Source organism: Schistocerca piceifrons, chromosome 2, assembly GCF_021461385.2.
Source record: "Schistocerca piceifrons isolate TAMUIC-IGC-003096 chromosome 2, iqSchPice1.1, whole genome shotgun sequence".
Lineage (NCBI taxonomy): Eukaryota > Metazoa > Arthropoda > Insecta > Orthoptera > Acrididae > Schistocerca > Schistocerca piceifrons.
The window spans coordinates 888,709,582-888,997,939 of NC_060139.1; the positions used below are offsets into that span (position 1 = coordinate 888,709,582).

Sequence of the window (288,358 nt, forward strand, 5' to 3'; positions counted from 1 at the left end):
AAGAGCCACCAGCCTCCTTTTGAGGTGGGAGTGACAACGCGAAGAGAGGAGAGGGGAGAAGGAGATGGGCAGATGCGCAGTGAAACATCTACTATCTTATTTAGAGTTACTTCATCCTCATGCTGAAACAGAAGACATAATTATTTTCTTCTTAACCTCCTCCTGTCGAATATATGGCTGGGGAAGATGGGACACTTCTACCATATTGGCAGCTGCCAGTGCTGTTTTGTTTTTATCCTTGATTGTAGTTTCCATCGTTGTGGAAACTCACTATACGGTGAGATGATGGCAATGAAACTATTTTTCACTAAAATATGCGGCGAACCATTGACGCAAAAATGTCCGCCATCTTGACAAATTTTCGGTCAGTCAAAATTTCTGGCAAACACGTCGAACATGCTATTTGTTTGACCCACACGTCAAACAGCACATCACTTTACACTGTCATATATTTGGCAAACGTAGCAAAATTTGACAAATTGTTTGATCGTTTACGGGGGCCTTCAGCTAAGAAAGAATACTGCATGCTATAGCAAAACAGTATTGTAGTAGGCATTGTGAATGCAAGTTTGTAAGGCGGCGATTGCGTACTTAGGTTCCCAACGTCCCCCGCAGAAGTGCGCAGTTATATTGTGAGTTTGCTATGTTTATTTGGGGCTTCAAAAACTGGTTTTCTTAAACTCACTTTCCAAGGAAACTGATTTCTGATCTGTCTTACAAACCCGCAGAAAATCGATTCTGAAAATACTTTTTCGATCCTATGGAAACGCTCAACCTTTTTTGAAACATACTTTGGCTGTCAGGTGCCTACTTGCTTCTGAAATGTCGGCTGGTCTGGACCGAGTGAATTCTTGGGTAGTGAAAGAGAAGAGGAATGTAGAAATGACGAAGAAATTACTTAAACTGAAGAGAAACCGCTACCGTGCCGACTAAATCGTAAACTGCAACAGCTATTTTCCAGGTCATTGTGTGAAACATTTAACAGTCGGAAAATCAATATTTGAACTGTTCAGTTCTCACATGTAAACACCACAGCCAAAAAAAATTTTCGAAATTAGCTTTTCGTCTTCCTGAAGTTGTGTCGCTTGTGAATGTCATGTGTTATCTAGCTACTAACCAAAATCCTGGCTCAAATTAGATGTTCTTCTCATTCTCCAGATCCATAGTGAGGAGATCGTCAAGAATGTAGAATTTGTCACAGAACCATGAAGGTATAATAAAGGGAAATGACGGTAGAGATTTGCTTTGAAGCCGACACCGTCATGTTAGATGCCACAAAACATTAGCAGACGAGTGATTCGTATTCTTCATTTCTGTCGTGTGCTATCAACAGTTCTTTTAAACAGAAAAAATTACAGTGCTTTCTTGAATAGGACAGCGTCAGGAATGCATTTTCAGTCGTTTCTCTGATCTTTAACTGCATATTTGATCCCGTATTAACGACATATTTCGCTTCGTTAATGAAATTTTCTTTTTGCTATACTTTTCGAATAAGCAAGCCGTGACAATTCTGAAAACACGTCTTGCTATGTTTGATCGGTTTCCTACTTTTCGTTCTCACAGCGTTCACCCATAGAGATTTCCGAGTTGGACTGACAGAAAATCTACAGTCAAATAGCAGAAATGAAACTACTATAGTGAAAATAAACAGTGCATCCCAAAATTGTGCACATAACAGAGAATAGGGGCAACTGACATGGCGGATATCGGCTTCAAGTTTGTGGCGTTATGACAACTCCCCTTGTGATACCTCCATGCACAGAACAAGAATCATGAAATCGGGTCCAACGTGATATCACGTTGACCCCGACTGAAACCAATAACTCGATAAGCTGGCTATTGCCGGCACCCATTTTCGGGCCACTTCTGAAATACTGTTCAGTTTTGTCTTAGCTGTAGTGTTTTCAGTAAAGACATCTTTATAACAGTGGCAAAATCATGTGCAGCGCTGTTTTTGGTTGCATCGAACGCTATTATGAAATGAAGTGATATTTCATTCGACAACTAAAATTGTGGTGAAAGCACAATAAAATTTACGAACACATTTTTTCGGGATTCAGCCAGTGATTTTATTATTATTATTATTATTATTATTATTATTACAGGTTGAAGCTAAGAAGTCATATCGTTACCAAGCAGATGCGAATTGTCTGCTGCTTGAGAGTATTTATTTGTGTAAAAAGATACAAATTTAATGGTAATGGTGACTGTATATGTATCTTCTAAAAATACGTTGCTCCTCAGATCTAAAACTCGATGAATGATTAAGATTTTGAGGCGTCAGCATGTTTTACGCTTCTTATCTTCATACTGTTTCGGTTGTCGTTTCTTAAGAAAACACAATAAAACATTCCTCACGTATTGTTGAGGAATCGTCAGAAAACTAAACGCCTCCTTCGTGTCAAACTGATATTTTGTCTTCTGCTCGTGTCGAAGTGGTGAACTACATGACTTCCGATGCAAAAACTACAGAAATTCACGAAGAACTGCACTTCTGCCGGCAGCGCTGCCAGCACAGAAAAATTTATTCCGTTAAACTGGAGTTAAAATTTCGCTAAATACTTGTTATTGTTATTTACCCTCCTAAAAATGAAATTTTAATGCACTGATAACTTACAAATAAGTTTTTTGCCCTCGTCATTGCATATTATTATTACTATTACCACTACTTCTAAAAGGAAGTTTAACAAATTTTGATTCCACTCACCACATTGATGTATTTCAAGCCACAGTATTTAATTTTCCTTTTCGTACTGCAGTAGCTTGTCTTGCATGTCCACTGCTGAAATACTGGACCGAATGAAGAAATCTCTGTGGCCTACGCTTCATGGTGCCGATTTCTCGGTGAACATTTTCCGGCAGCTCGTAATCGTGACACGATTAAGACCATCTCTTACTATAATAATGGCTTTCACCATAATAGTAGTTAGTCTGTTCTGGAGAGATGTTTTTATCAAATTCAGTTGCTTAAAGGCCCTTTCCACGTCTGCATTGGACGACGATAAAATCAAAAGTATAATCGCCAGATTTGGAAGTTTTTGGAAAGGATTTAAGCCGCTGGCACCTCTTTATGTCCTAATGTCATTCCAGTAGGCCACAGTATTGTTTATTTCCTTCCATTGGACAGTAGTAAGCTTCGACCACTGAAAATCAGTTTCGGTTACTGTACTGTCCGAAAACTCATATCCTTAGCCAGCGATGCTACTGGTTCTTTTGGCACTCGCAAGCAATTAAGGATACATTTCGGGGCAAGCGTTGCAACCAGAAGCAAGGGCAACAAGAAAATGTACATATTTTCTTGCTTATTGCATTCTCAATCTGAGTGAAATTCTGAGGGAAATATTCATACCTAGCAGTAAGACTTCGACCTCACGATAATAATATTCTCGGCGACTCATATTTGCGAACATCTGCTGTTACAGATCACTTTTATACCCTTGTACAACAGTTCTGCTTACAAGCCCAGAGATTATGCGGCCTTGGGCTCCAAAAAAGTATACCACGCACGTAGCTAACGATTTACTGACACTGATGCCCGCAGATTTATATATAAGTATACTGAACTATCCATCCCATAGGTCTTTCTTCCAGACTGCCCTTGAAATGTGAGGAAAAGAATGTTTTTAATCATAGCACTACACTGACTTCTATGTAAACGCATCTGAGAGGTGTGGTCAGCACATTTAAAACACCTTTTTTAAAGGCTGCACAAGTGAAGCACAGATCTTATTGCGCAGTAGTTAGCCTCAAATAACTTAGTGGCATCTACAACAGAAACTTTATTGAAATGCCTGACTACATGTGAAACTGCTTTCAGCCACCCCTGTGAATGACAGGATGCTTCAGCTCTTACATGGTTTTAGCTTTTTGAATAATTCAATCAATCCGACAGACGTGAATTTAAATTGCGCCAGCAAAATCGACATCGCACACTGGAAGAATCGACGAGGATCTCAACACGTCAGTCTTTCAATTGTTTGTTGCTAAGCTACACTTTTCTAAACTTCTGGATGTCTTTTTTGTCCTTTAGTTTCGACATTTTGACGACACAACTAAGAATACTGTAAAGAAAGTCACTGATTACAATGCTATCAACCGCACCATTAAGATTAATAATTTAACACTAAGCACTATACCGACGCTACAGCTAAGCTTTGGTCCAGGGCGACTTGTAAATGCACAGCTAAAAGCCAAGTACTAAGACTGTTGCGTTGAGGCAGGGGAAACACTGTATCGAAATCTGATTATTAAACTTCGCGTACATGCAATAAGCGCATGAATGATGGGAAGTAGTGGGCTGCTGAATTGCATTATCATAACTTAGTTCTAAGAGCTTATAGGAGAATGAAACCAAAGCACTGAAAGGTGCCTATTCTGATTCATTTGTTATTTCTTGCCTTGTGGGCTCTCATTTAGACTTGTGGAAAGCATAAACTTTGCGTTGTGTCTTACGGCAGGTCTTATCATGGGGGAAGCCTCGTCAGAGCGGTCCACCGCATGAGCGTCTAGGAAAGTGATTCCAGTGGTGGCATCCCGTTGCTTTCCACTGATGATGATGATGAAATGGTAATGAGGACTACACAACACCTAGTCCGGGAGAAAATCTCAGACCCAGCCCGGAATCGAACCCGGGCCCCCTGGCGTGACAGACCACCACGCTGACCACTCAGCTATCGGGGCGGACAGAGGAAAACATAAGCATGCTATTTTTCAATAGAATTATAATTTGGGCCGAATCGTATTACGATAATCATGCATGTAAACATGTTCCTCGAAGGGCAAGTTGATATGTGTAGATGACGACATGTTTTATAGGTTTGTGTAACGTGCACGTTTCATTGGAATGGTTGTGTGGGAAGAAGGGAAGTTAAATTGCTGTCTCATCATAATTTAATGGTAAGAGTTAGCCAGTCTAGGGTTTCTCACACTAAATATATATTCTAATTGTTTAATGAAAACACTGAATTAGACAGAAAAATATTGTTGCAGGCAATCCACAAATCCCTTAAAAATCGTTTGACCACTAAACGTCAAATTTCACCCCTTCGTAGTGGGTAAAATCCGTCAAATTTAGAAGAAATTCCGCTAACGTGGCAACCCTCCAGGGAAGAAAAAACAAGCTGACAATACAATGTTTCAGACTGTTTGATACTCTATTCACCTGGCCGAATGCAAAACCGATAACCGCTGCACAGACATTGAGAATTTCAGTGAAAGTAGGTTAACTGTACTACTACAGGTGTAATACTAACACAACAAGTGGTTTCATCGTTAAAATCAATACCTGATTTCAGCTATAAATGAGAAAAACTTTGAATATCCTCTCCACACCACACACTGTATAATGACAGAAACACGGCTTTTTTTCTCTCTGTTACGTGAATTAACCCATTCGTGTAGGATTTTTTGAGAACAGATTTACAAGAACATAGCCGTCGACAGGTTAATATCAGGTTTTTTATTACCAATAATATTCATCCCCTCCCTTCTTTCATTTCTCTCTCTAGAGCAATTCGTCATTTATATCCTATACCCTGTAGTGAGAGGATCAGATCTTTCTTCTAAAATAATAACAGCCATACAACAAAATACAGATTTATTATTAAGTGTAATCGTTTACAAAACTTTTTTTCAAAGTTACGTTAAAATTAAATTGTTTTTTACTTTGATAGAAAACATATATACAAACAGAGATACATCAGATAGATGTTGCCATGTATATTAGTATGCTTTTCACTGAATATTTACATATTCTTTTTACACAATATACAGCTTTCTTTCTATATACGATATGTACAGTACACGGAGAAAAAGAGACATACTGTTACAACAACCAGTAAATGGTCTGCTTGCTTAGCTGAGTGGTAACATGTTTGCCTATCACGCAGCAGGCCCGGGTTCAATTCCCTCCTGGGTTGGAGATTTTCTCTACTCGTTGACTGGATGTTGTGTTGTCCTCATCATCCTTTCACTATCATCACTGACACGCAAGTCGCCCAATGTGGCCCAACTTCCCCAGATGGGGCCAGCTAGCCAAAAATGCCACACTATCATTTCATTTTTACCAGAAAATGAACAAAAAAAAAGCACAGTCACATAGAAGTATACATAGTACCCAATATATATAAACACATGCTTACATACACCTATGACAACGGTCCTTACTGCTATTCCACCCAAACATACATTATAAATAGTTCCACACTCTAACTGTCATCCAAGTGAATAGTGTGAGAACAGGAGGGTGCTGGTCTCATCCTTACAGATGAACCATGTGTTGTCACAACGTGGCAGACTGACTTTCAGCTGCAGTGCAGTATGTACCTCATGACCTTGCAATAAAAATACTACTTGGCGCACCAAGTGCGGAGCCGGCCGCGGTGGTCTAGCGTTTCTAGGCGCTCAGTCCGGAACTGCGCGACTGCTACAGTCGCAGGTTCGAATCCTGCCTCGGGCATGGATGTGTGTGATGTCCTTAGGTTAGTTAGGTTTAAGTAGTTCTAAGTTCTAGGGGACTGATGACCATAGATGTTAAGTCCCATAGTGTTCAGAGCCATTTGAACCATTTGAACCAAGTGCGGAGGCTGAGACTGAGCACCGCCAAAGCCCTTCCTTATAAATTCAGGTTGTTAGAGCCTTTGAAGCTCCATGATACACGCACTTCTCCTGTCTTTGGGTGGTACTTGTATCTTTATGGCCTCTCCACATTTTCGATCTGAGCCCCAGAAACTTTCCATTCACCTCACCTTTCATCATGTCGATTATTTTGAGGTGTAATACTATAAGGATTATCTTCTGCATAACCAGACATGTCAGATGCTTCAGGATGGTACCTAATTCGTATGGATTGCAGCCTTTCACCCCAAAACATAAAACTGTGTATAGCCATATAAAGTAATTTCGGGTTGGCAAAGTTTGGTTTTGCAAACTTGTAGTGAAAGAGATACATATGAAGATGGGGGAAGTCCAGTGTACTCATACTTACATAAACAGGATTTGTGAACTGCACTGAAACGTTAGTCATCTCCAGGGTAACTAATCCTTGATGGAAGATAGTGACCTACTTAAAATTAGACCTGGTGATGTAATCTCCAGAGGCATGGCACCCAGACCAATAGTAAACTAAATGAATTTCTGGACATATTCTCAAATCTTTCCATACTTTTCCTAAAATTGAACCGTTCACTAATTTTTAAGAATTCTTTGGGAATCATACGTCGCGAGAGACCTCTTTTCTGTACTTACATCTGTGTACTCCCTCAACCACGTGACAGTTCGCAGATGGTGCAGGTGACTCTAACAAGCTCCATCCCCAAACTGAGGCACATCTGGAGGCTTCTGTAGTGCATGATGTATCTCTGTTTGTTGCCCAGGCTCGTCATCTGTTTGGGGATAGAACCATTCTTCAGGACTAGTCGCTCTAGACACAACAGGAATTCGCTGTGCACGTCATGCAAAAGGACAGAATATGCTATGTCTGCCTTCACAACATGTCCATCACCAGAATCTAGCCGCATCTTGGAACTTATCCAGTCTGGCGATTCCCTTTTTGGACGAACATCAGAACACTCCAATCGGCATAGATTGCTGTATGGTTTACCTGCATAGGTGCCTTACATCTTAGTACAGGGTATAACTCAAATCGTCATATGGTTTGTGCTCCTCCTTGCTCATTCGTGGATTATTCGTTTTAGCATGCCTGTGCAAACACTAGCAAAGTTCACCGTGAATCCCTCGTTCGAAAAACAGCAGCATGTCACAAAAAGTCAACAGTTCGATGCTGTCACGTGTCCTTAATACTGCATCCCACAAAAGCCCTGGTGTGGTACAATAAGATGCGTGGACCAGAGTGTATGTGCCACACATACATTCCTGAGTTCCTCAAAAATATCTGCGAGCAGGCGTATTTGGGTGTCCATATATAGACTGACATATTCCTCTAAAGTAGGGATGCCGATCTGCCAAACATTCACCACGCATCCTTACACCGGATCTGGCAGTACCTGTAAGTTTATTAGTAAATGTGTGTGACGTCCTTAGGTTAGTTAGGGTTAAGTAGTTCAAAGTTCTAGGGGACTGATGACCTCAGATGTTAAGTCCCATAGTGCTCAGAGCCAATTGAACCTTTTTTTTGGTGATAAATTTGATCAACACTTAGTGCACGTTTTTCGGGCTCAGTGAGAAACCATCTCGCAGGATTATCGTCAGTGATGTGATATGTTTAAGAACTGTATTACACTGTCAGATTTCTTTGCCAAAGATATTTGATTAAATATTTATACTTCTTTGACAAAAATCTTTGACATGGTGGAAAAAGGGGTATTACACTGTCTCGAATTCTTCGTCAAAGTTCCTTCCAAATGGCCGACGAAGTCAGATGTTTTTGAGTGGGGTCCACCTTTAGCAAAACACAATTTTGTTTTTTGTCCCAGACATATTTCACTGCAGTTGCAGCATCACCAGTGGTTTTTTTATTCTTATGGCTGTTAAACAGAAGGAATGTTCTTTACTGTTTAAATACATGTAAATATTAGTTTCTAAATCGTACCGTAATTATAGGTTTTTGAAAAGCGCATAAAATTGTGTATTCATACCTTCTTACCACATGGTGTGGTTTTCGTGCTGTATTACGATTTTACAGAGTCTGTTTTTCTTTTCAGTTTGTCACCTGCAATTATATACAAGTTAATGTAGGCAAAACATTTACGCAAAAATTACGATTTCTAAACTGTTATGGCTATGCCTGAAATTAATAATTTATGTGAGAGGTTCTGTGTGTGTGTGTGTGTGTGCGTGTGTGTGTGTCTACTTACATTATGTTTCACTTACAGTTTTTCTTTTCGTCATCTTCTTCATTGTCAAGTTCTGTGTATTGGGTTGTCACTGTCACTGTTTACTAGTTGTAACCACAAGATGGCGGACAGTGGAACAGTAGAAGACGTCAAAACAAAATGTCATTGGCGTTTGTCATGAATTTCTCAGAGGTGTGTGTGTGTGTGTGTGTGTGTGTGTGTATGTTTGACTGAGTGAAAAGAAAAGGGAGAGAGAGAGAGAGAGAGAGAGAGAGAGTAGGTTTGAGGATTTATTATATATATATATATATATATATATATATATATATATATATATATATACTCCTGGAAATGGAAAAAAGAACACATTGACACCGGTGTGTCAGACCCACCATACTTGCTCCGGACACTGCGAGAGGGCTGTACAAGCAATGATCACACGCACGGCACAGCGGACACACCAGGAACCGCGGTGTTAAGCTGGGCTACGGTCCCGCACACCGTTAGGCCGTCTTCCGCTCACGCCCCAACATCGTGCAGCCCGCCTCCAGTGGTGTCGCGACAGGCGTGAATGGAGGGACGAATGGAGACGTGTCGTCTTCAGCGATGAGAGTCGCTTCTGCCTTGGTGCCAATGATGGTCGTATGCGTGTTTGGCGCCGTGCAGGTGAGCGCCACAATCAGGACTGCATACGACCGAGGCACACAGGGCCAACACCCGGCATCATGGTGTGGGGAGCGATCTCCTACACTGGCCGTCGAATGGCGCTAGCTGCGCAGCATTTGTGCACCGCCCCCGTCAGTGTCAGCCAGTTTGCCGTGGCATACGGAGCTCCATCGCAGTCTTTAACACTGGTAGCATGCCGCGACAGCGTGGACGTGAACCGTATGTGCAGTTGACGGACTTTGAGCGAGGGCGTATAGTGGGCATGCGGAAGGCCGGGTGGACGTACCGACGAATTGCTCAACACGTGGGGCGTGAGGTCTCCACAGTACATCGATGTTGTCGTCAGTGGTCGGCGGAAGGTGCACGTACCCGTCGACCTGGGACCGGACCGCAGCGACGCACGGATGCACGCCAAGACCGTAGGATCCTACGCAGTGCCGTAGGGGACTGCACCGCCACTTCCCAGCAAATTAGGGACACTGTTGCTCCTGGGGTATCGGCGAGGACCATTCGCAACCGTCTCCATGAAGCTGGGCTACGGTCCCGCACACCGTTAGGCCGTCTTCCGCTCACGCCCCAACATCGTGCAGCCCGCCTCCAGTGGTGTCGCGACAGGCGTGAATGGAGGGACGAATGGAGACGTGTCGTCTTCAGCGATGAGAGTCGCTTCTGCCTTGGTGCCAATGATGGTCTTATGCGTGTTTGGCGCCGTGCAGGTGAGCGCCACAATCAGGACTGCATACGACCGAGGCACACAGGGCCAACACCCGGCATCATGGTGTGGGGAGCGATCTCCTACACTGGCCGTACACCACTGGTGATCGTCGAGGGGACACTGAATAGTGCACAGTACATCCAAACCGTCATCGAACCCATCGTTCTACCATTCCTAGACCGGCAAGGGAACTTGCTGTTCCAACAGGACAATGCACGTCCGCATGTATCCCGTGCCACCCAACGTGCTCTAGAAGGTGTAAGTCAACTACCCTGGCCAGCAAGATCTCCGGATCTGTCCCCCATTGAGCATGTTTGGGACTGGATGAAGCGTCGTCTCACGCGGTCTGCACGTCCAGCACGAACGCTGGTCCAACTGAGGCGCCAGGTGGAAATGGCATGGCAAGCCGTTCCACAGGACTACATCCAGCATCTCTACGATCGTCTCCATGGGAGAATAGCAGCCTGCATTGCTGCGAAAGGTGGATATACACTGTACTAGTGCCGACATTGTGCATGCTCTGTTGCCTGTGTCTATGTGCCTGTGGTTCTGTCAGTGTGATCATGTGATGTATCTGACCCCAGGAATGTGTCAATAAAGTTTCCCCTTCCTGGGACAATGAATTCACGGTGTTCTTATTTCAATTTCCAGGAGTATATATATATATATATATATATATATATATATATATATATATATATAATTTCTCGGGGCGGTTAATAGACCCGCAACCGAGCGCCTCCCCAGGTGGCGGATAGGGGAATGCCTCCTAGATATAGGTGGTACCGAGGAAATGAAATACGCGGGGCGGACCAAAACTACTAGTAGAGTCTGTTCCCACAGTGGGCGGCTACAAAAGGCGTCTGCTCCACATGTCAGTGGCGCCCTCAACCAACCTCCTGATCTGGAAAGTCAGGTTGTAGTCGGCAGCAAGCCATACATCCAACTACTAAACATCATGATGGTACAACGAGAAAAATCTCATTACCCTGGGCCCCAGTCAATAGACTGTGATCGTCGTGAGCATCGGATTCCGGGGGCTCACGGACATCATGAGAAGAATCGGAGCTTCTCAAACTCCCTCAAGACCAAACGCAAACACTACATCGGCACACTCAACGTGAACACGCTGATGAAGACAGGAAAGATGAAACAACTGACAGACACTCTCGAAAAATTTCAAATCAAAATATATGCACTGGAAGAAACACGATTCACAGACGAAGACCATTTCAACACGGAGAATTTCAGAATATACAAAGGAAAACCATCGAGACAACTAAAAAACCTAAGGCTTTTTGGCACAGGATTTGCAGTACACAGGTCCATCACGGACAGCATAATCGACTTTTCGTTACCAAACGAAAGAATCAGCACCATCACAGTGAAATCAGCCAATAAATCCTACACAATAATCAACGCACATGCACCGACTAATGACTACAACAGGAAAAACCCGGACGAAATTGACGACTTCTGGACGACAATGGAAGAAACTATCAAAAAAATTCCTGCACATAGAGTCAAAATAATACTGGGAGACTTAAACGCTAAACTCGGAAAAGAAAAGATATACAGACATATCACAGGAAAACATACTCCACACAAGGACACCAACAAAAACGGAAAACATCTGATAGACTTTTGCAAAAGCCACGACCTCGCCATTATGTCAACAAAATTGAAGAAACCAACACGAAAACTTACCACATGGAAATTCCCCAGCGGAAAGCAAGAACTACAAATCGACCACGTAATAGTACAGAAAGACTCACAAAAAGAAATTTTGAACATAGACACCCGTAAAGGCTACTTCGACTCAGACCACCACCTACTACAGATCAGGATTCGTCTTTTGCCCAAGAAAAAGCTCCAGAAGAATAAAATTGTTAGACCAGATCCAGAACACGTTACTTTAAACCAGACACAAATATTACACAAAATTAAAATGGAGAAAACCGCAGACTGGACACAACTTTCACGAAGAATCCGAGAGGCCATGAAACTAGCACAAGCACCACGCACACGGAAACACCGTTGGTGGAACCACACATGTGACCAAGCTATTGACCAACGAATCAGTGCATGGAAAAAATTTAGTAGCCATAAATCCCAAGAGAATTGAATGAACTTCTTGAAAACACAGAAGCAATCAAGCAAAATCATTCGCAGTGAAAAACGACAGTATGACAAACGGCGACTGACAGAGATCGAATCGGACTTCATGAAGAACAATACAAGAAACTTCTACAGAACGTTCAGAGAAAATATGACTGGATATCAACCACCCAACTTGTGCTTCAGAAGACCGGATGGAACCCTAGAAACCAATACCAAAAACAGTTGTGACATTCTGGCAAAGTACTTTGAAAAACTGCTCAACACGGACCCCCCTATGGAAGAAATGATGACAGAAACGAGCACATACAATCCAGATAGTGAACCTCCAACTCTAGAAGAAGTTAAAGAAATAATCAAGTCACTCAAGAATCGTAGAGGACCAGGAGAAGATGGCATCGTCGCGGAAATCTGGAAGTTACAAGACCCAGAACTCACCAAAGACATCCACAGGATCTTGGAAGACATCTGGAAGACCATGAAAATTCCTGACGACTGGAAAACTGCCCTGATACACCCAGTACACAAAAAAGGTGACAAGACTGACCCGAACAACTACAGAGGAATATCCCTACTACCGGTCACATACAAGATCCTCTCTAAAGCTTTACTGAACAGACTAGAATGCCAGACCGACCAGCCAAGCAGGCTTCCGTAAAGGGCGGTCTTGTGCGGAACAAATTTGGAACCTGAAAATGATTTTACAACACAAACAGAACCTGATGGTTACCTTTGTTGACTTCAAAAAGGCGTACGACTCTATCGACCGGAAAACTCTCTTCAAAATTCTAGCAGTATACAAAGTAGACAACAAAACACGGGCTATCATAGTGCAAACTTTAACCAACACGACCTCCAAAGTAAAGTTCTGTGGGGAACTATCAGAGCCCTTTGAAATTCGCACAGGTGTCCGACAAGGCGATGGCCTCTCCTTTTCAATCTGGTGTTAGACAAGGTCATAAAAGAATGGGAAACATCACAACAGGGGATAACCTTAGGAAACCTACAGATTAAATGCCTGGCTTTTGCAGACGATTTGGCGATTGTCACGAAAGGTATAAAAGAAACAAAAGACGCTATTGAAAAACTGCATGAAATCGCTTCCAAAACTGGACTACAGATCGCTTACGAAAAGACACAGTCTATGAGCACAAAGAAACTCTCATCTCTGAACACAAAGTATGGCACGATTTACAAAACGGCAAACTTCAAATACCTCGGTGAAACACTACAAATGAGTGGACGTAACAGAGACTCAAACGAAGAAAGAAAGACTAAACTGGACAAGGCATACAAAGTAGTGTGGAATCATTACAACAAGAAGTCTATCTCACAAAAAGCCAAATTACGCCATTACGACACGGTGGTGCTTCCCGCGGCACTATATGCAACAGAGACCACACTAATCCTAGGGCATACATGTATCAGACAATTAGAAAAAGTAGAACGGAAAATCCTTAAGAAAATATTTGGCGCAACTAACAACAGTGGAATATGGATCAAGAAACCTACAGAGGAACTGTACAAACATACGGAGACAATCACAGAAAAGATTAGAAGACGCAGACAACAATTCTATGGACACCTATACAGAATGCCATCACACAGGCTGACCAAACAGATCTTTGACTGGGTAACCACTAGAAACAACAAATGGGTGGCAGAGGTAGAAAACGACCTGAACCAACTCAACATAACAGCAGACACAATAAACGACAGAATAAAATTCAGAAACATCATTAAGAAAAGTAGACTACATGAGATACAATGTGACAAACGAACAGGCATAAAATGGACCGAAGAACGCAAGCAAGATCACAGCCAGAAGATGAAAGAAATATGGGCAACCAAAAAGGCAATCAAGATGAAGCCGAAGACACAAAGCCGACAAGAAGCATGGACAGAGGACCGGAAACAGAAAAACAGCGAGCGAATGAGTAAAGTTTGGGCAGCAAGGAAGGCAGCAAAAGGAACTGGCCATGTAGTTTAGTCCAAATGCGCTCTTTAAGGGCAAAACACCAATAATAATAATAATAATAATAATAATAATAATATAATTTATTTTTAGTTTTATGTTTGTGTATGTATGTATGTGTGTGTGTGGGGGGGGGGGGGGGGGAGGGGGGGAGTTATATAGGTTGGTGTTATCTAACAATTCTTTGAGGACAGAGAACAGAGTTCCATTGCAGAGAGCTGTGTATTCATTTCTTCCTTCAACTATGCCTATTTGTATTTGATAATTTTCTTTTTGAGGGGGGCTGTTGCTGCATTTGAGAATTTTCAAATCAGTGTTGATGTCTGTTGGGCTACGTTTATTGTCCACAACGTGTCCAGAAAATGTGGAATGACAGCTGTTACTTTTTTATGGTCTTCTGTGTTCTGTGTATCAGGTATTAAAGTTTCTGCTTGTCTGTCCTATATAAGCAAATTTGGAGTCCTGACACTTTGGTTGGTAAATACCAGATGTGTTGTGTTTGTCTGTGTTGTATTGGTTGTCCTTAGTTTTCTCTGTGTTGCGTTGTCTGTCCTGTAGGCTACTTTTAGCCCTTGTTTTTTGAGTATGTTCCCTACTCTGTGGACTGCTTTATTGTTGTAGATGAGAGTGAACCACTTGATTGTTGTTGTGGGTGTATCTTATTCAGTCGGTGAGAAGGCATATGCTTGTTGGGTGTCTTTTTTTAATTTTGGATTTATTTTGTGGTTCAGTTTATCTATTGTGTTTGTGTCATATCCATTCTCTAGAGCTATTTGTCTGATTGTCTGTAAGTCATTGTTATAGTTGCTTTCAGTTGTAAGACATTTCCAGGGGTGGATGTGGACTCTGACCACAGTCTATTGGTTATGAACTGTAGATTAAAACTGAAGAAACTGCAAAAAGGTGGCAATTTAAGGAGATGGGACCTGGATAATCTGACTAAAACAGAGGTTGTACAGAGTTTCAGGGAGAGCATAAGGGAACAATTGACAAGAATGGGGGAGAGAAATACAGTAGAAGAAGAATGGGTAGCTTTGAGGGGTGAAGTAGTGAAGGCAGCAGAGGATCAAATAGGTAAAAAGACGAGGGCTAGTAGAAATCCTTGGGTAACAGAAGAAATATTGAATTTAATCGATGAAAGGAGAAAATATAAAAATGCAGTAAATGAAGCAGGCAAAAAGGAATACAAACGTCTCAAAAATGAGATCGACAGGAAGTGCAAAATGGCTAATCAGGGATAGCTAGACGACAAATGTAAGGATGAGAGGCTTATCTTACTATGGGTAAGATAGATATTGCCTACAGGAAAATTAGAGAGACCTTTGGAGAAAATAGAACCACTTGTATCAATATCAAGAGCTCAGATGGAAACCCAGTTCTAAGCAAAGAAGGGAAAGTAGAAAAATGGAAGGAGTATATAGAGGGTCTATACAAGGGCGATGTACTTGAGGGCAATATTATGGAAATGGAAGAGGATGTAGGTGAAGATGAAATGGGAGATATGTTGCTGCGTGAAGAGTTTGACAGAGCACTGAAAGACCTAAGTCGAAACAAGGCCCCGGGAGTAGACAACATTCCATTAGAACTACTGACAGCCTTGGGAGAGCCAGTCCCGACAAAACTCTACCATCTGGTAAGCAATATGTATGAGACAGGCGAAATACCGTCAGACGTCAAGATGAATATAATAATCCCAATCCCAAAGAAAGCAGGTGTTGACAGATGTGAAAATTACCGAACTATCAGTTTAATAAGTCACGGCTGCAAAATACTAACGCGAATTCTTTACAGGCGAATGGAAAATCTGGTAGAAGCCACGTCGGGGAAGATCAATTTGGATTCTGTAGAAATGTTGGAACAAGTGAGGCAATACAGACGCTAAGGCTTATCTTAGAAGCTAGATTAAGAAAAGGCAAACCTACGTTTCTAGCATTTGTAGACTTAGAGAAAGCTTTTGACAATGTTGATTGGAATACTCTCTTTCAAATTCTGAAGGTGGCAGGGGTAAAATACAGGGAGCGAAAGACTATTTACAACCAGAAGGCAGTTATAAGAGTCGAGGGACATGAAAGGGAAGCAGTCGTTGGGAAGGGAGTGAGACAGGGTTGCAGCCTCTCCACGATGTTATTGAATCTGTATATTGAGCAAGCAGTAAAGGAAACAAAAGAAAAATTCGGAGTAGGTATTAAAATCCATGGAGAAGAAATAAAAACTTTAAGGTTCGCCGATGACATTGTAATTCTGTCCGAGACAGCAAGGGACTTGGAACAGCAGTTGAACGGAATGTACAGTGTCTTGAAAGGAGGATATAAGATGAACGTCAACAAAAGCAAAACGAGGATAATGGAATGTAGTCGAGTTAACTCGGGTGATGCTGAGGGAATGAGACACTTAAAGCAGTACATCTACATCTACATCCATACTCCGCAAGCCACCTGACGGTGTGTGGCAGAGGGTACCTTGAGTACCTCTATCGGTTCTCCCTTCTATTCCAGTCTCGTATTGTTCGTGGAAAGAAGGATTGTCGGTATGCCTCTGTGTGGGCTCTAATCTCTCTGATTTTATCCTCATGGTCTCTTCGCGAGATGTACGTAGGAGGGAGCAATATACTGCTTGACTCCTCGGTGAAGGAATGTTCTCGAAACTTCAACAAAAGCCCGTACAGAGCTACTGAGAGTCTCTCCTGCAGAGTCTTCCACTGGAGTTTATCTGTCATCTCCGTAACGCTTTCGCGATTACTAAATGATCCTGTAACGAAGCGCGCTGCTCTCCGTTGGATCTTCTCTATCTCTTCTATCAACCCTATCCGGTACGGATCCCACACTGTTCCTTTGTTTTCGGATTGCATTTAGTAAAGGAGTTTTGCTATTTGGGGAGCAAAATAACTGATGATGGTCAAAGTAGAGAGGATATAAAATGTAGACTGGCAATGACAAGGAAAGCGTTTCTGGAGAAGAGAAATTTGTTAACATCGAGTATAGCTTTAACTGTCAGTGAGTCGTTTCTGAAAGTATTTGTTTGGAGTGTAGCCATGTACGGAAGTGAAACATGGACGATAAACAGTTTGGACAAGAAGAGAATAGAAGCTTTCGAAATGTGGTGCTACAGAAGAATGCTGAAGATTAGATGGGTAGATCACATAACTAATGAGGAGGTATTGAATAGAATTGGGGAGAAGAGGAGTTTGTGGCACAACTTGACTAGAAGAAGGGATCGGTTTGTAGGACATGTTCTGAGGCATCAAGGGATCACCAATTTAGTACTGGAGGGCAGCGTAGAGGGTAAAAATCGCAGAGGGAGACCACGAGATGAATGCACTAAACAGATTCAGAAGGATGTAGGCTGCAGTACGTACTGGGAGATGAAGCAGCTTGCACAGGGTAGAGTAGCACCGGCCAGATTGGCCGAGCGGTTCTAGGCGCTACAGTCTGGAACCGCGCGACCGCTACGGTCGCAGGTTCGAATCCTGCCTCGGGCATGGATGTGTGTGATGTCCTAAGGTTAGTTAGGTTTAAATAGTTCTAAGTTCTAGGGGACTGATGACCTTAGCAGTTAAATCCCATAGTGCTCAGAGCCAGCTGATCCAGCCAGCTGATAGAGTAGCATTGAGAGCTGCGTCAAACCAGTCTCAGAACTGAAGACCACAACAACAACAACAGTTGCTTTCAGAGAGTATGTGGGCATTTCTCCGGCTTGGTGATATGTGGGTGCACTTCCGAAATTGACAACGGGCATATCGGAATGCCCTCCTTGTGGAGCTTTAGTAGGCTGTTCAGTGTGGGTGCTTGAGGTTTCTTTTGTTTCAGACATTTCGGTTTTTTTTGTGAATATGTGTGAGATATTTTTTAGAAGTGTTTGTGTGTTTTTGGTATCTTTGTGTTGGGTCACTGGCTAGCTTTGTTATGTTGTTGTTTTCCAGAAATTTTAACGTTTTATCTTGTATTTATCCTGTTTTATTATTATCATGGTGCTGCCCTGTCTGATCTCGTAATGACTGTCTCGTTGTTTTTAAGTTCGTTTGTTATTTTTCTGCATGTTTTTACTTCTTCAGTTTTTTTCCTGTCAGTATGTTGTTCTTGTGTTCCTTTATTATGTATCTTATTTTTTCTGCAACTTACTCTCTTGTCAGACCTGCATTGTAGTTTGGGTTACTGTTTCTTTCTTGTTGTTTTAAGATGTATTCACTTCCAGTGATAAGATTCTCAACTGTCTTGTGTGTAATGTTTGTGTTGAGATTGTATTTTGCACCTTTTTCTAGAAGATTTATTTCTTGGTTAGTTAGTTGTATGTCAGTAAGGTTGACCAGACTTTTGTGGAATGTGTGGTTTGTTTGCTTTCTATTTTTATGTGTAATGATTTCATTTTGTTTTAAGAGGGCGTTTAGTTTTTGTTGTTGTTTATTCCATTTTGTTTTTATTTGCGTTTCTGTGTTGTGTTTTACTGTATTCATGATATCATTAAATATTTAAGAGATTTTGACGTGATTTCCTAGTTCCAGGTGAATTTTAAATAGCTCAACATTGAGTTCCTGCTTTTTTGTGTATAGGTATCTGATTTCTTGCTTCAGCCACTCAATTTAAGCTTTGTGTTTGGCACATTGGGCTGCAGGTTACATACTGTTACATTTACATATACACTCCTGGAAATGGAAAAAAGAACACATTGACACCGGTGTGTCAGACCCACCATACTTGCTCCGGACACTGCGAGAGGGCTGTACAAGCAATGATCACACGCACGGCACAGCGGACACACCAGGAACCGCGGTGTTGGCCGTCGAATGGCGCTAGCTGCGCAGCATTTGTGCACCGCCCCCGTCAGTGTCAGCCAGTTTGCCGTGGCATACGGAGCTCCATCGTAGTCTTTAACACTGGTAGCATGCCGCGACAGCGTGGACGTGAACCGTATGTGCAGTTGACGGACTTTGAGCGAGGGCGTATAGTGGGCATGCGGGAGGCCGGGTGGACGTACCGCCGAATTGCTCAACACGTGGGGCGTGAGGTCTCCACAGTACATCGATGTTGTCGCCAGTGGTCGGCGGAAGGTGCACGTGCCCGTCGACCTGGGACCGGACCGCAGCGACGCACGGATGCACGCCAAGACCGTAGGATCCTACGCAGTGCCGTAGGGGACCGCACCGCCACTTCCCAGCAAATTAGGGACACTGTTGCTCCTGGGGTATCGGCGAGGACCATTCGCAACCGTCTCCATGAAGCTGGGCTACGGTCCCGCACACCGTTAGGCCGCCTTCCGCTCACGCCCCAACATCGTGCAACCCGCCTCCAGTGGTGTCGCGACAGGCGTGAATGGAGGGACGAATGGAGACGTGTCGTCTTCAGCGATGAGAGTCGCTTCTGCCTTGGTGCCAATGATGGTCGTATGCGTGTTTGGCGCCGTGCAGGTGAGCGCCACAATCAGGACTGCATACGACCGAGGCACACAGGGCCAACACCCGGCATCATGGTGTGGGGAGCGATCTCCTACACTGGCCGTACACCACTGGTGATCGTCGAGGGGACACTGAATAGTGCACGGTACATCCAAACCGTCATCGAACCCATCGTTCTACCATTCCTAGACCGGCAAGGGAACTTGCTGTTCCAACAGGACAATGCACGTCCGCATGTATCCCGTGCCACCCAACGTGCTCTAGAAGGTGTAAGTCAACTACCCTGGCCAGCAAGATCTCCGGATCTGTCCGCCATTGAGCATGTTTGGGACTGGATGAAGCGTCGTCTCACGCGGTCTGCACGTCCAGCACGAACGCTGGTCCAACTGAGGCGCCAGGTGGAAATGGCATGGCAAGCCGTTCCACAGGACTACATCCAGCATCTCTACGATCGTCTCCATGGGAGAATAGCAGCCTGCATTGCTGCGAAAGGTGGATATACACTGTACTAGTGCCGACATTGTGCATGCTCTGTTGCCTGTGTCTATGTGCCTGTGGTTCTGTCAGTGTGATCATTTGATGTATCTGACCCCAGGAATGTGTCAATAAAGTTTCCACTTCCTGGGACAATGAATTCACGGTGTTCTTATTTCAATTTCCAGGAGTGTATATAGTTAGGTATTACATTATGTGAAAGACAGATTCTGTTGACTTTATATTTAAAATAGTTTGATGTAACTTTGCTGTGGTGTTCCAGAATTTGTTGTAGAGCTTGCTTGGAAATGCCTGGCAGGGCGTCGAGATAATCACCTTGATGTTGAAGCTCTTTTGTTTGTGTTTGCTTTAACAATAACATTTGTTTTTCTACATCTACATATATTCTTCGCTAGCCACTAAGCGGTGTGTGGTGGAGGGCACAATTCCGGCCAAAGTCACATATCCCTCCCTCGGTTCCACTCGCGGATCGCGCGAGGGAAAAACGACTGTCTGAACACCTCAGTACGAGCTCTAATTTCTCTTATCTTTGAATGGTGATCCTTGCGCTATCTGCAAGTTGGTGGTAATAATATATGCTCTAAATCCTCGGTGAAGATCGGATTTCGGGATTTAGTGAGCAGCCCCTTCCATTTAGCGCGTCGTCTATCTGCAAGTGTGTCCCACTTCAAACTCTCTAAGAGATTTGTAACGCTCTCGCGATGGCTAAACGTTCCAGTCACGATTCTCGCCGCTCTTCTTTGGATCTTCTCAATCTCTTGAACGAGACCCAACTGGTAAGGGTCCCATACAGACGAACAATACTCTAAGACTGGACGAACTAACGTATTGTAAGCAATTTCCTTTGCTGAAGGACTGCATCGCTTCAGTTCGCCTTGCCCGTTACTTGTGTAATCTGATCATTCCACTTGAGATCATTTCGAATAGTCACACCCAGATACTTGACGGATGTTATCGCTTCCAAAGAATGGGCATTTATTTTGTACTCGTACGTTAATGGGGTTTTCGCTTTGTTATACGCAGTAGGTTACACTTACTCATTGAGAGATAACTGCCAGTCATCACACCACGCATTTATTTTCTGCAAATCCTTATTGATTTGTTCACAACTTTCGTATGATACTGCTTTCCTGTAGACTACGGCATCATCGGCAGACAGTCTAATGCCGCTGTCAGTACCATCTACCAGATCGTTTATGTAAATCGTAAAAAGCCGCGGATCTATTACGCTGTCCTGGGGCACAACTGAAGTTACGCCTGTTTCTGTTGAAGTCACCCCATTCAGGACGACATACTGCTCTCGGTCTGTTAGAATACTTTCTATCCAACCGCATATGTCATCGGCTAGACCGTAAGCGCGCACTTTTTGTAGCAAGCGACAGTTTGGAACTGAGTCGAACGCCTTTTGAAAGTCGAGAAATACGGCATCAACCTGGGAGCCGGTATCTAGAGCCTGTTGTATATCATGCACAAAGAGGGCCAGCTGTGTCTCGCATGACCGCTGTTTCCTAAAACCGTGCTGGTTCCTGCAGATGAGCTTCTCAGAGTCTGACCACAAAACATGTTCCATGATTCTACATCAAATCAGTGTCAGTGAAACTGGCCAGTAATTATGCGCAACCAATTTCCTCCCCATTTTGTATATTGCTATGACCTGGGCCTTCTTCCAGTCCTGTGGAACTTTCTACTGATCCAAGGATCTCTAATAACTGATGGGTAAGAATGGTGCTATTTGTAGCATAGTCAACATATAACCTTATGGGGATACCGTCTGGGCCAGATACCTTCCCGGCGTCTAAGGATCTTAACTGTTTTACAGTCCCAGATACACTAAACACTATGTCAGCGAACCTTGCGTTTGTTCGATAAATGAAAGGTGGAATGGTGCTGCAGTCCTCTACCGTAAACGAGTTTTTGAAAGCTAGTTTTAGAATTTCGGTCTTCTGTTTACTGTCATCCGTTACATTACCCGTACTGTTAGCAATAGAATGTATTGAATTATTTGTAGCGTTCATAGATTTTACGTACGACCAAAATTTTTTGGGGTTCTTTTTAGAATCTGCAGATAAAATATTGCTTTCAAATTCGTTAAAAGAATCTCTCATTGACCTTCTGACAACTGCTTTCATTTCGCATAATTTATGTTTGTCAGGGGGCAGTGGCTACGTTTAAAACGATTGTGCAAAATTCTCTGCTTTCTCAGCAACTTCCTAATATATTTGTTGTACCGAGGTGGATCCTTTCCCTCCCCTATATTTTTGCTAGGCACATACTTTTCTAGCACGTGGTGGACAATACCTTTAAATTCCGACCAAAGATACATAAAATCTTTGTGTCTCGCAGTGAAAGCTTCGAGCTGACTATGAAGATATTCATTAATGACACTTTTATTTGCTTTCCTAAACAAGAAAACCCTACGCTGTTTCCTTGGTTTTTTTTTGCAACTTCCACTGACATAGAAGCCACAACGACATTATGGTAGCTAATATCTTCTTCTGGATTAACTTTCTCAAAAAGATCAGGTCTGTTTGTCGCTAAGATATCTAATATGTTCCCACCTCAAGTTTGTTTTCCAACCAATTGCTCACAGTTGTATGTTGAAAGCGCTACTAGAATAAGTTCACACGAGTCTTTGCTTCTGCCCCCTGTGTTTTTGAGTGGTATGCGCCTGATGATGCTGCAACTGCAGTGAAACATGTCTGGGACAAAAAACAAAATTGTGTTTTGCTAAGGTTGGACCCCACTGACAGGAGAGTTAGTTTCAGAAGAAATAAGATACATAATATAGGAAAACAGCAACAACATATTGACAGGAACAAAAACTGAAGAAGAAAAAATGGAGAAAAATAAAAAACAAACTTAAAAACAACGAGGTACTCATCACGAGATCAGACAAGGGCAGCACCATGACAATAATAAAACAGGATGAATACAAAGATAAAACGTTAAAATTTCCGGGAGACAGCAACATAACAAAGCTAACTAGTAGCCCAACACAAAGATACCAGAAAAACACACAAACACTTCTAAAAAAATATCTCACACATATTCACAAAACAAAAAGCGAAATGGCTGAAACAAAAGAACTCCCAAGCACCCACACTGAACAGCCTACTAAAGCTCCACAAGAAGGACATTCTATGCCCTGTTGTCAATTAAAAAAGTGCACCCACATATCACTTAGCCAGAGAAATGCACACATACTCACAGAAACATTACATACATACAAATAACAGAAGCACACACAACACCGAAGAGCTGATACAAAAAAACAAAGACATCAATGTACCCACAACAGCCACACTCACATATTTTGACATCACATCCATGTACACCAATATCCCCACTACAGAAACCATCAACATCATCAAATAACAATTAGAAGGACAGGCAGAAATTCCCAAACCCCAAGTAAAATAAATAGCTAGCTTTCTAAAACTAATCACAGAGCAAAACTATTTCTCATTTGACAATCAGTTCTACTCACAAGAAGACGGACTTCCAATGGGGTCACCAGTCGGTGGACTTCTAGCCGACATTTTTCTTAATCACATTGAAAAAAATATTTGAAACAATAATAGGGCCCAAACAATACCGGATAATATAATGGTATCATAATGTAGATGACGTCATATGCCCTCTAGATGAAACATCCAGTTGCATCCAACAACCCCATAGTGATATGAACAAAGTCCACCCAGAATAACATTCACCTTAGAAAACAACAAAATGTTAAATTTCCTTGACCTCAAAATACACATGTACAACAACCAACACCAATTCTCCATAATCAGAAAAGTAACCACCAGCAGCACATCCATTCACAAATATTCCAATCATCCGACTACACACAAACAGCCGGTTTCCAATATATGCTACACAGACTGAACAAAACTCCACTCTCTGAAAGCAACTATAACAATGAATTACAGACAATCAAACAAATAGCTCTAGAGAATGGATATGACACAAACAAAATAGATAAACAAAACCACAAAACTGCAACAAAATTAAAAAAGACGCCCAACACACAAAAGCCTTCTCGCCAACTTACGAACACACAGAACACACAAACGTGTGCACATGAACAAGAAACACCCACAACAACAAACAAGTGGTTCACTCTCACCTAAACCACAAAGCAGTGCACAGAATAGGAAACATACTCAAAAAAAGGGCTAAAAATAGCCTACAGAACAGACAACTCAACACAGAGGAAACTAAGGACAACCAACACAACACAGACAAACACAATACATCTGGTATTTACCAACTAAAGTGTCAGGACCGCAAATTAGTTTATATTGGACAGACAGGCAGAAACTTTAATACCAGATACACAGAACACAGAAGAGCATTAAAAAGTAACAGCTGTCATTCCACATTTGCTGAACACCTTATGGACAATAAACATAGGCCAACAGACATCAACACTGATTTGAAAATTCTCAAATGCAGCAACAGCCCTCCTCAAAAACTAATAATTGAAGAAAATTATCAGATACAAAAAGCCATAGTTTTAGGTAAGCAAGTAATAAGTGAATACACAGCTCTCTGCAATGGAACTCTGTTCTCTGTCCTCAAAGAATTATTAGATAACACTAACCTATAGAACTCTCCCCCCTCCCCCCCCCACACACAGACACCTACATACATACACATAAAACTATATATATATATATATATATATATATATATATATATATATATATATATATATATATATATAATATTGGTAAATGCTCAAACCTATTCTCTCTCTCTCGCTCTTTCTCTCTCTCTCTCTCTCTCTCTCTCTCTCTCTCTGTCTCACCCTTTTCTTTTCACACACACACACACACACACACACACACACACACACACACATACACACACACACCTTTGAGAAATTCAAAACAACTGCCAATGATATCTTCAACTGTTCCACTGTCTGCCATCTTGTTTACACACCGTCTACTGTTCCACTGCCCGCCATCTTGTTATTACAGCTGGTAAACCGCGACAGTGACACCTCAATTCACAGAACTTGACAATGAAGAAGATGACGAAAGAAGAAACCGTGAGGAAAACATAATGTAAATAGATACTCACATAAACACACAACCTTTCACATAAATTATTAATCTCATGCATAGCCATAACAGTTTAAAAATCGTAATTTTTGCATAAATGTTTTGCCTTCATTAAGTTGTGTATTGTTGCAGGTGACAAACTGTAAAGAAAAACAGAGACTGTAAAAACGTAATACAGCAGGAAAACCACACCATGTGGTAAGAAGGTATGAATACAAAATTTTATGTGCTCTTCAGAAACCTGTAATTACGATTTAGAAACTAATATTTATATGTATTTAAACAGTAAAAAGCATTCCTTACGTTTAATAGCCATAATAATAAAAAAACTCTGATGATGCTACAACTGCAGTGAAACATGTCTGGGACAAAAAACAAAATTGTATTTTGCTAAAGGCGGGCCCCATTCAAAAACATATGTTATTGTTAAAGCAAACACAGACAAAAGAGCTTCAACATCAAGATGATTACAAAGCTGACGAAGACTTTTATTTTGTACTATAGTTGCGTGTACCCCAATGCATTGTGCTTATATTTGGAAGAGAAGCACAAAAAAGGGAAACATACTTGGGTGATGCCGTGGGTTTCACGAAGAGATAATACTCGCATTCAACAAAATTCGTTAAGAGAGCTACGATTCAAAGACATAAAGTCGCATTGTTGGTGAAGTAAATCCCAATATGAGTCAAAGCAGTACACGTCATTCTGTTCTGCTTTTTCCTTCCTTTCTTTTTAACTTACGTGACCCAATGAATTTCATATCCTCCTGCAAGCTCTGTAATTACTATCCCACATTCTTTAAACTTCCACGTCGCCTACGGTAACGTATTTCACATAAGCATACCATGAAATATCAGGATTTTGAGTTTTTCGAGGAATTTTAACAGATCAGCATTTGCACATGGTCTCTCTGTTAGTAAAGCTAGGGGATTGTTTATATATGTCCACGTTCTGTCCTGTATGGTTGTAAATATATTCCTTCCTCATAGTGATGGCGTCCATCATCTTATTATGCCTTATAGTGTCCTGCAGTTTTCCTCTACATTTTTTGCGTTCTTTACAGTTTAGGCTATGGCTGCCGCTCATCCTGCTAAAGAACCAAAAGCCAGTAGCCACATAGGTGCTGCTATTAGAAATGGGATAGTCTCACAAGATGCCTTAGCCATGCCTTAGACATTTATCCCTGCTCCCAATTAAAATTTAATATCCAACTGTGAATGCTGCAGTACATTGTCCCATGCCTATGACACTCCTTCGACCTATTTGCTTGGTCCTTTCAGTTAAAATTCGATCAGCGGAATGATGTCCTGCCAGACCTTGATTTGCAGCATACGCTGATTCGTGTTCTTTAAGGTCTCGTCTAGTAGATCACCAAGAGCTAGCCGCCTTCTCAGCTCCTTCCCAGGTCAAGAGTAAATTATTAGGTTGATGCTTAAGTTCGTAGCGTTTTTCCTTAAGTTTAATAAATATAACAGATACACATAACAGAGACGTCAGTAACAAATAATGTTTTCTGTTTCAATAGTTACAACAGACTGCCAACGCTGAGGCATCATTTCGATTCCACGACTGTAGAAATCATGTGGTGTTGAAGTGAAGAACTCGTTGAGCCATGTTCGGAGTGCATTTTCATCCGGAAAGTAAGTTCCTTGAAGCTCGTTCGACAGAGTGCAGAAAACGTGAAAATCCGAGGGCACGAGATCAAGCGGATAAAGTGAGTTAGGGACGACTTCCCAACCCAACTCCTGTATAGCGTTTTTCGTCAGTCTAGCGGAACTCGGGCGAGCGTCATCATGGAGCTGGATCACTTCACGCAGTCTTCCTGGTCGTTGTTCTAGGACTGAGTCAGCAAGACGTGTCAGTTATTGACAATAAAAGTCAGGCAGCGGTGGCTACACCTCGGGGAAGTAATTTGTAATACAGCATAGTGTCGCTGTTCCACCAGATGCATAACATTATCTTCTGTGTTTTGCAGTCAGGTCTTTGTACAGGGACTTACTGTTTTGTTTGGGCTCAACTATTCCTTTTTTTTCCTTATGTTAGTAAAAGACGCCACCTCTCACCATCAGTAACGATAAAGGATAGGAATGGTCGGTGTTGTTCATGAGCCCGTCTGTTTCTGTGGTTTTCGCTTGTAGCATTGAGTATCCATACACCCGATTTTTGAAACTTCGCTATTGCTTATAAATGTTGCAGGGTGGTGGAATGATCATAGTTCATGACATTTGCTAGTTTTTTTGGGCACGGATGTGGATCATTGTGGGTTAATGTGTTTGGACAATCTTCATCAAACCCCAAAGGTCTATCTGAACACAGAGGGTCATTAACGTCAAAATGATACACCTTAAAACGAGAAATCCGTTCTGTTGCCATACACTGTTCAATAACATTATCCCCATACATGGCGCAAATGTTTGTGGCTGCCTTCATTGCTGGCAGTTCTGTATTGAAATCAAACAGAAGATATGTCGGAAGTGTTCCGATTTCTCCACTTGGAACTCAATTTTCTAGCATCCACAGCTCCACTCACTGTCTCCAAATGACGAAATGACAATATGTAAACTCAAGTAGCAACAATGAACTACGAATAAAAATGACAATCGATAAATAAACCCATAACAACCAGAATACTATTTTATGTAACACAAAATAGGCTACAAACTTACGCACCAATCTATCAACGGATTAGGTATGCAACTGGTAACTTACCAAGAATACCAGCACGACCTCTGACATGCTTCGTAGCACTCATGTTACGCTATTGCACTGCCTGAGGTTTGCACACCCCATTATGGATCAAATCGCAAGTGAGATACGGGAGAGCATTACATATATGTTCTGTTGCTACATCGTCAGCAGTACTAAGTGTGAGACTATATTTATCAGGTTTGTTGTTGAACTGAGTGAATCTGCATCTTGTTTTGCTTGGTAATAGTTTCAAATCTATCATTATGTTTTCTGCAGGACTAATACTGTTTTCCATGAATGTTCCCCAAATTGAATGAATTTGTTGGCTGGCAGGCTTTCAGCTCGGCTTGGTTTTTCATCGAAAATATAAGAAGCTACTGACATCAGCACCTTGGCATAACACCCTTAATGAAAGGGGGCTTTTTTACTAATGACTCCCTGAGCGTACATGACGACTAGGTATCATTTTCTCAGTTCCTTAGTGACACGGTAATTTCACTTTTTTTTGTACTGTTCGAAAATTCGATTCTGTGTATTTCGTCGTGATACTCACCATTGCTTCATCAAAAATAAGACAGAAAGCTCGGATGACTGAGTCGTGTATTCATTGGCAAGCGTAAGTAGTGATACCACATATTTCTTTTAGTACGTCTATGTCCGACCTTCTTCGTGAAGATGAAAAACTGGCAAGCTTCCACAAGTTACCACACGGCTCCACCCATAATGACCACCTTTGTTGAGGCATTCGGCTGGGCCTCCTGTAATGGATAAGGTGAGGATTGACGTATATCAGTATCTGAATCCTCCTCCTCTAAACCCTCCTTCTCCACAATGTCTTCATCTTTATTTTCACTTGCGTCTTATACAAAGTTCTCATCCTCATCAGTAAATTCAGTTTCGAATTCAACGTCGAAATTCTCTGACAGGTGTAACATTTCTTCATCAGAAAGTTCACACTGAAAAGACATGTTTGAAAACATCCTTCTAAATGACATGATACAAACTGTGGCAGATGGGAATGTGCACGTGTCAAGAAGCAACAGTTAGCAGCAACAACTCTAATGATTGCTAAGTATTGCCACTTCATTGTTCATTTGCATATATTCAGAATAGAAATTACATCTGTAACAAATTAACCCCTTCCGCCGTTCTAGATGAATCGAATGAAATGTTCGAGAAAATAAAAATGTTTTCTTTATCCCAATACATTATCGCAGAGAGGACAAATAAACTAGGAAAGTCATGTTTTCATGAACTAAGGAAAAAACTGGGTACACTGTAGAACTACGCACTAGGCCAACGAACGCTAGTGAACAACTAATCGCTTCATTAGCCGAGATTTGCTTAGTGTGTACGGGCAGCAAATCGTTGACAACGAAGCTGATGTCCAAAATTGCGATTCTATTCGGACTGCCTACAATATCATCAAAGCGTTGGCGGTGGGCTGGCCTTGGTATCCCTCTTCTGGTATGGATGCAGGGTCGAATGTTCGCTGGTTCAGTAGCGATTTGCCGTCACTGTTAAACGGTTGTGTATTTATTTTGTTTAAAAATAATGGAATATGGAATGGAATATGAAGACAGCATTAAAGCTGATATAGTTTTATCGTGAACAGGGACGTTTATGGGACTCTACGAACTGCAACTATAAAAGTAAATTGAAAAGATTAGAGTCCTGGGGGGAAATAACTAACTGTTAGAAAGTAATGTGCATGATGTAGAAAACATAAAGGAGTCTTTATTGACTTTTTTTACAGCAGACGACAAAGAGGAACAAACAAAACTGGGAGCGATCCTGATGAAGTCTACAAATCGTCAGGTTTTCCTTCAGCAGCATGGGCTTTCTGCGGGATAAATTCGCAGTAAAAAAAAACTGAACACAGGGGTAATGTTTTCTTTTATTTTTGTATACCGTACATTATTTCAGGCGTTAGTAATATTAATGTAATGAAAAAACGTTTTGTTAAACGTAAAACGCTCTCTTGAGCTCGAGAGGAAATATAAAATTTAAAGTTACATTTTTTTAACTGTTGAAGAAAAGCAGAATCGTCATATGTTACGAAACATGTCCAGATTCACTATGCATTTAATTTTGAATGAACATTCCAAATATACAATTATGTTGTATTCTTTTTCATTTCGATTTTTGAAGCATATTTAGGAGAGACTACGAGATTATTTCGTGTTGTTTTGGATTCTGTTAACTTACATGGTAATAATAATGGCACCATCTGTGATCAAGGAATGTTAAACATGTATCCGTACCAGAAAAATGGAAAAAAGCTGAATACCTCCTGAGCTATATAAATATTTTCTCAGATCTGCAATCAGTCGGTATTGTCCTGAGTGCCTGAATAAAATTCCTGTTCTAGGAAAGCAAAGCAACAATTTTTTTCCTCGTAATATGTAACTCGTAGCATGTTTTTCGGAAATAGTGTTCTACTTGAAAAAAAAAAAAAAACACTTCAACTTTACTGGAACCTATAACTCTATTGATACTTATTGGTGTCGATTTTTTAAAGCTTATTTTAGGATTTTTCTTTTTAAAACAAAGGACCCAGTCTTCTCCCGCTATTTTGGTAATTTTATTAACGTTGTGGTTAAGGTTTAGTTTTTCAGTAAGGTCATAGGCAGTTCGCCGCATCTCAACCAGGGAAATGCCATATAATAATTGTGTCATTGTAGTCACATGCCTGACTAATTCTTGCCCTTGTACAGAGCAAAAACAGATCGTCTTTCCCAAGGAAGGTTTATGGTCTCAATTTGATTTTAATCTATCCAAAAGTGTAATTTTTAGTATATTCAGCTTCAATGATACGCTGCTTAGTGCTCGCCCTGACTTCGCTGAACTTGATGCCTTTTTTAGGGTTGCTTTAGTGGATTTAGCCCTCTCTGATTTTCTTTTTCTAGTCTTCGCCGTCCGAAATTAGATATAAGACGGTACTTAAGTGTAAACAACTTTTTTCTGTACTTTAGAGCATAGGTAAGTATCTACACACTGTCCCCCATACTCGTATGTCGATATTTCCTCGCTCAGATATCATGGCAGAGCCAGAGACCAGTCTTTAATGGCTTTGATAATACTCGAAAAGTTACAAAACCTATACTAAAAGACGCGCTAGAAAACATACTGTCTATTTACATTATACAGGGTGAGCAGGAGGCATGCTTTGAGAGATGATATTGTTACTGATTCTGAACAAGAAACGTCATATGAACATTTGTACCGGTACTTTTCTTAACAGTTTCTGAGGAAACTAATGAAAATTATGGGGACCAGGACAAATATAATGGACAGTAAATGAAACATTGCGATCTAATGTTTCGTTTAATTGTGTACATTTCCTCACAAAAGATGTTCAAAAACTCCGCCATCAACTACAATGCATTTTACAGCTCTTTTAAAGCTGTTGTGTTGCTGATCTGAGCTCATTCATACAGTTCTTTACTTGAGTACACACATGTGAAATATGAGCAAGACGTTCTTCCTTTGTCTCCACTTTGTACCTCTAGACATCACCCTTAAGACAGTCCCACAAACAGTAATCTAATCGAGTAAGATCGAGTGACCTCAGTGCCCAAGAAATGACTCCAGTACAACCGGTTCAACGCCCAGGATATCTTTCATTGACGCACTGTGACATTGACCCTATCATGCGCAAGTGAAATGCACACTGAAGTGGTAAGTAAAGACAACACTACATAGCCTAATGCCATTTTGGTGTGTTTGCATCTGAGTACTGGTGAAGAAAAGACATGTGACTGGCACATGATTTTTGAACAACTGTAGGCCTATGATGGATATAGTTAAGAAAACGGCATATTTTCATTTGAAGTTTTTAATTCAGAATCGCCAATATTATCACCCCTCAAAGTATATACCTTTCCTCCTGGCTAACCGTGAGTTACTGTTGTTAAAAAAGTTTTGAAATGTTTATCTCAATAATCGAAACATAAACCAAACATGACATCAAAATTCAGTAAAAATTAATTTTTAGCACCACAAGAATTTGCAAGAGTTTGTCGGCTCTGCACTCCACATCTGGCATCATCTTCTATGCAGCTACACTATCTCCCAGTGACTACAACACTACTTAACTGAGAAAGTGATGCTGTCAGTATTGCATGGTATGTTGATATCTCCCCAGTCTCTCCTATCCTGTCATTCTACTCTACCTTACAAATAAAAATAATCAGTTATTTCATCCCGGAATAATTCACTTTTTCTAGCTTTTTTTTCCTTACGGAAAGAAAAAAGTGTAGATCACTGTTTTGGCTTGTTGGTCTCAAAGAAGTTCCTGGGATTATTACCCGCCTACCTCCCCCCCCCCCCCCCCCCCCCCCCCAATCGTCCAATCGTCATGAAACGTACCAGGTGGCATGTAAAGACTGGATGATGCTTTGCTGTTTCTTAGGAAGTTGTGCAAGTATACACTTGGCAGAAGTTCAGTTGTTGTTTTGTATGCAGTCAGTAACATGGGTTTGCGAAGGTATCTCAACATACTGGTCCCTGGATTTTAAAACAGAGATTGTGTTCCAGTGTCGTGTGTAATATACATTAACAGCAAAATTATCCATATTGATTTTGGCGAATTTAGTTGCATTTTTATTATAACGTGAAGCATGCTGTTCCAAGACAATGCTCCATTGAAGATTTGACACAAACATGACATCCCCATAATTAAAAGTCAGCTAATGATGCATCACTGATATAAACCATCAAGAGATACTATGATAACCGGCATAAAAGACGATAATGCTTGTCAGTAGCGCAGCATGGAGGATGAGGATGTGAATTACCGAGTCAAAGGATTCGCTTATTGCTATTTACTAATTTTCTTTTCTTCAACTTAGCGTTCTTAACACATTCTAGTACTTTTTATGAAAGTAATACAGGGAATACGGAAGTGTCTGATTCCACCCATCTGCTTTGACCCATGACGTCATCAATATGGCGGAAATGGATATTCTAAGCGTCTCCAATATGGCGGCTATGATATCACTACATACACACGGCAACAAACATGAAAATACGTGTAAATAAGACAATAACATCTCCCTCCAAAAATACAATCAAATTAACGGGACAACCGGTGGGAAATTTGGAGTTTTAGGAAGGGGACCAGCTAAATATAACAGTAAAAAAAAAACGCACTGCGATCCCAAAACACACGAGATGAACCAAAAAAAGAAAAAAAATTGGACACTTCCCTTGGCCTATATAGGTCAACGCCAGCTGACTATACTATGGAAATTGGAATCAGACATTTCAATTGACCACAGCTGACGGTACCAAAACACCTGTACCTACACATAAAAATACGAATGTTGGGACTGGTCATGTCCCTTGACCTATATAGGTCAACTATAACTACAGACACGAAGAAACCAACACCTACAACTACGAAAAACAAAAACAAAACCACAACACCTCAAAAATTAAAAACTCAAACATCCCTACGTAAATTAAAACACATTCAATACACAATAAAGACAAAACAAATTACAACTCGAGAAGAATAGACCCAAAAAAACAATTACTTACCACCAACAAATTTCGGCCGGCCATCACACATACACACACACACACACACACACACACACACACCACACACACACACACAGGACGCCATCATACACAAGAAGACGGCATCTACAAACACAACCAACTCAAACTCTGTGCCATAATGATGTCAGACACCACCACACCCTTACGTCATGGGTCAAAACCGAGCGAGGTGGCGCAGTGGTTAGACACTGGACTCGCGTTCGGGAGGACAATGGTTCAATCCCACGTCCGGCCATCCTGATTTAGGTTTTCCGTGATTTCCCTACATCACTCCAGGCAAATGCCGGGATGGTTCCTTTCAAAGGGCAAGGCCGACTTCCTTCCCCATCCTTCCCTAATCTGATGAGACCGATGACCTCGCTGTCTGGTCTCCTTCCCCCAACAAACCAACCAACCATCATGGGTCAAAGCAGACGGGTGGGATCAGGCGCTTCCATTGAAGTGTTTATGAACATATAAAGAAATTTAATTTTAGTGCATTTGTAGCTGTAGAAATATTATTTTACTTGAACCTAAGAGATAGTACATTATATAGTGAAAAACTATGCCACAATCACCTTGCCCAACAAATGCCAAATTTCAATTTATAAAAATGTTACTAACAAATTTATGCAACTACCGCTTCCTGTCACACAGTTATTAGTTGTATACAAGTTTTTATCTGATTTGTCCTGACTGGTAGGCTGCATGCAATAAATGATGAGTTCCCCAGTATCATGTAAGTAGAAATAACATTTTATTACTTCATTAATACAGCAGAGAAAGAACAAGTTCAGCATAAGGTAGCTTCTGAGTGATACAACTGAAAGGGATCCTTCTGATCTGGTAACGTAGCACACCCAAGATTCTGTCGTGATCTGGGTCATGATGATGTTGTGATGTTGGTCATGATACTAGTCCATTGTGATGTGGTGTACGATAGTAACTGTGATGAATGCAGAGGTACCAAGTACAGGGAAGGGTAGTGTCAGACAGGCAATGGCCCCAAAAGCAAAGACTGGCAGTTAGTGTGGTGTGACCTCCAAATGTTGGTCATGAGGCCAGCATTAAGTCCAGAGTTCGAGCTGGTGTACTGTGGACTACTTGCTGTTGAGCGGCGTCTTAGGCAGTGGGTGGAAGAATGTCACGCAATGCTCAGCAAGCACATAGTGGCAGATCCAGTGTAGTCCCTGTGATGGCAGTGCTGCTGTTGTTGATGTATGCACTGCTGGAGAGCAAGGCTGGTGATGTCTGCTTGAGGTTGGCATGTCAACAACCATATTACAGTTTGTTGTAGTAAAGTTTCCATAACATACTGTATACTAACGATACTTGATTGTCTTGGTGGAGGAGTCCCTGTGGCACTGGGGCAGACTCCCCATTGGTTACAGGAGTTGTGCTGGAAGCTGAAGTAGCTGACACGGCCAGGTACATCAGATCGTTTCCCCCTTAAGGAAAAAGATGAAGAGCCCATCTTGACCTCGGCTATGGATCCTGCATCCCTCCTTCCCCTGTGGGGTTTGGGGGGGGGGGGGGGGGGGTTGTGGCTGGACAGTATATCTGACAGGAAAGAGCGGTGCGAATGGGCATCCACAGAGAAGCAATGCCTTGTCCCGATGACAGGATTCCAAGCGTGTGGACAGCTAGAGGGGACTGCGATCCTTTCTCTGGAGTCTGGGTGCCGAGGTTGTGAAGCAGTTGCTGTAAAGGGTGTCCACAAACGGGGTATACCTGTGAAGGATGTCAGTGAGACTTCTGAAAATGGAAAAAAAACTGCAGGACCATTGTGGTGATGATGAGGGCACAGAGTGCTGTGTCACCCTTGTGAGGGAGACCACCCATGACTGTATCTTCTAAGTGAAGGCACGAAGCATTGTGCAGTTTCGAGCATGACTGACAGAAGTGGTTGAGAGATGATGGAGCCAGCGAGGGAAGGAGAATGTGCCCGGAGTGCAGAGATTGGGGCATGGGGTGGTGGTGTGCTGGGAAGGCTAATGCCTGAAATGACAGAGATAGGGTCTGTGTAGGTGTATGTACTGGGCGGCATTGAGAGCATGAGGCATGAGAGGTGTCTTGTGGTGGTGGACGCACTTTGAGGCATTGAGGTAGTGCATGTAGAGCACAAGAGAAGTGAGAGCTGTTTGGAGACCTGATGTTGTGGGAAAGTTATCGCCAGATGGAATACATGCAGGGGCACAAAAGAAGGTGACCTGGTTTGGAGGTCTGGATTGGTGGGAGGATTGTTACCAGATATGGTGTGCACTGGAGGAGAGAATAAGGAGGCAGCAGGGAAGCTTAAAGCAGTGGGAGTGTCATCACCATGATGTGCATAGGAGCACGGAAGGAGAGTCAGTAAGGAGGACTGATGTGGTGGAAGGATCATTGCAAGATTTGACATTCACAGGAGCATGGAAGAAGCAGGGACGATAGAAAGGCCCTGAAGTGGTACAAAAGGTTGTCACCATGGTGTGCTTTGGGGCACACAAGGAAGAGGGCCAGTAGGTTGTCCCAGAGTGGCATGATGGTCATCACATTACTTGCATAGGCACATGGAAAGAGAGGTCAGAATACCAGAGGAAGTGAGGAAAGAGGCATGCGGTTGCAATTCACCCAGAGAAGAGGAGGCATGAAGTGCGGGAGGCCGGCCATGGGAGCACATTTGTTGCAAAGGAACATAATGTGCGGGACAGTACTGGGCCAGGTAGAGGAGAGGGTAATGACTCAGTGGAAAGCAGCCATTCATTGTATGCTGATGCTGCCAAGGAAGGGAGGAACACTCGTAGCACAGGATAAAACAATGGAGACAGCACAATGTCATACTGAACACAGATATGGTGAGGACATGAAGTGCTGAACCACCCTCATGAGGAAGATGCGCAAGGCTGGATCTTCTTGATGAAGGTGCGATGTGGTGGAGCAGTGTTGGGCTCACCCAGGACAACGCAGCATCCAGGTAGGACACAATAGCTTGTGGGTCCAGTTGCTGTGATGGGAAATACTGACTGTATGCTCATTGGCATGTGATGTGCTGAGCCACATTCGTAAGGGAGGCCAGCTGTGGCTGCATCTTCAAGGTGAAGGCCAAAGTGGCGGGAGCAGCAGCAGGTGCAGCAGGGGGAATTCAGTGACTGGGTGGCAAATGAGTCCTGGTGCTGTGTGAAGAAGACTTGCCATAGCTTCATCTTGTTGGCAAAGGTGCATGGGTACGGATAGGGGACGGATGGGGGGAAGAGTGAGTGGTGTGCTGTGAGACTGGTGTTAACCCTGGAGTATGAGTGGAAGCATCAGCTGGTGTACTGCTGCAATGGCAGCATGCCACTGTTGCTGGTGCACATGCTGTTGAAGAGCAAGGCTGGTGCCCATTTTGGTGCCCAATAGAGATTGCCATGTCAGAAGGCATATTATGGTTTGTCTGCATTAATGTTTCCATAATGCACAGTATGCGACTGATGCTAGACATCTTTAGTGAGGAGTATGTGCAGCACTGGAGTAGACTACGTGCTGTGCCAGAAGCAGAAAAGGCCAGTGTGTCATCAGTTTATAGCAATATACGAAGTGTAATATTCTTTAGTCAACTCTTCAGGTTAAATGAACTACCCTTAAAAATCATCTGAACTTTATCATTCATAAGTATCTGAGTTTAAAATGTACATTTAAATTTCAGTGCTGTACATAACAAAACTGAAAATTGTTGCTGAATTATTTTAGTTTTTAACTGATTTCAGGTGTGCCGCAGGGGAGTTGGGAGTATCATAGGACCGTTGCTATTCACAGTATACATCAATGACCTTGTGAATGACATCGGAAGTTCACTGAGGCTTTTGCGGATGACGCTGTGGTATATCGAGAGGTTGTAACAATGGAAAATTGTATTGAAATGCAGGAGGATCTGCAGCGAATTGACGCATGGTGCAGGGAATGTCAATTGAATCTCAATGTAGACAAGTGTAATGTGCTGCGAATACATAGAAAGAAAGATCCCTTATCATTTAGCTACAATATAGCAGGTCAGCAACTGGAAGCAGTTAATTCCATAAATTATCTGGGAGTACGCATTAGGAGTGATTTAAAATGGAATGATCATATAAAGTTGATCGTTGGCAAAGCAGACGCCAGACTGAGATTCATTGGAAGAATCCTAAGGAAATGCAATCCAAAAACAAAGGAAGTAGGTTACAGTACACTTGTTCACCCACTGCTTGAATACTGCTTAGTAGTGTGGGATCCGTACCAGATAGGGTTGATAGAAGAGATAGAGAAGATCCAACGGAGAGCAGCGCGCTTCGTTACAGGCTCATTTAGTAATTGCAAAAGCGTTATGGAGATGATAGATAAACTTCAGTAGAAGACTCTGCAGGAGAGGCACTCAGTAGCTCAGTATGGGCTTTTATTGAAGTTTTGAGAACGTACCTTCACTGAGGAGTCAAGCAGTATATTGCTCCCTCCTACGTATATCTCGTGAAGAGACCATGAGGATAAAATCAGAGAGATTAGAGCCCACACAGAGGCATACCCACAATCCTTCTTTCCATGAACAATACGAGACTGGAATAGAAGGAGAACCAATAGAGGTACTCAAGGTACACTCCGCCACACACCATCAGGTGGCTTGTGGAGTATAGATGTAGATGTAGATCTTATAATAAAATGCAATTTGGTAATCTCTTAATTCTTATGTTCCATTGAATGAAGATCTTTAACTGAAAACTTGAAACAAAATTTTTCGGCAGGGCTGACAATCAGTGTGTGAGTGTGTGTGTGGTGTGTGTGTGGGGGGGGAGATGCCAGCATTTTTTGGAGATGCATTGAATGTCACTATCACTACATACCTTGGGAAAAAGAGCAGGCAACGAACAAAGCTTGTACTAGAACTGATTTGGCAATAAAAAATGAAGGATTAACACAATTGCAGGCTGCAGTATGCAGTAGTAAGCAATGTCAAGGTCAGATCAAGAAACAAGATTACAGACAAGCCTTCTGAATCAGTGAAAAGGTCCAGGAGGATCTGCAAGTGTGATAACTTCAGTCTGACTACAACAGCTTTCATACTTTGAAGACTACAGAGAGTGCAGACAGACAGTCCAACAACCTCAGAAGCAGTCAGTCTGCACAGGGCATAAGGTGCAAATTAGAGCTATAAAGGAAAGTGTTGGGTAGTAGTCATGGGAGGAGAATGTCAGAAATGATACAAATCTCTATAGGAGAATATTTGCAGGTAACTAGTAATTTATACCCAAGAACAAGGCTGTGCTATGTCACTTGTGAATTAAGCTGTTGTGGACATATCTTGGAAAAGGTCACACTTTAATAGTAGGAGGTACAGGTAACAATTTGAACTGCAACCACAATCAGGCACATTGACGAGAATGTTCCTCATCATAATGTAAATGTCACACCGGTCTTTGAGTGGTATGATAACCCTTGATCAAGAGTTTTAGGGTACATGTTTATTCAGGACTTCAAAAATTGCTCTGGAGAGATTCACATGTGAGTGCAGCACACGACTTCAGACTGCTTCTGATAATAAGCTACTTACATGGCTGATCACCAAAAGTATTGCAGTCTGACCAAAGCAGTATCCATCTTCTCCCAGAGATTTACTATGTGTTCCATAGGCCCTTTTTAAGACAAAATTGTGAGGAAGACAGAGGTGCAGAATAAGTATAGTTAAACAGCAACAGCTACTCGCAAAACAAAATGGTGCAGCTTGGACAGAGTCACGGACATTAAAAAACACTCAAAACATTCCTTTAGTATCTTCACAATATTATGGAAAGAATATTCGCTACTCATCATACAGTGGAGATGCTAACTTGTGAGTTGCAGGTAAGCACAACAAAAAGACTGTCAGAAAATAAAAATCGGAACACACACACATGACCATGTCTCTGGCTGCTGGGGCACAGCAGCCAGAAGCTGCAGTTGTGTGTGTGAGTTGCATTTGCGAGTGTGTGTGTGTGTGTGTGTGTGTGTGTGTGTGTGTGTGTGTGTAGTTCTATCTCTGATGAAGGCATTATTGGCCGAAGCTCATTTTCTGAGAGTCTTTTTGTTGTGCATATTTGTGACTCCGCATCTCTACTATATGGTGAGTAGCAACTATCCTTTTCATAATATTGTTGCATTCCATCCTGAATTTCCCACTGTCACATTTAGTATCTTCCATTGAAATATTAGAAGCCTCATTAATAAAAATTATGACCTTCTCATATCCATACAGGAAAATAAAAAGACAGATGGATATTTACTAGATGTGTTATGCTGTTATGCTTATTGGAAATCAATGGTATCCAGCACTTACATTTTAATGAATATGAGCTAGTATTGTTCTACTATAGAACAAGCACGAGGAAAGGAGAGTGGCTACATATGCAACATATGAATTATGTCCTAGGCCCTTTAGGTTAATTAATACTGTGTTTAACAGCTCTTTGAATCTTGGATCACAGTATTGGAACAGGAAACAAACACTCTAGCAGTACTGACAGCTTACAGGCAACCAGCAGGAAATATCTTAAGCTTTATTACAGCTATACAGACTTAACTGGAGAACCTATTGTTTTTGGAGACATACCATTCAGTTTCTGTCAGTCAGTACTGATTGAAGGCTCATGCCCTTAAGAAGATTGAAGGGTTTAGTGCAACAACCATTACTGATTTGTTTTTAGATCCAACTATTTTTTCTGATTCAGATGTAAAAGTGATAGTGGTTTGTCTTAACACGATAGCCAAATGTGAACAATAAAATGCACTGACTAGTTACGTTTTTATTGCAGTGAAAAGTTATTGTTTCACAGAATCATGAACAATCAAAGTGTTTGAGGAGAAACTGCATAAAGTGTACTAGGAAGTGATTTAAGAGGCAGACCATGAAGATGGATAATTGACTACTTTCTTAAACATATTCCTGCAGGACTTTGTCTTGTTTTCCCATAAAGCAAACATGGGTAAAATATATCAGCAGTAAGGACAAGAAATAGATAACACCCAGAATTAAAGTATGTTGCCTTTGAAAGAGAGAACTTTAACTAATTCAGAAGACAAATTGTTGTCAATGGTTGAAACTCCATTACCATCAGTATTTTAAATCCCTTCAGTTTGTTATTATAGCAATAAAACAAGACCAGTATGCAAAAAACCAAAAAGTGTGTGCTTCAAGAATAATACAAGAAAAGTTTGGGAACATTATTAAACAAGAAGAATATAGTAATAGTGATGCAAATAAAACTGAGTTCCCAAAAGATGGTTTGGCAGAAATGATAATACACTGAAATCAACTGCCACCAAATTCAGTGATTACTGCCACTCAGTGGCAGCAAACATTGCACTCACTATTAAACAATAATAAAATACATGAGCATTAGGTTTACTCTGGCAGACATGGTATATACAACTAACAGATATTAATTTCAAAAACATGAGATTACAAAATTCATCAGGTCATTAAAAATCATTTCTGCTGACTAAGATGCTGTTTCTAGTAGACCATTATAATCATGTCCTGACTTGACAGCACTACTATTAAGCTATCTTTCCAATTCATTAACCAGTGATGATTCAGAGCATATTTCCTTACAGGCAAATATGCTTAGTAATACCCATATATAAGCCTGAAGATCAGCAAACCACTTCCAATAATGGAGTGATGACTCACTTTTGTGAGCATAATTTATTAACTACTCATTTTAGTTTGTATAAGGTAAATAATACACAATACTAGAAAAAAAATTGGGCATGTCATGTTTTTCATTGAAAACTAGTTATCACCTATCTTCTGATATTTAAACAGCTGTTCTTGTTTGGATGCTGATGTTTTCAAAAAGGCTGGTGCATTCCATAGTCATCTGACAGAAAGAAAGAATAAAAGATTTCTTTGGCATTGTTGCTTGGGAGACTCCAAGAGATAGGTTCAGCTGTTAAACTGAAAAGGGTTTTCTTCCCCCACATACATTGGTCCTGTTACTGGTGATGTATGATAGTCATGTCTTAAGTGTATCTGTTGAGTGTGGGAGAGTGTAATGGATGTGTGAATAGTGGGTGTCATGTTTGTGTTACACAATGATGAGAGAATGAAGACAGTGAAACTAGGTGCTGGCAGATGGCCTACTTCTCTCAAATACCACCAAGGTTAATGTCCACAGCCATCAGGTTGATCAACATCAATAGTGTAACATAACCTCACCCCACGAATCACGGCAGAAAAGTCTGAAATTTCATCTAGCACATTAACAGGAAGTCTAGTGGTTAGGAACTTGCTTGCTTGACCAAGAACTCTATGCTACTACCTCTCCTCCCCTTGCCAGCCAAATACTAGTGGTGAATATTTTGTCCATCTCCAGGACTGGAACCAGGTATGTCTGTATCAAGTGCCATAACACAGGCATGTCTTAGCAACATCTGCTGTGGTGGTGAGTAGTCATTTCACATATTTCAAATTACCAAATGATCGTGTCCAAGGCATCCTGATTGTAGAAAGCATGTGTCTTTCCAAAGGTCCTCTCTTCTCTTTTCACTACAGTGAATACATTTTATTAGAGAAGTTTTATTTGCTTTATTTAACAACACAGTACATAAACTTCACATCAAATATATTTTTCTTTATAATATCACAGTAAAAAATTGCTTTAATTATGTAATTCATAAACACACACTGCTTAATTAATTAGAGTCTGGAACATGGAATTAACAGTCAACATTAACATGTTCATTATTATTGTAATGATAATGAAGTAAGGCACTTTATCAACTGTTTTACTCTGAGATGCACCATTAAATGTTGTATGGATTTGTACACAGTATCAGTAAATGCCACAAAAGTCAGTACCTGTGAGCTTGATACAAACTATGTAGTGGTATCCAATCAACTCCTTCATTTTCAGAATCAGGATTTTTGTTTACCTTCCAGTATTCACTACAGCTTTCATACTGAAAAATTAAAAATATTATTTTCTTTAGGCAGCATAATATAGAAGAGTAAGTATTAAATCACAGATATGATTGAAATGCAAAATCCTTACAGGAAAAAAAACAGAGAACTGCAATTTGTTGATTAGAACTTGACTATAGGGCAGGCGACCTCTCTGATAGTCTACTGAATGTAATTGAATGAGTGCATAGAACCATGAAATGGCACAGAAAATTAATTTTTCACTTTCTGAACCTGTGAAATGGTACAGAAATCTCATTTCCACTTTCTTAACCTGTGCACATTAATTTCACATACTGGGAAAACCGTAAGGGCTTAATTTGTCTTCAGAAAAAGAAATTGTTGAAAGTGATGCAACAAAATAGAGAAAAGGTGATGGTGGAAGACTCTCTGATAATAAGGATCTTCTATTTAATGAGAGGCATTTTCCAAATGTTTTTATGAGGAAAGACTAATAGAAGCATACTATTTCAAAGGCAGTGAGAGAAAAATTTTGCTTAAACAATAATGTAGAATTTCAGCTGAAAAAACAAAATTCATGACAAATATAAAAAATGCGCCAAAATTCATAGAAACACAAATAGGTGAAATAGAGCGAGTAAATAATTGAAATGTCTAGGAGAAACAATACAACGGAACAGACTAGAGAAATATGCAATAGATGTAAGAATTAACAAAATGGAAAGAGCATATGGTTTGACCAAAAATATTTACAACAAGAAATGTATATCTAGAAAAACGAAACTAAAACAGTACAGCTCAGTGGTGCAACCAGAATGTTTATATGAACCTGAATGCCTAACAATGATCTATAAAATGGATAAACTAGAGGTAATGAAAAGAAAGATTATTAGAAAAATAATGAGTGCAATAAAAACTGCAGATGGTTGGAAAATAAGAAGTAATGAGTAGATCTACAAAAATATAGAGAAAATGGCCAAACAAAATTAACCTTTTTTGGACCCTCTACCGAATGGATCTATTTAGACCAACGAAACAAATACTCCTATGGTTCTGGAAGAAGAAATTGACAATAGCATGGATTACAGAAGTAAGGAAAGATCTAGAAAGAAACAACATCAAAGAATCAGAAATAGCAAAAAGAAACCTTTTAAAAATAAAATGCAGGGTGTTTATAAATGAATACTGGGGTTTTAATGCTTTATGATATTTATTAAACTAAACTTACAGTTATAAATGATATGTCAAATGAAAGAGCAACTCAGACAATTTTACCAAGAACCTTATAAATGTTCAATGTGAGCACCATTTGCCACATGGCACACATCAAGTCTATAGCCGAGTTCTTCCCTAACATTGATAAATGTGTCTTCAGTGATTGTAGCAACAGCTGCTTCAATCCAGTTTCTTAACACAGGGAGGTCTGCTGATAGTGGAGGCACATACACACAATCCTGATACAGGGAGGTCTGCTGGTAGTACACACAATCCCTGATGAAGCTCCAAAGGAAAAAATTGCATGGTGTTAGGTCGGGTGAACATGGAGGCCATGCCCCTTGCGGCCTATCCAGTGCTTAGGTACAGTGAAGTTCAATCTGTCTCATGGATTGCAGCAGAAACATTGCACGCTGCGCATGCGCACTGTTGCCAAACACAACTGTTTGAGTTGCTCTTTCATTTTACATAACATTTATAACTGTAACTTCAATGTCATAAATATTATAAAGCATTAAAACCACGATACACCTTGTACTAAATCTGGAAGGCTTTCAAAGCAGAAGAAATAAAAAATCAGGAACAACATGGACAAAAGTATGGAAGAGACTTCATGGGGAGAAAGTGAGGGAATACTGGAAAAATAGGAGACAACAACAAAGGAAGAAGAGCAACTGAAGTTATTAATGTGATCATACTTAGTCAATACAATTGTAAAAATAAAGTACAATCACATATTTTTAGCACCCATAAAGTCACATATTTTAGCACCCACTTATAAATGTCATAAATCTTAGGACAGACGTTTACTAATATTGGTAATTGACAGTTTTTTAATCATGAATGAGGTACCTGTACAATCTTGAAATGAAAGGTCATTTCATGTGTAAAGAACTACAACTCTAAATGTGATGTCAAATAAAAATATCCTACATCCTGTGAACTTCATTCTGGCAACAATTTTAGTTGCTGAAGTCACATTTCCAATCACTTTTGCATAAATTGTTCTAAAAACACAATTTTTACAAAACCTTTATTGCAATGCTATAAAATAGCTCACAAGTATCATTGTATAAAGCACCAAATATAGTACTTTAGTTCCACAAACACATAAATCAACACAGTATTAGCTCAGTTTGTTTCTATCAGCCAATCACAACTTAAGATAGTTGATGTCATGCAAACATACTGTCAACATACATGATGAAAAAAATTAAATCATGCTGCATGAGTATAGTATGATGGCTTCTTATGGACTCACATTCATTGGCTTTGCCAACTCTCAATCAAATTATTAACTTTTGATCTAATCTAGACCATGTGGTATGCAACAGGTTGGGCTGTCACCATAACAGAAGTAATATTGAAGTAAACATTCTGAATGTTATGTTTTACTGCCAATAACATGTTTATATATGTCACATGAACTATGCTTTCTTACTTACACACGCATACTACAAAAGTATGCAGTTTATTTGATGCACTGCAAGGAAGAGCTCTTCAAAATGTATATAGTTTTTGGTACAATTTGATGTGCAAATATATCAACATGCCAGATAAAACTATTATTTCTATTCAAGTTCAAAAGAGTTTGAAAACTGCTTCCTTATTGTGGGAAAAGGAATTTTTGGTGATGAAAAATTTAGCTATTGAGTAGGACATGTCCTAACATTTAGTTATTCTGAAGGTATACAAATCCCTTCATAATTTAATGGAAACACAACTTTCCATGGAAGCAAGAAATGTTGGCATTATCAAATGTTTAGTGTTGGTGCTGAAGGCACTTCTGTGTTCAGATAGAGAGTCCAGGTGGCTGTTTCCACACTTCATGGAAGTGTTGCCAGATTGTCATGGAGGAGAACTCCGTAGTTATGCTTTCTTTTGAAAAACTTTCACATGTATGGTTGCAGAACTACTTATTCTTTCATTGATTGGATTTAAAAGGTTTAATGTAAATGTTCCTCTTTTTCAGTAATGTAATGAAATGAGGCAGTAAAAATAAAGTTATTTGATAGCTATATTTTCGTTTTCAATGGAAGAAAAAAGGTCAATAACATAGAATACTTCAAAAAATCCATCAGAAATTAATACCAAAATTGAAAAATATAATAGAAAGAATGACAGTAAAAACTGGTAGAAAATAATACTAAAATTAGCAGAAAATATAACACCAAAAGATGGCCAAGAAAACTGTTTACAAAACATGGAACACATGATAATGTTATTGTATCCTGTTTCAAGATGTACCACACAAATTACTAATTACTAATCACCATCAGCTGCACAGGAAAAAATACATAACTGGTACTTCTCAGAACCTCATCAAAAAAGAAAGGCTATATATGAAATAAAAGCTAAATGCAAATACACTACTGAGTTCAGAAATACCTGTCCAAATGTGCAAACAAAAATAATATATACTGAAGAAGAAATGCTACAATAAGTAGCTAGAAAGGAACAGTGAACAACTGAAATGAATAGGTACTGACATGTTTCTTTTGTTTATAATAAACTGGCAACAGATTTTTAATTCTTAGTGAGAAAAGCAATTTTAGCATCTCTTGAGTTTTACCATTACAATATCCAACTTACGAAAAGCTTGAGTCAAACAATTACTGACACTTCTAATTTTTACAGCTCTGTACTTTGGTCTAGGCAATTACGAAGTGATAACAGTCATCAAGTGCAAGTGAAATGCTTCAGAAACATTAAGTCAGGACAAAGAAGACTATGTGGGTAACTCAGCACCTGGTAATGTTCTGAATGCAAGTCATTCATAGCAGGCTGATGGATAAGAAAATAACAATTTAACAATGAAGATAGCATGTAGCAAAGTTATCTGCAGCACTCAAGAATTAGTAAAGCTAGTTAAGGAGTCGTCTGTATTCAGCATCATTTCTGGACCAAGTTGTGATGGTAGCTCATTCAGGAGTTAATGGACACCAGTGTTGTTCAGTTGATTACAAATAAGCTTTGACAACTACAAAATTCATTAATCCCACAATATAATTCATGATACATCAGTTGAAACATCTGGTTGGCTTGTCCCTGCATAGCAAACAGAAAAATCATGTCTGTACAATACCACAGATAAAGAATTGCATCAGTACCACTTGGAAGGTCATATAATAGGCTTATTCGAGGGGGGACCCAAAAGTAATTGGAATCGTAATGTTGCACATCGTGTACTTGTAGTAGGAGGTTACGCCGCCAAAGGGTTGTAGTAGGAGCTCTGCTGAGTGATTCTGCCACGCCGCGTCACCCAAAAGTGAGAAGTGTGGTTTCTTTGGCAGTTCTTTGACTGCGTACAGTGCAGATGTGACACGAGGAAATGGCTAGTTCTTATGAACAACGTACGGCAATGAAGTTTTGCTTCTTACTCGGCAAGAATGCAGCAGAAACTGTTGCGATGATTCAGACAGACTACAAAGACCATGCTCTTAGTAAAACGCAAGTGTATGAATGGTTTTCTCGGTTCAAAAAGGGAGAAATGGTGGTTGAAGATCAGCCCTGTTCTGGTCGACCTTCAACTGCTCAAAGCAAAGACAACATCGACAAAATTCGAGATCCCATCAGCAAAGATCGACGCAGGACATTTGACCAACTCGAGAACTTGTCCGGGTTGTCCTGGAGCTCAATTCAGCGCATCTTGAACATCGATTTGGGGATGCGAAGAGTGGCAGCAAAATTCGGGCCGAAGCTTCTTACCGGAGATCAAAGGGATCGTCACGTTCAAGCCTGTCTCAAAATGAAGGACGTGTTCAAAGATGATCCACATTTTTTCAACAAAATCATTACAGGTGATGAATCATGGTGCAATGGATACGATCCAGAACGTAAACAACAGTCATCACAATGGAAGTCACCTGGCTCACCTTGACCTAAAGAAGCTCGACAAGGGAAATCGAATGTGAAAACGATGTTGATCTGTTTTTTTTTTTTTTTTTTTTTTTTTTTTTTTTTTTTTTTTTTTTTTTGACATTAAAGGGATTGCACACTCTGAATTTGTCCCTGAAAACCAGACAGTAAACCAACAATTCTATTTGGAGGTTACGAAATGGCTTCGCAGAAGTTTGTCACGAAAACGTCGGGCTTTGTGAGATTTTGGCGTGTGGTTCCTGCATCATGACAATGCTCCCGCACACACAGCTCTCAGAATTCGCCAGTTTTTGGCCTCAACGAAGACGACTACCTTGACCCATGCGCCCTATTCGCCAGATTTAGCACCCTCGGTCTTCTTCCTATTCCCGAGGATGAAGAGACTTGAGAGGGAAGCATTTAGCGGATGTGGATGACGCAAAATGCAATGTCATGAAAGTGCTAGCAGGGATCAAAGAGGAGGAATTTAAAAGTGCTTTGAACACTGGAATGAACGTTTGGACAAGTGTATTAATGCTAATGGAGAGTACTTCAAAGGAGATTAAGGTTGTATTTGAAAACAATAAAGTATATGCTTTCTAGAAAGAAATTCCGGTTATTTTTGGGTCCCCCCTCGTACATTGAGGGGTCAAAAGTCATAGGATAGCGATTTGCATATATACAGATGGTGACAGTACCATGTACACAAGGTAAAGAAGGGCAGTGCATTGTTGAAGCTCTCATTTGTACTCAGGTGTTTCATGTGAAAAGATTTCCAATATGATTATGGCTGCATGACAGGAATTAATAGACTCTGAACACAGAATGTTAGTGGGAGCTTGATGCATGTGGCATGAGATTTTGGAAGTCATCAGGAAATTTAATATTTAGCAATCCATAGTGTCAAGGGCATGTCAAAAATACCATATTTCATGTGTTACCTCTCACCATGGGCAACACAGTTGCCGACAGTCTCCACTTAATGACCAAGAGCAGCTGGCATTTGTAGGCAGTTGTCACTGCTAGAAGCCAAACAACGCTGCATGATACAGCCACAGAAATCAATGTGGGGATTATGATGAACGTATCCACATGAGAGACATGCGCAAGCAGAATTTAACATGAGTGATGCATTCTAAATCCATGCTAATATGCATACAGAAGTTTTTGTGCCTCAATTAAATTTGCTGTATTCAAACACTTAAAATGCTCAAAAATTCTGCAGCAAACCAATGTGAATGATATTGGCCTGTAATTTTGCATGTCTGTTCTTTTACCTGTCATGTATACAGAAGGCACCTGTGCTTTTTACCAGTCACTTAACACTTTGTGCTGGCGAGAGACTTGCGATAAATCCAAGCAAAGTAAGGGGTCAGTTTTGAAGAATGTGACAGTAAAACTGAATTGGGATTCTGTACAGACCTCCCAACTTATTTGTTTTCAGCTCATTCAGTTGCTTCTTCATTTAGTTGCTTTTCAGTGCCAGGGATGTCTATTTTTATGCCCTCCATATGGGAAGCTTTGCAGTGGTCAAAGAATGGCATCTCAGTATGATCCCCTCACATAAAAGACTTTTTTAAACACAAAATTTAAGACTTCAGCTTTCCTTTTGTTGTCTTTTATTGCCACACTAGACTGGTTGATGAGTGACAGGATAGAAGCATTTGACACATTTACTGAGTTAATGTAGGACCAGAATTTTCTACAGTTCTTAGAAAGATTTTTCATTAAGGTATGATGAAGGAAGGTTTTTAATTTTTTGTGTGTTAATCTTTTTACATACTGATGAATTTCTACTCATTTTTGCTTCTTGACATTTCCACGTTATTTAAAGAAATGAGAGTGCAACAATCTCTGCTCTCTCAGCATTTACCTGTATGAAAAATTCATATCATGTGGGGACAGTACTACAAATTCTTTCTTCCTTCTGTAGTTGCTTCTTAATCATTTACTTCCTTTCAGTTCCCTTTGTTAATGCCAGTCTATGCTTCATCTGTATTTATAATTTCATCTCTCCTTGCTGTTTGCTTGTTGACTCTTGTCCTATCATTTCTAATCTGCTCAGTTTTCAAATCTTCTATGTTACCAACATATCATTCCTATAGCGTCACACACACCATCCAAATGCCCTTAACCTATGATCCTGGGGAATGTTACTATTTTGCTTGAATTCCCATACTCACCAGTAAGAACCATCTTTTGTTGGATTGTGGAAAATCTGATTCCAAAAGTTGACTTTTTTTGTAATTTCTTGCTCATGTCTGTATATGCTTTCTTTTGGAGCTTCATTAATGAGAGTTTTAAAAATAGACATTATTTGTACAAAAAGGCAAGTTTTGGCTTTATTCATTGTACTGTAACTCAGATTATACGTATGACATATTTTATGAATATCGAAGTGTACTTATTATTTAACTCTTTCATCAGTGGTGCTAAGGGACCTTCTGTGTTTTTTTTTTAAAAAAGGGATGAATAAATGTATTAACATGGGATAAGGGACTATGGGTTTGGTGATCAGATTTCTTTCACTTAAAGCACCCCAAGCTAAAAATCATCATACATAACTTATAAATCACTGCAAAATATCCATTATAGCAGTAATTTATAAACCTTCACATTACACACTGATATAACCGAACCTATATAGCAAATTTTAATCATAGTCTTAGGGGAATTACATAATAGTGATGGTGCTACTAGAGGAATGTCAGTATCATAAACAGTGGTACTGAATATTTTAGTCATAGAAGCCATATCCATTAAACTGTTTCCTCCATTCAAAGACAAAACAAAAGCACTTCAGAGATTTCTGATTTTGACGCAATTTGCTACCCCTCTACCCCTGATTATGGTAAAGAACAGAAATCTGTAACTATGCTCTTCCAGTAGTTGCTGTGGAAAATATAATACAGTTTTTATAATAATAAATAATCATGTAATGAAAAGTTGCTCCAGTTGCTTTTATATATATATATATATATATATATAATAGAAGGAAACATTCCACGTGGGAAAAAATTATATTATATTATGATGTCTGCTTGTGTCTGTATGTGTGGATGGATATGTGCGTGTGTGTGAGTGTATACCTGTCCTTTTTTCCCCCAAAGGTAAGTCTTTCCGCTCCCGGGATTGGAATGACTCCTTACCCTCTCCCTTAAAACCCACTTCCTTTCGTCTTCCCCTCTCCTTCCCTCTTTCCTGATGAGGCAACAGTGTGTTGCGAAAGCTTGAATTTTGTGTGTATGTTTGTGTTTGTTTGTGTGTCTATCGACCTGCCAGCGCTTTCGTTCGGTAAGTCACCTCATCTTTGTTTATATATATATATAATAGAAGGAAACATTCCACGTGGGAAAAATTATATATAAAAACAAAGATGAGGTGACTTACCGAACGAAAGCGCTGGCAGGTCGATAGACACACAAACAAACACAAACATACACAGAAAATTCAAGCTTTCGCAACAAACTGTTGCCTCATCAGGAAAGAGGGAAGGAGAGGGGAAGACGAAAGGAAGTGGGTTTTAAGGGAGAGGGTAAGGAGTCACTCCAATCCCGGGAGCGGAAAGACTTACCTTAGGGGGAAAAAAGGACAGGTATACACTCGCACACACGCACATATCCATCCACACATACAGACACCTTTTTTTAAAGGAAGGGTTGCAGCCAGAGATGGGAACTTTAAGTGTGAGGCCTTTGGGGGTGATGCCAAATGTCAGACAAGCCTGAGAAAATAGAATATGGGAGCGTAATCTGGCTAGGGCGAAGGCATGTTTGCGGAGGGAATGTAAATAAAACTTAATGGGGTCGTTGTGCGGGTGTTGTGAGGGTGACATGGTATTAGAAGGTGGAAAGTGTAACATGAGGTGAAATGAAAATGAAAATAAAAATATATGGGGAGAGATAAAGGTGAACCGGAAAGTAACTGGAGATCTGGAATGAAAAGAGGCGAAAAGGTTTTGGTTACAGCTGGGCTATGTTGGACTTGGATTGGTAGACAACGATGTGCATAAAGTTTAGGTGGTTGTGTTGCCGCCAAAACACGTTAAAGGACGGAGAAATTCGGGAAAATTTCGAAAAAACTGCGTGTAGTATATTAAAAGGAGTGGTATTGTGGTGGCAGATTATGAAAATGAGGCTAACAATTGTCTGACGAAGAAATAATGACGTTAAAATCTGTGGGAAGCGGCTAAAAATTATAAGTGATGTGGGAAAAACGGAAATGGAAATAAAGCGAAAGTTATTAGAACTGGCCGAAATGGTTGTTTAAAAGGTGAAAGGAGTTGTTTGTGAACTAGAAACGGTGGATATTATAGCGGCGGTAGTGCTGAAAGCGGCAAAAAAAATTTTTTGGTTATGGTTTGGAAGTGGGTTACGTATTATTTAGTATATATATAGGCAGGATAAAATAGTATAGCAGATTACGGTAAAAAGGAGGAGGTGAATACAAAGTGAAACTACTGGCAAAAACAGAAAGAGGAAAATAAGACGACAGAAAAGATTTCGAAATGCAACAGTGACAATAACAAACGTAATTGTTGGATTCAAATTAATGATATCATTATAATAGAAGGAAACATTCCACGCGGGAAAAATTATATATAAAAACAAAGATGAGGTGACTTACCGAACGAAAGCGCTGGCAGGTCGATAGACACACAAACATACACACAAAATTCAAGCTTTCGCAACAAACTGTTGCCTCATCAGGAAAGAGGGAAGGAGAGGGGAAGACGAAAGGAAGTGGGTTTTAAGGGAGAGGGTAAGGAGTCACTCCAATCCCGGGAGCGGAAAGACTTACCTTAGGGGGAAAAAAGGACAGGTATACACTCGCACACACGCACATATCCATGTGTCTGTATGTGTGGATGGATATGTGCGTGTGTTCGAGTGTATACCTGTCCTTTTTTCCCCCTAAGGTAAGTCTTTCCGCTCCCGGGATTGGAGTGACTCCTTACCCTCTCCCTTAAAACCCACTTCCTTTCGTCTTCCCCTCTCCTTCCCTCTTTCCTGATGAGGCAACAGTTTGTTGCGAAAGCTTGAATTTTGTGTGTATGTTTGTGTGTCTATCGACCTGCCAGCGCTTTCGTTCGGTAAGTCACCTCATCTTTGTTTTTATATATAATTTTTCCCACGTGGAATGTTTCCTTCTATTATAATGATATCATTAATTTGAATCCAACAATTACGTTTGTTATTGTCACTGTTGCATTTCGAAATCTTTTCTGTCGTCTTATTTTCCTCTTTCTGTTTTTGCCAGTAGTTTCACTTTGTATTCACCTTCTCCTTTTTACCGTAATCTGCTATACTATTTTATCCTGCCTATATATATACTAAATAATACGTAACCCACTTCCAAACCATAACCAAAAAATTTTTTTTGCCACTTTCAGCACTACCGCCGCTATAATATCCACCGTTTCTAGTTCACAAACAGCTCCTTTCACCTTTTAAACAACCATTTCGGCCAGTTCTAATAACTTTCGCTTTATTTCCATTTCCGTTTTTCCCACATCACTTATAATTTTTAGCCGCTTCCCACAGATTTTAACGTCATTATTTCTTCGTCAGACAATTGTTAGCCTCATTTTCATAATCTGCCACCACAATACCACTCCTTTTAATATACTACACGCAGTTTTTTCGAAATTTTCCCGAATTTCTCCGTCCTTTAACGTGTTTTGGCGGCAACACAACCACCTAACCTTTATGCACATCGTTGTCTACCAACCCAAGTCCAACATAGCCCAGCTGTAACCAAAACCTTTTCGCCTTTTTTCATTCCAGATCTCCAGTTACTTTCTGGTTCACCTTTATCTCTCCCCATATATTTTTATTTTCATTTTCATTTCACCTCATGTTACACTTTCCACCTTCTAATACCATGTCACCCTCACAACACCCGCACAACGACCCCATTAAGTTTTATTTACATTCCCTCCGCAAACATGCCTTCGCCCTAGCCAGATTACGCTCCCATATTCTATTTTCTCAGGCTTGTCTGACATTTGGCATCACCCCCAAAGGCCTCACACTTAAAGTTCCCATCTCTGGCTGCAACCCTTCCTTTAAAAAAAGGTGTCTGTATGTGTGGATGGATATGTGCGTGTGTGTGTATGTTTGTGTGTCTATCGACCTGCCAGCGCTTTCGTTCGGTAAGTCACCTCATCTTTGTTTTTATATATAATTTTTCCCACGTGGAATGTATATATATATATATATATATATATATATATATATATATGTATGTATATAACCCCATTAAATTCATACAACCAGTTTCAGACTTTGCATTAGGCCCTTATCAAGTGAATGTGAAACTGCCACATATTAGTACATAATATGAAGTGTATATCGATTTTTTTTAAATAGGAGATGAGAGGCAGTGGTTATATATGTACAGAACAAGTGCACAAATAATATACAACTCAAATTATGGTGTAGAGAAGCAACATCCAATGATAAAAACAACAGAATTCAAATGGATTTAAGAGAGTTTCAAGCCCAATGACGCCTTGAGAAAAATGGGCATGTTGTAATTATGAGAACAGTACAATCCAGTACTTCAAACATGCCCGATAACTCTTTTTAAGCTAAACCACATAACAGTTTTAAAGGCTCAGATTGTGCAGTTTTTGTAATTACAACACACCCATTTTTCTCATGACGACATTGGGTGCAAAACTTTTTAAAATTGACTTAACTAACTTCTACTCCTTTTATAATTTGACATTGGTTCTCTAAGCATAAAGTAAGTTATATATTACTTTCCATATAGCGGAGATGCTGAGCCGCGATAGGCACAATAAAAAGATTCACACAATCATAGCTTTTGGCCATTAAGGCCTTTGTCAACAGTAGACACACGTACATTCCATCCTGGATTTTCAATTGTTTGATTATATATTACTTTTGCACTTATACCATACATAAATAAGCATCATCTCTTATCTCCTATTATAAAAAAATATATACCATTTACATGCACATCATATTATGTACTAGTATGTGGCCGTTTCAGATTCAGAGGCCAAAACCAGTAGTGTGAACTTCATGAAGTTCTATGAAAGCAACTGGACTAGCTTTTCATTAATTGAACATCAGTTGCAGAATCAGCAGCAGCATCATTCAGATACGGAGAAATTAATAATAAGTGATTTAGTCATAACAATATGTATTCAATTAAGGCTTTTGTTCACAATGAAGTTCTTGCACTAGGAATATTGAGTGTTCCTAGATAAGACAATTTGTCTGTTTAGGAATATTAATTGTAATGCACTGGTGAGTCATTTTGAGTGAACATCAACTTGTAGAACCACATGCCCACTTTATAACTATTTTCGTTACAACTATATGGCACACAGTACTTTTTGTACACAACAGAGATGTCATAGTCCTGAAGCAACCCACATTTTTATTCCACTTTACTTACCTCTATTTCTATTAATGGAAGAACACCATTATTACTGATCTCACTTTCAGTGCAACAAACAAACAACAAATGTATTTTGTCATGCCTCTACATGGTAAAACTATAATTCTATCAATTTTGAACACATTTAGTTCCATGCTAAGTCATGTCCAGTAGTTATACTATGCAAAAATTTTGTAAAAATTTAAATTCACAGAATCCTTACATCATTAATTATAGCTTTTAGTTTTTCTTCATCAGTTAACCTAAATGTAGCATATGGGTTGACTCTTGCTGTTGTATCTGATGCAGATGAAGTTTGATGGAGCTTCTGGTCCTGTGAGACATCTGCAGTGCCGTACCCCACCTTATCTTCAGATTGGACATGTGGATCTGCTATATTCTCACCTAAAACAAGAAATCCTAAGTCCAGCCACAAATTATGTTTGATTCTCTATGTGATCATATTATCTTTAATGAGCGTTGTCATGATATTAAGCCAAATGCTTTTACAATGCCAAAAAATATCACATGTACCTGATTGCCTTGATCCATGTCACATCAGCTAGTGATAGTGCGCATATATGATTGACATTTGAGATATGATATAAAAATATTTACCCTTCAGTCATATTTGATTATATAAGAGCCTTTGTACTACATGTGACTTCCTCATTTTGGTATTTGAGAGAACAACACTGTTCGTCAGCCCTACTACATTTCATCACAAATTACTCTCCATCTCCTCACAGAACTTCTCTTTAATAATTACCCAAGTTTATATTTCACCATTAGAGGAAGCTGTTAGGTCTAATGGTTTAATAAAATTATAATCACTCTGAATTCTACTTTAAGACTAAATAAACTAATAATTTCTCTGAATTATCCTTTAAGACTAAAATTTTAAATGGACAGTTTCATTCATTATGAAATAATATTGTGGCTCAAAAATTTTGGATGTAAAATTGCTAGTGGTTTGGATTTAAAAGGGTACCTTCACTTTTGAGGAAGCTGCTGTTGGCATAGAACAAATCCTGTATCGTTAGTATCAAATGCGCTTTTAGTTATTAAAAAAAAAGTATTGTCTGACAAGATATTACCATTTCGAAGACATATTAAGTATTGATACACTTTCAGAAGCAGTAAAATTTTTTAAAGACTTTGAATAACTAACACTAAGCAATGAAAAAATAATGAACAGTAAGAATAGATGGGAAAATGAAGAAGGTGGATGAAAGTGATCTTGTCTGGAACTCAGGTCAAAAGTCCATGCAGTCAGATGAAAAAATATTACACCTGATGATAAAATAATCTGTATTTGAAATTAAATATATTACCTTCACTCTTGCTGTCAGTGTGGCTTCTTTTCTTTCTTTTCACATACAGAAACATCCCAATTCCAAAAGTTACTCCAATAAGTGTTATAACAGCAACAGGTATTATTACACCAGGATCTTTGTAGAAGTACTTTCTTCGATAATTTCCCCACATAATGAGTTCAGGCTGCACAACAGCTGAAACAGAATGTGTAACATTTTAGGATTCATGCTGTGAACTTGTTATTAATGTTGTATTTTCTGTTTGCTGTGCAATATGAATAATATTTCTTTTATTATTTATTACTCTTACTTCATTAGCTGTCAAATTCAACACCATTTCAGCTGAAGCCTAAAATCTTGTCCCTCATATTAAGTTTTTACTTCATATACAATTTATAATGACAGGTTTCCTATATTGACTCTGATGTCCAAAATGATACCTTCCACCATCAAATTAGATTCAACAAGTGGAAATGAGCAATTTTTCAGGGAGTGGCCATCCAGCTCTGACACCTCTACAAAAATGTCCACCAAAGACTGCCAATGCTCCACTTCACACATTCCATATCCAAAATAAATCTCTCTTACATTCCCTGCAACTGTGATAAGTGGGAACATTTATCCAAATATAGTGTTAATCTTATCAAGTCTTTGTCATACAAACCATATTCTACCCACTTAGTGCACAACCGGACTTCCCACAGGATGTTTTCCTACGACCAAACAATCCTGTCACCTTACAGACCAGATACTAATTAATGCTTTTTGTACCACTTAATATCAGAGCTTGAAAATAAAACCAAATTCATTGCCAGGGCTTCAACTAGCTGTTGTTGTGTCCTGAGATAAGGGATATCTTACCTGTAATTGTACTATCCATGTCCACAAAATGTAAGTCATATCCTAGTCCATTTAACTAACCAACTGTGTACCTACATGAATGGTCAATGTTGAATTCTGTATTTCTATACAAATGCAAACTTGCCTGCTACAAACCATAAAATCAAACATTAACAGCTGCTTCTGTGTCCATGCTATTTGGATCCACCTCATCAGCACATCTTCCATTACTGCAACCCCCTAGCCTAAAACTCCACTAGTTCACATCCACAACCATTTCCTTATCCCTTATTTCTTACCCTTACTTTTCTTGGCATTTTCCACTCTGTTTTTGTTTCCTCCAAATCCCTATTCTTTCCCATCATCATTGCCTGTGACACAGAATGTCCCACAGCTGTATAGCATGGTGGTCACAGAAGAATGCACAGCTTATAGTTATAGAGGTTCAGCAGCATTCGCCAGTCTCCAGCTCAGGAACCCAAGGTTCACCAAAATACTTATCAAATGCTGTGAATGTGATAAGCTTTACTCCACCCCCTCTCCTGGTTAATAACAGGAGGGAATTTAGGACAAATGTGCAATTCACAACCACAATTCTAAAAGTAACAACAGTTTCTGTACAGACTATGTATCCATATGTAGGGTTCTGAATGGAGTTTTATATTCTGCTGCAAAATTTTATAACAAATTGCTGAGGGACATCAGGCATGAAATTGAAAATCCCCTAATATTTTTTAAATAGAGAGAAAGAGAGAGAGAGAGAGAGAGAGAAATCTGAAAGAATACCTCATGAGCCACTCCTGCAAAGTACCTGAATATTTAGACTCAGGAATGTAAGTTTCACATAACTCTAATGTACGTATTGAACAAATCGACTTTGCCAGAATGTAGACAGCTGATAGTTGTCTGTGTACGGTACAGAAATGCTTTGAAGTACTAGAAAAAAATCAGCAACTGAGTAGTAGTAAAAGACCAGTGGCTATTTTTTTCCAAGTAGCTTTATTTCTACTCTTTGTAAAAAGGTTGTCTACATACACTACTGAAATGATTTATTCATCACAAGAAATATATATACAAGATGTTAATATGAACAGTGCAAGCTACCTTAAGTTGTTATTTCCCAGTCCAAGCTGTATTAGAGTTCTATATATTACACTGAGAGTCTACCAGAACACCACCTTAGCCAATATGATAAAAACTCATGCCATGTATTCCACTGCACACATCATAACACACAAACAGAAGAGATTGAGACCAGCCCTACACTGGCTTGTTTGAGGTGTGGCTATAACATAATGGGACTGATGCTGTCACAAAGTAAGTAAGTGTGTACCAAAGATGAAAAACCAACAGCTGTGAGACATGAACCTCCTTAGTCTAATGCAGCTTCTCTGGTGTGGCTAGGCAAATCAGGGTGGTCTTGGCCTTCATTTGTGTAAAAGCTGTTATTCTGTGTAATAACACAGCAAAAAACTGTCATGAAGTTTCACACAAAGCTTTAAAAAACTGCTACTGAAACCTATCTTTTTCTGAAAGGAGTGTATGGTTAAGTTTGTGTATCATGTACGTGGATTTTTGAGTGTTTCAAGCATTTACAAGAAGGCCACCAAGACGCTGTAGTTGAGTCACATCTGGGGCATCCTCCATCATCAAAAGCAGATGAAAATATCAAAAAAGTACGTAATCTGATTTAATCTGACCATTGGTTGAGTATTTGATTGATTTCTGAAACTGTAGGAGTTGACAAATAATTTATAAGGCAAATTTTTTGTAACTAATTTAACAAGAGAAACAAATGTGTGAAAATGGTGCCAAAAATTCTCACAATCAAACAAAATGAAGCTCATGAAAATATTTGTATTGACAATTTGAATAATGTTGAAAATGATTCTAATTTCTTGGAAACAGTGACAACATGTGACAGATCTTGGTTTTTGACTTATTATCTAGAAATTAAGTGCCAATCCATGTGTTGGAAGGGCCCAACTTCAAAGAGAATGAAAAAAGTTCAAATGAACAACTCAAGATTCAAAGCAATGATGATTGATTTTTTGGATATTCATGGAATTGTGTATCATTACTAGGTTCCTGAAGCTCAAACTATTAGTAAAAAACAAGTCATAGGTTCTACATCAAGACAACACATGAGCTCATACCACATTGTCTGTTAAGAGGTTTCTAGCGAAGTACAGTGTCCCACTGTTTTACCACCCATCTTATTCACCTTACCTAGCACCATGTGACTTTTTTTCTACTTCCCAAGGTCAAACCTGCATTAAAAGGAATAAGATTTCAGTCTTATGAAGCAGTGTAAGAAAAAAGTGGCATGCATTATCAAGAAGAAGCTCATAGGGGAAGACTTTCAGCACTGTTCACATGGAGCATTTTGGGAATAGAGGAGTGGAGTACACTGAGGTTGGCAATAACTAAATATGTATGTTTTCGAAACAGAATGTTTTACAGCTGTAGTACCATTGTTTTATAGTCAGACTTCATACGCCAGAGTTTGGTGTGATCCTGTTGGAGAACTTGCCGAAGGACTTTTTATCTGAGTAGTGGCGCTATAGCAGTCAATAGTAATGTTGTGCCAGCTACTCAGTTTCCCCCATCTGTCTCTCTCAATTGTCACAATACCTTCCTCTCTTGAACCTTCAACACTCATCTGCCCAGACAACTGGTCATAACAGCTTATAAACAGTCAGCACTGCCATGTCAGTGGAAGTAGGTGGGATAGAGAGAGAGAGAGAGAGAGAGAGAGAGAGAGAGAGAGAGAAGAGACAGAGAAGAGAGAGAGGATTGGGGGGGGGGGCCTCAAAAGGTAATGTAGTTTCCTGATCCAAACAGCTATGAAATGATGATGCTGAATTTGTATATGACATGATAAAAGCAAGTGAAATGTTCAAGTCATTGTGAATAATGCAATACTCCACTATCAAAAACAATTTATATAAGTTACAAGTATCTTGATTTCTAAAGTCTTCCTCAATTGTACAAAAATAAATTTATAAACATAAATTACAGTTCAACACTGATAATTTCAAGTTTTTATTCTTGAATTTGAAGTATTGCATGCAGACAGGCACAGAAGAACACATTAGCAGGAGAAAATTTGTTAAGTACCACCAAACAAGGTTTATTGTTAGGATTTGCAAAATTTTGTTAGGAACTGAGTGTTGCTTATGTCCAACAAGAAGAGATGGAAGGAAACAACATGACCACATCCTTGTTGAAGGATCAAAGCTGGTATTTTCCTAGGCCAGTTTATGGGAACTACAAAACTATGTCTTGATATCCAGTTTAGAGTTTAGGGATTAAAGGAGTGACTCAAGTCTTGTGCAGTCACACCAAATATTGGTGATATATTGATATTTAAGATTTGCAGATTCTGTAGAAAAAGAAACCACAGAACAAAATAAATAGCCTTTTGTTAAAACTGGTAAGCTCAGAGTTTGAATAAGGATCACATGTATTACAGGCATAGTAAGATAAGGGGTAATAGATGATAACCATGGCATGAGATTCAAAATGTCATCAATCTTATGAGAAATGATTAGCATAGCAAGGGAATAAGCTTATTATGGAGGTGATCTGACAAGCAGTGAAGGAAGAGAAGTTCTTGTAATATTGGGTAGACACTGAACAGCCAGAACATTATGACACCAACCTACTACTGAGATAAACCTGTCCAGATGATAGCAGCGTCATCTGGTGAGGAATAATTGCTAGTCAGACACATGAATGTTGCACATATTATCAGTGAGTGTGCTGTTCATATGTGGAATGGGGAAGGTACATGATCTATCTGAGTTTGGCAGAGACCCAGGGGCTCGACACAAGCATTTCAGAAACGGTACAGCTTGACAGATGTTCGAGGAAAGCTGCAGTGAGTGTCTTCAAAACGTCGTGAAACCATGGTAAAATCAAGGTGTTGGATGTCATTGGCTAGCCAGACTGGTAAAACAGGAGAGGCAGCAAACTGTGATGAATACTAACATCAGACTTAAATGCTGGGCAGAGTACAAGTGTGTCTCAACACACAGTGTACCAAACACTCCTATCAATGGGCCTCCACAGCTGAAAACGTGTCAATGTGCCAATGTTAACACGATGACATCAGCAACTACAACTGAAATGGCACGTGACCATCAGCACTGGACATTGGTGCAGTGGCAGAGTGCTGAACTGTCTGATAAACCCCAATAACTTCTTCTTGATGCTGATGGAAGAGCGTGAATTTGTCGTCTTCCGAGGGAACAGCGCATTGATACCTGGTCTATGAGATGGAGACAAGCTGGTGACGGCTCCATTATACTCTGGGGAAGATTATCATGGGCATCCACGGGTCCAGTGAAACTCATGCAAGGCACCACAATGGTCAAGGAGTACTGTACAGTCGTTGCAGACCATGTACACCCCTTCATGAGGATCATGTTTCCCGACAGCAGAGGCTTTTTCAACAACATAATGCACCATGTCACAAGGTCAGGGGTGTGATGGAGTGGATCGAGGAACACAGTGGCAAGTTCCAATTGATGTGCTGGCGCCCAGATTGTCAGATCCAAACTCTCCCACCCCAGAATTTACGGGAGTTGGGTGACTTGTGTGTGCAGATGTGTTGTCATGCAGATGTGTTGTCAACTTCCTACAGCACCTACTAAGGGCTCAGTGCTTAAATGCCATGATGCATCACTGCTGTTATCAGTACCACTGACGTATTAGATAGCAGGTAAATTTTGTTCTATAGTTAACTGATGGTTCAGGTTATGATGTCAAATTGTGAACGGAAGAGTAAGAACTCAGGAATAGTGAATTAGCTATTTGTTCTACTTGATTTGATGAAGCATGACAACAGCTAACAGAACATCACGCTAAATCAGGATGACAGAGGTACTCTCAGAGTGGATAGGATAAAAATCACAGAATCCACAACCAGTCATGATTTTACGAGGGTGGACCCAAAAATAACCGGAATTTCTTTCTAGAAAGCATATACTTTATTGTTTTCAAATACAACCTTAATCTCCTTCGAAGTACTCTCCATTAGCATTGATACACTTGTCCAAATGTTCATTCCAGTGTTTGAAGCATCTTTTAAATTTGTCCTCTTTGATACCTGCTAGCACTTTCATGACATTGCATTTTACGTCTTCCACATTCGCAAAGCACTTCCCTCTCAAGTCTCTTTTCATCCTCGGGAATAGGAAAAAGTCCAAAGGTGCTAAATCCGGTGAATAGAGCACGTGGGTCAAGGTAGTCATCTTCATTGAGGCCAAAAACTGGCGAACGCTGAGAGCCGTGTGCGCGGGAGCGTTGTGGTGCAGGAACCACACGCCAGAATCCCACAAAGCCAGACGTTTTCATGACAAACTTCTGCGAAGCCATTTCATAACCTCCAAATAGAATTATTGGTTTAAGTGTACAATCCCTTTGACGTAAAAAAAAAAAACTAGATCAACATCGTTTTCACATTCGATTTCACTTGTTGAGCTTTTTTTGGTCGAGGTGAGCCAGGTGATTTCCATTGTGATGACTGTTGTTTACTTTCTGGATCGTACCCATGGCACCATGACTCATCACCTGTAATGATTTTGTTGAAAAAATGTGGATCATCTTTGAACACGTCCTTCATTTTGAGACAGACTTGAACACGGCAATCCCTTTTATCTCCGGTTAGAAGCTTCGGCACGAATTTTGCTGCCACTCTTCACATCCCCAAATCAATGGTCTAGATGCCCTGAATTGAGCTCCAGGACAACCCGGACATGGTATTGAGTTGGTCGATTGTCCTCCGTTGATCTTCACTGATGAGATCACAGATTTTGTCGATGTTGTCTTGGCTTCGAGCAGTTGGAGGTCGACTGGAATGGGGCTGATCTTCAGCCACCATTTCTCCCTTTTTAAACTGAGAAAACCATTCGTACACTCGTGTTTTACTAAGGGCATGGTCTTTGTAGGCTGTCTGAATCATCGCAACAGTTTCTGCTGCATTCTTGCCGAGCAAGAAACAAAACTTCACTGCTGCACATTGTTTGCAAGAACTAGCCATTTCCTTGTGTCACGTCTGCACTGTATGCACACTCAAAGAACTGCCAAAGAAGCCACACTTCTCACTGTTGGATGACGTTACATGGCAGAATGACTCAGCAGAGCTCCTACTACAACCCTTTGGCGGCGCAACCTATTACTACAAGAACACGATGTGCAACATTACGATTCTGGTTAGCCGGCTGGAGTAGCCGAGCGGTTCTAGGTGCTACAGTCTGGAACCGCGTGACCGCTTCGGTCACAGGTTCGAGTCCTGCCTCAGGCATGGATGTGTGTGTGATGTCCTTAGGTTGGTTGGGTTTAAGTAGTTCTAAGTTCTAGGGGACTGATGAGTCCCATAGTGCTCAGAGCCATTTGATTCTGGTTACTTTTGGGTCCCCCCTCGTATATTATAGATAAGTCGTGTCTTATAGATAATTTATAGATAAGTCGTGTCTCACCACTTATAGTGGTGAGAAGGAAATTGGCACAAAAACTCTTCTTATGAAAAATAAATATGAAGAAGACTGTGCAAAATCAAACCTTATAAATGGAGGCAAATCTATTAAAATAATGAGTGAGAAAAATAGATCTAAAAACAAAGAAGATGTGACTTACCAAATGAAAGCGCTGGCAGGTTGATAGACACACAAACAAACACAAACATACACACAAAATTCAAGCTTTTGCAACCAACGGTTGCTTCATCAGGAAAGAGGGAAGGAGAGGGAAAGACGAAAGGATGTGGGTTTTAAGGGAGAGGGTAAGGAGTCATTCCAATCCCGGGAGCGGAAAGACTTACCTTAAGAGGAAAAAAGGACAGGTATACACTCGCATACACACACATATCCATCCGCACATACACAGACACAAGCAGACATTTGTAAAGGCAAAGAGTCTGGGCAGAGATGCCAGTCGAGGCGGAAGTACAAAGGCAAAGATATTGTTGAATGACAGGTGAGGTATGAGTGGCGGCAACTTGAAATCAGCGGAGATTGAGGCCTGGCGGGTAACGAGAAGAGAGGATATACTGAAGGGCAAGTTCCCATCTCCGGAGTTCTGACAGGTTGGTGTTAGTGGGAAGTATCCAGATAACCCGGACGGTGTAACACTGTGCCAAGATGTGCTGGCCGTGCACCAAGGCATGTTTAGCCACAGGGTGATCCTCATTACCAACAAACACTGTCTGCTTGTGTCCATTCATGTGAATGGACAGTTTGTTGCTGGTCATTCCCACATGGAAAGCTTCACAGTGTAGGCAGGTCAGTTGGTAAATCACGTGGGTGCTTTCACACATGCCTCTGCCTTTGATCGTGTACACCTTCCGGGTTACAGGACTGGAGTAGGTGGTGGTGGGAGGCTGCATGGGACAGGTTTTACACCAGGGGCGGTTACAAGGGTAGGAGCCAGAGGGTAGGGGAGGTGGTTTGGGGATTTCATAGGGATGAACTAAGAGGTTATGATGGTTAGGTGGACGGCGGAAAGACACTCTTGGTGGAGTGGGGAGGATTTCACGAAGGATGGATCTCATTTCAGTGAATGAGTGAATTATATGAAGGTACAAGTGCATCAGATATTGTCATAATGGTGGAAATACAGCTTTCCAAATAGAATAGCTTCACATGAGCATTGTCATAAGGCCTTGGCCTGGTCAAACCACAAGACATAAATGCAGATATTATTTGGTCATGGACAGTTAGAGGATGGGGAGGTTGGGAGTTGGAGATAGAGCTAACCACATGGGCAATGTGTTTTTCATGGGCCATGCTGCTAAGAGAATCATATACACTTAAATTCAGATAAGAAAGCTACTGCCATGATCAGATGCCTTGGCTAACAATCTGAGAATGAGAATATCAACTTATTTCTGGGCACAGATGCCGTAATCATACATGAGTGATTAGCATTCTGTAGCCACATTTGGGAGGATGACCTTCCAAATCCCCATCTGGCCATCCAGAGTTGTGTTTTTCCCGATTTCCCTAAATCACTCCATGCAAATGCCAGATTAGTTGCTTTATCTGAGGTAGTGTTCCATCCCTAATGACCGCATTGTTGATGGGACAAACTCCGATGTTTCTTTTTATACATGAGTGTCTTTAATAACTCATGTCCATAATAATTATCCGGGCTGTTATGCCGTGGTCGGTTGATGAATTCTGTGTCGATTCCCAAAGTTTCGTCTCCGACTGCGGGAGACATCTTCAAGGGGGCCGTAGCTCAATGGAAGGTCCAACACACCCACTGGCTCACTACTGACTTTGGCAGTCAGTAGCGAGCCAGTGGGTGTGTTGGACCTTCCATTGAGCTATGGACCCCCTTGAAGATGTCTCCCGCAGTCGGAGATGAAACGTTGGAAATCAACACAGAATTCATCAACCGACCATGGCATAACAGCCCGGATAATTATAATGGACATGATATTTCCGGCCGTGAAAGTCTACATTTTAGTCTCTTTAATAAGTACACATGACAAAGCACAAAGATTAATATGAACATAGGAACATTGCAACTGGATACTTAAAGCATGGTAAAACTGAAGAGAAGTTGGTAATATGAACATGAAGATGGGAAAGAAAGGAATTTTGTACATAAGGTACTAAAGAGAGAGAGAGAGAGAGAGAGAGAGAGAGAGAGAGAGAGAGAGAGAGAGATAAAGACCAACATCTAAAGACCAACATCACACCCACCCACCCACACAAAGACAAGCACACAAACACTCTCTCTCTCTCTCTCTCTCTCTCTCTATCTCTCTCTCTCTCTCTCTCTCACACACACACACACATTTTCAAGCTTCCTTTAATCTAATCGTCACTTCTCAACAATGTGAGGAGTCATGAGGAACGATACATGGCTTGGAATCCATGTTAACCTTTTGGAACCCATGTTAAGCTGTAGGTCTCCTTTCCTTGGTTGGTTAAATGGGGTAGATCAGGGTCACCCAAGTCACCATAGTCGCATCTAATTAAAAGCCTTACTCTCAAACATTGTGCCACACTCAAATACTAAAAAATGATCAGAACTGTTGCTAACACAAATATTAAAAGAATAAAGGTTGAAACAGGACATATAGTTGTGTAAAGTTTGAACAACAATACAGACAAAGAGAAATGTATATTCTGCCCAGCAGGACTGCAGATTAAAAACCAGAGCAAATAATATACTATTCACAAGACCGATAAAATAAAGCAAAGAAATGAGGAAGAAAGTGAAAGAAAAAAAATAATTTATTGAAAAGGACTTGATTTAATGACACAAATATAATTACCTCCTGTGCTGGATAAAGTTGTGAAGTCATATGTGACTACAGTGGAACCTGCACTGTTGTGAGCAGTCATCCGAAGCTCATAATTTGTCACTGGATTAAGATCAAGAATGGAAAACTTCTCTTCTGTGTACTTAAGATTGTTTGACACAAGTATCCATTTTGTTCCAGTTTTCAGTTTATATTCTACAACTAATGTGGTTATTGGGCAGCCACCAGTATTCCACGTGCCAACATTCAGTTGTATGAAGGTAGAGTTGGTGGCCAGGAGATCTTCTTTTGTTGGAGCAATAGGAGCTTAAAAAAACATAAAGAGTGTGATTATTATTTTAAAGCATGTCTTTAATACACTAGGATAATTTTTTAATTAATGGAGAAACATGTGTTGAAATTACTGTGATTTTAAAACTGTGTTCAAAAGCAGATCATAAACTCATATCTCTGCCATTCATCTTAGTGTTCTACCAACAACTATCATGTCTCACACTAAGTTTAAGCCTGCCACAATCCATCTTCCTGTCTTCCCATACTCATGCAGGTTCCTCTACTTAAGATGCCAAATTAGGGACCTAGGATGAAACAAAGTGCATAGATAGTAAAGGCATAATTGGCACACTGATATAATGTGTCATGTATATTCTTCTCTACGTATATGTTGTTACTGAATGAGGAAATCAACTTGGAAACAATCCAATTAAACTTTGCTCCACCTAAGTTTACTTTCATTGCACGAAGTCCAATATAATTTATTTTATTTTATTCAAAAAATCCAGATTGAGATATCAATAATACTGTGGAAAGGTTAGATTGCTACTCACTGCAAAGGTGACACTTCGAGTTGCAGTCAGGGATAACAAAAAGACAGTTACACACTGGCATTTGGCCAAAGACTTCTTCATAAAAGAAAACACATACACACATTCACACAACAGGCACACCTCACAGACATACACCTTACAGACATATGAGGGCTGTTGCATCTGGAATGAAATTCTTGCATTGAACAAAAACAGTAATCTGAGTGGGGCATGGAAGGGGGAGAGGAAGCAGGTTACAGACAGGGGGAGAGAAGAGCACTGTCTGGAAGTAATTACTGGGTAACAGCCTCATAAGTTTTCATGTACTACAACAAGGTTCACTGCTAAAACTTGTACAGTTTATAGTATACACGGGGGATCATATACAGCTATTCTTCATACTGATGACATCAGTGTCACTGCAATTAGAGATAACTTATACAACATGATGGGACAGAGAAAAGACGAGATATATCTACACTGTGGTGGTTGAATACAGTGAGCTGGGGCTGCAGTTTGACTAGGGTGAGTGGTTGTGTCAGGTGGAGTGGGTGAATGGAGGAAGGAGGTGAAAAGTGGGAAGGAGGGTTGAGGCAGGACAGCTCATGGTTAGGAGGGAGGGAGGCAATAGGAGGTAAGTATCGGAAAAGTCCTGAACTGACACAACACTTGAAGTGTCTTTTGTATCCAAGCAAAACTGAGGAGTTTGTTACATCCTGTGAAAGACAATATCGGCCTAAAGATGTTTACAGGTGTCCAATAGGACAGTATGGCCTCAGTAGAGGACACTGATGAGAAGACAAGGATTATAGCCTCAGTTTTGTCTTTCTGGGACTTTGTGGTAATGGAGGCAAAACATATTTGCATGGCAGATAACCCAACAAATAAGGATTCAGCATTCCAAATAAGTATAACCTGGAAGTCTTGTGCTGCCAAAATTAGGCATAGAGAAAAATGAGAACTTTTGATGACAGTGACATGGCAAAATAGACGAGGATTATGCTAGCTATTAATTTTGGGTTGGCTTCCAGCCTCAGTGCCACTCAGAAGCAGCAACATGTGAAACACCATAGATTGACTTCTGGTAGTGTGCTCAGAACACACTACTGTAATCTGTCTGCAGACAACTCGATCGCGTGTGTGCGACCGTCAAATGAGGCTTCCACAATAGTCTGACAAAAAGTGGAAATTGACAGTTGGTACTTACCAACAGTAACCAGCAGACACCACCTGACAGTGTTCAGTAGTTGCCTTGAAGAAAATTATGGGATTTTCAATACATGATCCTAAGGAGACCTGAGGGCTGTATATTGTACATAAACACTAGGAAATCCTGAAAAGAAGCATGACTAATAATATTATATCCAAAGGCTTTTTGGTCATTGACTGCTTGTTAACAGCCCTGATAACATTTCACCTGGTGGGGTTCGGATGACAATTGGGTGACATAAAAATATATAATCAGAGAATGCCAAGTAATCAGCTAGAAGTTACTATTTTAAAATCAAACTTATCACTATACTAGCTTCACAAATATAGACTGTACCACTAAAAGATTTCAGAAATATCTCACACAGTGGGAGTGGGCCTAGGACTGAGGCACTTTTGTCAGTCAAGGAATTCATGGAGTGCAAAAATGAAGAAATTGCATTCCGACTATTCATGATAACACATTTGTATCTTTTATTATTATCTTTAGTACTGTGATTTATTGTAGTCTAGATTGTGTTTTACATTTCATACTATGTATTATTTGCTTATACTTACACAGTTTCCAGTTTTTATTCCTAAATAGGCTCTAGACTGATCTTATGAAACAGCTATAATTTTGGAAAAATTTGTGATTATAAAATATGCTGGTGTTACCTTTCCCTTGTGTGTAAGCAGTTATATTTTTTGTAGGACTACTGTTGCCCATGTGGTTGAAAGCTTGAAGATAAAGCTGATATTTAGAACCACACTGAAGGTTTCCAAGAGTAAAGTTTTTATCTTCAGCCTGTACAATGACCTTTTCCCATTCACCAAACTCTCGTTTAAAGTATAAGGTATAGCCTGTAAATAAAATGGTGTTAATATTTCAGATGATATTAATATTTTTTGCAAATGAAAAATGAAAATAATTTTAAACCAGAAATTTATAGATTCTAAATATGCTACAGTCACTGAACATATACAATGGATTTCAGATGGATAGAAGAGAAATTGTAATGAAAATGTGTCTTTCAGATATTAAAATTATAGTTTTGACTATTTTGATTTACTTTTAATCAGTAACAAAATCCATATTTGGAATTATATTATGAAATATGGAAGTCCACTGGAGGGCTGTTCAATAACTGAACACTTTTCACATTTTTATGATACATACATTACTTGTTTTACTTTTCACATTCACTCTCCTCCCCTCCTGCTCTCTCTTTTTCCTCTGTTTGTTGATTGCACAAATCATTTCTCTTCCTCTTAATCCATTTTTACTTCTCATTTCATCTTCATCATCTCTAGATTGACGTTGGCACAATGCTTACCAATGTGCCGTGTTTGATCTCCTATTCTCTCTGAACCCCCCACCACTCTTGCCCACATCTTGTCCTCACAACAGGTGAGCCCCTCTCATCTTGGGGTCTGAGTGACACACACTTCATTTTTAACCTTTCTTAGCCTATAGGATCTAGGATAGTGTAGTGTAATTTTACATACACTTATCAGCAGTAGTAAAATCTCAGCTCCTGAAGGTAAGTATCAACAAACAATTCTGTTATGATATTATTGTTTTGAGTGAATTTTTCTTTTGGTACAATAATTTAGTTGATAAAATAAAACTACAATATACAGCATTCCTCTCAGTTTAATGACCATAAACAAACTGTCAGCTACTTATGCTCTTTTTATGTCTCTCATATGTAGATCTAACTGGCTATACTTTACAAAAGGCTGTCATCCCATTGCATTTGTTTTTGGTGTATACAGATGTTAGTAACGTATTACCATGTCAAGTTGTGGGTGCCAGTTGATGAATAGTATGTTGTAGCCAATGAACAGCTGTCAACTAGTTACAGTTTCATATCATTGATGTACAAATTTATCGTCATTCTGCTTTTGTTGCTTGTTGACATTTTGCAGCCCAAGGTCTAAGTTAGATTGGAAGTTGAAAATTTGGTTGTGAGCTGGCAAAGGCAACTGTTATGGTGCCCTAGACAGCATTGGCATCATGCACAACTTATACATCATATGGGCTGCAGCAAGCTGAACTCCTACAGTTCAGATGATGCAGGACTTTGCAACCCCAGAACTTAGTGGCCAAGACAGCAGAGCGCATCAACAGTGGTCTGGCCAGGCCATAGGCAGTGTACACAGCAACAATACAAGTCACTGACAAACTGCACCTCTTCATGCATTCACTGTGTTCTGTAGCGAAAATTATAGGGAGAGGTCTATGTTAGCCTGGCAGTTGACAGTTTCATTTTCCATTATTTAAATGCATCCAGAGTTATACAGTATATGCACCAATAACAGGAACATCAAGGTGCAGAAATAGCAGAAAATGAAAACTCTTTGTGAAATTATTTATTATGCGTTTGTGTGTATTTTCCTCCGCAAAACAATGGTTTTCCTTCAAAAATTCAGTCTTATCTCATTCCATCACTGGGTTTGTTAAGCTTATATCAGATGCCTAATATTTACGCAATCAAAACAAAAACTTTGCTGCATCATTGCCTCTAAAAATCAGCTGTTCTGCTGCCTTGCCTCTGCATTACAGGTGTTATGAACATATACTTTATGGTTAGAGTGAAAATGGTCCCTCATAAAGTTTTACTGACCTAACCTAGTTCTGGCAACGTAATGACAGATTCATCATCAGACAATATCACTCTTCTCTGATTATCGTTAATAGTTGATGCACATCAAAAAATCTCAGTACCACTTGGCTTATTCTGACATTTGTGATATCAATCTAGGGCTTGGAGAATGTTGCCTAGTTGAGAAAGATAGCTGACAAATGTTTTGCTCTGTGTGACGCATTAAAACTTGGAGCCAGACTGGGGGCAGAACTCAAATTCTTGCCTTTTGAAGGCAATGTGCTATGAATATGCTATCTGTGCCACTTTAATATGAAATTACTCCAAGCTTCAGAGAAGGAAACTGGAGGAGCCAGTGACAAGTTGAAGCTTCGATTTAGCTTATGAGGCATGCAAAAGACAGGAATCCTGGTTCAAACCCCTGTCTGGCACACAGTTTTGACTTCTTGCTTACAATCATGAGAATGAGTGGTTTCAGCACTTTATGTTAGATTCTGATACAAGAAACAAATCATTTGACATGCTGACTGTGTTCTAGTGTGATATGAATTGAAGTAGCTGCTTATTTGGAGATGCAACAAGAAGTCATCCATGTTTATTTTGACAGTCCTCAGCAATATCTGATGAAGAGTCTGATCAATATTTGGTGAGACTGCTCCCCTTCACTATTTGCTAATGTTAATCACTCAGTATCTGCTTCTGTTCACTATTATTAATCATCGGTGATATTGTGCCAAGAGTTGTCAGTACCATAATCCTTTTGGACATTGTTCCTCTTGATAAACGTGGTGCACTCGTTTTATGATGCTGTTATTCCAACTTGTGCTTCATCTAACAGTGTTATAATAATTTACTGCTGTGTGAGAGGCAGTCAAATGGAAACTGAATACTCACCACAGTGGGACCATGGAATGGTTCTATTAAAAAGGTATCACCATATGCATTAAGACATTTATCCAACTTGGAGACGAAATGACCAACTTCTCTTCTGTAGAATGGGGTCCGCTGCTGAGGGATCCACAATCTGACCTACTCTTGCTCTTTCTTCAGGTCACTAAAGATATGTAAATCACAAGGTGAAAGATCACAGCTGTAAGGAGGATTTTGCAATGATTCCAACCAAACTGCTGAAGCGTAGCTGTTGTCTGATTGACACTGTGAGGGTAGGCATTATCATGTAACAGGATGATTCAGTCTCACAACATTCCTGGGCATTTTGATCTTATGTCATGTTGCAGTTTCTGCAAAGTGTCTTCACAGTGCTGCACGTTGATTGTGGTGCCATTTGGGGAACTTAATGAGCAGAGGACCCCTGCAGTCAAAGGAGGAGATCATCATGACCTTACTGAAACTTGTGTGAACGTCTTTGGATTTCTTTTGCGAGGGAGATGTGGGATATTTCCAATGCTATCCCTGTCATTTGCCTTTTGCTGTGGGAATGCTGTCAGATGGAATCATCCTGTTGCACAATAATGCCTGCCCCACACTGCCAATCACACAAAAGCTACACTTAAGCAATTTGGATGGGAAACATTGCAATCCTCTATAAAGACCAGATCTTTCCCCATGTGATTTTTGCACCCTTGGTGACCTGAAAAAAAAAGGTATGTGTGGTTGCCAGCTTCAGTCAGACAAGTAAGTTCAAGAATGGGAGTTGTGGATCCATCAGTAACTGATCACCTCATCTCCCAGTGGGATAAATGTCTTAACGCATGTGGTGATTACTTTTCAATGGAACAATTCCATCATCCCATTGTGGTGTGTATTCGATTTTCATTTGACTGCCTCTCATAATACAGATCCTGTCTGAAAGCACATAGGTAAGGAACTATGGTATTATAATTTCATGACACAGAAACAACTTTTAGTTCATGTCATAACAATGGGTACCATGTGAAATGTGTCCATATATCTCATTATATTGCTGTATTCCAATGCTTTGTTTGTGCTTTGTGACTTTTTTCCTCCTTCAGGCCTCAGTCATTCATCATTCAATTTTTCATTTTTCTGTTTCATTCCACCTATGGCTTTCTTGATTTGTTTTCCCTTAGCGATTTCAGCAGTATTTTAATGAATTTAAATGAATTTGAAAATTCTTTTGTTATTGTTAGTTACTAATACATCTGGCAGTTTTGCTAATGAGGAACAGTTTGCAAAATAACAAATTTTTCATTTGGTCGAATAATGCAGGGTGTTTCAAAATGAAGATACCGGTTTTAAGGCATTGTAGCATTTATTACATTCAACTTACAATTGTAAATAATACACTAAATCAAAGAGCAATTTAAACAGATTTGTTTGCATACCTGTGCACAATGGGAAGAGAATGGAATGACAAAGAGTGACTCAAAAACGTGTTGAACAAGTGCGAGTCTTTCACGCTTAGCCCCAAGAAATAGCCCCGTTGAAAGTTTATGGGCCTTTCTTTTTCGGTGAATCAACTGTAACTGATGTTTCTTATCTTGATGTGCTACAGCTGTGGCCCATGCCTCAATGGGAAGAAGTTGAACAACATATCTTTATTTGGGAGCAAGATGGTGAATTGCCTCACTGGCATAACTCAGTACGAGACTGGTTAAACGATGTTGTATTATCCGACCGGTGGATTGGACGCAAGGGGCCAGTTGACACAGCATTTTATGCATGACCGCCATGTTCACACATGATCTGACATGATTATGTGTATGTGCCTCCAATGCCAGCTGATCTATCCGACTTTAGAAACAGTGTTATTGTAGAAGTTACTCCTGACACACTGATCAGGGTTTCGGAACAACTCACCTATTGACTTGATGTGTGACAAGTGTTCACACTGAATAATTGTAAGAAAAACTGTTCGTGTTTCTCTTTCATTTGGTGTATTATTTATAATTGTAAGATGAATGTTATATGTGCTACAAAGCCTTAAAACCCGTATATTCATTTTGAAACACCCTGTAGTCATAATGGCTTGAAAGAAAAGCTATTCTTTCACATTCTATGAAACATTGCTCACAGTGTTTAGTGATTCATAGTATGTGATGACAGTAACTTGCACTAGTAAGCCAGTATGACTCACTACATCAGGCACAAAATTATAATGCTACTGAATTTCTTTGTGAATAAATATTCACACTGCAAAAATAGGACTGCAGCAACAAGATTCTTCTCATCAGAATCGATTTTCGTGACACAAGGAACCCAGTATCAGAATCAAACTTTCACAGAGCTCTGGCAGACTTTAATTGTTGAGCCACAAGGGATAAATAACATTCATTCGAAATTTTTGAAGTTGTCGAGGAAATAGTTGCCAAGCAATTAGGGAGTTAGGGAGACTCAGACATTCCATCAGACTTTTGGAAAAATATCATCCCATAGCCTCACAGATAATAAGGACAGACAAATTTGAGAAGTACTGTATAGTGAGCTGAACAGTTCATGCATCCAAGCTGCTGATAAGAATAATAATACAGAAGAATGGAAGAGAAACTCAATCTGTTAGTTGATAAAATATTTGGCTTAAGGAAAGGTAAAGGCACCATGGTGACAGTTCTTGTGTAGAACTTGACAGTGGAAGCAAGACTTACGATAATCAAGACACTTTCACAGAATATGTCAACCTAGAGAAAGGATAAAACAATATAAACTGATGCAAGATGTTTTCAATTCTCATAAATAGTTATACACTACAGGGAATATAAGATCCTGTAATATACAATATATATATATATATATATATATATATCTAAAAACAAAGATGATGTGACTTACCAAATGAAAGTGCTGGCAGGTCGACAGACACACAAACAAACACAAACATACACACAAAATTCAAGCTTTCGCAACAAACTGTTGCCTCATCAGGAAAGAGGGAAGGAGAGGGAAAGACGAAAGGATGTGGGTTTTAAGGGAGAGGGTAAGGAGTCATTCCAATCCCGGGAGCGGAAAGACTTACCTTAGGGTGAAACAAGGACGGGTATACACTCGCACACACACACATATCCATCCACACATATACAGACACAAGCAGACATATTTAAAGACAATATATTTCCTACGTGGAATGTTTCCCCTCTATTATATATATATATATATATATATATATATATATATATATGTGCGTGTGTGCGAGTGTATACCTGTCCTTTTTTCCCCCTAAGGTAAGTCTTTCCGCTCCCGGGATTGGAATGACTCCTTACCCTCTCCTTTAAAACCCACTTCCTTTCGTCTTCCCCTCTCCTTCCCTCTTTCCTGATGAGGCAACAGTTTGTTGCGAAAGCTTGAATTTTGTGTGTATGTTTGTGTTTGTTTGTGTGTCTGTCGACCTGCCAGCACTTTCATTTGGTAAGTCACATCATCTTTGTTTTTAGATATATATATATATATATATATATATATATATATATATAAGAACCAAGACAGAATGCTTGGATTATAAAGGGCATACGGCAATGGTGGAATCTTTCTTCCCTAGTTTTTGAAACGTAACAGTCTAATTGAAACCAATTTACACACATAAATTTTAACCATAAACAGTAATTTCTGACATAGACGTGTATGGAAATATGTACTTGTGGAAAAGCTACAAAGAAAATAATTATGGAATCTTAATAACACTAATGTGTAGAAGCTCTGTAAATGAAGGGAACATTTTCCGTGAAGGGAGTCTCTAGTAATTAATAAAAAATGTAAATGTATTATTGTAATTATTGTAATAACAGACAAGTACTAATATCGTAATGTACTAGATGTTCTGGAGTAAGCATACTATCATATATGTATTTTCAATTTTTCTATGTCTATTTTACTTGTTAATTAACCAAAAAATGATTCTAAACAGTACCGAAGATTGTTTGGGATTGTTAAGTATAAATAGTTACAGCCATGTTGGCAAAAGGGGGTCAGTACTTTGAATGTATCTGGACAGAAAGCATGTAGCTTGTTGACCATGATTTATTTCATTATTGTAAATATGTTACAACTTATTTCACATTTGTCAAGATGCCTTTATTTACTTTGAGATTGTAATAAATATTCTGCTGAAACACAATAAGAGATTGATTTTTAATTTTAGCTTTTCCGAAGTTGGAATTTTTACAGTGACTGAGAATTTAGGACTTCTGCTGTGACAGATTGCCAGCTACAATAAGTAAAATAATGCATAAGAACGTTATATGTTCAACCTGTACATCAAAGAAGCAATGATGGAAACAAAAGAATCAATGATGGAAATAAAAGAAAGGTCCAAAGTGGGATTAAAATTCTGGATGAAAGGGTATCAGTAATAAGTTTGCTGATGACATTGCCATCCTCAGTGAAAGTGAACATTGGGAGACACATTTTACACATTCTCAAAGTGTTACCCACTTACTTACACATACTATCTTCTTGTGCCAGCAACTTTACAAATAATTTGAGAGCCTGTGTGTGGAAACTTGCTTCAAGAGATACCACACTCTGAAAAATTGTCAGTAAGCTTCTCCTATGTTTATAATGTTGAACATGATTTTCATGTTTCCCAAATTACATAGGCTAAATGTCAGTTGTAAATTCAGTTTTTAGTTTTCTTGTTATATTCTTTTCATTAAATCTTAACAACTATTCTAATTACTGAATAGGACTGGTCTGTGGTTTTATACAGAAAAATGGGAAAACTGCCCACAGTTGTAGGGTTAATAATTTAATAGTTGTGTTAGACTGTTAACATAAAATTATACCTCTTAATGAGTAGATTATGACAGGATTTTAAATTTATAAATTTGGTAGATAATTATACAAAACAGTGAAAATCAACTTCTTGTTGCCCTGGAAGCCATTAGGTAGGCAACATGCACCATTTTAGTCCATTTAATAATCTAGATTGATATTACCAAACAAGTAAATATTAAAATACAGTACAAATTATGTTTTGCCTTGATTTATTATACATCTATAAGCAATACAGTTTAAAAGAAATATGGTGTTGGTAGTATATTATAATCTTTCCTGTACCTTCAGCTGCATAAATACTGTCATCTGGTGCTGACCACTTCAAAGATAAACTTGTTTCAGTGGCAGAAGAAACTCTGAAGTCAGTTGGAGGCAACGGAGCTGTAAGAATAATTATTATTTTTAAATATAGGTTCAAAATTAATATTTTATTGTTTCTGCATTCTCATGACAATAAAATAAAGTCATGGTATGCAGTGTACAGAATAACAACAGAATCAACTAAAATGAAAATTACTACAACTTTTAAGTCATGTTCACTTTATATTTCGGAGTCAACTTCTCATTATATAAAAATTGCTGTCTCACACAGTACATAAACTAATTCAGTTCCCAAGCACTCTGTGTAAAAAACAGAGGTAGTGTTCACATTTTATACACAATTTTAAGTTGTGAACAGTGTTAACTTTTTGTATTTTGTTCATTTCCACATCTACATGAAGAGTCTGTCAATCAGACACTGCATTAGTCAAGTTATATACAAAGCAAAAGCTGAACACACATAAAAGTAATCAGATTCAATTGCAGATACTCCTCAGAATTTTATTGTTTGGTTTTTGTGACTATGGTATCAATGAACTACCTATCTGTACCAAGCATTTCATGATCATATTTCAGATATTCTTATCAGTACTTTATATATTCAGTACTTAACTGTGCTTGTGCCGTGTTTAGCTGAATGTGTATGTTCAATTAATAACTGTCCATAAAGTTTCAAAACAAAGCACATAGAATAAATCTTTTATTTTTCTCCACACAGGCACAATTTGCTATGACATGAGAGACAAACAGTGTCTAAGCATTGTTGTTTCAAATGTAGTTCACAAACTTCCTCACTCAGTCTTATAAAACTTGAATGTTATCAACAAATAATGAGATGATTTGGAAGCTGAGAAAAAAATCGGTGTATATGAAAAGTGAAGGCACTAACTCAAGTAGAAATTCTGTCCATGTGTTAAGAATACCAAGGAAATTTTATTTCATTTCTTTAAATATAATAAGCAGATTATGTTTATCGCTCCACATTTAATAATATTGTTAGTTAAGCATTACAGTTTCACAATATTGTACACTGATGGATAAAAAATATTTAGATGTACGGGTACATTGTCATATGTTTTCAAGATTAATTTTGTGCATGAATTACCGTCTTTTATGAACAGATGAAAGCTGTGATGAATCTCCATTCAGCTGCTAGGAGGAAATAAAAATCTTCTCAACCCTCTTGCATAAGTCATACACTAATGGTATTCATTAGAGATCTACACAATGGCGATTTTCTGCACACATACTCAAATGCACCACACTTGGGCATGGCGTTCTTGAGTGCAGATGCTTGAAACAAGCATTTAGTAGTCAAGCATGGCAAATTTGGACAAGCTGAGGCAAACAGGTCTGATCCATCTGCCACCCATCTGTTGTGAGCATAAAAACTGTGTGTGTCTGTGACCTGGTGTGGCCTTTTATATTCCCACCAGCTAATGGAACTATGCTCAGATCAATTTAGATTATACTGCACACACATATGTCTGCATGATAGATCTAACTGCAACATTATCATCTACAAGAGGAAAGAAGCTTTCGCTGAACAACAACAAAAATTTGGACTACATAAAATGTAGAAAGAATGCAGTAACTATTAAATCTTTGTAATGATTGTTGATTTCAGAGTGAAACTTCAAATTATTCATTTTTATAACATGCTCTGCTTTATTAAATGAAATCTGGATGTGAAAATCTGTTGGCACTGATGTGAATGTTACTATCTAAAAAATTAAAACTCTGGTGGCAGCAAATCTGTTTCAAAAATTTGCAAGTTAAACAATGTTTCAAGACTGTGATTCTTAGTAAAATTCCCAGATTTTTTTCTTCTCAGTGTTCAATCACGGTCAGAAAAGTTCTCAGTAGTTGTTAGGTAGCATCTTTTTCATTACTGAACGGTCCATGTAACTGCTGTACATGAAATGGCATAGCCTTAACATCAAATATACCTATGTTTTATTGGCTTGTCTTCCAATTTTCAGTGATACTGCTGTAGGATTAGGCAGAATGTTGAAACTGTGAAGCAAAGTATATAAGCTTCCAACAAAATGTGGAATCCTCTTCACGATACACAGTAAATGGATGTAGATTCTGGCAAAATTTCTGCACACTTTCTAGTTACAATATCATTAACTGAAGTTGGCGATGCTCCAGAATTTACATTTTGATATCTTCTGCAGATGTCTTCAGATACATCATAATGGAACTGAGAGTCAAGAGAGAAGAGCACCTGCCACAGTGCATGTAACAACATGATTTCTAGTCTGTTTAATCAAAAGTGCTGCCTTTCACACTCATCTTTGGAATCTAACTTTGCTTTCACATTTTCCTGCAGAGGTCAGTTGAGTAGTGTTCAAGTAATTAGATGATCAGACGATTTGAGCATGAGCTGCATAAATTAACTGAATGCCGTTGATCACTGTGTACAAAGGAGCTCAGCAAAATCTGCCAGAGTTTCATGGAACTACCTTTACTGATCAATACAAATGAGCTAAATGCCAGATGCAGAGCTTTAGTACAGTGCCTGCGAAATTCTTTTTAGTATGATCTAGTGGATCAAATATCCCAGAATGTCTGAGGTAGGTGAAAATGTAATAACATCTATGCCGTGATGGTATGGCTCAATCATTTATTTCACAAGTGTGTCCCAACACACTATTTGAGTATGTACACTTTTAGTCATCTGAAATGAACACAGTGACATTCTGATACAAACTTACATTGATTAACTAGTATAAACTGAGTTACTGATTAAGTTTAAACATGACAACCTTTCTTCTTTCAAGCTGGCATGATTATATGCAGTGGAACTTTGCAAGTTGTATGGTATAGTTTAATACTGAACAAATCAATTTTGGATATTTCTCTGTGAAAAATGATGCAAACTATTTATTCTTCATATCAATAGGCAATGTTTTGTTCCATGTCTACAAAAACATAAGAGATTTTGGTGTAGTTTTACAATGACATTGAATCTTTAATATAAATGTTTCCCAACTCAGGTTTAGTTTCAAAGTGTCTTTCAAAAATTGTGTGACTTATTTATAAAATCCAAGGATAAAATGTGAAGCCTCTTGAGAAAGAAAATGATTGCATCACTGAGCAATTCTCTACTTACTAAAAGATTCTACTGAATGATGAAAAGAAGAATAATGAAATTGTACCTAAGAGAAAATGAATTAAGCTGATAAATTGCATACTTACACCCATTATTTCTTCTGTCTTTGAAAGCATGTAAGAACACAGTATATTAAATTTAGGTCCCCAAGAATGGATAAAATAACTTATTGTATTCTGAAATATTTCACTACATTGAAAATATGATCTGCTGGTATGTGTTTTATTCACAAGGAATATTACAGCCATAATCATAATAGTTACAAGGACATGAGTGGCTGAAAAGCTAACAGAAATATTCAGATATGTATGAGAGAGGGGGAAAAATGGTGAAAATCTGTTGGAAGATACAGAGGTGGAGAAGAGAGAAATAATAATTCAGGACAAAATTATATAGGCAGAAAAACTGAGAAAAAAGGATCTGTGGAATGCAAAAAATGATATTCAAATTCCAATGAAGCTGATAATATGAAGCACTAAATTTACATCATAAGAGCATAGTAAGCAGACAACAATAAAGAAATATACACAAGAGTAATAAAGATCTGTACATGAATGAGAGGTAGTGTTCAATAGAGGAAACTGTCAAACAAAATGGAGGAAACCAGAGACACACTGTCATGGCTGTTAAGATGTTTACAAAGAGGTCACTGTTAAAGACCAGGCAGAAATCAAGAAATTATGTTGTAAAAAAAGTTTCTGCCTGCATAGTTCTGCAGCATTGATAACCAAAAGGGTGCGTAAGAGGATGGGAGTGTCAAAACATCTGCACAGATCCTTCCTACTGACTTTTTTGTGGAAGCTTCTTTCTGTGCAGAAATACAGTTGGTATAAATTTTCTGCACCCACCCCTTGTTCAGTTAACAATTTTGTTCATGAATAAGACAGCAGTCACTAGAAGTGAGATATTCTGACACTGGTGGTTCCATTGTGTTGATGTATTTTGGCTGTTCTCCACTGCATTGTGTGTACCAATGAAATTTAAAGCAAGAAGTAACTTTAACAATTTTGTTCATGAATAAGACAGCAGTCACTAGAAGTGAGATATTCTGACACTGGTGGTTCCATTGTGTTGATGTATTTTGGCTGTTCTCCACTGCATTGTGTGTACCAATGAAATTTAAAGCAAGAAGTAACTCTGGATCTTTCATAGGAATTTTTTTGAGTACAACAAAGTGAGCTCAAACATACAGAAGAAAAATAAGTGTTTAACTAACAGAATTCAAATGTGAAAAGGTGAAAAGATTCTTATTATATGGTACAGGCAGTGTCATAACCTAGCTGTGGCTTACACTAGGAAAAAGATTTTCTTAGTAAATTAGCTTACTACGCCTATTTTCACTCATTGCTTTCATATGGCATCATATTTTGGGGTAATTCATCACTGAGGGATAAAGTATTTATTGCACAAAAGCATGTAATCAGAATAATAGCTGGAGTCCACCCAAGATCATCCTGCAGACATTTATTTAAGGATCTAGGGATATTCACAGTAGCTTCTCAGTATATATACTCTCTTATGAAATTTGTTATTAACAATCAAACCCAATTTAAAAGTAATAGCAGGGTGCATAACTACAATACTAGGAGAAAGGATGATCTTCACTATTCGAGATTAAATCTAACTTTGGCACAGAAAGGGGTGAATTATACTGCCACTAAAGTCTTTGGTCACTTACCAAATAGTATCAAAAGTCTGACAGATAACCAACAAGTATTTAAGAAGAAATTAAAAGAATTTCTGAATGACAACTCCTTCTACTCCATAGAGGAATTTTTAGATATAAATTAAGAAAAAAAGAAAAAAAAACAAAAAAATTATAAAAGAAAGTTGTTATATTAACTTAAGTATGTTGTTAAACTAACTTAATTATGTCATGTATTGGAAAATTTGACTCGTTCCACATCATTACGAAATATCGTATTCATGATCCATGGAACTAGTATTAATCTAATCTAATCTTATCAATAATGTCTTACTTGTGACTTTAGAATGTAGTTCCAATCATAGTTCCTTAAATTCCTAACTGAATGCCTTCCATTTTTAAGATTGTAAAGATGTAAAACACTTCAGTGTTACGTGGACACATGTCCTCCATCCCTTTTGTGTTTCATTTATCAGAAAAATTAACCCCTACCATTCCAACTTAATCAATCACATTTTATAGATCTCATCATGAAGGAGAACTTTCAAGGAAATAGATTGAATGTAACTTTGCTTTTTCTGCCTATGGCTCTCAATAAAAGAAATCTTGAGATTAACATTGTGTTTCATCCATCAGTATCAGTCATGCTAACAATCTCTATATATGTTGATAAATCTACTGAATAAACTAGTTAAATTTTATGGATCTATGATTATTGAAAGCAAATATTTTTGTTATTTAGCTCACATAAATTCTTACTTTTCACTGTCACTGTGTATGTGATTTCATCAGCTCCTAAGATATTCTGCACTCGGCATGAATAATTTCCAGTATCAGATGTCTCTACTGAGGAAATATGGAGAGTCCACTCAGCATTGATGTGTATACGATTATTTTCTTGAATAAGCTGACCTCTGAAAAAAATCACTTTATTAGATATAAATGGTTCGTGTAATTTCTTATATTATTTAATTCAGTAGCAAAATATGTAAATTTTATGGCTAATTGATCATGTGGTAAGTGGAGAGAAAAAGTAGAGAGTATATGATAAGCTAGACTCTCACAGCTGTGTACAGTCTGCACTTCTCATGCGAACTGAATGTTTGTGGTAGAAAGACTACAATGTAACGAAGACAAAGTATCAGTAAAATTATTGTTCATACAGTGTGATTACATTGTAAAACAGATATTCAATGAAAATACTAAAAACCATCGAAGTAAATAATAATTCCCAATGACAGGAAGCTGAGTTTGTTGCTTCTATAACCCAACCTTTCCTTTCAGTCACAAATGAGGAAAACACAGTTTCTAAGAGGATGGTAAGAGATGCATACGTAGACCAAAAGTGATGCAAACATTTGCTTTTGAAACGAGAATTTCTTTATCCAAAAGAGAGATAAGGATTATATGATCTGAGATGTGCAATGCCCAAGTATCAAAGAATGCTGAGTCAAAACAGCACAAAATTAAGTCTGCCTGAAGGTGGATTCAATTAAACACCTAAAGAGTTAAAGTGGTAGAGAAAACAGTTGGCAAAATGAAGGACAGAATGTAGCAAGATTTACTGCTGAGACGAAAATAAATGTCACTAGAAAGAAGAAAAGAAAAATTAAATAATCAAGTTGGAGGGGGGGGGGGGGGGGGGGGGGGAAGAAAGAAAGAAAGAAATGTAAAAGACTGGAAAGGCACTGGAAGACATTGGGTCTAGTTATGGTAGTGGAAACCACAAACATACGGTAGAGCAAGTTTCTGCCTAAATTAGTGGTGCTAGCAGAAAGAATACAAATAATTCGTATTTTCAAGCAAGTACCAAGATGATGGCTAGTGTTAGTGACTAAGTTACATGATGGTGTTTTATGTATCAGAAGTTTGGTTCACAGTTTCTAAGGTAAATGGTCCTTAAGAAAGTGGAGTAAGCAAAAAAACTTCTTTTAAAGTTAACATCAATTTTGACACAAAGATGTAAATGTCTTTACAGTAAAACTGTGACAATTCAAGCCCTGGAAATCTGAGTCTTTAATTGAGGTGGATGATGGATGATTACTACATAAAAAAATCATGTATAAAATAGAAATGCACAGGGGCACAGGGAATTGGTGTGAAGAGTGGCTGAGATGCTCATGCATATATAGTTTACAATCATGCCCACATTAGCCCCTATTACTGTTTCACCTGCCGCCATTTAGCCAGTGTCTGCTCAGGCTCAGTGCAGTGTGTATGTACAGTCAAGTAGTGTTTTGTATTTATTATTGTTCTTGCCATTTTTCACTAGTGTGAATGCTGACTCATCAAAATAAGAAAGGAAATTTGTTTCTTTGGAGATGAGAGTTTTAGTAATGAAAAGATCGGACAGTGAGGAGACATAAAATCGGTATCATGAGAATTTTAACAATTTGAGGAAAGGAAAGTTGCAACTCACCATATAGTGGAGATGCTGAGTCGCAGATAGGCACAACAGAAAGACTGCCTAAAATAAAGCTTTTGGCCAGTAAGGTTTTCGTCAAAATTAGATGACAAACACACCCATACACACTCTCACAAACACAACTCACACATGCTTGAGGTGTGGCCTCAATTGCCTGAGACTGCAGTCATGTATGTGTGAGTTGTGTTTTGTGAGTGTGTATGTGTGTGTTTGTTGTCTAATTTTGCTGAAGGCCTTACTGGCCAAAAGCTTTATTTGTGACAGCCTTTTTGTTGTGCCCATCTGTGACTCAGAATCTCCACTATATGGTGAGTTGCAACTTTCCTTTTCACAAAATTGTTACATTCCATCCTGGATTTTCCATTACCAGGAGAATGGAGCAAAGATAAAGTAACAGGAGGTAACTGGAAATGAAACAAAACCAAACTAGAGCAATGGTATTCTAACAAAGCATCAAATTTTGAATCAAATTTTAAATAAAAGATCGCCAAAATTGTCACTCTTCATCTAATTTGAGTTTTCCCAAATTTGAGCTCTACTTAGTCCCAATTGTCTCAAATTACCAAGGTTTCACTGTGCACTGAAGCACGCACATAGGATAATTTTACAGTACTTATTTACACAGACTGTACTACTACAATCAATATGCACAGAAGTCAAGGTTTATGTAGCACTCACATTATTTAATATTCCACTGCCTGACAACAAATGTGAAGCACCCAGAAGATATGGTAGAATGTCAATGAAACTTCATTCACTTACTCAGCATTGGTGGGTATGTAAATGATCAGAATTATCATTCTCTGTGCAGGTAGAACAACTACCAGATAGAATTAGTATTGTTCATTCTCAGTGCTGTTACAAGGCACGTTATTTAAATATGGGATGTGAAAAGTGTCCTCAGAGACATTCACTGGACTGATGTTTACAGTGCTCATGGCATGAATGAAAAATATAACATTTTTGCTAATAAAGTGCTTACCTTATTTGAACACTGCTTTCCCCCAAAACTTACCAAGGTTAGAGGAAAATCTACAAAGAAGCCATGGATTACTCGAGGAATAAGGGTATCTTGTAAAACAAAAAGAAAACTGTATCTGTCAATCCGAAACATTTCCAATGTTGATGCTATAGCACATTATAAGAAATACTGCAAAATATTAAAGACTGTAATATGGATGTCAAAGCAAATATATTACAAGGAAAAGATAGTCATATCAGATAACAAAATAAAGACAATATGGGATATAGTGAAGGAGGAGACCGGTAGGACCAGACATGAAGAAGAACAAATAGCATTAATAGTAAATGATACATTGGTGACAGATGTGTATAGTGTTGCAGAACTTTTTAACAAACATTTTATAACTGTTACTGAAAAGATGGGGTTGTCAGGTTCGGTAGATGCTGCTATGGATTACCTTAGACCAGACATTTCAAGTAATTTCCATAATATGAATTTGACCCTCACTACCCCAACAGAAATAATGTCCATCATAAAATCTTTAAAATCAAAAACATCTAGTGGGTATGATGAAATATCAACGAAGTTAATTAAAGAATGTGATTCTGAGCTAAGTAACATATTAAGCTATCTGTGTAACCAGTCGTTTATCAGTGGAATATTTCCTGAATGGCTGAAATATGCTGAAGTTAAGCCACTGTTTAAGAAGGGAGATAAAGAAATAGCATCAAATTTCCGTCCAATTTCACTGTTACCAGCATTCTCAAAAATTTTCGAAAAAGTAATGTACCGTCGTCTTTATAACCATCTTATCTCAAATAACATACTGTCAAAGTCACAGTTTGGATTTCTAAAAGGTTCTGATATTGAGAAGGCTATCTTCACTTACAGTGAAAATGTGCTTAATTCATTAGACAAAATATTGCAGGCAACTGGTATATTTTGTGATCTATCAAAGGCATTTGACTGTGTAAATCACAATATCCTTTTAAGTAAACTAGAATATTATAGTGTAACAGGAAATGCTGCAAAATGGTTCAAATCTTATATCTCTGGCAGGAAACAAAGGGTGTTATTAGGAAAGAGCTTGATACATGTCTATCAGGCATCATCCAACTGGGAACTAATTACATGTGGGGTCCCACAAGGTTCCATTTTGGGGCCCTTACTTTTTCTTGTGTATATCAATGACCTTTCATCAGTAACATTACCAGATGCCAAGTTTGTTTTGTTTGCCGATGATACAAACATTGCAATAAATAGCAAATCAAGTGTAGTCTTAGAAAGATCAGCCAATAAAATATTTGTGGACATTAATCACTGGTTCCTAGCCAATTCTTTGTCACTAAACTTTGAAAAAACACACTACATGCAGTTCAGAACTTGTAAGGGGTGTCCCAAGAGTATATGTCTAACATATGATGACAAGAAGATAGAAGAAGTGGACAGTGTTAAATTCTTGGGATTACAGCTTGATAATAAATTCAATTGGGAGGAGCACACCACAGAACTGCTGAAGCGTCTTAACAAATCTCTGTTTGCAATGCGAATTTTGTCAGACGTAGGGGATATAAAAATGAAAAAGCTGGCATACTATGCTTACTTTCATTCCATAATGTCATATGGGATTATTTTTTGGGGTAATTCATCAAGCCAAGCTAAAGTTTTCCGGGCACAAAAACGTGCAGTAAGAATTATATGTGGTGTGAACTCAAGAACATCCTGCAGAAGCCTGTTTAGGGAACTAGGGATACTAACTACAGCTTCCCAGTATATTTATTCCTTAATGAAATTTGTCATTAAAAATATATCACTTTTTCAAACCAACAGCTCAATTCATGGAATCAATACTAGAAATAAGAATAATCTTCACAAGAATTTAAAGTCACTTAGTCTTGTACAAAAAGGTGTGCATTATTCAGGAACACACATTTTTAATAACTTGCCAGCAGCCATAAAAAGCTTAACAACCAATGAAATTCAGTTTAAGAGAAGCCTAAAGGATTTATTGGTGGCCAACTCCTTCTACTCCATTGATGAATTTCTTAGTAAAACCAACTGATTTGTATATAAGTACAACATAACTTCTGCACAATTTCAGTGCAGTAATGTGTTCATTGAAAATTTGTGTGTGTGTGTAAGTATAATCTAACTTCTGCACCATTTCAGTGCAGTAATGTGTTCATTGTAAATAAGTATTACAGTAGTTGTATTACATGTTTATTACCTTATAAATAAATAAAAAACGTTTTTTATTTTAAATTCAGTGCATTAGTATTTGTAAAATGACTCTTAGTGTTCATTAAAAATGACGATCATTCCACTTGGGACCTGTGGAATGGTACATTAGCTTATTTGTTTTAGTTGTAAATATTTGTCATGTATTGTTGTTTTTCTGACATGTTCCACATCCAGGAGGACCTCCTCACTACGGATCAATTGGAATGAAAGTAAATCTAATCTAATCTAATCAGATGTTGAGTGATTCTGCGCAGGAGTTGGAGATGCCATGTACTCATGCGAGACAACATAACAGCACCTGAGAGAGTTTCAAAAGGATCTCACTGTGGGACTCCATTTGGCCAACTGGTTGAATCAGGCAGTATCCAGATTTATGAAGTATTCAGATGTTACTGTGGCCTGATGCTAGACTGCGTGGGAACATGAGGGCAGGCCTACTCATTGCCAAGGTTACAGTCAACCACATCTGACCACTGTAAGGTAGGGTTGCTGTATTGTGCACCAAGCATATCATCATCCCTTCACATCTGCACCTGCTAGTGTGAACAATTAATGGACTTTCTGCAACATTCTGAGTCATTCCACACCTGTAGTTGGAGACTAGCAGCAGCTAGACTAGGGAATCAAAACAACAATACAAAATGACAGTGTTTGGTTTGATGATGTGACCAGAAGGCTTGGACTACTGATGAATGGTGTTGTACTGTGTTCAACCATGAAGTGCAGTTCTGCACTATCCCAGATGAACATTATAGGTAAGTATACTGGCAACCTGGGGAGAGGAAGCTTTCTTCTAATATTTTGGAGACAAACAGTGGTGTTACTTCTGGTGTCATGGTGTGGGTAGCCACTGGGTTTGCCACCAGAACATGGCTGGTAGTGACTGAGAGAATTATGGTGGCACAACGGTGTCCCACAAACATCCTGCATCCTCATGTGTTGCCTCTCATGTGACACTGTTGTGGTGTCATTTTTTTAACAGGACAATGCTTGATCACATACGACATGTTTGTACAAACTATCTGTGTGATGCTGAGATACTCAAGCGGTTGGCTACGTTACCAGAACTGTCCCCAATACAATGTGTGAGATACTCTTGGACATCAACTTTGTTCCGCGCGAGTATCCAGGATCCCCAGGACCAGCTACAACAGTGGTGAACAGCTTGCATCAGGAGAGGACAGAATGGCTGTATGACATCCTTCCCAGCTGAATCAGTGTATATGTCCAGGCCAGTGGGAGTGCAGCATGATACTGATAAGTGGGCTCATACTGCCAAGTTGCTTGTAATCATTGCAGTAACAACACATACCCTCTCAAACCTTGAAGCTTCGTTTTGTTTCCTCATCCCTTTCAGGGTGCTTCACTTTTCTTATCAGACAGTGTCTCAATAACATATGTTTCAACTAGTTCTACTAAGAAATTTCTCAGTGGAGTAAGAGTAGTTCACCACCAATGAATCCACTTATTATTGGTAATATCTTAGTGGTCATTATGTGGACATAGAACATTGGAAAGTAATAATGTTTCAGCTGGTGCAGTTGATGTGAGGGTGGTATTTTGTGACATGTGGTAACCTTCATTTTAGTTTTTAAGGTAACTCAAAGTTCTGGGTATAGCCACTATGGCATGAGAAATTGTGTTTAAGTTCACCTGATGCAGCACTTGGGCAAATTAAAGCCTGTGGATCTGTACTGTGAATCAGTGTCCATACAGATGCATTTTTTATGAATCCTACACATTTGTGTTTGATGTGGAAAAACGTCAAGGTGCATATAATGTTGTTTGTTGTTGGTGGTGCTTTAACATGTGTTAGAGTGTGGAATGGACTGTCTCAGAAGTTTTCAACATCAAAGTTATATGACAAAAAACCAAATAAACGTCATGCATTCCATCTATGAAACTGAAATAAAATGTTCTAACAGATTCTGCGATTCAATTTCACCATGGTGCCAAACTGCAGAAAGAGTGTCAATGAATTGGAATCATGTGAAAGACTGCAGTACCTTATGAGATATATTTACTACATTGGCCCACCAGATATTGAGATTCCATTTGCATGCAAACAGTTGCAAAGTCAGCATTTCATATATATGTAAACTATTAAAAAAATTGAAATACTGAACATTATTGTTCTAAAGTAACTATAGTGTCATGCCACTGTAGCAAGTGGCCATTAACATATTTATGTTGGAGCCTCACTCCAGCCACTACCAACTATAGAAGTGCTACAGTTATTCACATTAACATGCAAGACATTCTTGTTGGTGCAGCATATTATGCTCTCTTATTGGGCTGCATGTAGGACTGCTCAGGTGTAATTTAAATAAGCCTATGAAGAATATCACCAGTGAATAAATGTTCAAGTTTTCTGGTAATGAATGTTTAATAATAGTAAAGAAGATCCCAGACTGTCATACACTCATTGACAGGAGCTCAGTGAGAGATGGGTGTGCCTCACAACATTACGTGCACCTGGATCTCAACCATCACAGCAATCTTTGGATTAATTGATGCAGTCAATAAAATCTGGTGAGTTTGCATAGCGGCATACCAAGTTTTGTGGGAGGACAATGGTTCAGACCCGCATCTGGCCATCCAGATTAGGTTTTCCATGATTTCCCTAAATCACTTCAGTCAAATGCTGGGATGGTTCCTTTCAAAGGGCATGGCCGATTTCCTTCCCCACCCTTCCCTAATCCGAGCTTGTGCTCCGTCTCTAATGACCTCGTTGTCAACGGGACATTAAACGCTAAACTCCTCTTCCTCCATAGCAAGTCTGCATTGCAATGAAGAATTGGGACAGATCAGGTCTTTGTAACTATAGGAAAAGTTTTTTGGGTATCAATACATGGTGTTATAACTTAAACTTGATCAGACAATCAACAATAGATACAAGCTTCAAAAATGTATAATTCAGAATGAAGAAAAGTAGAAAGTAGAGAACAGGAATGATCACCATGGTTTTAGTAGGAACAAAATCAGCAGGTGGTTCAGGAATTTTGCAACATAGCGGACTTAGAGAGGCAGGTTCTTTCAGCCATCATTCAACAATATAGATGCAAAAACCTTAAATAAATTGTTAACCTAGCATGAGCGGTTTGGAACTCATGTTAAAAGCAATCAAGGCAAGCAAAAATGAGGGAAGGGACATGCTTGCAAATCAAATTCAAATATTTAAAAAAAGTCAGGAATTAACTGGAAAAAATATACTAAACTGTAAAACCAAATAAACTGTAAAACCAAACTTATAATACATACTTAAAGGATATCAGGCACCAAGTATTTGTTTCAAAGATGAAAATGGCAAAATGGGATTAAATAACAAAGAAAATTGTGAAATTTTAGAAAATTTTTTTGAAAAGCTGTTAAATTGTCCAGTTCCAACAGATAAATTAGAATTTTCAGTGACACCTCAAAATCTAGAGGAAGATTTCCCACCAACAGAGTTAGAAATTAATGAAGCCATCAAAACACTCAAAAACAATAAAGCAAGTGATGAAGACTCCATTACATCAGAATTATTGAAGTGGTCAGAACCAAAAATCATAAAGGACCTACAACTGCTTCTTGAGAACATTTGGAAAACTGAAAAGATTCCAGTTGAATGGAAAACAGCATTAATCCACTAACTAATAAAAAGGAAGGCAAACAAAATGTCAATAATTATAGAGAAGTGTCACTTCTGAAACTTCCTGGCAGATTAAAACTGTGTGCCGGACCGAGACTCGAACTCGGGACCAGAGCACTTGCCCGCGAAAGGCAAAGGTCCTGAGTTCAAGTCTCGGTCTGGCACACAGTTTTAATCTGCCAGGAAGTTTCAAACCAGCGCACACTCTGCTGCAGAGTGAAAATCTCATTCTGGAAGGGTCACTTCTGCCAGTGGCATACAAAATATTATCAAAAATTCTCCTGAACAGGGGGGTAGATACTTTAGACAAACAACTGGGAGAATATCAGTGTGGTTTCTGAAAAGGAAGAATCTGTGTAGAACAAATTTTTAACTTAAAGTCAATAATTCGCCATAGAATGTTAACCAGCAAACCAATAATAGTGTCATTTATAGATTTCAAGAAACCATTTTTGCTGATGATTTTGAAATACTTTCAGAAAACCTGACAGAAGCTGTTATTCAGATAAACCTTCTGGAAAAAACAGCAAACATAACTGGTCTCAAAATTTCAGCTGCAAAAACAAAATTCATGACAAATACAAACATTGCGCCAAAATTCATAGAAACACAAATAGGTAAAAATAGAATGAGTAAATAAATTTAAATATCTGGGAGAGACTATACAACAGAATGGACTAGAAAAACCTGAAATAGATGCAAGAATTAACAAATGGTTTGACCAAAAATATTTACAACAAGAAATGTATATCTAGAAAAACAAAACTAAAACACTACACCACAGTGGTATGACCAGAATGTTTATATGGATCTGAATGCCTAATGATAAACTATAAGATGGACAAATTAGAGGTACTGGAAAGAAGGATTATTAGAAAAATAATGGGTCCAATAAAAACTGCATATCGTTGGAAAATAAGAAGTAATGAGTAGATCTACAAAAATATAGAGAAAATATATGAAGTAATGGCCCAATGAAGATTAGCCTTTTTCAGACACCTCTACTGAATGGATGGAAATAGACTAACAAAACAAATACACCTATATTTCTGGAAGAAGAAACTGAAAATAGCATGGATTACAGAAGTAAGGAAGGATCTAGGAAGAAACAACATCAAAGAATCATAAATAGCAGAAAGAAACTGTTTTAAAATTAAAAATACTAAATTTGGAAGGCTTTCAAAGCAGAAGAAATAAAAAATTGGGAACAACATGGACAGAAGAAAGGAAGAGACTTCATGGGGAGAAAATGAGAGAATACTGGAAAAATAGGAAACAACAACAAAGGAAGATGAGGAACTGAAGTTTTAATGTGATCCTAGTTGGTCAATAAGATTGTAAAAAAAAACAAGAAGAAGAAATTTCATACTGCACAATAAATGTTCAAGGGCAAGAGGCAAGGAACTCAAAACCAGCTAGCTGATACACCAAAAGAAAGGTAGTATTTTTATTGTTAAGTCACAGGTGAACTATCTTTCTGCATAACACAACAAGAGCAAGCATCTGAGAAAAATAAGATCGGGTGGGGGTAAGGAGAAGGCTTGGGCAGGGAGGGGGGAGGTATAGGAGGTTTGGTGGGAGATAGTGCATTGCTGCTCTGGAGCACACAGGGACAAGGTGGAGGGAGTGTAGGGCAGCTGTGTGCAGTTGGGAGGTTAGTGGGAGTGCAGGGGAGAGGTGGGGGGGGGGGGGGGAGAGGGGAGGGGGTAGTGGAAAAGGAGAGAAGTAGTAAGACTGGGTGTTATGGTGGAATGAGGGCTGTATAGTGCTGGAATGGGAACATGGGGGCTGGACGGGTGAGGACAGTGACTAACTTCGTCCATATCAAAACTATACTAACCACCAGCAATACCTCCACTTTGACAGCTGCCACCCGTTCTATACCAAGAAGTCCCTTCCATACAGCCTAGCCACTTGTAGTCATCGCATCTGCAGTGATGAGTGGTCCTCTTGAAATATACCATGGGTCTCACTGCTGCCTTCGCAGACCATAATGACCCTCCCAACCTTGTACAAAAAGAAACATCCTGTGCCTTATCTTTCCAGTCTCCCACCACCTCCCAAAATCCCACCATCCAGCCACAGAGGAGCATCCCCCTCTTAACTCAGAACCACCCAGGACTGGAGCAACTGAATTACATTCTCTCCCAGGGTTTCAACTACCTCTTGTCATGCCCTGAAATGAGAAGTGTCCTGCCCACTATCCTTCCTGCCCCTCCCACAGTGGTTTTCCACCATCCACCAAACCTACACAATATACTCATCCATCCCTACACAATCCCTGCTCCCAGCCCTTTACCTCATGGTTCATACACCAGTAGTAGACTTAGATGCAAGACCTACCCCATACATCCCTCCACCACCACCTACTTCAGTCCGGTCACAAACATCACCCATCCTATCAAAGGCAGGGCTACCTGCGAAACCAGTCATGTGATCTGCAAGCTAAGCTGCAACCACTGTGCTGCATTCTATGTGGGCACGACAACCAACAAGCTATCTGTCCTCATGAATGGCCACTGACAAACTGTGGCCAAGAAACAATGGACCACCCCATTGCTGAGCATGGGGCCAAACATGATATCCTTCATTTCAACAACTGCTTCACAGCCTGTGCCATATGGATCCTTCCCACCAACACCAGCTTTTCTGAATTGCACAAGTGGGAACTTTCCCTGCAATATATCCTATGTTCCTGTAACCCTCTTGGCCTCAACCTTTGTTAGTCATTGTCCTCATCCATCTTGCCTCCCTGTTGCCATTCCAGCACTATACAGACCTCATTCCATTAATGCACCCAGTCTTTTTATTTCCCTCCTTTTCTGCTACCCCCTTCTGCTCCCACCTCTCCCTGCCCTCCATCTAACCTCTCGCCAGCACATAGCTGCTCTCTCCACCTCATCCCTGTGTGCTCCTGAGCAGCACTGCACTGTCCGCCACCCACTCTGCTATACCTCCCCCTCCCTGCCCCAACTTCCTCCTTACTCCCACCCAGTCACCACTGCCATCATGCGCTGGTGCTGCTGCTCACAGTGTGGCTACAGTTGCCTGAGACTGCAGTCATGTGTGTGTCAGTTGCGTTTGCATTTGGGTGTGCAGATGTGTGTGTGTGTGTGTGTGTGTGTGTGTGTGTGTGTGTTGTGTGTGTGTGGGTATGTGTCGTTTATTTTTTATGAGGGCCAAAAGCTTTACTTATGACAGTCTATTTGTTGTGCCTATCTGCAATTGGACTTGTACAAACACTTATGATATATGTGTGGCACTTTGCTCTTTGATCAACTTTCACTCTCTTATAACAGCTATTGCAGCTATATGCAGACATGTGCAACAGATTTCCATATTTTTATCTCTTCTTCTGTCTTATCAATTTACGCTCCTCCCATAACTTTCACTGACCTTAACTCATCAGGGAAAAATCCTTTCTGTCCCACTACATCAATCAGCCATTTTCTTAAGAATCCTTTTCAGTAGCAAGAGCCAGACTCTGGAATGTCCTCCCACATTATATTAGAAAACTGAATAACATATAAAGCTTCAAAAGACAAAGACATATCTATTGAAGTAATAATAATGTCTATCCTTGTCCTCACATGCATTTGTTACCCTTCTCTCAGTTAGCGCAGCCTACATAAAGTTCTTTCCCTCAGAACTTTCTACGTGAGAAACAACTTTTGTATGCCTGTAAGTACATTTTGTATCTGCTGCTATCACTGTTGTTGTTGTTGTTATTATTATTATTATTATTATTATTATTATTATTACTGTATTTTAGTGATAGCAGCAGAAGTAGTGGTAATAATAGTAGTCCTGCTAGTATGAACTACACTCCTGGGAATGGAAAAAAGAACACATTGACACCGGTGTGTCAGACCCACCATACTTGCTCCGGACACTGCGAGAGGGCTGTACAAGCAATGATCACACGCACGGCACAGCGGACACACCAGGAATCGCGGTGTTGGCCGTCGAATGGCGCTAGCTGCGCAGCATTTGTGCACCGCCGCCGTCAGTGTCAGCCAGTTTGCCGTGGCATACGGAGCTCCATCGCAGTCTTTAACACTGGTAGCATGCCGCGACAGCGTGGACGTGAACCGTATGTGTAGTTGACGGACTTTGAGCGAGGGCGTATAGTGGGCATGCGGGAGGCCGGGTGGACGTACCGCCGAATTGCTCAACACGTGGGGCGTGATGTCTCCACAGTACATCGATGTTGTCGCCAGTGGTCGGCGGAAGGTGCACGTGCCCGTCGACCTGGGACCGGACCGCAGCGACGCACGGATGCACGCCAAGACCGTAGGATCCTACGCAGTGCCGTAGGGGACCGAACCGCCACTTCCCAGCAAATTAGGGACACTGTTGCTCCTGGGGTATCGGCGAGGACCATTCGCAACCGTCTCCATGAAGCTGGGCTACGGTCCCGCACACCGTTAGGCCGTCTTCCGCTCACGCCCCAACATCGTGCAGCCCGCCTCCAGTGGTGTCGCGACAGGCGTGAATGGAGGGACGAATGGAGACGTGTCGTCTTCAGCGATGAGAGTCGCTTCTGCCTTGGTGCCAATGAAGGTCGTATGCGTCTTTGGCGCCGTGTAGGTGAGCGCCACAATCAGGACTGCATACGACCGAGGCACACAGGGCCAACACCCGGCATCATGGTGTGGGGAGCGATCTCCTACACTGGCCGTACACCACTGGTGATCGTCGAGGGGACACTGAATAGTGCACGGTACGTCCAAACCGTCATCGAACCCATCGTTCTACCATTCCTAGACCGGCAAGGGAACTTGCTGTTCCAACAAGACAATGCACGTCCGCATGTATCCCGTGCCACCCAACGTGCTCTAGAAGGTGTAAGTCAACTACCCTGGCCAGCAAGATCTCCGGATCTGTCCCCCATTGAGCATGTTTGGGATCGGATGAAGCGTCGTCTCACGCGGTCTGCACGTCCAGCACGAACGCTGGTCCAACTGAGGCGCCAGGTGGATATGGCATGGCAAGCCGTTCCACAGGACTACATCCAGCATCTCTACGATCGTCTCCATGGGAGAATAGCAGCCTGCATTGCTGCGAAAGGTGGATATACACTGTACTAGTGCCGACATTGTGCATGCTCTGTTGCCTGTGTCTATGTGCCTGTGGTTCTGTCAGTGTGATCATGTGATGTATCTGACCCCAGGAATGTGTCAATAAAGTTTCCCCTTCCTGGGACAATGAATTCACGGTGTTCTTATTTCAATTTCCAGGAGTGTATATTAGTTCATAGTCAGTATCATTTATTCACGTTCTCTATAAATACATCCAGATAATTTTTATTACATAAATCAGATTATTGTTTTTTTCCTTGGGTAACTATGATTTAAAAATCAAACAATCAAAAATCCAGGATGGGCTGTAACAATATTATGAAATTCCTTTTCATAATATTGTATGATTTAAAAATGCACTGTATGTGTGAAACCTGGACCAACATAAGAGAGGGCCTAAAGGCCCTAATCTGCTCAAGTTAAATGAATACACTTGAGAACAAAGTGGTTGAAATGTGAGCAATTAGTACAAAAATGTGTACTGGCAAATGTAAAAGAATAAGGAGAAGTTACATGAAGAAATCTGAGTAATTCTGAAAGAAAGGAAAAATGATTTATGAAGGTTTTCTGGGTGCAGAGCCACACTGCTTTGTTAAAACTGTCATCGGCATTTGAGCCACATTTGCAGTGGGCTTTCTCTGTGTTTACTGTAGCTGCTACTTTGGCCAAGACTTTGGTGTGAATGTGCGTGCTGTTGTTGGAAAAAGAACTAGTGCTCAAAAGCTATTGCAAATGATATTTTCTGTTATGTTTTTCTGTGCTCCATGCATCAGTCTGCTATAGGTGAGTGGTTGCCTTTCCCTTATTTTATGAATTGTTCCATCCAAGAATTACCATCATTGTTACACACTCACTGAAGTGATTTTATTGTTCACACTAAAAACAAGCTGGTATACAACTATTAAACACATGTTGTTTCCTATCATTCAGTTTATATGGATGCATGTGTCCTATTTGTATGTACAAAAATACAGGAATTCATTTCCAAGGAAATCGTCTGACAAGAATAAAATCAAGTTTTGTGTTGGGCATAACCAGGAAAAGCCTTTGAGGAGCTTCACATTAGAAGTTGTAGACCATTTGTCTGCATTCTTAAAGAAACACTGGTTGAAAAATGTACACTGAGCAGTTAAGTCATTGTTACTGATGCCAGCTACTTATTCACACCAGGATGCTACAATCAAAGAATTCATCAACTAATACTGAAAAAGGAAGATTTATTTAGGGGACACCATGAAAGAAAAAGAATTACTAGACATTTCGGTACTGAAGCTATGTATTTTCATGTGTAAAATGTTAGCATTAATGCTGCACCTTGGTACTGAAGAAATTTATCTTAAACTTCATCAAAGTGAATTAACTGAACAGAAAATCTTAATCATCACAAAAATAGAGAAAGAAATGCAGAACTCTATCATGGAAATTTCGATAATTACAGGGATCAAGGTCCACTAAACTGTCGGGACAATGAAGAAAAAGTGTCATCAAGGTAAAACAGAAAAATTCCACCTGATTACCAATGTAATGTCAAAAAAGTTTGAGAGCAAGGATAAGGAAATATAATGCCAAATAGGTAACAAGTGCAAGACTGCCATGATGTTTTTTCATTCATTCATTGCCTCATCATTTTCCATGTGGAAATGGAGATAACAGGTTTCATTTCAGGCATAAGTTAATTAAACTGGTGCCAGCACACCAGTCGGCAAAGAGGTTGCGAGACGATCAATAGAGGCCAAAGGCAGACTCACAAGAAATGCGCCACCAACCTCCTCTCGGCCACCAGTATTTGGATCGCCACCACAGACTGGAGGGACAGTCAGTTTCAGTCTGTCATCCAGTGAGTCACTGAGACATCAGTCACAGCCCAATCACTTGCAGCTGCAGACAGTCGCAGGCAGCACATAGTGACCAGAGTAGTGTACATAGTGGACTTGTACTTCACCAGCAGTGAGATTAATGTGGTCTATTACAGAGGGCTTGTACCACAAGAGGTGGACTATCTTGAGTTAAGTAATTTTCTGTTCTTATGAATAAAGAGCCTAGTTAATATATGCATACAGTTTGTGTTATAGAAAGAGGATACTGGCCACCAAATAACATCCTCTCCTTGCTTTCTGTGGTACAAGCCTGCAATGACAATGAGATGACACAGAATTGGTAGTGAACAGACTGTGTGGGGAATGCTAATATAGATGATGGTAGCATTAAGAAGAACATAAAATATGTGTAGTGGATATGGGACAGATACCCATACAAGTATGTTTGGACAATAGCCTGTGCTTGGAGATCAACAAAAGCACAGTCATTTGCAGATGTCACTTTGAAACTGTTAACTATAGGACAGTATTAGAATGATTATGGAAGATGGGAGTATGGAATACGAAACTCTTTTCATTGCTGATTTCCTTCTCATTCTTAACATGGGCACCCATGGTACACTTACCCTAATCCTCAAATTGTCTCAGTTTCTACTGGTCTTTCCTCTTATGTGATGGACAAAAGAATTTGTGGATCATAAAATTCGTGTTTGAATCAGCTTTTGTCTACATGTTGAAGACTGGTGATGGCTTGTAATGACTATTGTTTTATTTTCACACAAGTGAAATTTCCCTTTGGAGATTATTTTCTTCACACTGCTCTTCCCCTCATTATTTTTTATCTTCATATTAACCAACTAGGTTTATGTAATAACTTCAGTCATTGTCAGTTATTATTATTATTATTATACAATTGGTACCTCTCATCCTGGAGTCTGAGTGATCTCTTCGTTTTTATCATTTCCTGGCCTATCCCTCACTCCTCCTTGAAGGAGGAATTAATACTTCCAAATGCTAGGCTAGTGTCATGTACTTATACATGTGTATCTCGACAATGCTAATTTTTTTGCCACCTAGAGATAATTATTGACCAGCAATTCTATATCACTATTTTATTATTATTTTTATGCTGTGTGTATTCTAGCCATACCCTATAACATTACCTGCAGGCTATTATTTTTCTCTAACCTTCATACAATTCCACAGTAGCTCATTAAAAAAATTAATGTTTGGTATTCCTCATTTCAAACTCATCACACTATTCTATTACCTGTAAGACTGCTGTAAGGAAACAACTTGTGAGAGATTCACAGCAAAGAAACCAGTTCTGACCTCTCTTTAAAATTTTAAGCAAGTTTTCCTAAAAGTAAAATAACTTCTTTATAAAAAATTTCATAAATTATGATGTAAGTCACAGAAGTAAGCAATGAATTTTACTAACCCCTTACTCCATATTGTACTAGGATGGGGTTGCCCAACAGTGATGCAGGGCAGAGCAAGTTGTTCTCCTCTGGCTGCCATCATATGGGTTCCAAATGATGCAATCCTTGCTGGAACTTGTTCTGTTGGTATTTGTACTACATGCAGACTGGCGTCACTCTCTCCTACCACTGTAGCTGCAGTCACCCAGAGCTCATAGCGATGGTGAGCGATTAGATGAGACAAAATATAATGTGTCTGTGTAGGAGGAATTTCATATTCTTCCCTCAGCTGTGAAGGATTAAAATGTTCTAACATAATAATCAAATTTTCTTGCAAATTGGGAAAAAATCTTGAAAAACAAAAGGGAATTTATCAATGCTTGCAGAGATATTATTTTATTATGGCACCAGATGCTACTGAAATTTAGTTAAAACAAAACATTTTGTTAATTAAGAGCCATCATATCATGTCTCCAATGTTTTAAACTCTTCATAGCACACACACTGTTAGCCATGATTTTATTTGTTATTAACTTCCTAGTTTTTCCTTTTGTTCTGTGAGCTATCTATAGCTCACATTCATAAGACTTCAAATTTTATTTTACATAAGATGTACATTTTTAAAAATAACATTCTTACCAAATTATTAATCAAGTTAGTTGCTTTTTATGATGATAAAATATCTGCAATAACAATAAAATATTAACTAAAGTTATTGTTTTTCTGAGACTAAAGAAAACATTTTGCATGTCATAAAGCAATTGTGGGTCACAGATTTATATAAAGTTTTAAACACATGTTCTTCATCAGAAAAAGAATCATCTAGTTTTGTCTTTAGCTTGAGGCTCTGTAGTTATGGGAAAATTTGTTTTGTATCCCCTTCAGCAGACAATATCAATATGAGAGGCATAGATTTTGTTAAGGTATATAATCATAGCTTTGGTGACCAGGCAGCTAATGACTGTTCTTTGAGTCTTCTCAAACATGTTTTATTGGTGGAGTCAGAGGCTCACATGACTGATTAATTATGAGCATGGAGTAACAGGCGGGTACGTCAGTTAGTTGTGAGAAGCTGTTTGTTATGTTACTTATTAGTCCACCATTTTTGACTTTGCTGTGTTTTGGTTACATTTTGAACTAGCAGTTTGAAGCACTGGTTCATGACTTTTGAGTAGTACTAGGCTTGTAACTTTGACAGTTAAGTAGCTCACTTATTTTATTTTTTGTTGTTTGGGACATACATCCAGTCACAACTTTGCTACAAACTATAAACTTATATATCTAGTAGAACAGTAAAATTCATATAAAAGGTTTGTGTGTCATTTAAGTCCTGATAACTGCAGTTCTATGATGAGAAAGTCCAGTGGACAAGTGGTGAAGGTGTAACAATCTGGATTTGCAAACTTTGATTCAAATGCTCATTTTGGTTTCGATTACACTTTATTTTTCGTAGTGTAAAATTTTTCACAAAATAATCGTCTGTTCAACAATACAAATAGCTCTAGTTCTGACCTCCAGTATGAACTATCAGGGTGTGCTGAAAAGTAATGCCTCCAAAGTTTGTATGTGAAAAGTCTTAAAGCTTTTTAAATAAAACTAATGTTATTAACAGTCTACATCTTTATTCTTCATGTCTACACATTTGTTTTTCTCAACATAGTCACTCTGGTGACAAGCACATTTATCCCAATGAGACACCAGTTTGTTGATACTGTCACTGTAGAATGTTTGACATTGTTGACAGAGCCATAAACTTATCTCTGCATGCACAGTTTCATCACTATCAAAGTAAAGTCATTGTAGATATTCTTTAAGTTTTGGAAAATCGGATCACAGCACACACATATAGTCTGGCATTGTCATAGTGAAGCAGAGGGGTGCTTCATGTGTGGATGAACTCTTTGAAATTGAAACTTGATTATAGCCTGCTGTTTCTCATAGACTGACATATTATGTTGCACATTGCCATGTTACATGCTACAATTCAGAGCCCTCTAGCAGCAGAGGACTGCAAACGAGTAGACATGAAGAATAAAGATGTAGAATGTTAATAATGTTTGTTTTAACTGCAAAGTTTTAACTCTTTTCACATAAAAAATTGGAGGCATTCGTTTTCAGCACACCCTCATAGCCTCTTGAATGTACCACTTCTGTATTATGGTCATACCACATTTACCATACAGATCTGATCCATGAAGGTGTCTCGTATCAGTGGAATTATACTCTAATGAATATTTGGAATGCAGGAAATGGTTTCAAAATGGACATTAACATTGAAGACTAGTCACAATCAAGTAATTGTATGCAACTGTGATAGAAACCTGAATAAATGATAAAATAAAATTAAGTGTACGAAGCCATTTTTTAAATTTCTGAAAGTATATGTTGGAAGAATAATTGAATATGAATGTGAAACATGAATGATAAACAGATAAGAAGAGAATAGAAATTTTGAAATATGGTGTTTTTACAGAAGTATGATTAAGATTAGATGGGTAAACTGGATAACTAATGAAGATATACTAAAGTGAATTGGGGAGACATCAAATTTAGTCAATTTGGAAGTGAAAAGAAGTGTGTTTCTGGGGAGGAGGGGGAAGGTCTTTAAACTGTAGATGGAGACCAAAGCTTGACATCAGTAAGCACATTCCAGTGGATGCAGGTAGCATTAGTTTTACAGGTGTGAAAAAACTTACATGAAATAGACTAACATATAGAGCTGCATCAAACCAGTCTTTGGACTGAAGATCAAACACCAATGACTAGAACCTTGACATCTACAGCTACATCTGCATCATACTCCATAACCCATTGTATGTTGCACAGATGAGGGTATCTTGTACCATGACCAGTTATTTCCTCTCCTGTTCCACTCATAAATGGAGTGAAGAAAAAATGGTGTCTCTACGTCTCCATATAAGTTCTGATTTCTCTTATCTTTTCTTTCTGGTCCTTACACAAAATTTACACTGGTGAATGTAAGAAACTGTTCTGGAGTCAGCCACAAATGCTGGTTCTCTAAACTTTCTCAATGGTGTTTTGCAAAAAGAAGGTCATCATCCCACCTGTGATTCCCATTTGAGTTTATGGAGCATTTCTGTAATACTCATACGTTAATCAAACCTACTGATAATAAATCTAGCAGCATGCCTGTGATTTTCTTTGATGTCTTCATTTCCAACCTTGTGTGGATACCAAACATTTGATTAGTACTCAAGAATGTGTTCTACTTGTGGTCTCCTTTATAGATGAGCTACACTTGAATAAGGGGGAGAAAGACAGGTTGGCTCCTCTTCCTGCAGAAAATATATGGGAGGTCATCACACAAAGCAAGATCCCTGTGGTTAGTGGCACCAGAGGGGGTTAGAGTCAGAAATCAGGCACCCTGTTGTGAAATAAGTTCAAATAACATAAGAACCCCGCAAAATGGTTAAGAATGCAAAGAAAAGTAAGGTTACATTATTTCATCAGAATATTACAGGACTGAGTCATAAGCTAATTGAGCTTCTTGTCTGTTTGGATAATTTAGAGAGCTCTGAAAAGACAGATATCCAGCACCTATCTGAGCACCACACAACCACAGGGTGAGAGAAGTTAACTATAAAAGATTACAGTTCAGTACCTTACTGATGAAGAGTTAACATGTGCAAAAGAGTTGTTATATACATTTAGATAGAGCACAAATTTAGAAACATTGAAACATTGTAGTAATCAGTGCACAAAAGTGTGTGCTTGTGAATTAATGGTGAAAAATAGTTTACTTTTAATTCTAACAGTAATAGATCCCTTCTCAGAAATTTTGATCTCCTTATGAAGAATATGGATTCCCTACTATGCTATATGTCACACAGCAGCAAGCAGCAATTTCAGTGTAGATTTTCTAAAGCACTGTGATAGGAAATATCACCTAAAACCTTTCTTGGACCTTAAAATTTGATCTCAACAATTAATTTTTCATCACTGATGGATACTGACAACAGGACTCAGATTGATAGTGCTCTCTTTTCTGAATCTCAAAACAAGAAAATAACAGTACACCCAGTAACAAATGTTCTCTTTTGTCATGATGCACAGTCCATTAGGATAAATGAGGAATGCCTTGTGGTATAGATACTCCTCAGTGGAAATCAGTTGGAATAATTAATGATTTCAGGATGAACATTTTTAAGTATAGTTTACAAGAGATGATCTGGGATGAAATTTATAATGAACCAAATGCTGACATGAAATTTATAATGAACAAAATGCTGACATAAAATTTAATCTATTCCATGATACATTCAAATCAGAGTTTGAAAATAGGTTTCCGCATAAGCTAATCAGAAAGGACATTAAACAGTCATATAAAAACCATGGATCACTGGTAGGATTAAAGTATCATATGAAAGGAAACCCTCCATGAACCATAGACCTTGCCGCTGGTGGAGAGGCTTGCATGCCTCAGCAATACAGATAGCCGCACCCTAGGTACAACCACAATGGAAGGGTATCTGTCGAGAGCCAGACAAATGTATGGTTCCTGAAGAGGGGCAGCAACCTTTTCAGTAGTTTCAGGGACAACAGTCTTGATCATTGACCGATTTGGCCTTGTAACATCAACCAAAATGGCCTTGCAGTGCTGATACTGTGAACAGCTGACATCAAGGGGAAATTACAGTGGTAACTTTTCCTGAGGGCGTGCAGCTCTACTGAATGGTTAAATGATGATGGTATCCTCTTAGGTAAAATATTCTGGAGGCAAAAGTCCCCCATTGGGATCTCTGGGCAGGGACTACTCAGGAGGATGTCGTTATCAGGAGAAACAAAGCTGGCGTTCTACACATTGGAGCATGGACTGTCAGATGCCTTAATCGGGCAGCTAGGTTAGAAAATTTAAAAAGGGAAATTGATAGATTAAAGTTAGATATAGTGGGAATTAGTGAAGTTCAGTGGGAGGAGGAACAGGACTTCTGGTCAGGTGAATACAGGGTTATAAATACAAAATCAGATAGGGATAATGCAAGAGTAGGTTGAATAATGAATAAGAAAACAGGAATGCAGATTAGCTACTATGAACAGCATAGTGAATGCATTATTGTAGCTGAGATAGACATGAATACCACAATAGTACAAGTTTATATGCCAAGTAGATACAGAGATGAGAAGAAGATTGAGGAAATGTATGATGAGATAAAAGAAATTATTCACATAGTTAAGGGAGATGAAAATTTAATAGTCATGGGGAACTGGAATTCAATAGTATGAAAAGGAAGAGAAGGAAAAGTAGTAGGTGAATATGATCTGGAGGAAGGAATGAAAGAGGGAGCCACCTGGTAGAATTATGCACAGAGCTTAATTTAATCATGGCTAACGCTTGGTTTAAGAATCAAGAAAGAGGGTTGTAAATGTGAAAGAGACCTGGAGTCACCAGAAGGTTTCAAATACATTAAGGACATGATAAGAAAGAGATTTTGGAACAAGGTTTCCAATTGTAAGACATTTTCAGGGGCAGATGTGGATTCTGACCACAATTTATTGGCAATGAACTGCAGATTGAAACTGAAGGAACTGCAAAAAGGCAGGAAGTTAAGGCGATGGAACCTGGATAAACTGGAAGAACCAGTGGTTGTAGAGAGTTTCAGAAGCAGCATTAGGAAATGGTTGACAAGAAAAGGGGAGTGGAATACAGTAGAAGAAGAATGGGTAGCATTGAAAGATGAAATAGTGAAGGCAGCAGGGGATCAAGCAGATAAAAAGACAAAGGCTTGTTGAGATCCTTGGGTAACATGAGAGATATTGAATTCAGTTGATGAAAGGAGAAAATATAAAAACACAATAAATGAAGCAGGTGAAAAGGAATACAAACATCTAAAAAATGAGATCAACAGGAAGTGCAAAATGGCTAAGCAGGAATGACTAGAGGACAAATGTAAGGATGTAGAAACATATCACTAGGGGTAAAATAGATGCTGCCTACAGGAAAGTTAAAGAGACGTTTGGAGAAAAGAGAACCACCTGTATGAATATCAATAGCTTAAATGAAAAACCAGTTTTACATAAAGAAAGGAAAGCAGAAAGGTGGAAGGAGTATATAGATGGAAGAGGACGTAGATGAAGATGAGAAGGAGATATGATACTGTGTGAAGAATATGACAAAGCAGTGAAAGATCTAAGTTGAAATATGGCCCCGGGAGTAGAAAACATTCCATTAGAGCTACTGATAGCCTTGAGAGATCCAGCCATGACAAAACTCTTCCATCTGGTGAGCAAGATGTATGAGACAGGCGAAATACTTTCAGACTTCAAGAAGAATATGATCACTCCAGTTCCAAAGAAAACTGCTGCTGACAGGTGTGAATATTACTGAACTATCAGTTTAATACATTACAGCTGCAAAATACTAACATGAATCCTTTACAGAAGAATGGGAAAACTGATAGAAGCCAAACTAGGGGAAGATCAGTTTGGATTCCGGAGAAGTTTAGGAACACGTGAGGCAATACTGACCCTACAACTTATCTTATAAGATAGGTTAAGGAAAGGCAAACCTATGTTTATAGCATTTGTAGACTTAGAGAAAGGTTTTGACAACACTGGCTGGAATACTCTCTTTCAAATTCTAAAGGTGTCAAGGGTAAAGTACAGGGAGTGAAAGTCTATTTACAATTTGTAGAGAAACCAGATGGCAGTTACAAGAGTCAAGGGGCATGAAAGGGAAGCACTGGTTGAGAAGGGAGTGAGACAGGGTTGTAGCCTAACCCGATATTACTCAATCTGTATATTGAGCATGCAGTAAAGGAAAAATAGAAAAATTTGGAGTAGGAATTAAATTCCAGGGAGAATTTTGAGGTTCACTGATGACATTGTAATTCTATCAGAGGCAGCAAAGGACTTGGAACAGCAGTTGAATGGAATGGACAGCGTCTTGAAAGGAGGATATAAAATGAATATCAACAAAAGCAAAATGATAATAATGGAATGTAGTCAGTTTAAATCAGGCGATGCTGAGGGTATTAGATTTGGGAATGAGACACTTAAAGTACTAGATGAGGTTTGCTATTTGGGCAGCAAAATAACTGATGACGGTAAAAGTAGGGAGGATATAAAATGTAAACAGGCAATGGCAAGAAAAGCGATTCTGAAGAAGAGAAATTTGTTAATGTTGAGTCTAGATTTAAGTATCAGGAAGTCCTTTCTGAACGTATTTGTATGGATTGTAGCCATGTATGGAAGTGAAAGATGGATGATAAACAGTTTACATAAGAAGAGAATTGAAGATTTCGAAATGTGGTGCTGCAGAGGAATGCTGAAGATTATGAGGGTGGTTTGAAAACTTCTCGGAATGGAATAGAAAATAAGTACTTACATCACTGACACATTTTTTTATTTTTCAATTAGTCTCCTTGTAGAGTAATGCACTTGGTCCAATGATGTTCCAGTGCCTTGATCCCATCTTGAAAATGAGCTTCCTCCAGGCCTGCAAAATAGTTGTCAACTCCGGCTATCAGTTCTTTGTTTGAAGTGAATCTTCATCCACCAAGAATAATTTTCAGTTTTGGGAAGAGATGGAAATCTGACGGAGCCATATCAGGTGAATAATGTGGGTATGGCAACAATTCATAACTTAGTTCATGTAATTTTGCCATGATGATGGCATATGTGTGTCAAGAGTTGCAGCACCCATCTTGCAGATAATTTTTTCATTTCTAATTCTTCAGTTAAAATGTGATATACCCTTTCAGATGACATCTGGCAAGTGTGAGAAATTTCTAACTCTTTCAATTGGCAATCCTCCATTACCATTTTGTCCACTTTTGCAATGATTTCTGGACTAGTGACACACCTTGGCTGAACGATGCATGGAGCATCATCGAATGGCTCTGAGCACTATGCGACTCAACTGCTGAGGTCATCAGTCACCTAGAACTTAGAACTAGTTAAACCTAACTAACCTAAGGACAGCACACAACACCCAGCCATCACGAGGCAGAGAAAATCCCTGACCCCGCCGGGAATCGAACCCGGGAACCCGGGCGTGGGAAGCGAGAACGCTACCGCACGACCACGAGATGCGGGCAGGAGCATCATCGAAGCTCTCCCGACCAAATTTAAATTCATTTGTCTGCCTGGCAACAGTTGAATATGAAGGAGCAGAGTCCGCCAGTGTATTCTGGAAATTGGCATGAATTTTCATACCTTTCTTTACAAAGTATTTAATGACTGCTTGAATCTTTATTTTTTTCCATCTTCGCAAATCACTACACAGGAACAACAACAGAGCCATGTCACTGCCATAGCTCTCTTCCATGAGCACTGACATGGCACATGTTTACAGGCAACATTCCCATGAATATCACATGAGCAACTGGTTACGCTAGCGTTGACCTCTCGTGGTGATTCCAAGAATTTTTCAAACCACACTCTTAGATGGGTAGATCACATAACTAATGAGGAGACACTGAATAGAATTGGGGAGAAGACAAATTTGTGGCACAACCTCACTAGAAGAAGGGGTCTGTTGGTAGGACACATTATGAGGGCATCAAGGGATCACCAATTTAGTACTGGAGGGAAGCATGGGAGGGGGGGGGGGGTGGCAGGAAGGGGGGGGGGGGTAAAAATTATTTTAGAGGGACCAAGAGTTGAATACAGTTTGCAGATTCAGAAGGATGTAGGTTGCAGTAGTTACTCAGAGATGAAGAGGCACGTACAGGATAGAGTAGCATGGAGAGCTGCATCAAACCAGTCACTGGATTGAAGACCACAACAACATGAAAGGAAAAGGTAATTGTATTTGTCAGCAAGAAGAAGTAAAGATCCTGCAGTTGCACACTACAAAAACTATTCAACATTACTAAGAACAGTTATTAAAAATCAAGGAATATGTACATTATGTCAGCAATAAGTAGTTCTGACAACAGACTTTAAGGCTATATGGAGTGTAGTAAAACAATTTAAAATAATGACTCTTCGTAGTTTATACATCTATGAATGTGTATGCTTTCTGAAAACTCGCCAGGAATTTTTAACATTAAATAATCAGGTTCATAACCATGAAACAAGGAACAGGGATGATTTTCACAGAGACACCCACAAAGGAGCACTCTACCAAAAAAGTGTAAACAAACAGCCCAAAATACTTTTTAGTGCATTGCCTTCTACAATAAAGAAAATTAAAGAATTTTATAGATTCAAGGTAGATCTTAAACAATTTTTACTAACACATAGATTGATAGCATTGAAAAATATCTGAATATGGAAAAGTAATATTATTTATATATACTGATACAAAATATCTGTATTTATTATCCAAGTTTTTGAAACAAACTGCAGATAAAAAACTATATTGTAATTGACTACATCCATACAATGTATATTGTTAATGGATGAATAAAGAGAGATGGAGATTGACAATAGGACGACAACAAACCACTGAACATGACAACATCACTATTAATTTAAATTGGAGGGCAATAAATGATCAGTTACAGGTAGAAGATATGTTTAATAATCATTTTTAAATGTGGAAAAAGTATAGGGACAAAAAGTCCAAGAGGAAAATGAAAAGAATATTTTGAGCACGCAGCTTACTTAAAATTCAACCATACAGATGTCTCACCCACTTCTCCTTCTGAAGTGAAGAAAATTATATATTCTCTACAAATAAATGGTCATCTGGATTTGATGGAGATTCCATCAGAGAACCAAACAGAATGTAATAAGCACTGTCTACTCTGAAATATGTAATGCACGAATAACTCAGGATATATTCCCCTGAGAGATTGATACATGTCATTCTTAAACCCGTCCAGAAGAAGATTTGAAATATGTCAGTTAACTACAAACCTATTTTCTACTCACATCATTTTCCAAAATTTTTGAGAATGTCACATATTTTAGAATAGTATCTCACCTGAACAACAATAATATCCTCAGTAAATCACAGTTTGGATTTTTGAAGAATTGCACAACTGAGAATGACATTTGCACATTCACTCACCAAATTTTACAAGTAATGAATAAAAAAATATCACCGGCTGGCATTTTCTGCGACCTATCTAATGCATCTGACTGTGTGACTCATAATATTCTCCTGGACAAACTGAAGTCTTATGTAAGTGATGGTATAGCAAAACCAATGTATGTCACATGTAATTAAAAGAATGCAGACAGTTATACTTAATAATACAGCCAATTTAAGCAGGGGAGATTCTTCTGTCTGAGGAGAAGGCACTTATGGGCTTCCACAAGACTCAATCTTAGATCCGCTATTGTTCCTCATAAATGCCAGTGACTGTCTGCCTAACATACAACAAGCAGAATTAGTTTTTTCTTTGGGAATGGTATTGTAATCAGTCCAAACATACATATAGCAACGGGAGAAATGATAAATAATGTTCTTACTCTAGAACGCATGAACTATATCTCTCAGACCCACATGGATTTTTTTAAAAACATATCCACAATAGTACACTATTGTTCGCCCCGATAGCTGAATGGTCAGCGTGACGGACTGCCATCCTAAGGGGCCTGGGTTCGATTCCCAGCTGGGTTGGGGATTTTCTCCACTCAGGGACTGGATGTTGTGTTGTGTTCATAATCATTTCATCCCCATCCAGCGTGCAGGTTGCCCAATGTGGCATTGAATGTAATAAGACCTGCACCGTGGCGGCCGGACCTGCCCCATAAGGGGCCTCCGAGCCAATGATGCCAAATGCTCATTTCATTTCCAGTACACTATTTAATACTATGCCACTCATTGTAGCTTTAAGTTAATGTTCCTAGAGAAGACCACTACTTGTCTCACATTCCTCTTTGTTTGCCAATCTATTGTTGACATGGGAAGGAACATGTTCCGGGTCTGACAGACACAGCCCATCCATTTACATTAGCTTTTTCTGCTTATGCACTTTCCTTGTCATGCTGACTGTGAGCAGTAAAACTGCTTAAAAATGGCTTAACAGTGTCCACTAAGTAAGGAAGAAATTGAAAAGTTGTTATTAGAAAGTGATGATGACAATCGTGATGCAGATTCTAATTTTGGCCCTGAAAGTGATCATGACACAGTGTGTGAAACGAGTGACAAACAGCTGGACAAAGAAGATAATGTTATTATTTCTGTCAGATATGTGAGTATGATCACTAAAACTAATCAAGACTCTCTATGAAGTTGTGTAGTAGTTCCAGTCCCTCTTCCAGTGAATCTTCTCCTTGCTATCTGTCAAGAGATGGGCAAACTAAATGGCTGAAAAATGTGGCCAACCAAGAAGTCTATACCAAATTTCACAGCATAGTTACCCAATTTCCTAGTGTAAGTGGGGAAGCCATTGTTGAAGTCTGGAAACTATTCATTGATGACAATTTGTTTGATTTGATAATACAGAACACAAATACTTACATAGATCATGTAAAACCTCTTAATTAAAATGACCCAAATACTGCAGAAACTTAAAAAAATTATAGTTAAAGGCATTTTTGGGTCTTCTGTATGAATTTTGGACACTTGTGGCACAGGGACAGAATTTATGTCTCTGAAAAGACTTCATTTTCTTTTGGATGTGTTAGATTAGATAATATTCACACAAAAGAGGAATGTAAGAAAGTGGTAAGTTGGCCCCTGTATGTGATATTATGGAGGGATTCACAAAAAACTAGACGAGGCATTACAGAACAAGTGCATACATAACAGTGGACGAAATGTTACTGGATGAAATGTTACTATCCCTGTGGGGATTTTGTTCTTTCAGAACGTACATTCTTTCAAAACACAGAAAGTATGGGATCAAAATATTTATCATGGCAGATGCAGGAACATACTACGTACAAAATTTTGAATTATATGTAGGACAACAACCTACAGGTTTCTTTCAAATGAGTAACACAGGTTGCAACGTTGTGCTTAGACTTGTAGTGCCAATGAAAGAAACTGGAAGGAATATTGCCCTTGACAACTGGTTCACAAGCTACACTTTTGCTCAAAAACTTTTCATAAATTGTAAGCTTACACTTGTTGGAACATTGAGCAAAAATAAAAGAGAAATATGTTTGTCCATATTCAGATTTAGTGGTAATTTCATATTGGTGTCCTATGTGCCAAATAAAAATAAAAATGTGATTTTGCTGTCTTCAATGCATATTACAGTACAGTTGGTGAAGAAACAGGTAATCTGAAGAAGCCAAGGATTACTGTATTATGTCTATAACTCAACAAAGGGTGGAGCGGAAGTGGTTGATGCTAGGTGCTAAAAATGTAATAATGGAAGGCAGACAAGACATTGGTCATTGGGTGTTTTATGTCATTTGGTACATTACTGTTATAAATACATACGTACAAGACAAAGCAAACACAGGACTTGGATATTTCGAGAGGCTGTTTCTCAAGCAACTGAATTTGGAACTGATAAAACTGTATGCGGCACAGATAGCTAACCAGAAGAATCCCCCAAGGGACGTTTTCCTACTGGAAGCACAGCTATCTGGGATTACGGGTGAGAATGAAGTTGTTCCAGAATGCAAATGTGGTTGTTCTCATAAATGGAAAGACAACAAAACAAATCTTCTGGTAAACCTTCTGGGATGTAAGGTCGTGGACCATGAAACTCTTCAGCTCCTAACGTTTCGTCCAGAGCTGCGCTGGACATCTTCAGAGGGGCGTTTCTCCTCCGGTGAGTCATGCCGACTGACGGGTCAGACGTCTGAGAGCGACTTATATATTGTAGAAAGTGGGCGTGACCAGAGTTACACGTGAGATAACCTTTGTCAGAGATAAAACTTAAATATCGATCGTAATCTCGTCACGGATAAAATATTTTATCTCTGACAAAGATTATCTCTGCATATCACGTGTAACTCTGGTCACGCCCACTTTCTACGATATATAAGTCGCTCTCAGACGTCCGACCCGTCAGTCGGCAAGACTCACCGGAGGAGAAACGCCCCTCTGAAGATGTCCAGCGCAGCTCTGGACGAAACGTTAGGAGCTGAAGAGTTTCATGGACCATGACCTTACATCCCGGAAGGTTTACCAGAAGTTATTTCATCCGGTTGTGAAAGCCTTCATACTATGACAACAAAACAAAATTTTTTTATAAAAGTTGTAGAAAGTGGCTATGTCCGTCCATTCTGTAATGTTATGCAAAGATTGTGCAGAAAATTCTGATAAGTAACATGTGTATCATAATGAATGACAACTATATTTTATTAGACTGCACTCTGCATTAAAATGTGTAATATTGTGGAATACTGTGTAACAGTCCTAAATTCTGAACTTGTTAAGGATGCGAGATTTCAAAAATTAAAAAAAGTAGTTTTAAGTGTTCAAGGATGTTTTTAAATACTTTATAATTTGATTTACAGAAGTTTGGAGGAAATGCAGTCTTATTTTTAAAGAAATTTATGGTAAATTTAAATACTAATAAACAGCAAAAGAAGTATTTTAGGCAATTCTGTTGAAAATTTATGTCTTACTTATTCTGGAACGTATATAAAATGTTGGGTTTGTCAGACCAAGCCCATTCGTTTGCGTGTGTGGGGGTTATTTCCCCCTCTCCAATCCCTCATCTATTCTAGGGTTAAAACTACACTAGAGTCGTTTTCTGTGAATGGACTCACTCTCAGTATCGAAAAGACACTTCATATTCAGTTTCACCTATCTAGAAGTTCTACACAAATACAAGTGTAAAATACAGTGAGGAAATAATAACTAGGATGAAAATGCCAAAAAAATTTTGGGATCCATATTGATGAGAATTTAAACTGGAAAAAAACACATTTTAGAGCTGCTAAAACAACTTAATTCTGCCACATTTCCATTTAAATTAATGCAAATCTTTGGGAGAGACAAATCAGTAAGCTGCATATTTTTCATATTTTCATTCAATAATGTAATATGTGGTGCTCAGCCATGATCAGCTTGTAAACACCTATTGAAGCACTTACGCATTTTGACTAACGCTTCACAGGATATTTATTCTCATGAAGTTTGTTTCAAAAAATCCACTGTGATTTGAAAGCAAGAGTGATGTACATAATTACAATGCCACAAGGAAAGATGAAATTTGTTACTCCACATTAAGGTTGTCTTTTGGACAAAAAGGGCTGCAAAATGTTGCCACCAAAACATATGATCACTTACCAAATGATATAAAAGTTAAATTAGAAAACGAACTGAAAAAATTTCTCCTTGCCAACTCCTTATATTCCATAAAATTTTGTAGTGTACAAAAGATGATGCATGAAACTAACAAACTAGAAACTGTCTCTCTCCCATTTTCTGAAAAAATTTTGGTGTGTCCAATTAAAATCAAATTATGTGTTTTTTCCCAATAATACATTCCTGAGATGTTGTCTCCAAAACTATGACCCACAATTGCCTGTCACCTCTTGCTGGTTAGCAATATTTACCAATGTTCCGCCATCCAGTGACCGCACATATACAATATATTTTTTGATGACGCCGTTTGGAAATTTTGGCTTTAACCAAGATATTAACAATGTTTCAGCATTCACCACAAGTGCCTTGATGTCATCAGGCTTATCAGGTACTGAAAATTAGAAAAATCACACAACATCAGCTGAATTTAAGTGCTGAAATACAAATATGTTTATCTTATTCTAAATTTATTATATTTTTCCAAAATAATATAATTTTTTGAAGTAAATCAGTGTGTTGTTGATAGTTTAGATTAGATAAGATTTACTTTCATTCCAAATGAACTGTAGTGAGGAGGTCCTCCAGGATGTAGAACATGTCAGAAAAATAATAATACATGACAAATATTTACAACTCAAACAAATAAGCTAATGTACCATTCCACAGGTCCCAAATGGAATGATTGTAATTTTTTAAATGAACACTATATGAAAGAATCATTTTACAAACACTAATGCACTGAATTTAAAATTTAAAAAAAGTTTTTTTTATTTATAAGGTATTAAGGTAATAAACATGTAATAGAACTACTATAATATTTATTTACAATGAACACATTACTGCACTGAAATTGTGCAGAAGTTATATATTAAAGGCTACTTTGATGATACAGCTTTTTAAAAAAGCTAGATAGTAAATTTCAGACTGTTTTAGGATACAAAAGTGTGTGTGTACTGGTTGCCAAAAGTGGAACAATTGTGATGGAGCAAACAGTGGTACAAAACATTGAAGGACTCTAAATTGTGATTAGGATTGATCTTTACTACACCTTACAAAACACTCTCTGTGATTCATCTTATTTCCCTAATAAACTTAACAGGCACAGAAATCCTGGTATATATGAGTAGCCTTTGCAACCATGTTATGATCATTAAAGTTTTGTACCATACGTCCTCACTTCCAAGACAGTGTGATCTCTTGATTTTTTTTCTTTCTGTTATCTGCTCTCTGTCTCCAAATAACTGTTAACACTTTATTCCAACTGAGATTCTATTTTCAGTCCTAACTTTCACTTTCCTCCTGTGTTATAATTATCTGTAAAGGAAAAGTGCCAAGATTTGAAATTTCTTATTTTTTTGTACCAGTGTGTTATACACTTCCATTTTCCAGCAAATGAAGTCAGTACTATTTTCCTATACACATTATTATTATTAATTTCATTTCTCTCATTTTTAAAATTTGCCTTTAATTACTTGTGTTTCCATCGGCCCTGTCCAGTTGCTTCAGTTTCTTAGACTGGTGGCTATAGCCTGCCATGAACTGAGTGTTTATAATTGGAGTATTACGGTCTATCATACCATATTATGCAACAGTACTAACACATTTCGTACCATCCTCTTGTGTCCTGCAAAAGACTGGTCTACTTGCAATGCCATCTCCCATTCTTGTGTAGCCTTTCACCTCTATACTGTAGTTACAGTATTTCTGCAGGCCCATTAATTCCAGTCTGCATTCTTCAGTGGATGATTCAACAGGTGCCGATACCTCTGGATATGAAAAAAAGGAAAATACCAGATCATCGAACACCATGAATGAAAAATTGGAAAAGTTTAATTAAAAACTGCAAAAGGCACAATATTCAGCTAACATGATAAAGAGACTGTTTATGTAGCATCCTATGGTGTTCTGAAAATGAAATTCCTGAAATTTCAAAAAGCTGTGAAATACTGAGAATAAAAGATTTGCAGATAACATTTGAATAAACTCTGAAGTGAAGCTGCTCTTAATTGTACATAGTAATAGATAAAGCTTCTGGTGCACACACAAATGGCAAAAATTATGTCAGATGTCAAAAAAAGATTCAGTTAAAATATACCACTTCATTGATCACTGAAACAAGTAGGAAAAAATTGAAACAATCCTACAGATACAATATTAGAAACTTCACAAGTACTCACAGTATAGTTAAGGGGCGATTAATAGCTTATCCAATACTGTGTGCAAGAACATATTTGCTATTTTACAGAAATGGATTATGATGTAAACACTTTGTGTATGCATTAGAAAAGAAAGAAAACAGCGGATGGTGTGAAATATGTTAGATTATTATTTCTTGAAACAGTTGTGTAAAGCAATTAAGAAGTTCTTTAACCTCTGAGGAATGAAATCTCCTTTAAGAGACAAACCTAGTTCTTAATTAGAGCATGATTTATTTTGGGCACTAAATGTTCATCATCAGTTGATAACATATTATTTTGTCATTATCTTGACAATGGTGTTCCCACTGGTCATATTAAATAAAATATGTTTAGTCTGAGGATGAAACAAATGTTATTGAAAATAAACAACTGCCAAAAAAAAACTTAATTCTTCCTCATACCACTGAAAAGATGAGTGGAATCAGTATTAGTGTCAGTGGTGTTGAGAAAAAACTGAAATCATTTTGAACAAAGCTCCAGGGTCTGATGGAATCCCTATAAGATTGTATACTGAATTTGCAACTGAGTTACTCTCTCTTCTAACTGTAATCTATTGTACAGCCCTCAAACAAAACACCATGCCTAATACTTGGAAGAAAGCACAGGTAACAGCAATGTACAGTAAGGATAATAGAAGTTATCCACAAAACTACTGTTCAATATCTTTGACATTGGGTTGCTGTAGAATCTTAGAAAATATTCTGAGCTCAAACATAAAGAGGTATCTTAAACAGAATGACCACTTTCATGCCAACCAGCATAGATTCTGAAAACACCAATCATGTGAAACCCAACTCACACTTTTCTCAAATTACATACGCAAATCTGTGGATCAAGGCAGTCAGATAGATGCAGAATTTATTGATTTTCAAAAAAGCATTTGACTCAGCACTACACCCACACTTATCGTCCAAAGTTTGATCATATGGGGTATCAAGTGACATTTGTGACTGAACTGATAACATTTTGGTAGGGAGGACACAGCACGTTATCCACAGTGGAAAATCATCATCAGATGTATAGGTAAATTTGGGTGTGCCCAAGGGAAGTGTGTTGGGACCCTTGCTGTTCATGTTGTATGTTAGTGACTTTGCAGACAATATTACTAGTGAATTAATAGTAACCTCTTAGTTGTTGCAAATGATGCAGTTATCTGTAATGAAGTAGTGTCTGAAATAAGCTACATAAATATTCAGTCAGCTCTTGATAAGATTTCAAAGTGGTGCAATGACTGGAGACTTGTTTAAATGTTCAGAAATGTAAAGTTGTGCACTCATCAAAATGAAAAAAATGTAGTATCCTACGACTATAATATCAGTGAGTCACAGTTGGAATCAGCAACTTATTCTGATACCTGGGTGTAACACTTTGTAGTGATATGAAATATAATGATCACATTGGTTCAGCTGTGGGTAAAATAGGTGATAGACTTCAGTTTATTGGTAGAATACTGGGAAAGTGCAAACAGTGTACAAAGGAGATTGCTTATAAATCACTCATGCGACTCATTCTAGAGTACTGCTAAAGTGTGTGGGACCTGTACCAAATAGGACTACGAGGGGATACTGAATACACTACTGGCCATTGGAAATGCTACACCCAGAAGAAATGCAGATGATGAACAGGTATTCACTGGACAAATATATTATACTAGAACTGACATGTGATTATATTTTCACGCAATTTGTGTGCATAGACCCTGAGAAATCAGTACCCAGAGCAACCACCTCTGGCCGTAATAACGGCCTTGATACATTTGGGTATTGAGTCAAACAGAGTTTAGATGGCGTGTACAGGTACAATTGCCCATGCAGCTTCAACACGATACCACAGTCCATTAAGAGTAGTGACTGGCGTATTGTGACGAGCCAGTTGCTCGGCCACCATTGACCAGACGTTTTCAATTGGTTAGAGATCTGGAGAATGTGCTGGCCAGGGCAGCAGTTGAACATTTTCTGTATCCAGAAAGGCCTGTACAGGACCTGCAGCATGCGGTTGTGCATTATTCTGCTGAAATGTAGGGTTTCGCAGGGATCGAATGAAGGGTACAGCCACAGGTCGTAACACAGCTGAAATGTAATGTCCACTGTTCAAAGGGCCGTCAATGCGAATATGAGGTGACCGAGACATGTAACCAATGGCACCCCATACCATCATGCCAGGTGATACACCAGTATGGCAATAACGAATACATGCTTCCAATGTGTGTTCACCACGATGTTGCCAAACACGGATGTGACCATCATGATGCTGTAAACAGAACCTGGATTCATCAGAAAAAATGACGTTTTGCCATTCGTGCACCCAGGTTCGTCATTGAGTACACCATCGCAGGCGCTCCTGTCTGTGATGCAGCGTCAAGGGCAATTGCAGCCACAGTCTCTGATTTGATAGTCCATGCTGCTGCAAACGTCGTCGAACTGTTTGTGCAGATGGTTGTTGTCTTGTAAACGTCCCCATCTGTTGACTTAGGGATCGAGATGTGGCTGTACGATCCGTTACAACCATGCAGATGAGATGCCTGTCATCTTGACTGCTAGTGATACGAGGTCATTGGGATCCAGCACGGCGTTCCCTATTACCCTCCTGAACCCACCGATTGCATATTCTGCTAACAGTTATTGGATCTCGACCAACGAGAGCAGCAATGTCGCGATACGATAAATCGTAATTGCGATAGGCTACAATCTGACCTTTATCAAAGTCGGAAACATGATGGTACAGATTTCTTGTCCTTACATGAGGCATCACAACAATGTTTCACCAGACAACACCGGTCAACTGCTGTTTGTGTATGAGAAATGCGTTGGAAACTTTCCTCATGTCAGCATGTTTTAGGTGTCACCACCGGTGCTAACCTTGTGTGAATGCTCTGAAAAGCTAATCATTTGCAAATCACAGCATTTTCTTCCTGTCGGTTAAGTCTCGTGTTTGTAGCACGTCATCTTCATGGTGTAGCAATTTTAATGACCAGTAGTGTATATAAAGAGAAGGGCATCATGAATGGTCACAAATTTATTTTACCCATGAGTGAGTTTACAGTGATGCTGAAGAAACTGAGTTAGCAGACTATTGAAGATAGATGTAAACCCCTGAGAAAACTGGCTTTAAATGACTCTAGGAATATACAGGGTGTTTATAAATGAATATCGGGGTTTTAACACTTTATGATATTTATTACATTAAACACACGGTTATAAATGATATGTCAAATGAAAGAGAAACTCAAACAGTTTTACCAAGAACCTTATAAATGTTCAATGTGGGCACCATTTGTCACATGGCACACATCAAGTCTATAGCCGAGTTCTTCCCAAATGTTGATAAGTGTGTCTTCACTGAGTGTAGCAACAGCTGCTAGAGCAATGGCTCTTCCCTCAGTTGAAAGAAGATGACCCAGAGAACTTCATTTTGCAGCAAGATGGTGCGCTACCTTACTGGCATAGCAAAGTATGCAATTGGTTGAACTTCACTCTACCCAAGTGCTGGATAGGCCGCAAGGGGCCCAATGACAGGGCTTGCTTTGCATGGCCTCCATGTTCACCCGACCTAACGCCACGCAATTTTTTCCTTTGGGGCTTCATCAATGATCGTGTGTATGTGCCTCCATTACCAGCAGACCTCCCTGAACTAAGAAACCGGACTGATGCAGATGTTGTTACGATCACTGAAGACACACTTATCAACTTTTGGAAGAACTCGGCTATAGACTTGACGTGTGCCACGTGACAAATTGTGCTCATATTGAAGATTTATAAGGTTCATGGTAAAACTGTTTGAGTGCCCTTTCATTTGACATATCATTTATAACTGTAAGTTTAATATAATAAATATTATAAAGCATTAAAACCCCGATATTCATTTATAACCACGCTGTACTGTGACCCCCTACATATCGCTCACATAAGGATCATGAGGGCAAGATTAGAATAATTACAGCATGCACAGAGGCATTCAAATAATCATTCTTCCCACACTCCAGACATGAATGGAACAGGAAGTAGCCCTATTAACTGGTACAATGGGACATATCCTCTGGCATGGAATTTGCAGTGGTTTGCAGATTATGGATGTAGATGTAGATGTAGATTTTGATTCACAATTGTGCAAGCTTTAAGTGCTGGTAATCCATATTGTATAAACAAAGATTTATCAATTACACTGGATTTCTTTTTCACATTTTTTCATGAATACAGCTTCAGAAATTATCTATCATATCATTTGTATGATTATGAATAGTAATGACTCTGTAACAGTTCCTTGCATTATGCCTGAAGTTAGCATTAGTTTGACCATTTCCACCCATTAAGAACAATATTCTATGTTATATCTGCTAGGAAGTCCTCAATCAAACAATTCTGGTGCTGTACTAGATTACTTGTGAAAGCTGGGAAGTAGCATTCATGTGGATACCATTCTGTATTGCAGTATATGGATATCATGGACAGAGAAAGCTTAAGTGTGAGTAAAGGCTTTCAGAGCTGTTGTCTTCAGTAATACTTTTCTGGATATGTGACACAGTTGATAGGCTACATGGAGAAGTTTTATTGAAGAGTATGCTTACAAGGAGATGGGATGGTGAACGGAGCGTTTGGTGTGTGTGGCTGCTGGCACTTCCACCAGAGGACAGAGCTCTGTGGGGACATCTGCTGTGGCTAATTTCACTTATCTGTGTGCTATTGCATCTTGTTGCTGTAATTTCGATCATTGGTGATATGAATGGTGATGATGCTCATTCAGGTATGGAGTGGTTAGAATTTTTGAATTGCCTTTTTAAGTGCAAGCCAACAAAACAGATGCAATGAGTTAGTATCCATGTACAGTAAAATCATTAGTAGTAGCAGGGAGCAGTGACTGAAGTTCCACAAATTCCCCATGCTGAATGGTGTCTGGCAATTTGCGGTTGATCTCCAGAAACACATTCCATCCTACATAAATGTGTGCAGGTACTGCACCACAGTTTTTTATGATGACCAGCACTCCTATCTGTGCCGTATTTGGCTCGCCAGGCCACCTGTGCTCCCAGTGGTTACGTAAGCATGTGGCCCAGTTGCTTGCTGACAAAGCTCCACTGCCAGAAGCTGTTATTATTCTGCCCATGACATATGTGATGGTTGCTAGTGCACAGAGACCCATGACTGTAGTTACCAAAACAACCACCAATGAAAATATCACTGATAAAAATATATCCATGTAAATTAGTGTTATACAGGATGTGATTTTGATTGAAACACAACCAAATGACTCATTTATGAAACATCCAAATGAGGCTGTTCCACACAGCAACTACAACTCTGAGGCTCTATCTGCTAACAAGAACAAGCACAAAAAGAAATCGAATAATGTAGCGCAAACTGTTGAAAGTTTGACTAATAATAAGTTCATGTGTCTCAATGGCTAGATACAAGTCTTTCACTTCAGTGACTTGCTTGTGTCTAATGTATCCCATTAATACTACTGGGGAGTTGAGTCAAACTTGGTCTCAAAGGAAACATGAAAAGTGAAGGCTTGCACACCAAGATGCTGAACAGATCAAGTAAGATAATAAGAGACAGTCACAATATTGCAGCTTAAAAGTCATAGGCTGACAAAATGGATGGAACAAATCCACATCAGATCAGTTGGTAGGAAGTGGATATGATGTGGACCCTTGTTAACTTCATTAAATTTAATGTAAATGACAGAAACCTAATAAGAGTGGTACATTATGAACTGTTTCCAGTCTTATACAATAGAGATTTTGGACATTAACAATATAAATAGTTCCGTAAAGTTACATAGCTTGAAAGACTATTAATACATTGCAGACACTGGCATTCTTTTAATGCAGGGTAGTGACAGATATCAAATTAGATGACACCTGTGGCTACAACAAACTTTCAAAAAGTGCTTGAAAAGTAAGGAGTCAGAAAAATCTGTGAAGAAGAAGGAAGTTTTGTTGTTAGGTAGTTCACACGGTAAAGGTGTTGGCCAACTGTTGCAGGATGAACTAGGGTCAAGTTACCAGGTCACAAGTTTTTTCAAACCTAGTGTAAGTCTACATCAGGTGATGGAGGATGTAGTTTCACTTTGTAAAGACTTCATAAAGGAAGACACCATGGAAATAGTGGGTGGGGCAGGCAACAGCATAGATAGGAACCCTAATTATTCAATTGAAAATGACCTGGTAAAGATAGATTCAGCAATGACACATAATGGTGTTAGGCTTGTGTCTGTTCTGAGGCGCCATGACCGGCCTCATTTAAACTCTTCTGTTAGGAGGATTAATTTAGAGGTGGAACGGCTGCTTGGATCATATATGGGATCTCACATCAGTGTGGTTCTTGTTGACTCTATCAGCAGGTGGGACTATACTAGGCATGGCCTTCACCTCAACAGGAAATGGTTCAAATGGCTCTGAGCACTATGGGACTTAACATCTATGGTCATCAGTCCCCTAGAACTTAGAACTGCTTAAACCTAACTAACCTAAGGACATCACACAACACCCAGTCATCACGAGGCAGAGAAAATCCCTGACCCCGCCAGGAATCGAACCTGGGAACCCGGGCGTGGGAAGCGAGAACACTACCACACGACCACGAGCTGCGGACGTCAACAGGAAAGGGAAAACTGTCTGAGCTAATAGCAAGTAACTTAAGGGGGGGGGGGGGGGGGGTTCGGTCACAAGTGGTAAAGTACTAGTGGTTACAAGTGACAGATCAGCAGTTTTCTTAGGGTAGGGAGGGCAGAAGCCAAAGATGTTCAGAGACAGGCTGAAAATGACATTCACATTGATAAAACAGGCAGCCAGAAAGCAAATTTTAATGTACTTGTTGTGCTCGTCCGTCTCCACACTACGAGATGGCGCTGCCTTAGAGATGGATGAAATTCTGCTTCTGCAGATCCGCGTATTAATATGTAATGCAGCCAATGAGATTGTTGCTAACCTAGAACCTTTTCTCCTCTTGGATCACCCTCATGCAATGATACCTGATCGCGCGAGGTATTATAACAAGTGTACAGACCTCCGATTAGTCAGTCTGCATTGGTCTGCACCAGTCTGTACCAGTCTGCATTAGTCTGTACCAGTCTATAGTCAAGTTTCAGTCTGCGCCTAATAAGATTATCATATTCCTGTACGTAGCCATGAAGATAAATGTATAGATACTTTGTCAAGTATCAGAGATATGTGAGAATAAGATTAACGTACCAAGACCAAACGAACTTCAGATTGTTAATTGTAAACAGCATCCAGAATCAAGTTACGTAATGTCTATGCTTTTTATTATTTTAATAAATGTGTGTGAAAATTGATCAATTTATGTTTAAAGCTGGTCACCGTCAATCTGCTACTCTAAGCGTGCAAGTGGTATTTCTATCGTCTGACCTAACGGCAGAAGATAAACACGCCACGATAAGACCACGAGACATATTGCTGACACTCGCCTACTTCGTTAGAGCGACAAGTCAAATAATCTGATGGTGTGTGTACGGAAGGTCTTACAGTATGCACACCACAGTACTCAATTGACACAGAGAGCCTCTGATTGAAACTAGAGAAACTCAAAAATTGACAGGAAAATTAGGTTCATCCAGTTGTAATTCAGCCAGTGCACAAAATCAGTTATTGTTATTGTATCAGAATATCTGAGAACTAAGGGGTAAGCTTAATGACTTGCTTATTTGTGTCGAAGAATTAGAGTTGAGCAAACCACTTGATATAATCTGCCTCTCTGTTTTGATTTCAAGAATATTGATATTAATAAATTTTGCTCAGAGCAGCACTTAGAAGCTTGTGCAACAGAAGTAGTATTTCACAATAAGTCCTTTATAATAGCAGGTATATACAGATCACCTACAGGAAATTTTAACCTCTTTATAAAAAATTTGAAAGCTCTCTGCCATCCCATCTCATGGTAAAAAACAAGGAAATAGTGGTTGCTTGTGATTTTAATGTGGATTTATTGAAAAGCTCTGTCAGTGAATAATTATTGCAGTCAGTAACACTATCATTCAATTTAGTTCCTACTGTGAACATTGCTACTAGGATATGTAAATGCTCTGAGACTGCTACTGATAATATCTTTGTAGATAAATTTAGGGAAAACAGTCATGTCACAAAACCAATAGTAAATGAGCTATCTGATCATGATATGCAGCATCTTGTGTTAAATGTTGAAACTTGTCAGGATAAAAAAATCTATTAAATCTGAGTACAGTAGAGTAATATATAAGGCAAAAATTGAGAAAATCAGTAAATTGCTCAAAGACATAAACTGGGTAGATGTTTACAGTACTTCTGACTCAAATGGAAAATACAAAGCAGTCATTAATGAAGTTACCTCCACTTTTGAAAACTGTTTTCCCCTAAAGGTAACTCAGCTCACACGGAAGTCAAAAAATAAACCATGGATTACACAAGCAATAAAGATGTCATTTGGGACAAAAAGGAGACTGTATGTACTATCTAGAAGCAGCTCTGATGTTAGAATTGTAATGTATTACAAAGAATACTGCAAAATATTGAAGCAAGTAATCCAGAAACTGAAGCAGCTTTATTATGAGAAAAAGATAATTACATCAGGCAACAAAATAAAAACTGTGTGAGATATAGTGAAGACAGAGACATATGGGGCCAAAAAGGGAGAGGAATAGACAGCTCTAAAAGAAATGAGGCTTTGGTAACTAGTACATGTACTGTTGCAAACCTTTTAAACAAGTACTTCATTTCTTTTACTGACAGCTTAGGGTTATCAGGTTCGGTGTACAGTGCAATGGAGTATCTGAGACCAGTCTTTAAAAATAACTTCAGTAAAATGGAAATGATGCTCATGTCTCCCAAAGAAATAGCATCCATCATAAAATTCTTAAAATCAAAGTATTCCAGTGGGTACGATATCATATCAATGAAGTTAATCAAAGAGTATTCATGTGAATTGAGTTCTATCTTAAGTTATTTGTGTAATCAATCTCTTATCAGCAGAACATTTCCAGACTGGCTAAAGTATGCTGAAGTTAAGGCTCTTTACTAGAAGGGGGATAAAGAGATACCATCAAACTATCAACCAATTCAACTTTTGCTGGCTTTCTCAAAAGTATTTTAAAAGGTTGTGTTCAAGCATTTCCTTAAGCATCTGACTGCAAATAATATATTGTCCAAGTCACAGTTTGGATTTGTTACGGTTCTGATATAGAGAAAGCTATTTGCATTTACAGTGAGAATGTACTTAACTCATTAGATAATAAATTAGAGGCTACTGGTATTTTCTGTGAGCTGTCAAAAGCCTTCGACTGTGTGAACCACAGCATTCTCTTAAGTAAATTAGAATATTATGGTATCACAGGCAATTCTGCGAAATGGTTTGAGTCTTATCTCTCTAACAGGAAACAAAGGGTGTCATTGCAAAATGCCTGTGCAGTACGCAGTCAGTCTTCATCTGACTGGGGATTAATTACATGTGGTGTTCCTCAAGGTTCCATCTTGGCTCTATTGCTTTTTCTTGTGTACATTAATGACCTCTCATCTGTTACATTGCCAGATGCTAAGTTTATTTTGTTTGCAGATGATACAAACATTGCAATAAGTAGCAAGTCAAGTACAGATTTAGAAACAGCTGCTAATCAAATTTTCACTGGCATTAATATGTGGTTTAAAGCTAATTCACTGTCATTAAGCTTTGAGAAGACCCAATATATGCAATTCAGAATGTGTAACAGATTTCCTTCCTGCATGTGTTTAACATATGAAGACATGCAGATTGAACAGGTTGACGGTGTTAAATTTCTGGGATTACAACTCGATAATAAATTCAGTTGCTTAAGTGCCTAAACAAGTTTGCATTTGCCATGAGAATGATTTCAGATGTAGGTGATATAAATATAAAAAAAAACTTGCCTATTTTGCTTACTTTCATTCTATTATGTCATATGGGATCATATTCTGGGGCAACTCATCAAACTGTGCAAAAGTTTTAGAGTGCAAAATGTATGACAAGAATAATTAGTGATGTAAAATCAAGAACATCATGTAGAAACCTGTTCAAGGAACTTTGTATTCTTGCCACTGCTTCTCAGTATATTTATCTTTAATGAAAGTTGTTGCAAGTAATACATCTCTATTTCCAACCAACAGTGCAATACATAATATCAATACTAGGAATAAGAACAATCTACGTAATGACCTAAAATCTCTTACCTTAGTCCAAAAAGGGGTCCAACATTCAGGAAGACACATGTTCAATAAATTGCCAGCAACCATTAAAAATTTGGTTTCAGATAAAGTGCGGTTTAAATGGAGTTTGAAAGACCTTTTGATAGACATCTCCTTCTATTCCACAGATGAATATCTTAACAGAGACTATTAAGCCAGCTTAAGTAAAAATATCTGTTAGATTTCAGTTCTGACAGCACTTGGTCACAACAGTGCATAACAGTGTTTCATTGTGACAACTTGTTAATTCTGTAAATATTAGCTGTTCCAGTTTACCGCAATGTATTAACCTATTTCGACAGTCTCCTGACAAATTATCAGGGTAGTAGTATTATATTAAAATGTTTTATGTTATACTTTCTGACATGTTCAATACCCACGAGAATCATCTCATTTTTTGGGTCTATGGAACAAAAACTGAATCTAATCTAATCTAATCTAAACTAAACACTAAAGTACCAGTAAACTCAGGGACCAAAAGAGATCTGTGGACTGTGATACTCACTAAAGAGAGGATTATAAGCAACCAGTGGAAGTACTAGTACGCTGCAGACATATTACTGTCAACTACAGTGCTCAGTTAAACCCTGTAAATCAGTGTCTCTCTGTTAACCTAGGTGCAGACCTCTTCTTTCTGAGGTTCAGTTGTTTTAAATTTAATAAAAAAGTAGTAAAATAGTTACTGACAAGTAATCAGAACTCTAAATCTACTATCTTGATTGTAGGTACCACTACAAAATCACCTATCCAACTACTGATCGTTAAGTTTTGGTAAGATAGTTTATTGTTCCATTGATCTCTCTATTAACTGCTGACTGGTGATTGACACAAATGGAACAGTGCGTATTGACACAAACAAACTAAAAGTAGGGTAAATTAGAATATCAGTGGTGTTTGTTCCAGGATTCTAGTTGAGTCATTTATGAGATATCATGTTCTGAAGAGTTCCCAGACTGACACTTGTATGATACCTGTGGTAGCAAACACTAAAGAACAACATAAGTGAATACACTAGTTATGTAGATTCTGACCAGTAACGAGACAATTGATCATCACAAGTTGTATTCAAAATGACCTCCACCAGTGGCAATACATGCTTCCAGTCTGGTATGGAAAGACTTTTGCACATCATCTAGCATTTCAGCAAAGATGTCTGAGCAGGCTATAGTAATACGTCATTGCATATCATCGAGTGGAGTCGGTATGTCCTTGTAGATAGCACCTTTCAGATTTCCCCACAGAAAAAAAGTCTACAGGTGTCAAATCCAGTGAACGAGCTGGTCAAGATACCAGTCCTCTGAACCCAGTCCAAAGATTTGAAACAATTCCTGAAGACATGCTTTAGTACTTCGTGCATAATCAGCTGGAGAGCCATCATAGTCTACAGAGGAATGTCTTCTAGCATCTGTCTGTTAGGATGTTCCAATACTTGAGTGTGTCCTGTGTCCCATCTATCAATAACGGGCCTATGAGCTGATGGTTCATTGTCCCACACCACACCTTTACATTCCACGGACACTGACATTCCACCTGGGAAAGCCAACAGGGATTGTCAATAGATCAACAGTGCTTGTTCTATTGGTTTACCTGGCCACAATTGGTAAATGTAGCTTTATCACTAAATAAGATGCATGATACATCTGGAGTATCCCATCTTAAGGCTCATGTTCAGACGTTAAAATGATCCTCATATTTCCATGCAGCTCTTGATGGAGACAGATGTGACAAGGACAGAGCCTACATCAATGGAAAATGTGTAGGACATTTGCCTGACTCATACCATTTCCTTGTGCAATTATGCAGGAGCTAACATCTGGATCAACTGCAACAGGAGCAAGAACAGAATTTTGCCCTCTTCTGTCATCACTTGTTTCCTTCTATTACATTGTCTAGGTGTTACACTACCACTTCCATTTAATTTGCTGAAGAGGCTGATAAATAACTGCTGAGATGGCTGAGGTCTATTGGGATACCTTTCCCAGATACAGCATAGAAGAACAAACTGCTTTCTTCCTACACTCTCCATACACCATGAGCATGTTGTTGTTTCCCTGCACTGGTGAATCCCAACATCCAATCACAATCTACTGCTTGTTGTGTCACACACTGACTGTCTAGCAAGTCGCAGTGCACTTAACGAACACACAAGCACACTGGAAGCAAACATAACAACATTATACCTAGCAAGAACACAGCTTGAATGGCACAAACAAGTGTTGGTGTGGAAACTTTTCAAAATATGATATCTCATAAATGACTCACAACAAACACCAAAGATCTTGTAATTTACCCTACTTTTAGTTTATTAATGTCAATAGACATTGTTCCATTTAAGAAAGTGTATGTTTGCAGAAAAATACACTTTCTGAGTATTATTACAATATGTTTACTAGATAACAGTACAAGTTCCTAAACTACCAGTTCATTCTGTCAAAGCACTTTCCATTTCCACACTATTTATGGAGCAAGTTTTTGGTGATTCACACTGTATAAATTACGTAAACTAATAAATTAACTGGAAAACAGCAGATAATTTTCACAGCTATAAAATTACTGAACTATCTTTAGCAATAAAATGACTAATCAACACAATGGTTCACTGTTCTAAATCCTGATTAGTTAAGAAATTTAAATAAAGTCCCTACAACTCTGAGACTTAGTCCAACTCTGTACAAAATAGTCAAAGTCTGTACAGTGTCAGAATATTTCTAAGTCACAAGAAACTTGAAATACACTCCTGGAAATTGAAATAAGAACACCGTGAATTCATTGTCCCAGGAAGGGGAAACTTTATTGACACATTCCTGGGGTCAGATACATCACATGATCACACTGACAGAACCACAGGCACATAGACACAGGCAACAGAGCATGCACAATGTCGGCACTAGTACAGTGTATATCCACCTTTCGCAGCAATGCAGGCTGCTATTCTCCCATGGAGACGATCGTAGAGATGCTGGATGTAGTCCTGTGGAACGGCTTGCCATGCCATTTCCACCTGGCGCCTCAGTTGGACCAGCGTTCGTGCTGGACGTGCAGACCGCGTGAGACGACGCTTCATCCAGTCCCAAACATGCTCAATGGGGGACAGATCCGGAGATCTTGCTGGCCAGGGTAGTTGACTTACACCTTCTAGAGCACGTTGGGTGGCACGGGATACATGCGGACGTGCATTGTCCTGTTGGAACAGCAAGTTCCCTTGCCGGTCTAGGAATGGTAGAACGATGGGTTCGATGACGGTTTGGATGTACCGTGCACTATTCAGTGTCCCCTCGACGATCACCAGTGGTGTACGGCCAGTGTAGGAGATCGCTCCCCACGCCATGATGCCGGGTGTTGGCCCTGTGTGCCTCGGTCGTATGCAGTCCTGATTGTGGCGCTCACCTGCACGGCGCCAAACACGCATACGACCATCATTGGCACCAAGGCAGAAGCGACTCTCATCGCTGAAGACGACATGTCTCCATTCGTCCCTCCATTCACGCCTGTCGCGACACCACTGGAGGCGGGCTGCACGATGTTGGGGCGTGAGCGGAAGACGGCCTAACGGTGTGCGGGACCGTAGCCCAGCTTCATGGAGACGGTTGCGAATGGTCCTCGCCGATACCCCAGGAGCAACAGTGTCCCTAATTTGCTGGGAAGTGGCGGTGCGGTCCCCTACAGCACTGCGTAGGATCCTACGGTCTTGGCGTGCATCCGTGCGTCGCTGCGGTCCGGTCCCAGGTCGACGGGCACGTGCACCTTCCGCCGACCACTGGCGACAACATCGATGTACTGTGGAGACCTCACGCCCCACGTGTTGAGCAATTCGGCGGTACGTCCACCCGGCCTCCCGCACGCCCACTATATGCCCTCGCTCAAAGTCCGTCAACTGCACATACGGTTCACGTCCACGCTGTCGCGGCATGCTACCGGTGTTAAAGACTGCGATGGAGCTCCGTATGCCACGGCAAACTGGCTGACACTGACGGCGGCGGTGCACAAATGCTGCGCAGCTAGCGCCATTCGACGGCCAACACCGTGGTTCCTGGTGTGTCCGCTGTGCCATGCGTGTGATCATTGCTTGTACAGCCCTCTCGCAGTGTCCGGAGCAAGTATGGTGGGTCTGACACACCGGTGTCAATGTGTTCTTTTTTCCATTTCCAGGAGTGTATTTCAAATACCTAACGGAAGTGGCTGTACCACTGCCCATACCCATGCACATACTATCTCCTTCAGCTCATCCCAAAATGCGAGTGCTGTCTTCCGGTGCTGAGTGACCATGAGGATCTTGGCCACTGATCTTATAAACAACTGGTCATCTCTACCAGAAAATTGTCACCCTTCTCTAACTCTTGGCACCCCCACCCACAAAATGTGTGAACACTGACATAACCACTCCTTTTACACAACTTTTGATACAAAAGTTTGATTAAAATTCTGTTTGTGCCTTAGCTGCACATTAAAATTCAACACTATAAACATATATAATAATAATTTTCAGGTACCATGGTCTGCTCACAAATCAGAGTTTAAATATTTACAATTTGCAGTTGAAATAGTGAGAATTGGTTATTCTAGTGATACATTTACTAATTATGTTACAATTATGAGTGGTATCGTTTTTATAGGATTTTCCCCCTCTTTCCATTGCTGTTATTAGAATTCATTTATCTTCAATTAAACTTAAACCATTGGCAAAACTATGCAAACTTATCACAGTTGAATAAAAATAATAAATCTCAACATCTAAATAGCGTGTGTGTGGTGAACAATAATCACTGCCAACACATACACCATGTTGTCAGTGTACTGTCTTCATTCAAAAGATATGCTGATTTTAATTAATATTCCAATTAAATATCCTTCATAGCTGAATTATTATAGTGATTGAACATGTCAGTAGTTCCAACAATGTGTGTTATCAAGAGCTATAAACTGAGTGCTGGTGGGATGAATACTTTAAAAGTTATAAAATATTTAATGAATTAGTTGTATTTAACCTGTTTGTCTCAGTACCTCATCTTATATAACATTTCCAGATCATATCCATATACCATGGGATTCATAATCAAATTCTCTTTCATTTGACACCTTGTGCTCCCCTGTAAGCAGCATAAATCACGCTGCACATGCACAAGTAAGTACAATCGAATTTGGAAGATACAACAGCTACTGGGTACTGATATCACACCCAGTCCACAAAAAACAAACATGGAGTAAGGCTGCCTTCACTGGAATTGAGCTGCTGTCCAGTACTGCCTGGCCTTAGCACAGCTGGTGGCTAGCTAGCTATTGGCGTGAACTCTGCCTCACACTCACTACAAGTGTGTGACTTCAATGCTGCACTCAGCCAAACACAATCCCAATATGCAGATATGACTTAGCACGTTCTGCAATCCACAACACCAGGGCTATCAACATTTATGCACTACCAGGAAGCAGTAAAAGATGCAACACAGTCAAGTTCTTTAAAATCAAGGTAATTCCCCACTTTAGAGTGCACCAAGAAGATTTAATCTTGGCTGGAAATTTCAACTCTCTCTTAAATGCTTAAGATCAAACCCTAATTTCAAAATGTCATCACAGTTAGCCTACTCAATCAAGGAACATAAGAATGGAAATATTTCTTCCATTTTTACATTTACGATTAATACTTCCACAAGTTGGTTAGATAAAATTTATGTCTAACAGCTTGAAGAACTGAACATTACAAACTGAAGTGTGGCCTACCAGCTTCAGGGATCATGCAGCCTATATATGTACATTAGATAGGGAAAACGAAAAACCTGTCAAGAAAGAGGAATGTGGAAACCTAACTTCTTACACTCGCAAGATGAAAAGTGCTGCAAACAGGTCAGCTGGATGTGGAAGAATGTGACGAGAAATATGCATCATATGATTCTACAATAAGTGAGTGGCTCAAGGATGCGAAGCCAAAAATAGGACAAATATCAATAAACTACTAGTGAGTAAAATATTTCTGGTAGAAGAAAAGAAGTGAATTTTACTTACAGAGATCTTTACAAACTAGATGCCTCAGTTATCGGAAATTATGTGAAGACCCAGAAAACAAAATATAAAATTTTTCAGTGGAGAAATAACACTGCCAGCTGGTTGAAAATAATTGTTTAATACATTTACTTAAGTAAAAAATTTTGGCACAAAAGCAGAAACATTTAGTTGGATATAAAATTGTGGGTGAGGAGGCAGGATAGTGTACACCATGAAGAAACCTCAATGCATCCTGTGTGAAAGTGAAGAGTGCACAAAAGAAAATATTGACAGAAATTAAAAGGGAAGATGGGACAGCACTTAGAACACAGCATGAAATAAAGGGAGGCATCTACAGTAATTTAGGTGGTTTGATGTTAAGTAGACCAGTGATAATACTGCACAATGATGCCTCTTAAGAAAGAGAAATGTCAATATCAACTCAGAAAATCCCACATTGGTGATCAACTAAGAAGAATTGGAAATTGCAATAGCACACAGTCCTAAAAATAAATTATGGAGCCCTTCTGGAATACTCGTAGAGTATTATCAGATTTTCCAAGAACAAACAAGGACTAAATAAACTAATGAACTCTGATGTAGAAATCTCAAAGGGCTTTGTAGTGTTTTCAGTAAAAACCTGAGACCCATAACATTACTTAGCAGGGTCTATAAGATCATGGCACATATACTAACTCAAAGGCTCAGACTGTAATGTGGCCCTCACCGTACCAGCATGGGCAAAGATAGATTGATTATACAGACTATGTGTGATTATAGAGCTATAATAACCAGAGCGTATGTTCTAAAATTGAGAAGTGCTGTACGTCATTCTACTCTTAAAAAGCACTTGACACAGTGAACCATCATTACTTATTCAAAATTATGAAGGCAGTGGGTTTTCCACAACATTTTCTCAATTGCAATACTCAGAATATTCAGCTAAAGTTCATCCAGAATCCTAATAAATGGTCAATCAACAAGAAAAATTTAATTGGAATAGTTCAGTAAGGCAAGGCTGTGCAGTGTCAATGGCTCTGTTCATCATCACATTCAAAATTCTGCTAGCCGTTCTGGCACAACAGTTATGAGGGCTAAATATAAATGCTCAAAATATCATAGGTAGGGCATTTACTGAGATGTGCATTTCATTGTTATGAATTACAGTGAAGTAGAAAAGCCTTAACAAATCATTGGCCAACACAAACTGGTATCAGAACCACAGTCAAATAAATCAAAATCAGGTATTATGAATACCAGACACAATAACTATGCAAAACTCACGACAACTGAAGGTGGTCTTAGATATAAAAATATTAGGTATCAACTACAGATCCAACATAAAGCACAAAAATCCTTGCAAGTATATGAGTAAGTGTACATGAGAATTGCGTAAGGAAAATCAACAAACTTCGGAGGGTATCATAGGGAAATATGCACATCATTTCAAAAATCATATATGTAGTCCAAGTGTTACCCATTCCTTGAGACACTGATGGCTATCAGTATTTATGTCAGCCTTAGGTCACTTCTTACCCTAACCTGCAGAAACATTTTTGAAGCTAAATTTGATACTATAATGCTCCCTGCAGAAAATGATGGAACAAACCTTGTGGATGTCAGCATCAAGTCCACTGCTATATGTGTATAAAATGTATAAGCTATGGAAGAGTTTATTCAATAACTTAAAATCTCACTTGCTCAATGAAATTATTCCTGTCAATATGAACCCAACTATAAACAGGCAACATGTTCTAACAAAATTTTCTGATCTCAAACATTTTTTATCAAATTGTTGGATATTATGATAGCAATTTGCCTGGCACATCTTGGCACAACAAGATGCTGTTAAAGATTCTTTATGCAATGGTGTTTCAAGATTACACATGAGATATATCCTTGTTTATTATGAGCAAGCATCATGGAAAATATATGCATCAAACCAACCCCATCAATAGTAATTCCTGAAGAAGTAATGCTACAAGCAGGAGATGGCCCATTATACATTACAAATGTTACATGAAGAATGTTTTTAAAACTGAAGAGTTAATTACATTCTATGAACAGGATGAAAAAATGTTTTCAATGAATTTGCATATGATTATAAAGATTCTTCAGAAGGTTATGAGCTAGAGAAGAAAAAGGCAAAACTGTGCAAGGACAAGATTCCACAGGATCATGAAACAAAAGTTATCAATGTATTTCAGGCATGTCTAGGCAGGACCCTAAAAACCTTAAACATTAAGAGTAATAGCCGAAATGGGAAAAACATGTAAGGATTGATGGAACCATTGCTTACAAATATATGATTCTTGATCAAAGACTTACAGTCACTTTGAGGTAACTCAGCAAACTAACAACTAGTTATGACCCAGAACTTGCAGCAGTGGGCTTGATCTGCTGCAAGGCAATTTGGAAATACTGATTTCAAAGCCTCCAACAGGTAGGCTCAGAAGTTCAAACAGAGGCATTGGATTCATCATAGAAAATTACTAATCCTGGTTGGTGCTGAAGATTTTTGAATCCAGGCTTGTGATCTCACACCAAACTTTGATCCCAATCTCATCATTAATATGGACCAAACAAGTGTAAAAAGTATTTGGTTTTATTGTTTATAATTAATCAAAGGAGAGATCTTCATCTGAAGTATATTTTTGTTTATTCATTTATCTTTTATTCAGGGTGCCAGTACCAATCAACTTTTGATGGAACTCTGATGATTAAAAGATCAAAGTTTGTGCTAGAGGAAAGGTTGAATATGAATAATGTCATGCATTACTATACTGAAATGTACTCCATCAGACTATCAGAAAAACTGTTGTCTCTGGTCTTTTTTTGTCTAAAGCAAACAACAGCTTCATTTGGACCTAGGATTCAAAAATCGGACAGCAAGTATCTCAAAAAATACTGAAACATCACAATCACATCACTTAATTCTGGAAAGTTGACTAGAGAGCTGTATAAAGCTTTTTTAATCAATGATGTAAAACCATATCTAAAACAGGAAAGGTTTCTCTTACTGACTGATTCTTTGGGCAGACAAGCTGATACAGTGTTGTACAACAACCTTTTTCAAAATCAAAAGCATCTGCGTACTTGCACCACACAAGTAATTAAACTGAAATCCATCTCATTAGTATCGGCTTGTGGCATGTATTTCCACCATCAAGTAAAAAATCTATAACACATCTGTGAAGTGAAATCAAATGATACAGAAGACTGCATAAAAATTCGTTCCATTGTTCTTCACCAGCCATCCTCTCCAAGAAAAAGGAATAATGACATTGCTGTTTGTGGATTCACATTGGAACTTTACAGTCTGCTAAAAATTCATAATAAATTATCATAAAATGCAATCCATGAATCTACAACAGACTGACATCAGTCTTGCAGCAATGTATGTCTGCCCAAAGACAATTTTTTCCAGTTTATATAATGCTTTGTTGCTCCAGCAACCCACTGTTGCTGAAGGGGAATAAATTCCTTTGAAACAGCTATATAAAATAGTGCAGCTAACCCATCAGGTACAGTTATCTTTAGTCTGCTGAGTGATTTTAGCTGATTTCCTATTCTGAGATCCTTTATCTCAATACCTGTCATTTCAGCATTTATGTAATGGTTGAGAAGAGGTACTGTAGTATGATCTTCCTCTGTGAAACAATTATGAAAGGCCAGATTCATTATTATCAGCACTGAGTGACTAAATAAATGATTTTCATCCATTTACTGACATTACCGATGGCTGAAAGACCTTTGGATTTTTTATCAGATTGGTAGGCACAATTTTCCAATTCACTGAGCACTTCTTACATTGCTCTGCTTAAGATCATTTTAGCTTCAACCAGCTTTTATTTATCAGTTAGGGTTTTCACTTTATTTACAGATATAATTTAAAACTTTGATGAAACTCTTTTCAGTTTCATAGTAACTTTTCAACATCACTATTGAACCACAGTGTGTCTTTTCCATTGCTCACAACCTTATTTGACACATATGTATCTGCTGTATCCTAGAGGTACTGTGACCTCCCACAGTACAGTCATGTATGCAGGGTTGCCCGCTCAGCAGTCATAAACAGCATAATCACAACACAGGCTTACAGGTAGTGTCAACTCTGTTAGAAGATGCCAATGTGGTTGCACTATTTTAAAATGTCAGTAACCTGTGCACTGAACAAGAACATGTTAGTGTCATTCCACTTGTTGGGTATTTAAGGGGCTGCAAGGTCCAATGACAGTTAGTTGTCTGAATTAACTGAGAGTTACCTATGAGTTGTATACATGTGTCACTGAGAGCTCTACAGTGCTTTATGAGTGTCTATTTGCTGGAGGACACCCTGAAAGGCAGCACCCCTTGAATGAACTTAGATTTGGGGATGAGTAAAGCTGCTTTGTTTAAGACTTCATGTCTAAATGGTCATTAGTAGACATGTGTGTTTTACACTAATACTCTTCGTATGAGCTAGAACTGTGCTTATCGTACTTACAACAAACATGGTGACTCTGATTCAGTTCTGTCTCTCAGTAGTTGTGTAGCCACTTTGACAAACTGGGACAATAACTTTGTGTGCAATATAACGCATGGTAATAACTGTCACAGGATTTTATAAATCATATTACACAATACTCTTGAATTTTATTCACTGGTACTCCTCATGCAGCCTTAGAGATGAATGTCTGGTTTAACCTGTTCAGATAATTTGCAATCTGTTGTTTGTCACATTTGCTAAGTACAACTTTTCTTTCTTTTCTTGGTATCGCCATTGAACTCTGTGACATCTGGTGCACAAAAGTCTTACAATCACTAATAGAGAAGTTTATATTTGTTAGTCACAGACATATCTAATACAGGGTGGGACAAAAATGTGGAAACATCAAAAACACAACACATAACCATGCATGATATGGGGTAAGAAACCTGTTGGCATTCAAAACAGTTTCCAGTCATCTTGGAACAGATAATACAGGTTCTGTATGGTTTTCTGGGGAATCGTATACCATCCCACCTGTAAAATAGTAGTAAGTACAGGTAAAAATGATGGAGATGGATAACAGTCACACACCCTTCTCTCCAATTTACAGTAGACCAGAAAGTCTCAATGGTATCGATATATGGTGATTGCGGTGGCCAGGGGAGATGCAACATTTCATTCTCAAAAAACTAGTCCCAGACAGTGTGAACAGGAGCTCTATCAACCTGGAACACTGCAACACCATTGGGGAACAAACATTGTGCCATGGGATGGACCAGATCAGACAGAATGGCCACATAATCCTCGGCAGCAATGCAGCCTCATGGAGTAACCATGGGACCCATGAAATATCATGATATGCTTGCCCAAATCCTCACTGAACCCTTGCCATGTATCACTCTTGGGATGTAAACTTGGCTAGAAGCTGGAAACAGTGTGAAACAAGAATCATCCAACTCAGTTACTTTCTTGCATTGCACCACAGTCCAGATTTTATGTCTTCAGCACCACGTTTTCCTGTTAAGGGCATTTTCATCACTGATGAGTGGTTTTAGAATTCCAGCTCACTCTGCAAGTCCCTGTTTATGAATCTCCCTTTACGTTGTTTTTGTGCTGACAGGATTTGTGAGTGTGACATTCAATTCTGCAGAGACTTTTGGAACTGTTCTCCTCGTATTTTTTGTCACAATCTCTTCAATGACCAGCTGTCATGATCACTTGGAACATACTATCATCTGCATTGTGACATAGTGGATCATGTTCTTTGAATTATGTTCTTTGCCTTTCCTAATTGTAATATAATCTATGATACAGTGTCTCTCAAAGCACCAGCCAATCTGGCTTCCTTGGTTATGGAAGCATCCACCATCCAAGCAACAACAATTTGCTCAAGTTCAGATTCACTTAGCTCCAACATGATGCAACCACAGTTACGCAGAACACTGTTATGACCATGACTGACACTTGAGAACATTGCACAGGTGTGATGCAGGGTCAAAAACAACAGCACAGCCTGCAGGCATGGCTAGCATCTGAACTTACATTCAAACAAATATTTCTCATGATGTTTCTCTACTTTTGTCCAACTGCTGCATGTTACACTCACAAGCAGATTCTCTAATTGACTGCTGAAGGTAATTTTCAGGAAATGAATTAAGAAAAATTTCACATAAATCCTGGAAGCCATTTTAATCATGCAAGTCTGTCAATGTATAGGTAGCAAGTCTAGAGGTCACAAATCTTATGAAAAGTATTCCTCAAGTTTTCTCTAAGGCTTTCTAACACTGTAGCTTCCGTTTTTGATGGCCTGTGAGAGCAGCATATTCCTGTTAAAAACTGCAGTTCCTGACTTTTCTAATTTAGTGCACGGAACTGTTAAATCAATTTTTCAGTTATTTACTGTATTAAATAGTTATAGTTGCACTGATTATACAAAAGTAGCCTGTATCACTTTTTAGACAAGTAGTAAAAGAACAATATACATGAGAATTTTGTTTTCATTCCATACTATGATGAATTACTCAAATTTCTCCTTTTAAAAAGAATGATGCAGAGTTTACTAAGTGGAAATGATAAAATATTTGAAGTTTGATGGTATTGGTATTGTCTTACGTTTGGTATGTCAGTGGAAGTGGCTAAAACGTAGTCCAACACACTCAAAACTTTGAATAAAATTTCACAATATTGCTTACCATCCCAGTCAGAAACTGTGTTGTACAGAATTTTGTAGCCAAGTAGAATACCATTAATATCATCTGCTGCTATAGGCAACCATGTTACAAGTATGCTTTGTGACGATGTACTGGTGCATTTAAGATTTCCAGGAGGTAATTCTGGAACTAAGGAAATTACAAAATTTTAAAACAATTGCAGTCAGAGAGAGGTCTGAAAATTGTGAATTTTATCTAGTTTACTAAATTACAAATACTATGATTATTCAAAATTATGCATTCTGTATTGCATTAAAACACTTATCCAGCAACGTACTCATTATATGACATTTCAGCACCTACCAAGCAGTAATGCAATAAGTAGATTATTTTTTAATGATCTATATCTTAATATCTAGAATTCAATAGTCCCTCACTGAAATGGAGAGCAAACTTTAGAAAACTATTGTTGCATAATGGGGATTATCAAATTCATACTGTTACTTATTGTGTATTTGGTACTGATAGGTTTTTGTGTTAATATTATAATGCAAATGAAGTTTAGTGAGAATGAATGACACAAAATGGAAGTGAGTAGTTGGCAGATAGAAAACTAAATAGTTGGTAGATACAGAACTGTTTTTACCTCACTGGATAGATATACCAAATTTGTGAACAGAGAGTAAGAGAAAAATGCAGTGAAAGAAACAGTGAAACACACACACACACACACACACACACACACACACACACACACACACACATGGGGTGGAAGCCAAAAGAAACAAAATACAACCTGAGAGAAAACTTGTTCCACTTCTGACAGGGAGTGCCCTGCAAATCAAGACAACAAGGAAGGGGCTTTAAGGAAGCTCACTGTAAGTCCAGCTTTACATAACCCCACATTGTGCCTTTACTAATACTATTTATTACACAATATGTGATGAATGTTGAGGGTGTGTGCCACAGACAGAATACTGGTACCAAGAACTTGCATGGTTTAATGTAATGCCATTGTAACTGTACAAAACACAGAAGTATCAAGTGAGAAAACTATGACTTTAACAATTCATTAGAAAGATCAACAAGTTTCTATTAAAATTTAGTGTTAATAAATAGATGAGGCAAAGGACATGTTCACCTTGGAATTATATGTATTATTGTACTTGTAGTGTTCAGATATTACACATCAGTAAACATTACTCATGAAGAGTTGGAAAATATGCATCTCATATATGGGGTCACTGAATGCAGTGAAAAAGTGCTATAGTGGTGCTATAATGACATGCTCACTTGGTGACAGTAAGCACATAACATACTTTTACATCTGTCTGGGAGCTGTTGCATTACTCTGTATTTTGTGTTGTATATTTTGGTAATAGCATATTACAGGCTTTTCACTGTTGTGATGTATATTTACCAAAGAAAAGATAACTGGGATAAGATACTGAACAAATTATAATTACAATATTATTCTATATGGAACTACTCATAAAAATTCCTGAATAACTTCCAAAATTTTGTCAATGGTGTTCCGGTTCACCCTGTATATACATATTAATAAACTTACTGATATTTTTAATGGCTTGGCTGCCCTCTGGGGCCCCTACAGTAATAAATATTCACAATACTCATTTAGTCGTAGAAGATATTATGGAGAAAGCAGTATGCGTGACTCCAGAACCTAATTGTAACAGGGGAGGGGAGGGTAGGGGAGGGGAGGGGAGGGGAGGAAGAAGTACAAAGTTAGTAAAAACAAGATACTAAGTAAAAGAAAATAACTCATTCTTTTAATAAGCATTATGTAAACACACAGTTATATCTTCACATGGTTGTAATATATTATCTATAAATGCTGTAGAATAAAAGTTTATCCAAAGTTAAATTAAATTATGGAATTACCATCTTCTTCAGTAAAAACTGAGACTCCTAAGCTCTGAGGCCCTGCACCTGCACTGTTGTATGCTTGAACAAATATAACATACTCTGTAAATTTCTGAAGACCTGTAAGGAGGATTCTCAGCTCGGCACCTGGGAGAACTTCATATGTTTTATAATGGAATGGTTCAGATGAGTTACTTGTTCGGTAACCAATGTAGTAACCAATTATTTCTCCATGCTGATATTGATCACGTGGTGGCTATAAATAAAGAAATAGATCACAAAACACATTAAATACAAAAACAAATAGTAAAAGCACAGAGACATTAATTTACAAGTTCGAGGTAACAATTTACGAAAAACTATTTATGAAAATTGGCTGAACAAATTTTGAACTCACTAGGAGGAAAAAAGGAAAAGAAAGCATAATATTTGAAATACACAATAGGAATGAAAACAATGGAAAATCCTAGGATGGAATGTAACAGTATAAAACACACACACACACACACACACACACACACACACACACACAAAAAACCACTGTCTCTGGCAGCTGGAGCCAGACTGCGAGCAGCAGTGCATTATGGGAGAGGCAACCGGGTGGGGCAGGGAGAGGGAGGGATAGTAGGGTAGGAGTGGGGGATAGTAAAGTACTGCTGGGAGCATGCAGGAATGAGGTGGAGAGGGTTGCAACTACCTCTCGTCATGCCCTAAAATGCTCTGGGAGCATGCCACCCAACACGACACCCTTTATTTCAATGATTGCTGATAGCCTGTGCCATCTGGATCCTTCCCATCAACCCCATCTTTCCTGAACTGCACCGGTGGGAACTCTCCCTGAAATATATCCTATGCTCCCATAACCCTCCTGGCCTCAACCTTTGTTAGTCATTATCCTTACCCATCCAATCCCTTCCCTGTTCCCATTACAGCACTACACAGTCCTCTATTCCACCAATGCACCCCATCTTTTTTACTTCTCTCCTTTCCTGTTAACCCTCCCTTTCACTCCCCCTGCTCTACGTCTAACCTCCCAACTGCACCTAGCTGCCTTCTCTCCATCTCATCCCTGCACGCCTCCCAGTAGCACATTACCATCCCCCACACCTATCCTGCTATCCCTCCCCCTCCCCACCCCAGCCCCCTCCTTACCACCAATCATTTGCCTCTCTCATAATGAGCCACTGGTCACAGTCTGGCTCCAGCTGCCAGAGACTGCGGTTATGTGTGTGTTGCATTTGCACCTGTGTGTGTATGTGTGTGTGTGTGTGTGTGTGTGTGTGTGTGTGTGTGTGTGTGTGTGTGTGTGTGTGTGTGTGTCTATCTGTGGATGTTGTCTATTTTTGACAAAGGCCTTTTTGGCTAAAAGCAAATTTTCTGACAGTCTTTTCGTTGTGCCTTTCTGTGGCTCAGCATCTCTACTATATGGAGAGTGGCAACTATTTTTTTGAGTATATTGTTACGGAATAGGAGTACAGTAGATTTTATTGAGATTGCTTTCACTGAAGCTTACAGATTTACATACATCTGATGTTTCTCATGCTTTTCTCAACAATGACAACTGTTATGATTTGTTATATTAGATACAGTGAAATAAAGCAGAACCAGTCATTATAAACAGGTTAGATCTTGAAAATATGATTACCAGAATACATGTTTAAGCAGGTATGACACTTTTACCTAAGATGTGCAAGAAATGGGATTGTTGTTTCCAAAATGTGGTTAGATAATCACATTTATTGATGTAGTAGTGATATTCTTTTAATTTTTGTTAAAATACATTCGTTCAAAAATTATTTCTATCAGGCTCAGCCACAATGTTTATTAATGTTGTTCCTGTTATAACACAAACCTACATGTTTTGTGAGATCATGCACACATTCTAAGGCAAAATGTAGACAAGAAACCTAGCACACTAAACAAAACACTATGCTGAAAGCAGAGGACCTTGTAACATGAACACAGCTATTTTGTAGAACAAGTGGACAGCTGTATGCATTTTAGTAATGTGCAAGGATTCTTCTACAAGATTAACAGAATAGTGGGAACATTATCTTTCAAATATCATTGCTTTGTTTTTTAGTGTGGATACCATTCATGATAATTGTGGTTGAAACTAACCAAAAAAGCTCCAATTATGATCTTATACATGGTGAACTCAACAGTTCTAAGTATGTTTGTTTCCTTTTGGATTATATACTTGGATCAACAGTTGGTGCAGGGATTGGCAGCTGACTCTCAACATAAAAAAATATAGCATACTGCACATTAATGGATAGAAAGACACTTTACTGAATGATTACATGATTTCAGAACAGGCACTCGGAGCGGTTACATCCATTAAACTCCTGAGAGTATATGTATGGAGTGATTTAATATTGAATGGACTCCTAAAACTAGTCATAGAAAAGGTAGATGCCAGACTGAAATTAACTGGAGAATCCACAAGAAATGTAGTCCAGCCACAAATAATGCAACATAACAAACCTTTGTTCAAATAATACTTGAGTATTGCTCATCCCATAACCATACCAGATAAATTCGTTAGAAGAAATAGAGAAGATCCAAAGAAGAGCAGAACATTTAATATCAGGTTCATTTAGTAAGCTTGAAAGTGTCACAGATATTCGCATTCAACTCCAGTGGCAGATGCACATTATGGTGTGGTTTATGTTAAAATTAAATGAGCATATGTTCTTTGAAGAGTCAAGTAATGTATTACCTACTCCCATGTACATTTTGCTAATATATTGTGAAGATAAAATGAGAGAGATTAAAGCTCAACAGGCACCATTAGGGGCTGGAACAAGAAAGGGGGGGGGGGGGGGCGGAATTACAGTGGCGCACAAAATAGCCTCTGCCATACATCATAATGTAGCTTGTGGAATAAGAATGTGCATACTAGAGGTCTGCAAACAGAGTGCTTCAGTCGTTTATACTTGCTCGAGCCCAGAGCCCACTGAGCTTGGCATGGCTTTCTCAAGTACAAATATTCGAAGCGAGGAGGCTGTGATTGAATGAGGCACCACGGGGAGGGCAGAGGCCACCGGGTCTGGCGCACTTGCCTCATTGCTGTTGCGCCTCATTTTAATAGCAGCTATGTGTGTCTGCAGGGTGGTGTCCCTTCTGATATGCTCTCATCAGCAGATGAATCTACTGTCACATCAACTTAGTTATGCTGTAGATGCATATTCCTGTGTGGTAGTGTCTAACAGTGACAGCATTATGACCCATAAGAGAAAATAGCGTGCTTAAGGCAATAATGAAAATTTAGAAACAGTATGGAGTGTCACAGGAAAACTATGTAACTACCAATTTTTGTAACACTGCTGTTTGTTATAACACTATCTGCTTTACTGGCTCACATGTACATACGTGAACTTGACCCTCTAGCAAATTAGAAATCTAACAAGAACAAAATTGTCTCCAAATTATTCCCTGTTGGCATAATTACAATGAATAGACTCGTTTCAGATCAAGTTTGTGTCATCTGTCTGAGATATTGTATCAAACCACAATGGAATTTCTTTCGCTATTCACATTTGAGTATGGAAGACAAGACATTTTTTCGCTAAATTTGACAGTTTGGGAAAGAGACTCCCACGTTTCCAATTGCATCTTTGAATGACTCTAAAAATTTCAATAGTTCCTTTGCAGTGTTGTTGTCATAACCAGTAAGTTTTTCAGAGATGCCTCTGTGTGAAAGCAGTTCCATGATTTTGTCATACTATCTTATTACATAGTGTAGCATTCTAAACAAGCTGTTCCACTTACTCTCCATTTCTTGCTTCAAGCTTATCTGCATCCAGTTCATATCAACAGTTTTCTTCATGAAACGGACACTGTCTGTAGCAGCATAAGTCATGGAGTAAACCACTCCAAGCCCATTTATCAAATAATTGTCAACCAACATGTGTTTCTGGACTGTATTCAAAACATGTGTAATGCATACATAATGCTGAAAGGATTGCAGTGCATTACATTTATTACTGTCTTCATCAGTGGCAAATGAAATCACATTAAAATGCTGAGGATTTACTCCTAATATTTAGAATAATGTTTCCTCGATGTAATTCAAAATAAATTCAGCACTTTTTTCCCTCAGAAAAGTGAGCTGTACCAGTACCATATTTCGCAGTGTCTAAGCCTGATAAGCAAAGTGCGCAGTACTGTACAGGCAACATATTTTCCAATTTGTATTGGTCCATATATCCACTATACATCCACATGCATTCATGTCTATTGCCTAGATAATACTGAGCATCAAACTCAGTCATATTTTATTGGCTTGTCTTTTGGTGCTTTGTGCTACAATCATAGGACGTGGCAAAATGTTGGAAATTTCATGTGACAATTCTGAACCAACATTTGCAAGCTCCTAACATAAAGCATGAAATCCTACACCTAATGTTAATGTAAATAGATGAAGGTCTCTGCTGATGCTTTATAACTTATATTTGTCGTATTCTGCAGAAAAGTGTCTTCAGATGTGTGGTGGCAGATGTGTAAGACAGGAGAGCAGAGCTCTTGCCACAGCACATATAGCCGACATCTTTATCAGCTATTAATGAAAATCTTTCCCATACATTGTTACAACTGTCATTTTCCATGCTAAGGATTATTTTGAATCTTTTTTTTCCTTTAATACTCTCCTTCATCTCACATTCATGTGCCATGCTCCTACAGCTGGCAAGCTGTGCTTGGGTAACTATAGTTGACAGAGGGGCAATTTGAGTGCATGATGCTCAAACGAGCATCATGGAAGTTGAGTGCGGTTGCCCTCTCAGTTCACATATACTGAGCAATTTGAGTGAGCCTAAACACCAGTTACAGACCTCTAGCAGCTACATATTGCCTTTCGTATTTCAAATATTTGTGTGTGTGTATGTGTTTGTGTTAGTTTCTAGGTTTTGTAATCACTGCAAATTAATAATATTTTGCAACTGAGCTCTTGCAAATATATCAATGCCACAAACATGTGAATAAATGGATCACATTGAGGGAATTTCAATAATGTTGCATTCATTGTGACTGTGACACATAATTCAGTTAAAAGAATGCATTTTCAGTTCAAAAGAAAGATACTTCAATATCAAACCTTATGAACCTTTTAAAAGAACATTTTGAATTTAGGTTGTTTGTAAACTACTGTTGGAACTATAGATACATAATTACAGTGTTTTAATCAAACAGTGGAAAATCCAGGATGGAATGTAACAATATTACAAAAAGGAAAGTTGCTACTCACCAGACAGTGGAGATTCTGAGTTGCAGATAGGCACAACAACAAAACTGTCGCAAATATAGCTTTCAGCCATGACTGCAGTCTCAGGCAACTGAAACCACTCTGCAAGCAGCAGCACCAGTGGGTGATGGGAGTGGCGACTGGGTGGAGGTAAGGAGGAGGCTAGGGCAGGGAGGGGAAGGAATAGTATGGTGGGGGTGGCAGACAGTGAAGTGCTGCATGTTAGACAGAGGGCAGTGGAGAGACATGGAGGGGAGGGGGGGGGGGGGGGGGGGGGAGGAAGTACGGGAAAAAGGAGAGAAGTAAGATGGCTGGGTGTGATGGAGGAATGACAGCTGCGTAGTGCTGGAATTGGAAGAGGCCAGGGGGTTAGGGGAATGTAGGATGTATTGCTGGGAAAGTTCCCACTTGTACAATTCTGAAAAGCTGATGTTGGTGAAAAGAATCCATATGGCACAGGTTGTGAAGCAATCACTGAAAGGAAGGATGTCATGTTTGGCTGTGTTTCAACTAAAGGGTAGTTTAATTGTTTCTTGGCAACAGTTTGTCGGTGGCCATTCAGGCTGACACACAGCTTATTGGTTGTCATGCCCACATAGAATGCAGCACAGTGGTTGCAGCATAGCTTGTAGATCACATGACTGGTTTCACAGGTAACCCTGCCTTTGATGGGATAGGTGATGTTGGTGACCAGACTGGAATAGGTGGTGGTCTGTCCATATCAAACCTACTAACCACCAACAATACATCCAGATCGACAGCTGTTCCATACCAAGAAGTCCCTTCCATACAGTCTAGCCACCCATGGTCATCGCATCTGCAGTGATGACTGGTTCCTTTTGAAATATACCAAAGGTCTCACTGAAGCCTATATAGACCACAATTATTCTCCCAACCTTGCACAGAAACATATCTCCCATGCCTTATCTTTCCAGTCTCCCACCACCTCCCAAAGTCCCACCATCTGGCCACAGAGGAGCTTTCCCCTCATAACTCAGTACCACCCAGGACTGGACAACTGAATTATGTTCTCCGTCAGGGTTTCAACTACCTTTCATCATGCCCTGAAATGAGAAATGTCCTGCCCACTATCCTTCCAATCCCTCCCACAGTGGTATTTCCCTGTCCACTGAACCTACACAGTGTACTTGTCCATCCTTCCACAACCACTGCTCCCATCCCCTTACCTCATAGATCATACCCTGTAATAGACCTAGATGCAAACATCCTCCCACCACTACCTACTCCAGTCCAGTCACAAATATCACCGAGGCAGGGCTGCCTGTGAAACCAGTCATGTGACCTACAAGCTAAGCTCAACCACTGTGCTGTATTATATGTGGGCATACAGTCTGGAACCGGGCAATCGCTAAGGTCACAGGTTCGAATCCTGCCTCGGGCATGGATGTGTGTGATGTCCTTAGGCTGGTTAGGTTTAAGTAGTTCTAAGTTCTAGGGGACTGATGACCACAGCAGCTAAGTCCCATAGTGCTCAGAGCCATTTGAACCATTTTTCTATGTGGGCATGACGAGCAACAAGCTGTCTATCCACATGAATGGCCACAGACAAACTGTGGCCAAGAAACAAATGGACCACCCTGTTGCTGAACACGCTGCCAAACATGACATCTTTCATTTCAATGACTGCTTCTAAGCCTGTGCCATATGGATCCCTCCCACCAACACCAGCTTTTCTGAATTGTGCAGGTGGGAACTTTCCCTGCAATACATCCTACATTCCCATAACCATCCTGGCCTCAACCTTCATTAGTTATTGTCCTCACCCATCCAGCCTCTTCCCTCTCCCATTCCAACATTACACAGCTGTCATTCCTCCATCACATCCAGTCTTTCTACTTATCTCCTCTTCCTTCACTTGCCGCCCCCCCTCCCCACCTCTCCATTGCCCTCTGTCTAACCTGCAGCACTTCACTGTCCACCATCCCCACCATACTACCCTACCCCCCCCCCCCCCCCGCCACCACAGCCTCCTCCTTACCCCCATGCAGTTGCCACTCCCATCATGCACTGGTGCTGCTGCTCGCAGTGTGGTTTCAGTTGCCTGAGACTTCTGTCGTGTGTGTGTGTGTGTGTGTGTGTGTGTGTGTGTGTGTGTGTGTGTGTGTCTAAGTCTATTGTTGACACATGCCTTAATGGCTGAAAGCTATATTTGTGACAGTCTTTTTGTTGTGCCTATCTGCGACTCAGCATCTTCGCTATACGGTAAGTAGCAACTTTCCTTTTCACAATGTTAATACAGTGTTTTAGAATTACAAGCAAGTGACCCTTCTAAATCTGCATCTCTGTGGCATTTTACTTTATGATACATACAAGTGGTCCACAAAAAACTGACCTGGGCTGCTCATTGTTGCTTCAAAGCTGTTCAACTTCATTTTGTATTGTTGTTTCTTTATTATCTAGTTATTACATATGTTTCCATTTGTTGTTATACCTGATGGTGGCAGGCAACAATTTGTGCATAACTGGTAAGCATTCTGCATTTGTGGCTAGTTTTTCAAGTGCCACCCTGTACAAGAAAGTTAAGAACTAATGAATATTATTTCAGTCCATTTGCTTGAAGGAATAAACAAATGATGTAAGAAAGCTTCCCAAAACACCAAACCCATAATCTGCTCCATGTTCACTGATGTTATCTTCATGACCTGGACTGTGGGCCAAGACTTCCTACCCTCGTTCCTTCAAAATCTCAACATCTTCTCTCCCATCCACTTCACCTGGTCCTCCTCAACCCAATGTGCCACCTTCCAGGATGTTGACCTCCACCTCTCTGATGGTTCCATTCACAACCCTATCCACATTAAACCTACTAAGCAGTAACAGTGCCTGAGATTTAACAGCTGCCATCTCTTCTAAAAAATCCTCCGATACAATCTGACCACATATGAACAACATATGTGCAGTGATGATAACTCCTTTGTCCTGTATGGCAATGTTTCAGGAAGGCTTTCACTGACTGGCACTACCTCCCAAACCTAGTCCACAGATTTTCCATGCCATATCCTCACACATTCCCAATCCTCCCACCACCCCCAAGAATCAGCTACAAAGGAACACCTTCCCTGTCACCCAACATCACCCTGGACTGCAACAGCCAAACCATATCCTTCCTCTGAGCTTTCATTACCTCTCATCATGTCCATCCCCCCTAAAGTGGTGCCATGTCACCCACCCAACCTACACAACATCCTAGTCCATCACCATGTCACTCCTTCTCCCAACCCCTTGCCACAGGTATCATATCCCTGTGGTAAACCAAGGTGCAACACCTGCACAATCCACCCACCCAATGGTTCATACTCCAGTCCTATCACAGGCTTATCATACCCCATGAGAGGCCCGGCCACCTGTGAAAGCCACCATGTAATAAACCAACCCTGCTGCAAACATTGCACAGCTTTCTATGTCAGTATGACTACCAACTGCTGTCCACAATATGAATGGCCACCGACAACCTGTTGCCAAAAGCAGAGTTGACCACTGAGTTGCACAACATGCAGCTGAGCATAATGTGCTTGATTATAATGGCTGCTTCACAACACGAGACATCTGGATCCTTCCCTCATATACCTGCTTCTGTGAACTATGCTAATGGGAGCTATCCTTGCAACACATCCTCTTTTCCCATAATTTTCCTGGTGCCAGTCTCTGGTAACCCACTGTCCTCGCACACCCCACCCAACAGTTTCTCCTTTCTCCATCCTGTCACCCCCTGCCCCCTCCCAGTTCACATCCCCACTTCACTTTTCCCCACTGGCTCTGGCAACTGTGCATTGCATGCCTATCCCATGCACCTACCACCCCTCTCTCCTGCATTCCTACCTGGAAAACTGGCTGCCTCCTCTTCCTGTCTCCCACTGCCTCTCTCTCCCTCAACCACCCCACCTGACACAACCTTCATCACAACCGATACAATCTAGTCCACCTGGCGAAGTGGAGCACTGCTGTGTGTCCACCAGCTCACATGCGTGCCCACGTGTGTGTGTGTGTGTGTGTGTGTGTGTGTGCGCGCTTGACACCAGCTACCTATCCATGACTCAGGGCTTCTCATTTTCAGTGAATGGTCTTCTTTAATCCAGAAGTATTCAGAATAAACAAGTGGGATATACTTGGTTACAGAGTAATAGCTATAGACATTAAAAGAGGACATCTAATTACAGTTTGCATCAGATATAAAAATATTGTCATCCTCCACTACTGTAGGTTCATTTATTCACTTTATAACTAGTTTTGGGAAATTTATATCCATTACAATTGCTTTATTATTCATGGGACTGTGCCCAATAATGGAATCTAGTTGTTTTGCTTATCATATTTGTCTTTAACACACTTGAGTAACAGGAAATTTACCTTCCAGCTTACATGGAGACTTTCTGAGCTGACAGCCCTGACTCTTATTTCTTGTGGTGCTTCTCCAGGAGCTTCTTCTGCAGTGGTTACTGTGATTGTATCACTAGCATTTGAAGATCCAAGACTGTTTCTTGCTGTAACTCTAAAATGGTAGCTATTAGCTGGCTGCAGTCCAGTGATACTCGCAAAAGTCTGATCACCCGGAACAGTCATCTGAGAAACATTCTTCTCCCATGCCACTACACAAGAAAACCAATGATTATGTCTGAAAAGGATGTTATTAACAAAATGAGCATATTAGCCTTTCAGAGGACTTTTAATACCCTAACTTACTGTGATAACCTTCAAAGCAGTTCTGCATTTGGGATTTCATCATATCCTTCTCTCATTAAAGAGATAGTATTGGCCATATGGATGTGCTCTCTCTCTCTCTCTCTCTCTCTCTCTCTCTCTCTCTCTCTCTCTCTCTCACATGCAAACATAAACACAAATCCTTCAGGAATTTTGCATAGTGACATACTCATTGGATTCTTTATATTCAATGTGCTTCATGTACAGAGCTGAAATATTGTCAGCAGTGCAAAATTATTACCAAACAGTCAATGATAAAGATATTTTCTGTTACAGAGTAAATTTAATCTATTGGTGTTATGATGTTTCTACTGAATTTTGTATCTGCCATGCCAAATCTTTAGCATTATGTTGCATTTACTGACTATTTGCTGTACGTATAGCACTTGCTGCCTTTGATTTGCCTGACCCTTAACTATATTTTTGATATATCTTTGGATGCTTTATTACATGGAAAACTTAATCAAAGTAAAACTTGGGGCTTTAAACCCAACTGTCAAGTAAGAAATAATAACAACATGGAATTTAGCAAGTGTTTGTAAAATGTGGTCAGTGACAGTGCCTACTACAAGTCAAAAAAACAATTTTGTAGAACTTGAAATTTATGAACCTTAAAACTCTGCCATCTGGTGATCAAGATGTATGTGACAAGCAAAATGCCGCCAGACTTCAACAAGAACATAATAATTCCAATCCCAAAGAAAACAGGTGTTGACAGGTGTGAAAATTAGTGAACTATCAGTTCAATAAGTAGCTGCTGCAAAATGCTGACATGAATTCTGTACACACAAATGGAAAAGCAGATAAAAGCTGACTTCAGGGGAGATCAGTTTGGATTCCATAGAAATGTTGGAACATGCAAGGTAATACTGACCCTATGACTTATCTTGTTGTTGTTGTGGTCTTCAGTCCTGAGACTGGTTTGATGCAGCTCTCCATGCTACTCTATCCTGTGCAAGCTTCTTCATCTCCCAGTACCTACTGCAACCTACATCCTTCTGAATCTGCTTAGTGTATTCATCTCTTGGTCTCCCCCTACGATTTTTACCCTCCACGCTGCCTTCCAATACTAAATTGGTGATCCCTTGATGTCTCAGAACATGTCCTACCAACCGATCCCCTCTTCTGGTCAAGTTGTGCCACAAACTTCTCTTCTCCCCAATCCTATTCAATACTTCCTCATTAGTTATGTGATCTACCCATCCAGTCTTCAGCATTCTTCTGTAGCACTACATTTCGAAAGCTTCTATTCTCTTCTTGTCCAAACTATTTACCGTCCATGTTTCACTTCCATACATGGCTACACTCCATACAAATACTTTCAGAAATAACTTCCTCACACTTAAATCTATACTCGATGTTAACAAATTTCTCTTCTTCAGAAATGCTTTCCTTGCCATTGCCAGTCTTCATTTGATATCCTCTCTACTTCGACCATCATCAGTTATTTTGCTCCCCAAATAGCAAAACTCCTTTACTACTTTAAGTGTCTCATTTCCTAATCTAATACCCTCAGCATCACCCGACTTAATTCAACTACATTCCATATCCTCGTTTTGCTTTTGTTGATGTTCATCTTATATCCTCCCTTCAAGACACCATCCATTCCGTTCAACTGCTCTTCCAAGTCCGTTGCTGTCTCTGACAGAATTACAATGTCATCGGCGAACCTCAACATTTTTATTTCTTCTCCATGGATTTTAATACCTACTCCAAATTTTTCTTTTGTTTCCTTTACTGCTTGCTCAATATACAGATTGAACAACATCGGGGAGAGGCTACAACCCTGTCTTACTCCCTTCCGAACCACTGCTTCCCTTTCTTGTCCCTCGACTCTTATAACTGCCATCTGGTTTCTGTACAAATTGTAAATATCCTTTCGCTCCCTGTATTTTACCCCTGCCACCTTTAGAATTTGAAAGAGAGTATTCCAGTCAACATTGTCAAAAGCTTTCTCTAAGTCTACAAATGCTAGAAACGTAGGTTTGCCTTTCCTTAATCTTTCTTCTAAGATAAGTCGTAAGGTCAGTATTGCCTCACGTGTTCCAGTGTTTCTACGGAATCCAAACTGGTCTTCCCCAAGGTCAGCTTCTACTAGTTTTTCCATTCGTCTGTAAAGAATTCAAGTTAGTATTTTGCAGCTGTGACTTATTAAACTGATTGTTCGGTAATTTTATGACTTATCTTAAAAGATTGATTAAGGAAAGGCAAAACTACTTTCCTAACATTTGTAGACTTAGAAAAAGCTTTTGACAATGTCAATTGGAATACTCTCGTTCAAATTCTGAAGGTGACATGAGTCAAATACAGAGAGCGAAAGGCTATTTACAATTTGTACAGAAACCAGATGGCAGTCATAAGAGTCGAAGGGCATGAAATGGAAGCAGTGGTTGAGAAGGGAGTGAGACATATTTGTAGCCTATCCCTTATGTTATTCAATCTGTATACTGAGCAAGCAGTAAAGGAAGCAACAGAAAGATCTGCAGTAGGAACTAAAATCCATGGAGAAGAAATTAAAACTTTGAGGTTTGCTGACAACATTGTAATTCTATCAGAGACAGCAAAGGTCCTGGAAGAGCAGCTGAACGGAATGGACAGTGTCTTGAAAGGAGGATGTAAGGTGAACATCAACACAAGCAAAATGAGGATAATGAAATGTAGTCTAATTAAATCAGGTGACACTGAGGAAATTAGATTAGGGAATGCGACACTTAAAGTAGGAGATGAGTTTTGTTATTTGGGGAGCAAAATAAGTGATGATGGTTGAAGTATAGAGGATATAAAATGTAGACTGGCAATAACAAGGAAAGCATTTCTGAGGAAGAGAAATTTGTTAACATTAAGTATAGATTTAAGCATCAGGAAGTCCTTTCTGAAAGTATTTGTATGGAGTGTAGCCATGTAAGGAAATGAAATATGGATGATACATACTTTAGACAAGAAGAGAATAGAAACTTTCAAAATGTGGTGCTACAGAAGAATGCTGAAGGTTATATGGGTAGATCACATAACTAATGAGGAGAGACTGAATAGAATTGGGGAGAAGAGGAATTTGTGGCACAACTTGACTAGAAGAAGGGATTGGTTGGTAGTACATGTTCTGAGGCATCAAGCCATCACCAATTTAGTATTGGAGGGAAGTGTGGAGGGTAATAATTGTAGAGGGAGACCAAGGGAAGAATACACTAAGCAGATTCAGAAGGATGTAGGTTGTGGTAGTTACTCAGAGATGATGAAGCTGGCACAGGATAGGTTAGCATGGAGAGCTGCATCAAACCAGTCTCTGGACTGAAGACCATAACAACAACAACAACATGGAGTAACTGTTGGATGAATAAAAGCTGTCACACTATGAAGCCAGATAAAACAATTAAGCTATTTACAAATGAATACTCTGCACAAGATACCCATACTTATCCAAGAGAACAGAAATAAATGTGCTAACATCAAAACACCAATGGCTGCAAGTGTTCATGAACTACAGTGCTTGCACTGTCTTTGCTTATCTTCAACTATTCTGCTCTCATTGTCAAAGACAGACCTCCAGCAACATGTGACCACAGTGCTTCAAGTGAATAAACAAGAAGTGTTTCCTGACAGTTTCCAACAGCTTTACAACCAATGTCAGAAGTGTGTTGTGGCTAATGGTGATTACTTTGAAGGCAAGTAAGGGTCTTTTCTTTGTAACTCTTGTTTTCTTTATTTTCAAAGACCGTTCACAAAACTTTTCAGATGTACTTTGGATGTTATATGATGTGTCAGGGCTATATGGATGATCATCCTTTGTTTCTGTTACCCAATAGTTTCTTTATCATCAAATTGCATTTAAAATAATTCTTATCACGGGAAATGTATATGTATTAACTAAAGATACAGTATGAATATCATCAGCAACATTTTAGCATGAAAACTTAACTAGTACTGTAATTTAGATTAGCCATTTTTTTTAAAAAAATATAGGTAACTGTCAGTCTCAACAATTAAAACTTCATCGTATCCCACACAATTTTTAACGACATTAAAACACATCTGGCTCATAATTAGCAACTTGGCATTGGAAAGCAAGAATACAATAAACAGAAGTGAAAATACTGCAAAATGTGGAAAAACTTGACCAAGACAAAGAATTACAAATGTTATTAGAGCAGAACAAAAAATGCTACTCTTTTCAGAGTTGAGTTTTTGAATGGTGTATAGGCATAAAAACGAGATCTGGAACATAGTAGCACAATGTATAATTTGTGTTCTCTTTCAGAATTCACAGCCACAAACATAAACACAGCTTCATTGTCACAGAGTGGTACTCTGAAATGTATTGCCAGTTTATAAGCACAATAGGGCTCCAAGTGGATCACAAGGACAATCTCTCTCTCTCTCTCTCTGTGTGTGTGTGTGTGTGTGTGTGTGTGTGTGTGTGTGTGTGTGTGTGTGTGTGTGTGTGTGTGTGTACTTTGAAGAAGTTTATTCTCATCACTGGTGCATTTAAGGAAAACATTTATTACATATCATTAGATATTTGGGTAACACAGGAAACCATTTTATAGTTCTTGTTTTTGTGTGTACCAACCATTCACTGTATCCAATAATCAATGAGCGACTATGTTTATTCACTTATTTCTTTATATTCTAGCAGCATTTCCTACTTCTGTATGAACATGATAATTTTATTAAATTATTCACAGAAGTGCCAGATGTGGAGTGGTGTGGCTAATAATTTTTAGATATAATAATGAGATGTAAGCCAAAGTTTCTGTGGTATTAATATGCTCTGATATGATTAATCATCTGTACAACTGTAGAACTAATGAATTGGCAACCAGGATCATTAGACTGCTGTTGGAATATATTGTTCAAGTGATATAACAGTGCCATTCCATTCATTTTTGACAAGCTTGAGCACAAGCAGTTTATATTATAGCTTTGCGTTCAAAAGGAAACTCAAATATGATAAGATGTGGAAGTGTTCACTAACACATTAAGAGTATAACAGCACAGAAGATTAATTTTGGAAGCTCCAATGACAATAGTGTCAGGTTAGATGGTTAGTTTTATGATTAAAATGTCCAACAGTGAGACTATTAGTAACCATTATGGATAATTCCACTTCCAATGATTAACTGAACTTCTTGGCATCTAGACCAGTCATTTCTAATCTTTGACCAGAAGCTTAAAACTATGTTGACTGAATAGTCTTTCCTCAGATCAAGACACCACGAGAAAAAATTTCTCTGCAACAGGTCTATTGTTTTTGTCACTGGCATATCTGGCAATAAGCACTTTTTACTGAATGTTGCAATGACAACATTAAATCCGTGGATAACAAGGATTATATTGCATAAGTATAACTGAGACTACTAAGTCCTTATAGACAGCTTCATATGAGCAAGAAGTCTGTAATATGCTCTAATCCAAAAATGTTACTACGATACAGTAGTTAATAACTTTCAAAAAAAATTTTGGATGACACACTGATTATGATCTTGTTATGAAATTCTTGTCTATTTTGTTGTACTTATTTTTGTCTGCTGATGGACAAATAAAGTGAACCAATCCTTATTAAACATTTTATTAATTTTACAGATTTTTTGAACTTCTTTGTAAGATATGTGGTGATATGGTTTCTGGATGGCCATCAAACATTATGGCAATGTTTAAGCGAGGGCAAAAATGTTCATGACAGATGTGTTTATTTATCTGCCTACAATATTAGTCTATCCAGAATTTCACTGAAACCTCTAGTGCAATTGTTTTGACAAGTCCTACAACATCTGCAGGTAATTTTCTGTACATGTTTTTGCAGCATAATCAGTTTGTTGATCCAACCAGAAACTTACCTAATTTGTGCTTATGCTGAATAGTATATACAGTGATTTGACTGTTGCCACTGTAAGGTTGCTCCCATGTGAGATTTACAGCTCTGCTACTAAAGTTGAGTACATGAAGATTTCCAGGTGGCTCAGGAACTTCTTGAACAATGACCCAGATCTCTGATTGATCATTCCCATATTGGTTATCTGCATGACACAAGAATGCTGAAGTATCATTTCGAAGAACATTTTTCAGTGTTATTCTAGAGTGAATACCGAACTCCAAGCTTTCTTCACTGACATCAGCCCTTGGATGGTTATGTGCCTCAAACAGATCCCCACCATGAAACCATTTTACTGTTATGGGCTTGTCACCTCTTGCTACACAATCAATTGCAGCTGTCCCACCTTTAGCAACAGTCACATTCTGAAGAGATGTGGAAAATCTTGCAGGAACTGGAGAAAGAAGCAAATATTCAAATAAGCATTAGGCCTGTGGTACTTTTGACTTTTAAGTTTTGAACTCTATTTATTCAGTAAACCCATATATTGAATTAGCAGTTTCAATGTAATTTCAACAGCACAATAGAAAATACCATGAATCCATTATGTGAATATCTATTATAAATCAGGATTGGCAGAAATTATAATGATGCAGATACCTTCTATTTTCATCTGATACTTCAAACTTAACATTTATCATTGCCAGTTTACATGGAGGTGACAAAAATCATAAGATATTGATACGCACATATAGAAATGGTGATATTATCACATACACAAGGTATGAAAGGGTAGTGCATAGGTGGAGCTGTAATTTGTACTCAGGTAATTCATGTGAAAAGATTTCCAACATAATTATGGCTGCATGATGGGAATTAACAGACTTTGAATCCAGAACAGCTGTTGGCGCTAGAAGCATGGAATGTTCTGTTTTGGAAATCGTTAGCAAATTCAGTATTCTGAGATCCACAATGTCAGGAGTGTGCTAAGAATACTAAATTTCAGGCATTAGCTCTCACCACTGACAATGCAGTGACCAATGGCCTTCACTTAATGACTGAGAGCACATGATATTTGTGTAGAGTTGTCAGTGCTAACAGACAATTAACACTGCATGAAATAACTGCAGAAATCAATGTGGGACCTACAACAAATATGTCTGTTAGGACAGTGTGGTGAAATTTGGCACTAATGGCTATGGCAACAGATGACTGATGCGAGTGCCTTTGCTAACAGCACGAAATCACATGCAGTGCCTCACCTGGCTCGTGACCATATCAACTAGATGATAGGTGACTGGAAAAACATGGCCTGGTCAGATGAGTGGTGCAGGCTCTATAAAGCCAGTGTCATGTTTGCGACTGGTTTGAATAATGTTCCAGGCAATTCAAGCGAATAATTTGGCCACCCAGACCATTTGACACAAATCCCATCAAACAATTATGGGACATAATTGAGATCAGTTTGTACACAATATCCTGCACCGGCAACAATTTCACAATTATGGATGGCTATAAAGGCAGCAAGGCTAAATATTTCTGCAGGAGACTGGCAACCATTTGTTCAGTCCATGCCACATCAAAATGTTGCACTACACTGGGCAAAAGGAGGTCCAATATGATATTAAGAGATATCCCATGACTTATGTCCCCTCAGTGCTTGGTGCTGTAGGGCTCGTAATGCTCCTGAATGCTGGGCCCCTCTACGACAAAATGTACTCATATTTTTTAAAATGTATTATTTTTGTAATATTTTAAGGTAATGACTATAACATTTTATTTTTCTGGTTAAAATAGTAAAAGATGCTATACACTTAAATGTTCTGAACCATTATTTCACCACTAAATTAAACATTACTCAAAACACTAAAAGTTCCCATTGTGGTTGACTTTTATTACCTTCATCCATACAGCAGAGACAAGATGTTTGAAACAGAATAAGACATTTATAAGTCACAAATGGATGACTTCCATTTTTGTCACTGAAGGGCTGCACTAGATAACAAACTTAAGTGACTGGCTGCTAACTATTCACAGGTTGATAGGGGTTGGACTGTGGATGGAAGAGAGGAAGGTGTGAGAGTGGGTGATTAAAACTGGGGAAAAAAGGTTTATGGAGAATAAAAATGTGATTTAATGTGTTTTACATTATCTGGTGTCATGTGTGGTTATTTCACTTTGTTTTTTGAAGGAAGTGAATTTGAAGTACCATTAGTTTTTGCCATTAGCTTTTGAATATTAAATGTTGTCAACATAATTACAGATGTAAAGTAACAAAATCACATAGATGGAAATTTAGCGTTGATGACCATCAGAAGTTCCCCTAATTTTGGTGATTAATGCTCATAAAGAAAACTACAGTCTTGAAGAAATTAACTATAGAAGTGTTCCTATGTTGCTTTAATTTTTCAGAAACTTGATAGCATGGATTTTGTAACTGTTAAAATTTTGAAGTAATTGACAAGCATTTTACTTTAACTAATGGAGTAGTTATTTTAACTTACCTCTTTTGCAAAGAAATTGGTAACTGTAAAAGAAAGTAAAGCATACAGGAACATGGGAAGATTCTAGTAGCTGTGAGGGGTGTTAATAATGCAGTATATTTGCTTGCATTATAATGAATAAATTTTGGATAACTTTTGAACTTGTTTTTAAGTGTTAGTTAAAGTAAAATGCTTGACAATTACTTGAAAATTTTAACAGTTACAAAATTCATGCTATCAAGTTTCTGAAAAATTACAGCAATATAGGAACACTTCTATAGTTAACTGAAAGAATGAAAAGATGTTCATTTTTGATAGTTAGAAGCTGTTTTCAGATTGGAGTATCGCATGGTTTGACATTTAGTAACTGTTAGTCCACAATCTGAATCTAACTTAAGAATAATGATAATGATGATGCTAATAATAATAATAATAACACTATTCACTATTCACTAACATAGTAGTGTTTAATTATTAGTGACTGAAAAACAGTTTGAGTGAATTTATGAAAGTAATTTGAAATCTGTGAAAGATCAGTTGGAGGGAAATGATATGTCAGTGATGGTTATAGTGAATAATGGATGAAATAAGAGAGATACCGGTAGTGTGACAAAGGCAGAGAATGTAATGGTTGAGGAAGTCGAGATCCAGGAAAGACAACAGAACAAAAATTGGAAGAAAGGATGATTAACAGAGACTCTGAAGATGGAAGCACAACAGAGTTAAAAGAAAGAGGAAAAGAAATTTATTAAAATATGGACATAGTGGAACCCTGAAGTAGACTGTGTACATCCAGATAAAGTAAGACCTAGAAGAAGGGAGCAACCTACAGAGCTAATGGCATTTATGATGCAAATGCTGCATCAGCACCTTTGTAAGAAAACACAGGACTGTCGTACAGAAATACAGCAGCTACTTAGAGAATTTGAGAGCATCAATAAGAAGACAGACAATTTTAGCAAAAACATAGTCAAGAAGATTGAAGAAACTAATGAAAGGCAACATGTGGTCACTAAACAGTCAGAAAAAGTAATGAAAGAAGAGCTTAGAAAACCTTAAGGATGAGATTGGCAACAAAACTACTGAAGTGAGGAAGGAAGTACATGAGGAAATGACAAAAAAACTGAAGAAAATGGAGACTAGAATTAATACAAGTTTTGAGGAGATCAATGGAAAGGAGGAAAAGGTAGAAGAGCAGTTTGACAAATTAAAGGACAGGCTGAAAGGGCAAACTAGTGAATATGAAAAGAGGTAATTCATTATTGAAAAAGAGTTGACTGAAATTAGGTAACAAGTGAATGTAGTAAAGACAGGTGTTGGGATTTTTATTCTGGTGGCATCTTTGCTGTGTGCAGTGATGGCAGTAATATTTTAAATCAATTTGTTACTAATAAATTTGCACCAAATTCTGAGCTATATCCTGTGTCATATTGAGATATGTGTGGGATGATAGTCCAGAAGGATAACCAGAAAAGAGTAACATTAATTGTGTAAAGAATCTTTCAGCTGCAGACAATGTATCATGGTGTGTGAAGTCAGGGAAAGAAGCACAACTTTTTAAGGAATTTAGTAAATTGTTTTTAGAGGAATACTGGTCCAAGAAGAAGCAAAGAAAGGCTAACACTGAGTTCAAGTGAGCTCCTAGTTATAGAAGAGGAAGGAGAGAACATTTTGAACACTGCTGGCAAAGTAAAAATACCTTAACAATACATAATATCGTTATTAGCACTGTTAGCTACAACAGGTGGAAGATGTATTTTGTTGGTGCTTCACAGTTTAAACAATTTTGACTGAGATAAACTCACACTCCAATCTTCTTCTTCAGCACACCAGTGTAAAAGTCTGCACAGAAACAGCAATATACATGTTTATTTATATATAAAAGCCGACTTCAGAACTTTCCTTTGTGTGGGACTGTATGTACAAGATTTGTGTGTCAATTTGAAGTTCCACATTTTCATATTTTACTGTTCACATCACTTCTGCATAATCTTTCACTGATTGTATCAGTACCCATTTCTATTGTCGATATATTGTAAAATTTTGAACATTCGTGAGTGCTGTGTTAAACTCATACTGTTATCATCAATTATAGGCTTAAACTTAATTGTGGTCTTTTAAAATTTTTAGAACAGTAGGCCTATACTCATTCTCTAATTTCATTGTACAATTACATGAGAAACAGGTTATTTTTGAGAATTTTTGGATGCATACAAAACTATATTTTCATAAATTACCAGTACGAGTGTTTTACGTACATAACTTATTTAAAAGTAAATCAGCATTTGTGGTACACAGTTCTGCCAAAGAATACACTACCCCTGATTTTCAGTATATATCAGTGCAAATAAATATGCATTTTTGAGAATTTTTGGAAGGTACTGTTGTCCTTTACGTAATCTATGAGCAATTTGTAATAAATTGGTGTTTGTTATTTAGTTACTGTAGCAGATATTCTAAAATATTGTGCTATAGCTAGTTTTCCATTAAGGAGGAGTAGACCTATATAATATCTATTTATCATAAATTAACTCTGTTTTTGAGTTTGCTAACAACTATAATCAACCTCAAAATGTTTTAGGGAACTAGTAATTTTCACCACAGGTTTTTGCGCTGCCTTTACAGAAATCTTGTTTTGTGTACTTGCTTCAATTCCTATAGGGAATTGGCAACTTTATAGCTCAACAGATTAAAAAATAGTCAACAGGTTTACTTTATAGGTGTTTGTTCACTGCCTTGTAATACATTGCAGCAGCCAAAATGCAGTCCCCCTGTGAAACATGGGATGAGTCAGTTGACATTCATAAGCAGCTGGAAATTGTCCTGACTACTGCCAAATGATTGGCAGCTGATGCAAATCATTGTGTTGGAAGAGCTTCTGAGAGTTGTGTACATGTGATACCAATACCAGAGGTATCTCAATTACTATCCTCTTCCATGGATTCTGTCTTCTCTGCTAAAAGTACAGGATCTGTCAACATTCGCCCACTTGAGTGCAAGTAGTATGTCAATGGTACATCTGGGTGTCCTGTACAGGGTGGATGGGGATGAGGGAGGACTTAGGGTGTTGTACTGATCCCGCTAACCAACAAGTCTGGGGTGCTGTCTTTCACAGAAACCCACTTCACCTATTTTGGGGAAAGCTGTTTTGTCTGGTGTCAAGAGGAGACCAATATGAAATGAAAGGGGGTCTATTAAGCATTGGTAGTTCACATGTACTGCCCTCAGGGAAATGACAGCAAGGGACGGGAAAGGACACCAGGTGCACTGAGTATGTATGCCTGGAGGCCTCACTCAACATGTTGAAGAGACTACTCCAGCAGCTATTGAGGGAACAGAGTGCAATCAATTGCAGACTGTGGCACGGGAACAAATGATGCCTGTCGTCTGGGCTCCAAGGTCATAGTTGGATCATTTCAGTGACTGGCAGAGAAGGTTGAGAAGACCAGCCTTGTGCATGAAGTATCAACAAAGCTCACAATTTGCAGCCTTGTCCCCAGAACTGATGGTGGCCCTTTGGTTCTGAGTCAAGTGGAAGGACTGAACCAAAGATTTCAAAGGTTCTGTGACAAGCTATGTTGTCACTTCCTAGAGTTGCACCACAGGGTTGAGAACTATAGGGTCCCCACAAATGGATCAGGTGTGCACCGCACACCAAAGGCTGCTACTCAGGTAGCTGATGGTGTGTGGTGTACACACAAGGTTTTTCTTAGATTAGGCAACTCTCCACTAAGTTTATATAATGATAGCTGTAGGAAACTTCAAAGCATCAGTGTAAAATTGAAAGAAAATCCCAATGGTTAACTGCCAAACCATTTGTAATAAGTGCCAGAGTTTGAAACGCCCATGGAAATAAGTGAGGCTCACATAACACTAGGTACAGAAAGCTGGTTGAAATCTGAAATTGATAGCAGTGATATTTGGGGAAAATTTAAGTGTATGTCAAAAGGATAGGCAAATGTGAAATTGTGGTGGTGTATTTGTCACAGTAGACAAGAAACTCAGATCCACTGAGATAGAAATTGAAGCTGCATGTGAGACTGTTTGAGCAAGACTCAGTATCAGGAGTGGGCACAAAATGGTAACTGTGTCCTTCTATCACCCACCAGACTCATCTCTTGATGTAATCAAAAACTTTAGAGAAAACCTCAGTTCACTTATGTGTAACTTCCACAATCATACTGTAATTATACGTGGAGGCTTTAATCATCCAACAATTAGTTGAGAAAATCACAGTTTTGTTAGTGGTGGGCATGATAAGACATCCTGTGAAACATTACTAAATGCCTTTTCTAAAAACTACCTGGAACAGATAGTTAGGAACCCCATTCATGATGGAAATATATTGGACCTAATGGCAACAAATAGATCTGACAACTTTGAGGATGATGTTTGAGGATGCCCACACCTAAAATGATATCGGTGACCATGTTGTGGTTGTGGCAACAATGATTACCAAAGTACAAAGGACCATTAAAACAAGCAGAAAGATTTATATATATATATATATATATATATATATATATATATATATATATATATATATATATTTAGTGAACTAGATAAAAAAATAATAGTGTCATATCTCAGTGAGGAACTTGAAACTTTCATCACAGGGCAGGAGCACAGAGAAGAACAATGGCTCAAGTTGAAAAGAATAGTTGACCATGCACTGGACAGATATGTACCCAGTAGAACAGTTCATAATGGGAGGGAACCTCCATGGTATATAGTCACTGTAAATAAACATCTAAAGGGACAGAGATTACTGCATAATAGATGTAAAACAAAGCATACAGCTATAGATAGAGAAATGATGAATGAAACACATTTGGCTGTCAAAACAGCAATATGTGATGCCTTCAATGACTGCTGTAGCACCAAAGAAATTCTAGTCTATTTAAAGACTGTTAGTGGCACCAAAAATTGAGTCACATCCCTAGCCAATAAGACAGGATAGCAAAGCAAAAACTGAAATGCTTAACTTTGTTTTCAAATGTTCCTTTCCAAAGGAAAACCCAAGAGAATTTCCTCAATTTAAACCTCATACCATGAAAAGATGAATGAAATGAGTATTAGTGTCAATCAAACAAATTTAACAAAGCTCCAGGGCTCGATGGAATCCCTGTCAGATTTTATACTGAATTTGTGCCTGAGTTAGCTCCTCTTCTAACTATAATCTTCTTCTTTCTTTATTTGTTTGGGTCATCTAAGGACCGTGCACCAATTTCAATGCTTCCTTGTCTGTTGTTCTTCCTTTTTCCTCAAGTATTCTTTCATCTTTTCACTATGTATCCTTTTTCTCTCCTCAGACCATTTTGACCCTGTCTTCTTCTTCCTCCTGCCTTGGAATCCTTCCCTTTTTAACACTTTCCTCTTGAAACTCTCTCTTTCTGTTGCATCTTTTTCACTTATTTTGTTTCTTTCCAAATCTTTCTTAACTTCTTGAACCCAGGCTATTGTTGACTTCTTGTCCCAAAGATGTTTAAAAATCTGTTTGGTTAACCTGTTGCTGTTCATTCTGTATAAGTGTCCAAAAAATAGGAGTCGCCTCTTTCGTAGTGTTTTATCTATGTTTTCTATGTTGCGATAAACTTCTTCATTGCTTCTTAATTTCCATACCTCTGTATTTTTTGGTGGTCCAAGAATTTTTCAAATGATTTTTCTTTCTAGGACTTCAAGTTTGTGTAATTTGTAATTCAGTACTAAACATTCACTTGCATAAAGACATTCTGGTTGTACTACTGTGTTGTAATGTTGTATCTTCAAATTTTTAGACAGACACCTTTTGTTGTAGACATTCCTAGTTATTCCATACGCTCTCTCCATTTTATTTACTCTTTCTTCTATAGCAAATTCTTCTATAATCTATTGTAGATCCCTCAAACCCGCACTCAGATCTAGAAGAAAGAACAGGTCTCACCTGTCTACAAGAAGGGTAGTAACGGTGATCCACAAAACTACTGTCCAATATCCCTGACATTGATTTGTTGCAGAATCATAGAACATATTCTGAGCTCAATGTCAGCCAACATGGATACCAAAAACATGGATCATGTGAAACCCAACTCGCACTTTTCTAACGTGATATGCTGAAAGCTTTGGATTAAGGTAGTCAGGTAGATGCAGTATTTCTTTATTGCCAAAAAGCATTTGACTCAGAGCCACACCTTCAATTATTGTCAGTCATGAGGGCATCAAGTAAGATTTGTAACTGCATTGAGGGCTTTTCAATAGGGATGACACATTATGTTATCTTGGATGGAGAGTCATTGTAAGATGTAAATGCAACTTCAGCTGTGCCCGAGGGAACTGTTCAAGTTGTATATTAATAAAATGTTTATATGAATTACCTTGCAGACAATATTAATAGTAATCTCAGATTTTTTGCAAATGATGGAAGTTATCTATAATGAAGTACTATCTGAAAGAAGTTGCATAAATATTCAGTCAGATCTCAGTAAGGCTTGAAAGTGGTGTTAAGACTGGCAGATTGCACTGAATGTTCATAAATGTAAAATTGTGCACTTCGCAAAATGAAAAAATGTAGTATCCTATGACTCTAATCTCAATTAGTCATTGTTGGAATCAGCAAATTCATACAAATACCTTGGTTTAAGACTTTGAAGGGATATGAAATATAATGATCACTTAGGCTCAGTCTTCAGTACAGCACATGGTAGACTTTGGTTTACTGGGGAAGCGCCATCAGTCTACAAAAGAGATTGCTATACAAATTACTAATGCAACCAGTTCTACAACATTGCTCAAGTGTGTGGGACCTGTACCAAATATGACTAACAGGGGATACTAAATCTACACAGAAAAGCACAACATAGATGGTCATGGGTTTGTTTGATCTGTAGGAGAGTGTCATGGCGATACTGAAGTGACTGAACTGGAAGACTCATGAGTATAGACGTAAACTAACCTGTGAAAACCTATTAACAAAGTTTCAAGAACTGGCTTTAAATGACAATTTTAGGAATATACTACAATCCCCCATGTATTGCTTACACAGGGATCATGGCAATAAGATTACAATAATTACTAATTGCACAGAGGCATTCAAACAATCATTTTTCCTGCACTCCATATGTGAATGAAATGTGAAGGACCCCTAATAACTGGTTTGGTGGGATGTACACTCTGCCACACACCTAACAGTGGTTTGCATAGTATAGATGTAGATGTGGATGTAGAAGAGATAAATGAAATGTTGTATATCAAGTTACCAAGTGGCATCAAGTAAGTTTTAAAAATACCATGTTCTGAAACTGTGAAGAATTTTTTAATCTTGGTTGATTGTGTTGATAATGCAAAAAATGAGCTTTTAACAGCAAGAATGAAATGAACTATTGGAGGAATGATGGTAATGTAGGACATGTCACTATGATATCTAATCACTGTTATGGCAATAGTATGAGAGGAAGAAGAGGAATCAGGGGTGAGGGTTGAAAAAGTTATATTCTTTGAAATGAAGAATGAAGGGATGTAAATAGACAGGGTTGTTATGATGAAATATACAATGAGGAGAATAAGGAAAATGAGAGACACTATAAGTAAGGACCTGCCATGATGCTGGTCCAAAATATGTGTATTTATGTAATGCAAATGTTAAAGGAGAAAGAGAATTTAGTACAGGAAAACAAAGTACATTGTAAATGTTTAGTACAAAATAGTACTGCTGATGTATGTGAATTTAAAGGGAAGTATAAAATCAATTGGTGTAAATAGGGATGGTAAAAACATAGTTGATGTATGGGATGAAGTTGATATCAGACTAGATATACCATAGGCTAAGGGTTCAAGTGAAGAACATAATGAGGAATTACTCCAAGCAATGGGGTATAAGGAAGTACTGAAGTTTCTGGATAATTTAGAGGAAACAGAAAGTATAAGATGACTATTTGTTCAACAAATTGTGGAAGAAGAAGAAGAAGAAGAAGAAGAAGAAAATATGAGCACATTGGTAAGCATTAGTGAAGAATTAAGTAATATAGAAGATGAAACTCAAGTGGAGAGTAAAAATTGGTGTGACAGTGAGAGTAATGTTATCCATGAAAGTGGGTAAGATTCAATTATATTGATCCTGAGGGTAACAGTGATTTGCAGAAAGAAAGTGATGGAAATGGTGAAGATGGTGATGTAAAGCTTAAAGGGCAAGTACAAGAATCATTAGCTGAGGAAGATAAAATTACACTTCTATACATAAGAAAGGAAATGAAGGTTGATAATTATCCAGGATACTCAGAAGCCAATGAAAAGGAAGATAGCATAAAATCTATCGAGAATGAGAATGAAAACAACAGGAACAAGAAATCTCAACTGGTAAAAGAAAGAAAGAAGAAGGAGTCACTTAAGCAGAAGAGAAATGAGAGATGAGACTGTTGCAAATAACCATTGATGATTTTATCAACAATGTATGAAAAGATACATTGCTATTTACCATAAAGACAACATGTTAAGTTGCAGACAGGTACAAATAAAAGAGACTTAGAATTAAGGTTTTGGCCACAGCCTTCTTTGACAGTAAAAAAGAAACACACCTCATTCATTCACACAAGCAAGCACAACTGATGCACACATTACTGCCAACTCCAGCAGTTCCAGCCAGAATGGCCAATGCATCCTTGTTTGAGCTGCCTAAGTTGGTAGTCAAGTATGCGCGATGTGCACTTGCTTGTGTAAATGTATGGGATGATTTTTTTTTTTCTGATGCAGGCTGTGGATGAAAGCTTAAGTGTAAATGTTTTAAATGTACCTGGCTGCAATTTAACCTGTCATCTCTACGGTAAGTAGCAATCTATCTTTTCCTACATTATTCATGTTCCTACTTGGAGTTTCCATTTTTTCATTGATGGTTTTATGCTTGATGATGGTGAAGAAGAAGGAAAGTAGGAGCCTATTCAAATTTTATAACTGAAGTAGAAGTAAATGGAAATGAAGAAGAATCTTTTGGACAATACTGTTAGTGTTATTTGATTTTCTATGTGTAGAAAGAAAACTAACAGTCATGCCTGTGATTGGGTTAGAACTGAAGCGGCAAAAATTACAGTTTTAGTACAAGGAAAGGAGATGGAAGTTGAATTCTTTGTAGTACTAGAACTAAAAGTAAATATAATTTTAGTAACAGATTTTATGAAGAACTGTTTTGTAAATATAGATTGTGGTTGTAATGGTGTGAGTATAGGGCAAGGCATTTTCATGTAACTGGGAAGATGTCAGTCTTAAAGTTGTTTATGTAATTAAAGTTATTTCTTTCTTCAGTGACTTTATTTATGTGTAAATTTTGCCTGGGTGTTACACTTAAGTGATGTTATTTGAAGTGTCAGTGTAAAATTTGAATCAAGCTATTGGAGAAGCGTAAATGGAGAGGGGTCACTGGAGTGAGTATTTCCACAAGTGATCCAGAGCATGACAACTGAAAAAGTAAAGGGGTAAGTGAGACAAAACAAGGTGTTCATAAGTTGCACATGGATGACTCTCATTCCTGTAACTGGAGGGCAGCACAAGATGATGAACTAACAAACCAAAAAACGTAATTCTAGCTTATTACATCAGCATAAACAGCTGTTGGTTAAGAAATTTTAACAATCAGTTAATGTGAAATGTCAGCTATCTTTATTGCATCAAAATATTCGAGGACTGAGAAATAAAATTAATGAATTAATTATCTGCATAGATGAATTAGAAACCTCAAACCCAGCTGACATAATCTGTCTCTCTTAACATCATGTGACCACTGGTATAGAACTATTAAGTGTTACAGGATTTAAGTTAGCATCTCACATTTGTAGAGCAGAAATGGAGAAAGGAGGAGTTGCCACATTCATCAGGAACTTACATAAATTTAAGAACATTGACATTAATAAATTTTGCTTAGAACAGCATATGAAAGCATGTGCAACAGAAGTAGAATTTCATAAAAAATCCTTCATAATATTAATTGTATATCAAGCACCCGCAGGTAACTTTAATCTGTTCATAAGCCATCTTGAAGCTGTACTGGCCCAGTTAACAACCAAATACAAAGAAGTAGTGGTTGCTGGTGACTTCAATGCAGATTTCCTTAAAGACTCTCCCAATAAGAACTTATTTGAGTTAGTAACACTATCATTCAACTTAATTTGCACTGTATAGTTCCCAACTAGGGTAGCCAGTTGCTCACAAACAGCCACTGATAATAGCTTTATAGAAAAGTCCAATGACCAAATTATGAAGTGGAAGCCAAAATTTTCGGGACTGGTGCTGCCATCTGGAAAGTAGGAGTAGTAGATTTTTGCACCACTAGGTGTTGAGAGCTGCATATCTGATGAGTCAGTGTATGGAGTGACATACAGCTGGGATTACATGTTGCATCTCCACAGTGATTTCTGTAATACTCTATGTTTGGTATGTGGCAATTTTATGATGGATCAGCGAACAGAACAGCGCGTGTATCAAATTCAGTGTGAATCTCGAGAAAAGTGCTATGGAGACCCTTGAAATGATTCAACAAGAGTTTTGGGGACAGAGCATGAGCCATAAGCATGTGTATGAGTGGCATGCTTGGTTTAGGGCCGGCCATACAGATGCTGAAGATGATGCTCACTCTAGAAAGCCCGTTAGCCGCACAACACCAGATATTGTGCACAAAAAATTCATCCCACCCAACCAAACAGTGAATTCCACACACTACTGTGACATTTTGTGATGGCTCCATGAAAACGTGTGGCGACGATAGCCCGAACTTTGCCGTCAAGGGAACTGGTTGCTGCATCACAACAATGCGTCCTGTCACACGTCCTTGCTCACCATCACCTTTCTGGCAAAAAACAACATGGTGGTTGTACCCCACCGACCATACTCACCAGATTTGGGACGTTGCAACTTCTCGCTATTCCCAAAACTGAAACTCAAGTTGAAAGGTTGTTGGTTCAACACTCTAGAGAGGATTCAAGAAACATTGCTGGCAGTGATAAATACCCTTAAAGAACAGGACTTCCAGAATACGTTTGACCAGTGGCAGAAGTGTTGGGACTGGTGTGTACATGCAGATGGGAACTACTTCAAGGGTGAGGGTGACCATTAGTCCAAAGGTAAGGTTTTCAACAGATGAGAGCACCAGACCCGAAAATTTTGGATACCACCTCTTGTATTACAAAGCCAATAGTCAATGGCCTCACACACCATGAAATGCAGCTCCTTTTGTTAAATGTTAATACTGAATAGTATATAAAATCTGTTAAATCTGAACTCAAGAGGGTAATCAATGAGCCAAAAATTGATTATTTTAGGACACTCCTCAGAGACATTCACTGGAGTGATGTTCACAGTGCTCGTGACATGAATGAAAACACTTTTGCTAATAAAGTGCTTACCTTTTCTGAACACTGTTTTCCTCCAAAACTAACCAAGGTTAGAGCAAAGTCTACAAAGAAGGCATGGATTTCTCAAGGAATAGAGGTATCTTGTAAAATAAAAAGAAAACTGTATCTGTCAATCCGAAACAGTTCTGATATTGATGCTATACCACATTACAAGAAATACTGCAAAATATTAAAGACTGTACTACAGACATCAAAGCACATATATTACAAGGAAAAGATAGTCATATCAGATAGCAAAACAAAGAAAATACGGGATATAGTGAAGGAGGGGACCGGTGGAACCAGACATGATGAGGGGCAAATAGCATTAAGAGTAAATGATACATTGGTGACAGATGTGTATAGTGTTGCAGAACTCTTTAACAAACATTTTACAACTGTTACTGAAAAGATGGGCTGTGAGGTTCTGTAGATGCTGCCATGGGATACCTCAGACTAGACATTTCAAGTAACTTCCATAATTTGAATTTGACCCTCACTACCCCAGCAGGAGTAATGTCCATCATAAAATCTTTAAAATCAAAAATATCTAGTGGGTATGATGAAATACCAACAAAGTTAATTAAAGAATGTGATTCTGAGTTAAGTAACACATTAAGCTATCTGAGTAACCAATTGTTTATCAGTGGATTATTTCCTGAATGGTTGAAATAGGCTGAAGTTAAGCCACTGTTTAAGAATGGAGATACAGAAAGAGTGTCAAATTTCCATCCAATTTCACTTTTGCAAGCATTCTCAAACATTTTGAAAAAAGATAATGTACAATCAGCTTTATAACCATCTTATCACAAATAACATACTGTCAAAGTCGCAGTTTGGATTTCTACAGGGTTCTGATATTGAGAAGGTTATCTACCCTTACAGTGAAAATGTACTTCATTTGTCAGACAAAAAATTGCAGGCAACTGGTCTATTTTGTGACCTGTCAAAGGCATTTGACTGCATAAATCACAATATTCTTTTAAGTAAATTAGAATATTATGGTGTAACAGGAAATGCTGCAAAATGGTTAAAATCTTATATCTCTGGCAGGAAACAAAGGGTGTTATTAGGTTGGTTGGTTGTTTTGGGGAAGGAGACCAGACAGCGAGGTCATTGGTCTCATCGGATTAGGGAAGGATGGGGAAGGAAGTCGGCCGTGCCCTTTGAAAGGAACCATCCCGGCATTTGCCTGGAGCCATTTAGGGAAAGCACGGAAAACCTAAATCAGGATGGCCGGACACGGGATTGAACTGTCGTCCTTCTGAATGCGAGTCCAGTGGTGTTATTCGGAAAGCGACATGTATTAAGCTGTCATCCAACTGCAAACTAATTACATGTGGGGTCCCACAAGGTTCCATCTTAGGGCCCTTAGTTTTTCTTGTGTACCGGTATATCAAAGACCTTTCCTCAGTAACATTACCAGATGCCAAGTTTGTTTTGTTTGCTGATGATACAAACATTGCAATAAATAGCAAATCAAGCATAGTCTCAGAAAGCCTGGCTAACAAACTATAATAACCACTGGTTCCTAGCCAATTCTTTGTCACTAAACTTTGAAAAAACACACTACGTGCAGATCAGAACTTGTAAGGGGTATCCCTTGAGTGTAAGCCTAACGTATGATGACAGGCAGATAGAAGAAGTGGACAGTGTTAAATTCTTGGGCTTACAGCTTGATAATCAGTTCAACTGGGAGTAGCACACCACAGAACTGCTGAAGCATCTACACAAACTCTATTTGCAATGTGAATACTGTCAGACAGAGGGGATATAAAAATGAAAAAGCATACTATGCTTACTTTCACTCCATTATGTCTTATGGGATTATTTTTTTGGGGTAATTCATCAAGCCAAGCTTAAGTTTTCTGGGCACAAAAATGTGCAATAAGAGTTATATGTTATGCGAACTCAGGAACATCCTGTAGAGGCCTGTTTAGGGAGCTAGGGATACTAACTACTGCTTCCCAATATATTTATTCCTTACTGAAATTTGTCATTAAAAACATACCACTTTTTCAAATCAACAGCTCAGTTCATGGAGTCAATACTAGAAACAAGAATAACCTTCACAAGGATTTAAAGTCACTTACTCTTGTACAAAAAGTTGTGCATTATTCAGCAACATGCATTTTCAATAACTTGCCAGCAGCCATAAAAAGCTTAACAACCAATGAAATTCAGTTTAAGAGAACCCTAATGGATTTATTGGTGGCCAACTCCTGCTACTCCACTGATGAATTTCTCAGTAGAACCAACTGATATAGAGAGTGTGTGTGTGTGTATTCAGTGCATTAATGTGATCTTAGTAAATGAGTGTTGTAAAACCTGTAAAATAATCCTTTCATATAGTGTTCATTTTTTAAAAAAAAAAAAAAAAAAAAAAAAAAAAAAAAAAAAAAAAAAAAGGCAATCATTCCGCCTGGGATCTGTGGAAGGTACATTAGATTATTTGTTTTAGTTGTAAATACGTGTCATGTACTACTGTTTTTCTGATATGTTCTATGTCCTGGAGGACCTCTTCACCACAGATCAATTGGAATGAAAGTAAATCTAATCCAAGCTCTAATCTCATGATTGGCTGGTGACTATCAAGAGGTTGTTGGGAGTGGACAATGGACAGGAGAGAGGAAGGTACAAGAGCAGGTAATAGAACTGGAACAAAAGTTTCATGTAGAACATAATGTGACTTAATGTATTTTTCATAATTTGGTTTCATATGTGAGCTACTTCGATACACAAATTATTTTATAAATAACTAGTTATACCAATGAATATTGGAAAATGTACATACAAACAATCTGTTAGACATCAGACAGTCTTTAGATTTGTAGGCCAGCTTGAGTTACTAATTCCCTAATATTTTTGGTGAGGAACTAACAGCATTTGACAAAGTTTCAGTTGTTACAAGTGTCCAGTAGCCTACTAATGCTGCCACCAAAGTAGTAAATGCCAGAAATTTGCTGTTGGCTGTTTAGGGTTCATACTTTACCTTTTTCACAGAACAGAAGTTTTAAGTAATAATGAATGCAAGTTTGTTATGAAGAAATATTGGACAAACTGATAGGGAACGTTAACAGTTTTGTATACTTACCATGCACAGTAACATAAATAATTTTATTGAGTGCCATTCCAATTTCATTTTTTGCCTCACATGAATAATAGCCCTTGTCTTCTGGTAAAACATTCTCAATCCAAAGGCTGCCATTATTGAGAACCCTGTTAAAACAATCAGATTCATAAATTAATACCTAAATCAGTTAAGGCTGTACCTGCATGGCTGATATATTAATTGGTCAACTTCAGAAATCAGCATTCACTGAACTTTTGAAAATTTGGTGAGAACTGTTCATGTGCAGACTGAATTATGGATTCATCATGTGCTGCAAAACATGTTCAATGGGGAAAATCAGATAGCCTGATCGAATAAGGAACAAATAATTCTTGTACTGAGTTTACAAGAAAAAAATTAATAAAGAACATAATGAAACAAAGAGACAGAGTGGTTTGCCACATAAACAACATGAGTCATTGCAGAAAATAATAGCTGAAGGGATAGTAGAAGGAAAGAATTGTAGGGGAAGGCTTAGATATGAGTACATATGGCAGATCATCAATTATTTTGGAGCTATGCCAGAAAGTTGAACAATGACTTTGAGATGTTACTTGTAATTATTTAACCCATATTGCAAATCATTATATTGTTTGTGATAGTACTTCAAGTACTTAAATGCTTTTATTTACCTTAGCATAAGTAAATATATGAAATAAAACACATTGTAAAATTTACAAAATTGGTTTTCTTTAGATGAAATTTGAAACTTTTGACAATACATCATTGTTCTCTTACATAGGTTTCACAAAATGTAATTCACTCAACTGACTAAAACCAAAACATGGGCAGTGAGACAAGAATTGTATCTGTCAATAGGCTTGACTTCACAGTTATATCCAAAGATATGCTTATCTTCAAATGGAACATATTACTAATTTAGATGAGGAAAATTCATTAGTGAAGTAGAAACTGATTTGTAAGAAAAAATATAGAATACAAATTTTGACATACAGTATTTAAAATAGTGTGTCGCTAAACTGATGGATATGACATAGGACACATGGGTATGTTGTCTAGCAGGAAAGTACAAACCAATACAACTTTTTTATATTCTATCTCAACTATATGTATTTTCCATCTCAATCTGTGTTAATGACGGAGTATAAATCTATCTAAAATTATATGATCAGTTATATTGTTCTCCTTTTAATGATGTTGCATATAATGAATGGACAAAGTAAGTTTCATTAGTTCAGTAATTAGTTTCCTGTAATAAGATGTATGTGTTGATCAGAAACTTGTACAATACTTAGTATGTTGGGATATTATTAATAGCTAATAAGATTTTGGGATTGATTAGGTACTGATGGTCAATTTGTTTGAATTTATATTTAGACATTTTTAAGTGCTCCTATTTCTATCGCTATGTAAAACGATGTGGTACTAAAGTTGATGTTGGGAAGGAGTTTCTGGAAGTTCCAATGATTAAACTTCAGTCTTGCAATAGCTGATGTAAGACTTCTTGATGTTTTTATCTTATGAAACCAAGGTACTGCTGAAAGTATTGGATGAAATAATGCGTAACAGCTACCTTTGATTTTAGAAGTTGATTCTCATTTGTCTCACCAGGTTACTGTCACTTGCTTTCTGAGAATATGAATCCCAGTCTTTATGCACATTTAAGAGTGACATTTGTGGATGTTTATTTAGCAAAGTTGTCTATCTTTTCACTATAAGGGATTCCAAAGTGGCATGTCATCTGAATTATCATAATTTATCAATGTTTTATCTTCATATTGAATATGATTTCAATGAATGTGTTGGATGTTGAATTTGTACAACTGATGTGGTGGTTTCTTATTAATTGCAAGCTAACTTACCATTGGATTTTATGATCACTGTCTATTTGTAAATTGTCTGTGTACATATCAATGCTTCCAGTATTGCAGTCAGCTCAGTTGTCACCTTGGTTGAGGATGGATCTAGCTTGTATATGTCTCCTTGTTGGGTGGGCTCATATCCCATTGTATTGGCAGAGGAATTCTGTTGTTGTTCCAGTTTGTTTCTAAGATTGTGGTTTTGAAATCTTAAATATGTCCTAATATCAGTTTGCAGAATCAAGGTTTTGTATGATCTGACATAAGATCAATATGAGTGGAGCCATCCATAACCTTTTCTGTAATTTCTGCTTCTACTTACATTACCAGATGCCAAGTTCATTCTGTTTGCCAATGATACAAACATTGCAATAAATAGTAAATCAAGTGTAGTCTTAGAAAGATCGGCTAGTAAAATATTTGTGGACATTAATCACTGGTTCCTAGCCAATTTTTTGTCACTAAACTTTGAAAAAACACACTACATGCACTTCATAACTTGTAAGGGGTGTCCCACGAGTATATGCCTAACATACGATGACAAGCAGATAGAAGAAGTGGACAGTGTTAAATTCTTGGGATTACAGCTTGATAATAAATTCAACTGGGAGGAGCACACCACAGAACTGCTGAAGCATCTACACAAACTATTTGCAATGCCAATTCTGTCAGACATAGGGAATATAAAAATGAAAAAGCTGGCGCACTATGCTTACTTTCATTCCTTAATGTTATATGGGATTATTTTTTGGGGTAATCCATCAAGCCAAGCTAACGTTTTCTGGGCACAAAAGTGTGCAGTAAGAGTTACATGTGTTGTGAACTCAAAAACATCCTGCAGAAGCCTGTTAAGGAACTAGGGATTCTAACTACTACTTCCCAATATATTTATTCCTTAATGAAATTTGTCATTAAAAATATATCACTTTTTAAAACCAACAGCTCAATTAATGGAATCAATACTAAAAACAAGAATAATCTTCACAAGGATTTAAAATCACTTACTCTTGTACAAAAAGGTGTGCATTATTCAGGAACACACATTTTCTATAACTTGCCAGCATCTATAAAAAGCTTAACAACCAGTGAAATTCAGTTTAAGAGAAGCCTAAAGGATTTATTGGTGGCCAACTCCTTCTACTCCACTACTCCATTGATGAATTTCTCAGTAGAATCAACTGGCGTGTGCGTGAATATATATATATATATGACTGATGTGTAGAAAAAATACACGGGAGCGGAAAGACTTACCTTAGGGGGAAAAAAGGACAGACACAAGCAGACAATGTCTGCTTATGTCTGTGTACGTGCGGATGGATATGTGTGTGTGTGCGAGTGTATACCTGTTCAAACATTCCACGCGGGAAAAATATATTTAAAAACGAAGATGATGTGACTTACCATACAAAAGCGTTGGCAGGTCGATAGAAACACAAACAAACACATACATACACACCAAATTCTAGCTTTCGCAACCAATGGTTGCTTCATCAGGAAAGAGGGAAGGAGAGGGAAAGACGAAAGGATGTGGGTTTTAAAGGTGAGGGTAAGGAGTCATTCCAATCCTGGGAGTGGAAAGACTTACCTTAGGGGGAAAAAAGGACGGGTATACACTCACACACACACACACACATGGTGGATGGGTATGTGTGTGTGTGTGAGTGTACACCTGTCCTTTTTTCCCCCTAAGGTAAGTCTTTCCGCTCCTGGGATTGGAATGACTCCTTACCCTCACCTTTAAAACCCACATCCTTTCGTCTTTCCCTCTCCTTCCCTCTTTCCTGACGAAGCAACCGTTGGTTGCGAAAGCTAGAATTTGGTGTGTATGTATGTGTTTGTTTGTGTTTCTATCGACCTGCCAGCACTTTTGTATGGTAAGTCACATCATCTTCGTTTTTAAATATATTTTTCCCGCGTGGAATGTTTGAACAGGTATACACTTGCACATACACACATATCCATCTGCACATACACAGACACAAGCAGACATTGTCTGCTTGTGTCTGTCCTTTTTTCCCCATAAGGTAAGTCTTTCCGCTCCCGGGATTGGAATGACTCCTTACCCTCACCTTTAAAACCCACATCCTTTCGTCTTTCCCTCTCCTTCCCTCTTTCCTGACGAAGCAATCGTTGGTTGCGAAAGCTAGAATTTTGTGTGTATGTATGTGTTTGTTTGTGTTTCTATCGACCTGCCTGCACAGACACAAGCAGACATTATCTGCTTGTGTCTGTGTATGTGCGGATGGATATGTGTGTGTGTGCGAGTGTACACCTGTCCTTTTTTCCCCCTAAGGTAAGTCTTTCCGCTCCTGGGATTGGAATGACTCCTTACCCTCTCCCTTAAAACCCACATCCTTTCGTCTTTCCCTCTCCTTCCCTCTTTCCTGATAAAGCAACCGTTTGTTGCGAAAGCTTGAATTTTGTGTGTATGTTTGTGTTTGTTTGTGTGTCTATCGACCTGCCAGCACTTTTGTTTGGTAAGTCTCATCATCTTTGTTTTTATATGTATATATATAAGTTCAATATAACTTCTGCATCATTTCAGCGCAGTAATGTGTTCATTGTAAATAAGTATGTTTGTGTGAGTACAGTCTTAACTTCTGCACCATTTTAGTGCAGTAATGTCTTCATTGTAAATAAGTATAGTAGTAGTAGTTCTATTACATGTTTATTACCTTATAAATAAAAAAAACTGTTTTATTTTAAATTCAGTGCATTAGTGTTTGTAAAATGATTATTTCATATAGTGTTCATTAAAAAAATGATGATCATTCCACTTGGGACCAGAGGAAGGTGTAAAATAGGTTATTTGTTTCAGATGTAAATGTTTGTCATGTATTATTGTTTTTCTGACATGTTCTATATCCTGGAGGATCTCCTCACTACAGATCAATTGGAATGAAAGTAAATTTAATCTAACCCAATCTAATGTAGACCACTACTGGTGGAAGCTGCTGATTTACCACATTTTTCTGGTCATACAATACATACACTGCTCAGATTTTATCATATAGAGACACATATCTTCAAAATATAAATAAAGAAGGAAATTGTTGCACACTGTTTTAAAAATGTCTAATTTGCTTCAACCAGTTCTGAATCTGTTGAGGTCAACATAATAGCCATGTAATTACATGCCAGGAATTCTACTACACAATGTTGGGCTCAAGTGGGCTCACTGGTGCTGATCCATAGCACATGTAACCATCATGAAAGCCTGTCATTAACAGGCTCTAGTATAGAGTCATCGTTGTTTGTCGATTGGCAGCCAACCATGCTCCAGTTGTAGCTCTTATGATATTACATGCTTCTTCACATCTTCTGATATCATGTTCCCATTTGAGCTTGTCACTTATGAAGATCCAAGACTTTTTTATCTTCGCAACTGTGAAACTGTATTCTCCTACTTGCATTGTTTGGCTACCTGGAATTCAGTGTCTCGTGGAAATCATCACAGAAGCCTTTTGCCACTTTCTACACATCAGTCATGCTCACTGGAATATAAATAAATTGTGTGACTCACTCAGATCAGAATGTCCAAACACAAACTGGTAACAGCTTTCTTATGTTTTCCCCATATGGGGTTATGAATTTGCTAAATTGCCTAACTGCAGTGACTCATGACAATACACCATTTTATTTAGCAATTCTTCATACTTATAAGCTATATATGTACAGTGCTTACAATGCATTATTTAGTAGTAAGTAACTTGGTGATGTAGGCATCAAAACTTGCTTTGTTCAAACAGTTTTTATTCCTGCAGCCATAATGTAATTACAGGTTTAAATAATGACTCATATTCCCACCTAATGAGCTTTCCAATAGCCACAGGGTGTAGCCTGCCTTCATTTTTGTCATTACTTGCTACAAATAAAATAAAAGGACCTTCTTCATTAATTTCACACAAGTCAGCACTGTGAAAACTTGCAAGTTGTCAAAGTGCTGTGGTATCTTCTTGGGCGGTGGTGATTCATAGCAGTTTCTCTGTTGTATCTAATTTATTGATAAGCCCTTCCTCCACCAAGCTATCTCAGTGTTACTCTGAAAGTTCTTCATGTCTGTAGCTGTCACTATTTCAACATTCTAGATTTGTTACAGCATCTCTCTATCAGGTTATGTGATGACTATAATGCTAATCACTATGATAATTAGAGCATGCTCTGCAGGGGTTGGACAAAAATACAAAAAAACACCAAAAAACCACATGTTACCATGCCTGATGCAGTGTAGGAAACCTGTTGGCATTCAAAACAGCTTACAGTCCTTTCAGAATGAAACCACAGGACCTATATGGTTTTCAGGGGAATCTTATACCACTCTCTGGGCAAAATAGTGGCAAGTCGAATAATGATGATGGAGCTGGATATCAGTCATGTATCCTTCTGTCTAAATTAGACCACAAATGCTCAAAAACCTTGAGATCTGGTGGCTGTGATGGCCAGGGGAGATGCAACAATACATCCTTGTGCTCACAAAACCACTAGTGTGAACAGGGGTCATGTCATTTTTAACACATTAGCACCACTAGGGAACAAACATTGTACTGTGAGATGGACCTGGTCAGCCAAAATGGTCACAGTAACCTTGGCAGTAAAGTAACTTTACTGACCAACAGTGGGCCCCATGGCATACCACAGTATATTGCCCAAATCATAACTGACCCCAACATGTTTCATTCTTGAAATTTAAACTTGGGCAGAAGTTAGAAACAGCTTGGAATAAGACTAAGTGCCCAAACCACTTTCTTCCATTGTTTGACAGTCCAGGTTTTATGACCTTGGCACTTTGTTTTCCTGTTACAGAAATTCCTATCACTAATGGGACGTTTCAGAATTCTGGCTCAGCCTGTAGTTCTCCGTATATGAAGGATTATGCATGTTTTTGGGGCTGATGGGGTTCATGAGTGTGACATTCCATTCTGTGGTGACTTTTGCAGCTGTTGTCCTCTTATTTCCCGTCACAATCCATGTCAATGACATTTCGTGATGATCGCTCAACACACACTTTTGACTGAATTGTGAGTTAGTGGGTGATGTTTTTTTGGCTTTCCATGTAACTGGTACAAATCTATGATACAGTGACTCTTGAAACACAAACACTTCAGCTCCCCTGATTACAGAAGCATCCACTGTACAAGCATTAACAATTTTCTCATATTTGAATTCACATTTCTCCAACACAATGCACTCACAACTGCACAGAACACTGCTCTGGCAAATACTGACACTTGCAACATATTGAGGTTGTGTCTGCCGCTGAGAAATGTGCAAGCTGTTGTTACAGCCAGTACAAACTAGCAGGCAGCATCTGGCGACTCGCCCACAGATTTACTGTTTAGCCAAATCTTGGCAGTGGTGTGCACAACAAAAAGCAATGAACAATGTAAATACTGTTCAACAAGTCTGATTCAAATTGTTTTGGACCATATTGGTTGAGCTTAATGTGAGCTCCTGACAACGCATATGGTATTATTTAGACAGCACCATCCATTCATCCATCTTTTTACATCACGACTGTGAATTTCACAGTGCCTTTTGGGTTGGAAGATGGTTATCGGTTTTGTTGGCTCATGCATCCATTGTTTTTCTTGTAGCAACACAATCAAACAATGTGATCAATCACTGAGTAGTGTACATTCCCTGGGAATAGCATTTGAGCAATGCCCATTACTGTGACCACACGAATGTATCAATTGATTGAATATTCCTTTGCCACAAATAAATGTACCATTACGCTAACGATTACCATCACCACTTCTTACACCCTGAGCACAATGTGTGTGGGCAGCAATAAAACTGGCCCATCACACTATTAACTTTTAACCAGCAGTCCTACATGTTCCTGCTTCACTGGTGACCTCAATGAGATCTGTAGTATAAACATGTGGTAATGAACTCTGTGAAGTGGAATTGTGAGTGGAATCAAGCTGACATCTTTGTGTGTGAACAGTATCTTGTTACCAAACAAACAATTCTTTGTTCACCCTCAGTCACATGTGAAAAATCTTTCAACTCTGAACATTTATCTATTTTCTGTCAAATTATCTTTATTGTCTGCTTTTCCCTAGTGTGAGGACTTGACTCTAAACCAAGATGGCAGCCTTGGAGGAACTGCAAAAGACTATAGAAGATCTGCTGGTGTACAATCAGAGGCTTGAAAGTGAATTACAGGCATGCCCACATGCAGAGGCTCCACACGCCCAGGACCAGCTCAGCAATGTCACACTGCTGGAGCAGTGACTAGCATTGGGCAGACATTGGCCAGTCTGCCTCCATTTTGGCCCCATGAGCCATTCATGTGGTTCAGACAAGTGGAGGTGGTCTTCCCGAATAACAATATAACCTGTGACTGTGCCAAATTTGGGCCTGTCATGAGCCAGCTCAACCAGAACTACACTGTCCAAGTCTGGGACATATTTGCTGCCCCAATGATGTCACCAGTTAAAGGAGAGTAATGAGTACATCAGTTGCTGTGCCAATAGGAATGTGGTGACAGGAGGCCATCTCAGTTCCTGTGCCATCTGCAGAGCCTTGCACAGTGCTACATGGTCCCAGACTTGCTGCTGCATGCTATCTGCATGTGCAGCCTCCCAGAAAAGGTGCAGGCTCTCATAGCTATGCAGATAGATATGCAGCTGGATGCCACTGCCGACTTGGCTGATAAGGTGCACAACGTGCTGACAATGGTCCCCTGTACCGCAGCTGCAGCAGCCTATGACACTGTTCCCCCACATCCATGGTTGCACACAGCTCCCACACCTACTGTCTCAGGTGCTGATCTGCACCAGCTAGTTCAGAACTTAGCACTGAGCATGGAGATCGACCAGTTGGTGCAGTGTGGACAGAATACAGCAGGCACAACAGCAGCATCTGATCCAACTACTGATGATCCGACTTGCTCAACTGGCAATGCAGCACCAGCCACTCTAGCTGTGCTGAGCCACCATCAAATCAGCCACCAAATGGGTTCTGCTAGTACCATGCCTGCTTCAGTAACAATGAGACAAAGTGCCAGCCACCCTGTTCACACCCAAATGCCAGCTGTAACTGGGATTAGATGCACCCAGTTGCAGTGCTATATCAAAGCATCTCTCCATTGTGGAGCAGGCTGGTGGTGTCAGATACATTGTGGACACAGCTTTAGACCTCTCAGTATTGCTTTGAGACACACTGAGGGACCAGAGGATCACCAGGGCACTATCTCCCAGGGCTGCAAATACTTCAACAATCTAAATCTATAATATACCAATGAAATCCGGATCTCCGACTATGTCACACATTTGGTGTGGACCTCCACTGTGGTTGACACCAACAAGCCAACCCTAAGCCTGGATTTCCTTGGACACTACAAGATACTTGCTTATATCACAAACACCCAGCTGACAGACACAACTACAAGTTTGAAGATAGCAGAATAGCGATGGCAGGCTGCTGCGTTCAGCACAAAACCAATTAATTGTCCCAGGCTGTATGCTGACATCATCAACAAATTTCCAGAGCTCACTCGCCTGCCCGATGCTCTGAGGGTTGTGAAACAGCCAACAGTCCACCACATCATAACCACACCCTATCCTACAATTTCATGTCACCATATTGACTTGTACCCAGCAGGCTTGCTGCAGGAAAGGCTGAGTTTAATGCCATGCTACGACAAGGCATTGTCTGACCATCAAGCAGCCCATGGTCCTATGCCTGACACTTAGTTCCAAAAAAAGACAATCTGTGGTGCCCATATGGGGATTATCATGTCTTGAATTCATGAATACTGCCGGAACAATACATGGTAGCACACCTTCAAGATTTTAGCCATGCCTTGGTGGGCTCAGTAATTTACAACACAATCGACTACACAAATATGTTCATATAAATTCCAGTGGCTGCTGAAGACATTAAAAAAATGGCAATAATCATGCCATTTGTGCTCTTCAAGAACATGAATACAACATTTGGTCTTCAGAATTTTGCCCAGGCCTGGCAGTGTTTCTTGGATGGCATCTTACAAGGTTTACCAAGTTGTTTCACGTATCTTGGTCTTCTTGAAGTCCCCCAAGCTCCATCGCCATCCCCTAACAACTGTCTTTCAGCACCTGGGTGAGGTCAGCAATATTGTTAACCCCCTGGAGTGCATATTTGTTGCCATGGAAACAGAGATTCTGGGACACTGTTCACTCCAAATAGATCCAAGCCATTACCTGATAAGGTATAGGAAACCTTAAAAATGCCACACCCGCCAACACATAAAGAGTTTCACAACTACCTTGGCATGCTGAAGTTTTATCAGCACTTCTCCCTAATGCTGCTGCAGTGGAGGAGCTACTGACTGGAGCTCTGCACATCCCCACTGTGAAGGAAAGGATTCCTGTGCACTGGATAGAAACAATGGAAAAAAGCTTCACCCAAACCAAATGAAACTTCGCAAAAGTGACACTACCTATGCACCCAGTCTACGACACTGAACTGGGAGTGGTTGTTAATGCTGGCCAGATTACTATAGGTGCAGTGCTCCAGCAGCATGCCCACAGTAGCTGGCAGCCACTCAGCTTCTTCTCATTGAAGCTAATGATGTCACAAAATGCTTGGAGTGCCTATGAGTGTGGTTGCTTACAGTGTACGAGGCAGTAAAACACTTCCAACTGTCAGTAGAAGCCTATTCCTTCATGGCTTATACCAACCACAAGCCCATCACTCACTTGTTTCAGGTCAACATCACCAAATGTTCACCACACCAGTCCCAGCAGTTGGAGTATGTGACAGTGCTCCACAAACATTTGTGGTATTTCTGGGGTAGCCAATATAGTTGCCATCAGTGTGTCCCACACTTCTGCTGTTGTCTCTCCTCCTATAAACTTTAAAGATTTTGCCCATGAACAGGAGAGTGATGACCAGCTCGACAGCCTGTGCCACCAGGCCTTCACCAGCCTATGACTCAAAGTGGTCTCCATTTACATCATCATCTGGATGGAAGCACTTCCGTTAGTACTCCTCAGACTGCAAGTTTCACCGAAGGAAGAGCTTGGCCCTTCATCTACAGATAACACAACTCTCCATTCCTGGAGATTTCATGGAGGAAGTACCCTAATATTGGTAGAACATCTGAACAGCCATATGGCCGGCCACCGATAACATGCACTGACATGGCATGGCACCAGCAAAGGATTTATACATGGCAGTCTACAATGATGTACACATTGTAATGTTGTGCATTGATGTAGTGCAACCACGATATCGGTCGCCCTACTTGGGGCCACAACATGTAATCACTCGCAGTGAAAAAAAAAAACATTCGACATCGAGTACAAGGGCGAACCATCTAAAGTCTTGATCCACCAGGTAAAGCTGATTTATGTCTTATCCACTCCAGCAGCTGGTTATTTCTTTGATCCAGTGGCAGATAACTTGTTGATGGATGACAATTTCCCCATGACCAGACAGAGACGCTCTCTGGCACAGCTGCTGGCACACGAATACTGTCAGCTGTCACTGCACCGCCACATGTGCCTCAATCTCCACCCACCAAGCTCAGGCAGGTGGTGCAACTGCTCAGTCTGTGCCTACCACAGGTACACAAAGCACCTCACAAACTACATCACACATGCTGGCTAGCATGTCCACTTCAAATGCCCAAGCTACGTATTAAAAACATGACATGGGATGCAGCCTGCATGCAAGCCAGCCATCATATGGGGTTAGAATATGCCCCCAAGCCACTGCTTGCTGTAGAGACCTTTTGTCCAGTGGACTGCATCATCAGCTGGTCTCCACTCAAGCTGTAGTCATTGCCTCTTGGCTCATCGGCAGCTTCTGCATCAGAGCTTCTGCAATCACATCTGTGCCTCCATCACGTCAGGCTTTGAGACTGGTTTAACTGCCATGCTAGTGTCTGTGTTTGAGTTCCTGTCAAACTCGGGACTTCGTCCACCATGTCACCAGGCTAGTCCATTGCAGTTTTGGGACCTGCGTGTGAGTCATAATGGCACCAGGCTCAAGTTAAGTCACTGCCTCCATAGTCTTGAGCATCAGGGTCAGACTGAGTGCCATGCCATGCTTCCACATCAGACTGTGTCAGTGAATTTAATGAAATATGAACAGCGCAACTTGTGAACACTTTGTTTCAAGATATTAACTGCCAACTAGACTTTGCTTGTGTGTCAGTTCCCCCAAAAAGGAACCACACATGGCTATGGGCTGTGCACAGCCTGCTGCTTCTGTCACTAGCCAGCTATATGTGGACACACTGACTGTGCTCTCTGCCAGCCTGCGCGCTGACATCACTGACTGCCAATAAATCACTGCAGGCTAGCTTGCCTCCGTCGTGCTGTCACTGGTGTCACCAGAAAGCACATGAGCTCCAGACCTGCTTAAGCCTGCACCACATAAGATGGTGCTTCCGTGCATAGAGATGGAGCAATAGTGAAGTGTGGGGGGGGATGAGGTTTGTGTAAGCGTGGTGGTAGAAAGCAGGCAAATTCCGTATTGCCCAACTGTGTTGGTGCTGAGAAAAATCAGATTCATTTGCTTACACTATATCCTATTACACATTCAGATCTGTGAGGGACATAATAAATTTTATAACTGATTCGATCAGTCATCTGTACAAGAGAAATCTTAATTCAAATGTTGACGTGTTAGGCCAGGTGTTCAACAGCTTTATTTCAAGATGATTTTCCAGTGACAAGGCCATTGAGATTCCTCACAATATCTGCCATTTTGGTGCGATTATAAGCAAAACAGTAATACACAGTTGCCTGTAGATAAAAACTGAAAATGAAACTCACAGGCTGCAAATCTGTAGCTTCCAAACTCTGCAACTTGTACCTTTATGGGTAACAGGAGAGATGCAGTTGCAAATTTCAAAAGTTGACTAATTTTTCTACTTTTGTTCACTAATTTGTTGTGATTGATAATACTGGGCACAGAAATGAGTAAGGTATTTTGCCACAAAAATCTTTCACAACTTAATCATTGAAGCAAAGAATCTAATGAGTAACAAAATGAACTTCAAACACAAGTTGAAACCATTATGTTTTCTTGAAAACTACTCTATAGAATTTTTTGAAAATGTGAAATTTTATAATACGTTTATGCTGATGTATCTGAATGTAGTTAAGTCTAAATCACTGTAGCAACGATTAATGCAAAATACTACAGTGTAAATGATCAGTATGTTGTCATATTTTTCGCTGAAAAACATAATTGTGAGCATAAAATAACATTTTCCACAGTACAGTTAGAGTCCACACCTGATATCCATGGAACAACCAAACAACTTACATCATCTTTGAATAACTTGAGGGAATGCTGCCCTATAAGAAAGTAATAAATGACATATCTTGACAGGTAAACTTCCCTGTTATTTTAACACATTTTTCAATTCATGTCTTGAAAATGACAGGTTGTTAGCTGTTACCTGTTAAAATATTGCAGTTTTTGACAAATTTATCTGGCTGCATTCTAGTGAGTGCATAATAAATGCTGGGAAAAGCTTAAAGTCCACAACTAACAAAGTAGCTAGCTAATTTGGCTTGGGAAATACATCAAAAATTATAGGTATGTCACTCATAAAATGTTAATGTCTGCATACTTCTTAGGATACACTAAAGACCAGGACGTTTTCATATAGTATAAATGCAACTGATGTTCTGAAACACAAAAATACTTTTTTAAATTATGAGTCTTTAAAAACGAGAACTATTACTGCCTTCCTTTGTTCCTGAGTCTACATCGTAGTAATAACATCATCGCTGCTCTCTGCATCTGTGTCCAAACCATCTGACTGCAGGTTTATGTTTATGAGTTCAAGGTTTCTATCCATCTTCACCTCCCTACCAAAGTCATCTTCCTGAAGCTTTTCAGCGTGCTGCACACAATCTGCCCATGCTGAAGGGGAAATGTTGTCTATTACTTCATGCACAAGTGATTCAGTGACTGCTATCTTGAATGTTTTATTCCTTTCTGCCACATAGCCTTTAACCTGTGCCCAAATTAATTCAATCGGGTTATGCTGGCAGTGGTACAGTGGTAAATGCAAAACTGTGTGACCACATTCACGTGCAAGTAAGTCAAGTTCATACGTTTTAACATGTGACTTGTTTAAATTAATGAGCTGCAGGAATTCTGCATGGGTCTAGCTAATACTGTGTGCAATACTTTTATTTTAAGGCCAGAGCACAGTATCTGTTTTCCTGGTGTTTGTACTCGGTGTTTTCTCTGTTACAGCTGAGTGATAGCTGGCATTGTCCATTACAATGACAGATTTGCAGAGCCAGGTATGGCAAGAACTGTTTAGTGAACCACTTCTTGAAAGTGACAGCATTTATTTCTGAATGGTAGTCACTGCTGTTTTTCTTACATCTAAAAACAAGTTTACTCTCAGGCACAAAACTGGCAGAAGTATGGAGAATAATTATTCAAGAACATTTTCCTATGGGAATGTTAAAACCCCCACTACCATCACTCATTTTCCAGCAGATTTTCCTGGAATTCATTTTGATTCACCTATGTCTCATCCAGGTAATACACTGTTGAACTACCTTCTCTTATTTCATGCATCTTTCTCAGGAATGTGGCTCATGCTGCAGCTACGTCACTTTGATCCATTAAAAATTTTCTCCGATCATTACTTTTAACATATTTGAAAGCAATGGCTTTCAGAATTCTTTGCATTGATGAAGCACTTCCTTTAAAGCCAGTTTTGTCATTCATAAGTTTAACAAGTTTTTGTGAAGTCGGATATTTACCATTCATACACATTTCAAAGACGGAGTGCCTTAAAACATCCTTGTTGAAACCATTCATTCCTGTAACAGGTTTCTTATGATTTTGAAGCTTTCCAGGTGACACGAAACCAACTTCTCCTGACATTTCTACTGCTGTGACACTTTTATTTATAACTCGCTGTACAGTTCTCTTAACTACACCACATGCCTCTGCAGTCCGTTCTTGTGTCTTTGAAATGTCAACAACGGGAGCCCCACTTTCATATTTACATTTGAAGAAGTTGTAAATGCTGTAAATAATCATCCTTGCCTGTTTGTGAAACACTTAACATTTATTGCCATCACCTGACATATTTATTTGGAAATCGCACTAACACATTTAAAGATAGACATTCACAGCTATAAGGCAACAAGAAAATAACACCGATATCTGAATGAATAATGTGCTCACGCTATGAATTAAACTGTATTGTTGTGAAGTATGGCAACAGTACAGCTTGCAGGGGAGAGATTCTCATAACTCACAACTAGCCACATGGAAAGAGAATGAATCTTACTGGCTGCCAGCGCCTTATGGAAGGGGATGCACAGAATGGCTGAATATTGGGCTGCTTTCCTATATGAAGCACATAATAGTCACAAGCAGGCCTCGGACAGTTTCTCACAGCTCCAAAGCTCTGCTCCAAGGGGCGATCTGTGTGGCAGCCACACCGAGAAATGCGCAAGCCATAGTTACAGCCAGCACAAGCTACTGGTGCCTGACATCAACCAGCACATCCTCAGATTTATTGTTACGTCAAATTTTGGCAATGATGCAATGTGCACAGGCATGCTCAAGACAAAGTAGAGACCACTGAAAGTTGAAGAATGGAACAGTGTAGATGCTGCTCGATGAGCCTGATTCTGCTTGCTGTGGGCCACATGGGTTGAGCTTAACTGGAGCTCCTCACAATGCTACAGGATTCTTTAGGCAGTGCTGTCCATCTGTCTGTCTCATTACATCACAACAGCAAAATACATTGTACCTCACAGAAGGTCAGATTATTATCGGTTCCTACATATTCCTACTTCAAGAATGTTGCACAGGTGCTGTTTGTCACCACACAACTTGCACGTTTGGCTTGCATCTGCATTTATGTTCAAGCATTCATTTCTCATGGCGTTTCCATATTTCTCTCCGAGCCCTGTATACAGGGTGTTACAAAAAGGTACGGCCAAACTTTCAGGAAACATTCCTCACACACAAAGAAAGAAAATAAGTTACATGGACATGTGTCCGGAAATGCTTACTTTCCATGTTAGAGCTCATTTTATTACTTCTCTTCAAATCACATTAATCATGGAATGGAAACACACAGCAACAGAATGTACCAGCGTGACTTCAAACACTTTGTTACAGGAAATGTTCAAAATGTCCTCCATTAGTGAGGATACATGCATCCACCCTCCATCGCATGGTATCCCTGATGCGCTGATGCAGCCCTGGAGAATGGCGTATTGTATCACAGCCGTCCACAATACAAGCACGACGAGTCTCTACATTTGGTACCGGGGTTGCGTAGACAAGAGCTTTCAAATGCCCCCATAAATGAAAGTCAAGAGGGTTGAGGTCAGGAGAGCGTGGAGGCAATGGAATTGGTCCACCTCTACCAATCCATCGGTCACCGAATCTGTTGTTGAGAAGCGTACAAACACTTTGACTGAAATGTGCAGGAGCTCCATCGTGCATGAACCACATGTTGTGTTGTACTTGTAAAGGCACATATTCTAGCAGGACAGGTAGAGTATCCCGTATGAAATCATGGCAGTGAATGGAGAAAGTGCGCTACATACTGACGAAACTAAAATGAGCCCTAACATGGAAATTAAGCGTTTCCGGACACATGTCTACATGACATCTTTTCTTTATTTGTGTGTGAGGAATGTTTACTGAAAGTTTGGTCGTACCTTTTTGTAACACCCTGTATAAAATGCTATCCAATGTGGCTGACTGAGCAAAATAAAAGTTTTCTTGTGTTTCATATCAGCTGTTGTATATTTAACACTGACATAAGAACTGTCACTGTTATTACTTCATGAGTACCAATGAAGCAAATTAATCACTTGCCTGTTGTCAAACCAATCAAAATATTAAATTATAAACATCAGTTTAATGAGTTTGAATTGCTAGGCAAAGATTGCAAAAAAACTGAATTGAAGTTCAAGCAATATGCCAGATAGCACTTGAGAATGCATCCCTCTTTTACTTAATGCCAAAACAAATTGGGACTAAGCTGTAATCACAAAACATCTAATTCTAATGCTATTGCACTGATGAGAAATTTATAGGTCTCAAACAGGAAATGTTTAAAATTTCATTAAGCAACTGGAAATGTTCTACTGATAAGACCTAGTAGAGATTTTAATACTGAATTTCATATCAGGTAATATTGATCAAAGGCACCTAAAATTGCTATCCCACATACTGATGAGAACAGATGACACAGTGCAACAACAATTGGTAATTTACTTTTAAATCCCACTGCCTTTCATTAAATAAATGTGAGCCCCTAATAGATGGTATGACCACAATCATCAAGGGACAGCTAAAACAACCCTGCCAATAAGGTTTAGCTAAGAAGGGAAAAGTACAGTTTCACAGAATCATAAATGGTGACTCAGTCACATTAATTAGAGAGTATTTACTGGTTGAACAATAGGATGAAGCTTACCATGGGCACAAAGTAGATAACAGGTTTAATTACACTCTAAAAATATTCTTACAATATTATGGAACCATTTTTCAATTAGAATGGGTGAGGGATTATCACAGTAGAAGCCACAAGAAAGTGAGGCTGACGTCAAGAATCAGAATATCTTCTACTAGAAAGAGAAAGCTTTATTTGTTTCAGAGGATGAACTCTAACCAAGATGTAAAGGTGCAGCACAAGTCCTACTGAAAAAATTCTTACTCATTTCATCAGACAGGCTAAAACTATTAACGATACATAAGCAATGGAAATTTGGGTAATATTAGACAGGAAATGAAAAGGAGGTCAGTAAAACAAATGCTATGTGGCTCCCTGATGGCAGTAGCAGCTAGACAGATGAGGTCAAATTCAATCCACTGGCTGCTAAATTGTGCAAAGAATTCTTTCTAACAGTAGCTCAAAACATACAGACAAAAATGGATATGCATCGTATAATCTACCACTAGAGGTAAGTTTTTCCAAGTAAACTGTGAAACATACAACAAAACTCATGTCACTGAAAAGATGTAACCCTTCTCTTACAAAACTACTACTTTGGTGTCCAAAATTAAAGCAACAAACTTCTTGTGTCTAATTCATGATATAATCACACAAACTGTCAACAGATGTCCGTATGATCACATTCTGCAAGGAAGATGGCATTTTGGTCAATGGAAAATAATGTCAATGGTGATGTTAGGCCACCTACCAAATGGAGTAGTGTTTTCTGGGTAGTTCCACATCCACAGTTACTGTGTACACAGTCACAGACAGTGCAATATGGCACAGAGAAGATGCCTACCAGACTATCTGTGGTGGAGGGCTATAGGAAGAATGAAAGCAGTACAGTCCCAAACTCATGTGACCTGATGTCTTAATGTGAATCATTCTGTTGTTTCTTGGATGTGACAAGAGTTTAGAAAGACCTAAGCTGTATCATGAAGATCAGGGCAGGGCCACCCATGTGTGACATCAGAAAGAGAGGTCTGTTGTTTGGTTGTAATGCATGACAGTACTGCCTTAGTACTGTGCAGCAACTGGCATCTGTCCTTGCAGCATCCACTGGACATGTTGTATTGATGCAAATAATGTCAAGAAGGCTTCGACAGAGTGGCCTTTATTGTAGGAGACTTGCTGTATGACTTTGAGACCCAGACATTGTGGAAAGAGACTGATGTCAAGGAAGATTGCTAATGGTGTGGGCAAGGATTATTTTGACCACTCAGACACCTCTGCATGAAACTGTATGGGTGAATCAGAAAGGTTTAACTGCTGCCAGGTTCATGATGAGGTCTTGGGACCTAATATATGGTTGTTGAAAGGTGCTGTGTGCTTAGACTTCGCACTGATGGATGATAATGCTCGACCTCATAAAGCACAAGTGGTTGATGTTTTCTCAGAAATGGAAGATACTGCAAGCATGGTGTGGCCTGCTCACTCTCTGGATTTGAATCTCATAGAGCATGTCTGGGATGCTCTAGGGAGATGGGTTGTTTCATGTCAGAATCAACTAACTACTCTCTAAGACTTGTTACCAGCTCTGCAGGAAGAATGGATGTTATTGTCTCAACATGACATTGATGGCATTATTCACAGCATGCTCCATCGTTGTGAAGGCTGTATTCCTGCCATAGGTGGTCACTCTCCACAGTGAGCATGTTAACCAGTTTTCAGAATGTGTGTACGAATCTATTATGTTGGAAAAAGTGGAGAACATTTTCATGCATGTTACAGTTGTTTATGTTCTATATTCTTTACAGGGTTTCTACTTTGGTTTCACCTGTTTATACTGTTTTGTGGCAAAATAAGTGCAACTTTGCAAAATTTCTGTTTGTTGATTTAATATTGGACACCAGTGTATTTTAGCAGAGTGCTATAATACGATATTGATATGAGTACTATAATATTCTGCTGATTGGGTAGTACTACCAACCAACAACCCCTTGAGCTGTAATCAGATGATGGGTTGAACTGATTTTCTGAGTGATGGAAGTACCCAGTTTTAACACACATTAATGGAAATGTATGGTTAAATGATGATGGCGTCCTCCTCGGTAAAATATTCTGGAGGTAAAATAGTCCCCCATTCGGATCTCCGGGCGGGGACTACTCGAGAGGACATCGTTATCAGGAGAAAGAAAACTGGCGTTCTACGGATCGGAGCATGGAATGTTAAAAAATTTAAAAAGGGAAATGGATAGGTTAAAGTTAGATATAGAGGGAATTAGTGAAGTTTGGTGGCAGGAGGAACAAGACTTTTGGTCAGGCGAATACAAAATCAAATAGGGGTAACGCAGGAGTAGGTATAATAATGAATAAAAAAGTAGGAATGCGGGTAAGCTACTACAAACAGCATAGTGAACGCATTATTGTTGCCAAGATAGGCATGAAGCCCATGCCTACTACAGTAATACAAGTTTATATGCCAACTAGCTCTGCAGATGAGGAAGATATTGACGAAATGTATGATGAGATAAAAGAAATTATTCAGATAGTGAAGGGAGACAAAAATTTAATAGTCATGGGTGACTGGAATTTGGTAATAGGAAAAGGAGAGAAGGAAACGTAGTAGGTGAATATGGACTGGGGGGAAGAAATGAAAGAGGAAACTGCCTGGTAGAATTTTGCACAGAGCACAACTTAATCATAGCTAACACTTGGTTCAAGAATCATAAAAGAAGGTTGTATACATGGAAGAAGTCTGGAGATACTGACAGGTTTCAGATAGATTATATAATGGTAAGACAGAGATTTAGGAACCAGGTTTTAAATTGCAAGACATTTCCAGGGGCAGATGTGGACTCTGACCACAATCTATTGGTTATGAACTGAACATTAAAACTGAAGAAACTGCAAAAAGGTGGAAATTTAAGAAGATGGGACCTGGATAAAATTACTAAACTAGAGGTTGTACAGAGTTTCAGGGAGAGCATAAGGGAACAATTGACAGGAATGGGGGAAGAAATACAGTAGAAGAAGAATGGGTAGCTTTGAGGGATGAAGTAGTGAAGGCAGCAGAGGATAAAGTAGGTAAAAAGACAAGGGCTACTAGAAATCCTCGGGTAACAGAAGAAATATTGAACTTAACTGATGAAAGGAGAAAATATAAAAATGCAGTAAATGAAGCAGGCAAAAAGGAATACAAACGTCTCAAAAATGAGATCGACAGAAAGTGCAAAATGGCTAAGCAGGGATGGCTAGAGGGCAAATGTAAGGGTGTAGAGGCTTATCTCACTAGGGGTAAGATAGATACCGCCTACAGGAAAATTAAAGAGACCTTTAGAGAAAAGAGAACCACTTGTATGAATATCAAGAGCTCAGATGGAAACCCAGTTCTAAGCAAAGAAGGGAAAGTAGAAAGGTGGAAGGAGTATATAGAGGGTCTATACAAGGGCGATGTACTTGAGGACAATATTATGGAAATGGAAGAGGATGTAGATGAAGATAAAATGGGAGATACAATACTGCGTGAAAAGTTTGACAGAGCACTGAAAGACCTGAGTCGAAACAAGGCCCCGGGTGTAGACAACATTCCATTAGAACTACTGACAGCCTTGGGAGAGCCAGTCCTGACAAAACTCTACCATCTGGTGAGCAAGATATATGAGACAAGCGAAATTCCCTCAGACTTCAAGAAGAATATAATAATCCAATCCCAAAGAAAGCAGGTGTTGACAGATGTGAAAATTATCGAACTATCAGTTTAATAAGTCACGGCTACAAAATACTAATGCGAATTCTTTACAGACGAATGGAAAAACTAGTAGAAACTGACCTCAGGGGAAGATCAGTTTGGATTCTGTAGAAATATTGGAACATGTGAGGCAATACTGACCCTACGACTTATCTTAGAAGCTAGACCTACGTTTCTAGCATTTGTAGAATTAGAGAAAGCTTTTGACAATTTGGAGAGGATATGGAGGCCAACAGGAACGGGAAACAACTCTTGGATTTCTGTGTTTTTTAAACATAAGAACATTCACCGGTATACTTGGGAAGGCAGGGGAACCAGATCTGTCATTGACTATATAATAACAGATCAGGAATTCAGGAAGGCTGTGAGGGACACACGTGTATTCAGGGGATTCTTTGATGACACTGATCATTATTTAATCTGCAGTGAAATTGGGATTGTGAGGCCGAAAGTGCAGGAGGTCAGGTCCATATGTAGGAGGATAAGAGTGGAGAAACTTCAGGATAAGGAAATCAGGCACAAGTACATAACAGCGATCTCAGAAAGGTACCAGTTAGTTGAATGTAGTCAATTACAGTCATTGGAAAAGGAATGGGCAAGGTACAGGGACACAGTACTAGAAGTGGCTAAAGAATGTCTTGGAACAGTAGTGTGTAAAAGTAGGATGAAGCAAACAGCTTGGTGGAATGATACAGTCAAGGCAGCCTGTAAAAGGAAAAAGAAGGCGTATCAAAAATGGCTACATACCAGAACCCAGGTAGGCAGAGAAAGTTATGTTGAAGAAAGAAACAAAGCCAAACAGATAATTGCAGCATCCAAGAAGAAATCGTGGGAAGACTTTGGAAACAGGTTAGAGACTATGGGTCAAGCTGCTGGAAAACCATTCTGGAGTGTAATTAGCAGTCTTTGAAAGGGAGGTAAGAAGGAAATGACAAGTATTTTGGACAGGTCAGGAAAACTGCTGGTGAATCCTGTGGATGCCTTGGGCAGATGGAGGGAATATTTTGAAGAGTTGCTCAATGTAGGTGAAAATGCGATCAGTAATGTTTCAGATTTCGAGGTAGAATGGGATAGGAATGATGATGGAAATAGGATCACATTTGAGGAAGTGGAAAAAATGGTCAATAGATTGCAGTGCAATAAAGCGGCTGGGGTGGATGAAATTAAGTCGGAACTCATCAAATACAGTGGAATGTCAGGTCTTAAATGGCTACACAGGATAATTTAAATGGCCTGGGAGTCGGGACAGGTTCCATCAGACTGGACAAAAGCAGTTATCACACCAATCTTTAAACATGGAAACAGAAAAGATTGTAACAACTACAGAGGTATCTCTTTAATCAGTGTTGTGGGTAAAATCTTCTCAGGTATTGTTGAAAGGAAAGTGCGAGTATTAGTTGAGGACCAACTGGATGAAAATCAGTGTGGGTTTAGGCCTCTTAGAGGTTGTCAGGACCAGATCTTTAGCTTACAGCAAATAATGGAGAAGTGTTATGAGTGGAACAGGGAATTGTATCTATGCTTTATAGATCTAGAAAAGGCATATGACCGGGTTCCTAGGAGGAAGTTATTGTCTGTTCTACGAGATTATGGAATAGGAGTCAAACTTTTGCAAGCAATTAAAGGTCTTTACATGGATAGTCAGGCAGCAGTTAGAGTTGACGGTAAATTGAGTTCATGGTTCAGAGTAGTTTCAGGGGTAAGACAAGGCTGCAACCTGTCTCCACTGTTGTTCATATTATTTATGGATCATATGTTGAAAACAATAGACTGGCTGGGTGAGATTAAGATATGTGAACACAAAATAAGCAGTCTTGCCTATGCGGATGACTTAGTTGTGATGGCAGATTCGATTGAAAGTTTGCAAAGTAATATTTCAGAGCTAGATCAGAAATGTAAGGACTATGGTATGAAGATTAGCATCTCCAAAACGAAAGTAATGTCAGTGGGAAAGAAATATAAACGGATTGAGTGCCAAATAGGAGGAACAAAGTTAGAACAGGTGGACAGTTTCAAGTACTTAGGATGCATATTCTCACAGGATGGCAACATAGTGAAAGAACTGGAAGTGAGGTGTAGCAAAGCTAATGCAGTGAGCGCTCAGCTACGATCTACTCTCTTCTGCAAAAAGGAAGTCAGTACCAAGACTAAGTTATCTGTGCACCGTTCAATCTTTCGACCAGCTTTGTTGTATGGGAGTGAAAGCTGGGTGGATTCAGGTTACCTTATCAACAAGGTTGAGGTTACAGATATGAAAGTAGCTAGGATGATTGCGGGTACTAGTAGATGGGAACAATGACAGGAGGGTGTCCACAATGAGGAAATCAAAGAAAAACTGGGAATGAACTCTATAGATGTAGCAGTCAGGGCGAACAGGCTTAGATGGTGGGGTCATGTTACACGCATGGGAGAAGCAAGGTTACCCAAGAGACTCATGGATTCAGCAGTAGAAGGTAGGAGGAGTCGGGGCAGACCGAGGAGAAGGTACCTGGATTCGGTTAAGAATGATTTTGAAGTAATATGTTTAACATCAGAAGAGGCACCAATGTTAGCACTCAATAGGGGATCATGGAGGAACTGTATAAGGGGGGCTATGCTCCAGACTGAACGCTGAAAGGCATAATCAGTCTTAAATGATGATGATGATGATGATGATGATGATTTGACAATGTTGACTGGAATACTCTCTTTCAAATTCTGAAGGTGGCTGGGGTAAAATACAGGGAGCGAAAGGCTATTTACAATTTGTACAGAAACCAGATGGCAGTTATATGAGTCGAGGGACACGAAAGGGAAGCAGTGGTTGGGAAGGGAGTGAGACAGGGTTGTAGCCTCTCCACGATGTTATTCAATCTGTATATTGAGCAAGCAGTGAAGGAAACAAAAGAAAAATTCGGAGTAGGTATTAAAATCCATGGAGAAGAAATAAAAACTTTGAGGTTCACCGATGACATTGTAATTCTGTCAGAGACAGAAAGGACTTGGAAGAGCAGTTGAATGGAATGGATAGTGTCTTGAAAGGAGGATATAAGATGAACATCAACAAAAGCAAAACGAGGATAATGCAATGTAGTCTAATTAAGTCGGGTGATGCCGAGGGAATTAGATTAGGAAATGAGACACTTAAAGTAGTAAAGGAGTTTTGCTATTTGGGGAGCAAAATAACTGATGATGCTCAAAGTAGAGAGGATATAAAATGTAGACTGGCAATGGCAAGGAAGGCATTTCTGAAGAAGAGAAATTTGTTAACATCGAGTATAGATTTAAGTGTGAGGAAGTCATTTCTGAAAGTATTTGTATGGAGTGTAGCCATGTATGGAAGTGAAACATGGACAATAAATAGTTTGGACAAGAAGAGGATAGAAGCTTTTGAGATGTGGTGCTACAGAAGAATGCTGAAGATTAGGTGGGTAGATCACATAACTAATGAGGAGGTACTGAATAGGATTGGGGAGAAGAGAAGTTTGTGGCACAACTTGACTAGAAGAAGGGATTGGTTGGTAGGACATGTTCTGAGGCATCATGGGATCACCGATTTAGTACTGGAGGGCAGCGTGCCCCTAGAGGGAGACCAAGGGTTGAATACACTAAGCAGATTCAGAAGGATGTAGGTTGCAGTAGTTACTGGGAGATGAAGCTTGCACAGGATAGAGGAGCATGGAGAGCTGCATCTAACCAGTCTCAGGACTGAAGACCATAACAACAACAACAACAACAACAACAACAACAACAGCAATGGAAATGGCAAAAAGCCAGTGATACCTAATTATAGACACTTATACATCACACCTTCCCATTTTATGAAAAATTTGAGACAACAGCTTACAACAGAGTACTGAATCACCTTTATGAGAATAATATATTAAAAACAGTCCAGCCTGGCTTCTTTAAAGGGGTTCTACAGAGAAATCAATATACAATGTCCAATCACATTAATGTAACGACCTGTCAAAAGTCTGAATAACTACCTTTAGCAGTGCAGACCAGTGTAAGACATGCAGGAAGAGATTCAATGAGATTTTAGAAGGTGCCAACAGGGATGTGTGAGCCATGCTAACTCCAGTGCCATGGCCAATTGTGCTTGGTTTCCTGGTTGTGGAACCACACTGCGAACAGCCCAACTGGGATAGTCCCACAGATTCTTGATAGGGTTTTAATCTGGAGAATTTGGTGGTCAGGTGAGTACAATAAAAACATTCTGGTACTCTTCAAACCAGGCATGTATTGTATGAGCTGTGTGGTAATTTGCATTGTCCTGTTGGTAGATATCCTTGAGCTGCATGTAGGAGTGGACATCGTCCCCAAGAATAGCTGCATTCTTGTGTTGATCCACTGTGTCTTCTAGAATAACAGGATCACCCAGGGAATGCCACGAAAACATTCCCCAGAACATAAAGCTGCTTCCTGCAACCTGGACCCTTTGAACAACTGTTACGAGAATTTGCTTTAAGACGTTTCTCTCTGTTGACACCAACACCCATCTGTCACAGATGCGATTCATCTGAAAAGGCCACCTGTTGCCACTCAGTGGATGTCCAGCTGTGGTATTGGTGCAGAAATTCCAATCTTCATCGCTGATTAACAGCAATCAGTATGGGTGTGTGAACCAGGCATTTGTTGCAGAGACCCATATGCAGCAATATTTGCTGAAGAGTCATTGAGGAGACATTGTTGGTATCCCCTTGGTTCATCTGGGTGGTCAGTTGCTCAACAGTTGCACATTTATTTGCCTTTACATATCTTCCCAGCTGTCATTCATCCCTGCCATGTATCGCCCATGGTGCACCACAGCTGCCATGATGCCAGTTTTGGATAGCGTTATTTCGCCATGCATGGTATACGTTAACCATGGCAGCATGCACACATTTTTCAACCTTAGCCACATCAAAAATACTTCCACCCTTGGCCTGAAATCCAATGATCATGCCCTTTTGGAGCCAGGTAAATTTCTCCATTTCCACCGAGTGAGGTGGCACAGTGGTTAGCACACTGGACTTGCATTCGGGAGGACGACAGTTCAATCGCGCGTCTGGCCATCCTGATTTAGGTTTTCCGTGATTTCCCTAGATCACTTCAGGCAAATGCCGGGATGGTTCCTTTGAAAGGGCACAGCCGATTTCCTTCCCCATCCTTCCCTAACCCGAGCATGTTCTCCATCTCTAATGACCTCGCTGTCGACGGGACGTTAAACACTAATCTCCGCCTCCTGCTCCATTTCTGCATTATGAAAATGACTGCACTGTTTTCCAGATCCCTACAACATATCTTATATACCCTCCACTGCTGTCCTGCCTGCCATCTGTGAATGGTTACTACACTTTGACGTCAAATGTACCATATTTACTTAATTAAAAGATGAGGCTATTTCCAAATTCATCATTTTGAAAAATACAGGGTTGTCTTATGTTCACAGATTAAACTATTACTGCTGAGGTCAACATTTTTACATTGTTTAGTAGAGTATATAGGAGTAGTCTTACATTTAAAGGGGTCATCCTACATTCAAAGCTCACGCTTTGGCTACTGAGATCACATGCAGATTTATTTTAAAGAATTCAGAAGGGCAGGACGTGGCAAATGATACTCACATTCCTACAGGCTCTAGATTTTCCAATATGCCAAAGCGCTTCATACTGTATCAACATTGCTCGAACAATCACATGACACTGAACCGTGTGGCACTAATGCAAAGAGATAAGTGAGAAGCTATGAACTAGCCACAACAACAGTCTATTGCTCTAATTAAAACTATACAATTTTGAGAAATGCAGGAGGAATTAGTATTAAATTCTGTCATCTTACAAACTGTTGTTATATTTGAACAAGTTTGCAATAATATTCTCTTACATGTATAGATACTGTATACAAGCTTTAATGGTGCTTTTTAAGTCAAAGTAGCATTCAAAAATGGAAATGTTGTTCTTCAAAAAACATTAGTTGATTTAGAACCCAAACCAGTATTTTATTTCGTTATGAGAGACTGCAATCATTTACTAAGTGGATTGCAAATGAAAAATTCAGTTACTGTTCACGCATTAGAATACAAGGTAAAAACATGGTCAGCTTTTAATCAGCTTTAGAACATGACAGTCACATTCAGTTGAAATGAGAAAGAAAATTAATCCAGAATGAAATGTGTAACAACAGAAATAAACCACATTAAACTTACTGTAACAGTTATCACCAGAATAAATTACAGTGGCAAGGCCCATCATGGAGATAGTACAGACAGGCATCACTAGATCATGGGATGAGTGCAAGATCAAGAATGGGTCTGAATCATAATTGCAATCTTTTATTTATGTATTAGTTGGTGCTGTTGTGCATGACTTGCACACTACCATACATTTCAGTTTATTTTTCACAATTGCTCAAGCTCAGCACTCTGGAAGGGTTGGAAGGGGATCAGTGACTCCTACATGGCTGAAAGCTAGGATGATTCTGGGGAAAGCAGCAGCAAATGAGTAGCAAATTTTGTGTTTGCCAACCATGGAAATCTATACCATGTACTTTGGCTTTTTACAAACATCTGCCAAGTTTAAAGTGGAGTTTGCCTGAATCCATTTGTAGTCAAAATCAAACTAACTTTAAAATTGGACAAATACTCAACAATTTCTGCTGAAGACAGTAAAAGCCTAGATAGGGGCCAGTGGCACATGTCCATGTTTCTTGCTGCAGTACTGTTGATGCTTGCCATGGCATATGGTGGGAATGAAAAAGTGTGTGTGTGTGTGTGTGGGGGGGGGGGGGCGGGGGGGGGGGGCTGTATCATCTAGTTCTACACAGAAATATACCAGTAACTGGAAGATACGGTATGTCTTAGTGGCAGGCAAGTGATATGTTTGGAAGCAAGAGACACCGTAACATTCTCACATCAGTATAGAAGCGAAATATGGTATGTATTCAGAAAAAAAAAAAACTGCTGTGTTCTCGGACCCCACCATAATGACAACCTCAGAATTAACAACACAGTTGGAAGAAACAGCCAAATATTTGTGACAATGACGATACAGATTTCACAGCTGTGCTATTATGATGAAGACAATGATGGTTAAAGGAAATAGTGATACACAGATTCAGGGTTAGTAAGCAATAAAGTTAAAAAAGAAAACAGTCCAAAAATTAATGTAAACCATTTATTTTTGTTTATTTTATTTAACCTAGTATTATCAAAATGTAGACAGTCAATAAATGGCATAAGTTTGGAATAGGTATAATTTTAGCCTGTTGGTAGATACTTTGTCAGTAAAACAGTTTGTAATTTAGATTAGTCAGAATATTGTAAAAAAAGTTTTCTCAAAGAACCTCTTAGAGAAGGGGCATAGTCTTATGCTCAAGTAAATGTGGTAGGTGGTGGTCACATTAATGTGACTGGACATTGTATCTCCCAAACTCAGTTATAGTAGAAATAAGCAAGTAATACCAAGCTGTTGACATTTTCTGCCATCATGCTCAGGCCTTCATTTGTGTAGATCATAAAATTCTACTGTGGCAACTGTAATGGTGTGATGTTAAAGGCCTTGTATGAACTGATGCTTATTTAACAGTAGAAAGTAGAAGGATACATTAACAAATAACTCCCTGAGAATAAGACCAAATTCAGAGTGGGGAAACATTGAGTATGATGCCCCACAAGATTTGTTTGTTGGTTTGCTCTGTTCTTGCATATGAGGGTTATTTGGAAAGTAAGGTCTGATTTCTTACAAAACATAAACCATCACAGATTTTTTTCAAAAACTGTCTTTATTTAATTCCTTACATATTACTCTGTTATTCTACATAATTTCCATATTTGTTTAAACATTTGTCATAATGTTCTACAGTCTTTCATATCCCTAAGTCACAGACACTTGCCACATGTGAGGATAACCAATCTTTAACTGCTTCTTTCAGCTTGTTATCTGTTGCAAAGTGCTTGCCTATGAGAATCTCCTTCAGGTGACACAACAAGTGAAAATCTCTTGGCCCTAAGTCTGGACTGTACAGTGGGTGGACTGTTGTTTCCACCCAGAAGATCTGATCAGATTTTGTGCACGCATGGCAAAATGGGGTCTGGCATTATCAGCAGTAACAAAACTCCTGACATCAGAAGGACACAATGCTTATTCTGTATTACACACTGAACGTTTTTCAGGGTAGCACAGTAAGTGGCTGCTTTTGTTGTTGTCTGTTATTGCACAAACTCAACTAACAAGACTCCATTTGTATCCCAAAACAAGACTTCATGTCTATCCCAAAACATGGTTGCCATAACTTACATGTTGAGATTATTGGCTCTGACTTTTACTTGTGATGTGCAACACCATTCCATTAAGTGACATTTAGACTCTAGGATCATGTAACAAACACATGTCTTGTCCCCTGTGACAATGTTCTCTAAAGGCTGATTACCTTTCTCATGATATCATTCCAAAAAAATAGAGTGTGCAAGCCCTTCTTTCCATTTTGTATTTCTCAGTAAGCTGCCTGGGAACCCAAAATTCACACAATTTTTGGAACTGCATCTTTTCTAAGACAATTTTGTGCAAAGGTGTTCTACCCACATTCAGGAATTCCAATAGTAAAATTGAAATTGTGAATCGCCAATCTTCATGAATCATTTCATCTACACATTTGATGAAATCTTCCAAGATTACCAATGACTGACCTGATTGGAGTTCATCATGGACATTTTACCATCCATTCTTGAAAGCTCTCACTCACTTACACACTTTGCTGTCACTCATCACATACCAAAAAGGCATTAAACACAACCACAGCCTATGCACCCAGGAGAATAATGGAACATACCGGTACTTACAACTAGCTCACAGGAAACAGCTCGACCCTTAATATTACACGGACTCATACTGTGAAATTCCAAATATATGAAAATGAATTACAGGTAATAGAAGTAGAGATCAAAAGGCACACACTAGATGAGACTTTGTCTGTGCATTTACATTGTCAGAGGTACTATCTTGTACGTTTCTAAGTGTGTTCCTGATGTACAGCACTCAAAAGGCTGTTGAGTGAATTACTGATTTAGGTCTATGGCCCAGGACATACTCTATTGTATCACATCCACATGATGCCAAATGGTAGAGGTTGACACGATGGCTGGTCAACACCCTGTGGGCCTTCAGAGCATGGACAAGGAGCTTATATTTTTATTCCCCCTTTCCTTTATTGTGACTACAGTAATGAGATACTAACTGGTACTCATTTAAGTGTATATATTCAATTTCTGTGACTTTGGAATTATGGCTTATTAAGTGTAGCCTATACTTAGAAATACCTTGAACTTTTTAATATTCTACTGTGTATCACACTTCTTATATCTTGATGGGAAAGCCCAAATGTATTGTTGTTGTTACCATTGGTGCTGTGCAACCTGTTTTCATTTGTAATCATGCTACATATGTGGTGAGTGTTACCCTCTATCAAAGAACAGATATTTGAAGGTAATTAAAATATATATTGCAAAATGTTTATAAATAGAGGATTTACTAGTTTGTACTGTACTGGTAGACAGTTTTCTCCATGTATACTATGTTATATTCTTCATCTTATTTACTCTACTTTAGATACTGTATGTCAAACTTTGTATGCTACAAATTTATGTAATTTCATTCTTGCCATTAATATTTGGATAATTTTGAAATAATGAAAACCCAAAGAATAACAAACCAAATGTAGGCTGGTTCTATGGCCAAATTTTGAAATCCAATAATTTAAAAACAAACTTCAATTCATAGCTCCTTGATAAAGGAATCACTGAAGACAAATTGATCTGCTACTGGATGACTGTATCCAATACAGTTAAGTACTGCACATCAATGACATAAAGAAATGAGATATAGAAATGGTGAGGCAAAAGTATACCATATAAAAAATTACTGAAATATTTTAATAAATGCAATTTAGAGTTAACAAAATACAAACAATTAATGACATAACATTTTATAAGACTAAAACCAGCCAGTTGAATATTGTCTCATGTTTTGGAGAGACATAGGTAGGAAAAATACTGTCATTTATTGTCATTTATATCTCTTAATATATCCAGCAAAGTTGTTTTCTCTTGACTGTAAATAGTGAAAGCTGTTTTATATGCTTTACTCACTTATAATTTGCTGCCTGAAAAATGTGATTCTGGGATGAAGACTCTGAGTTATCTGATTCTTTTCTCCATAATATTACTGGCTTTGGTGACCCATCAGCAGCACAGGGTATTAATAAAGTATCACCCATAAGCACATTAATATCTTCAGGTTCATGTAACCATGTGGGAGGCACTGTAAGAATTAGAATAATTATTTAATTGAATACAATTCTCTGATTTAGTACTACACATAAGAGAGTAGCAAACTGTTACTGTACCAGTGTTAATTTCTTTTTGATGGGAGAGAAATCTGGTGGCATGAAAAATACTTCCCTTGATTTAATGTTTTAAACATCTGTCATGTCATTTAGGGGATTTATATTTCATCCTCTTTCTACACTGAACATTCTGAAACTATTTATAGAAACTTGTTTACTTTCTGAGAAAATCAAGAGGATACACATTTTATTTTTTCATGCTTTAGTAATAATATACCAGTAACATATTACGGAAAATCCTAGGTAATACATGGGTTGATGGACAATGGTGAATGAGAGCAAATGAGGACTTGTACAGCAAGACAGAACCTATCACAGCATCCATTAAGAAGAGACGATTCTTATTTTACGGTCATCTCAGGAGGATGGACAGGGATCGACTAACTAAAAGAATATGGAGTTTCATCTAAACTAAGAAAAAAAGGGCAAGATGTGAAAAAGATCTTAGGCAGATTGGTATCTCAGAAAGAGAAATTCCTGACAGAACAAATTTAGAAGATTGGTGAACAACTACCAAGGTTTTAAAATGGCATCAACGTCCAAAAGGCAGAGAGGACCATTATTTGAATAGCATAAACACGCACTTTTTGGTGGACGCAGAAGATACTGGCAGAAAGTCAAAGCTGGTACAATAACAAGACCTAAACACTAAAATGAATTTCGTTGTTACCATGCAGTCCATAGAGGCTCATGTCGATAGTTATATAATATATACCAGTTACTAGAAGATACAGTATGTCTTACATTTTATGCAATGAATATTATATACAATTGTAATATTTAATGCTTTGATTAATAGATTTTTCTTGACAGTAATATTGTGTGAGGTAACCTGAAATACCAGTTTAGCCTCAAGAACCACTGTTTGCCTCATGGCCAATCTTTGGTACAAACAAATCAATACCTTAAAATGATGTCCCATGAATGTGTATTTACACAGTGTTATGACATAACTCCGCTATTACTGGTCATAAGCCTCATATCACAAGTAATGAGGAAGAAGTAGTGCTACAAGTATTAACATTATTGAAACAACCAAGGCTCATCTGGCTCCAGATAGTAGCACCTTGACATATGGCCCCTTGCCAGGTTTATGGTGAAGAGATTAACAGCACTTACAGCAGAGAAGGTGGACTTCAGTAAGGTTTCAGTGGTCTGTGCTTCAGGGGAGTGGCTACAAAAAGCATCTGACTTCATGTTCAGGATGGCCTAAATAAAACAATGGAAGGCAATGGGAAATCAGCACTGTTATTTTCCCATGTTAATCTCATGGATTTACTCAGTCTTAAATTAGATTCTGGAACAAGCCCCAAGTTGGATCTCTGAGGTCAACAGGGTTGGGGGAGCCTCAGAATACACAGACCAATCTAACCCATTAAAAGCATAATAACCTGGAATGTGTGAGACCTCTTGTAGACACAAAAGTTTGCTACCATGGAGAGAGAAATTGCCTTTCAAGATCTATATGTATTTGGACTTAGCAAGACATACTGGAAAGAATGTGGTCACATTGTGATTCAAGGCAAAGAATACAGTGTATTTTTCTGGAAGTGAGGAGGTGAGTAGAAATGGTATCACTATAGTGATTCCTAAGAGCCTTGGTAATGCGGTCATCGTTTATGAACCCATTTATGATAGAATAATTTCCATTAAAATGAAAGATTCTCCTTGCATTATCAGCATCATTCAGGTTTATGCTCCCACTACAGCTTTATTGGGCATAGAACTCAATGAATTTTATGAGCTGTTAGAACACGCCACCAGAAAGATACCTTAAAGGAAATATTAGCCATTCAGGGTGATTTTATCACAAAGATTGGTGAGACTATAGATGACGGAGATATGAGACCTGTGGGACTGGACTTTATGGCTTGAGTGTGAGGAATGAACATGGAGAGCAGTCACTGGAATTTTGTGTGAATAACAACCTATCTATATGTAATACCCTTTCACAGCATCATCCACAATGTTGCTACACATGCAGGTGCATGTTGTTCATTATGAGCCGTGCTGTGATGCTAGTGTAGAACATAACACAGAAACTGTGCAATACAAACAATCATTAGTTTCTTCAGTGCAATGCTACTTCAGCAAAGTTTTAGTGGATTTCATTATTGCTGGCCAAAGTGTTCAGTTTCAGTTAGACATGGGTGCTTCAGTGTCATTGCTAAATTGCACTACTTATGATCTTGGAAAACACAGGTTACAGAAGTCAACAACTACAACACTGACAGGGTATAATGGACAGGATATTCCAGTATTAGGATCTTGTAGCCTTCCTGCCAATTTGCAAAAGAGTTTGTCATTCCAAGTTTTTCATTCATGGGACAGTGCTAATATTTTTGGCCTTGATTTGTTTGGCTTGCTTACTGTAGACAATGTGCTAGCAGTTACTTCATGTGACTCTAGAGACAGTGTTGTTCAGTTGTGTGATGAATTTAAAGATTTTTTTGTTGAGGGGTTAGGTAAAGCTACCATTTTTGTTGCTCCTGCGATAATCAAAGACAATGCACAGCCTGACTTTTGCAAAGCTTGTGTGGTACCACACGCACTCTGTGAACATGTTGCAAAAGAATTGGCACAGTGGCAGGAAAAATGTGTCTTTGCAGCCATCACAGCCAGTTTGTTGGCATCTCAATCAGTTCTCTTGAAGAAACCTTCAGGGAAATTGAGAATCTGCACAGACTTTAAGACAACAGTGAAACCTCAGACAGTAGTTGAGTCCTTCCCACTGCCATGATGTGATGAGCTTATGGAGCGCTTAGGAGCCAGTTGCTACTTGTCCAAGATCAATTTGTGTGATGTGTACCTACAGATTCCATTAGGTTAACAGTAACAGGAAGTGTCTGTGGTTAATACACACATGGAACTCTACAAATTTCTTCATTTTCCTTTTGTAGTGCATCAGCACCAGTGATCTTTTAGCACTATCTGGAACAATTAGCTGCATCTGTGTCTTCATGTATAAAATACTTGGAAGATGTAATGGTATCAGGCCACACACCAGGAGAGCACCTCAGTAATTTGCTTACCCTGTTCAAAGTGTTGTCAGAGGCAGGCCTCAAATCTAATGAAGACTAGTGTGTGTTCTTCCAGACAGAACTTGAGTACTTATGTCTTATGATCAATCCCCAACATATTCATCTGATGCAGCCACACTTGCAGGCTGTTCGTGATCTCAAACCTCCAAGAAATCTCTCTGAACTACAATCAGTACTAGGGAGCTGACCTACTACATTCACTTCATTCCTAATGCAGCTCAAATCACAGTGCCCTTACATTGCTTTCAGTGCAAGCATGTACCTTTTGCGTTGCCTCCAAACTTCTCAACAAGGCTCAGTCCGATTATTCATATAGAGAAAAGGAGGCTATTGCAATCATTTATGGAGTGACTAAATTTCACCAGTGCCTGCGTGGAACAAAATTCTACTTAGTCACTGAGCACAGACTACTGCAGTCACTTTTCAATCTGGACAAATCTATTCCAAACCACACTGCACAAAAATTGCAGTAATTGGCTCTTATTCTCTTGCAATATCAGTACAGGCCCATGTCCAAGCATGCCAATTCAAATGCGCTCTTGCATCTTTCTGTCGGACCAGATGTACACTTTGAAACATCAGAAGCATGATGTTGTCACATCGATGCATAGCAGTTTGATGCTCTGGACCAGTTCCCCTAGATCACCAGAATGTCACCCAGGCAACAGCGGAGGACCCAGACTTGCAGATTTTGTTGTGCCATGTCCACACGGGTAGGCCTCACTCAGTGAAACAAATAATTAGCCCAGTGATCTGTTGATACTTTGGACATCGGCATGACTTGTCAGTCTTACAAGGTACTATTTTGATATGTACTGCATCAGAACAATCACATGTGGTGAACCCAAAGACTCTCCAGAGACATGAGCTCAGCTTCCTGCACCAAGGTTACTGGGGCAAGGTCTGCATGAAACAATTAGCTCACAAACATTGCACTTGGTTTGCCATGGATGCTCAAATAGAATAGATGACAGCATAGTGCCATGCTTGTGTGGAGCAGCAGGCAGCTCCTCTTCGACAATTTTTTGATTGGACAAAACCGGAAGTGTCTTCGCAGCATGTTCATTTGGACTTTGCTGGACCATAGTGGAACTTTCATTGGCTGATTGTCATCAATACACATAGCAAGTATCCTTTTGTCGTGCCCATGAATTCAATACTGAAATGTTGCACACTCCAGTCTCTGTAGTCCATATTTTGTATTGGAAGTCTTCCAGAGTTGCTAGTGACTGACAATTGACCTTGATTTGTGTTGGCAGAATCTGAGGACATTTGTGCAACCAATGGTATTTGTCACATCATCAGTGTGCATTTTCACCTGCACTCAAACGGAGAATCAGAACACTTCATGAGCACTTTCAAATAGCAGATGGACTAGCTATGCACCACCACACATGGGAATGAGCTTTGCTGGTCTTCCGCTTGTTTTATCACTCCCAGACCTGCAATGGTCCTTCGCCAGTGGAGTTGCTCCATGGTTGTTGTCACCACACACTGATTCATCTGCTGCACCCATCTTAGCAGCCAGTGCCTAGTCAACCACTCAGGCAATGCATAAAGCTAATCAACAATTTCTTTCAGATTGTATGGCAGATGGAAGAGCTGGCAACTTGACAGTATTATAAAATCATTGTACAGAGTCCAGGAGGTTTGTGTTGCAGCATTGGAACCAACTTCTGCATTCTAATTTGTGTGATCCTGACACCAAGTCTTTGTTTACAGATTCATTGTGTGCCTGGATGATGCAGCGTGCCCTCCATCCAGCGACATGGAGGTCTGGTGTCGGCACTATCAAGTCCTGAACACATGGACCTGGACCCGATGCCCCAGTCAGTCCATGGTCCACTACATACTGTAGCCTGCTAATGGGCTGCCATTCCACCTCACGATGCCATTGTGAGTCAATGTCATGAAGTTTGTGCTCCATTGGCAGTTGGAAGAATATGCCTTCCACCTCATTTTTCAGTTGCAAGTGAATGATGGGACACAAGCAGGGACATGGCACCAGCTACAGACTCGGCTCCAGTTTCCTCATCACTTACTGCATATCCACACCTCACCCCGTCTTTCCCCGCTCATAGCAGCAACTGACACTACATGATGATGATGGTGAGGTTTCGGGGGGGGGGGGGGGAGGAGGGGGGAGGAGGGGGGAGGATCATTGTGCCCTCACCAATGGATGCAACTGGAGCTGGTGCACTGAGACAGTTCCTGACTGGTGCCATGGGCAACAGTTCAAAGTTTGCCATTAACCAAAAGCATGGCCAGATCAGCTATGTCTGTGCTGCTGGACTTCTGCACTGTGATAAGCAGTAACCACAGCCAGCAATGGATGGTTCATATTCAATGTTTGCTTATGGCAGGTCTAGTATTGAAGATTTCAGCTTTTTGGGTTGCTGCTCGTAGATACAGTTTATAGTGGAGGTCAAACTGTGAGACTTAGTCTACAAGTGGAGTTGTCTATGGCCTTTGCATTAGGACAAGCGTTTAGCACAGTGAATGAGAGTATGGTGCCCAGGATGGACAAAGACTTGTTGACATTATATTCAGTAATGCATGCCTCTACAGGCCATTGCTTACTTGTATCTGTCTACAAGCACATCAAACAAGTTACTTTACAACTTAAGTTCAGTATAGTACTGCAATAACATTTATATTTGTATGTCACTCATTTTTGCATGGTCACAGTTCCTCTGTCCACCTCAGAGTATGTGAATCTAATATGGCATGTGCAAGCTGTTCTATCTAGATACACCTCATAACATGTAATGGTGAACAGCCTACAGACTGGACTACATTTGTTCTAGTTCCTTGGCACAAAAAAGGATCAGTTAGGGATTGGTCCAACTATCATACCATAGTATTAATATAGCATACTAACAAAGACCTCCTGTATGTAATGACTCAATGCCTAAATTACTGCAGTCTCGGATTTCTGCAGAACAATCAGGTTTTGTGACAGGGGCAGATACTGGAAAGGCAGTCACGAATTTAAGGAAGATAACTGCAAAATGCCATGAGTTGTGTGCCCCTGCCTTCTTTGTTTCCTAGATTATAAAAAAAGCATTTAATAGTGAAATGTGGGACAAGTTCTGGCATGAGCTCAATGAGTTTGTGGTTCCAAAACAACTAGTATCATTGCTAAAAGGTCTTTGTAACAGCTGTACTGCTGCAATAAAGGTGGGTTGAGTCAGACAAGGTTGTATACTGTCATCTTTGCTCTATAACATATATCCAGAGCATGACATCAGGGATGCACTGGATGACTGGGATGGTGGAATTTCAATTTGTGGCAAGAAAATCAACAACTTACACTTTGCAGGTGATACTGCCCTCATTGCAGGAAGTGAGGAAGAACTTAGTGATCTCGTCTCCAGAGAGAAGAACATTAGTTTAAGTTTTGGTATAGACATAAACATGACACCCAGCAATGGGTAAATCAACTGATAATGGTATTGCCTTTTTGGATGTGACTGAGAAAACCTATGTCAAACGAGACAGTATAGATATCATCTCCACATGATAAATTTGGCTTCTAGGTGTCCATTACAAACAACAGTACAACCTCCTTGGCACCATGCTGCAAACTGGGCAAAGGAGTGCCATGGTGCAAGTTAAGTAAGGGAACATCTGAAATGGAACATGGATCAATGGAACCAAGTTTTCTTCTTCAACAAATGCAGGATTTGTCTGATGCCTTGTGATGATATTAGAAGACTCAGGAGGTGGCCAGGTACCAAGGTACTCATGTTACCAGACCCTCAGACATGCTGTCTCATTGGTTCTACAGAGTGTTGGCTCACTCTTTTTTGGGTTGATATCATTATGTCAGACACCTCTCACTAATATCAAGGGTAATTTGAGGGCTGTGTAGTAGTATGATTCATTGTTCAAGATGGTAATGTATGAGGACGCCATGCCCATATCATGAACAGCTCTCTCCAGGAGGCAGAAATCAAGAAAATGGAAAGGTCTGCAGTGTCTACAGACATAAATCCAATTGAGCATGTTAGGAATGAGGTGAAATTCGCAGTATGTGATTGCAAGAGCCCACTTAACACAAGAGCCCACTTAACACCTAGGATGAGCTTATGAGGGCCACTGTTGAAGAGTGGAGCAGGCTTGAGGAGCAACATCTTGATCATTTTGTGGACTGCATATCCACAGAGACCCAAAATATCACAATGTGTGGGGTGGAACAGTATGACATCAAACATTAACCAGCAGCATATTTAGATTTCACTGATGTGCAAAGAAATGCACTTTCAAAGAGGCTGCCTCTACTTTGGTTATTGTTTAGCTTTCATTTCACCAAAAATGGTAGCTAATAAGGAAGGAAATTATGATTAACTAACTCATTGACCTAAAAAGCTTTCAGAGTTTTCACATAAAAAACTGGAGGCATTATTTTTTGTCGTGTCTTCATATATTAACTGCATAAAAAGAATATCACTAACCAGGAGGCATAGATATGTTATTTATTTCATATTTCTGACATATTACTATAGTGGACAATTGGACCTTCCAAAAAATTAAACCTTAGTGTAACAGTATAAATTTTAAGAAGTATCTGTTGAAGGAAGCTAGAAACATGAACAGTAGTGGTGGACATTCAAAAGATTTTGGCGAGAAAAAGTATATGTTTTGGTTCAGTGTAGTATGGCTCACCTTATCACAGTATTTTTGAAATGAGCAAAATTTGCTTCTTGTGCTTCTGTATGATGATTTACCTCTATAACTATTGGTAAATTTGCTTATCTTAATCACTATTACTATTTACTTCTTCAATTGTTAAGCTATCCTAAATTCAATCAAGAATAAACGAAACCAACACACACACACACACACACACACACACACACACACACACAGAAAAAAGGTCATTCTGAAAGCTCTTCTTCTCTTTATTCCAAAATAATTTGTAATTTTCACCAGAACTTCCTGTACATTAATAAATTAATTCCATATTTTCATGTATAAAAATCAGTTAATGAATAAGAACATTGTGAAATTTCATTACCATTAACTATAAGCTGTGTCGTATGGCTTGTATTGGCAACAGCATTTCCTGCAATGCATGTGTAATTTCCTCTATGCTCCTCTGTAACTTTATTGATTGTCAATGTGCTTGAGTATTCATCAATGGTTCGTTCAGCAACTGACAGTCTATAGGGAATGATTTTGCCATCCTTTAGCCATTGTAGTGATATAGGAAAGTCTCCTTTGACAACAACACAATGGAGGTGCACTCTCATTCCTTTCTGTACATCTTTTTTCGTGTATAGACGATCAATGACAGGTGCCTCTAAAACAACATGGAAACAGAAAATAAAAAGGCATTTATTCTGAAAATAGCCTAGTTACAAATAAAAACAATAAATGATAATACAGAGAAACTACCATAACTGGTCACTATAAATAATTGACATTTAATGAAGTTATATGTGCCCTAATTTCATTAGAATATGGTAACTAAGCAATGAAAGATCTAACTGATGAAAATTCAAAAATTTAATAATGAGACAGAGAGAATGCTGTAGAAGGAATTAACAATCTGGTATTCTGTTTTCACCAACACAGTTCCAGGTATGTTTGGGAATAAGGTGACAGTAAAAATAAAATTTTTTTTCCAAAATGTCTGTCTTAAATTATTAAGTAACCATATGCATAAAAGGCTGAGGTGCCAACAGCACATGCACAAGTTAAATAAAAACACCCAACTCAGCTCTACTTGCTTTGCACTTAGAAAATCTCCCTCGCTGTGTCCACCAGCAGACTTGATTGCTAGCTTAGTAGCAGGCAAAACAATGCTATGACATGATATTTTGTGGCAATGCAGTTAATTTAAAAAAAAGTATTTATTATGCAAGCAGTAAAAATATTTTGTGTAGTTGGTATCTCCAAATAGTTAATATTAAGAATGAATTTAGGATGATCTGCGAAATTAAGAATAGCAACAACAGAAGAAAAAATAATCTCCATACAATCCATGCTTAGGATTCAGACTGGAGATTTGTATACAGAAAGTAAAATCTGTACTGTAATATGTAGGTGGTAGACATCGGACGTGGAATTGGAAATCTCAGTGCATTTAAAAACAAAGTAAGTGTAGGCCTACTTTACTAGACACTCCTACATTGTCCAGTCACAGAATGTGACCTCATGCCAAATGCCTGAACAACCACCTTTTGCAGCACAGAGCACTGCAAGACATGCAGGAAGAGATCAGTGAGTTTCTGGAAGATACCGACTTTAACATGTAGCTGGTAGACATAGACATTGAATTGGAAACCTCAGCACATTCAAAAACAAAGTAAGAGTAGGCCTACTTTACTAGCCACTCATACACTGACCAGTCACATAATGTGACCACATTTCAAACGTCTGAACAACCACCTTTTGCAGCACAGAGCACTGCAAGATATGCAGAACAGAGTCAGTGAGGTTCTGCAAGAGGTACCAACTGGGATGTGGAGCCATGCTGACTCCAGTACCGTGGCTTGTTGTGCTAGATTTCTCAGCTGAGGCTCCATGATGTGAACAGCCTGATAGAGGTGATCCCACAGATTTTCAATTGGGTTTAAATATTGGGAGTTTGGTGGTCAGGGAGTATGGTAAACTTATCCTGGTGCTTTTCAAACCATGCATATACTCTGCGAGCTGTGTGAGATGTTCTGTTGTCCTGCCATCATGCCAAGGAAAACCAAACTGCAAGTAGGGGTGGACATGTTCCCCAAGGACAGATGCATCCTTATGTTTATCCACTGTTCCTCCCAGAATGATGAGATCACCCAGGGGATGCCACAAAAACATTACCCAGACCATAATGCTCCCTTACCTCACCTGGGTCCTTTTGATGATAGTTGCAGGGTGTTGGCTTTTAACTTTCCTTGCATAGAGACAACTGACAGTGTTCTCTGAGATTAGTTGAGTTAATTAAATCCTTAGTATAGAGTAAAACAGGAGGTGAATAGTGTAAGAGAGACAGCAGTGGCTTTTTTTAGAGCAGCTGCTTTCCTGATAATATATACATAATGTAACATAGAAGTAATTCACACAGTTATCACGAGAGCAGATTTTTATTAGTAATTACTGGTTGTTAGTCTGCATAACAGAAGCAACTTTAAGTGACTGCTGTAACTGTTAATGTATAGCATGATTGTTTAACTCTTTCCAAGTCACTCATGGCCCTTCTTCACAATAAGATTTATGGAACAAAATGTTTGAAATAATGAATAATAATCCATACCTAGAATGGGCTCTCACAAAAAGTAGCATATCCAATCCAATATGCCCATATACTGACCATAAAAAGGAGCCTGTTTCTGCTGAAAGATCAGCGATTTGAAAAACTGGTATGAAAGAATAGCAGAAACCAACTATACTTTGGGACCATTTGGACCAGTATGACCTACATGAGAACATCCGGTGAGCTGCAGCTGTACTCTTTCTGCGCAACACCCCAGATGCCATTTTCAGCAAAACAATGCATGGCCACACGTTGCTGCATGAACACATGCCTTCTGTTGTCACAGGATGTCAGCTTTTTGTCCTGGCCTGCCAGATTACCAGACTTGTTGCCAGTCAAAAATGAGTGGAATATGGTGAAATAACCGGTGCAGTGTTGTGACTTGATGTCAACCACCAAAGAAGAACTTTGGAGGCGGGTGAGTGTAACATGGATGGCTATACCACCTTATATGTGTCGATACCATCATACAAGGATCAAGTTATCAGGGCCGATAGCGGATCCTGTGCCTACTAGGCAACAGAATTTATGCTGAACTAAGTGTACTGAAGTGCTTATCATTTCTGCAGAACATACTAATGTACATGTTCTGTGAATATGAACGTTCTGTCTCTAGTTTTTCAAGGTGTTCTATTTTTTTTGAACATGAGTGTACAAAGTGGATATGTGACTTCACTTCAGTGTAAGCAGCATCAATATGGAGTGTGATCATGCTAAAAATGCATCATAATTAAGAATTTTTTAAGCTGTTAATGATGTTAACCTCTGTCTTCTATCAGAGATGAACAGTTTTCTTTTAGAATGTTGCTCTTAGCATTGCAAATATGTGGAAAAATACAGCTCACAGTAACACTTATAATTTACTTTGATATTTTTTCACAATGTAAGTCATGTGTGGATGACTGATATTACTTTACATGATGAAAGTGTCATCTAGAAAAGAAGTGCACAGGGATGTAACTGACAGAATGTTGATACAGTACTAAGGTTGCAAATGCATAACAGTGTATATCAATCATTGATGTACGAGGGACTGGTGGAAAAAAGTAAGTAAATTGTTTATTGTTTCAAAAGTAATCACCATAACTGTTAATACATTTACCCAATGTGAAACAAGATGGTCAGTGCCTTAATGGAAAACTGTTTGCAGTTGCCTACCAAACCACGATTGTGCCCAGGTGTGCAGCTCTTCATCTTAAGCAAATCGTTGGGTATGAATGCCTTTCTTCAGGGCTCCAAAATATGGAAATCACATGGGGAGAGGTTGGGACTGTATCAAGGATCAACACTTCTGCAACATAGTCGAAACAACCTTGGCAACATGTGAGCCCACCTGTGATTTCCATAGTTTTGGATCCATGAAGAAACATATTCATGACAGTTGATTTGCTTCAGATGAAAAGGTACAATCCTGGTTCTGTAGACAACTAGAAAAATTTTTCTATGAGAGGACTGACTGACTTGTCTCACAATGGGATAAATATATTAACTGTTATGGCAATTACTTACGAAATAGCAAACAGCTTACTTACTTTTTCCATCTGTCGCATTTTTATTAGACTGTCCCTTACATATTCCAGTTGGTGATTGTATTTGAGGCTTTAAATGACAGATCTATATACTATAACCTATATACTTGAATAAGAAAAAGAGAAATCGTCAACTACATGGTTATTGCCATCAAAGCCAGACTCACTTTTAATCAGCATATGGCTCTCTATTGCACTGCATCTAATAAATGACACCTCAGTACCACTTAAATGAGTTGCTGATATTTTGTGTCTTATTTCTAACTCATGGAAACCAGTAATTTCAAATTCACTTAGTTACTATATCTATGATCTAATGTCGACAATTAGTTAAAGAATCTTGGTGTAATTCCTTAATATCATCCCCGTTTTTTATTCTCTGCTTGGGGTCTTACTGAAAAGTGATACTGTGAAGACATCCAGGAAGTGCACAACTTCTCCCTATCAGTTATTTATTTATTTGTCCATACAAATCTCTTTTTCAGTACATATATTGTACACAGGATATTGGACAGAAAACCTTTTTAGCTATTGGTTTTTCAAATGTCAAACATACATTACCTAAATTTTTATAACAAATTGGATCTATACAGTTAATAATTACAAATTTTTAAAAATACTATATATTTATAACTTATTGCTACAATTAAAGATACAAATTACATTTCTTCTTGCATAAGATACTGTGAGATTGAACAGAAGCAATTTTTCAGAAGGTAGGTTGTCACAGACTTTTTAAAGCTTGTAGTTCATGAAGAGATTTTATATGTCTTGGTAATCTGTTGTAAACTTTTGTTCTTCCATGATATAACACCTTTTTGGCATAATGTGGTGTTACAATGAGTAACATGTATGTCACTGTTTGATCTGGTACTGTAATCATGGACACTTTTGTTTTGACGAAAAAGGTTTTCTTTTCTCAGTATGCTTTTTTTTTAAATGCATGACTACTTCCAGTATACAAATGTAGGGAAGGGGTAAGATCTTTAGATCTTTAAAGAAAGGTTTGCATGGTTTTCTGCTGCTCACTTATTTCATTATTCTTATAATTGCCTTTTGTTTCCTGAAAACTGTTATGGCCTGGTGTACATTTCCCCAGAAAATGATACCGCACTTCAGTAATGAATATACATGAGCAAAGTATACAGCACAAACTGTTTCTGCACTAGTATTGTTGCAAAGAATTCTTACTACATAGTTAATTTTTGCTAGTTTTGAATTTAGGGATGAGCTATGAGTGCTCCATTTAAGATTTTCCTGGATATGACTACTAAGAAATTTAGCTTCATTGACAGCAATAATGTTTTGGTTATCTATACATATTATGGGTTGTGCCACATTTTTATTTTGATCAGTGTGGAAATTCATGAGTATCGTTTTTTGGCGAATAACTATTAGCCTGTTTCTGGTAAACCATTCAGACTCTCCTTTTGTAATATGTTTTGCAGATGCAGTAAGATTTTCTTCTTTATTCCCTTCAATGAACAGACTGGTGTTAAATGCAAACAGTACTGTTTCAAAATCCCTAACTTGTGATGGGAAATAATTAATGTTCACAAAAAAAGAAAGGGACCTAAAATGGAGCCTTGTGGAACACCATGACTTAGTCCACATTGTTCTGAAAGGTGTACCTGGAGTTCATTTCCTCCCATGTACTTAATTTCAGTTACCTGAGAGCGATATTCCAAATATGATTTAATCCACTGATTTGGCACACCTCTTACACCACACCATTCAAGCTTCCTCAGGAGTACAGAATGATCAATCATATCAAAAGCTTTTGTTAGGTCCAAGAATAAACCTGAGATATTTCTTTGGTTGTCCACTGCATTTATGACATGTTTTATGAGATTGAAAGTGGCTGTTTCAATTGATCGCTGTGGTCTGAAGCCATGTTGACATCCAGAAATAATATTATTCTTGTCAAAGAATGTAGTTAGTTGTGAAAGGAACATTTTTTCAATAAGTTTCAAAATCCCTGACTATTGAGTCACAGGCCTATAGTTACTCATACATTGTGAGATCACCTTTTTTATATAAGGGTATTACTTTCGCCACTTTCAGTTGCTGAGGAAAGACACCACATTCTGTTTTATGAAGCAGAGGCATCTGTATTGTTCAAATAACTCCTAAGGGTTTCTTTGTGGGTTCAGTACAAACTATTACAGTCCACTCAACAAGAAAATATTCTTTGTGACACTGGACATCAAATTAGCCTTTTCCTTATGGCAGTAAGGAATGTCTGCTGCTCAGCCATGGAAGTATACCATGATAAACAAGATTATTATAAGGACTGACAGCAGGTAATATGGCTCTCTTGTATTATCCTTGATCAGAACTAACATTTGGTATCTCTGTGAGTATGTTATTAATGATCCACTAGAATTGTAATAATTTCATTTTCTGGACATGCAAAATAAATAAATAAGATTAACTAGCATTTGTTCAGTTAGAATAAGTTGTGGATCTCATTTATGAAAACGTATTTTATCATACAGCTTATATGTATAGTGGCATCCATAGCTTTATATCTTTTTTGAGATACAACAACTGGTTATTCATAGTATTCTTAAAATCATTACTTTGTTGAATTTTTATCTGAAGCTAAAGCCACAGAATGTGATTAATTAAAATAATGATAACTAGTGCCATGAAATGATGGAGTAGGTCATAATTGTGTGTGTGGTGCATTTAGTTTCTGTTCTTTATATTCTGATTCCAGTTTCACATTAATTACAAATTTTACAACTGTCAAAGGGCACTATTGTCACTAGCATATATAAAGAAATTTTGTTAATTAACATTAATGATAAATATGATCGTAAGCATTGATTAAAATTACATTACATAAAGTGGACACATTACTTTTTTAATAGGAAATACAGGGTGCTGAGACTTGGTTAAAACACAGTTCAGATCTATCAGACTGCTTATTTTTCTACGTACCTTATTTTCACAAACACGTTTTTCTCAAAAATGCATGACTGTACTCTGTGACCCTTAAGATTCTCAGCATCTCATATATTTGTGACTGCATCACAGAAAAGCTCTTTGTGATAGTTTTGATATGACTTACCCATTACTTGTACCATTAATTTGCTTCTTGAAGTAAGTCCATCAGGATTGGATGCTACACATAAGTATCCACCTTCATCTTCCTTCTTTGCATCTCGAATTACTAGAGTACCGTTTGGGAAAACCAGTTGTCTATGGTTCTGTGGCAGAAATTTACCTAAATAAAAAGGAGATCAAAAGGCTAAAAGAAATTCATAGGAACAGATGTAAAATACACCACAAATTTTCTCAAAAGCACAATGTTAATTTTATGTTCTGTTCATGAATTACTCAGTCCAAGGTAAACTTCCAAACACATTCTTAGTAGATACTCATCAATGAAAAGAAAACCGTTGGAAATATTGCAGTAACTGTATAAATACCTACTCTCTGATTAATGGGAACAGTTTTCCTCACCAGATATTGCTGATTAGCAACCACCAATTTACTACAAAATATGTGATAGGCCTATACAATACTCATCAGCTTCCTAAAACTGTCAAAAATGCAGGGGAAGATTGGATAGTATCAGATACACAATTTTTTTCTGAAGGTTGTATAGGAACATCCCTTCCACTAAACAGTGCCGATACATTACTAAATAGAATTAAAAAACTATATGTACTAAGAATAGATGTTTATTGAATTTACAATATTTTTTGCATCCTTTGCATTTAAGTCATTTAAATTTTTGAAGGATTGAAACTGAAAAGCATTAACAAATAAGTTTTTTTGGAAAAGAGTTTTAATCGGAACATAAACACGTACTTGTCTGTCAACTCATGTAGTTTCCAGAGCTGTAGCAAGGTGATTCTGCACCAATGGTAGAACAGCCAAAGCTCCCGCAGCCGCCCCCATCACCCCCAGGAACGTGTGTAAAGCTTGCCTACAAGGCATGGCTCTGAAGAAGAAGACTGGCCACTCCCACCTATGTCCACATCAAGGTGCATAGTCAGAGGAACGACTGGTGAACACCTCCATATTGACGATGGCCAGTGATTTTGTCACAACCACCTCCATGCAAGAGGTGACAGGAGACATTATAGTGTGTTCAAAAGCATGGCAGGACAAAAATGCAAGAAGACCAGCTAGATGACCTCTCTCAGGGGAAAATGCACCACTCGACAAATGAAGAGATCACTGCAACTGGTTGATATAGTAGTAATGCTGTAACAAAGTCTCACACCTTGCCAAGATGCTCCCGCAGACGTCTGAGGCCATGATGAGGGCTGCTCAAGCAGTCGTTCTGGCTGTCTCGCAGCTGGCACCATAAATGTGCATTTGATGTGGTCCACTCCCAGAGTAGAGAACATAGTACAGCATAATGACCTAGATGTGCTATCAACTTGGCTGCCAGCAACAAGAAGTGAGAAAATGCAGACAACCATGATAGAGAAGTACATTTTCTACATTGCAGATTCTTGGAGGCAAAAAACCGTGGTTGAGCACAACCACTGAATGAGGCATCTCATGAAGAAGTCCCAACATGTTTGTATCATACACAATTTGGTGTTTTCCTTCTCAGTTGCATGATTAAAAGCTTTGACCCTGTTTATCAATTTTCAATTACTTTCATGTGAAATTTTCTAAAAGTTACCTAATTACAGGCGAATTTCTTCTTATGAAGTTAAACAGCATCTGATGTATAACATGTCAATATGAAATTAGATGATGATTTTAATATTTCTGCCTTCCCCCCCTCCCCCTCCCTCCCTCCTCCACCCATTCTGAGCTTTTCCAGTAGGAAGCTGCATTACTTGTGAATTATAGAGTTATGATGATGCATTATTAAAATTAAAAAAAAAATTAACAGACATTGAAAAGTTGCTGTCTAAGCCAATTTTAAACTTTTTTGTCACATAACATTGCTTTGTAACCTTGGTTGTATGTTGCACAGATAGTTTTCCTGTGTGTTGTACTTCCATTGTTGTCCCTTGGAATGAGAATTTGCATGGTGCGACAATAGCCTAAAAGTGCTGTCAGTTTTATTTCATGCCATAACCATTATCTTCACCTCATCCATTCCATATTCAAAAATAATACCTGTGATTATGAATGTGTGAGTTTATGCATTCACATCTGCTGGCGAGGGAAATAAAGACTTTCTTGTGCTCTCTGATACTGTAGTGCCTACCTTAACCTTCTCCATAGAGCCCTCATACAGTTGATTCTGTGAGAGTCAGAGCGGTTGCTCCTTTTCCCCTTCAAACTACTGCCTGTGAGACCCTTCCCCACTTCCATAAAAACCTTGCGTTCACAGTTACCAATGCTGGCTGGCTTGTTTGAATGGAATTCTGGGTTCTACTGCCAGACTAATAAGTATGAATGTTCCTTGGCAAATGGTTTAGTGCGATTTCTATTTTGGTTAGTGATGGCAGAGACTTGTCTTTTGTTAGTAAATTGCTTCATCAGTTTCACAAAATGTTTGGAAGTGTTTCATATTTTGAACTGCGGAGTTTTTCTATTAATTTTTGTGAGTGACTTTTAAACTTGAGTTCTTCCTTTGTTCATATCAATACTGACCATGTGTCACCAGCACTAGAGTTTTTTTAGCTGATAATCTTTCCTCATTTGTTTAAAAGTAGTGTTTTCTGCAGTCTGTGAAACTCCTTGATGCTGATATAAATTAATTTTTTTGCAAATATAAGCAGACTTTCAGCTTTCAACTCATAGTCTTGATGTGTATTTATCTGAATTTGGAGGCAGAATTTGAAGTTGTTTCTACATAGGAACCTTTGTGTAACTGCCATGTGTAAACGAAATAATGATGTGAGCATACACTTTAGGAGTACTACTGATTGAAATACATGATTGTATGCCGAATGAGTTCCAATGAGCATAAAATTTGTCAAATATAATGGTAGTTACGAAATTTATTAATTTTGGGGTGAAGGCTCTGACATTGACTTCAGTCACTCTGTAGTTAAGTTTGTTCCAAATGTGGGGTTGAATGGTAGTGAAAAAGCAGCTGTCTCTGTCAGTAACTATATTGTGTGTAATTATTTTAATGGCAGTGAAGGATTATTCTCCTCTTTGTATGATCTACCAGTTTTTACGTCCTTGCCTCTGAAGTCATTCATGATGGTTTTCTCCAGTAATTTTATTTAAACATTGTTGTCATGCATGTAAGTGACTATATAATTTTACCATTGGTTTGATGTCAGTTCATGTGTTTTATGTTTGTTGTTGGTCATTACGATAAACCACCAGTTTAGTGAGAGCTTCTTTACAAATAATGACCCTTGACATATATTCCCACGTCTTATAGTTGTTCCCCTGAAAGATAAAGAATTAAAGTCCTTTTACATTTAGAATAACTTTTAATCAAATTTAATGTGTGATGGATGTTTATATGATGTGCACTGTGTCCCCAAGTAGTCAATCCATTCCATAGGGACTTAACCTTTGCACAATAAAATATCTGGTTCCTGATAAAATTTGGAAATTGTCCCAAATGATCAATGTTGTATGCATGGTGGATAAGAGTGAGACAATTTTTTTTATATTACTTGCTGCCTTCTTTCATTACTCCAGGGCAAGTATCAAAGTCCACTACTTCATGGCAGCTAGTGAAACTATTCAAGCATAATAATGGGCAGTCTTCAGGGACTAAATACCCCTTTGGAATGAGGTCAGAGTTAAACAAAAGTAGTGCCCTTAGACTGCAGATATTAAACCAAATCCTCGATTTTTAGAATCTAAACAAAAGTATTGGTAGCCAGAATGATTTTCACTCTGGAGTGGAGTGTGACCTGATATGAAACTTCCTGGCAGATTGAAGCTGTGTGCCTGGACTGGGAATCAAACCCAGGACCTTTGCCTATCCAAGGCAAGTGCTTTACCAACTGAGCTACCTGAGGATTACTCACAATCTGTCCCCAAAGATTTACTTCTGCGTTTCTCATCTCCTGTCTTCCAAACTTCGCTGAAGATAGGACATTACAAAGAAAATCTGAGCCTGGTCGATTGTTTCCACAATGAATTTTCACTCTGTAGCACTGTGTGCACTGATATAAAACTTCTTGGCAGACTAGAAGTTGGTGGTGAGCCAAGGCTTGAACCCAGGCCCTTTTTAAAAGTAGTTGTATGCTTACAAAATTTCAGATTTTTATTCTTCCCATTCAGTTTAATAGCTAGAACATCTTTGTTGAAGGCAGAACAATACAACTGGTCTAGTTTCTTCAACTTTCACCAAACACTTTCAAAGGCTTATGTTAAATGTAAATAATTATTTCTTCTTTTAATATTTAGCACTGATATAAGATTCAGGAATTTATTTCTGTTACAGATAATTGTCTATGTAGTTCTTTTTTTCAAAAGCAAAAATAATCCACAGTGACGATCATTAGAGTTGGACTGATTTTCAAAGGCATTACCAAGCTCTTAAGGAAAGAAGAAAAAGTTATATTACTGGTACCTGTGTAAAATGAAGATTTATTGCAATGTATTAGATACTGGTTCCAGCTGGTATGCAGTGATCTCTCGTCTCATTTGTCTCAAAACTGATAGTGTGTTAATCTATAGAAATATCGGCGGTCCTCGAAGACGTTACTCGGCTACATTCCGTTCGCCGGGAGAAGCAAAAGTCTCAGAGCAACAGTACTAGATGGAGAGGCTAGAAAATTCGACAGCCCCCTTTTCTACTTGCTCCCTTCGCCACCGCGTCACGTTCCAGTCATCAGTTGGCACAAATCAGGCAGCCTTTGGTCACATAGCATGTTTTCTTCAACACCCGCACGTCAACCTTTCAGATCGCAAAAACTTCACTGTTTGAACGTTACCTGTGTAGATCTGTATGTATGTGGCAGGTGAGTGAACCAAGCGCACTGGTGCCATGTATACCATGTTTGTGATCCACGTTTCTTCGGTAGACGTTCAGTTCGGTAGCAGTCATTTATTTACGAAGCTACTTGGACAAAATGACAATGTCACAACAGCGGTGTGAGTTTGCCGTGGTGTGCTGCGTGCAGTGTTCCCTATATGGGGGGATCGCTAAATATGGGGTACCTGACAAGCACAACAGCGACTACAATTCACGTTTGGGGCTGGCGCATTTTTTGGGGTCTTCTTGGATGTTTTATGGAAAATTTGAAGATGTTTTGTTACTAAAACTCGCAAATTATACTCTTTATTCGGTACTACTGTAATACTTCTGCAGTAATGTAGAGAGGCATACGGAGAAAATATCTACACCAAATACCTCTCCTGCGATTGTGGGTTCTTACGTGCGGGAGTGTAAGAGGTGAGTAAACCTGACGCTATCAATCATCTTACATTCGAACAATAAATAGTAAGAGCTTTGCAGAGTAAATGAACATGATTCCTTCCTGTATCGCACCACCTGTAAGGCAAGAGCAACTTGCGCTGTGATCTCGTTCGCTCTAATCTAAAGAACAAAACAAATAAACAAGTTACAACAATGAATCTTGCTGACTGCGGTGTACTGATATGCAGTTTGCTTGCACTGTTGAGTTACGTTCAATTCAGCGTTTGATTCCACCCACGTGTGTGTGTGTGTGTGTGTGTGTGTGTGTGTGTGTGTGTGTGCACTTCGCTGGTGTTTCGCGATGGAATCTAATCCTAAATACGAAAAACATTACATACAGGTTTCGCAGTCCTATCCTCAATTTAAAGGGTGGTTACACACTTGAAAATGACACTACAAGAACGTACCGTACTTACTGTAACTTAGATATTGATGCACATTTAACAGACATTATGTTAAAACACAGCAAATTTTCGGATCCTTTTGAATGTTTTCGAAGTTTCCGTTTAAAAGCAACACTGAAAAAAAATGCCAATTAATTATCGGAAGCAGGAATCTGCATGTTCACTCCTGAACACAGTTCATTTCTTTCGTGTAATCACTTTTCAGAATTGTGTAAAAAACTATTTTCAGATACAAATGTGCGAGAAAACTCCAGTTACACAGAACTAAGTGCAGAGAAATTGTAGTAAACGAGTTAGCTTCACACTTTTCGGAAACGTTGCGTCAAGCTATTGGTGGTAACGGATTCAGCTTAATTTTAGACGAATCAACAAATGTATCCGTTACAAAATTACTTGGCGTTTGTATACGCTATTTCAGCGTCTTAATGCAAGAAATAGTGTGGCGTCCTTGGGTTTGGTGGGATCAGAATCTAGCACAGCTGAAGCCATTGTTAATCCAATAAAAGCTTTGTTGGCGTGTCATAAACTTAACCCAGAAAATATGATTGGGTTCGGGATTGACAGTGCTTCCGTAAACGAAGGAATAAACAATGTTTTATGGCTGAAATGAGATTTAAACTTAAAACCTAATTATGATTCGTTGTGTTTGTCCTTCACTCTCATGCAGCAGAAGAGACATTACCGAGAAATATCTACTTTTTGGTTCGAGAAACCTACAGCTGGTTTTCGCATTCTTCTAAGCGCCAAGCAGGGTACAGGGACATTTATAAAACATTAAATCACGGGGAGAAACCTTTGAAAATTCCAGCTGTGTATGAGACGCCATGGCTTGCTATTGAGCCGGTTGTTGCAAGAATATTATCACAGTGGGAAGAAATGAAACTTCACTTTCAGACTGTCAGATCTAAACAAAACAGCTACAAAGCAGAAATGCTGTACATGTATTGCGATCCTGTGAATAAGTCATGTTTGTGTTATTTAAAACCAGTAGTACAGGAAGTGCAAACGACAACCAAGGCTTTTGAAAATGCGAATGTTGACCCTACAAAATTACCTCTGTCTTTGACAAATTCCATACAGTCAGTGAGTTTGGGAATTGCAATACCTACAGCGAAAGTAGATATCCTGACAAGTGATCCTAAACTATATATGGGGTATGAATTTGAGAAAATCATTTCAGAAATTGAACTCAGTTGTGAAACGGAAAATCTTCGTAAATGGTGCATAGATTGCACAATAAAATTCACTAAAGAACTATGAAATAGGCTTTCTAATAACATTCACATCTTGAAAAAATTTTCATATTCTCTATAAACGAAATTCTCAACTCTCTTAAGGCACCGTTTACTGAATTAGCTGAAATATTTGGTTGTACTAAGCTCGACGTAACTGAATCAACCATTAGTCAGTGGCGGAATCTGAGTTTCATAAAATGGCGCAACACTATTAATACAGTGGACTTTTGGACTGGAATAGGTGCTTATAAAGCTTCTACAGACACGAATTCCCTTCAAGAGTTATGGTGTCTCGCAATTATAAGGTCTCACAATTAAAGTCTCCCCAATTCAAATGCAGAAGGGCAGAGGATTATCAGCCAAATGAGCGTTGTGAACGCAAAATTGCGCAAATAGGATGAATATCGATACTCTGAACTCGTATCTTACATTAAGAAGTGGGCTAAAGCGCATAGGAAAGTGTTGTCATTCAGATGAACCACTTCGTGTTGAAACTGACAGCTACAATGTCAAGTTACATCGGACAGATTGTTCCTGACAATGAAACAGTTGGACCTAGTGAGCATGATGATTTAATGTGAATCTAAGTTTAAAAAAATACTTTACTTTAGGTATTATTATTATTATCATTATCAATTTAGATTAAATATAATAATAAATTTTAAGCGAAATTTGATATTTTATTTATTTCTATATTTTATTTAAAGTTGGAGTATTTTGATTAAAAACGGCGACTTTTTAAATGACTTGGAAACTTTCAGTATCACCGAATTGGCAACACTGGCCATGCTAAGGCTTTTTTCACAGGCGGAAGACAGAAACGCCAGAGGCAGGGAATTTATATACGTCTTCCTGTTAATTCTTAAATAGTCTTTCTTTTTTGTCAGACAGTTTTTGCGTCCTCTCTGTGTCTACGATCTTGGTAGGGACCAATCTCGCCATGCCCTCGGTTCAGCCCTGCTAGTCTGTCAGAAAATCTGTCAACTTGTTCCTTGCTGAAACCTATTGCTCGCTGCAAACTGACGGATTCAGCTGTAGTCTTTTCATAAAATCGTAGCAAAAGTCTTCATATGATTCCATTTCTTTTATTGAACCGATGCCTTAGTTTCATTTGCTTTGCATATTTATACACTAGTTTTAAGAACTCATCTTTACTGGTTGTAAATTTTTTTAACAAGATCATACAGTACTATTTTCTGTTTATTAGTTAATGTTCTCAGAAAAAATTATTTCCTAAAACAAGTTACACCGCAACTTCTGTTTCCCCGTAAACTTATAAGTGTGTTACCTTATGTACTTCTTGGAAATGAATATTTGTCTCTCACTTTTCTGATTATCATTTCAAGAAGTCTGACTTTTTCCGTGACTTTCTTTACGTTTTTTTCGCCGGTCTATGTCCCGACTTCTCTGCCGTTGTCTGTTAATGAAGAAAACGATACAAATTTAAGTTTCAGTGCTATCTGTTTTGTCCGGTGCAACCGCAAATTTAACTCAAACGCAGAGTTTGAGCAAATAGTGTGACCGTAGCGCAGAAACGCATTCTTGTTCTGAGCGTTCTGCGAATCCATCTCTGTGTTCTGATAGTGTAAACGAGGAAGTAGAAATTTGATCAAAAAGGATGCTTGAGAGGATTACGAGAAATGCTAGTTATTCCAAACGGTACAGTGAAAAAAAAATAAAAGAGATGAAAAACATTGTTACAGATACATATCAAAGTTTCACCGCATCAGGAAAGACGGGGAAGAAAATTTCGTCTTTAGGTAAAATCAAACAGCGGAAAAAACAGAATGAAATAATTTTAAAATTATGAAAAGGATAGATTGCTACTCACCGTATAGTGGAGGTGTTGAGTCGCAGAGAGATACAACAGAACTACTGCTAAACAAGTAAGCTTTTGACCAAAAGGCTGTGTGTGTATGTTGTCTAATTCAGAAGAAAGTCATTTGGTCGAAAGCTTACTTGTTTAGCGGCCTTATATTTACGTAATATTGACAAACAGTTTACCACGGACAGAGAGCTAACTTCAGCGTTACATACATTCTTTATTTTATATGTTCAGTATCATAGTTAGTGAAGTTGTCCGCTCTGCAACATTTTTTTGTACCGTTATTGTTGCATGAGATTTTCTTCTGGCAGCATATGATCAAAATTTTGTTGTTTGATTTTCTGTTTATGCGACCATTTCTTTTTAGGTACTCTAATGAGAAACTAGTGACTTTGTTCGTCTACATTTATTGAATTATTCGTCATACTGATATAATCCTTTAATGCAGTTGTTCCCGACTCAACAGCTGTAGCTTACAACCTGTACAATGTACGCGTTTGAGCCTGCATCTCTCATACCTCGCGGTGGCCATTGGCAAGGCAACATCACCACTACCCCCTTCCCCAACAGCGCCATCCTGCGCAGATACGGTCCGAGCTAATTTGTGCTCACTCTACCGCCCTGGAACATTCCCATTGTCATTACTTGGGCTATACATTGTTAAGGACCTCACAAGCGAGCGACGGATCGCAGCGGTATCACCTGCAACTGGTCGCTTGCCTCGCCACACACGAGCGATTTGCCAAGCAGTTACAACCAGTAGCCTATTCGAGAAGCTCTGAGATGGAATATGAGCTGCGGCAGCTGATCTCCGTGTCTCCACAAATTTAAACAAAAAGTAAATTTTAAAAAGAAACGGGAATTGCCCGCTATTAAGGTTGTTTTGAATGCTTGTGGGCTATTTTACAGAATACGCTACACTTTTCACTGACGCCACGCTGGCTGTGAATATCCTTCTAAAAAAATAGTGTGTTAGTGCAATTCCTTTCTCATTGATTAACTGCAAGTATTTACACAGTTTCTATTGCAATCTGGATGCGTCTATAGAAATGTTGACAATAGCAGGGAGAAACGCCATTGTTTTAATGATGTCCACTCCATATCCTGTATCACGTCCGTGACACTCTCTCTCCTATTTCTCGATAATACAAAATGTCCATTTCAAATCCTGTATCATGTCCGTGACTCTCCCTTATTTCTCAATAATACAAAATGTGATGCCATTGTTTGAACTTTCTCGACGTACCCCGTTTATACTATCTGGTAAGAATCCCACAAAGCGCAGCAGTACTCTCATAACATTTTGTGTTCTTTCCAACTTAAGTTGTTCGTAATTGTAATTCCTTGTTTTTTAGTTGAATTTACGGCTTTTAGATTTGACTGATTTATCGCACAACGAAAGTTTAACGGATTCCTTTCAGCATTCATGGGGATGACCTAACACTTTTCATTATTTAGGGGCAATTGCCAATTTTCGCGCCAGACAGATATCTTTTCTAAATCGTTTTGCCATTTGTTTTGATCTTCTGATGATCTTAATAGCCGATAAACGACTGCATCATCTGCAAACAATCTAAGCCGTCTGCTCAGATTGCTTCCTAAATCGTTGTAGTTGTTACGGTATATTGATAATTTTTACTTATGGACCGCCTGACAGAAACTGAATAAAACACAATTTTAGTGCCATACGCGTTTCGCTTTTATTTTCTGCAAGGCATCATCAGTGGCAGGTTGCGTGACAATTTCTTATATACTACGCTCCTGTCGGATTTTTGGTGTTGTTCATCTTCTTATGAATGCCAATTTCCGGTTTTTCCCCACATTCCACAGCACTATGAACTGAACGCTTGTTTCAATGCAATCAATGTCAGACGGTCCATAAGTAAAAATTATCAATATATCGTAATATTACACGCAACTGAGGAAGACAGGACTAAAAAAGTTGAAGATGTCGTTATAGTTGTGTTTCGTAAGAACGATGTTTTCTAAATCCTGTGTGCCAATAGACCGTGCTCTTTGAGGTGATTCATAGTGTTCGAACATAATATGTGTTCCAAAATCCTGCGGCATACTGGCGTTAATGATATGGGCCTGTAATTTAGTGGATTACTCCAATTGCCTTTTTTGAATATTGGTGTGACCTGAGCTACTTTCTAGTCTTTGGGTTCGGGTCTTTCGTCGAGCGAGCGGTTGTATGTACTTGTTAAGTAAGGAGCTACTGCATCAGCGAAGTCTGAAAGGAATCTAATTGGTATACTGTCTGGACTCGAAGACTTGCTTTCATTAAGTGATTTAAGTTGCTGCGCTACTCCGAGGATATCTACTTCTAAGCTACTCGTTTTGGCAGCTGTTCTTGATTCGAATCTGGAATATTTACTTCCTTCTTTGGTGAAGGAATTTTAGAAGGCTTTGTTTAGTAACTCCGCTTTAGCAGCACAGTCATCAATAGGTTTTCCATTGCTATCGCGCAGAGAAGACATTTATTGCGTCTTGCCGCTTGCATACTTTACATACGACCAGAATCTTTTTTAATTTTCTGCCGGATCTAGAGACAAAGTTTCATTGTGGAAGTATGCATCTCGCATTGAAGGCCGCGCCAAATTTCGAGCTTTTGTAAAAGATCGCCAGTCTTGGTGACTTTACGTTAGTTTAAATTAGACTTGCTTTTTTCGTTATTTTTGCAACAGTATTCTGACCTGTTTTGTGAACCATAGGGGATCAACCGCGTCGTTTGTTAACTGGTTTCGCATAAATCTCTCAGTTGCTGTAGATAATATTTATTTGAATTCAAGCCACAAAAAAAATGGCTCTGAGGACTATGGGACTTAACATCTATGGTCATCAGTCCCCTAGAACTTAGAACTACTTAAACCTAACTAACCTAAGGACATCACACAACACCCAGCCATCACGAGGCAGAGAAAATCCCTGACCCCGCCGGGAATCGAACCCGGGAACCCGGGCGTAGGAAGCAAGAACGCTACCGCACGACCACGAGATGCGGGCTTCAAGCCACCTCTGGTCTACACTTACAGGGGATTGGTGAAATAATGTGAACACCTGTACTTTCTTGGGAATGGTTTATTCATAAAGCCCGCATCTCGTGGTCGTGCGGTAGCGTTCTCGCTTCCCACGCCCGGGTTCCCGGGTTCGATTCCCGGCGGGGTCAGGGATTTTCTCTGCCTCGTGATGGCTGGGTGTTGTGTGCTGTCCTTAGGTTAGTTAGGTTTAAGTAGTTCTAAGTTCTAGGGGACTGATGACCATAGATGTTAAGTCCCATAGTGCTCAGAGCCATTTGAACCATTATTCATAAAGGGCTGGACCCCCATTTGCCCGTAATACAGATGCGATTCTTCTTGGAATACTGGCACATAGTTATTGTACAGTATCCAGTGGAATGTTATGCCACTCTTCGATCAGAACCTCTCGTAACTCCTATAGTGACGAGGGGGTCGGAAATCTGCTTCGGAGTCTGCGCTCCAATACCGTACACAAGGGTTCGATAATGTTCAAGTCCGGGGACTGTGCTGGCCAGGGAAGACACTGCAGTTTAGTTGCATGCTCATCATACCAAGATCGTACTGTTCTCGCTGTGTGAATGGATGCATTATCGTCCTGAAATATGGCATCATTTTTGGGGAACAATATTTGAAGCATGGGGTGCAGCTGATCACCTAAAATGTTCGCATAATCGTTGGCTGTAACATGACCTTTGAGAGTAACGATGGGACCAGCAAAATACCATGATATGGCTGCCCACACCATCACATTTCCACCTCCATGCTTAACCGTTGTAATCAAACAATCAGGATTGTAGGCCTCTTTTGGCGTTCTCCAGACGTAAATCCGGCCCCGTGTCGGATATAACGAAAACGTTGACTCGTCGGACCATATGACATGTTTCCACTGATAAGTCGTCCTGGATTTATGCTCCTGACACCATGCCTTACGCTTCTTTGCATTGTTTGTCGTCACTAATTGTTTTGGTATAGCAGCTCATCAATGAATATTCGATTTAAGGAGTTCTCGGCGGACAGTGTCGATAGATACAGGGTCTCAAAGATGGCTATTGAGCTCTGCAGTCACTTTAGCCGCCGTAGTTTTGTGTCGTTTTGACACAATTCGTGTTAGCGTACGACGATCTCTGTCATTAAGTTTTGATTTGCGCCGGCTATTACGTTTACACGATGATGCCTTTCCATGTTTTGTGTAGGCTGTCATGACTGTTGGAACAGTTGCTCTTGAAACTTTCAATAAGTTGGCTGTCTTGGTTACTGATGCTCCAGTTAATGGGGCCCCCACATTTTGCCCTCTTTGGAATTGTGTTCGGCCTTTCATAGCTCGTCGACCTCGGCCTCTGAATGCAGATACGAAGTGTGGACTAATCGTCAACAACATGGACTGATGCTAGTCCGTACTAAACACGCCAGCGCGACACGTGCCTTACCTGCGTTGTTGACCATCAAACACAACCATCCTATTACTACCACTGTTCACATTATTTTACTATCCCCTGTCCATTGCTATTGTGGAAGGAGTGGAGATTGTCTCTAAGGAAAGCGTCAAGCCAATTTTTATCCGCTTTTTGGAATAGATATATTTTTCGTTTATTTTCGGAGGATTTGGGAGTTACGGTATTCAGCGTCGGTATGATGACCGTGTTCACTAATCTCTGTATCTGTTGTGACGCTCTTTATTAGCTCAGAGTTACTTGTTGCCACGAGGTCAAGAGTGTTTTCACAACCGTTTACTACTCGAATGAGCTCATGAACTAACTGTTCAAAATATTTTTCACAGAATGCGTGTAGCACAATTTCGGATGATGTTTTACGTACATCTCCGGATTTAAAATGTAATTTCGCGAACACACTCTTCGGACAAATCGCACAACCTGGCGACGTAGACTGCGATCCGTCGATACTGTGTGGGGCCCTTTACAGCCTGCAATATAAGGAATAATGTCAGATGGATCCAAGATACAATAAAACCGTAATATTACTTACTTGACAACAAAACTCAACACTCCAAAATTAAGTTCGTGCACCAGAAAACTCACTAGAAACAGATAACTTTCTGCCACAGCGAAACGCACTGTTGTTTAATACAAAATTTCTTACGTGGTCGTGTTTCTCCATAGCTTACGCAGCAGTGGTCCTTCAGGCGCTGTCATTGGCGCAAGAGTTTAGACACAGCTCTTGTCCGATACAAACAGCTGTCCGATAATACCAGACATTCCGCTGCCTTTATCGACTTATATACATACAGAAATAAGGGGAACGGGTGTCTGAACGAGGATAATACTGCCAAATTGTGTATAAAGCTCAATCGCAGATTACAATAACTGCGGAAATAGTACGAATTTTGTTTCTCACAGAGGCCAGCCTTCGAAAACACACAATGATGAGATCTGATACAATGAGTGAAAGATAGTGGCAAAACAAGACGAATGGCACCTTAAAATAATGAACAGAACACATTTATCTGATACACAAGGGAAATACCGGATGGTTTCATGAGACTTCTACACAAGTGTGACGAAGATGAATACTATAGTGTCAGTTTATCCCTATAAAAAACTGGAAAATTCGTGGAGCACAACATACACTACTGGCCATTAAAATTGTTACACCAAGAAGATGACGTGCTACAGACGCGAAATTTAACCGACAGGAAGAAGATGCTGTGATATGCAAATGATTAGCTTTACAGAGCATTCACACTAGGTTGGCGCCGGTGGCGACACCTATAACGTGCTGACATGAGGAAAATTTCCAACCGATTTCTCATACACAACAGCAGTTGACTGGCGTTGCCTGGTGAAACGTTGGTTGTGATGCCTCGTGTAAGGAAGACAAAAGCGTACCATCACGTATCCGATTGTTTCGGATTGTAGCCTACCGCGATTGTGGTTTCTCGTATCGCGACATTGCTGCTCGCGTTGGTCGAGATCCAATGCCTGTTAGCAGAATATGGAATCGATGGGTTCAGGAGGGTAATACGGAACGCCGCGGTGGATCCCAACGGCCTCGTATCACTAGCAGTCGAGATGACAGGCATCTTATCCGCATGGCTATAACAGATCGTGCAGCCACGTCTCAATCGCTGAATCAACTGATGGGGACTTTTGCAAGACAACAACCATCTGCACGAACAGTTCGACGACGTTTGCAGCAGCAGGGACTATCAGCTCGGAGACCATGGCTGCGGTTACCCTTGACGCTGCATCGCAGACAGGAGCGCCTGTCATGGTGTACTCAACGACGAACCTCGGTGCAGGAATGGCAAAACGTCATTTTTTCGGATGAATCCAGGTTCTGTTTACAGCATCATGATGGTCGCATCCGTGTTTGGCGACACCGCGGTGAACGCACATTGGAAGCGTGTATTCATTAACGCCATACTGGCGTATCACCCCGCGTGATGGTATGGGGTGCCATTGGTTACACGTCTCGGCCACCTCTTGTTCGCATTGACGGCACTTTGAACAGTGGACGTCACATTTCAGATGTGTTACTCCCCGTTGCTCTACACTTCATTCGATTCCCGCGAAAGCCTACATTTCAGCAGGATAATGCACGACCACATGTTGCAGGTCTTGTACGGGCCTTTCTGGATACAGAAAATGTTCGACTGCTGCCCTGGCCTGCACATTCTTCAGATCTCTCACCAATTGAAAACGTCTGGTCAATGGTGGCCGAGCAACTGGCTCGTCACAATACGCCAGTCACTACTGTTGATGAACTGTGGTATTGTGTTGAAGCTGCATGGGCAGCTGTACCTGTACACGCCATCCAAGCTGTGTTTGACTCAATGCCCAGGCGTATCAAGGCCATTATTACGGCCAGAGGTGGTTGTTCTGGGTACTGATTTCTCAGGATCTATGCACCCAAATTGCGTGAAAATGTAATCACATGTCAGTTCTAGTCTAATATGTATGTCCAATGAATACCCGTTTATCATCTGCATTTCTTCTTGGTGTAGCAATTTTAATGGCCAGTAGTGTAAATATGCAAAACAGCTTAAAATGAGAACAGACATCAGTAACATGTGTACCAACAAGATAAAAAAAATATGAATATCGGATGCATGAAGCCAGCGAAATTCAATAATTCTCTTTACTTTTTGATCTCACTGGGTGCATGGCAGGTGACGTAAATGAGGAAGTACATAGTAATAATACAAAAATGTCCGTTTTCCTTGGCCATAGCCTAAGAGTTTATAAACTAGATAAATTTGGCTACGTTTACACTTATAAGGCCTGTGATGGTGATACGTGGTGGGTACTTTTTTTTGGAGGGGGGAGGGTGATCACAGGTCACCGTTCCAAAGCAGCAAGGAGGCGCTGAGCTGAGAAGGTTTGAGAAGCACTGGCGTCTTGAACTCACCATTCCTCTGCCACTGTATCTGGCTGATGGGGAATCCAGCGACGCGGCAGCTGAAGACGGCGTCGGTGCCTGCAGGGACCCTGCGGTCCTCCATGGTCTTGACGTGCGGCGGCCCGAGCACCCGGAGCGCTGCCTCGTGCGACACCGTGCCGGCGGCGTTGGCGGCCACGCACCGGTAGACGCCGGCGTCGTCCGGCCCGACGCGCGCCACCAGCAGCTCCGACAGCTGCGCGCCCGTCGTGACCGACTCCGCAACCCTGTGGTCGGGCGCCAGCGGTGCGCCGTCGAGGGACCATGAGACCGCGGGCCGCGGGGAGCCGGCCGCCTCGCAGGCAGCGCGCCACGCGGCGCCCGGCCGAACTGTGGCGCCCACGAACGTCCGCAGCAGCACTGGCGCCGACGCTGCGCATCACGTGCCGCACATGATATGACCTCTAGGCGGCAAGCATGCATCAAGTAAAGGGACGAAGAAAGGGGTTACCAATTCTACCTGGAACGACGAGAAAGGTGACAGACGCTGTATTAACAGCATGAGGTAAAGTTCCGAACGGAACTCGCCATAGTTCGAGAAAGGGATTTTCTCGTTAGAAGGCTGGAGAATTGACAGGATGATTTTGCTATGATTAGTTTCATGGAGAGGTTTGCACTTAATAGGAGTGTCACAGACAAGGGTAATATCAGACCTGTTAATCAGTGATTTTAATGACTCTTTGGTATGTTGAAGAGGGACCCGTCTGAGAAACTGGCAATCGGCTGTACATGCGAAGTTCCCTAGTTTCCGAGAAAATCCATGTTGAAGTTTTACGCTTATTCCCTATGCCTATAAAGTTAATCACGATTATTTAACCAAGTGAGCATAGAGCAGCCGCCAAGGTTCATGACTACCACGCTGGCAGTACAGGTTCAAATCCTACGAGAGGGGTTTTTTTTTTCAGTTTCATCGTACGGTATATCATTAAACAGTATATGTCATGTGAGACCTTAACTTTTCCCGGCGAATTGAATGTTCAATTAATTTACGGGTTTGCTGCCGGGCGATGCCGTCGGTCACCGCCGATATTTCGGCAGGAGCACACCCTGCCATTCTCAAGGCACAACTGCAAGGAGGAAGCAATGTGCAAGGGAATTTAATACCTTGGTTCACAGGGGAGAAACAAGGAAGATACCACAACAGAACAAGTAACCGCAAAGTCAACACACAACCGAAGATAACCAACATCAGAAATATCGATACTGACTATTAATCAACAGGTGAGGTAGCCCTAATTCTGTCCCTCTGTTTTTGATGAGAGCCGGATTACAAGCCGCATTTAGACAAAATCCACCATCTCTGTTTATAAGGTTGCTTTATAGTTTGATTTCAACATCTTCCTTAAAGACACTATCCCAATAGCTGGACGCGCAAGCCAGAATTTCCGTGTTGTATTCCATAGGATGGCCGGTGTCAAGACAATGTTCTACAATAGCGGATTTGCTCGGCTGTTGTAAGCATGTGTGACGCTTATGTTCAATACACCGGTCTTCCACAGTCCTGACTGTCTGATCAATATATGACATGCTACAACTGCAAAGAATACGATAGACACCAGCCTTACGCAAACCAAGATCATCCTTTACGAACGCCAACAGGGCCTTAATCTTAGAAGGTGGTCGAAAAACACATTTCACATCATGTTTCCGCAAAATACGGCCAATCCTGTTGGAAATGCTTCCTACTTAAGGCAAAAAGGCCGTAGACTTAGGTGCCTCTTCGTTGCTGTCGTCACTGACCCGTTGCACAGAAGGCTGATGGCGCAACGCACGTTTGATCTGCATCTCACTATAACCATTCTGACGAAAGGTGACTTCGAGATGTGATAGCTGAGCTGCCAAACTTTCAATGCCTGAGATAATGTGGGCCCTGTGAACCAAGTTACGAAGTACTCCTTCACGCTGAGCTGGGTGGTGACAACTATCAGCTCGCTGATACAAGTCAGTGTGAGTAGGCTTCCTATAAGCAGAGTGTCCCAACGTACCATCAGTCTTCCTTCTGACCAAAACATCAAGGAAGGGAAGGTATCCATTCTTTTCCACCTCCATAGTGAACTGAATATTCGGGTGGAATGAATTTTGGTGTTCCAAAAACCGGTTTAAATTCTCACTACCATGAGGCCAAACAACAAAAGTATCGTCTACATATCTGAAAAAACAATCAGGTTTCAAGGCCGATGACTCCAATGCACGTTCCTCAAAGTCCTCCATAGAATTAGGGCTACCTCACCTGTTGATTAATAGTCAGTATCGATATTTCTGATGTTGGTTATCTTTGGTCGTGTGTTGACTTTGCGGTTACTTGTTCTGTTGTGGTATCTTCCTTGTTTCTCTCCTGTGAACCGAAGTATTAAATTCCCTTGCACATATCTCCCTCCTTGCAGTTGGGCCTTGAGAATGACAGGGTGTGCTCCTGCCGAAATATCAGCGGTGGTCGACAACGTCACCCGGCAGCAAACCCGTAAATTAATTGAGTATATGTCATGCAAAAGTATTCAAAAATAGTGATTTTCGCACCAGTAACGTGTATTCCTTTTGTGAATGGTAGTTAAAATTCCAAATATTTGAACAACGTACGCTTCTTGCGTTTCCGAGGCGTGACCTCACCTCTTGTCGTCCCTTACGGAATTACCAGGCCCCGTAAGCCGCCAGCTTGCATTTGTCGCCAGCATCAGTTGTTCGCAACGCATGGTCAGAGCAGTGTGGGTTAAAAAAGGACAGTGAAATGGAAGAACCAAGCGTTTCTACGGAAGGACAGCCAAAAGAAGATCCATCACTAGCAGAGAGAGAACTACGATGAGCAATCGAAGGGCGAATTCATCAACGCCATCAGATACGCGAACGGATTGGCACATGATGAGCATGACATATTTTATTTAATGATTTTTGTACGATGAAATTGGGAAAAAAAGGAAGACTTGGCAGGATCTGAATTCGTACCGCCACTGTGGTAGCCACGAACGTTAGCTGCTGTGCTCCACTCGCCTGGTCGAAATATTATCACCATTATAGGTGTTGCAGATGCGCATAAAACTTCAACATAGATTTTCTCGGAAATTAGTGAACTTTTCATTAACACCCGCTATCCAAGTACTGAGGACAGGTCCCCCTACAACATACCCAAGACTCATCATAATCCGCGGTTAACAGGTCTGATGGCCCCCTTGTGAGACTCAGATAAGGCTTACGCACCAACGCGAGTGGAGGTACGGGATGGGGAATTACTGGAAATCGATGAAAGGTCTTCACGTTTGATTTCTTTTGGCGCATCCAGCTTAATAGTTACCCTTTTACGTGCTTTTCAAGTATTTGATGTTACAGTGTGTGCTGCAATCTTTGTGTGTGCCATAGGTACACTATCTAGATCTACATTTATACTCCGCAATCCACCCAACGGTGTGTGGCGGAGGGCACTTTACGTGCCACTGTCATTACCTGCCGGCCGAAGTGGCCGTGCGGTTAAAGGCGCTGCAGTCTGGAACCGCAAGACCGCTACGGTCGCAGGTTCGAATCCTGCCTCGGGCATGGATGTTTGTGATGTCCTTAGGTTAGTTAGGTTTAACTAGTTCTAAGTTCTAGGGGACTAATGACCTCAGCAGTTGAGTCCCATATGCTCAGAGCCATTTTTTGTCATTACCTCCCTTTCCTGTTCCAGTCGCGTATGGTTCGCGGGAAGAACGACTGCCGGAAAGCCTTCGTGCGCGCTCGAATCTCTCTAATTTTACATTCGTGATCTCATCGGGAGGTGTAAGTAGGGGGGAGCAATATATTCGATACCTCATCCAGAAACGCACCCTATCGAAACCTGGACAGCAAGCTACACCGCGATGCAGAGCGCCTCTCTTAAAGAGTCTGCCACTTGAGTTTGCTAAACATCTCCGTAACGCTATCACCTTACCAAATAACCCTGTGACGAAACGCGCCGCTCTTATTTGGATCTTCTCTATCTCCTCTGTCAACCCGACCTGGTACGGATCCCACATTGATGAGCAATACTCAAGTACAGGTCGAAGGAGTGTTTTGTAAGCCACCTCCTTTGTTGATGGACTACATATTCTAAGGACTCTCCCAATGAATCTCAACCTGGCACCCGCCCTACCAACAATTAATTTTATATGATCATTCCACTTCAAATCATTCCGTACGCATACTCCCAGATATTTTTCAGAAGTAACTGCTACCAGAGTTTGTTCCGCTATCATATAATCATACAATAAAGTATCCTTCTTTCTATGTATTCGCAATACATTACATTTGTCTATGTTAAGGGTCAGTTGCCACTCCCTGCACCAAGTGCCTATCCGCTGCAGATCTTCCTGCATTTCTCTGCAATTTTCTAATGCTGCAACTTCTCTGTATACTACAGCATCACCCGCGAAAAGCCGCATGGAACTTCCGACAATATCTACTAAGTCATTTATATATATTATGAAAAGCAATGGTCCCATAACGCAGTCCTGTGGCTCGCCAGAGGTAACTTTAACGTCTGTAGACGTCTCTCCATTGAAAACAACATGCTGTGTTCTGTTTGATAAAAATTCTTCAATCCAGCCACACAGCTGGTCTGATATTCCGTAGGCTTTTACTTTGTTTATCAGGTGACAGTGCGGAACTGTATCGAACGCCTTCCGGTAGTCAAGGAAAACGGCATCTACCTGGGAGCCTGTATCTAATATTTTCTGGGTCTCATGAACAAATAAAGCGAGTTGGGTCTAACACGATCGCTGTTTCCGTAATTCATGTTGATTCCTACAGAGTAGATTCTGGGTTTCCAGAAATGACATGATACGCGAGCAAAAAACATGTTCTAAATATCTACAACAGATCGATGTCAGAGATATAGGCCTTCTTGAAAACTGGAACTACCTGTGGTCTTTTGCAATCATTTGGAACCTTCCGTTCCTCTAGAGACTTGCGGTACACGACTGTTAGAAGGGGGGCAAGTTCTTTCGCGTACTCTGTGTAGAATCGAACTGGTATCCCGTCAGGTCCAGTGGACTTTCCTCTGTTGAGTGATTTCAGTTGCTTTTCTATTCCTTGGACACTTATTTCGATGTCAGGCATTTTTTCGTTCGTGCGGTGATTTATAGAAGGAACTGCAGTGCGGTCTTCCTCTACGAAACAGCTTTGGAAAAAGGTGTTTCGTATTTCAGCTTTACGCGTGTCATCCTCTGTTTCAATGCCATCATCATCCCAGAGTGTCTGGATATGCTGTTTCGATCCACTTACTGATTTAACCTAAGACCAGAACTTCCTAGGATTTTCTGTCAAGTCGGTACATAGAATTTTACTTTCGAATCACTGAACGCTTCACGTATAGCCCTCCTTACGCTAACTTTGACATCGTTTAGCTTCTGTTTGTCTGAGAGGTTTTGGCTGCGTTTAAACTTGCACTGAAGCTGTCTTTGCTTTCGCAGTCGTTTTCTAACTTCGTTGTTGAACCACGGTGGGTTTTTCCCGTCCCTCACAGTCTTACTCGGCACGTACCTGTCTAAAACGCTCCATAGCTCTGATCAAAAGTGTCGGAACACCCTTGTGTAATGCGGGACTAACCACTAGATGTCACAAGAGGCGGTCCCGCCATTATAAAAGGAAGTGGGGAATATCGTGTTGTCAGTAAAGAAGCACTAACATCAGAATGGGTCCACCAGGACAGCTCAGTGACTCCACACATAGACTAGTCATTGCATGTGAACTTCGTAACAAGTGCAACACGAAAATTTCAAGTCTTCTAAAGATGCCCAAGTCGACTGTTGGTGATCATCATCATCATCTTGGATAGTATCCAGCCACTGGCTGGGTCTGTCGGGAACACAAGCCTCTCCATCGTGTTCTGTCTTTCCACCATTCCCCCTCTTCCAGTTCTCTCCTCTTCTCGTCACACATTCCTTCACTCCCTTCACCCATCTATCTCTTGGTCTTCCTCTTGGCCTCTTCCCCTCCAGTTGCAGATCAAACATCCTCTTTGGAATTCTTCCCTCATCCATTCTCTTCATGTTGGTGATGCGATATTGAAGTGGAAACGTGAAGGAAAAACCATAGCTAAACCAAGACCAGGCAGAACTCATGCACTGAAGACACGGACTGTCGAGCGTTGCGGAGGGTGATCGTAAAAAATGGCTTGAAATAAGCAGAAGGAATCACTCGTTAGTTCCAAAGTGGTCCCCTAGCCCAACGTACGTAGTTGAAAGAATGGGGTACAATGGCCGAACCACTGCTTATAAACCACCCATTTCTGCAGTCGGTGAAAAGTGACGCTGGTAGACAGTGGACGACGAGTAGCGAGTGATTTGGCGTGATGATCATGCATCAGACTTTTGATTGGTTTCATGCAGCCCGCGACGAATTCCTCTCCTGCGCCAACCTCTTCGTCTCAGGGGTAGTATTTGCACCTTCCTTGCTCAATTACTTGTTGGCTGTTTTCCAATCTCTGTCTTCCTCTACACCTCTACAAGTTTCACTCCCCACAGCTCCCTCTAGTACCACGGGAGTTATTCCCTTATGTCTTAACACATGTATTATCATCCTGTCCCTTTTTGTCAGTGTTTTACACAAGCTGATCTCTTTTCCTAATTTTTAAAATTCTTCTGTAGCAACACACCTCAAATGCTTCGTTTCTCTTCTGTTCCAGTTTTCCTACAGTTCATGACTCACTACCACACAATGCTGTGCCCCAAACATACATTTTAAAAAATTTCTTCCTCAGATTAAGGTCTATGTTTGATACCAACATACTTCTCTTGGCCAACAACGTCTTCTTTGCCTATGTAGTCTGCTTTTTATGTCATCCTTGCTTCGTCCGTGATGAATTAGTTTGCTTCCAAGGTAGTGAAATTCCTTAACTTCACCTACTTTGTGATAATATCTTGATGTTAAGTTTCTCGCTATTTTTATTTCTCCTACTTCTCATTATTTTTGTTTTATTTCGGTTTACTCTCATTCCATATTCTGTACTTAATAGACTATTTATTTTATTCAAGAAGTTCTGTAATTCTTCTTCATTTTCACTGAGGACAACAATTTCATCAGTGAATCTTCTCATTGATATCTTCTCATTCTGAATTTTAATCCCATTCTTGAACTTCTTTTTATTTCTTTCGTTTCCGAGAAGTTCATTCTAGATTCCAGTCTTCTTGTTAATTCTTGGTTGTTGTACATCTGCATATTAAACGTCTTTCCCTATAGCTTACTCCCATTTTCTTCAGAATTTCAAACATCTCGCACCATTTTACACTGTCGAACGCTTTTTATATGCTTACAAATCCTACGAGCGTCTCTTGGATTTTTCTTTAGTCTCGCTTTCATTATCCTCGGTATCTTTACCTTTAATAAAGCCAAACTGATCGTCATCCAACGGATCCTCAGTTTTCTTTTCCATTTTTCTGTATGTTATTCTTGTCGACAGTTTGGCTCCGTGAACTGCTAAGCTGATTGGGCGGTAGTACTCGCACTTATGAACTCCTGCTGTCTTCGGAAATGTGTGGATGACATTTTTCTGATAGTCTGGTGCTATGTCGCCAGGATCATAGATTCGACACAAACGAATAAAAATCCCATCAGAGCAGGCTTCGGTAAGTCCAACGGTACCGAGCGACCGCCATGTCATCCTCAGCTGATAGGCGTCACTGGATGCGGATATGGAGGGGCATTTGGTCAACACGCAACTCTCCCTGCCGTTGCAGGTTTCATGACTGGAGCCATTGCTTCTCAGTCAATTAGCTCCTCAGCCGGTCTAACAAGAGCTGAATGCACCTGCTTGCCAACAGTGCTAGGCAGACCCGGACGGTTACTCATCCAAGTGTTAGCCAAGCCCCACAGCGTTTAACTTCGGTGATGTGTTAGGAACCGGAGTTATCACTGCGGCAAGGCCCTTGGCGTAGATTCCACACACTAACTCGAATAGTCGTTTGGTTTGCAACTTCTCCCAATGAAGTTAGAAACTCTGACGAAATGTTGTCTACCACTTCCGCCTTATTTGATATGTAAGTCTTCCAGACCTCTTCTAAATTCTGACTCTGATACTGGATCTCCTATCTCTTCCAAATCGACTCTAATTTCTTCTTTCACCACATCATCAGATAAGGACCCCCCTCCCCCCACCCCCTACCCTCATAGAGGAGTTCGGTGTACTCTTTCTACCTATCTGCTCTCTCCACAACATTTAACAGTGAAATTCCCGTTGCACTCTTAATGTTTCCACTCCTGTTTTGGATTCCACCCCGAAGGTTGTTTCGCCTTTTCTGTGTACTAAGTCTATCGTTCCGGTGATCATTTCTTTTTGGATTTCTTCATTTTTCGTCCAGTAATTTCTTCTTGGAATCTCTGCAGTTCTATTTATCTCATTCCTAAGTGCTTTATATCGCTTTATTCCTGTCGACGCAACTCTGTGGCAATCAAATCGAAGGGCTTGGGTTTAGCGAATGGATTTGACAACGTTACCTGCCATCATGTGTAGTGCCAACACTGAAATATGCAGGAATTCGATATAGCAGGGTGGTGTTTACAGTGGTTAGGTTGTGGTCCTCTTAGTGAACTTAAGAAAATGAGAAGTGCAGAAGGATATCAACATTGTGTATTGAATATAGTAGACGAATAGTGCAGAATCATTTTTTGTATCGACATGACAGTGCATTATGTCATGAAACAGCATCTTTGAGGTAATGGTTTGAGGATGATAACATTACTGAAATGGACTGGCCTGTCCAGAAGCCCGACAATGGAACACCTTTGGAATGAATTAGGACGCGGACCTCTCTCCAGCGTCCAAAATCACTAATTTTCGTGGCTTTTGAGGAAGAATGGACTGCCATTTCTCCGTAGACATTCAGACACTCCACTGAAAATGTCCTGAACAGAGTTCAGGCCGTCATGAATGTCGAAGGGTGGACACATTTCACTAATGGCAGCTAACAGGGGTCAGGATACTTTGATAGTATAGAGTGTAAGCGAGCGGAAGAGATCATATTACCATCTGAAATGCAACATGTCATTCTGGAAATGGGATGTCCCACTTCCCTGCTCTCTATTGGCCGACGAAAGACGTTCGCGAGTTAAGGTCGTTAATAAGTAGGAAGCACCGCACGTTCAGGAGGTGTTTTATGGCCGGTGCGGATCGGAATTGCACCGATCCTATGTTATTGGCGAGGCGGGCCAAGAACGGGCGTTTCTACCTGCTAGGTGGAGTCGTCTGCTTTGTGGTGCCGCGTGTGAAGGGCATGGAGAGAACGTGATCTCCACGAGGTCAAAGACATGCTCGCCGGAGAACAAATGATACTGAAATATTTTTGTACCAGCTGTTATTGACTCTGACAGACATTCTCTTGTCTGACGGGAATACATGCAGATGTAGTCGATCTGTCATCATCTATATTGCAGGCAATACGTCAGATTCAGACTATCTTGGTGCGTTATTCCAGTGCATACACCGAACAACTGAAATCTCTTTTAGCACCTTTCGACGCAAAAGGAGAACTCCAATGAGAAGAGTTGATCCATAGTTAAAGGGGCACTAATTAGCAGGATCCTTTCACCACAAGAAACAGGGCGACCTGTAAATGTATTGCAAGTACTTTGAAGAATTAACCTACGAAAATTCTACAGATCGACTAATGAATTATTTTATCCATCGACACTTATCACTAAAACAGGGAAAGTAGGTAAAACGTTTCACATTCCCTGATGGTAATTATCTGTTTTCGTTTAGTTTGTTGTTGTCAGTATTCCTTTGCTGTTGTTCCTACAGTTCGCCCATCCTATGGACAGACATTGGATTTGCGAGATATGGTGAATCAGAGGGGGAAATTTTGCTGTCTCGTGGGGAGAACATGTTGTAGTGAGTCCGCCGATCCTGTCAATTTTAGTTAGAGGCAGCTCCTTATTAAGGTGTCTAAACAAAGAAGAGGTATATCACAATCACCCAAGACAATAAATCGACCCATCACACATGACGTATTAGCTCCATTCACACAGCAAAGAAAAACCACGGTTGACTAATTCCTCTTCACAATCAAATTGAAATAAGATGTCGGACTATTGCCTGCTTAGGGCGTGTGTACTCTGGAACTGACGTAGTGAAGATGGTGTTCTTACTACTGTCATCACTACATCGGGAGAGTAAGCTGACCACCGTTTGCAGGTTTTCACCATAGCTCGAATTACCGAGAAGTAGAAGTGACAGCTGCCGCCGTCGCAGGTGCTCTCTCGTACAGACTTTCTCGAAACAGGTTACAAATTATCACAGTTCACGTTGAGATGGATGGTATTATAAAACTATAAATTATAGAACTCTGAAGAGAAACAATTGTCGCGGCAAACTCCAATGTTTTATGCCACACAGTGAAGAGTCGTGATACATCGACTGGAAAATCCTGTCCGCAGCTCGTGGTCGTGCAGTAGCGTTCTCGCTTCCCGCGCCCCGGTTCCCGGGTTCGATTCCCGGCGGGGTCAGGGATTTTCTCTGCCTCGTGATGACTGGGTGTTGTGTGATGTCCTTAGGTTAGTTACGTTTAAGTAGTTCTAAGTTCTAGGGGACTGATAACCATAGATGTTAAGTCCCATAGTGCTCAGAGCCATTTGAACCATTCTTTTGGAAAATCCTAATCCACGTAGCGACTTCAGAAAGTAATGAACTTAAAACTAAATGAATACAATGAAATGAATACCCTTAGCTGCATACAGGCGTGGATATACGTCAACGGGGACAGTTCAAAATGTGTGCGCCGATCGGGACTCGAACCCGGGATCTACTGCTTACATGGCAGACGCTCTATCCATCTTTTTCTTGTTGATCTCATTTTGTACTATATTGTTCGTTGAATTTGTTCGGGACGGACGTCAGATGAAACCCATTCAGGTTCTTCATTCATCCGTTCACTCAGTTTTTTATTACAGAGAGCACCTAACCCTCTGACCGAACACGCTGAGCTACTGTGTTGGCATCCATCTGAGCCATCGAGGACACAGAGGATAGTGTGACTGCAGGGACTTATCTCTGGCACGCCTCCCGTGAGACCCACATTCCCAACTTATTGTCCCGCACTATATTCGTAGTGCCCCTGCCCGTTACACTCATTAATCGCGGCTTTACCGATTCCCGTAGGAGTTCGGGCAATGTGTGTGCATCTGCCCAGAAGATGGTCAAATGGCAGGTGAGCCTTAACTATATATATGAAGATGGTATCTGTTCTTCATATATTCAGAAAGTAAGTTCCACGTGACCTCCCCGCTAACAAGGAACCCCTTAAGTGCGAGGTCGCAAAGGGACAATGATGTTTACAGCACATGACGCCCATGCAATCACAATATTGGCTGCTAATGGAAACAAGGAGCCGGACTGGAGATATCCAATGGTGAGCACAGCATGAGGCTATGGAGCATAGTTGAATTGCTTAGTCGACGAGTAACTCAAAACAGTGCAAGCAGTGTTCGTACAAAGAAGAGCAATGGCAACTATAAGCAAAGCAAACACTGCATTATATCTACGAAAACAGTTGCCGAAGCTGATATTTCATCTGAAAGGAACCTAAGGAATTTCGCAGAGTGAGGAACAAGTGGCAGTTGAAATATTAGCGTTTCTGCAAGATGAATCAGTAGAACATGTGGTGTGGTATACGCTCGACTGTGCAGACGACGTACATTAGGAGTACAACGATGAGGATATGTGCATAACAAGTGAAAGTGGTACTGAAGCAGGTATCGAGCCACGTAGTTCATCATCCTTGTCGGAGAGGAAGCCACAAATGCCGTCTCCAATGAAACACAGTAAAGGATAATCGTTGCCCAAGGACCGGGTAACAAAGACAATCACGTACAATGGAAGATCATCCGCAGCATAGTAAAAAAAATTGAAGACTGGAAATGGGAAAATCTGGAGGCATCAAAACTGTGCAGTGTCAGATTTTTCATGGAAACCGTTGTATGTACCAATGCGACTAATATGGGAAAGGTTGGAAGTACCACAAAGGTTTCCTATTTTATTCTCAAGACATCCGATAGATGTAGGAGAATGGAATGTCCATCGGCTGCGGCATGGTGAACGCTGAATGTGCCGCGCGCCTAAAAATATGTTCAAATGGATATGATTTCTTATGGGACTTAACTGCTAAGGTCATCAGTCCATAAGCTTACACACTACTTAACCTAAATTATCCTAAGGACAAACTCACACACCCATGCTCAAGGGAGGATTCGAATCTCCGCCGGGACTAGCAGCACCGCGCCTAAAGGCAGTGATTGTTGTAACATGAGTCTGGTGAGAGCTCCTACTATTGCAGTGCTTTGAATATTGTGTATTTGTTTTGATACTGTTTACTGCTATAATGTAAAGGAAAGGAGAAGTTGCTAACCTGAAAAGAAACTCGAATGTAAGAATTCATGAAGACCATATTCAATGCACAAAAGGGCAGGTGCTGCTCCTAAGCAGCCACCACTGCGTGATGTAAGTTCAAACCATAGGTATTGGCATATAGATGGCGATGTGTTTTGAATTACATAATAAAATATCTATAAGGAATATTACTATTTTAGCTTCGTTATTACTATTCTCATTGCCACTATATAGGTTTGTTTTCAGGTGTTGTGTGAATATTCCTGCAAATCATTATCATATCAACACAGAGAGCTTCTGTTTGTGCAGTCCTACCAACTCTCTGAAGAGCTAAAAGGTTCGTACATAATAGGCTGCATTAAAGTAACTCCTGTTGCCAGAAGACGTCGCAGTACATATGATCAACCTTGTGAGAAGAGAAGGCAAGCATTACACACTACCGGTACCTAATAGTTCAGGAGGATGCATGCATGCATGTGGTAAAATATTCCCATATGTTTTTGGGATTTCTTGCCACCGGTTACAGGCCCTTCAAGAGAAACTTAAAAAGGGGAAAACAATGTACATGGACTGTAGAGAACACACTGCTAAGTCTCACGCTCAGAAAAGAAAGTTGAACGATGGAAACTTAAATCAAAGCACACTTTAATTGCTTTCCGTGAGAAGAAAGTTGTTATGACAAAATAAAGACAAATAAAGAGTATTTCAGCCCAGACTTAAATATAAGCCGTATGTATGCTTCTTTTAAAAAAAAACATTTAAGCTCTTTAGTGACTTACAAATATTATTCTGCCAAGAAATTCTTCAGCAGTGTTCCTTTCGTCAAAACGTAAGAACTACGTGAAAAGCTTAGTATGCAGGCTAAAATTACCTCTGATGGATCTGGCAAATCTGCATTGCAGACTCATCGTGAAAATCTCGAGAAAGCACAGGACGTGATGCAAATCGACTTTACAGATTTACAGAAGCCCTTAAGCGAGAATGAGTCCATAGATTTGCGACCAGTTATGTTTACATTTACGCTGACACACACAGCAACATGTTTTACTCACGACTGCTCTCATATGCTCATTCAGGCAAATTGTTCGCCATACAGTTAATTAAATGTCATGGCTTCGGGATTCACACACAAAGAGAAACACATTTTGTGATTTGATAACTGTGTCGGGTAGAACAAATATCGTATGATGCTGATGCCTTTAATGTTGCATGTTTCCAAAGGTATCTTTGAAAATGTTGAAATCAAGTTTTTAGTGTCTGGTCATAGTTACCTGGCTTCCAATCGAGTCTTCGGTATTATAGAGAAAAGGAAGAAGAATGCTAAATGCATGATGCCTGAACAACAGGAAAACATGGTGGCCACAGATTGAGTAAAAAATTCTTCTGTGGTGATCAACATGGGTGAAGGTGATTTCTTGGATCTGTCTTCCTTAATTAATACATACCTTAACACCAGCAAACTAAATATAACCAAAGCTTTAATAACACGTTTCACTTCAGGTAAGAAAGGCAAGTTTCTAATGAAAACTCATTTTGATGAAGCAGACTGGACTGAGTTCTCTGTGTTCAAAATGGGACAGTGCTATCTTAGGAAATGTGCGTCAACTTCATCTGTCAAGTAAATTAAGTGAAGAAAAAACGAAGGGCGTATTTGTTATAATTCTGTTTCCTGACGTGAAATATGCAGCGTTTTATGAATCTTTGTGTAAGTGATATCAGAGTGTCTGGTCATAGTTACCTGGCTTCCAATCGACACTGAGGTATTTTAGAGAAAAGGAAGAAGGCCCAGGTCATAGCAATCTATAAAAAGGGTAGAAAATCGGATGCACATAATTACCGCCCACTTTCACTGACATAGATTTGTTGCAGAACCATGGAACACATTTTGTGTTCAGACTTAATGACCTTTCTAGAATCTGACAAGCTCATCTATAGAAACCAGCACGGATTTACGAAACAGCGGTCATGTGAGACACAGCTGGCCCTCTTTGTGCATGATATACAACAGGCTCTAGATACTGGCTCCCAGGTTGATGCCATATTTCTCGACTTTCGAAAGGCGTTCCACTCAGTTCCGAACTGTGTCGCTTGCTCCAAAAAGTGCGCGCTTACGGTCTATCCGATGACATATGCGGTTGGATAGAAAGTTTTCTAACAGACAGGGAGCAGTATGTCGTCCTGAACGGGGTAACTTCAACAGAAACAAGCGTAACTTCAGGTGTGCCCCAGGGCAGCGTAATAGGTTCTCTGCTTTTTACGATTTACATTAACGATTTGCAAAGTAGTATCACACGAAAGTTGTGAACAAATCAATGAGGATTTGCAGAAAATAAAAGCGTGGTGTAATGCCTGGCAGTTATCTCTCAACATTAGTAAGTGTAACTTACTGCGTATAACAAGGCGAAAATCCCCATTAATGTATGAGTACAAAATAAATGATCAGTCTTTGGAAGCGGTAACATCAGTCAAATATCTGGGTGTGACTATTCGAAATGATCTCAAATTGAATGATCAGATTGCACCAGTAACGGGTAAGGTGAACTCTAGATTGCGGTTTATTGGTAGAATCCTGAAGCGATGCAGTTCTTCAACAAAGGAAATAGCTTACAATACGTTAGTTAGTCCAGTCTTGAGTATTGTTCGTCTGTATGGAACCCTTACCAGTTGGGTCTGATTCAAGAGATTGAGAAGGTCTAAAGAAGAGCGGCAAGATTCGTGACTGGGACACTATTCGTGACTGGGACACTTAGCCATCGCGAGAGCGTTACAAATGTCATAGAAAATTTGAAATGGGACACGCTAAACAGAAGGGGCTGCTCACTAAATTCCGAAATCCAATCTTCACTGAGAATGTAGAGCATATATTATTACTACCAACTTTCAAATCGCCTAATGATCATCATTCAAAGAGCTCGTACTGAGGCGTTCAGACAGTCGTTTTTCTCTCGCGCGATCCGCGAGTGGAACAGTGAGGGAGGGGGGGATATGGCTTTGGCGCGAATTGTGCCCTTCGCCACATACCGCTTGCTGGTTCTCGGAGTATATATGTAGATGTAGATGTGTAAGAACTTAGGTGGATATTCGGCGTTTCCTTGGTTAAGTAGCGAGGCAGATTCAGCCGTATCGAAATACTAAGTTTTATGGGAGTCTGTTCTCAATATCAGATGTTCCTTTTTAAAAAGTGTTTGGGTGAAATATTAACAGTCATATCAAATATAAGAATTTATATATCTTTAAATACAAAGTGTTTGTAATATAACTTCCATAATGTTTCTATCGTTCTCATAAATATTTCTTTTCGGCACATTCAGCGTTCCCCACTTCCAGTCTTCAATTATTGTAACAGATTTAGAATAAGTCCCCAGCAATATGACCGTATAGTGCATAGGAAAAACTAAGGATACTCAAGGGAGAACAAGGCGCACTTGGTACAAAAACTTATGCTTGGGCGTTTCAAGGATGCTCGAAGTAATTCACAGGATGTGCACGATAGTTACCTTCTACCTTACGCACACAAGGGAAGCAGTGGATGGTTGCTTAACTTCAAACAGTGCTATAGAATTGGAAGACGAAAGGTAATGAAATTCCAAACTAAGTGTCAACTTGATGATGGAAAACAAACTGCGTAACCGCCCCGAAAATTTGTAGATGAGATACACAGACTTATCCAATCGTTCGGTACGGCACTTGGTTTCAACTCCGACCAATCGTAATTTGGAGCGGAAATGCGTATGAAAGGAACTCTGGAAATTAGAGGTACCAACAGAGTTGTAGCAAGGTCAACTACATCAGTGCTTTAATGCATTTGTATACAATTCCGTCGACTGTTAATGTGGGTGATAAATTGGTTGGAAAGTTGTTTATTGTACTGCGAGAAGCTGGAGATGCTCTAGCCCCAACGATTCCTTCTCATGTGCCTTGATCTTTCAAGGCCAGTAGGGAATATTTACGTCACAGCAAGCAAGAGTGGGAAAATAGGCTAAGAGAACCAAAACTAAAGCGTGAACACTGCTTTTGGGCAACAGCTGGTCAAAATAACTTGCTTTTGTTTGGCTCCTGGTTTGCGCCATAAAAATCATACTCGTTTAGAGCAAACTATCTCTTCTAAAAACTGTGTGACATTGCAATTCATATCACCTGGAACAACTGGACAAATTCAGCCTCTAGATGTTTGTTTTTTCCGTGCCTGTAAGACATATTATCACACTATCTGCAGCTACGCCTTAAAGAATAGCTAGTTTCGCGATAAACTTCAAGGCAGCCTGTTTCGCATTCGTTTTATGCCATCACATTCTATCACTTCTAATCACCCCATTACACCAATAAGATTCTATAAATATTCTTTAAAAGTTGATAACTAGTTGAACGTCCTGCGCGGTTTGTAACTCCCGAGGAGTCCGCCTTCGATCTTGATGGTGCGAATCTTTGTGATCACTGTGGCGTACCATGTTTCATTTGGTGTTCATTGTGCTGGCGTAAGCTGTCGCCAGCACACCGGTCGGCAAAGATATAGCAAGAAGATCGATAGCAGGCGCTGGATCAAGCGTGCTCATTAGGAAAGAGGCCAAAGACAGACTCGCAAGCAACACGCCGCCGACGCCCTCTCGACTGCAAGTATTAAATCGCTGCCACTGACTGGAGGGCTCAGTCTAAGTCAGTTGCTCAGCGTCTCAGTCACCAGCTCAGCGACTCCATCACTAGCAGTCTCAGTCACTAGCTCAGTCTCTCAGTCACTACCGCAGTCACAAACTCAGTCAATCAGTCTCTGACGGACTAACCCACTCAGCGATTCGGCGGTGCCGTACAACGTCGGAAGACATAGATAAAGGCTGGTGGAAAACCCATTCGGATCATCACTGAGAACAGAAAACGATGCTGCTCCTTGTCGAATGCGCTGTCAAAATCAATGACAACGACCGCGGCGCGGAGTCTGCACGCCGCTGCCAGTGCAATTAAATCACGACATTCTCCTGTGGCCGTTTGTACATTAACTGAGCCACCCGGAGTTGTCTGTTCCGGGGATAGAATGCTAGGCAGGACCTTGCGGCATCATGTCGCCAGTAGGCGTGTAAAAATTTTATAATCTGCGTTAAGCAGAGTCAGGGGATGGTAATGTGCTGTCGTCACACCCGGTGTCGGTTTGTGGATGGGTATAATGATTCCCGTGACAAAGGACGGCGGTACGGCGTTCTCCATCGTCATGTGTTCATGAAACATCGTCGTCCACCGTGACGCCATTAGTGTGAGGAAAGCGCGATAAAATTCTATCGGCAATCCGTCGACACCTCTGTGACTTATTCAGAGCACCTTTGTTGATTGCATCGTGGACTTGCTCCGTCAGTTCGTCCGCTTCGTCGCTGGCGAGAGTGCGAGTTACATGTGGTAACACAGACTCCTCAGCGTGGTTGTTCGTAGTCTCTTCCTGGTGCATTGTGCGGTAGTGGTCTACAAAGGCATTGACGATTTCGGCCTGGCAAGTGACTTGCTGGGCGCGACAGGTGTAGATCTCGGTGATGAGTCGTTGTCGTCCATGTTTCTTATCGGAGGTGATATGATGCATGGTGGTATGTTCTTGTTCAACCGAATCTTGACATCGGGTTTGCACCATCGCCCCCTGCAGCCAAGGGCGTGTCAACGCTACAATTTCCGCCTTAATGCTGCTGCGTTCCCTCTGGGTGTCAGAGGTAGGCGGCTGGTCGTCAAGGTCGCGGAGAACGGCTTAGAAATAGTCGGTGCCGGCGGCACGTAGCTGCTTCCTTGCCATACTGAATCAAGGTACGTCGAATGGCAGGTCTGGCACATTCCAGTCACCAGATCAAGGTCGTGTAGTACTTACGTAAGCGACGTTCACAGGTGGCCCATGTCTCGGTAAGACGTTGAAGACATTCGGGATCATGAAGATGGGAGGTGTTTAGCTTCCACGGTGCACTACGCCAGACCACTTGCTGGGGGAGAAGAATGTTGCAGATGTAGGCACAGTGGTCCGAAAAGGCCAAGAGCCAAAGTTCTGCATCTTAGACTGCAGGAGTGAGTTCCCAAGAGACGTAAATCGTATCAAGGCGGCTCGACTGGTATGTATGTCCAGGCGAGTCGCCGTGCCGAACTTCCCAAGTGTCGCGGAGCAGCAGATCTCGGACGACAAGACGCAGTTCTTGACAGGTGTTGTAGTGGGGCACTTGATCCTTAGGGTGCAGGACACAATTAAAATCACCCCCAAGCAAGTAACGGTCGCATCGTCCAAGAAACAAAGGGGCGATTTCTTCTGAATAGGGGAGTGCCCCGTCGCATCTGCGCGTGGGGCCTGACGGAGCGTAAATGTTGACAATACGCGTCCCCATTACGGCGACGGCCATGCCTCTGGCGGATGGAAGGTATGTGATATCGGCCACTGGAATGCCTTCTCGGGCGTAGATGGCTACGCCGCGTCCCATGTCGTCACCAGGAGAAGAATAAGTGTTATATCCCGCGACGTCTGGAAGTGTGGCCAAGTGTACTTCCTGTAGTAGTGCGATGTCGACGTCCAGGGCCCATATCATCTCTCGCGGCAGTTGAAGTTTCACGGGTGAGCTAATGGTGTTAGTATTGATCGTCGCTACTCGGCAGGTTTGGAGCCGTACCCCGCCGTGGAGGGGAACTCCACCAGCGGAGGACGAAGAGGGGCGAGGCAACGGCGAGTCGTGTCGTACGCCACCTGACGGCGTTATCAGCGGCGTAACGAGGCTTCCGTCTGGGGTAACTCTGTCCCCAGCGTTTGACCCGGGCCTTCGTCGACGTCCTCACTCCACGTCATTGAAGGCGCTGTCGTTGTGATGGTCGTACGTTCCACTTCGGTCGTCGGGGCGGAGGACGGCTCGGCGGCAGTCGCAACGGTGGAGTCCATTGGTTCAGGAGCACCTGGATGAGCTAGCAGAGTAGGCACCGACAGTCACAGCCGGCGTCATGTTGTCGTCATTCGTATCGTCGTGCAGGTTATCCAAGGCCTCGTCGGGTCGGACGACCTCAGGAGCATCAGAGGGAGGTGATCCGTCTCGTTCTGAGACCGTGAAACTCCTCCTCTTGCGCCTTTTAGGTGAACGTTGTTTGCGTGTTCGTCCCTCTGTGCCGGAAGACGGAAGGGAGTCGCGGCGCTCTGGGAGGAAGGCCGTAGCGGGAACATCAAGTGAAGGGGTGTTCATATGATCGGGCGGGTGGGGATCGGAAGTCGTCGCTGTTGGTAGTGGCTCCGGAGTAGCGTCAGGCTGTGAGCGCGACGTTTCGACCCCGGCGGTATCCGTAGCAGCAGGAAGAGTCACGGTAGCGGCTGGCAATTGGATGATACGTCCCTGAAGACACTCAGATCTGAGGTGGCCTTTTTTTGGCGCACCCGGAACAGGTCTTGGGTTGGCCGTCGTATATGACGACCGCACGGCACCCGCTATTTTGCGGGTAAGATGGCACGTGGTGATGGAGATCGATGGTGATCTGTCGTACACCGTTGAGAACGGGGCACGTTTGGAAGTGCGTCCAGCGTACAGTGCCATAGGGGCGGAAAGCCGCGACAACGTCTTCCGCCGGGAGCTCGAACGGGAGTTCGAAAACTCGTATGGTGCGCATTCCCAAGCCTGCATGGTCGACAGTGACCGCTCCGACATTTCCGTCGGCGTGGCAAAAGCGTAATCCGTGTTTGCTGTCACGAAGTATTTTTTCACACACCGCCTCATTGACGACTTTTACGTACACTGTACTGCTTAATATGGACAAATGGATGCCCAAGATGTCGGAATCTGGGATCTTAGCCACATCGCGTAGGAAGCGTTCCACTTCCAAGGCCTCTGGTCGTGCGTAGTCATTGCAGAAGCTGAATCGTAGTGTTGATTTTCTAAAACGATTGGCCATGGTTCTAGTACACGTTAGCGACACGTAAGAGACGGCCGCTGGAACGTAAACAACAGCGAGCGCACGCGCTCCGCAGGCGCAAACAACAGCACGTCCACACTGCACAGCGTCGAAAGCCGGACTGTCTCAGCTACCGGAGACGGACTACATATTCTGTGATCCATACATACAAAGTTCTGCTGCGGTAGGTATAACAGGTGCATTACAGTGTGCGATTGAAACGGCGCAGAAACAGGAAACGTACTCAAAAATTGAAGTACACGGGACAGTGCAGTTCTTGTGGGCAAAACGTCTAACCAGCGAACAGATTTATCGTGAAATCGTGGCGATATGTGGACCAAATGGAACGTCGCGTCCAGTCGTAGAGAAATGGCGGCAACAAGTTGACTAAGGTCCCACAGACGGCAAGGAAGGCCATCGACATTAGCCAGATCTATCATCATGGGATTTTCATTTTTCAACAAGCTGCAAGAACGTCTGGGGAGGGAAGAGATGTTTGAAAGATAAGGACGTTCACACATCGAATCTCGAACGGCTGTGTGACCAAAGAGAGGAGTTCTGTCGTCGAGGAATTGGACGACTGGTAGAAAGCTACTCCTGCTTCGTGACGGTTTAAAAGTAGTGTCGTGTATCTGTTTTACTTTGAAGTGTAGGGCAGCCTTCAATAAAAGTTCCTTGGTCAGATATAATACTGTGACACTTACTTTTTGAAGTGCCCTGGCACGTCATGGTTAGTGGCAGAAGCTGGAAACCTAACGCTAGAACATTACTCGGGAAGGAATGAGCATATTGGCGTATCTGAATCGGTTAACTGTTAAAGCAAGCACGAAAACTTCATAGAAACTTACTGAAAGATGGTAAACATAATATTGTAAAGACACACAGTTTCCTAACACAAAATTAGTGAATGGGGATTGCAAAACCAGCTCTAAACGAGCTAGATTATCAGTAACCTTAATTCAAACGAATAAATGTTAGACTTTGGGGATGTTCTGGCCATTCGATTGTCCCGCTAAGTGAACTATGTCATTTAGTGTAAGGGTATAACAACACTAACTCTTAGACAGGGTATAAGAACATCGACTGTTAGGCGAGCTTTGCTTACTGTGTAAAGTAAATTATTTCTGTCTACAACATCGTGACACATGTTCATAATAATAAAATAGAATTATGACTAATCTATTCCTCAAACGTTCGGAAATACCCACAGTTATATGTCTGGGATGTATTATTTGCAGTAGTTAAAAAATACTGCACATTCATGAGCACCTGATTCTAAATACTGTTAATATTTTTAATTTAAAACTGCTAATGGTTAATTTCCGCCAATGAAAAAAAAAAAAAAAAAAACAAGGAAAAAAAAAGCAATCTTGCTGCGCGAGGCCAGAACCATATTCTACATGAGCTATGTGGGTAAAAAATGCCTCTGGTTGTGATACACAAACTGGAAACTATACTGGTACGTCACTGTAACGGTTCTGATGTTGGCTGATAGATGTGTATCAGTGTGTGCAGTGATTGGTATCGAGAAGTGGATGAACAGTGGAGGACTCGCCTGTTACATCATGAAATAACTTATTTACACCGACAGAGGTGGCGCAATGGTTAGCACACTGGACTTGCATTCGGGAAGACGACGGTTCAAATCCGCATCTGGAAATCATGATTTATGTTTCCCGTGATTTCCCTAGATAACTTTAGGCAAATGCCGGGATGGTTCCTTTGAAAGGGCAAGGCCGTATTCCTTCCCTAATCCCATGGGACGATTAACCTCGCTCTTCAGTCCCCCCCCCCCCCCTCAATTAACCAACCAACTTATTTACAAGAATGTAGAAACAGAAATACATTGTACTCTAGGAATAAGCCGTAGGAGATAGCGTTGTTGTTGTAGTCGAAGTATTCTAATGTTAATTTTGTAAAAATTATTTCCTGAAAACAAAAAGTGTGGGTGTGTAGGAAATTAAATTTAAAATAGAGTTTATTTTTCATGAAATTCGATCCACGATTGTGAACATGGCTAAAAACGTCCTCAAAGTTGTAGAAAACGATTTTTCTTAAATAAATAAATAAAAAACTAACGTTCCAATCGAAAAACGTTAAATAGGAAAGTAGTGGGATTTAAAAATATCTATCTAGTGATTTTTTAGAAGTATCTGTTGATTTGTTATGTTTGGAGATATACAGAAAAATCCACTAAAAGTATCGTTAACATTCACGTTAAAAATCCCATTAACAATCACGTTACCATATTTGCTATTCGCTGTAAGTATAGCCCGTGGTGAGTCAAAAAAGTACCTATTTCAAAAAATTAAGAAATATTCGTTATTTTTTGAGATACGGAGAACTCTTTAAAAAAGGCGCTTCGGATAAATGGCTAGATCTTCTCGGAGGATGGCCCTGCATAACAGTTTTAGGCATACTTCTTTTGCAAAGAGTTGAACTACCATGGTATTAAATACTTTTTACAATTTTGTTAATTTTAACGATCAAACAATGAGTTACACATAACTAAGACTTTTTACTTTAAGAGACTAACTTTTCAAAAGAGAAACTGCTGTCATTTTTTCACGAATTTAAAGAAAAGAATTATTTACGATCTTCTGGAGCCGAGATAACTTTTTTAAACAAATGTAATGGATGCAGCTAACATTTCATGACGATGGGCTTGATAGAGCTTAACACCGAATATATGTATTTAAAGATGAAGTAATTTACGAAATGGTGGTCCGTGCATTATAAAACGTCCTTGATATACAAGCGACAAGGTATTTTTATAACTTTTGCAGAGCTTTAATTTTTTAAAATGTAACGGTCTGGGATTCTGGGACAGTCTAAAAAAATAATCTACGCAGGCATGATTTTCTACACGAATAAATTCAGAACGAGCACGCGCATGTACAGCACCAGCTCCATCACCCACCTTCCCCCCCCCCCCCCCCCCTCCCTCTTCACCCCCACCGATCCTCGCCTCCCTACCGCCACGCATACACCGCCGCCCTTGCTCGCTTGACTTTATTACTCAATTACTGATTCTAAAAAAATCAGTGAAACGTATTCCAGTATTTTTTACTTGAAATATAAATATTCAATCGTGTCAATTAGCTTAACAGAAGAAGTCGTAAATATTCGTGAAAAACTGTCAGCAATTTTTTAAAAAGCTATTTTCATTAAATAAAGACTGGGATATCTAGTTAAAAAACCATGTTCTACAAAAACGCAAGTTTTTCGAAGTCAGTTTTTGATCCTTAAAGTTAGTAAAATCGTAAAAATTTTGTAATATCGTGGTAGCGCAAACTCTTTTGCAAAGAGGATATGACTAAAACCGTTGTCGTAGGGCAATCCGCTGAGAAGGTCGAGCCAATTATCCAGAGCGCCTTCTTTTCCGAAAACTCGCTGTCTCTAGAAAAATAATTAATATTTTTTGATTTTTCAAACAGGTACATTTTTGACTTCACGTGCACTTTTCTTACAGTAAATAGCAAGTTTGTAAACATGAATTTTAACGAGGTTTTTAAACGTTTGTTCGATAAATCTCGAAATGTAACAAATCAGTCGATACATGTAAAAAAAAAAAGCAGTCGCCAGATCTTTTCAAGCCCTACAATTTTCTTATACAAAATTTTTCGATCGGAACTACAGATTTTACTGATTTAAAAAAAAACATTTTTTTGCAACTTTGCGGACTTTTTGGCTATGTTCGCCATCATGGATCGAGTTTCATGAAACAGGAAATCTATTTCAGATTTAACTTACTATAAGCTCATATGTTTCGTATTCAGGTAATAATTTTTGTTATTAGTTATGAATTATGCTTGGGCTATTAACAGATTGGCCTTGTTTTCGAGAGGATGGAAATCCTAATTTAAGTTTTCCGTGGCTTCCCTACATTGCTTCAGGCCCACTATGAAGCCTCTTCTGTCTACAAGTTACACCCACGTGAAACTAGACCTGTGAATGTTTTGTTCTTAATGACCAATGTCCCCGTAAAACTGGTCCACAGACGAATAAAACTACTATTACTATTGTGGTGTCACCGCCAGATACCACACTTGCTAGGTGGTAGCTTTTAAATCGGCCGCCTCGTGATGACTGGGTGTTGTGTGATGTCCTTAAGTTAGTCAGGTTTAAGTAGTTCTAAGTTCTAGGGGACTGATGACCACAGATGTTAAGTCCCATAGTGCTCAGGGCCATTTGAACCATTTTTTTTTTTAATCGAACGCGGTCCGTTAGTATACGTCGGACCCGCCTGTCGCTACTATCAGTGATTGCAGACCGAGCGCCGCCACACGGCAGGTCTAGAGAGTCTTCCTAGCACTCGCCCCAGTCGTACAGCCGACTTTGCTAGCGATGGTTCACTGACTACAGACGCTCTCATTTGCAGAGACGACAGTTAAGCATAGCCTTCAGCTACGTCATTTGCTACGACCTAGCAAGGCGCCATATTCAGTTACTATGTCTTCGGAACAGATAATATTGGGTCTCATATACCGTCAAGAGCGACGTTCACCATTAATGGATTAAAGTTAAGTATCAAACTAATTACGTCCGCTTTCTGAATTCTGATTGCTTGTCATGTTGCAGACCTCACGCCAGTATAGTTCTTCCCTCCTCACGCCAGCCAGCGTGAGCTAAAAACGTGTGCATTTCGGCCTCCTCTGGTAACACGGTGTTGGCTCTTCTGCCAACACAACAACTATTACTGAAGCGGCGAGTGAAAATTTGTACTAAGGCCGGGAATCGAAGCGGGGGCTCAATCTTAGTAGGCAGATGAGTTAGCCACTAAGCCACTTGGCACAGCGGTTCCCACACCTGCACGGATGACCCTGGCATACCTCCCTCCTCGATCCAAATTCTCACTGCCACCTCAGTCCACTTGAAAATCCCTTTGCACACAAACAGAAGTGCCGAGGCTCTCCAAGTTCTGGAATAGCACCTCAGCATCTAATGTCAATGTGGGATCCAGACCGAAACCCAGGCGCAGTTACTTATACAAATGAAATGACACAATTTCAATATGCCAAGTTGGCATAGGGGCAAACGCACCTGCCTCGTAAGCATGAGACGCAGGTCCAGTACAAATTTTCACTCGCCACTTCAGTGTACGTGCATAAAATCAAGTCTAAATGAGACCAGTAAAATCTCTGAAACTGTGTCATTTCATTTATATAAGTACCTGCACCTGGGTTTCAGGCTGGATCCCCCATTTACATTCGATACTGAGATGCTATTCCAGAACATGGAAAGCCTTGGCATTTCTGTTCGTGTGTAAGAGGGAATAAAGTAGATCGGGGCGGCAGTGAGAATTTGGATGGAGGAGGGAGGCGTGTCAGGGTAATACGTGCAGTTGTGTGAACCGCTGTGCCAACGTGGCAGAGTGGCTAACTTACCTGCCTAGTAAGCTGTAGGTTCAACTTCGATTCCCGACCTTGGTACAAATTTTCACTCGCCGCTTCCATCTATATCCATAAAATCGTCTGTATGAGACCAGTAAAGTCTCTGCAAATGTCCCACTTCATTTGTGTTGTATATAATTTCACCCACGAAGACAGATAATAATCTGTGGCCATAGGCTTCAATTTTGTGTCCTCTCACATTTGTTAGATACTCCAGTGACCTTCGAAGTGACACACATCAAAAAGACTTGGTTATTGCCTAGAGGTGACACATGTACTGTGAGTAATTCCACTAAACAAACATCTACGGATGGAATTACCTAACTGAGAGGTAATACACGTAAGTTTGATTTCCACAATTTCACACACTGAAATATTTGTGGATGGGCGGCAATTCTGTGTCAGTTTTTTTATGTCAATAGGTGGTTTTAACAGGCGCCCTTTTTCCATAAATGAAGCAGTGGAAGGCTATTACCAATATGGTCCTACGTCGAAACTGAGGAAACTGAACTTAGGCCCCTTTACTTTTACCAATATTTTAAGTGTATGTATTTACTGACATTTGAACTGAAGGAAATATATTATTGTTCTTCTCTGAAGGTTAAGTTCAGCAACTTCAGCTCTCCGCATAATTTGTGGTCACGAAAACATGCCACTGAATATCTAAACATATTTCTACTCATTTGTGTCATATGACATTATATTCTGGATAACTCATTCATTACAAAGAAAGAAGGAAGGTGTTTAATTAAAAAATAATCAGTCACATTCTCTTTTTTCTTAAAGTAGTCGTCGCCGCCATGTTGCGTTCCTGTACATTCCTTACTCATTTTTTTGTAAAATTACAGCACTCTGTTGAGCACTGTCATGTTTTTGTGCTTCTGATTTGAAAGGATTAGCCAGCGTAATGTTTCCAGGTGACAGATATAATTCGATGGTGGAAGTCGAGAATTTGTGTCGAACTGGGACTCGAACCCGGATATCCCACACAACGTGAGAGGTTGCCTTAGCCACCTCGGCCATCCGACCCCCCTCCCCGTCCAACCCAAATTCTCAACCTGTCAGAAGCTATTAGCGTCCACTGTCCCTTCACCTGCTTGCTCACAGCGAGTCCTATATTTCCTCAAGAGACACGGTCCCAGTTGCGCACCTGCACTGAAGTTATGAAGGCAGTCATGCCTAATAGTGTGTGTGTGTGTGTGTGTGTGTGTGTGTGTGTGTGTCGGACATGTCCGACAGAACAGACATCACACATATGTATAGTATAAAGTTGTAACTGCTGAGAAACGTTGTTCCATTATGAAGATGAGAATCAGTGGAAGAAAGGACATACACTAAAAATTAAGTAACGCAATTGAGGAGTACTTGCTAAAACTAAAACTTTAACAGTGTGCTTCTCCACTGGTGAGGGTGTTGGATCAGTGTAATACAAATCGGCACAAGCCAGAAAGTAGACTGTACCCTAAGTGAAAGTTGTGTGTTGATAACTGGCTGCCTACGACGAACCCAAACTGAGGAACTTTGTTATTTGGCAGCATCATATCTCCACCACTTAGAAGGGAAGCAGCAGCCTACAAGGAAGCAGGCATCCTATCTACTCCCCTACGATGCCTCGCTTCATGGCTCACAGCCGGCCGCTCCACAACTAAAGTCAGACACAGTTCTTTATATCTAATATGGATTCAAAAAACAGGAGACTTCCTCAGTGGAGAGGTCGATAAAACCAAGGAACACTACTGGCTCTCAACATCAGAAGAGCTCGCAAATGGATGCAATGAGCGTTGGACTACATGGAAATTTCTGAACTGACTTCAGGTGGGTATTGCTAGATGAACGATACTCTGTGCGGCTGGTATTTCCTCCTCGTTTCAAGACGATGCGACTTTGGTGTAACATAGACGGTTCTCGAACCTTCTACGCCCTGTGCAGTGTTCTGAGAAGAACTTGTATCAGCGCAGCCAAGTACAGTGGATGTGGCCCGTTCTGGGCTGACACTGTATAGCTTCTATTTCAACACGTGGTTATTTATTACTTTTTGTTAATTATGGTATGCATATTGCGAAATGTGTGATGCTTCTGAAACGATTAATAATAATAATAACATTTAGGTTATGATCTCAGTCTATGTCTTTTTGCTTTGTAGTCCAGTCTTAGTGTAGGCATTATGGAGTCCAACTTCTCATTTCTTGAGGTTTTTTTCAAGAATACATTTTGCTCTTGTGATTTTGTAATATCGAGCTCGGTACAGCCCGTTGAAAACTATGGCTTCTAGCCTCTCTGCCTCCTTTCGTTTCTTCCCCCCAACCGACAGTCTCCAATCACTTTGCCTCATTTCTTTCCACTGCTATATTATACTAGTCATCCCATTTTATCGAACCTCCATCGCCTTGCACATGTTTTATCAGTACCTGAATTTCCAGACTTATTCTGTAATATTTCCTCATCATCAGATTCTGATGTGTTAAGCCTGCATAATAGTAGCCGACGCTGGGTTCAATGCATACTCATAAGAATCATTGCATTAATGTTACTCATTCCCTTAACCATCTTCCTATCGATAGTAATGCCAATGCGTGATACACCATTCGCTGATACTCTATAACTATCTGATCAAAAATCTCTGTCCTCTTTCCATTTCACTTCAGTACCCCTTATCACGTTTAACTTCCATTCAGGACGACATCAGTCTTATTCGTCTTCCTGCCAACAGCTGCATTTTGGGCAGTCCTCACCAGGGACACCAACGGGAGACTAGTTTACCTCTGTCTTTTATTTTTTGTTAGTTTGCGAAAGAGCCTTTTGGTAATCTGCATCTATATACCGTTGTTCGCAGTTGATTCTTCCGCTTCTAGGAGCAGTTTTTCTAGAATAGACGGGAGGATGTCCTGATTCTCTATACGTTCCTCCACATTTTTTGACACGGTTGGCAGGATTCTGCTGACTACTGGAAATCGCAGAGCGAGATGGCGCCCACTGAACTCGTATTCGGAAGGACGACCGTTCAGATCCCCGTCCGGCCATGCATATTTATAGTTTTCGTGATTTCCCTATATCGCTTCAGGCAAATGCCAGGAAGGTTCCTTAGAAAAGCACACAGACGGTTTGCTTCCCCACTCTTTCTTAACTCGAACTCGTGCTCTGTCCCTAATGAACGTCCTCTTGACGGGAAGTTAAACTGTAATCTTCCCTCCTTTCTTTATACTGGAAATTTTCCCCCGATACAGATCATTGTTTTTGATCCAAGTCCATTAAATGACTGGTATCGAACATGGGATTTTTAGCCTAATAGTGAAAGGAGATAGCTATTACACCGAGGCCTCCACGACCTGTAGCCAAACTTATATAAAACTACATGTGCACAGGTATGGTCTAGCCTTTGAAGCACTGCATTCTGAGCTAGCATTGTAGAGCCGTTGCGTGGTACCGACTGCAGACTGCGCTAGAGACCTTGACCTGCAACGACAAAGTTTTCGCAGTGAAAATATTTGTGATGCAACAGTACACCTGCTCCACTTCCAGTCACCAGCTATAATAGTCGAATATCAAGGCATATGTTTGCAGGAAATTTGGTGGACTGTCTCACCAAATTCAATTCGTAGGCTGCGCCATGGAATATCCTGTAAGCAGCGCCGTCTGTATATCTGCAATGCGAAGCCCATTTCATACGTGATTTGAGAAAACACAGGTTAATACTGATTGAGATTAAACCTCAAGAAATTGTAAAAAAAGTAGGAAATTAAGAAGACGGGACCTGGAAAACCTGCAGGAATACACACTGCTGAGAGTTTCAGGGGGACAGTTACAAAAGTGAGAGTGACAGAAAGTAAAAAATGCGAAAGCCGGAATGGTTAGAGGACCAATGCAAGGCTGTGGAAGGATGCACGAAAAGAAGAAAGACTAACACCTACAGAAAAATTAGAGAGATCTTTAGAGAAACAAGCAGCAACTGTATGCATATCAAGAGTTCAGAGAGTAAGCCAGCAAAAGTATCACAGAACGGTAAATCAGGTATTGGCCTTTAATGCGGGTAGGAAGGAAAAGCTGAAAAGTGGACGGAATATATGGAATAGCTATACAAGGGGAATGGACCTGAAGACGATATTATAGAAAAGGAAGAGAAAGTAGATGAAAATGAACTGGGAGACATGACACTGCGAGAAGAATTTGACAGAACGCTGAAAGACTTTAGTCGAAACAAATCCCTTGCAGTAGACGAGTTCTCTCAGAATTATTAAGATCTTTTGGGGGAACCAGCCATCACACTACTCCATCTGCTATGCAGGACATATGAGACAAAATGAAATACCCACAGACTTAAAGAGGAATATAATAATTCCAATTCCAAAAAAGAGACGGAAACTGACAGGTGTGGATACTACCGAACCATCACTTTAGTAAGTGGTGATTGCAAATTCTGACATGAATTATTTGTAGAAGAAAGGGAAAAATGGGAGAAGCAAGCATCGGGAAGTATAAGTTTGGGTTCAGGAGAAAGGCGAAGCTATATTGCCCAGTGGTATACAGTGTGAGTAACTAACTATTGCCACCTAGAATAACTCCGAAAGTGTGATAGTAGCAGAAAAGTTTGTGGGACAAATGTTACATGGGACAACGGGGGCCATAATATGACGTTGGGTTTTGTTACTAGATGGGGTTGCGTCAGAGATATGGAGGTCAACTTTGTTTTTTGAAATGGGATGCTATAATTTGGTACTTATTTTCTGATAGCGGCTTCGAGACGAATCCAATGATGTGTAACAGTAAGGTACTTGAAGGTCAGTGAAGGTCACGAAGATGGCATGAACGCCCATTTACAGAAGGAGTTCGAAGTAATGACCATTGGAATCAATGCTGTGCTGCAATCTTCTTATCGTGAATTGAGTGGTATTCCTTATCACTTCGGCACTTATCGAAGCACATGCTCTGACAATTATCTCTTGTATATAGTGCAAATAGTAAATATTCGGCGAATACGACGTATCAATCTACCGTGCCTTTGACATGTAAACACCATTCGACGGTTTCGCAATACAACACTAATAGGAACGGTAAGACTAGTATCGTCGAATCAAGCGAATGTGAATGACGTATTCCTTCGAAGAGCTAGTCGATATGCTTCTCATTTACGGAGAATGCCAACGATATTCAATGAGAGCTAGATACTTATACACTGAAAGATATCCTCAACGTACTTACCGTACACGTCGTACATTTAAATATGTGTATGATAAATTGAGAACAATTGGATCTTTAAAGCATCGGAAACATGTTCGGTTTAAAATGGCTCTGAGCACTATGAGACTTAACTTCTGTGGTAATAAGTCTTTTATAACTTAGAACTACTTAAACCTAACTAACCTAAGGACATCACACACATCCATGCCCGAGGCAGGATTCGAACCTGCGACTGTAGCAGTGCGCGGTTCCTGACTCAGCGCCTAGAACCGCTCGGCCACCACGGCCGGCTAACATATCCGGAAAAGGAAAGTTACTAACGAGGAAACGGCAATTGGTACTCTTGCCACTATATTTCGAGATCCTTGTGTTAATTCGCTTCAAATCGCAAGGGATTGGTTCAAAATGGTTCAAATGGCTCTGAGCACTATGGGACTCAACTTCTGAGGTCATTAGTCCCCTAGAACTTAGAACTAGTTAAACTAACTAACCTAAGGACATCACATACATCCATGCCCGAGGCAGGATTCGAACCTGCGACCGTAGCGGTCTCGCGGTTCCAGACTGCAGCGCCTAGAACCGCACGGCCACTTCGGCCGGCAAATCGCAAGGGAATCTGGTATGAACCAGAGTAGTGCTTTTCGTGTTCCGCATCGCCATAAATATCATGCTTACCATATCAGTCTCCACCAAGAATTAACTGGTATGGATTGTATGCGTCGCACTGAATTCTGACGGTGGGCTCAACTTCAGATTCAGAGGGATGACACATTTATTAATTTGATTTTATTTACTGCCGAGGCTACGATCACGAATCATGGAAATGTTGAGTTGCGTAACATGCATTATTGGGCAACTGAAAGTCCATGTTGGCTGTGGCAACTTGCACACCAAAAACGGTGGTCGGTGAATGTACGGTGTGGGATTCTGGAGGACAGAATTATTGGCCCCTATTGCATTGAAGTAAATCTTAATGGTAGGAAGTACAACACATTCCTGCAAGAAACATTATATCTGTTGAAACTACCTGGCAAATTAAAACTGTGTGCTGGGCCGAGACTCGAACTCTGGCGGAATTAAAGCTGTGAAGACGGTTCGTGAGTCGTGCTTATGTAGCTCAGTGGTCAGAGAGCTGGTTGGCCTCTGTAATAAAAACTGAGTGGAAGGATCAACAAACGAACTTTAACGGATGTCATGTGACGTCCACAACGTCCAAACCCAACGATCAAAAAAATAGTGAAAATCTCTTTATATCTGTTATTGGAAGAAATACCTTTAGGAACAAGGAACAGAATATCGTATCAACACGATGTGTGTTCGGCACATTTCTCGCTGATGGCTTGATATGAGTTGCAGAGACAATTCCCAAATCGTTGGATTGGACCAGGAGGAGACGTGTCGTGGCCGGCTCATTCGCCAGAGTTGACGCCTCTGGAATTTTTCTAGTGGGCATTCGTAAAAGACATAGTTTGTAAAGACGTTCTAACTACACCTGAAGATATGCTAGAGAGAATAGTCAGAGCGAGTACTTCGATATGTGCCGAAGTGATAAGGATTACCACTCAATCCATGTTAAGAAGATTTCAGCACTGCATTGATACCAATGGTCGTCACTTCGAACACCTTCTGTAAATGGACGTTAATGCCACCTTTATGACCTTACTGTTACACATCATTGGATTCGTCTCGATAGCCGCTGTCAGAAAATAAGTACCAAACCAGAGCATCCGATTTAAACAAACAAAGTTGACCATATCTCTGAAGCGAAACCACCTAGCAACGAAAAACCAACGTCATATTGTGGCCCCCGTTGTCCCATGCTGCTTAAGCACAGCTACATACTTTTGAAGTTATTCTTGGTGACAATAGTTAGTGACGCCCCATATATGTATGTATAAGCATTCTGATCAACACTTCAAGTTCCCTGTCGCGGTGATGCAGTCGCTGGCGGTGGTGGGAAATTCAAAAATCGAAGATGACTGATGGCCAGAAATTAAAAAAAAAATCAATGTTAGATGGCAGATGGCTGGAAATTTGAAAATTCAAGATGGCGTTGGCAGGAAATTAAAAAATGCCAGATGATGGTAAATTAAAAAAAATTAATAGTTCAGAAAGCCAAGATAGTAAAACTAGCCCATATGTGGTTTGTAGCCTCACCTAAACCCCTTCCTCTACCCTCACCCCCCAATGTTATTCCAGTACATTACGGGTCATTAAAATGAAACAACCAGTTACAACATAGCCCCAAAGCTGGCTCTGTTCAAAAGGATGTATCCATGCACAAAAATACCTGAACGACCTGAATTAATAATCTAAAAATTATGTTTGCAGTATTTTCATATCTAAAATAAGTCAGCAAAACACACACACACACACACACACACACACACACACACACACACACACACAGACGCATGGACTCAAAACTTCCACCTGAATTTGTAAAATGGTGTCACATTACAAAAGTATGTTGCCACAATTGCTTTCAATCCTGAGTACAAAATTCTTTTTATCCCTTTCAGACCTGATTTTTTTCTGGAGGAAGAATTTTTCTTCGTGTGTAAATTATTTTAGGTGACTTTTTAACGACTTCAGATGCAAGATTTATACAAAATCAAAATATACTTCGCACACTTGACTTCATTTTATGGACTAAAATAACAATTTGCGAAATGTTCTGTATTGTAATAAATCGTTCAAAATTTACCATGCAAAATAACAATAACAGTATTAAATCATACAGTGGAATATAGTGAAACAACCACATCCATGTGTTCTGGTGGTCACGAACAGCTGCGACTGCTTCACTGAGCCGGCCGCGGTGATCTAGCGGTTCTAGGCGCTCAGTCCGGAGCCGCGCGACTGCTACGGTCGCAGGTTCGAATCCTGCCTCGGGCATGGATGTGTGTGATCTCCTTAGGTTAGTTAGGTTTAAGTAGTTCTAAGTTCATGGGGAATGATGACCATAGATGTTAAGTCCCATAGTGGTCAGAGCCATTTGAACCATTTTTTTTGCTTCACTGACTTGCTGATATTTTCATAGTGATGCCCAACAGTTGGCTGCACTTGCGAGTGGTAAAAAGGTTGAACGTTCACAAACGTGTATTTCAGATTTCCACTGGGAAAAAAATACTTCTGTTGTTGCTAAGACACAGTAAAAGTTAATATACACGATTGTAGCCAGAGGGTCTGAAAGGGTTATGGATTGTCTCGCCAGTGGCATCTATAATTTGATTGGAAACTATACAGCATTCCCTGTGAACTATGAGAACATGTGTAAAACGTTCTCCTTATAAGTAGTTAATAAAAACCTACTTTTGCTTATGAAACGTAATTAACAAATTACACTACTGGCCATTAAAATTGCTACACCACGAAGATGACGTGCTACAGACGTGAATTTTAACCGAAAGGAAGAAGATGCAGTGATATGCAAATGATTAGCTTTTCAGAGCATTCACACAAGGTTGCCGCCGGTGGCGACACCTACAACGTGCTCACATGAGGAAAGTTTCCAACCGATATCTGGTACACAAACAGCAGTTGAGCGGCGTTGCCTGGTGAAACGTTGTTGTGATGTCTCGTGTAAGGATCAGAAATGCGTAACATCACGTTTCTGACTTTGATAAAGGTCGAATTGTAGCCTATCGTGATGGCGGTTTATCGTATCGCGACATTGTTGCTTGCGTTGGTCGAGATCCAATGACTGTTAGCAGAATATGGAATCGGTGGGTTCAGCAGGGTAATACAGAACGCCGTGATGGATACCAACGGCCTCGTATCACTAGCAGTCGAGATGACAGGCATCTTATCCGCATGGCTGTGACGGATCGTGCAGCCACGTTTCGATCCCTGAGTCAACAGATGGCGACGTTTGCAAGACAAGAACCATCTGCACGGACAGTTCGACGACGTTTGCAGCAGCATGGACTATCAGCTCGGAGACCATGGCTGCGGTTACCCTTGACGCTGCATCACAGATGGGAGCGCCTGCGATGGTGTACTCAACGACGAACCTGGATGCACGAATGGCAAAACGTCATTTTTGCGGATGACTCCAGGTTCTGTTTACAGCATCGTGATGGTCGTATCCATGTTTGGCGACATCGCGGTGAACGCACATTGGAAGCGTGTATTCGTCATCGCCATACTGGCGTATCACCCGGCGTGATGGTATGGGGTGCCATTGATTACACGTGTCGGTCACCTCTTGTTCGCATTGACGGCACTTTGAACAGTGGAAGTTACATTTCAGATGTGTTACGACCCATGGCTCTATACTTCATTCGAGCCCTGCGAAACCCTACATTTCAGCAGGATAATGCACGAACGCATGTTGCAGGTCCTGTACGAACCTATCTGGATACAGAAAATGTTCGACTGCTGCCGTGGCCAGCATGTTCTCCAGATCTCTCACCAATTGAAAACGTCTGGTCAATGGTGGCCGAGCAACTGGCTCGTCACAATACGCTAGTCACTACTCTTGATGAACTGTGGTATCGTGTTGAAGCTGCATGGGCATCTGTACCTGTACACGCCATCCAAGCTCTGTTTGACTCAATGCCCAGGCGTATCAAGGCCGTTATTACGTCCAGAGGTGGTTGTTCTGGGTACTGATTTCTCAGGATCTATGCACCCAAATTACGTGGAAATGTAATGACATGTCAGTTCTAGTATAATATATTTGTCCAACGAATATTTCTTCTTGATGTAGCAATTTTCAAATGGTTTAAATGGCTCTGAACACTATGGGACTTATCATCTCAGGTCATCAGTCCCCTAGAACTTAGAACTACTTAAACCTAACTAACCTAAGGACATCACACACATCCATGCCCGAGGCAGGATTCGAACCTGCGACCGTAGCAGTCCCGCGGTTCCGGACTGCAGCGCCTAGAACCGCACGGCCACCGCGGCCGGCAGCAATTTTCATGGCCAGTAGTGTAGAAATACATAGGTATCAAAGAAGAGATTTACGTCAATTACTAATCAGCAAAACTTCAAATGCGAAGTAAAATTCACTTTTGCTTTATGCTTCTGTTGCTTGTCGCCACCAACAGGTGGAAGCTTTCATACATTCATCTGCATTGCATTGGTGTAAGGTGTAATGGAGCCTCAAATTAACTGTCTTCCACATTTATATCTATGAGACTCGTCAAGTATTACAGCATTATTTCCAAGTTCGAAATGGCTGCAAAAATACGCCGGTAACGAAACAAACAGACAAGTAAACTTGCTACAGAATATGAGAACGTGTATAAAACATACCTCGTAAACAGCTTGTATCCATTGTTTGCTCATGCAGTCTAATGAATGATTTCGAAATACGTAGTTGCTCAGGATGAGTTTTATTTTAAACCCTGTTCCGCAAAATTTCAAACTATGAAGTAAAATCAACTGCTGCTTTGTGCTCCTGTTGTTCGTCGCCACGAGAAGATGGCAATATCCATATTTCGATCTGCCTCAAATTAATTTACACATCTATGAGGCGTGTTAAGTGGCACAATATTCTTCCTACATCTGAAATGTCTGCAGAAAGTACGCCAGCAGTGTAAAAATTGCAATGTTTACGTCTAACATCACAATGTAATTTTTCACTTACATACCAGTCAAACTGTTGCCTAAAACGTGGCTCTGAACTCGTAAGTACCCTATGCTAAACAGATAAGTTTGGCCTAAAGGATAGTTGCTAATTGGACCAGGTAGGAAATACACTCCTGGAAATTGAAATAAGAACACCGTGAATTCATTGTCCCAGGAAGGGGAAACTTTATTGACACATTCCTGGGGTCAGATACATCACATGATCACACTGACAGAACCACAGGCACATAGACACAGGCAACAGAGCATGCACAATGTCGGCACTAGTACAGTGTATATCCACCTTTCGCAGCAATACAGGCTGCTATTCTCCCATGGAGACGATCGTAGAGATGCTGGATGTAGTCCTGTGGAACGGCTTGCCATGCCATTTCCACCTGGCGCCTCAGTTGGACCAGCGTTCGTGCTGGACGTGCAGACCGCGTGAGACGACGCTTCATCCAGTCCCAAACATGCTCAATGGGGGACAGATCCGGAGATCTTGCTGGCCAGGGTAGTTGACTTACACCTTCTAGAGCACGTTGGGTGGCACGGGATACAAGCGGACGTGCATTGTCCTGTTGGAACAGCAAGTTCCCTTGCCGGTCTAGGAATGGTAGAACGATGGGTTCGATGACGGTTTGGATGTACCGTGCACTATTCAGTGTACCCTCGACGATCACCGGTGGTGTACGGCCAGTGTAGGAGATCGCTCCCCACACCATGATGCCGGGTGTTGGCCCTGTGTGCCTCGGTCGTATGCAGTCCTGATTGTGGCGCTCACCTGCACGGCGCCAAACACGCATACGACCATCATTGGCACCAAGGCAGAAGCGACTCTCATCGCTGAAGACGACACGTCTCCATTCGTCCCTCCATTCACGCCTGTCGCGACACCACTGGAGGCGGGCTGCACGATGTTGGGGCGTGAGCGGAAGACGGCCTAACGGTGTGCGGGACCGTAGCCCAGCTTCATGGAGACGGTTGCGAATGGTCCTCGCCGATACCCCAGGAGCAACAGTGTCCCTAATTTGCTGGGAAGTGGCGGTGCGGTCCCCTACGGCACTGCGTAGGATCCTACGGTCCTGGCGTGCATCAGTGCGTCGCTGCGGTCCGGTCCCAGGTCGACGGGCACGTGCACCTTCCGCCGACCACTGGCGACAACATCGATGTACTGTGGAGACCTCACGCCCCACGTGTTGAGCAATTCGGCGGTACGTCCACCCGGCCTCCCGCATGCCCACTATACGCCCTCGCTCAAAGTCCGTCAACTGCACATACGGTTCACGTCCACGCTGTCGCGGCATGCTACCAGTGTTAAAGACTGCGATGGAGCTCCGTATGCCACGGCAAACTGGCTGACACTGACGGCGGCGGTGCACAAATGCTGCGCAGCTAGCGCCATTCGACGGCCAACACCGCGGTTCCTGGTGTGTCCGCTGTGCCGTGCGTGTGATCATTGCTTGTACAGCCCTCTCGCAGTGTCCGGAGCAAGTATGGTGGGTCTGACACACCGGTGTCAATGTGTTCTTTTTTCCATTTCCAGGAGTGTACATTATCGGTGAAATACTAGGCAAACACACAAACCAATAGGCATTCTGAATTACTGGAAGAATGTAACTGTTTGAACCTATCCTTGATGCAAGGCACAAAGCACTCTCAAATTAAATATTTGCTCGTGAATAAGTGTTACAGTCGTACCAAAGTGCGTAAAGGGTGTTTATATTTCAATATGATGTGTCAGAGAATTTACTTTCATCACCTAACGTTTCTACATGTTTAGACCGCAAAGTTAGGTAGGGGAGGAGATAATGTATCACAAAAAAATATAATCAAAGTCTAATACTGCATTTGAGCTAGGCATAGTATTAGTTAAGGACAAAACGAACTTTCGACGGAGGCTGTAACATTTATCAGTGAGAACCATGGCCCTGCAAAAAAATGTATTCCATATAATCGACTACCAAATAACATCAATATCTAATCAAAATACGTAATGTGAAAAGCATCACACTCACACAAACACCATTTTAGAAGACGAGGAAGGAGGTGTTTTTAATTACAATGTCTCATTTAAACTGTAGTGCACAATGGGAGGGGCTAAAAACCACTGCTGGGCATGTTCCGTCATCTTGGTCTTTTTGGATTATATTTAAATTTTTTGAATGTTTTAATATCCCACAATCTTGCATTTTTGAGCTACTCAACAGTGTCATCACGAACTTTTAAATTTCTTGCCATTCTCTGTACAGCATTTTTGAATTTCCCGCCAACACCAGCGACTGCAGTGCCGCAACTGAGATGTCGACTAGTGGCAAACTTGAACGGTGGATCAGAATGCTTATAGATAAACTACCCTGAATCCATGGTTTATCTTAGGAGATAAGTTTAGAAACGGAAAGATATGTTTATAGCATCTGCAGATTTAGAGAAATACTTTGGCCATTATCACTGGACCGCATTCTCTGAAATTTTGAAGGTAGCGGATATAAAATACAGGGAGAGAAGGAAATATAACCAAATAAATTCGTATTGGCTGAGTTCTACGGATTAATTATGAAAGGGACTATCACAGATTCTATCGGAGGCGGAGAAGTTCGTCACATGATCCGAGATGGTTGCTATAGTGCAGTATCTCCAAGGACACCCCATACTGGAGTTTGCTGTTTTTGTCAAGTCTTATCCTATTTCAGCTCCTTAACAAATTTCTTGTTCTATTGTCATAAATGTTCCAAAAATAGCGCTCCAGATCTGTTGATGCAGTTTACTTCTGCTTTATGCTAGAAAACTGTCTCTTGTTCCGATAGCACCATTCACACCCATCCACTTCGCAAGGGCCCCATTGCTTTATTGTTCGAGTCTCTGGCTAGCGCACAGTTTTAATCCGACAGGAACTTCCACCGCAGCGTACAGGCTATAGCCTACAACATCCAATCAGGCTTTGGAGGAGTCATCTGCGACGTCACCCCCGAATGTACAAGTATTCATATATCGCTCTGAACTGTCGCCAAATAAGTTGAAGTAACCAGTCGTAGCACAGAGCAAAGATTTACTCAGTACGGCTAATTTTTGAAACCCTGCCGGCTGCGGTGGCCGAGCGGTTCTAGGCGCTACAGTCTGGAACCGCGAGACCGCTACGGTCGCAGGTTCGAGTCCTGCCTCGGGCATGGATGTGTGTGATGTCCTTAGGTTAGTTAGGTTTAAGTAGTTCTAAGTTCTAGGGGACTGATGACCTCAGATGTTAAGTCCCATAGTGCTCAGAGCCATTTTAAACATTTTTTGAAACCCTGCTAACGAGCAAACGAATACTCGTGTTATTATATGTTTAGTTAGGCTCCTCGACTTTTGTCGGGGAGAATTTTACCCAATGATATTTGAGATACACTGAACAGTCAAGAAAACTTGTGCACCTGCCTAATTTCGTGCAGGGCCCCCGCGAGGACGCAGAAGTGGCGCAACACGACGTGGCATGAACTCGACTAATGTCTGAAGTAGTGCTGGAGGAAACTGACCCCATGAATCCTGCAAGGCTGTCCATAAATCCGTAAGAATACGAGGTGGTGGAGATCTCTTCTGAACAGCGCGTTGCAAGGTGTCCCAGATATGCCTAATAATGTTCGTGTCTGGAGAATTTGGTGGGCACCAAAAGTGTTTAAGCTCAGAAGAGTGTTCCTAGAGCCACTCTGTAGCAATTCTGGACGTGTGGGGTGTCGCATTGGCCTGCTGAAACTGTCTCAGTTCGTCGGAATGCACAATGGACATGAATGGATGTAGGTGATCAGACAGGATGCTTACGTACGTGTCACCTGTCAGAGTCGTGTTTAGTCGTATCAGGGGTCCCATACCATACCATTACAGAGCCTCCGCCAGCTTGAACAGTCCCCTACCGGCATGCAGGGTCCACGGATTCATGAGGCTGTCTCTATACCCGTACACGTCCATACGCTCGATACAATTTGAAACGCGACTCGTCCGACCAGGCAACATGTTTCTAGTCATCAACAGTCCAATATCGGTGTTGACGGGCCCAGGCGAGGCGTAAAGCTTTGTGTCCTGCAGTCATCAAGGGTACACGAGTAGGCCTTCGGCTCCGAAAGCCCATATCGAAGATGTTTCGTTGAATGGTTCGCACGCTGGCACTTGTTGATGGCCAAGCATTAAAATCTGCAGTAATTTGCTTGCGGAAGAGTTGCACTTCTGCCACGTTGAACGATTCTCTTCAGTCGTCGTTGGTCTGGTTCTTGTGTGCTCCTTTTCTGGACGCAGCGATGTCAGAGATTTGATGTTTTACCGGATTCCTGGTATTCACAGTACACTCGTGAAATGATATTTCGGGAAAATCTCCACTTAATAGCTACCTCACATCGCTCGTGTGCCGACTATAACACCACGTTCAAACTCACTTAAATTTTTGAACCTGCCATTGTAGCAGCAGTGACCGATGTAACAACTGCGTCAGACACTTCCCGACTGCAGCGCCGTATTCTATCTGTTTGCATATGTCTGTATTTGAATACGCTTGCCTATACCAGTTTCTTTGGCGTTTCACTGGAATATACGTTTGAGCTCACCTCCCGAGACTTGTGAAAGTTTCCACTGCTATCTGTAAAATGCCTTATTCTCTGAAATATGCAAAAATTCCCAATGCGAAATTTCAGCTGCTCTGACTTGGATTTACTAGTGTGGCGTAGGGTGACGACAGAAATGATTGCATTGTTCCTCCCAGATTTTCTCCTACTTTATTTGCTGAACTCGTAACTTTTGAAATATTAGCTGTAATGACTTTCATACGTAAAGATTAGAAGTAGGTTTCCTATTTATCTTCAGATTCTTTTAATATGTTGTTACGGATGCGCTACCATTGACAAAGTAGAATATCCGCGAAAGAGCTGAGCGCGGAATGGTCTTTCAATTTACTTAAAGTTGTGATGCGAAACTAGAAGGTACGTCAGTCTGTTGTAACAACTGATGACGAAGATCTTACTCTTCACTTGGTTAAAATAATTTCCGTGTACTGTGAATTCTTTACAAGGGGAACCCCTTAACTTCTTCCAGAAATAACAGTAATACACTAGTGAGAAAGAACCCTAAAAGCAATAGACCATACGAATTTTTGTTCAAATTTTGTACAACTTATATGCTGAACGCGATCATAAATGATACGTCATCAACCACTGAACGGAATGTGTTGGACAAAAATTTGATTTTATGTGGCAACATTTAGCTTGTAGGTACGACTTTGTTGGGCACCATTTTATGTAGTGGTGGTTTTGTTCAGCTCCTCTCTGGAAACTAATTAATATCCATATCATATGTCAGTTATAATTAATAGAAACTGATCTATATTACGAAAGGGCTAAAGCGGTCATCAAATTGCAGTAACACGCTGCCAGTCTAACAGCTTCGAGGAGCACAAAAATTTGATTTTCAGTGTTCCATACGATTATTAACAGAATTTAAAATGCTGTCGTAATCTACTCATTACACGATATAACATTAGGTTAAAGGCTTAGCACTGTAAGTAAAGTAGTAAAGCTGGAGACTGTATGTACGTCTTGTGACGGCGTTTAACTCATGGGACGCAGATTATCTAGACTTCATTTATCTAGTGTTTGTGAATGAGAGCAGTTAGCGACTTCTAATAAATTTTAAGCATAAATTCCAACGTTTTCGAAATTTTTTATCGACGACATCCCCCCCCCCCCCTTCTCTTACTCCAGCGCAAAACAATAAGGGGAAAATTATTCGTCCTTTAGTAAATTCTCGCTGTAAAACGTCAGCATCAGGTATGAAGTTTTAATTTATTGTCTACTTACTACTATTCTATTTGATACTTGCTTAGCAGACACTAACTAAGGTTTCGCATCTATAACTATAAATGTTTCCCATGTTTAATGTCAAATAGTAAAATAATCAGACGGTCTTAAGTTGTTTTATACACGGGAGTTCGATTCTGTCAACAACTACTAGGATTAGGTGTACTAGCTGCAGAAATGTAAATAGAGCACATTACTTATAAAATTTAATTATATGTTGGTCTGGATCACCACTAAACATCTTCAACAGAATTGTACACAGAAGAAAAGTATCCGAAAATCAGTTCTATTCGTGAACATACTAATATGGGCTACTCAGAAATCGGTGCATTATACACTACTGGCCATTAAAATTGCTACACCACGAAGATGACGTGCTACAGACGCGAAATTTAAACGACAGGAAGAAGATGCTGTGATATGCAAATCATTAGCTTTTCAGAGCATTCACACAAGGTTGGCGCCGGTGGCGACATCTACAACGTGCTCACATGAGGAAAGTTTCCAACCGATTTCTCATACACAAACAGCAGTTGATCTGCTTTCCCTGGTGAAACGTTGTTGTGATGCCTCGTGTAAGGAGGAGAAATGCGTACTATCACGTTTCCGACTTTGATAAAGGTCGAATTGTAGCCTATAGCGATGGCGGTTTATCGTATCGCGACATTGCTACTCGCGTCGGTCGAGATCCACCGACTGTTAGCAGAATATGGAATCGATGGGTTCAGGAGGGTAATACGGAACGGTGTGCTGGATCCCAACGGTCTCGTATCACTAGCAGTCGAGATGACAGGCATCTTATCCGCATGGCTATAACAGATCGTGCAGCCACGTCTCGATCCCTGAATCGACAGATCGGGAAGTTTGCAAGACAACAACCACCTGCACGAACAGTTCGACGACGTTTGCAGCAGCGTGGACTATCAGGTCGGAGATCGTGGCTGCGGTTACCCTTGACGCTGCATCACAGACAGAAGAGCCTGCGATGGTGTACTCAACGACGAACCTGGGTGCACGAATGGCAAAACGTCATTTTTGCGGATGAATTCAGGTTCTGTTTACAGCATCGTGATGGTCGCATCCGTGTTTGGCGACATCGCGGTGAACGCCCATTGGAAGCGTGTATTCGTCACCGCCATACTGGCACCATACCCATCTCGGTCACCTCTTGTTCGCATTGACGGCACTTTGAACAGTGGACGTTACATTTCAGATGTGTTACGACCCGTGGTTCTGCCCTTCATTCGATCCTTGCAAAACCCTACATTTCAGCAGGATATTGCACGACCGCATGTTGCAGGTCCTGTAAGGGCCTTTCTGGATACAGAAAATGTTCGACTGCTGCCCTGGCCAGCACATTCTCCAGATCTCTCACCAATTGAAAAAGTCTGGTCAGTGGTGGCCGAGCAAGTGGCTCGTCACAGTACGCCAGTCACTACTCTTGAGGAACTGTGGTATCGTGTTGAAGCTGCATGGGCAGCTGTACCTGTTCACGCCATCCAAGCTCTGTTTGACTCGATGCTCAGGCCAGGCGTATCAAGGCCGTTATTACGGCCGGAGGTGGTTGTTCTGGGTACTGATTTCTCAGGATCTATGCACCCAAATTGCGTGAAAATGTAATGACATGTCAGTTCTAGTATAATATATTTGTCCAATGAATACCCGTTTATCATCTGCATTTCTTCTTGGTGTAGCAATTTTAATGTCCAGTAGTGTATCTTGTCATACGCTCTAACAAAATGTAAGTGTAAACTGAAAGATGTAGAGGAAGCGATTATTTATGCTATGGACATCCGGAACCAGGATGCAGAGCACGAATACGCACACCGACAAAAGCAGCTAACTCGTTGCGTCCTATGTGCTTGTAAGTGTTCCTAAGGAGTATCTGCTGGTTCTTAGAACGATGCCTATCACTTGCCATTCGAAAGAGAAGTAGAGGGTGTTAACTGTAGGGGCAAAAAAAAAAAAAAAAAAAAGAAAAAACTTTAATACGCATAAGTTGTTGTTGAGGATGTTGTATGTGGTAGGTATATCAAGACGAAATGATTAGGGCAAAATGTTATGAGTTGTTGGACGGTGTCAAACCAGTCGGAAGATCTATGAATTAAAAAAGAAAAGTGGAACAAGGGATTTAGGTGACTACAGCGGTCGGAAGCGTGGAGCTAGTAAGATCCGATGTTTATTCCGTGACCGTACAGGTTGGCGTTTACTATAAGGATCAAATCCCTTTCCGTTATGGCGTTTATACTCTGTCATATTTTAGGGATAAATGTTTTATGCCAATTCATATTGTACTGATATAAATTTTGTGTGGTACTGAGATGTTACGCTAGCGTTTTGTGAAAACTGCAACAACCACACTCAAACATGCGTGATGTATGGAACAATACACTAATGATAAATTGGTGCGATTACACTGAGACAGCGCATACATAGATCCAACAGTACTCTCGCTTGTGTGACGCGAAAAGACAACATTACTCCAATCTCAGTAAGTAATGAGTCATGAGACGAAGTGGAAATGTGGAAGCAACTATCAATACGCTCTGTCCATTTCAAAGCGTGCAATATCAACATGTTTGCTCGAACGGAACAGAATAATCGGTCTGACGGACGTGAGACTATAATACCGTAACAATTTGGCTAATAGAGGATAGTCTGCTGTGGACGTATTGCGTGTGGGAATACAGTGGTCAGAAGCGCAGTGCAAGTAATAGTGCGATGTATCACAGAATCTGTAAAACGTCCTTAAGCTTCAAACAAAGATCAGTAAAGGTTCTCCCTCGTGCTGATTAAAGATCAACTATTCTTTAGCATCTTGTCTATTTGAGACCAGTGTACTCCAGCGCTTATACAGGGTGGTCCATTGATCGTGACCGGGCCAAATATCTCACGAAATAAGCGTCAAACGAGAAAACTACAGAGAACGAAAATTGTCTAGCTTGAAGGGGGAAACCAGATGGCGCTATGGTTGGCCCGCTAGATGGCGCTGCCATAGGTCAAACGGATATCAACTGCGTTTTTTTTTTTTAAATATGAACCCCCATTTTTATTACATATTCGTGTAGTACGTAAAGAAATATGAATGTTTCAGTTGGACGACTCTTCTCGCTTTGTGATAGATGGCGCTGTAATAATCACAAACATATGGCCCACAATTTTAGACGAACAGTTGGTAACAGGTAGGTTTTTAAATTAAAATACAGAACGTACTTACGTTTGAACATTTTATTTCGGTTGTTCCAATGTGATTCATGTACCTTTGCGAACTTATCATTTCTGAGAACGTATGCTGTTACAGCGTGATTACCTGTAAATACCACATTAATGCAATAAATGCTCAAAATGATGTCCGTCAACCTCACTGCATTTGGCAATACGTGTAACGACATTGCTATCAACAGCGAGTAGTTCGCATTCCGTAATGTTCGCACATGCATTGACAATGCGCAGACGCATGTTGTCAGGCGTTGTCAGTGGATCACGATGGCAAATATCCTTCAACTTTCCGCACAGAAAGAAATCCGGGGACGCCAAATCCGGTGAAAGTGCGGGCCATAGTATGAAGCTTCGACGACCAATCCACCTGTCATGAAATATGCTATTCAATACCGCTTCAACCACGCGCGAGCTATGTGCCGGACATCCATCATGTTGGAAGTACATCGCCATTCTGTCATGCAGTGAAACATCTTGTAGTAATATCGGTAGAACATTACGTAGGAAATCAGCATACATTGCACAATTTAGATTGCCATCGATAAAATGGGGGCCAATTATTCTTCCTCCCATATTGCCACACCATACATTAACCAACAAAAAAATGTTCAAATATGTGTGAAATCTTATGGGACTTAACTGATAAGGTCATCATTCCCTAAGCTGACACACTACTTAACCTAAATTATCCTAAGAACAAAAACACATACCCATGCCCGAGGGAGGACTCGAACCTCCGCCGGGACCAGCCGCATAGTCCATGACTGCAGCGCCCAAGACCGCTCGGCTAATCCCGCGCATTAACCCGCCAAGGTCACTGATGTTCCAGTTGTCGCAGTCATCGTGGATTTTCCGTTGCCCAATAGTGTATATTATGCCTGTTTACGATACCGCTGTTGGTGAATGACGCTTCGTCGCTAAATAGAACGCGTGCAAAAAATCTGTCATCGTCCCATAATTTCTCTTGTGCCCAGTGGCAGAACTGTACACAACGTTCAAAGTCGTCGCCATGCAATTCCTGATGCATAGAAATATGGTACGATTGCAATCGATGTTGATGTAGCATTCTCAACACCGACGTTTTTGAGATTCCAGATTCTCGTGCAATTTGTCTGCTACTGGTGTGCGGACTAACCGCGACAGCACCTAAAACACCCACTTGGGCATCATCATTTGTTGCAGGTCGCGGTTGACGTTTCACATGTGGCTGAACACTTCCTGTTTCCTTAAATAACGTAACTATCCGGCGGACGGTCCGGACACTTGGATTATGTCGTCCAGGATACAGAGTAGCATACATAGCACACGCCTGTTGGGCATTTTGATTACAATAGCCATACATCAACACGATATTGACCTTTCCCGAAATTAGTAAACGGTCCATTTTAACACGGGTAATGTATCACGAAGCAAATTCCGCCCGCACTGGCGTAATGTTACGTGATACCACGTACTTATACGTTTGGGCCTATTACAGCGCCATGTATCACAAAGCGAAAAAAGTGGTCCAACTAAAACATTCATATTTCTTTACGTACTACACGAATATGCAATTAAATATGAGGGTTCCTATTTAAAAAAAAAAAAACAACTCTGTTGATATCCGTTTGACCTGTGGCAGCGCCATCTAGCGGGCCAACCATAGCGCCATCTGGTTTCCCCTTCAAGCTAGACGAGTTTCGTTCTTTGTAGTTTTTTCGTTTGATGCTTATTTCTGGAGATATTTGGTCCGGTCACTATCAATGCACCACCCTGTACAACAGTGACTGATTAAAGGACGTTTTGAAGTTTTCCATCTCGGCTTTTTTTTCACAAAAATTCGGTTTGTTATACCTTACCCGACTGGCCAATTTCGGCCTTACAGACTATTTTCAAGCGTAATCTCCAAAGAAACAGATCAAAGATACAGCAAGTGTAAGTTTGCTTTACTAACACATAAAAATAATAGGCCGGCCTCTGTGGCCGAGCGGTTCTAGGCGCTTCAGGCTGGAACCGCGCGACCGCTACGGTCGCAGGTTCGAATCCTGCCTCGGTCATGGATGTGTGTGAGGTCCTTATGTTAGTTAGGTTTAAGTAGTTCTAAGTTCTAGGGGACTGATGACCTCAGATGTTAAGTCCCATAGTGCTCAGAGCCAAGCCAAAAATAATATTTTACAACAGGCAACCTAAAATTATACTGACAGGAGTCAATGTGTTCTATAATTATCGCGTTATTAAACAGCGAATACTGGCGATCTTAGAGCGAGTGCATAACGTACAAGCGTCAGAATCGCAACACCCTAGCATATAGCTCATCAAGTGTGTTTAAATATAGTTAGTAGCAACTTGTTCGTACGGTTCTCCAGTGACTTCCGTTGATGCATTGTGGTCTTGCATACAACCCGCGATGGAGGACATTCACTCAGAAGATAAGCTAGTCCTTTCTTCTGTGATTTTTTACACTCTGATTGGAGATCTTGCGGGCTCCTACACACAAAATAGAGAAATACTGTCGTGTACCTAATATGGCCCATAAAGTACTCTTCTGTTACATGCTTCTCTCCGGACAGCAGAGTAGCTAATAATACATGATGTCGCAAACAGATTCATCCGATTTCACGAATACATCGTCTGTAATAATGAAGATAGAATTTTAGCCATGCATAGGACTTCAGAGTTTTTGTTTCCAAAAGAACTGTACCATTTAACGATGGTATATCTCGTATATGGATGCATATACAACTTTTATTTATTCGCTTTTATTTTAATTATTTTTTGTATTATTAAGTTTCGGATCAAAGGTTTTTAAAATGTTGAATGCGTCATACACCACATGCACGACAACTATCCAGAAAATAGTCAGACTCGCCCCATACTTTTGGTAGTACGTCTCGAGTTGGTGCATTCATGTCTGTTATAATTAGGCGTCACCGTTCATCCAACGATGTTTGAAGGGGAGCCACACAGAGTCCTTCACAAACCCCACAAAAGGAAAAAAAGTCCCATACCATGAGATGAGGCAACCTGGAAGGCCAATGAGGCAATGCGAGATCTGTACGCACCGCACTGTCAAGAAAATCTCTTACAAGTAGGTTCCACGATGCTACTCCGTTCTGTTGAAAACTGAGATTGTGGAAAGCGCCAGTTGTTCCTGTGATCATCTTGAAGCCAGAAACGAACGAGCCGTAAAATTTTTCTCGGGGATCGCCGCAATATACGTTCAGCTTAGGAGAATCACTCTCGTACTCGGTTATGTGTTGGCGTGTTCCTATTATTACCACGTCATGGCGGTTCATGTTTCCAGTTTCATGGAACATAGTCTCATTACTGTGCACTAAACAGAAAGGAATTGTTATCTTCCATTTTCAAGCCTAGAAAGCGCTCACTAAACTCTGCACGTAGTTGTTTACCACCATAATGAAGATGATGAACAAAAAAAGCAAGACAGACGCACATGGATTGGCCAGTTCTAGGTTTATGCGAGGAGTAAACTTCTGTGGACTAAGCACGTAACTCTGTTACATTGACACTACATCTTGGACGAGCACATGTGGGCCATCTGTGGTTTTCCCATTACACGAACAACCATCGTTGAATGCTTTTAGCTGTAAGAGGTGGCACTCCCTATAAAGTCACGTTGGAACTGAATTGCATTTGTTGAAATGGAAAACGCAAAACGTCTCTTGTTGCTACATGATAGCCACCTCGACTTGGCGCATATTTGGCAGCTTGCAACTGACGCCAAGGTAAACTGGCACTTTCGATGCTTGAGTTAAGGTTGTCCCGACGTCTCTGTCTTCCTTCATGTAGAAAAGATAATTTTGTGAAATCGGATGAATCTTTCTGAAACACCTTGAACTATAGCGTTTTTAGGTTTGTGGCATATTGAGTTTAAAGGTTTTATGGTGTATTAGTTGAACAAATTAAAGTCACTGAAAACATGTGTAACTGAAATTTTTATTGGTGGTTACAAAATCCGGCACTGCCACTTAGTGCTTCGTGAATAAAATGAGTTTTATGAGAGATCTCTCTTGTTGAAGGGTCTCACAAACTGTATTCGCAGTTGCTCGTTGCGCCTGGCTGATAGAAAACACATCGTACGTTATCGTATTGCTTGTAGCATAATTGGTAGAGTCGGGCGTAGGCCATCGGTGGTACATGCCGTCTGATGGGACGATCTAGCGTGAGGCACCTTGTTACACGCCGGCGTGAACGTGTTAACGTCATTCAAACCTTCTTATGTATTGTAGCAGTCAGCTGACATCACAAGAAAGTGTTGGTAGGAATATGAATCCAAGGAACACTGATACGTGCCGGTATGCGCACAGCACTACAGTTTGGTGAGCTCCTTCATTAAGCTGAGCTGCAACCGGCAGAGCAATGCTAAGCCCTGATTGGATACTGGGGTGTGGAATGTGCAGCAAAACAAATTCAGTACTATTTAAAGACGTCGTCATATAGGAATCTGCATAAGGGCAACAAATCTCTCATCAATGTACTCATTAGGAAGTACTTACAAAAATAATCTCTCTATAACATTTGAAAATAAGAAACGTTACTAACAATCGGAGTCACTTTGTGCATTGCCGGGTTGTCACAAACAAGGAAGTGATCTGTACTGCCGACAAGAGTAGAGTGCGAACCTTACCAGCAGCCAGTGAGATGGCGTGTTGGCAAAGCAGATGAGTTTCTTATTAGGAAAGTTATTTATTGTTCATTTGTGAATGAAAAATATATTTGTGACATATATGGCTTATTTTGATTGCGTGTTGACGATAACTGGCCGACTTACAAATGGTAGTTTTATTTTGACCAGTGTCAACATCGTGAATAACATTACTGGCATCCTTTGTGGAATTTCGAAAACGTCAGTTGATAGTGTTGCTAAGCCTGAATATCCAAGTCAGGTTTATTAGTAGTCCATTTCAAGATCAAAACATGGTTCAAATGGCTCTGACCACTATCGGACTTAACTTCTGAGGTCATCAGTCCCCTAGTACTTAGAACTACTTAATCCTGACTAACCTAAGGACATCACACACATCCATGCCCGAGGCAGGATTCGAACCTGCGACCGTAGCGGTTGCGCGGTTCCAGACTGTAGCGCCTAGAACCGCTCGGCAACCCCGGCCGCCTTTTCAAGATCCTACGACTAGTTTTCACTTCGCTCGGGCAATTACTTGGAATGAAGGCCCCAGATGCGTTAAGAGCCAACTGCGACTCCCTCAGGGACTGCAAACTCAGTACAGATGTGGTCCATACTATGATTACAGTGGTAACATTTGTAGGAGGAAGATTACTAAAAACTGAAAAATATAACCAATTATAAAACAGTCGTATACTGGACAACTGATGGCTTAATTAGTCAGCCGTAGCTGATGCCGAGGAACAATTCAGGCATTTCGGAAGCGGTTAGGGAAACTGCGGAAAATACTATCAGTGTGTGCTGACAGAATGATTACTCTGCTTTATAATGGTACTGGTGTTGTTCTGAGACATCAGTCTTCTGACTGTTTCGATGCGGCCCGCAACGAATGCCTCTCCTGTGCCAATCACTTCATCTCACAGTAGCAATTGCAACCTACGTCCTCAATTATTTGCTGTAGATATTCCAGCCTCTCTTTTCCTCTACAGATTTTACCCTCTATAGTTCCTTCTAGTATCATGTAAGTTTTTCCCTGACGTTTTAACAGATGTCCTTCCATCCTGTCCCTTCTTGTTAGTGTCTTCCATAGATTCCTTTCCTCGCCGATTCTCCGGAGAACCCCACATTACTTACCTTATCAATCCACCTAATTTTCAACATTCCTCTGTAACACCTCATTTCAAATGCTTCGATTTTTCTTCTTTTCTGGTTTTCTCACAGTCCTTGTTTCATTAACATACAATGCTGTGTTCCAAACCTACGTTCTCAGACATTTCTTCCTCAGATTAACTCCCTTGTTTGATACTAGTGGGCTTCTCTTGGCCAGAAATTCACTTTTTGCCAGTTCTAGTTTGCTTTTGATGTCCTTCTTTGTCCGACGATCATGGACTATTTTGTTGCCTAGTAGAGAATTCCTTAACCTCATCTACTTCGTGATCACCAATCACGGTGTTAAGTTTCTAACTGTTCTCATTTCCGCTACTTCCCATTAGTTTCGTCTTTCTTCAATTTACGCTCAGTCCATATTCTGTACTCATTAGACTGTTCATTCCATTCAGCAGATCTTATGGTTCTTCTTCACTTTCACTCAGGATAGCGAAGTCATCAGCGAATCGTATCATTGATATTCTTTTACCTTTAATTTTAATTCCACTCCTGAACCTTTCTTTTGTTTCCATCATTGCTTCTTCGATGTACAGACTGAACAGTAAGGGCGAAAGACTACATCCGTGTCTTACACCCTTTTGAATCCGAGCACTTCGTTCTTCGTCTCCAACTCTTATTATTCCTTATTGGTTCTTGTACGTATTGTACATTACCCGTCTTTCTCTGTAGCTTACCCTGTTTCTCTGAGAATTTCGAACATCTTACACCATTTTACATTGTCAAACGCTTTTTCCAGGTCGACAAATCCTTTGAACATGTCTTGATTTTTTTCAGTGTTGCTTCCGTTATCAACTGCTACGTGAGAATTGCCTCTCTGGTTCCTTTACCTTTCCTAAAGCCAAACTGATCGTCATCTAACGCATCCTCAATTTTCTTTTCCATTCTTTTGTACATTATCCTTGTCAGCAACTTGTATGCATGAGCTGTTAAGCTAACTGTGCGATAGTTCTCACAATTGTTGGCTCTTGCAGTCTTCGGAATTGTGTGGATGATGTTTTCCCGAAAGTTAGATGATATATCGCCAGACTCACACATTTTACACACCGACGTAAATAGTGGTTTTGTTGACATTTCATTGCAACTCACGTTGCAGCCAGTCTTCGAGGGAAGCACTTGATAATTCACGACATCCACAAACAGGTGGCCTCGTATGCCAATGTCGATAATTGTTGAGTGGTGCACATGGGGCCTGAAGAAGGCGTACTGAATTACCGAAACTGGTAGGGAAAATAAAATAACTTCTAAATCCGCACGGCTGTTCGGAAAATTTCTTTGTTAAATATCTGACCAGCCACTTTCCCACGTCCACAATGGATCAACGGAGACATTTCAAATTACGTCAGGTCCTGATAACGCCCTTTCACACGAGTACGAAACATCTCCGTGACATTCGCTGTGACCACCCAACATCTACAGCTATTCACGACCCCGTTATACCCTTCACTTTTTTGCTACACAGTATATTTTTCTAGTAGCTAGGACAATATTCCATAATGAAGTCAGTAACAGTGTGTAACCAGATTAGCTTACAAATGGCACATCTGTGGACCTATGTCTACTGGGACACCTTTGCTTCTGTTGTTGTATTATTATATACCAGGATAATGTCCCTGGCGGACATTAAAAATTCGTCCGAATTCTACCTTGGCAGCTCCCGGTAGTCGAAGCGCCTATGTTAATTACCAGGAGACTGCCAGCTAGGGGAAAAACAGAGCGAGTTGCGACAAACACGGACACTATTGCAGCACGAGGGAAAGACCGAGCACCCAAGTCTGCAAGCGAAGCATAATGTCATCGTGGTAGCCGAGAGACACCGACATACTAGTGGCAAAGCAGAGTGTCGCAAGGTACAATGCAACGATAAATATTCATGAGGGGAGGCTATTGGAGGTTATCTATGGCA

The 288,358-nt window shown here is 39.9% G+C and overlaps 1 protein-coding gene across 2 annotated transcripts; it reads right to left on the bottom strand.

Annotated features, from left to right (window-relative positions):
• Positions 1–42,048: 42,048 nt before the first annotated feature.
• LOC124777187 (Down syndrome cell adhesion molecule-like protein 1 homolog) lies at positions 42,049–224,048 on the bottom strand. Of its 2 annotated transcripts, XM_047252501.1 has the most exons (20): positions 223,915–224,048; positions 219,156–219,311; positions 212,322–212,606; positions 204,004–204,175; positions 172,922–173,046; positions 156,019–156,447; positions 149,834–150,072; positions 140,239–140,476; positions 138,379–138,525; positions 114,960–115,115; positions 113,601–113,740; positions 99,239–99,507; positions 82,398–82,552; positions 80,080–80,097; positions 76,837–76,935; positions 68,936–69,121; positions 66,276–66,569; positions 56,162–56,338; positions 55,051–55,232; positions 42,049–42,379 (listed from the first exon to the last, which is right to left on the bottom strand). In XM_047252501.1, the coding sequence occupies exons 1-20, from the start codon at positions 223,976–223,978 to the stop codon at positions 42,272–42,274; spliced, it is 3,639 nt and encodes a 1,212-aa protein (XP_047108457.1). In that variant the 5' UTR covers positions 223,979–224,048; the 3' UTR covers positions 42,049–42,271. The 2 variants fall into 2 exon arrangements, with proteins under 2 accessions (XP_047108457.1, XP_047108458.1); XM_047252502.1 differs by lacking the exon at positions 80,080–80,097.
• Between the last annotated feature and the right edge of the window lie 64,310 nt (positions 224,049–288,358).

Excerpts from the sequence above, each read along its gene's own strand:
- LOC124777187 (XM_047252501.1), bottom strand. The coding sequence starts at position 223,978 with ATGGTATACATGGCACCAGTGCGCTTGGTTCACTCACCTGCCACATAC. Across the intron at positions 219,312-223,914 it reads ATACATACAGATCTACACAG|GTAAATTTCTGCCACAGAAC; the intron begins GTAACGTTCAAA and ends CTTTTTATTTAG. Across the intron at positions 66,570-68,935 it reads TGCTTACACACAAGGGAAAG|CTCCTATTGCTCCAACAAAA; the intron begins GTAACACCAGCA and ends TGTTTTTTTAAG.